At 43.5% G+C, this 288,358-nt stretch overlaps 4 protein-coding genes across 11 annotated transcripts in view; 2 read left to right on the top strand and 2 right to left on the bottom strand.

The window, feature by feature from the left end:
* The window catches only part of LOC137375157 (rap guanine nucleotide exchange factor 2-like), a 100,022-nt gene extending 96,495 nt beyond the window's left edge, over positions 1–3,527 (bottom strand). For 4 of the 5 annotated variants that reach the window (XM_068041876.1, XM_068041865.1, XM_068041894.1 and 1 more), the window contains exon 1: positions 3,442–3,527. In XM_068041876.1, coding sequence (XP_067897977.1) covers positions 3,442–3,504 — 63 coding nt within the window. In that variant the 5' untranslated portion in view covers positions 3,505–3,527. Of the gene's footprint in view, positions 54–3,441 lie in introns of those variants that run through there. The other variant, XR_010975938.1, reaches the window with a different exon arrangement.
* Positions 3,528–80,788, top strand: dctn6 (dynactin subunit 6). The gene is made up of 7 exons (XM_068041850.1): positions 3,528–3,614; positions 14,311–14,375; positions 28,675–28,780; positions 37,486–37,574; positions 47,953–48,000; positions 71,731–71,873; positions 80,526–80,788. Exons 1-7 carry the CDS (start codon positions 3,580–3,582, stop codon positions 80,622–80,624), a joined length of 585 nt encoding a protein of 194 aa, XP_067897951.1. The 5' UTR covers positions 3,528–3,579; the 3' UTR covers positions 80,625–80,788.
* A 41,759-nt stretch (positions 80,789–122,547) lies between these two features.
* Positions 122,548–275,161, top strand: gtf2e2 (general transcription factor IIE, polypeptide 2, beta). 3 transcript variants are annotated; one of them, XM_068041740.1, is made up of 8 exons: positions 122,549–122,675; positions 164,320–164,481; positions 203,452–203,537; positions 223,327–223,434; positions 233,856–234,038; positions 250,224–250,317; positions 264,937–265,052; positions 274,681–275,161. In XM_068041740.1, the coding sequence occupies exons 2-8, from the start codon at positions 164,322–164,324 to the stop codon at positions 274,804–274,806; spliced, it is 873 nt and encodes a 290-aa protein (XP_067897841.1). In that variant the 5' UTR covers positions 122,549–122,675; positions 164,320–164,321; the 3' UTR covers positions 274,807–275,161. The 3 variants fall into 3 exon arrangements, with proteins under 3 accessions (XP_067897860.1, XP_067897841.1, XP_067897850.1); XM_068041749.1 differs by having other exon boundaries at positions 122,557–122,663; XM_068041759.1 differs by lacking the exon at positions 264,937–265,052 and having other exon boundaries at positions 122,548–122,675.
* Positions 187,665–200,762, bottom strand: smim18 (small integral membrane protein 18). 2 transcript variants are annotated; one of them, XM_068041782.1, is made up of 2 exons: positions 200,688–200,762; positions 187,665–188,253 (listed from the first exon to the last, which is right to left on the bottom strand). In XM_068041782.1, the coding sequence occupies exon 2, from the start codon at positions 188,216–188,218 to the stop codon at positions 187,913–187,915; it is 306 nt and encodes a 101-aa protein (XP_067897883.1). In that variant the 5' UTR covers positions 188,219–188,253; positions 200,688–200,762; the 3' UTR covers positions 187,665–187,912. The 2 variants fall into 2 exon arrangements, with proteins under 2 accessions (XP_067897883.1, XP_067897873.1); XM_068041772.1 differs by lacking the exon at positions 200,688–200,762 and adding an exon at positions 189,764–189,835.
* Positions 275,162–288,358: the final 13,197 nt, after the last annotated feature.

The raw sequence follows: 288,358 nt of genomic DNA, 5'->3' as shown, positions 1-288,358 counted from the left end.
AAGAGAAAATATCGAGGTTAAACTCAGAGCTTTAATGGAGACTTGTTACTGCTTCAGCTTACACCTGCTAACTGTACAAGGGAACTGAATCATGTGATATTGCATCACTTCCTGTGATAACATACAACTTAGCATAAGCATATATTTAAATGATTATATTTAACATACTAACAAATAAACTATCACAACAATAAGTGCAGACGCCCTGCTGGATGGTGGGGAGATGTGTGGGGTTGTGAGGGTGAGGGTTCAATAGCCCTCCAGTGACAGACACCTCGTCGGCCATTGACATTCGTCCCACCTGGTCCACTGGGAAGGAGGTCTTGATCTAGGAGGCTGCAGATGTCAACAACAACCTGAGCCTGCTGAGGCACCGGTGTTCAGACATGTTGGGAAAGCTGATTCTCTGCCTGTCGTCCCTGTGTTGGAGTCTCTCCTCCTTCCAGCTGGATCTTGGTGTCTATCCCGTCTGCCCTGTGAAGAGGTATGCGGTTGAGCAGAAGGCAGCTGGTGCTGCTGGCGTTGCTCCTGTTGCTGTTGGTGGTGGTGTGGCCTCTGCTCTTGCCCCTCAGCAGAGGTGGAAGGTGGAGCTGCATAAGCTGCTCCCATTCCATGGTGAAAGCTGGCAGAAGGGAATTGCAGCTGAAGGTGAGTGAAGTGCTATCCCATAAGACCCAATTTTGCTAACCAGCCTTTTATGTGGTACTTTTTCAAAAGCTTGCTGATAACCCATAGAGACAACATCCACTGCAATCCCTTCATTAATCCAAAAATTTCAATTAGATTACTCAAACATGATCTGCCTTTTATAAATCCATGCTGGTTCTCCTTAATTAACTCAAACTTCTCCAAGTGCCTGTCATTTTTTTTCCTTGATTAGAATTTTTAAAACATGACCCACCACTAATATTAAACAGACCAGCCTGTAGTCACTAGGAATGTCCTTACACCCTGTCTTGAGCAAGGGTGTCACATATGCCACTTGCCAATGCTCTGGCACCAGCCCATATCTAGGGAAGGTTGGAAGATTATGGCAAGCCCTTCTACTATCTACAACCTCTCTTCCCTTGGCAACCTGGACTGCAAGGCATCCAGACCAGGCAACTTAACCACTCTAAACATAGCAAGCATTTCCAGTACATCCTGCCAATCAATTCTCACCCCATCCATTACCTCTACCGTCTTCACATCGACTGATATTTTATCAGCATCCTCTTCCCCTCTTCCTTCTAAAGACTGATACAAAATACCAGTAAGTATTGTAGCCTTGCCCTGTGCCTCTAAACATATATCACCATTTTGTTCCTAATAGGCTGCACCCTGCCTCTTACTAGCCACTTACTCTTTACATGCTGGTGGAAAATTTTTGTGTTCCCTTTTATGTTAACTGCCATTTTATTCTCATATTCTTCCTTTGCCAGTTATTTTCCTCTTCACCTTCCCTCTCAACTTAATAGCATTTGGCCTGGTTCTTGCTTGAAGAATTCGCCTGACATGCAACATGTACTCTCTTTTTTATTGTGTCATCATATTCACTATTTCCCTCATCACCAATGAGCACTGACTTTGGTTCCCTTGCCTTTCCCTCTTGTTAGAATGTATCTAGTCTGTACCTGAAACCTCCTTTAACGATCACCTATTCATCCATTACAGGTTTTCCTGTCAAAATTTGGTTCCATTTTATCCTCCATCTGATTGAAATTAGCCCTCTTCCAATTTAGAAGTTCTACTTTTTTCTTCTCCAGTACTAATCTAAACCTTATGATACAATAATCATTCTTACCCAAGCGCTCTTCCAAAGACACTGCATTCACTTGGCCCACCTCATTCCCCAGCATCAAATCCAGCAATGCCCTAGTTGGACTGTGAATATACTGGTCAAGGAAGTTTTCCTGAACACATTTCAGAAATTCTTCCCCCTCCTTTCCCTTTACTCTATCATTATTCCAATCAATATTTGGGTAATTAAAGTCAACCAATATCACCATACTTTTGTTTTTGCACATCTCTGTGATATTCCTGCAGATTTGCTCCAGCATCTCTCTCACACTATTTGGAGGTCTATAGAATATCCCCAGTAGCGTCATCATACCTCTTTTGCTTCTCAACTCTAAAGAAATGGATTCATCAGGTACTCGCTTCCCCCCCACTCATCTACTCTCCACCGCTCCACTGGTCACACTCCCCCCTCGGCCACTCGCTTCAGGCCTAGACGCTTTCTCCCCCGGCTGATTGTTCCCCCCTTCCGCAACCCACCACCCCACTCTCCAGCCGCTAGCTCTAGGCCGTGCTGCTTCCCTCCTCTCAGTCACTTGCTGCTACGTCACCCCTCACGGCCCGCCTTGCTTCTTCGGGTGCGCTGTGGCAAATGATCGAACATGGGAGCAAGTGGCCAAGAAGAGGGAAGTGATGCGGCCTGGAGCTACCAGCTTGAGGGAGGGCTGGGAGGAAGCGGGGAGTGAGCGGCCAGAGTGAGGGTAGTGGGGGGGAAAGCAAGGAGCAGTATCATACCAGAGTTCCTTCTTTGTCAAAAAAAAGCAGAACAGTTGAGCAGGAGACATCCAAGAAATGATACAAATGAAGTAATGGCAGGGGGGAAACGGGCGACTGTTGGTGGTGGGATGGAGGTGGCGATGGCAGCCTTTCAGGGGATTTTCAGGTTGAAGTTGTTCTCTGTGATAAATTGAGCAGCGTCATCTTTAATCCTGGCAGCTGCCTGAACCTCGCAGTGAAGTTTCAGTGGAAGAGACTACATTTGCACTTGTGCTAGTACTGCACCACCTAGTGATTGCATTGTCAGCAAATGCAGCCTTTCAAAATTGTTTCGGAAATAATTGAAGCCTACAGTGGAAGAACTAGGATCAGCAGTAGGCAATTCAGCCCCTCGAGCCTGCTCCGCCATTCAATATGATCATGGCTGATCTCATCTCGGCCTCAACTCTACTTTCCTGCCCGTTCTCCATAACCCTTCAACCCTTTACTAATTAAAAATCTGTTTATCTCCTCCTTACATTTACTCAATGTCCCGGCATCCACCGCACTCTAGGGTAGTAAATTCCACAGACTCACAACCATTTGTGAGAATTTCTCCTCATCTGTTTTAAATCTGCTACCCCTTATCGTAAAACTATGACCTCTCGTTCTAGATTGCGCCACCAGAGGAAACATCCTCTCTACGCCTACTTTGTCAATCCCCTTAATCATCTTATATACCTCATTAGATTTCCTCTCACTATTCCAAACTCAAGAGAGTAAAGGCCTAAACTGCTCAATCTCTCTTCATAAGACAAACCCCTCATCTCTGGAATCAATCCAGTGACCCTCCTCTGAACTGCCTCCAATACAACTACATCCCTCCTCAAGCAGTAGGGTCGTTTTGGAATTGTAAACTAGAATGGTCCGAATGCCTTCTTTATAAATAATTATCTTGTAATCACTGACCCCAAAATCTTCGACCACAAAATACAGAATAAAATATTTAAACGCAATCACAGTACTGCGCATGCGTACTAACTCCTTCCCGGCAGCCTGCGCGCTGCCGGCTGGTGCGCAGTCGCACTGACACTGACAAGGGACAAGATGGATACTGTGTTGGGAAAACTAATCCAGAAAAGGTAAAAAGAAAAGAGGGTGCAGGTCTGAATTTGTACAGAAATATGCAGATTGAACGAAAAACTGTTTTCAGGGAGGGTCAGAATTGGGAAGCATCGTTGTGTTTAAATTTTATTTTTTAGAAATTAAAGGAAACGGCTGGCGCGGGACCACAGGGAAGGAGGTGGATATGACTGAGGGATATAGTCGAACCAAGACGGAGAGGATCAGCCAGATTTGAGGCAGCCTTATGTGGGGAAGAGGGAAGAAATTGTCAGAGTAGGAATGCCCCAATGTTGTTTGTCCTTCTAGGCAAAGATGACCATGCCCATCATCTGGGGTGTTGATAGGGTTCCGGTGGGTGCGAAGGTGTCTGCTAAGGCCGATCTGCACCTAGGAGGTTCTGCTGCAAATAGGCCAGGACACTGCAGATGATTGAGATTTGGATGAGCTGCTGGCTCGGGATTTCCTTCCCTTGTGTTTTCTTTCTGCCTCTGACATGCGCCTGCTTTTGGAGGAAGCCACACCCTTTTTTATTTGGTTGTGCCAGGTGCAGCGATCCTGGGCGAGCTTCTCCCAGGAATCAGGGTCGATATCAAAACTCGGAAACAAAGCCTTCAGTGTGTCCTTGTATCCCTTCCTTTGTCCATCATGAGAGCGCACCCCAGACTCCAGCTCTCCATCGAAGATTAGCTCTGATAAGCGAGTGTCAGGCATTCTGGCTACATGAACAGCCCAATTCAGTTGTGACTATCTCAATATGGTGTGGATGCTTGGCATGCCAGCTCGGGTGAGAACCTCAGTGTCTGGTATTTTGTCCTGCCATCTGATCTTCAGAAACTTCCAAAGACAGCTCAAGTGTAAATGGTTGAGTTTCTTGGCACGATGTTGGTACACAGTGCAAGTCTCTCAGATGTAGAGACGTGTGGACAGGACTGTTGCTCTATAGACTTTCAGTTTGGAACATAGGAGCAGGAATAGGCCATTCAGCCCATCACGTCTGCCCCGCCATTCAATACAATCATGGCTGATCATCCCTTCAATGCCTTTTTCCCACAATATACTCATATCCACATATGTCGTTGGTATTTAGAAATCTGTCCATCTCTGCTTTAAACATACTTAATGACTGAGCTTCCACAGCCCTTTGGGGTAGAGAATTCCAAAGATTCACAACCCTCTGAGTGAAGAAATTTCTCCTCATCTCAGTCCTAAATGGCTTCCCCCTTATTTTGAAATAATGTCCCCTGGTTCTAGACTCCCCAACCGGGGGAAACATCTTACCTGCATCTACCCTGTCTATCCCTTTAAGCTTTTTCTAGGTTACAGTGAGATCACTTCTCATTCTTCGAAACTCTGGAGAATTCAGGCCCAGTTTCACAATCTCTCTTCATAGGACAGTTCTGCCATCCCGGGAACAAGTCTGGTGAACCTTCTATGGCAATAATATCCTTCCTGAGGTAAGGGGCCCAAAACTGCAACAGTACTCCAGGTGCAGTCTAACCAAGGTTCTATACAATTGAAGCAAGACTTCACTACTCCTGTACTCAAATCCTCTTGTGATAAAGGCTAATATACCATTAGCCTACTTAATTGCTTGCTTTCATGTTGTCTTTCAGTGATTTATTGACAAGGACACCCACGTCCCTTTGTACATCTACATTTTCAAATCTCTTACCATTTAAGAAATACTCTGCACCATTCCTCCTACCAAAGTGGGTAACCTCACATTTTTCCACATTATATTCCATCTGTCACGTTCTTGCCCACTCACTAAGTCTGTCCAAATCCCTTGAAGCCGCTGCATCTTCCTCACAGCACACATTCCCACCTAGTTTTGTGTCATCTGCGAACTTGGAAATATTACATTTGGTCACCACATCCAAATCATCGCTATATATTGTTAACAGCTGGGGCCCAAGTACTGATTCCTGGGGTACCCCACCAGTCACAGCCTGGCAATGCGAGAATGACTTGTTTATTCCGACTGCTTTCTGCCTGTTAACCAATTCTTAATCCATGCCAGTATATTACTTCCTATTCCATGTGCTTTAATTTGGTAGGCAGATTTACTCCTCTTCATTCGCAGACTGATGTTCGAAGTCTCTTGAAAGCTACACTTCCTTTGGCAATTCTTGCATGTGTCTTGTCATCAATATAGACAACTTGAGAGAGCATGCTGCTAAGATAAGTGAATGCCCCAGTACTGCTAATCTGAATGTAGAGAAGGCTGTTGAATGGCCACGTTGCCTTGAAAATGACGAGCTTGCATTTGTATTGCTCCTTTCATGTCCCCAGGATAACAGTGTTTCATGGGCAGTTAATTACTTTTGAGGCATAGTCATTTTTATGTTTGCTAATGCAGCAGCTACTTTGCACACACAAAATTCTCACAAACAACATTAAGGTAATAGCCTGGATTTTGTGGCCAGCAGCAAAGCAAGGGCGCTAGCCACTGACATTGAAGAAATCTCCATGTTATATATATTTAGAAACGGTGTTGGGACAAAAGACACAATATTGTTATTTATTTTGGGGAAATGCATTTTTATCTTCACAATTTAGTTTTCTATTTAACTTAATAGGCTTTTTATCATAAAGAAACTTCAGGCATAAACCATGGATTTGTAATGTAAGCAATCATTTGTTATATAGTAAGTAAAAATCAACATTAGAATTAAACATCTTCAGTTCATGCACAATTTGAAATTGCTTTACCAACAATGAAAAGACTTCTGACTCTTCAAAATGCTTATCCTTTTGAAAACAAAGGCCAGTAGGACAGGAGACAATTTGGCCTGTTGTAGCGATGCTGGCTCTTTGAAAAAGCTGTGCAATGTGGTTCCAGAACCCAGCTTTTTCCCCAAACCCTGCAAATTAGTCCTCTTCAAGTACATGTCTATTTGCCTTTTGAAAGTTCCTATGGCGTCTAATTTCACCACCCTTTCAGTTAGTGCACATCAGATGTTAATAACCCTCTGAAAAAAATTCTCCTTATTTCCCCTCTGGTTCTTTTGCCAATTATTTTAAATCTGTGACCTCTGGCTACCAACCTACTTGTCAAAGGAAACCATTTCTCATTCCTTGCCCTAATAAAACCTTTCGTAGCTTTGAATACCTCTATTCAAAGTCTTCTTAACCTTCTTTGTTCTTAAGGAGAGCAATCCCAGCTTCTCCAATCTCTCCAAATGACTAAAGCCCTGCCAACTTCAAAGATTAGTGAATATGTAGCCTTGGTCCCTCTTTATTTGTACCTCCCTCAAAATCATTTAGTCTGTACTTATTAGTGATTTTAATCACTCCACCATTAATAGCTGCGCTTTCAGCTGCCAAAGCCCTATGCTCTGGAATTCCCTCCCTAAACCTGTCCACCTTTCTACCTCTCTTTCCTTAAAGACACTTCTTAAAACCTATAAGTTTGACTAAACTTTCGATCATCTTCCCTAATGCATCCTTGTGTGGCTTGGTGTCAAATTTTGCTTTATAATGCTTTATGAAGTGCCTTGGGACATTTTATTACCAAAGACGTTCTATAGATACAAGTTTTGTTATACTGTGTCTTGATGTTGTTCCTCCCAAAGTGCATCATTTCACACATAAATGCAGTAAATTGCATCTTCTTTTTGTCTGCTCATTTCACCAGTCCATGTCTTTCTGAATTCTCTTGCAAGCCTGCTCACTATTTACTACATTGCCAAGTTATCTATTATCTGCAAACTTCAGAATTGTACTCTTAAGTCCAGGTCATTTTAGCAATGGTCCTAATACTGACTTCTGGGTGACCTCACTGCATATTTTTTTCTAGTCAGAAAAACATCTGTTCACGACACTCTGCCTCCAATTCATAGCAATTTCATACCCAAGTTATCACCGTCTCTTGAATGGCGTTTGCTTCTATTTTCTAAATAAGTCTATCATGTACTTTATTAAAGGCTTTTTAGAAGTCCATGTATGCACCTAGTGCATTACCTTCATCAACTCCCTTTGAAGTAACAGAATTAGGTGAGTGAGATTCAATTTGCCTTTAACAAATCTGTGCTGCCTGTGATTTTTTATTTATTTGTTCATGAGATGTGGGCGTCGCTGGCTAGGCGAGCATTTATTGCCCATTCCTAATTGCCCTTGAGAAGGTGGTGGTGAGCTGCCTTCTTGAACCGCAGCGTTTCTTGTGGTGTAGGTACACCAACAGCGCTGTTAGGAAGGAAGTTCTAGGATTTTGACCTGGCAACAATGAAGGAACGGTGATATAGTTCCAACTCAGGATGGTCTGTGGCTTGGAGGGGAACTTGCAGGTGGTGCATCTGCTGCCCTTGTCCTTCTAGGTAGTAGAGGTCACGGGTTTAGAAGGTGCTGTTGAAGAAGCCTTGGTGAGTTACTGCAGTGCATCTTGTAGATGATGCACACTGCTGCCACTATGCATCGTGTTGAAGGTGGTGGATGGGGTGCCAATCAAGCAGGCTGCTTTGTCCTGGATGGTGTCGAGTTTCTTGAGTGTTGGAGCTGCACCCATCCAGGCAAGTGGAGAGTATTCCATCACACTGCTAACTTGTGCCTTGTAGATGGTGGGATTGGGAAGACAGGAGGTGAGTTATTCGCTGCAGGATTCCTAGCCTCTGACCTGCTCTTGTAGCCACGGTATTTATATGGCTACTGCAGTTCAGTTTCTGGTCAATGGTAGTTCCCAGGATGTTGATAGTGGGGGATTCAGCGATGGTAATGCCATTAAATGTCATGGGGAGATGGTTAGATTCTCTTTTGTTGGAGATGGTCGTTGCTTGGCACTCGTGTGGCGCGAATGTTACTTGCCGCTTATCAGCCCAAGCCTGGATATTGTCCAGGTCTTGCTGCATTTCTACACGGACTGCTTCAGTATCTGAGGAGTCACGAATGGTGCTGAACATTGTGCAATCATCAGCGAACATCCCCACTTCTGACCTTATGATTGAAGGAAGGTCATTGATGAAGCAGCTGAAGATGGTTGGGCCTAGGACACTACCCTGAGGAACTCCTGCAGTGATGTCCTGGAGCTCAGATGATTGACCTCCAACAACCACAACCATCTTCCTTTGCGCTAGGTATGACTCCAGCCAGCGGAGGGTTTTCCCCCTGATTCCCATTGACCTCAGTTTTGCTAGGGCTCCTTGATGCCATACTCGGTCAAATGCTGCCTTGATGTCAAGGGCAGTCACTCTCACCTGACCTCTTGAGTTCAGCTCTTTAGTCCATGTTTGAACCAAGGCTGTAATGAGGTCAGGAGCTGAGTGGCCCTGGCGAAACCCAAACTGAGCATCACTGAGCAGGTTATAGCTAAGCATGTGCCGCTTGATGGCACTGTTGATGACACCTTCCATCACTTTACTGATGATTGAGAGTAGGTTGATGGGGCGGTAATTGGCCGGGTTGGACATGTCCTGCTTTTTGTGTACAGGACATACCTGGGAAATTTTCCACATTGCAGGCTAGATGCCAGTGTTGTAGCTGTACTGGAACAGCTGGCTAGGGGTGCGGCAAGTTCTGGAGCGCAGGTCTTCAGTACTATTGCTGGAATATTGTCAGGGCCCACAGCTTTTGCAGTATCCAGTGCCTTCAGTCGTTTCTCGATATCACGCGGAGTGAATTGAATTGGCTGAAGTCTGGCATCTGTGATCCTGGGGACTTCAGGAGGAGGCCGAGATGGATCATCAACTCGGCACTTCTGGCTGAAGATTGTTGCAAATGCTTCAGCCTTATCTTTCGCACTGATGTGCTGGGCTCCCCCATCATTGAGGATGGGGATATTTGTGGAGCCACCTCCTCCAGTTAGTTGTTTAGTTGTCCACCACCATTCACAACTGGATGTGGCAGGACTGCAGAGCTTAGATCTGATCTGTTGGTTATGGGATCGCTTAGCTCTGTCTATCGCATGCTGCTTATGCAGTTTGGCACGCAGATAGTCCTGTGTTGTAGCTTCACCAGGTTGACACCTCATTTTGAGGTATGCCTGGTGCTGCTCCTGGCATGCCCTCCTGCACTCTTCATTGAACCAGGGTTGGTCTCCTGGCTTGATGGTAATGGTAGAGTGGGGGATATTCCGGTCCATGAGGTTACAGATTGTGGTTGAGTACAATTCTGCTGCTGCTGACGGCCCACAGCGCCTCATGGATGCCCAGTTTTACATTGCTAGATCTGTTCGAAATCTATCCCATTTAGCACGGTGATAGTGCCACACAACACGATGGACAGTATCCTCAATGTGAAGGCGGGACTTCTTCTCCACAAGGACTGTGCGGTGGTCACTCCTGCCAATACAGTCATGGACAGAAACATCTGCAACAGGCAGATTGGTGAGGACAAGGTCAAGTATGTTTTTCCCTCGTGTTGGTTGCCCCACCACCTGCCGCAGACCCACTCTAGCAGCTATGTCCTTTAGGACTCGGCCTGCTCGGTCAGTAGTGGTGCTACCGAGCCACTATTGGTGATGGACATTGAAGTCCCCCACCCAGGATACATTTTGTGCCCTCGCCACCCTCCGTGCTTCCTCCAAGTAGTGTTCAACATTGTGGAGTACTGAGTCATCAGCTGAGGGAGGGTGGTAGGTGGTAATAAGTAGGAGGTTACCTTGCCCATGTTTGACCTCTTCTCGTACTCTCTCTTTGCCTCTCAGTTTTTTCAGTTCTCCAAACTTTCTGTAATCAGCCTGGTTCTCACTTGTATTCTGAATCTGACATCTGTCATATGCACCCTTTTTCTGCTTTATTTTGCTCTTTATCTCTTTCGTCATCCAGGGAGGTCTGGCTTTGGTTGTCTTACCTTAACCCATTGTGTAACCGAGCTATCTCACCTTTAAAGGCAGTCTTTGATTCAAATTTACCTGTGCCAGATCTGTTCTCAACCCACTGCAATTGACCCTCCTCCAATTAATTATTTTTATCCTTGTCCTTTTCCGTGGCTAGTCTAAACCTTATGATACTATTATCACTGTCCCCTGAATGTTCCCCTAGTGAACTTGATTTACCTCATTCCCCAGAACCAGATCCAGCAATACCTTTTTCTTCATTGGGCCAGAAATGATAGAAAATTCTCCTGAACGCACTTCTGAAACTCTCCCTCCCCCCTCCCCGCCTTGACTCCTTTCGCCTTTAGATTATTACTATCCCAGTTTATATTAGGATACTTAGAGCGCCCCCCCCCCCCCCCATTCACTGTTCTATAGTTTCTGCACCTTTCTGTAATTTCCCTGCAAATTTGCCCCTCTATATATTCCCCCTAGTCCTTTATGCATTTTTGGAATTATACTCCTTCCTTGCCCTTTACTCTGTATTAGGATAATTGAAGTCCCCTACTTTTAATGCTCCCTATTTTTGGATTTCTCTGAAATTTTCCTACAGATTTGCTCCTCTGTCTCCTCACTATTTGGGGTCTAAAGTAAACAACTCACAACATAGCAACTTTTCTAATATAAAAGCAAAATACTGCGGATGCTGGAAATCTGAAACAAAAACAAGAAATGCTGGAATCACTCAGCAGGTCTGGCAGCATCTGTGGAAAGAGAAGCAGAGTTAACGTTTCGGGTCAGTTTTTTCCCTTCAAGTATTTATTCAATTACCTTTGGAATGTTGCCGCTGAATCTGCTTCCCCCACTCTTTCAGGTGATGTATTTCAGATCACAACAACTTGTATAAGATGATGTTTCCTCATGTCACCACTGAGACTTTTGCCATTCACCTTAAATTGGTGTTGTCTTGTTACAGACCCTACTGCCACTGGAATCAGTTTCTCCTCATTTACTCTTATCAAAATTCTTTGTGATTTTGAACACCTTTGTCAGGTCGCCTATTAAGCTGTGCTGTAAGGAGAACAGCCCAGCTTCTACAGTTCCTTCACATAACTGAAGTCCCTCATCCCTGATACTATTTTAGTAAATCTCTTCTGCTCCCTACCCAAGACCTTAAGATATTTCCTCAAGTGTGGGGCCCAGAATTGAGCACAGTACTCCAGCTGAGGCCTAACCAGTGCTTTTTAAAGGTTTAGCACAACTTTTGTACTCTGTTCCTCTATTAATAAAACTCAGAATCTCGCATGCTTTTTAAAACACCTTCTCACCTTATCCTGCCATCTTCAAAGATTTGTGTGCATACACCCCGAAGTCTCTTTATTCCTGCACTTGTTTTAACATTATACTGTTTAGTTCATATTGCCCCTCTCATTCTTCCGACAAAAAGGTAACCGCTCACCTTTGACTGTGTTAAATTTTATCTGCCATGCGTCTGCCCATTTCACCAGTCTCTGTCCTCCCGAAGTCTGTAACAGTACACCTCATTGTTTACTACATTTCCAACTTCTGTATCATCTACAAATTTTGATATTATGCTCTACATATCCAAGTCCAGGTCAGAAATGTATCTCAGAGAGCAGTGGTCCTAATACTGACCCCCTGGGAAACACCACTGTATGCTTCCTGCCAGTCTGAAGAACAAGCGCTTACCACTACTCTCTTCTCTCTGTCCCTTAACCTAGTTTGTATACTCTCTGCTGCCCCTTTAATCCCATGGGCTTTAATTTTGCTAACCAGTCAATGGTATAAAAACAAAATACTGCGGATGCTAGAAATCTAAAGTAAAAACAGAAAATGCTGGAAATACTGAGCATCCATGGAAAGACAGACAGAGTTAACATTTCAGGTCAATGCATTGTTTTTATTTGGTCCCAGCGCTATGCTAGATGGGAAATATAGCCAAGTTAGGAGTAGTCACTTTGCTGAGCTCTGATGAAATGATTTAAAGCTTGAGAAACTGCAATAAAATAGTTAAAAGTAAAGGCTGAGAGTGTGAGATCGTATAAACTTACAGGCACTGGTAATTGCAAGGACATTTGTTCATTCATGACTTGATTGTGTAACTCCTTGTGGTTTGGAACAAATGGATTCCTGTGAGACATGCTGGCCAGCCCTGTGTGAGTGATGATAAGGAATGAAAGGCCCCACTATCACTGTATACTGTTGCTGCTTGGTGTTACTTCATGATGTGACTTGATAGAGATTACAGGATCCCAGGACTTATGACAATTGTGGGAATCAAAATCAGTATCTTGTTTCTAACTCTTCTTCCTTTGCTAATTGTCTTAATGTCTGTTTTCTTTTAATCTTGCTGGTACAAAACGATATTTTATTAGTAACAAGTATGTATTGAGAATGGAGTGTATTGTAACCTCAGTAACAGATGTACTGCATGTCACCACGTGGGTGAAGTCGAATTGTACCGCACTGATTGGTTAAACAAGGAGGTGTCGCATGAATCTTAATGTATAAACAGTAGTACCTGTATCACAAACTTCACTTACTCTGGGGGGGGACCCGACAGACTCTGGTGGAGTCAGTGCCGCTGTTCTCAGAGTAAGTCCGCTGGCGACTGCGCAAATAAAGTAATTGATTTTACCTACACATCCGACTCGGTATATTTACTGAACCAGACTGAAGGCAAAAAGAACTCAGATTTACAGCTGCATAAGGAAATCTCTACTAACCCACTGTCTTAGTGACAATTTTAAATTCGTGATGCTCCGTCCCCCAATAACTGACACTTCAGCCAGAGGAAAATGTAATTCCCTATTCATATTCTCAAAATCCTTCATAATTTTAAAAGACCTATATTAAATCTCTTGCCCTTCTCTGTAACAAGGGCAATAGTTCAATCGTCTCAAATCTCTCCATAACTGTAGCTTCTTATCCATCGTTTCATCCTGGTGAATCTGTGTTGTTTACTCTGTCTTTTCTATAATGGGATGCATTTAGTAGCTCCTAGTTTTATAGAAACTCCTTTTTTATTTTGGTTTATTTTTAATCTCTTTATCCACAAACTTTATTCTTTGATGTAAGCCATCTTTATCTTCAAGGAAATGTACTATATCCTTGCTAACTTAAGATTTCTCACAGCTGATCTGTTGACTTTTCTTCCCAGTTATTTGGGCCAGATACTATCTTGTTGAGCTTTCCTTTTTCTGGTACACCACCCTTGTTTTTGATTCTTCACTATTCTTTTCTGTTTTTACATTGAACCTATGTTATGGTCATTATTTTCCAGTGGTTCTACTTTAAAGTCAGTTGTTTGTTTGCCTCACTTCATTTCACAGAATGAAATTAAACATGCCTTTTAACCTGTTGAAAAAGAAACATACTGATTCAGGAAGCAATCTAAAACATGTTTCCCAGTTTGACCACATAGGAGTAACTTTATTCCAGTCCCCCTCAAGATAGTTAAAATTGTTTAATACTGTTGCCCTGTGTTCCTGTGTAATTTTCCAAACTGTCTACAAATCTCCTTCCCTATTTCATTTCAATTGTTTGGTGGCTTATGATGAAAACTGAGAATTATCCACTTTCCTTTCCGCATTCAAAAAGGGCCGTTGCCTCCGCTGTACCCTGGTCCACTCTTCCATCATTCCTGGCATCTGTTCTCTTCCCCCGGCACCAGTTCATGCGAGTGCAGTAACTACAACATCTGTCCATCCTTCTCTTCCCACACATATTAATACGAAACTATAAATTATATCAGAAGTTCCTTCTAGACAAAATATTAAAAAATTTCAACACTTACTGTTCACCAGTGAATGTTTAATCGCTGATACTTTTGAGTAGTTCCATCATTGGTATAATTCACTAATTATCTGAGTGATGTGGAACCTGAATTTAGTTTTATTTAATCACACAACGTATTTTTCACTAATAAAATCTTTTCTGTGCAGTGTTAAAATTGCAGCTGGAGCTGTTGTCTGTGTTGAAAGTGAAATCAAGGGAGATGTAACTATTGGTAAGTAATGTTGTTCCAATGCATCATTAGTGATTTTATGGATAATTTAATGCTTGATCCAGGTAACTTCAGTTGAACGAGTAATGTCATCGCATATCAACTGAATGGGCATACTGGTACAAAAGGTCAATCTCCCTTTATGGATTCATTCGACAAAAAAGAACGCAAAATTAAATAATACTAACTCCACCATTTTCATCTAATATATCTATAACAGTGCATAAAAATGAATGCATTGTACTTAGTTCCTGTGCACATTAATTGTACTTTCTTTGATAATGTGGGCTGGATTTCACTGTAAAAATAGTAGTGAGGCTAAGAGCATTCATGTTAAATGCATAAATCAGAAAGTTGCTGTCCGCAATACCCTACTCCTCCAGAAGCTGTGCGATAACAGTATCTCGCTAACAGACATGCCATTGAAGTATGTGGAACAGCACGAAGTTGCTGTACTTACCAGATATATGTGAAGTAAACTTGCCAGAAAAGGTTAGGGCTCAACTATCACCAGTAACGTGTCTCTAGATGCAGAAATCAACAAGCGCATGGGAAAGGCTTCCACTGCTATGTCCAAAGACTTGCACTGCCAAGAGAGTGTGGGAAAATGGCGCACTGAAATGGAACACAAAAGTCCGAGTGTATCAAGCCTGTGTCCTCAGTACCTTGCTCTATGGCAGCGAGGCCTGGACAACGTATGTCAGCCAAGAGCGACGTCTCAATTCATTCCATCTTCGCTGCCTCCGGAGAATACTTGGCATCAGGTGGCAGGACTGTATCTCCAACACAGAAGTCCTCGAGGCGGCCAACATCCCCAGCTTATACAGACTACTGAGTCAGCGGCGCTCGAGATGGCTTGGCCATGTGAGCCACATAGAAGATGGCAGGATCCCCAAGGACACATTGTACAGCGAGCTCGCCACTGATATCAGACCCACCGGCCGTCCATGTCTCCGCTTTAAAGACGTCTGCAAACGCGACATGAAATCCTGTGACATTGATCACAAGTCGTGGGAGTCAGTTGCCAGCGTTCGCCAGAGCTGGCGGGCAGCCATAAAGGCGGGGCTAAAGTGTGGCGAGTCGAAGAGACTTAGTAGTTGGCAGGAAAAAAGACAGAGGTGCAAGGGGAGAGCCAACTGTGTAACAGCCCCGACAAACAAATTTTTCTGCAGCACCTGTGGAAGAGCCTGTCACTCTAGAATTGGCCTTTATAGCCACTCCAGGCGCTGCTCCACACACCACTGACCACCTCCAGGCGCTTACCCATTGTCTCTCGAGATAAGGAGGCCAAAGAAGAGAAGAAGAAAACTTGCCAGAAAAGGTTAGGGCTTGTCCATTCCCGAGTAAGCCATTCCAGTGCTGTGGAGGCTCAGTCATTGAGTATGTTCAAGACAGAGATAGGTAGATTTCTGGATATTAAAGATATCAAAGGATATGAGAATAATGAGGGAAAATGGTATTGAAGTCAAAGATCAGCCATGATCTAATTGAATGGCGGAGCTGGCTCAAGGGGCCGAATGGCCTACTGCTCCTATTTCCTATGTTCATATGTTCCTAAACACATTATAACACCGTATAAGTTGTTATTACTACAAAACAACTTCTCTGGGTACTGAAAATTAACAAATGTGCAGTCTCATTCCCTTAGATTTTATTTTTTGTTGGAGATCTGAAAAAAGCTTTCAAATGATATTTCTTTTATCTCTCTCAATCCAATCTTTTCCTTGTTTTTATTTCAATTTCTGGACCTGAACTAAGTATTCTAACTGATACTTCCTGATTCAGATTTATGCTCCTCATTAATGATTTTTTTCAGTAAGATTGCTTAAGGAGATACACAGTTGCTCGCCCTCTTTACACAGGTCCCAGATGCTCTGTCGAGGGTGCTGTGCTTTTTCAATAGCTATTTGACAGAAACGTTCAATGCGAAAGCCCATAGAAGGACTATGGGCAAGTGCAAGTGTGATGAATGGTATTTGGTCCAATATTTTAATTATGCAGTCATTCTTCTGCATGAAAAATTGAATCATCCATTATTTTCAAATATGCAAAGTAGGAAATTATCGCTTTTAAGATTAATTAATGGTTAATTTGAATTAAATGATTTTGAATTAGAGGTCTGGTTTGGCCTCAACTAGAGTACTGATTCCTATTCTGGGCACTGCACTTTAGGAAGGATGTGAAGGTTTTAGAGATGCTGCTAAAAACTTTTACGATCATGGTTCCAGGGTTGGGGGACTTCAGTTACATGGATAGATTGAAGAAGCTGAGTATGTTCTCCTTAGAGAAGAGAAGGTTCAGAGGAGGTTTGATAGAAGTGTTTAAAATTATGACAGGTCTAGACAGTAGATAGAGAGAAACTGTTCCTATTGGCGGAAGGGTCAAGAACCAGACGACACAAATTAAAGGTGATTGGCAAAAGGACCAACTGTGACGTGAGGAAAATATTTTTTACAGAGCGAGTGGTTAGGATCTGGAATGCATTGGCTCAGTGGGTGGTGGAGGCAGATTCAATCGTGGCTTTCAAAAGGGAATTGGATAAGCACCTGAAGAGAGAAAATTTGCATAGCTACAGGGAAAGGGTGGGGTGAGTGCAACTAGCTGGATTGCTGTTGCTGAGAACTGGCATGGACATGACAGGCTGAATGGCTTCCTTCTGCGCTCTGGCATTTATAATATGCACTCATCAAATCACTCATTTTTTGAGAAAAGAATTCTGTGTCCTATGAGTTTATAATAAGCTCTGAAATAAGGCTGTAGACAAAATTGAAAAAAGCATATTCCACGGTAACTTGATTATATTTACTCAGTGAAATGTAATTTAATACTTTACACAAAGATTTTACTTAAAATGCTTCAGCTGCTCTCAAAAACCTGGGCTTGCCCATCATATTTTTTGCCCAGGGTTATCACTGTGAGCTATGAAGGTAGATGGTACCGTCTAAGCATATATAATTAGCACAATTTCCCAGCATACTTTAGTTTGCTCAATTGATGCAGTGTTTCTCTTCAGTCTCTAAGGGTATGGCTGAAGTACTAAATGAATACCTGGCATTGGTCTTCATTAGAGAAGAGGATGCTACCAATGTAGCAATAAAGGTGGCGGTAGTAGCGATATTAGATAGGATTGAAATCAATTAAGATGAGAGCACTTAAAAAGATGCCAGTATTCAAAAGTAGAAAAGTCACTCAGTGCAGATGCAATGCTTCCTAGGTTACGAAGGGAAGTGAGACTGGAAATTGCAGACACTTTAGCCACAATCTTCCAATCCTCCTCAGATATGGGAGCAGTGCCCGAGGACTGGACGATTATAAATTTGATTCACATGTTCAAAAAGGGGAGAGAGATATACCCGGGAATTACAGACCTGTCAACCAATCATCTTCAACCAATCATCTTGGAACAACACTGCTGACTGGCCTAGCACCAATTTTAAGAATGTGCCCCTTATTCTGGATTCTCGCACCAGAGGAAATAGCTTCTCGATAGGACAAAGCAGCCCGCTTGATTGGCATCCCATCCACCACCTTAAACTTCCACTCCCTCCACCACCAGCGGACTATGGCTGCAGTGTGTACCGTCTACAGATGCACTGTAGCAACTCACCGAAGCTTCTTCAATAGCACCTTCCAAACATTAGACCTCTACCACCTAGAAGGACAAGGGCAGCAGGTGCATGGGAACACCATCACCTGCAAGTTCCCCTCCAAGTCACCCACACCCTGACTTGGAAATATATCACTGTTCCTTCATTGTTGCTGGGTCAAACTTCTGGAACTCACCACCTTCCCCCCCAACCCGAAAAGAACTGTGAGAATACCTTCACGCGTCGACTGCAGCAGTTAAGGTGGCGCACCACCACCTTGTCAAGAGCAGTTAGGATGGGCAGTTAATATTGACTTTGGCATTGATGTTCATATCCTGTGAATGAAGAATAAAAAAAATCCTTTAAGCCCTGGTATCACTTCCATCACTGTGCTAAGGCCATTGTATCCGTCTTGACGTGCAGTGCCAAGAACACAACCTGGGATCTGACCAAGGCTGTGCACAAAAATGCATCCTCTTTGTATGCCATCCCCCTTGAACTGAAGACAACATTCCATTCACCTTTTGAATTACTTTTTGTACCTGTGCACTCATTTTCGGTGATATGTGTACCTGGAAGCCCGAATCACTTCACTTCTCCACAGTTCCACAGTTTCTTGTCTCTTGTCATTTAGAATATATTCCGATTTGTCTTTCTTAGATCGGAAGTGGATTACCTCACACATCCCAACATTGAAATACTTCTACCACGTTTTTCCCAACCACTTAATCTGTCTGTTTCTCTTTGTCACAATTTGCTCCCATTTACATAATTTAACTCTTAACTTAGTGTCATAGAGTTATACAGCACAGAAACAGGCCCTTCGGCCCATCGAGTCTGTGCCGACCATCAAGCACCTAACTATTCTAATCCCATTTTCCAGCACTTGGCCCGTAGTCTTGTCTGCTATGGCGTTTCAAGTGCTCATCGAAATACTTCTTAAATGTTGTGAGGGTTCCTGCCTCTACCACCTCTGCAAACTTAAATGTACAATACTCCATTCCTTTATCCAAGTAATTGTAATGTACGGTGAAAAGCTGGGGCATCAGTACAGATCACTGGAGGATACCACTTGTCACATTTTGGCAATCGGAATATACTTCCTTTATCCCTATTCTGTCTCTACCTTCCAGACAATTTTCCATCCATATCTAAGGTTACCTCCAAATCTATGCACTCATTTGAGCTAACAATTTCTTTTTTATTGCTGAAAATAGAGGCATGTTGTTGAAGCTTTTCATCTTGCACTCATCAGGACAATCACAAGAATAACCGATGTAACGGAAAACAACAACTTATACTGCATGAGAAGAGAGTGCTAATTGGTTGGCAAATGAACTCTGGTAGAGGTGTTGCCATGGCGATTGCAGCAGTTGTTGTTTTCCCTTACATTGGTTATTCTTACCGTTGTCCTGATGAGTGCAAGACAAAAAGCTTTGGCAACATGTCTCTATTTTCAGCAACACTCAAGTTCTGTACTACTAAACAACAATTTATTTTTTGTAACCTTAAGTGCCTTATAGATGTCCATACAAGCAACAGACACTCACCTGTTATCTTGTTTGTTACCTACGTGAAAAATTTAGTTAGATATACCCTTCACAAAGCCATGCTGGCTCACTTTTACCTGTTACTCTGTTCCTGATGATAGATTCCAGCAATATCTGTACAACTTGTATAAAGAAAATACTCAAGGTACTTCAGAGGAGTGTTATAAAGCAAAATGTGTTTTTTTATATACAGAGGTATTAAGGCAGATGACCAAAAGCTTGGTCAAAGAGGGAGGTTTTAAGGAGCATCTTAAGGGAGGAAAGAGAGGGTTTTAAAAAATTCTTTTATGGGATGTTGGCATTGCTGGCAAGGCCACATTTATTGCCCAACCCTAATTGCCCTTGAACTGAGTGGCTTGCTAGGCCATTGCAGAGGGCAGTTAAGAGTCAAACACTTTGCTGGGTCTGGAGTTACCTGTAGGCCAGACCAGGTAAGGACAGCAGATTTCCTTCCCTAAAGGACATTAGTGAATCAGATGGGTTTTTACGACAATTGATCGTTTTATGTATTCAGCCCTGTATTCGCTAACTGTAAGTAGAGAGGTGGAGAGATTTAAGGAGGGAATTCCAGACCTTAGGGCCTTGGCAGTTGATATTGCGGCCACCAGTGGTAGAATGATTAAAATTGGGGATGTTTAGACCAGAATTACAGGAGCGCAGATATCTTGGAGTGTTGTGGGGTTGGAGTAGATTAGAGATCAGGAGGGTCAAGGCTGTGGAGGGATTTGAAAACAAAGATGAGAATTTTAAAATCTAAGCATTGCTTAATCGGGAACCAATGTAAAAAAAAAGAAAAACATAAGGAATTAGAGAGTTGGACAGTTTGGAGTTTATTCTGAGGTACCAGATAGGGACAGCCAGCCTTGTCACATAGATGGATTTGTACTGAAAAAGTCCTCCCTGATGGAACTCATAAGGCTCAAGCAAGGCCAGTTGCAAGGTGTTTTTGAAGAGTGGCTGGGTGATACTGATGTTAGAGTGGACTCTCCGACAGCTGGAAAAGTAATCTAGAAAATCTTTTTAGCTCTTCTGGCCACATATTCTTGGGAGTGTAGATCCATTGACCTAAAAGCCGCATTTCTGCAGGGTGATGCTTTTCGGAGTGAAATGTTTCTGAAACCACCCAAAGAGGCAGCAGATGCAGAAGAATAACTATGGAAACTGAAAAAATGCGTCTTCGGCCTTAATGATACTTCCAGGGTGTGGTATTATTCGGTGAGATCTGTTTTGTTGAAAATTGGTTGTGTTCAACTAAAAGCAGATCCTGCCATGTTTTATTGGTATCATAAAGGGAAACTTTCAGGCATCTTCATGATGCACGTTAATGAGTTCTTATGGGGTGGTACTGCAGATTTTGTGAAATATTTTATTAGTAAGATTAGGGCAGAATTTAAGATTTGTGGGGCCTTTAAATATATTGGTTTGGATATTAAGCAGACTAAGTCTGGAATAACTTTAAATCAACAATCCTCTTTAGAGGGTGTTACTCCCATCCTGGGTAATCGTGTTAGGTCATCGCAGAAAGATGATATATCTAAAGCAGAGACTGAACAATTGCACAGCTTGATTGGTTAATTGAACTGGTTGTGCTCTCAGACTAGGCCTGATGCTAGTTTTGATGTGCTGGAGTCAAGCATGATGATGAAACATCCAGAAGTTGACAATGTTTTAAGGGCAAATAAAAAATGAAAAAAAGCCAGATCTGGAGAAATGTGTACTGAAGTTCCCAACCTTAGGTGACACAAAGAACCATGAAGCTAATAATTTTTGGTGATGCTTGACTTGCTAATCTTGCTGATGGGTATTTGAGTGCAGCTGGTTTCGTAATATTTCTGATGGGTGAAAATGGGAAATGTTGTTCCTTAGCTTGGGAGGCTAAGAAAATAAAGCAGGTCGTTAAAAGCACTTCAGCTGCAGAAACACTGGGTCTTGTGGAGGCAGTGGATATGGGGTTCTATTTGTCAAATATTTTGGGGGATATTCTGAACAAGGTACAGACTGAAGATAGGATACCCATTGAATATTATGTGGATAATTATTCTTTTAGGACAATGTACACTCTACAAAAAGTGAGAGTGAGAAAAGACTATGTATTGACCTTACTGGATTGAAACATATGCTGGAGAGAAAGGAAATCTCCAAACCTAAATGGGTAGATGCAAGTCATCAGCTATCCGATTGTTTCACAAAAAGAAATGCTAGTACAAAGAAATTATTAGGGGTGATAGAGGAGGGGTGTCTCACAATGTAATACTTTGAACCCAGTATGGAATTTATTTTGAAATGTTCTTTGAGCATGTTAATAATTTGTGAATTATATGGAATTTATTTTGAAATGTTTGGGCATATTAATTCACGTTGTATTATAAAAGAAAGAAGGAAATCTGTTAATTGTGTATCAGTTGTTTGATTATATGCAGGTGGAGGGTTTTAATTGGGGTCTTGAGCACTTATAAGAAGACACTTACTGAGACTGGTGGAGGGTTTTGAGTGAGGAGCTACATGTTTGTAATCCTTTTACTCAGTACAATAAATGTGAAACTGAGTAAATATAGGCTCCAGCATTATCCTTCCATAACAAGCTTTCTGGAGTTTAACGATATCAGCTAACATGGACGGCAGGTTCGTGGTTAGTTCAGTGAGAACAGAGTTGAGGGAGCAGGAGGTGGTTCTTATGGACAAGAGCTCTGGAAAACAGGAGAAACTAGAGAACAGTGCGAGTTCAGGAGTTGGGGGCCGGGGGCTTTAGAGGAAGTTTGGCCAGGTGGGTGAGGGGAAGGGCAAGAAGTGACAGAGGCAGCTGATTGGATAGTCTCCGTCTCAGTGATCCATAGGCTCCTTGCTCTTATTGGTGGAGGAGAGGATTTTAAAAAGATGGTAAAGAGAAAAGAAGCCAGGGGTTATCTTTGCATTCCAGTATGGCGTAAATGAGAAATAGGAGGGGGTTAGGAGACAGGCATGGACTTGATGGGCTGAATAGCCGCCTCCTGTGCCGTACATGACTCTTATGATCCTGGAAGAGTTAGCAGTTTTGGCAGACAGGAGCAGGACCCGATAATGCTTTCTGGGGTCCAGCTGGACCTGGCGGCGAACGACTATACCACTTGTCCACCATATCCATTCAAGTCTGCGTCCTTTGGACTTAAGAAAGTGGAAATGAGGGCCATGCCAGGGTGAGAGATGTAATTGTTTTATTGGGGACTATGGCATCAAAGGTAGAGATGAGGGTGCAGTTGAGCTGATCAATAGCTGCAGAAATGTCATGATGAACAGAGTCTAGACAATTGGGATCTGAAAGTGAGTTGATTAGGGGGAAGATATTGCTGACTTTGCATGGCTGAAGCAGAGATTAACTACAATAGACTGGACTGGGCTACTAAGTAATTAAACTACTGGTGAGCAGCGAGAGGTGTTTGGTAGAATACAATACATGTACATACCTCTAAAGGGCACAGGCTCTCATAGAGTCATAGAGTCGTACAGCATAGAAACAGGCCCTTTGGCCCACCGTGTCCATGCCGACCATAATGCCTATCTATACTAATCCCACCTGCCTGCATTAATTCCATATCCCTCTATGCCTTGCTCATTCAAGTACCTGTCCACATGCCTCTTAAATGTTGCTACTGTTCCTGCCTCCACCACCTCCTCAGGCAGCTCATTCCAGATACCCACTATTCTTTGTGTGAAAACTTTACCCCTTTGATCCCCTTTAAACCTCCTCCCTCTCACCTTAAATCTATACCCTCTAGTTTTAGTCCCCCCTACCATGGGAACCAGACTCTGGCTATCTACCCTGTCTATGCTTTTCATAATTTTATATACCTCTATCATGTCCCCTCTCAGCCTTCTTCGCTCCAGGGAAAACAGACCCAGCCTATCCAATCTGTCTTTATAACTCAAGCCCTCCAAACCAGGCAACATCCTTGCGAATCTTTTCTGCACCCTCTCTAGCTTAATCACATCTTTCCTGTAGTGCGGCGACCAGAACTGCACACAGTACTCCAAATGCGGCCTAAGCGAGGTTATGTACAACTGTAACATGACGTCCCAACTCTTGTACTCAGTGCCTTGGCCGATGAAGGCATGCATGCCATACGCCTTCTTCACCACCCTGTCTACCTGTGTTGCCACTTACAGGGAACTATGTACTTGCACCCCAAGGTCTCTCTGCTCAACAACACTCCCCAGGGCCCTGCCATTCACTGTATATGTCCTGCCCTGGTTTAACTTCCCAAAATGCATCACTATGCACTTGTCTGCGTTAAATTCCATTTGCCAATCCCTTGCCCACTTTCCCAGTTGATCTGTATCCTTTTGTAACCTCAGACAACCTTTTTCACTGTCCACTATACCACCAATTTTGGTGTCATCTGCAAACTTACTAATCATGCCCCCTACATTCACATCCAAGTCATTAATATATATGACAAACAACGGAGGGCCCAGCATCGATCCCTGTGGCACACCACTGGTCACTGGCCTCCAATCTGAAAAACAACCCTCTACTACCACCCTTTGCCTCCGATCACCAAGCCAATTTTGTATCCAATTGGCTGGCTCACCCTGGATCCCATGTGTTTGAACCTTCTGGACCAGCCTACCATGCGGGACCTTGTCAAAAGCCTTGCTAAAGTCCATGTAGACAACGTCCATCACCCTGCCCTCGGCAATCCTCTTGGTCACCTCCTGGAAAAACTCAATCAAATTTGTGAGACATGATTTCCCACGCACAAAGCCATGCTGACTATCCCTAATCAGACCATGCCTTTCCAAGTGCATATAAATCCTGTCTCTCAGAATCCCTTACAATAACTTACCCACCACTGATGTAAGGCTCACCAGCCTGTAGTTCCCTGGCTTATCCCTGCTTCCCTTCTTAAATAAAGGCACAACATTAGCTAACCTCCAGTCTTCCGGTACCTCACCTATGGCTAATGATGATACCAAAATCTCTGCCAGGGCCCCAGCAATCTCCTCCCTTGCTTCCCATAGCATCCTCGGAAACACCTGGTCAGGCCCTAGGGATTTATCCACCATCTCCTTCTGATATTAAACATCGTTGGTCAACAAGGGAAGTGAGAGATAATATAAAACTAAAATTAAGGGCTTATATGAAGGCAAAGATTAGGAGAGAGATAAAGAACAGTGCTCACTGTTATTAAAATGTTAATTGTGAGGCAACTTCCAGCATCAGTACATGTGCTGTTAAACATGGCAATTAGGAAGTTGCTCTTCATTCTGCTTCTCCTGAAGCTACGCTGTAGAAGTCTATCACCAAGAGACTGGGCGTTAAAATACATGGAACAGTGTGAAGTTGCTGTACTTATGCGATAGATACACTCTAAACTTACCAAAAAAGTTAGTGCTTGCCCATTCCAGCGTAAGTAGATTTCTAATACTGATAAGTTCTGATGACTGCCAAATAACCTCTCCATCACTGAAAATTATCTTTTACAAGTGTAGAGTCTCATTCATTCTATATTATAATTACTGTTGGAGTCTATTTTAAAATTGAAAGCATTTGAACAATTTTTAAAAAACTTTTTCTATCTTCCCTCCTCCACCCCCCTCTCTCTCATTTAAGCCCATCCTTCTTTTCCTCTCTATTTTGCTCTCTATCCATGATTTGTCATTGAATTAAATATTAATTACTGACGCTTTTGCTTCAGCCTCTGCCTAAGTAAGGATTCTTCAGTCTGGAGATACACAGTTACTTGCTCTGTGCATAGGTCATAAATCCCCTGGAGAGGGTACTGTGGAAAAATGTCTTTCTCATCACAGCAAGTTCCAGTGCAAAAGCCCATTGAGAATCTGTGGGAAACTGTAAGTGTAATGAATGGCTGGCATAGCTCATTCACCACTGACTGCAAAATCTGGGCCTGCTTCTACCATTATCAGACTCCTTCATCATTTTAAAGATCTGTATTAGGTTACTGCTCAGCATTCTGTCTTCTAGATGAAAGAGCCTCAGCCAATTCAGCCTTTCCTAATAAGTATAAACATTCAGTTCTAGTGCTTTCCTTGCACGTTCTCCAGAAGTTCTGTATCATTTTTAAAATATAGAAGGTACTTGAGGTGTGATCTAGCCAAGGTTCAATACAAATTTAACATTAACTTCTCTGTTTTTCAGTTCTATCCTTATAGAAATGACCCTCCCCCACCCCCAGTGTTCTATTTGCTTTTTTTTTGGCCATGTTAACCTGAGCTACTACTAAGGCCAACAGTGTTTTGCACTTTTATGTCTTTCACATATGTATGACCCAATCTTTATTTTGCTTCCTGTACAATAATTTACATATCTAATCTCTTACTGTACTTTGTCTTGGCCTTCCCTACCAGCTTTTAACTCTGCTCTACCATCATCCTTGTCCCAAACTCTACCTTCCTCTTGTGTTTAGCCATTCTCTGCCTCACCTTTTGCACCTCACCCCCATAAACCTCCTACGTCTTTCCTCATGGCCTCTAACCTCATTCTACCAGAGCCCTCTTCATCACCCAACCATTCTCTGCCTTGCCTCTTTGACATTTATGGCCTCTATCACCACAGTGGTTCTTCAACTCTGCACAAACTGTCCCCCCGCCTTCGAACGTCACATACTTGGTCTTGATTCCTTGTGTATAGTGTAACATTATATAGTATTACATACTGTATACAGCACAAAAGTAGGCCATTCGGTCCAACAGGTCCATGCTGGTGCTTATGCTTCACACAAGTTTCTTCACCTCACCCCAACAACATGTCCTTCCCTTCATTTCTCCCTCATGCATTTATCTAGCTTCCCCTTATGCTAGTCTATCTATGCTAGTCACCTCAACTATTCCTTTTGGTAGCAAGTTCCACATTGTAAACGCTTTGCGTAAAAACATTTATCCTGAATTACCTATTTGTTTCTTAATTACTATCTTATAACCTAGTTCTGGTCTCCACTGCAAGTGAAAACATCTTCTGTATGTCTACCCTAGAAAACTCGTTTGTCATCTTAAAGAACTCTATCAGGTCACCCCTCTCCACTTTCAATAGAAAAGAGCATCAGCCTATTTAATCTTACCTGATAGGTAGAACACCTCAGTTCTGGTTTCATTCGAGTAAATCTTTTTTGCACCTTGCCCAGTGCCTCTGCATCCTTTTAATACGATGAAGACCAGAATTGTTCACACGAGTGTGGTCTAATCAGTTGTTCACAAGTGCAGTCTAACCAAGGTTCTGGACAAGTTAAACATAACTTCTGTTTTCAATTCTGTTCCTCTAAACCTGAACCCCAGTGCTTGGTTTACTTTTTATTATGGCCTTATGATGCTGCATCATTACTTTTAGTGATTTGTGTATCTGTATTCCTGTATACCCCTGCTCCTCTACTTCATTTAGACACTTATTTTCCACCTGTTTTCGAACAAAGAGAATAGTCAACAAAATAAATTTGCACATCACTGCAGTATATGTCTTGAGTTGCATTGGTGGGACTCACCATTAGGAAATGAAGGAGACACTGTCTCCATGGCAAGACAAGTTAAATGTTACTGTACTCCTTTTCTTTACCAAATCATACTATCTATGTTGAGGTATATTTGTCAATTACACGCCCATTCTACAATATTATTAATGTCGTCATCGATTACAAGGAATGCCACTCTCACCTCACTTCTGGAATTCAGCTGTTTTCGTGGGGTATATCCCAGAGCAATTTGGTCGTCTATTCAAAAATCTATACAGTAGAACAAAATAAACCTTTCAGATCAAAGGAACATTTCTGCAAATTTGGGGAAATTAACAACTTTAACAAAAAGTAACAAAATGTCACTCCTGGAAATCTGAAAAAAAGTGCTGGATATAGTCAGCATGTCAGGCAGCAACCAAAACATTAACTCCTCTGTTCTTTCCACAGACATCCTGAATTGTTCCAACAAACAATTCACTGCAACAACAACTTATATTTATATAGCACCTTTAACGTAATAAAATGTCCCGAGGTGCTTCACAGGAGCATTATAAAACAAAACATGGCACTGAGCCACATAAGGAGATATTATGTCAGATGACTAAATGCTTGGTCAAAGCTGTAGGTTTTAAGGAGTCTCTTAAAGGAGGAAAGTGAGGCTGAGAGGTGTAGGGAGGAGCTTAGGGCTCAAGCAACTAAAAGCACGACCACCAATGATTAAAATTGGGGATGCTCAAGAGGCCAGAATTAGATGAGCGCAGATATCTTGGAGGGTTGTGGTGCTGGAGGAGATTACAGAGGTAGGGAGGGGCAAGGCAATGGAAGGCTTTGAAAACAAGGATGAGAACTTTAAAACCAATATGTTGCTGAAATGGGAGCCAATTTAAATCAGCGAGCGTCTGGGTGATAGGTGAACAGAATTTATTGCGACTTAAGGTGTGGGTGGCAGAATTTGAAAGACCTCAAGTTTACGGAGGGTAGATTGTGGGAGACCAGCCAGGAGGGAGTGTGTTGCAATAGTCAAGTCTAGAGGTAACAAAGGCATGAATGAGGGTTCTGCATCAGATGAGCTGAGACGAGTGAACTCGGGCAGTGTCACGGAGGTAGAAATAGGTTGTCTTAGTGATGGCGCAAATATATGGTCGGAAGCTTATCTCGTGGTCAGATATGCCGCCAAGATTGCAAACAGACTGATTTCGTCTCAGATTATTGCCAGGGAGAGGGACCAGAGTTTGGAGCGGGTCCAAAAACATTGGGTTCGGTCTTCGCAATATTTAATTGGAGGAAGTTTCTGCTTATCCAGTACAGCATGTTGGATAAGCAGCCTGATGATTTAACAACAGTGGATGAGTCGAGAGAAGTGTTGGTGACGTAGAGCTGGATGCTGTCAGTGTACATTTGAAAACACTGTACTTTCAGATGATGATTACTAAGTAAGTTAGGACAGTAATTCAAATCTTGCACTATGGTTCTGTTGTTAACTGCTTCTGCACTTTTAAACTCTAAACATAAATCTATTTGGTTTAGTTAATCTAGTTTAATCTTTGTTCGTGGGCTTATTAATTACTTTAATTGCAACAGTTCATATAGAACCAATCTTTAATAGCTCAAGTTCTCCTACACCACATTATTATGACACATGTATCGACTTCTATACATTGTTGCTATGCCCATAAAGTGTTGGGTAATGGCTAAAACAGTATTAATGCAATCTTTTATTTTTAAGGACCTAGAACAGTTGTACATCCCAAGGCTCGCATTATTGCAGAAGCAGGACCAATCATCATTGGTGAAGGGAACTTGATTGAAGAACAAGCACTTATTATGAACAGGTGGGTGTGAGACCAAATGCTTAATGTGTATTCCCAAATAAAGGTATTTGAGATCTAACAGAAAATGATTGTAATAATTTTGTTCATTTAGTGCCTCTATGTTACATAAATATTTGTGTATTTGAAATACTGCTTGTCTGAAATCCAAAACTGGATGAGCAGAAATTTTCTTAAACCAAGTATTAGGAAGACTGACACAAATTCCATGTTCCCCAGCCACCTACTCCATTACTCTCCCTGGCAACTGTCTGAAACTGAACCAGGCCGTTGGCAACTTTGGTGTCCTGTTTGACACTGACTTGAGCTCCCGACTACATTTCCGCTTCATCATCAAGACTGCCGACTTCCACTTCTGTAATGTTGCTTGATTCATTTCTTGCCTCAGCTCATCTGCTGAAATACTCAGCCATGTCTTTGTTACCTCTAAACTTGACTATTCCAGTGCTATTCTGGCCAGTCTCTCATCTTTCACCCTGCATAAACTTGAGCTCATTCAAAACCCTGCTGCCTCTCTCTTTACTTACACCAAGTCCTGTTCACTCATCCCTGTGTTCTGTGACCTACACTGAAGCGTTGCTTGACCAGGAGCCAATGCAAAATTTTCATGCTTGATTTCAAATCCGACCATGGCCTCTTCCCTCTCTATTTTTGTCACCATCTCCAGCCCCACAAACCTTTGCTATCTTTGCGCTCCTCCAATTCTGGCCTCTTATGCCTCCCCAATTTTAATTGCTCCAACATTAGCAGCCACGCCTTCAGCTGCTTATGCCCTTAGCTCTGGAATTCACTCCCTAAACCTCTCTACCTCTCTCTCCTCCTTTAAGGCACTCCTCAAAGCCTACCTCTTTGACCAAGCTTTCAATAATCTGTTGAATACCTCCTTATGTTGCTTGGTGTCAAACCTTGATTGTATTTCTTGTGAAGTGCCTTGGGACATTTTACTATGTTAAAGGCTGTGTGTAATTGCAAGTTATTCTTGTTATTCTTCCTACTTTTTAGAATGTAATGGCACTTCTATTTTGCATTTACTGTATTCCACTTGAAAACTGAAATAAAACTGATATTTCATTAATGAAGAAGCAGCCAAAGTGCAATATGTCTGTTCATAGCTTTGAAAATTTTTGACAATCCATGACCAGCTCTAACTGTGTATTTTATTACAGTGCACCATACACTGAGCCAAGACCAAGTGCAAAATTTGCATCAAGCAAAATTGGGAGGGTAGGGGACTAATTGGACCCAGGTAGGTGAGTGGAAAAGGCAGCTGGAATGGGGAAAAGAAGATGGGGATGGGGGAAGAAAAGGCTGAGAAACCCACTTGTGGAGGTGGTGGTGGGGGTATGCGGACAGAGAGTATGGACCGTAGCCCATTTTTTTTCCAGTAAGTGTGGAAGGTTGGCACTTAATGCTCAGTAAGGAAGGGACAGTTTTGCTGCAGTTAGGGAAAGGTAAAAGTGGTCAAAGGCAATGTTCCCGCTAAGCTACGTGGAGCAGCAGTCTGCAAGATACTGTGCAGGCCTAGTTTTGTGATAAATAGCATGCGTGCACGGCTGTATGAAAAAATTTAAAGGGACCAGGTACTGGAGAAAAAAAAAAGGGATGCACACAACAACTGAATTTTAAAGGGAACATTTGTCAGAGAACTGTTTTGTTGCTCAATAGTTGGGGGTGGCAGGCAAAGAGGCTATTCTGGTGAACAGATGGGGGTGCAATTATTTTGTGGTGATGCTCAGTGGGTCACATAACGTGCACCTATAACAAAAGGGACAATTTTTACTGTAGCTGGTGAAGGAACACTGGCTGGTGTATGTTAGATTTGCCCACCCTTGCCCATTTACTTTCCATGAGCTTTTTCCCTGCATGTTTCTGTAAGTGGAAACAGTGTTGTGCCCTCCACAGGGCATCTGGGACATGTGTGGACTGAGCAAACAACCTTGTATCTCCTTAAGCAATCAGATCGAAACATTGTTAAAAGAACAGCGCAGAGCCTGAAACAGGAAGCGCAAAACAGTGAATTGAATGCCAAATTAGATGCAGAAAGTAAGCTAAAGAGAATGAAGGAACGATTGGATTAAGAGAGAAAGAAAATTAAGATTTATCACACTGTCAGAAAGGGTACATAGTCAAAATAGACAAGTCTGAACTTTCTGTGACAGGTTTAGTCTATATCTATGACCTAGATGTTTGAGATTCACATAATTCAATACATTTGAATGCAGAGCCCATGGCAAGATGCCATTTTTGTGCAAATGCAAAGGAACAGTGCATCTGGCACAGTAACAAGTTTTTATTGCATTTAACTGCCCATCTGCTCTTCTTTGAAATAGCTGGCCAAATGTTGTCACCTTTACAATAAATTCTGGCCCACTACCATTAGAATGTTGAGGAGTGGGTGTTGAAAACTAAAAGAACAGGAAATGAGGGAAAATGCTGCTTTTTGAATATTGTGATGTAGATGGGACTTTGGTTATCTCGCTTCTGAAAGTGTAGCAGTTCTTTGGTATTGTGCAAAAAAAGATAATTTGGATTATGTGTTCAGGTCAATAGTGGGCTTGAATTCACTGCACTTTGATGATTCAAGAATACTGTCAAATAGAAGACATAAAAGCATAGAAAATTTACTTCACAGAAGGAGGCCATTCAGCTCATCATATCTGTGCTGTCTGAAAAATAACTATCTACCCTAATCCCATTTTCCAACTCTTGGTCTGTAGCCTTGTAGGTTATGGCACTTTTAAATGCATGTCCAAGTATTTTTTGAATTCCTGAGGGTTTCTCCCTCTACCACCCTTGTAGGCAGTGGGTTCCAGATCCCCACCACCCTCTGGGTGAAAAAATTCTTCTCAACTCCCCTCTAATCCTTCTGCCAATTGCTTTCAATATATGTCCCCTGGTTATTGACCTCACTGCTAAGGGAATAGGTCCTTCTTATCCACTTTTATATAGCACCCCCCCAATAATTTTATACACCTCAATTAAATCCCCCCTCAGCCACCTCTGTTCCAAAAGAAAACACCTAGTACGGAGCCCTGCGGAACCCTACTGAAAACAGCTTTCTAGTCACAAATACACCTGTCACCCATCACTCTTTGCTTCCTGCCACTGAACCAGTTTTAGATCCAGCTGGCCACTTTTCCTTGGATCCCATAAGCTTTTACTTTTCTGGCTAGTCTGCCACATGGGACCTTGTAAAAAGCCTTGTTAAAATCCATGTGGTCTACAGCAAATGTGCTGCCGTCGTTGACCCTCCTTGCTATCTCCTCAAAAAAAGTTAGTCGGACACAATGTTCCCTTAACAAATCCATGCTGACTGTCCTTGATTAATTTTGTGCCTTTCTAAATGACTGCTTATACTGTTTTTCAGAATTTTTTCCAATAATTTGCCCATCACTGTAGTTCGGCTGACTGGCCTTAATTACTTGATCTATCCCTTCCTCCCTTTTTAAGCAACAGTCTTCTGAACCATGTCTGTAGCCAGGGAGGATTGAAAAATGATGATCAGAGCCTCTGCTATTTCTTCCCTTGCTTCTTTTAGCAGCCTGGGATCCATTTTATCTGGAATAAAAACAAGAAATGCTGGAACCACTCAGCAGGTCTGGCAGCATCTGTGGAAAGAGAAGCAGAGTTAACGTTTCGGGTCAGTCACCCTTCTTCGGAACTGACAAATATTAGAAATGTCACAGGTTATAAGCAAGTGAGGCGGGGGTGGGGCAAGAGATAACAAAGGAGAAGGTGTAGATTGGACAAGGCCACATAGCTGACCAGAAGGTCATGGAGCAAAGGCAAACAATATGTTAATGGTGTGTTGAAAGACAAAGCATTAGTACAGATAGGGTGTTAATGGACTGAAGATTGAACAACAGCAAGTCCAAACATGAAAAAAAACAGTGGGTAAGCAAACTGAACAAACTAAGATGAAATGAAATAAACATTTAAAAAAAATTGTAAAAAATGAAAAAAAGAAAAAATAACTAAAAATAAAAGTAAAATGGGGGGCCCGTCATGCTCTGAAATGATTGAACTCAATGTTCAGTCTGGCAGGCTGTAGTGTGCCTAATCGGTAAATGCGATGCTGTTCCTCGAGCTTGTTTTGATGTTCACTGGAACACTGCAGCAATCCCAGGACAGAGATGTGAGCATGAGAGGGGGGAGTGTTGAAATGGCAAGCAATCGGAAGCTCAGGGTCCTGCCTGCGGACAGAGCAAAGCGGTCACCCAGTCTGCGCTTGGTCTCCCCAATGTAGAGGAGACCACATTGTGAGCAGCGAATACAGTATACTACATTGAAAGAAGTACAAGTAAATCACTGCTTCACCTGAAAGGAGAGTTTGGGGCCTGGGATAGTGAGGAGAGAGGAGGTAAATGGGCAGGTATTACACCTCCTGCGAATGCAGGGGAAGGTGCCATGGGACGGGGACGAGGTGGTGGGGGTAATGGAGGAGTGGACCAGGGTGTCGCGGAGGGAACGATCCCTTCGGAATGCTGACTGGAAGGGAGGAGAAGATGTGTTTGGTAGTGGCATCACGCTGGAGGTGGCGGAAATGGCGGAGGGTGATCCTTTGGATGTGGAGGCTGATGGGGTGGAAAGTGAGGACCCTGTGACGGTTCTGGGAGGGAGGGGAAGGGGTGAGGGTAGAGGTGCGGGAAATGGGCCGGACACGGTTGAGGGCCCTGTCAACAACGGTGGGGGGGAATCCTCAGTTGAGGAAAAGGGAGGTCATATCAGAAGCACCGTCATGGAAGGTAGCATCATCAGAGCAGATGCGTCGGAGACGGAGAAACTGGGAGAATGGAATGGAGTCCTTACAGGAGGTAGGGTGTGAAGAAGTGCAGTCGAGGTAGCTGTAGGAGTCGGTGGGCTTATAATGGATATTGGTAGACAACCTATCCCCAGAGATGGAGACAGAGAAGTCGAGGAAGGGAAGGGAAGTGTCAGAGATGGACCATGTAAAGGTGAGAGAAGGGTGGAAATTGGAAGCAAAGTGGATAAAGTTTTCCAATTCGGGGCGGGAGCAGGAAACGGCACCGATACAGTCATCAATGTACCGGAAAAAGAGTTGGGGGAGCGGGCCTGAGTAGGACTGGAACAAAGAATGCTCGACATATCCCACAAAAAGACAGGCATAACTAGGACCCATGCGGTTACCCATAGCAACACCTTTTACTTGAAGGAAGTGAGTGGAGTTGAAGGAGAAGTTGTTCAATGTGATAACAATTTCAGCCAGGTGGAGGAGGGTGGTGGTGGATGGAGACTGGTTGGGCCTCTGTCTGGGCCTGGTGATTTATCTACTTGCAAAGATTCTAAACCCATTACTATTTCCCGCTCTCACTATGTTTATCCCATCCAATATTTCACACTCCTTATCTATAATGTCTGTATTATCCCTTCATTTATTTATATTTATTAAGAACCATGCCCACGTCTTCTGCCTCCACACATAGATTCGCTCTTTGGTCTCTAATGGCCCTATTGTTCCCTTACTCTTTATGTATTGATAAAACATCTTTGGATTTTCCTTGATTTTACTTGCCAATATTTTTCATGCTCTCTCTTTACTTTCCTAATTTCCTTTTTAATTTCACCTCTGCACTTTCTCTAACCCTGTAGGCTTCCTGCAGTATTCCACTTTCTGTATCTGACATAACCTTTGCTTTTTTGCCTTATCCTACCCTGTTTGCTCTTTGAATCCAGGGTGGTCTAGATTTGAGAATCCCAACCTTTTTATTTGTGGGGACATAGTTGTTCTGAACCCTCTCTATCTCCTCTTTGAATGTCTCCCACTACTTTGATACTGATTTACCTTCAAGTAGCTGTTTTCAATCTACTTTTGCCAAATCACATCTTGGCTGAGTAAAATTGGAATATCCCCAATATTAAACTTTTACTCTTGGTCTATCTTCGTCCTTTTCCATAGCAATGCTAAATCTAACTGAATTACGATCACTAACCACCACTCATGCCCCTTCCACCTGACCTGCTTCATTCCCTAAAACTAAGTTCAGTACTGCTCCTTCTGTTGGGCTTGCTACCTACTGGCTAAGTTCCCCTGAATGCATTTTAAGAATTCTTCACCTTTTATACCTCTTACACTGATTTTATCCCAGTTGATGTGAGGGTGGTTGAAATGCCCTACAAATTTGCTTACATATGTGTGCTTCTATCTCCTTCTGACTGTTTTGGTGGTCTATGGTATAATCCCTGAATTACCTGTTGTTGGTCCTGCTTGACTGTCTGGTGGTCACCCATTCCCTCCCTGCCTGCACACCCTTAAGCTACAGGGTGACTACATCCAGAAACATGCTGTATACATAACTTTCAGCCTTGCAGACATCAGCTGCTGCTCAAGTCCTGAAATCCGAAGTTCAAGCTGCTCCAGCTGACGGCAATTCCTGCTTTTAAACCAAACTTTCAACGGGCCTGGGGAGCCACACCAGGATTTTAGGCTCCCCAGGCCCTTAATTAGATTTGAGTGGGTCTTCTGCCCCTCTGAGGCTGGAAGTCCCGCCACCAGGAGCTGCCAGCCAGTCAGCGGGCTGGCAGCTCTCGGTCCCAGAAGTGCCACCAGAAGCGGTGGCCACTGCTGGGACTGCACCCAACCAACAGTAGGATCGTGGACGTCGGCCCGGAAGAGAACTAAGGTTTGGGGCCTTGCCGGGGACAATCAAGGCAAAGGTGGGGGAGGGGACAGTTGGGGGAGGTTAGTTGGGAGGGGGGGACACTTTATTTCAGTGGGGGATGTTGGGGATTTGGGGGGGCCCTCCATGGGGCACAGGGTGCCCAATCAGGAGGGCCCTCCCAAGCCTGCAATGGTGGTCTTCTGTGGGACCACTGGTAAAATACCAGCAGCAGTGGGAGGAGGCCCTTAAGTGGCAGTTAATTGTAAGGCCCCCTCCCCCAACTCTTTTTCCAGTACATTGGTGACTGTATCGGTGCCGTTTCCTGCTCTCGGCAAGAACTAGAAAACTTTATCAACTTTGCTTCTAATTTCCACCCTTCTCTCACCTTCACATGGTCCATCTCCGACACTTCCCTTCCCTTCCTCGACTTCTCTGTCTCCATCTCCAGGGATAGGCTGTCTACTAATATTCATTATAAGCCCACTGACTCCCACAGCTACCTTGACTACACTTATTCACACCCTGACTCCTGTGAGGACTCCATTCCATTCTCCCAGTTTCTCCGTCTCCGACGCATCTGCTCTGATGATGCTACCTTCCATGACGGTGCTTCTGATATGACCTCCTTTTTCCTCAACCAAGGACTCCCCCCCCCCACACCCCCCACCCCCGCACAGTGGTTGACAGGGCCCTCAACCGTGTCTGGCCCATTTCCCGCACCTCTACCCTCACTCCTTCCCCTTCCTCCCAGAACCATGACAGGGTTCCCCTTGTCCTCACGATACACCCCACCAGCCTCCAAATCCAAAGGAACATCCTCCGCCACATCCAGCGAGATGCCAGTACCAAACGCATCTTCCCTTCCCTTCCCCTGTCAGCATTCCACGGGAATCCGCGACACCCTCGTCCACTCCTCCATTACCCCCACCACCTCGTCCCCTTCCCAATTCTTTCAATTTAGTATTCTGTATTGCTGCTCACAATGTGGTCTCCTGTACATTGGGGAGACCAAACGCAGATTGGGTGATCACTTTGCGGAACACCTCCGCTCAGTCCGTAAGCATGACCCCGAGCTTCCGGTTGCTGGCCATTTCAGCACCCCCCAACCCCGCTCTCATGCTCACATCTCTGTTCTGGGATTGCTGCAGTGTTCCAGCGAACATCAACGCAAGCTCGAGGAACAGCATCTCATTTATCGATTAGGCACACTACAGCCTGCCGGACTGAACATTGAATTCAGTACTTTCAGAGCATGACGGACCCCCGCTTTTTATGTTTAGTTTTTTTTTATTTGGTTATTTTAGTTTTCTTAATTTGGTTAGTTTGTTTCTATTGTGCCGACCCACTGTTTTTTCTTACATTTAATGTTTGTGCTTGGCGTGCTTTGTGCTTTACAGTCAATTTACACCCTCTCTATACTAACGCTTTGTCTTTTAGCACACCATTAACATACCGTTTGCCTTTGTTCCATGACCTTCTGGTCAGTTATTCTCTGTGACCACCTCCTATCAACACCTCTTTTGTTATCTCTTGCTCCATCCCCCATTTTACTTGCTTAAAACTTTTACATTTCTCATATTTGTCAGTCCTGAAGAAGGGTCACTGACCTGAACAGTTAACTCTGCTTTTCTTTCCACAGATGCTGCCAGACCTGCTGAGTGGTTCCAGCATTTCTTGTTTTTATTTCAGATTTCCAGCATCTGCAGTATTTTGCTTTTATATTAAGTTAATTGTAAGGGCCTTGTTTGGCCTGGGGTAGGCGGGCCATTTCTCACCACCACCCCTGGTATAATTGCAGCAGGGGTGGGAAGGCATTAGGAACGGCACCCCCCACCTCCCACTCAATTTTACTACCCCTTCGCTTCCAGCCCGCTGTTGTGGGGTGGGGGGGGGGTGGGTGTGGTGCGGTGGGGGCTAAAATTCCGGTCACTGCTTCAGTGTCCGCTCATTTACTCTTTTTATTTAGTTTTGCCTCTTAAGCTCCACCCCACCCCCCAAAAAATGCCTTAGGACAGTTTATCTTTTGAGTAATTAATGAGCCTTTGCTTTCTGATTTTTATAAAAATTGCTAATTGTTGTTTCTTCCAGCTATCCTGAAAATCTTGTGCGTCAGAAGGAAGATATTGAACCTAAAGTTATGACAATTGGAACAAACAATGTATTTGAAGTTGGGTGTCGTATCCTTTCTTGTAAATAATTATGAACGCGATTTGCCACCACAGTATCCAGTGTGAATATTCTAGAAAGCCAGTTGGTGAAGATAGAACTGGAGACAATATTTACACACTTTTGTAAGCATTTATTTACAGAGTCACATGTTACAAGCATACATCTCCTACCCCCACTGCCATAGTTTAAGTCTATGGCTATTTGTAGGGGCACAAGTCTACCTGCATACAAAGAAACACAATTAATATGAAATTAACATCCGGCACAGACACGATGGGCCAAATGGTCCACCTTTGTGCAGCAAATTTCTGTGATTAAAATCACCAAACTGTTCAGTTATCTTTAAGAACTCAGTTACCCCTGAAGATTGTGTCTTCAATTCCAAACCATAGTAATCTTGTGGAACATTAAGCAAAATCAAGAATTGTTTTGATGTGGTGTCTGTTTCCTTTTTTTTATTCTTTCATGGAATGTTGATGTTGCTGGCAAGGCCATCATTTGTTGTCTATCCTTTATTACCCTTCACAACTGAGCGGCTTGCTAGGCCAATTCAGAGGGCAGTTAAGAGTCAACCACATTGCTGTGGGTCTGGAGTCACATGCAGGCCAGACAAGGTAAGGACATTAGTGAAGCAGATGGGTTTTTACAGCAATTGATAGTTTCATGGCACCAGTAATGAGACTAGCTTTCAATTCCAGATTTGTATTAGTTAATTGAATTTAAATTCCGCCAGCTCCCATGGTCGGATTTGAACCTGTTTCCCGATGTTATTACCCTGGGCCTCTGGATTACGAGTTCAGTGGCACTACCACTATGCCACAGACTCTATGCACTGTAGTTGTATTAGTTTAAAGATATTTGATTACTGTAATCTAGTCAAAGATAACTTAATTCTTTATTTCAGATCAATGTTATTTCCAGAAGGTCGGCAAAGTTCTTTTTTGTTTGGTTAGCATAATGTTGCTTTTATATACTAGTCAAATGTTGAGTGGCATCCTTTTAATTAGAGTTATTAAAACTTCAGTGATTTAAAGTGAGTTACTGCTCAACAAATGCACAGTAAGTTAAAACCATAGTGCAACTATTTTCGAAGTCTTAAAAAATTAACTTCTGATTGGTCATTTTTACAGACAGCAGATTTTGTAGATTCTGCTAAACAGTCATAGAGTCATAGTTATAGAGTTATACAGCACAGAAATAGGGGCCCATTGTGTCCGTGCCGGCCGTCAAGCACCTGTCTATTCTAATCCCATTTTCCAGCATTTGGCCCGTAGTCTTCTTAATACTTCTTAAATGTTGTGAGGGTACCTGCCTCTACCACTCCTTCAGGCAGTGTATTCTAGATTCCAGCCACCCTCTGGGTGAAAACATTTTTCCTCAAATCCCCTCTAAACCTCCTTCCCCTTGCCTTAAATCTATCCCCCCCCCCCTGGTTATTGACACCTCCGCTAAGGGAAAAAGTTTCTTCCTATCTGTGCTCCTCATAATTTTGTATACCTCAATCAGGTCCCCCCTCAGCCTTCTCTGCTCTAAGGAAAACAACCCTAGCCTATCAAGTCTCTCTTCATAGCTGAAATGCTCCAGCCCAGGCAACATCCTGGTGAATCTCCTCTGCACTCTCTCCAGTGCAATCACATCCTTCCTATAGTGTGGCGATCAGAACTACACAGTACTCCAGCTGCGGCCTAACTAGCATTTTATACAGTTCCATCATAACCTCCCTGCTCTTCTATTCTATGCCTCAGCTAATAAAGACAAATATCCCATATGCCTTCCTAACCACCTGTGCTGCTGCCTTCAGTGATCTATTGACAAGTACACCAAGGTCCCTCTGACCCTCTCTACTTCCTAAGGTCCTACCATCAATTGTATATTCCCTTATCTTGTTAGTCTTCCCAAAATGCATCACCTCACATCTCTCAGTATTAAATTCCATCTGTCACTGCATCATTTAGGAATGCTCTGGATCAGAAGGTGGTGCTATTCCAGCCAACATTAGCAGCATCCAGGTCTTGGAACACGATGTACATCCTGTCTGGAGAAATGTGCAGGTGCTTGTTGACCAGCTTGAACAGAACTTTGGAGTAAGTTTTGTTCTGCTTGCTGCTGATTTTGCCGATGCCCATCTTACCGGCCCATCTATATCACCCCATAATCTAAGGCTTTCCTCCTCACTATTTACGACACCACCAATTTTCGTGTCATCTGCAAACTTACTGATCATACCTCCTATATTCACGTCTAAATCATTAATGTACATTACAAACAGCAAGGGTCCCAGCACTGATCCCTGCGGTACACCACTGGTAACAGACTTCCAATTGCAAAAACAACCCTCGAACATCACCCTCTGCTTCCTGCCACTATGCCAATTTTGGATCCAATTTGCCAAATTGTCCTGGATCCCATTGGCTCTTACCTTCTTGACCAATCTCCCATGGTTATCAAAAGCCTGTCTGAAGTCCATGTAGACTACATCAGCTGCTTTACCTTCATCTACACACCTAGTCACCTCCTCGAAAAATTCAAACAAATTTGTTAGACACAATCTCCCCCTGTCAAAGCCATGCTGACTATCCCTGATTAATCTTTGCCTCTCCAAGTGGACATTGATCCTGTCCCTCAGAATTTTTGTCCAATAGTTTCCCTACCACTGATGTTAGACTCACTGGCCTTTAATTACCTGGTTATCCCTGCTACCTTTCTTGAATAATGGTACCACATTCGCTGTCCTCCAGTCCTCTTGCACCTCCCCTGTGGCTAGAGAGGATTTGAAAATTTGCGTCAGAGCCCCTGCAATCTCCTCCCATGCCTCACATAGCAGCCAGTACCGCTTAAGTAGCCAGAACTCTTGGTTCTTGGATGAACTTCAGAACATGAGGAGCTGGGACTAATTAATTTCCATTTTGTGAATTGTAGGCACCAAATAAAAATCTTACATTGTAGCAGTTGTGGTGGCTAATTGTGAAGACACAATTACAAGAGAAAGCACCAGCAAATTACCAACATATGAATTAGGAGTATAGGTTTTAAAAGAAATTACTCCAGTGTTGAGACTCTTGAAAAAATATAATCGTTCATTTATTATGCTTCCAAAGAACCTTCATCTTCCAGTTGTTGGTTATTAGTTTCCTTGTTCAGAATATTCTTCTCTTGGCATTTATTTGCAGACGAAGAATTTAGGAAGGTTGTACTCATTGGTTTCAGGCCCACAGGTGGCTAGTCTGGCCAATCCATGACTGGCAAATTCTCCTGCAGTGGTTGCAAGTGAAGGTGTAGTTGCTGCTGGGGGCAAATGGATCTATCCTTCTCCTCCTTTTCTCTTTTCTGCTGGTTCTTCGCTCAGTCTCAAAGCACTCCTGATGTAGCATCTCCAGGCATCATGATCTATGGCCTGCGTTTCCCACTGGCTATAGTCGATGTGGCACACAGAGAGGGACTTCATCAGGGAGTCCTTGAAACGTTCGCATGGGGCCCCTCTGTTCCTTTTACCAGTGGTCATCTCTCTATACAACACAGTCTTGGGCAGGCGACTGTCATCCATCCGGGCAACGTGACCTGACCAACACAGTTGCCTTTGCAGAAGGATGGCCTTGATGCTGGTGATGTTGGCTGTTTCCAGGACTTCAATGTTTATGATGTAGTCCTGCTAGAGGATCTTGTGGATGTTGCGGAGGCACTGTAGAAGATGTACATGATGGCAGTATAGGACACATGCCTCAGCACCATACAGAAGGGTGGTGAGGACTATGGCTTTGTACACTTTGAGTTTGCTCTGAGGTTGTGGTTGCTCCACACTTGTTTGTAGAGTCTGCTGAATGTGCTGTTTGCTTTTGAAAGCCTGTTGTCCACCTCCTTGTCTATATCAAGTAGAATGAAAGGAAAAATTATGGCAAAATTATTAAAAGTTCCCTAATTTTCTTATTTTCTGTGCTTGTAGGGCATACTTTGATCTGAAAGGTCAGTGCTCTCCTTACCTAGAGCCTCTGTAAATGTGATTGTCCTTTTCAGCTCATATGTTTCTCTTGCTTTTTAATACTCACAAAAGTATTGATGAAGCCAAATTTATTTTCTCCTACTATTAGTACAGGGGCCACTGGCATCCTTTGAATTTTTCTAGAAAGTGCAAAGCAGTTTATTTAAAAATAACTAATTGGAAGATGTGTTAAGTAAAGGCCTGTGACCTTTACTTTAAAAGGTCTAACTTATTCTCAGTTCAAAGTATACTTTAAAGGCAAGGCAAGTTAGAAAATAGAGAAATGCAACTATCCTTTTGGGCTGGATTTCAGTTTCAGCAGCGAACAGGCAGTGCCACCAATTTGTTAGACTTTTTATGGGCATTTTCATGGCATGTTCCTGTTATCCAAAGATATGAACATACAAATTAGGAGCAGGAGTAGACCACTCGGCCTCTTGAGCCTGCTCCGCCATTCAACAAGATCTTGGTTGATCTGATTGTAACCTCAACTCCACATTCTTTGCCTATCCCTGATAACCTTTCACCCCTGCTCCCACTGCCTTTTGAGGAAGAGTGCCAAAGACCCACGACCCTCTGATAGAAAAAATTTCTTCTTATCTCTGCCTTAAATGGTGACCCCTTATTTTTAAATAGTGACCCCTAGTTCTAGATTCTCTCACAGGGAAAACATCCTTACCACATCCACCCTGTCAAGACCCCTCAGGATCTTATATGTTTCAATCATGTCTCCTCTTACTCTTTTAAACTCCAGCGGAAACAAGCCTAGCCTGTGCAACCTTTCCTCATAAGACAACCCGCCCATTCCAGGTATTAGTCTAGTAAACCTCTGAACTGCTTCCAATGCATTTACATCCTTCCTTAAAAAAAGACACATTGTACAGCGAGCTCGCCACTGGTATCAGACCCACCGGCCGTCCATGTCTCCGTTATAAAGACGTCTGCAAACGCGACATGAAATCGTGTGACATTGATCACAAGTCGTGGGAGTCAGTTGCCAGCATTCGCCAGAGCTGGCGGGCAGCCATAAAGACAGGGCTAAATTGTGGCGAGTCGAAGAGACTTAGTAGTTGGCAGGAAAAAAGACAGAGGCGCAAGGGGAGAGCCAACTGTGCAACAGCCCCAACAAACAAATTTCTCTGCAGCACCTGTGGAAGAGCCTGTCACTCCAGAATTGGCCTTTATAGCCACTCCAGGCGCTGCTTCACAAACCACTGACCACCTCCAGGCGCGTATCCATTGTCTCTCGAGATAAGGAGGCCCAAAAGAAAAGAAATAAAGAGACCAGTACTCTACACAGTACTCCAGATGTGGTCTCACCAATACCCTGTATAACTGAAGCATAACCTTCCTACTTTTGTATTCAATTCCCCTTGCAATAAATGATAACATTCTATTTAGCTTTCCTAATTACGTGCTGTACTTTCATACTAATCTTTTGCGATTCATGCACTAGGACACTCAGATTCCTCTGCATCTCAGAGCTCTGCAATCTCTCGCCATTTAAATAATATGCTTTTTTTATTCTTCCTGCCAAAATGGACAATTTCACATTTTCCCACATTATACTCCATTTGCCAAATCTTTGCCCACTCACTTAACCTATCTACATCCCTTTGTAGGCTCCTTATGTCCTCTTCAAAACTTACTTTCCTACCTATCTTTGTGTCATCAGCAAATTTAGAAACCCTACCTTCAGTCCCTTCATCCAAGTCATTTGTATAAATTGTAAAAAGCACTGAACCCTGTGGCACACTGCTCGTTACATCTTGCCAACCAGAATATGGCCCATTTATGTTTCTCTCTGCTTCCTGTTAGCCAGCCAGTCTTCTATCCATGCCAAAATGTTACTCCCTACGCCATGAACCTTTATTTTCCACAATAACCTTTGAGGTGGCACCTTATCAAATGCCTTCTGGAAATCTAAGTACAGTACATCCACCGGTTCCCCTTAATCACAGCACATGTTACTTCTTCAAAGAATTCCAATAAATTGGTTAAACGTGATTCCCCTTTCACAAAACCATGCTGACTCTGCCTGATTACCTTGAATTTTTCTAAGTGCCCTGCTATAACGTCTTTAATAATAGCTTCTAACATTTTCCCTAAGACAGATGTTAATTTAACTGACCTGTAGTTGCCTACTTTCTGTCTCCCTCCCTTTTTGAATAAATGAGTTACATTGGCTATTTTCCAATCTAATGGAACCTTCCCCGGATCTAGGGAATGTTGGAAAATTAAAACCAACGCATCAACTATCTCATTAGCCACTTCTTTTAAGATCCTAGGATGAAGCCCATCAAGACCTAAGGACTTGTCAGCTAACAGCTCCAACAGTTTGCTCAGTGGCACTTTGCTGGTGATTGTAATTTTCTTGAGGTCCTCCATCCCATTCATTTCCTGATTTACAGCTATTTCTGGGATGTTACTTGTTTCCTCTATAGTAAAGACAGATGCAAAATACCTATTCAATTCATCTGCCATCTCCTTATTTTTCATTATCAATTCCCCAGACTCACTTTCTATGGGACCAACGCTCCCCTTTGTTAACTCTTGTTTAAATATCTGTAAAAACTCTTCCTATCCATTTTTATATTTCTAGCTAGCTTTCTCTCACTCTAAGTGCTTTTGCTGTTGGATTTTATACCTGATCAGGCTTAGGGCTTTAATTCCTATGACCCCATTTATTTTTTTTTATTTAGAGATACAGCACTGAAACAGGCCCTTCGGCCCACCGAGTCTGTGCCGACCATCCACCACCTATTTATACTAATCCTAACTAATCCCATATCCCTACAACATCCCCATCTGTCCCTATATTCCCCTACCACCTACCTCTACGAGGGGCAATTTATAATGGCCAATTTACCTATCAACTGCAAGTCTTTTGGTGGTGGGAGGAAGCCAGAGCACCCGGCGAAAACCCACGCAGACACAGGGAGAACTTGCAAACTCCACACAGACAGGACCCAGAATCGAACCCGGGTCGCTGGAGCTGTGAGGCTGCGGTGCTAAAAATCCAGTAACTCATGAGATAGGTATATATCGGACAGATGTTTTGGTTAAAGTCAGCACACTGAGTGGTACATGCAAGCAGTATATTTATCTACTTAGAATTAGGATAACCAAAGGGCAGTATTCCAGATGAACAGTTCCTAAGCAATGTCAGGTGATTTGCTTTGAGCTTATTAGGGGCTATATTGGAAAGCACATGAAAGTGGGCACGGGAATTGCGATGCACAATTAACCCATGCACGTTTAGTATAATGTAGGCAGCAAATCAATTTCATGCTGATGATTGTTGCGCGTAGCCAAGCACTGACCCTGCTGTTCATTGGTTGTGTGCATCATCAGGTGGCCCAAAATTGTAACTTCCTAGCACCACTTAAAGCAGTCCTGCACCTCTTAAAGGGGCTGGAGTGGATGTTGGCAGTTGTGCAGCAACTGAATCTGACCTAGGAAACAGTAAATAATGGCATAACATAGGAGAGCACCAGCTTCAAGGTTTTCTGACACTGCATTGGAGGCCTTAGTGGAGGAGGTGGAAAAGAGGAGAGATATCCTGTATCTGCTGGGGTCAAGGACGCCCTCCTGATGGAAGAAATAGACATAGAGGTCAGTGTCAGAAGCCAAGCCCAAGGATATGGATGCAATGCTGCAAGAAGTTCAATAACTTCACACGAGTGGTCAAAGTCAGTGAATGCATCTTCAGATGCCATATGCTATCAGCCGCACCACTAGCCTTGGCCACTGCTCAAATCACCACGCCTCTATCACTCAGCTACCAATGGACATCCTCACTGACCCTCCGGTGACCTCCCTGATGCAGCGGTGCACTGCTGACTGTGTGTCCCCACTAAGGTCTCTGGTGGGCCCCTAAAAAGGTGCAGAGGCATCAGGCTTGAGAACCACTGCCACTATGAGGAACAAAGGCATGGGATTTCCACCAGAGCCCATGGGCTGCAGGTCATCTGTGAGCAGGGCACAGTAACGTGTCACCACCCTCTCTATATGCGCAATTTCCTTTGACACTGGTGCTCTGACATTCGATGGCATGTCATGTGGGGCCTGTAGATGCACGGCAAATGCAATGGCAATCTTCCCTTGGGGGCTGCTGCTCACAACCGGGGGCCTCTACGTGGATTGCACCTACCTTTTGGTATTGCCTCTGGTGCATATGGATCCTCACGTGCAGAGGATCGCACAATGTAGGTTGAGCCATACCTATTTCCATGTGATAAATAAAGTTGAACCCTGCATGTATTCGAAGGTTCCTGACAGAGCATGGATTGGTGTTGACAGGTACATCAGCTGCTTTCCTGAATCAACTATGTGGCGTGCTATGGCATTGCTCATCTTGGCCAACACTCAGAGTGGCACAGCATGACCACATCAAGATCCTACCATCTGAATCGATTGCCCCCACCATCCATAAGACCTTAATGTCCCTGCCCTTTCTGGCACCCTCCCCACACACAAGGTGCCTAGTGTGCCATAGCCCCCTCATGAACACAGAGTGTACACTGTTAACGGAAGGATGGCACACGGTACATCCCTTCATGATAGCACAGCTTTCCCTCCAGTAATCTCAGACACCCTCCCTTTCAGAAAGCAGAGGAAGACCCCTGCATATCCCCACCCTTCCTCCCTTTAAGAATGCAGAGTTAAACCCCAGTGTATCCCCCCTCCCTCCTCCCTTCCAGAATGCAGAGTTAGACCCCTGCATATCCCCCCCCCCCTTTAAGAATGCAGATTTAGACCCCTGTGTATCCCCTCTCCCTCCTCCCTCTTGTAATGCAGAGTGAGGACCCGCCGGCTTTTCAGATCATGAACGGGATAGCACGTGACGCCCACCCATTCAACTAAATACGGCATTGTCGGTAGAGAGATGGCGGGCTGCATAATCAGTATAGGTAAGTAATCATTACCATATGTTATAGTGGCGCCGTTGCCGTGCAGCGAGAGGGCCGCATCGAGGTCCCACCGCTGCCGGTAGTATGCGGCGGGTCCTTCTCGACGTCGAGGCGGGTCTCTCCCTGCAGCATTTTACCAGCCTCCGCGCCACGACCGTGGCATCGAGGGGGCTGGTAAAATTCAGCCCATTGTCTCCAACCCAAGCCGTAATTGTCACACAGATTCTTTGAATCTGCTTTTCTTCTTAAATTGCCCTAAACTTTAAAACACATTTTGTCATGCTTAGCTCACATAATTCTAAGGACCTAATCTAAATCCTGTTAGCCTGTATCTGAGTAATACAGATTGGTATTAACTTCTGTATTAAGCTATTTTCTCTCATTTCTCGCTAGATGTTCTCTGCCTTCTGCCAAATCACTTCAAATGCATGTCTACAATTTCTATACTTCTTCATTATAGCCTTCTATGTTAACTGATCCAGTATTTGTCCCAAGAAAAATTTCCCTTTTACACAAAAGTAGAGATAGTTGAATTGCTCTAAAGCTGTAGTTTTAAGGGAGGCTTAACTAAAAAGAAAATAAGTAAATGCTGGGAATTATGCACCAGCATAATCGATAAATTTTGGATGTGTCATTGTTGATGCAATTGTTTTATCCAGAAAGTTATTTGATTCATAAAATCCAAAATAATGAGTTTTGTTTCCCTTGGCCAAATATTCTTTAATTTTCTTTGATTTCTGGCTTCAGTTATTTCAGTACAAAAAGTTATCACTTTTGAATCCTTTGATCTTTCATGGGTTCATGCATTAATCAATGTTTTTTTTATACAATAGAGACAAGGTTTCTAAGTTTTTGTTTAAAATATAAGTCTGAAGCACTACTATTTAGTAATTATTATTGGAGATAAATGGATGTAGTGGTAATATTTATTGACAATTTTGCTTCAGATATTTGGTGTTCCCTAATAGCTCCCTGTGATAACTGTACAGTTTAGGAGAGTTCCAGATTTGACATCTGATCTGCACCAAGTTGGTTCATCTCAACCAGGGCAGCAGGTGAGTACTAGGAATTGCACTTATGTCTCAGAGCTGGTGAGAGGAAAAGGAGAGCTGTGAACTGTACTTGTAAGGCACTGTGGACATTTCCTGAGGGTGATGTAATGAGTTCTTTATGTTGTCTTGTGTAACATAAATGAGATACATGGAGTCCAGTTCGTTGAATATTTTAAACAGGTTTATTAACAGCTAAACTAGCATGTACAGTATAGTGTGAACTATTAACAGAACCTTCCTCTCGGTGTTAATAGTTGAAGAGTGACTCTGGCATGTAGTCACATGACTACATCCTGGTACTTAGCTCATTAGCATACTGAAATCTTAAAGGGACATGGTTCTTAAGGCAATAATGCCACAGATGACTAGTTATCTTAGAAAGAGAAAGATTGAAATGATGAGAAATCAGTGAAAAAAAGTAGTTTTCTTTAACTGTACTTATCAGGTTTTGAAGCTCTGAAGATTGGAGATAACAATGTAATTGAATCTAAAGGTAAGTAGAATTTTTTAAGTTCTAATCTTTTTGCTAGAACAGGCTGATCAAAAATTTTGCAATAAGATTGGTCAGTGGTTGTGGGTCTGTATTACTGTCTCGTTCTGAAAATTTCAAAATTCAAGAAAAACAAAATACAGTGGAATTTTGAATACCTGAACTCGTGTTGTTCAAATTCTCAATTATATATGAAGATCTTTGCAGATAAGTAAGAGATCAGCAGGAATCTGGATTGATGGCAGTGTTGTCCTTCTGTCAGCATTAGCTAGTTCTTTGCAACTGATTAGCCCGCTGATCTGCCACATCAGAACACCTTAGACACGTGTGTGCGCATGCACACACAACACAGACACACACACACATATCCCTTACCTATTAGAGACCAGAGACCTAACCAGGTGGATCAAAATGCTTCTTCAGTTGCAAGTGCTAAAGACTGTACGCTTCCACCTCATAATCCCATTGAAATTATCTGAGCACTGATTTCAGTCAAGCAGCTGAATGTAACATGAATTCAGGTAGTCTGAGCCTCAGTGGCAGAATTTTAAAAATCTTCACAGAAACAAGTATTTAGTGAGCACTGCAATGTTTTGAATTTACACACGATAAAATGTAAGAAAAAAATAAGGAATATAGATAAATAATTAATCATTAGACAAATGACCTTACTGAAATGGACTTGTCATTTATAAAGGTGTGATAGATCTAAAAGTCTGAAAAATACACCAGGTAGGGCGGGGACAGTTACCAAATAAGAATTCTGTACATTACAAGGAGCATGAAAATCCAGCGAACTTGGAGAGCTGTAAAAAGCAACAAAGGGATATAAAGAAAGTAATGAGGTTCAAAAAGGAATGTGAAAAAACTTGGAAACTTTGCGAAGCTAACAGTGAACGTTTATATAAAGAGAAAAATGGTAAGGGTGAATATTGGCTAATTAAGACAGACAGGTGAGACTATAATGGATAATAAGAAAATTGCAGACTTGAATGAATACTTTGCATCATCACATTAGGAGCAAAGGGGTGGAGACCAGTAGCACAAGGTAACCTCTCAATAAGTCAAGGGGAGGAACTAACGAGATTTAATACAAATTTTAAAAATGGTAGTTGAGAAAATAATAGGACATAAGAGAGACAAATCTCCAGGATCTGATGGTTACCAATCCAGCATATTAAAAAGAAATGGGTGAGGAATTGTGGATACTTTCGTCATCATTTTTGAAAGAACTCTAGATGTGAGAATTGTGCCTTTGGATTGAAAAATTGTACTCCATTATGGGAAACTTTGGCCCAGTGGCATATAGCACTAAAGCAGGGAAATTATGTTAAACCTTTGTTTCAATTAGATTATTCTACTTTTGGAAGGATGCCAGTGATAGAATGGTACCAGTTATGTGGAGAGACTAGAGAAGCTGGGATTGTTCTTGGAGCAGAGGAGGTTAAGAAAAAATTTAATAGAGATGTTCGAATTATGAGGAGTTTTGATGGTGGTAAACAAGAAAAAACAGTTTCCATTGGCAGGTGGGTTGGTAACCAGAGGACACTGATTTAAGATAATTGGCAAAAAAAACCTGAGGGCGATGAAAATAAACTTTTTTTACTCAGCAAGTTATGATTTTTAAAATATTATTTCATGGGATGTGGGCGTCGCTGGCAAAGTCAGCATTTGTTGCCCATCCCTAATTTGCCTTGACACCTGAGTGGCTTGCTACGCCAATTCAGAGGGCAGTTAAGAGTCAACCACATTGCTGTGGGTCTGGAATCACAGGTAGGCCAGATGAGGTAAGGACAGCAGATTTCCTTTCCTAAAGGACATTAGTGAAGCAGATGGGTTTTTACAACAATTGATAGTTTTGTGGCACCATTACTGAGACTAGCTTTCAATTCCAGATTTGTATTAATAAATTGAATTGATATTCCACCAGCTTCCATGGTGGGATTTGAAACCATGTCCCCAGGCATGGGTCTCTGGATTACTGGTTCAGTGACATTACCACTACGCCACTGTCTGCCCTGAAGTGATTGTGAATATATTGCTTATGATTGGTGGAAACAGATTCATTAGTAACTTCCAAAATAGTTGCAAAAGAAAAATTTGCAAGGGCTATGGGGAAAGAGCAGAGGAGTGAGACTAATTGGATAGCTCTTTCAAAGAACCATCATGGTAAGATTCTATAACTCATTGCCTCCAATTTGATGTGGTTTTAACCTAATGATATGGGTTGGCAGTTGGTTGGAGCTCGGAGTAAGAGTGAGGATGAAGGGAATGTACTCTGGTACCCAGAATCTAGTACTGGGGCCTCAGCGTTTCATGTAGATATATAAAAAAATAGATAATATATACACACTCTTACTTGGAGGAAGGAGTAAAGTCTTGAATATACAAGTTTGCAAATGTCAAGAAGTTAGGATATATAGGTTTTGGAATTTGTAAGGGGACTTAGAGTAGGCAAAACGGTAGATGGAGTTCTAAGTGGGAGGTCATCACTTTGTATCCAAGAAAGACAAATCGGAATATTTTCTTCATGGCAAGAGACTATGAACTATGCAGGAGCAAAGTGATTTGGGTGTCAATGCACACAAATCATTAAAAGCGAGCGAATAGGCACAAAAAGTAATCCAGAAAACCTAATGGAATGGTGGCCTTTTATTCAAAGGAGGTGGGATAAATAGGAAAAGTAAGAACTTAAGAAATGGAAACAGGAGTGGGTTATTTGGCCCTTTGAGCATGTCCAGTCATTCATTACAATCATGGCTGATTTTCTACCTCAATTCCAATTTCCCACACTATCCCCATATCCCTTAATTCCCTTAGTATCCAAAAATCTATTGATCTATAAGGCAGGCAAAACAAAGGCAAACATTAACTAGGTTTAGAATACAGAATAATGTCAAGAAGACAAGGTTAACGGCACTCTACCTGAATGCACGCAGCATTTGCAATAAGCTGGATGATTTAAAGGCACAAATAGAGGTAAATGGGTATGATCTAATTGCCATTATGGAAACGTGGCTACAGGAGACCAAGACTGGGAACTGAATATTCAAGGATATTTGACATTTAGGAAGGACAGGTAAAAAGGAAAAGGGATGGGATCAATATATTCGTAAGGGAGGATCTCAGATTGGAAGAGCAAAATTTGGAATTTGTTTGGGTCGAGCTAAGAAACAACAAGGGGCAGCAAACATTGGTAGGAGTTGTTTATAGACCACCAAACAATAGTGGTAGTGTGGGGCATAGTATTAATCAGGAGATTAGAGAAGCATGTATAATCATGGGTGACTTCAATCTTTACATAGACTGGGTAAACCTATTGAGCACCAATGCTGTGGAGGAAGAGTTTCTGGACTGTGTTAGGAATGGTTTTCCAGAGCAGTATGTTGAGGAACTGACTAGAGAACAGACTATTTTAGATCTAGTATTATGTAATGAGAAAGGGCTAGATAATAATCTTGTAAAAGAATCTGTAGGGATGAGTGACCATAATATGATAGAATTGTATATGATGTTTGAAGGTGAGATACTTCAGTCTGAAGCCAGGGTGTTAAATTTGAACAAAGGAAAATTTGAACAAAGAAAATTATGAAGGTAGGAGGGGCAAATTGGCTGAGGTGGATTGGGAAAATACATTAAAACGTATGACAGTGCATAGGCAATGGATAGTCTTCAAAGAATTATTACATTCCTTCAAGGCACAAACACCAAAAGTAAAGTCAGTCAACCATGGCTAACAGAGGAATTTAAGGATTGTATAAGATTGAAAGAAAAGGCCTATAAAATTGCCAGAAATGGTAGTAAGCCTGAAGATTGGGAGGATTTTAAAGTACAGCAAAGGAGAACCAAGAAACTGATCAAGGGAGAATAGAATGAGTGTAAGCTAGCAAAAAACATAAAACAGACTGTAAAAGCTTCTGTAAGTACATAAAAAGGAAATGTTTGGTTAAGACAAATGTGGGTCCATTACAGGCAGAGTCAGGAGAATTTATAATGGGGAAGAGAGATATGGCAGAGAAGCTAAATGATTACTTTGTGTCTGTCTTCACTAAGGAAGATACAAGAAATCTCCCAGAATTAGATTCAAGAGACGAGGGAAAATTATGAATTGAAGGACATTAGTATTGGTAAGAAGGTTGTATTGGAGAAATTGATGGGGCTGAAGGTTGATAAGTCCCCAGGACCTGATATTCTACATCCCAAAGTGTTGAAAGAGGTAGCTTTGGAGATAGTGGGTGCATTGGTGATCGTCTTCCAAAATTCTAGAGATTCTGGAGCGGTTCCTGCAGATTGGAAGGTAGCAAATGTCATCCCACTATTTAAGAAGGGAGAGAGAGAGAAAACGGGGAACTACAGACCTGTTAGCCTTACATCAGTAGGAGGGAAAATGTTAGTATCTATTCTAAAGGATGTGCTAAGTGGACACTTGGATAATAATGATCTGATTGGGCAGAGTCAGCATGGATTTATGAGTGGGAAATCATGTTTGACAAACCTGTTGGAGTTTATTGAGGATGTTACTAACAGAATTGATAAAGGGGAGTTGGTGGACGTGGTGTACTTGGATTTTCAGAAGGCTTTTGATAAAGTCCCCCACAGGAGGTTGGTTAGCAAAATTGAAGCACGTGGGATAGGAGGGTAATATACTGGCATGGATTAAGGATTGTTTAACAGGCAGAAAGCAGAGAGCAGGAACAAACGGCTCATTGTCGCGTTGGCAGGCTGTGACTAGTGAGTTACTGCAAGGATCAGTACTTGGGCCCCATCTGTTCACAATACATATCAATGATTTGGATGTGGGCACCAAATGTAGCATTTCCAAGCTCGCAGATGACTCAAAACTAGGTGGGAATGTGTGTTGTGAGGAAGATGCAAAGTGGCTTCAAGGGGATTTAGACAGATTTAGTGAGTGGGCAAGAAGGTGGCAGATGGAATATAATGTGGAATAATGTGAGGTTATCCATTTTGGTAGGAGAAACAGAGGTGCAGAGTATTTCTTAAATGGTAAGAGATTAGAAAGTGTAGATGTACAAGGGACATGGGTGTCCTCGTCAATAAGTCACTGAAAGCTAACATGCAGGTGCAGCAAGCAATTAAAAAGGCCAATGGTATGTTAGCCTTTATCACAAGAGGATTTGAGTACAGGAATAATGAAGTGTTGCTTCAATTGTATAGAACCTTGGTTAGACCGCACCTGGAGTACTGTGTGCAGTTTTGGTCCCTTACATTAGGAAGGATATTATTGCCATAAAGGAAGTGCAACGAAGGTTCACCAGATTTGTTATTGGGATGGCGGGTCTTTCCTATGAAGAGAGATTGGGGAAACTGGGCCTGTATTCTATAGAGTTTTGAATAATGAGAGGTGACCGAATTGAAACCTACAAAATACAGAAAGGGATAGACAGGGTAGATGCAGCTAGGTTAGATGTTTCCCCTGGTTGGGGAGTCTAGAACCAGGGGACACTATTTCAAGATAAGGGGAAAGCCACCTAGGACAGAGATGAGGAGAAATTTCTTTACTCAGAGGGTTGTGAATGTTTGGAATTCTCTACCCCAGATGGCTGTGGAAGCTCAGTCATTGAGTATGTTTAAAGTAGAGATTGACAGATGTCTAAATACCAATGACATAAAGGGGTGTGGGGATAGTGTGGGAAAAAGGCATTGAAGTGGATAATCAGCCATGATCGTATTGAATGGCGGTGAAGGCTCGACGGGCTGAATGACCTGCTCCTGCTCCTATGTTCCTATGATCTCTGTCTTGAATATGTTCAACAACTGAGCGTCTACAGCCCTCTGGGGTAGAGAATTCCAACAATCCACAACCCTTTGAGTGAAGAAATTTCTCCTCAACTCAGTCCTAAATGGCTGACCCCTTATTCTGAGACTGTGACCTCTAGTTGTAGATTCCCCAGCCAGGGGAAAACATCCTTCCAGCATCTACCCAATCAAACCCTTTAAGAACCTTATATGTTTCAATGAAATCACCTCTCATTCTTCTAAATTCCAGGGAATATAGTCTCATTCCACTCAATCTCTCCTCCTAAGATAATTCTCTCATCCAAGGAACCTTTATTTGCCTCCCTCCAAAACTAGTATATCCTTCCTTATGTAAGGAGGCCAAAACTGTACACACTACACTAGATGTGGTCTCATCAAGGTCCTATACAATTGCAGTAAGACAATTTCACTCTTATTCTAATCCATAAGTGTAAAAAGCCTTGGTCAGACCCCATCTGACATACTAAATTAAGTTCTGGGCAGTGCACGTTAGGAAGGCACCTTGGAGGGGGTACAGCACAGATTCATGAGAATGATACCAAGGCTTAAAGGGTTAAAGTGTAGGCTGGGTAAACATAGCTTGTATTCTCTTGAGGGCACAATCTTAAAATTAGAGCAAGCCATTTAGCAGTGGAAGTCTGGAAATCTTACTTCAAAAAGACTGAATGGTGGGTAAATTAAAATTTTCAAGCCTTGGATTGACAGAGTTTTGTTAGCAAAGGATATCAATGGATAGGAATCAAAGGCAAGTAAATGGATTTGAGTTTCAAATCAGCCATGACGATTTATAGAATGGCAAAACTGACTTGAGCTGAATGGCTGCCTCCTGTTACCATGTTCTTAATACTTACTCCTGAAAGGAAAAAATGCAGGGGACATACTTTTTTTTGTTTGAACTATTTACCTTGCTTTAGAGCAGAAAATTATACTTGTACTGGATTTCCTTAATATCAAATTTAGTGCCAACTTGAAGGCCTTTATGAGTTGCTCTAGTGGTGGCTGTAGCAAGGATTAGGTTTGGTGAGAGTGTTCAGCTCTGGATCTTCCTTCCAGCCCATCTGAAGTCAAACCCGCCCCACCCACCCCAACCCTCCTTTGTTGCTAATTTATGGATATGAAATTTGAGTCAACGATATGCAACACCTATACATGCACTAGACACAAAGGGGCTAATGCCGATAGCCCTTGAAAACAGGCACGAGGATCGTGATGCACGATTAACCAGCGCCTGGTGATTGTAATGCAGAGCATGCCAACTTTGTGCTGCCTGCTGATTTCAGTGATTTCAGCATCCAGCCAGTATTAAGCGCACGGATGTTTGGCAGGGGGCCAATATCATGGGTGGTTAGCACCACTTAAAGCTAGCCTGCACCCATTAAAGAGATGTAGTTGGAGCAGGTGCTTGCAGTCATGCAGTAACTGACTGTGACCTGGGAAACATTGAAGAATGGTCCAGCTTGGGAGAGAGCAGGCTTCAGCATTTTTGGACAATGCATTAAAGTCCTTGGTGAAGCGGGTGAAAAGGAAGGGATATGTACTGTATCTGCAGAAGGCTGTCCAGACACACGCTAAGAAGGCAGTGTAACAGATAGTTGTGGAGGTCAATGCCAGGACTCAAGCCCTGAGGACCTGGATGCAGTCTCGCAAGACGTTCAGTGACCTCACACGAGTGTTCAAGGTCACTGAATGCATATTGAAATGCCATATCATCCCAACTGCACAACTAGCCTCAGACATTGCTCAACTAACCACACCCCCATCACCTCACACACTTAGCACTGCTGCAAGCCTCACATCCACATCTCACAGCTTGCACACACTGCCAGATATTCAACCATGACAGCCACATCACTAAACAGATTGTACGACACTCACTGACACTTCCAACTCTTCCGCAGTACAAGGTGGCGCACAACTGGATGCAGCAGGAGTTAACCAGAGGGGGATAGATGCGGCTGAAGGTCTTAACCTCCATGGTGGAGATGGTGCTAGATATTATTGGCACACTCATTGCTGAGGCCATTGCCAGTGGCAGGGCTGAAACTGTCGAAGATGATGGTATCCTCAGCTAAATCTCCTCATCCCACAATCTCTTAAGATTTACAAGCTGCAGATTGTGTACGCATGCACCTCTTAACTCGCTGCACTACAACCTTACCCTTGACAGAGTTTTATTAGCAAAAGGATATCAATGGATATGAATCAAAGGCAAGTAAATGGAGATGAGTTTCAAATGTGTCTTTTTCCTTTCAGATAGGCAATAAGTGAAACCTGGTCAGGCAATAGAGGAATAGCAAGAAGACAGTGATTATGAAGACGCACCCCATCACTCGATTTCACACTCGCAGCTATCAGCTCAGATGCTGATAACTGCATAATTTAGAGGAGAGTAGAGAGGCGGGATCTGCATGTGGTGAGAGACAGGGCGGGGGAAAGGATGTAGTACAGGTACTAGTGGGTTCTGGTGCAGAGGACTGAGATGAGCACTTCAATAGGGCAGCCTACAGAAGACCGCTGAATTTTTAAAAAATTCATTCACAGGATGAGGGCGACATTTGCAAAGCCTGCATTTATCGCCTATCCCTAATTGCCTTTGAGAAGGTGGTGGTGAGCCACCTTAACAACTGAGCAGCTTGCTAGGGCATTTCACAGGGCAGTTAAGTCAACCATATTGCTGTCGGTCTGGAGTCACATAAAGGCCAGACCGGGTAAGCATGGCAGATTTCCTTCCTAAAGGACATTAGTGAACTAGCTGTGTTTTTACAACAATCCGGTAGCTATGTAGTAACCAGGACTGATACTAGCTTTTTATTCCAGATTTATTTAATTAATTTACATTTAAATTCCTCAGCTGCCATGGTGGCATTTGAAGTCATATCTGCAGGTCAGTAGTCCAGGCCTCTAGATTAATAGTCTAGTAACATAACCGCTATTTTACTACATCCCATATCTATAACAAAATGCTTGAAGCATTGGGAAGCTTACCAAAAAGCCTGTGGTGAATGATGAGGACCGTGGACGAATTTGGCACCAACTTGGCGCAGGGATTTATGCCGAACCTGGAGCCCATCACTTGCAATATGGAAGGGGTGGCCAACTCCATTTCCACACTCAACCATGTTGCAGTGTCTGGTAGCTGATGCCTCAACTTCCATTGCAGCCTTAGTAGTAATAGCCCAACATCTGAATGCTGTGATAGAAGCTCAGACTTCTGTCTTGCAAGCTCAGACTGCTGCCATCACGGCTGTGGCTATGCAAAGGGACGTGCAGTTCAGCAATCTGTCCTCCAGCAGATTACTAGGATTGCTAAGGCGCACCTTGGGTTAGAGGGCATGAGCACAAGCCTGCTGTCCTCGCAGGAAGATAGCATTCGTCTTTCCAATACTGCTACTGTGCCAGTACCCTTGCTGTTGCCTGTCTGCCAGCCAGCCAATCTACTACCGCCCATGCCAAAGTGATGCATTCTGAAGCCGGGCCTTCTAGATCCAGAGCTGTTAGAGGTCATGCTCCAAGGCAATCTGCAGTCTCCTCCACTGAGAAGCAATAGCCTGCCGTCAGCCATGCTGCAGTCACTGGGTGACACTGTGTAAGGGCACTAGGATAGGTAAAGGGCACTAAGGCAATGCACAAGGTTGAGAATCATGAGGGCGAAGAGTGCCACGGGAGCAGACCCAAGGATTTAAACAGATGCGCGCAGAGCAGTAGAGAGAGGTGAATGGTACAGCAGGAAAAATTGCAAAGTGATCTCACAGCCCAAGGAGGGCCAGCGAGGTTAAGTTTACAGTTAAATATTTAAGGCAACCTGCCAATAACTTAACCTAGATCAAGAAATTGGGTAGAAAACTTTTTAAAAAAAGAAGCTAAGTTGAATTGAGAGTGAGCATTAGGGAGGGAGATGTAAGAAAACACCAAAACTGTCATCAATACAAGGAAAGGAGTTGATTGGTGAGTAACTGGAAAGTATTTTTTGTACGTCATGACTAACTTAAAAGAAATAAACTTATAGTTTAATAAATAGAGGCATGGCAGGGCACCTCAGTCCCATTGAAAGCATATCTTGTGCTATGTGAGAACTCAGGACGCTTCTTGTGTCCTGAACAAGTGCATGTGCAGGAAGTGCCGTCGGCTGGAGGAGCTGTATGTGGGGGGTGGAGGGAGAAGGAAGATTGGAAAAGCAATAATGATGGGAGGGTTCAATAATTAAGGGGACAGACAGGTGTTTCTGTAGCCACAGTCGTGATTCCTGGATGGTATTTTGCTTATCTGGTGCCAAGGTACAGGAGGTCACTGAACAGCTGCAGAAGGTTCTGAAGGTGAACAGCCAGAGATCCATATCAGTACTAACGATATAGGTAGAAAGAGGGATGAAGTCCTGCAGGCAGCATTTAGGGAACTAGGAAAGAAATTAATAAACAGGATCTCAAAGGTAGTAATCTCCAGATTGCTCCCAGTACCATGCAGTAGTGAGCACAGAAATAGGAGAATAGAGCAGATAAATGCATGGCTGGAGAGGTGGTGCAGGGGGGAGGGTTTTAGATTCCTCGGAAATTAGGACCAGTTCTTGGGGAGATGGGAGATGGGATATGTACAGGCCGGACAGGTTGCAACTGAACCAAGCCAGGCCCGGTATCCTCATGGGGTGGTTTACTAATGCTGCTGGAAAGGGTTTAAACCTTTTTGGCAGGGTGATGAGCACCTGGATGTATTGGTAGAAAGGAAAAACATGGTGCACGAATAATTAAGTGCGACACATAGTACTAGAGTAAGAAGTAGTAAGGTGTTAGCTGGGGTCAGACTCAGAGAGAATGCGAGAAGGTATAAATCAGGTCCACAGTGCAAGTGTGTAAATGCACAAAATTTGGGGATAAATAAGGTTGGTAAGGTGCAGGTACAAATAGCCACATGGGAATATGATATTGTGGCAATAACGGAGACCTGGCTGAAAAAGAACAGGACCGGGTATTAAATATTCCCGGATACAACGTGTTCAGGAAAGATATGGAAGGAAAGGAAGGAGTAGAGATGACAGTATTGACCAAGGAGAATATTACAGTGGTGGAGAGAGAGGATGTCCTGGAGAGGTCAAAGACAGAATCTATTGGTTAGAGTTAAGAAATAATTGGGGTGCCCTTACACTGCTGAATGTATTCTATTGGCCACCAACTAGTAGGAAAGATATAGAAGAACAGATTTGCACGGAAATTAGAGAGGTGCGTGAACTATAGAGTCGTGCTAATGGGGGGCTTCAGTTATCCTGATATAAACTGGGATGGCAATAGTGTAGAGGGCAGAGAGATGGAATAGTTTCTGACATTAGTTCAGGAGAATTTTCTTGGTCAGTATGTTTCTGGCCCAACAAGAAAGGAGACATTGCTGGATCTGGTTCTGGGGAATGAGGTGAGTCAAGTGGACCAAGTGTCAGTAGGGGAATATTAGCTAAGGAAAAGGACAAGGAGCAAGCTAGAGTAAAAATACTTAATTGGAGGAGGGCCAATTTCAGTGGGTTGAGAACAGATCTATCCTGGATAACTTGAAATCAAAGATTGGGAGGCAAAACTGCAGTCAAACAATGGGCTGCATTTAAAGAGGAGTCGGTTTGAATACAGTTGATGTGCGTTCCCTTGAGGAATAGCCAGAGCTCCCTGGATGACAAAAGAGAGTGTAAGATGAAGCAGAAAAAGGTTGAATATGAAAGACGTCAGGTTAATAATGCAAGTGAGAACCAGGCTGAATATGGAAAGTTCAGTGGGGAAGTGAAAAAGGCAGTAAGAGGGATAAAGAGTATGAGAAGGGACTGGCAGCTAACATGGAAGGGAACCCAAAAGTCCCTTACAGGGGTATGTAAGTATGAAAAGGATAGTAAGAGGAGGGGTTGGGCTGTTTAGGGACCAAAAAAGATCTATCCATGAAGGCAGAGGGTTTGGCTGAGGTCGTCAGTGAGTAATTTGCATCTGTCTTTACGAAGGAAGAAGATGCTGCCATAGTCATAATGAAAGAGCAGGTCGTTGAGATGTGGGATTGGCTAAAATTTATTAGAAGAGGTACTGGAAAGTCAGGCTGTACTTACAGTTGAAAGGTCACCAGGATCAGATAGGATGCATCCGAGGATGCTGAGGAAAGTGCAAGAAATGCGGAGGTACTGGCCATAATCTTCCAATCCTCATTAGATACCGGGTTGGTACTAGAGGACTGGAGAATTGCAAAAGTTACACCCTTGTCCAAAAAAGGGTGTAAAGATACACCGAACAATTATAGGCATGTCAATTTAACCTCAGTGGTGGGAAAACTTTTAGAAATGATGATACGGGACAAAATTAACAGTCACTTGGACAAGTGTGGATAAATTAATGAAAGTCAGCTTGAACTTGTCAAAGGCAAATTGTGTTTAACTATCTTGATTGAGTTTTATGATGAGGTGACAGAAAGGGTCGATGAGGGTAATGCTATGTGGTGCATATGGACTTTCAAAAGGTGTTTGGTAAAGTGCCACATAATAGGCTTGCCTGCTAAATTGAAGCTCATGGAATAAAAGGGACAGTTGCTGCATGGATATGAAATTAGCTAAGTGACAAGAAACAGAATAGTGGTGAACAGTTGTTTTTTGGACTGGTGAAAGGTGTTCCCCAGGGTCAGTACAAGTACCACTGCTTTTCTTGGTATTTATTGATGACGTGAACCTTTTAAAACAATTTTAAAATTTGCAGACATATAAGTGTAGTGAACCATGAGGAGGATAACTATAGACTTGAAGAGGACATGGACAGGCTGGTGGAATAGGCAGACACGTGGGAGATAACATTTGGCGCAGAGAAATGCAACGAGATAAAGTTTGGTAGGAAGAAAAAGAGAGCCAATATTAAATAAAAGAGAGTGCATAAATTGTTGGAGGTGGCAGGGCAGGTCGAGAAAACAATTAAAAAGGTTTACTGGATCCTGGGCTTTACATAGAGCATAGACATAGGGGCATAGAGTATAAAGTAAGGGAATTAACATGAACCTTTATAAAACACTGGTTCAGCCTCAACTGGAGTATTGTTTCTAACTCTGGGCACTGTACTTTAGGAAGGATGTGAAGGCTTTAGAGAGGATGCAGAAAAGATTTGCAAAACGGTTCCGGGGATGAGGGACATCAGTTACGTGGATAGATTGGAGAATCTTGTGTTTTCCTTAGAGCGAAGAGATTTTATAGAGGAGTTCAAAAGAGGAGGTCAAAAGAGGATAGAGGAGGTCTAGACAGAGTAGAGTGAAACTGTTCCCATGGGCGGGAGGATCGAGAGCCAGAGGACACAGATTTAAAGTCATTGGCAACTTGGGGAAAAACATTTATGCAGTGAGTGGTTGTGATCTGGAATGCACTGCTTAAAAAGGTGGCGGTCCCTCATTCACTTAATGCCTGATCGAGGGAACTGGCATCGGGTTGGGGGTGGGGGGTGGGTGGTGGATGGGTGCTGAGAGCCACCCCTCCTGCCCTTGCTGCTGACTCCCCTACAACCCCCTGCCCCGCGATCTCCACCCTGTGAAACCCCTCTTGCCATGACTCACCTGTGGCCTGGGTCCCTCAATGATCCTGGGCCTCCGGTGGGTGCATTACCGATAGCTGCCACCACCTCAATGGTGGCGCTGCTCAGTAAACGAGAGGCCGGCAGTTGTCAGCAGACAGGACTTCCGTTACTGGGGTCCTTAATCCTGGGGAGGGATTGTCGCTTTATATTGGCACATAATGCAGTGGGCCTTCCCCAAAGAAGGTGACGCGGGCTCTCGCTGGCTGTTCAGCCTGTCGCCGAGACTCTGTTACCTACATAAAATCGCACAACTCCAAAATGTGGGAGTGTTGGTGAATGAGGAATTGGGATTGGGGTTATCAGTATTGCAGTTGAATGAGTTCTTCACAGACATCCCAGCCAGCGAGGTTGCCTTATCTCTTTCTCCTTTTCTCCTCTTTGTCCTCCTGCTCCATAGCTGCTTGCCATGTAGCTGATAGCAAGGGCTGCCACCCTATGATGGCGAGCTTGTGCAGCATGCAGCAAACCACCATGAATATTGACATGCACTCAGCCAGGCGCCTCCAAAATGTTCCAGGCAGCAGAATCATCATCTGCTGTCATTTCCTGGGGCAGCACTGCTTTCAGTGTATGCATGCTGTGGATGTGGGCATGGGTTGAGCACCAGAGCCATGAGCCATGTCATCAGCAGATAGCCCTCATTGCCCTGTAGCCATCCTTTGGTTTGTTGTAGTGGCTCAAAATGGATGGCACAGTGGACTGGTGCAGAACGAAGGCATCATGACTGCTACCAAGATACCGGGCATTGATCTGCATGATTCAATGCAAGCGGTTGCACACCAGCTGGATGTTGAGGGAGTGGAATTCTTTGTGGTTGACATAGAGTTAACATACGGTGCCTGCAAAGTGACATGCATGCAGTCAATGACACCCTTCATCTTGGGTAAACCACGCTGTCATGAAAATCGCCACCTTCCAAGAATGAGGCATATTAATTTTGTCAATAGAAACATAGAAAATAGGAGCAGAAGTAGGCCATTCAGCCCTTCGAGCCTGCTCCGCCTTTCATTATGATCATGGCTGATCATCCAACTCAGTAACCTGTTCCTGCTTTCTCCCCATATCCTTTGATCTCTTTCGCCCCAAGAGCTGTATCTAACTCCTTGAAAACATACAATGTTTTGGCCTCAGCTGCTTTCTGTGGTAGCGAATTCCACAGGCTCACCACTATCTGGGTGAAGAAATTTCTCCTCATCTCAGTCCTGAAAGGTTTACCCCATATCCTTAGACTATGACCCCTGGTTCTGGACTCCCCCACCATCGGGGATATCCTTCCTGCATCTATCCTGTCAAATCCTGTTAGAATTTTATAGGTTTCTATGAGATCCCCCTTGCTCTTCTGAATTCCAGCAAATATAATCCTAACCGACTCAATCTTTCCTCATGCGTCAGTCCTGCCATTCCAGGAATCAGTCTGGTAAACCTTCGCTGCACTCCCTCTATAGCAAGAACATCCTTCCTCAGATAAGGAGACCAAAACTGCACACAATATTCCAGGTGTGGCCTCACCAGGGCCCTGTATAATTGCAGCAAGACACCCCTGCTTCTGTACTCGAATCCTCTCACTGTGAAGGCCAACAAACCATTTGCCTTTTTTACTGCCTGTTGCACCTGCATGCTTACCTTCAGCAACTGGTGTACGAGAACACCCAGGTCTCGTTGCATATTCCCCTCTCTCAGTTTATAGCCGTTCATATAATAATCTGCCTTCCTGTTTTTGCTGCCAAAGTGGATAACCTCACATTTATCCACATTATACTGCATCTGCCATGCATTTGCCCACTTGCTCAACTTGTCCAAATCACCCTGAAGCACCTTTGCATCCTCCTCACAACTCACCCTCCCACCCAGTTTTGTGTCATCTGCAAATTTGGAAATATTACATTTAGTTCCCTCATCCAAATCATTAATATATATTGTGAATAGCTGGGGTCCTAGCACCGATCCCTGCAGAACCCCACTAGTCACTGCCTGCCATTCAGAAAAAGACTTGCTTATTCCTACTCTTTGTCTCCTGTCTGCCGACCAATTTTCTGTCCATCGCAATGCACTACCCCCATCCCATGTGCTTTAATTTTACATGCTAATCTCTTATGTGGGACTTTGTCGAAAGCCTTCTGAAAGTCCAAATAAAATAAACCACATCCACTGGCTCCCCCTCATCAATTCTTTAATTACATCCTCGAAGAATTCTAGTAGATTTGTCAAGCATGATTTCCCTTTCTTAAATTCATGCTGACTCTGTCTGATTCCACCACTGTTCTCCAAGTGCTCTGCTATAAAATCTTTGATAATGGACTCTAGAATTTTCCCCACTACCGACATCGGGCTGACTGGTCTATAATTCCCTGCTTTCTCTCTACCTCCCTTTTTAAATAGTGGGGTTACATTAGCTACCCTCCAATCTGTAGGAACTGTTCCAGAGTCTATAGAATCTTGGAAGATGACCACCAATGCATCCACTATTTCTAGGGCCACTTCCTTCAGTACTCTGGGATGTTGATTATCAGGCCCTGGGGATTTATCGGCCTTCAATCCCATCAATTTCCCCAACTCCATTTCTCTACTGATATCCTTCAGTTCCTCCCTCTCACTAAACCCTGTGTTCCCCAACATTTCTGGTATGATATTTGTGTCTTCCTTTGTGAAGACAGAACCAAAGTATGCATTTAGTTGGTCAGCCATTTCTTTGTTCCCCATAATAAATTCCCCTGTTTCTGACTGTAAGGGACCTACATTTGTCTTCACTAATCTTTTTCTCTTCACATACCTATAGAAACTTTTACAGTCAGTTTTTATGTTCCCCACAAGCTTATTCTTGTACTCTATTTTCCCCTTCTTAATCAATCCCTTGGTCCTCCTTTGCTGAATTCTAAACTGCTCCCAATCCTCAGGTATGTTTTTTCTGGCGAACTTGTATACCTATTCCTTGGATCTAATGCTATCTCTAATTTCCCTTGTAAGCCATGTTTTGGCTACCTTTCCCGTTTTACTTTTGCGCCAGACAGGAAAAAACAATTGTTGATGTTCATCCATGCGCTCTTTGAATGTCACATGAACATTAATTTTAAACTGTTGCTGGAGTGAAGAGATGACTTGTTTAAAGTGATCATCAGACATTTGGCTGGAGGACATTTGCATACTAAGAAAAGGTGCTTGTGGAGACAAAGCAACTACTCCCTGATCCAATTAACCCAAATGGATTTTGATCACCAGATATTGAAGGTAAGAAAGCTTGCATTCCAGTGTCTGCTAAGATGGAGAATCCACAAATGCAAGAGTGGTTAAACCAGTTAGTCACATGACTAACCTGCTGGCCAACCTGGAGTTTTGAATTGTGCTCACAGGATAGTTTGAAGACAGACTGCAGATTGCAACTGAACCTAGAACAAGAGAGCCTCTCTCGCTTTTTCACAAACCTCCGGATCCACTGAAGTCGCTTAAACCTCAACAGAGAAAAGACTCCTATCTCGAAACAAGTTCAAGTGTGCACTGGGCCCCAACAAACAGCAAGACTTACCGGCAACCAACGACTCCACATTTAACTTAAAGGACTGTAAATACACCCAGCTATTGCCTCAAACTTTTCCCCTTTATTCTTTCTACTTTTTCTGTCTCTATCTGTGTGTGTTTATCACGTATGCATGCTAGCGTGGTCACATTGCGTATTCATAATCGTTAACCGGATTAGAGTTTAAGGTGAATAAACCTTTTTTGTTTAGATCTAAGAAAACTTGTGTAATTGATTTCGTTGCCCTACAATTGGAAAGCAGTGAACAAGGATTCACTGAGGGGTAGCTAAAAACACGGTGTTTTTAGAATTGAACCTTGTTACGGTTATACCAGGCAGAGGCTGAGAGGGAATTTTTAGACCCCTTTCTCACCTGGCTGAAACAGAAATTTGGGTGCTAGCGTTCTGGATTTGACCCACAGACAAACGAGAAATTGGAAGTGGGAAGCTAAATTGATCCCAATCAAAAAGAGAAAGGATTTCAATACAGGTTTTCTTGTTGTTGTGTGCTAGAATACTAACATGTCTGCGACTGAAGCCAGGGTGAAGTCACTTGGGATAAGTTAAAAGCACGGTCTGTGGAAGAGTTGAGAAAAATGGCTGAGCAGTGTGGGATCGCTATCCGTGCCAAGGTGAGAAAGTCTGAACTCCTAAGATGAGTGGCCAACCATTTTTCCCTTAAATCTGAAGAAGCAGAAACAGGGTTGGAAGTAGACCCCAATGGTATTGCTAGCAAAGGTATAATTGGAAGAGAGGAAACTTGAATTAGTAGACAGGGAGAGAGAGAGAGAAAGAACTTTCCAGAAGGAACGTGAAGAAAAAGAGAGAGGAGAAAGAACCTTCAGAAGGAATGCAGAGAGAGAGCTGAGGCGACTTGAGTTAACTAGGGGGGAGACAGAATAACCCCAGTGAAAGCATGGCCAATATGGAGGAGCGTAATTCAGGGCTGGGTACAGAATTGTTAAAACTTTCCCAACTGATCCCAGAATTCAATGAGGGAGATGTGGAAGAGTTCTTCGTGTCTTTTGAAAAACTGGCAAGGCAGTTAAAGTGGCCAGCTGAGGCTTGGACTCTCCTGCTACAAAGCAAGCTAACCAGAAAAGCCCATGAGGTTTATTCCATGTTGCCAGATGAGAGCTCTTCAAATTATGAACTGATAAAAAATGCTATCCTCGGGGCATACGAGCTGGTACTATCGCCAAAATTTTAGAACCCTCAAGAAGCAAGCTGATCAAACTTACCTGGAGTTTGAGAGAAATGAGGATGCTGGCTTTTGACCAGTGGCTAAGGGCTCTTAAAGTGCAGCCCAGGTATGAAAATCTCAGAGAAGTAATTTTGCTTGTGGAATTTAAATACTCTGCCACTCTCCATCAAGCCACATGTAGAGGAACAGAAGGTTCATAGGGCCCAGCAAGCTGCAGTCCTGGCTGATGAGTTTGCTGTCATTTATAAATCGGTTCCCCAGGGGAAAACCTTTTCTAGTCACCCCCACAAATTCGAAAATGACAAAGGTTGGAAGGTGATTGAAGCCCAGACAGTCCTGGGAGGGAAAGAAAAGCAGGTGTCACAGGGGGCCCTTCTCCAGCCAAAAAGTAAGATGCTGTTAGTAGGAGTGAGATCCGGAGATCTGTGTGCTTCCATTGTAATAAAGCAGGGCATTTAAGAGCTGACTGCTGGAAACTAAAAGGGAAACCTGTAGGGTTAATCAGGGCACACCTGCTCAGTGAAAAAGACGGGGCCCTGATGGAAAGCACAGCAGAACAAGCTGTGGCTTTAACTGCAGTAAGAGTGAGACCTAGGAAGATTACTGCTGCAATTGCAGGAAAATTTTAATAGGATTCCTGAAAGTTATCAGGGTTTTGTGTCTGAAGGGAGAGTAACCCCATACCCCTGGAGTGGGGCAAGCAAGCCCATAGTAATTCTCAAGGACATGGGCCACTCGATCCCTTTTACTGGGAAAAGGCCTGCCTTTTCCCCCAGAGAGTGCAGGGAACACCAGAATGGTGGTGAATGGTATTGGAGGGCAGTGTATGCCTGTACCTGTACACCGGGTGCACTTGGAGTGCGACCTAGTTTCAGGACCGGTGACCGTAGGGATTGTCCCTAGTTTGCCTGTGGACGAGGTTGACCTGCTCCTAGGTAATAATCTGGTGGGGACAAAAGTAGTAGCTTCCCCAGTAAAGAAAGAGAGACCGCAGGAGGTCAGAGAGACAGGGCAGTGGCAGGAGACGGTCTCCTGCAGTTTCCTTGAATGTTTGGTGAATCAGGCCATGATCCAACCAGCGCCCCCAAAGGAAAGTGAATGGACACTGCAAGCAGATGAGCATGAGGTCTGTCTGAGACTTTGGAAAGTTAGGTGACGCAGGGAATGAGTTAAATGGATCTTCCCTAGCTGAAGCTCAGCGAGCTGACACAGAGTTAGCACAGGCTGCCCAGTCTGTAATTGAAGCAGAGGGAGTCCCTGATTGCTACTATTTAAAGAATGGGATACTGATGAGGAAGTGGAGTTCTCCTTGGAGACCTGAGAGTGAGGAGTGGACAGTGGTTCACCAGTTAGTGGTGCTCAGAGGTACCAGAGAGGAATATTAAGAATGGCCCATGAGATTACAGTGGCTATACATGTCGGTATACAAAAAAACAAAGCCCGCATAAGACAGCAGTTTTGACTGGCCAAAACTCCACAAAGATGTGGTGGAGTACTGTAGGAGTTGCCACATGTGTCAGGTTGAGGGGAAACCCCAACCTACAGTGAAATTTGCACCCCTAAGTCCTGTATCGGTGCTGGGAGGACCCTCCAGCAGAGGGCTGGTGAACTGTAAGGGACCCCTGCCAAGAACAAAAGGGGACTGGCAGGCACAAGGCTGGCAAAAGATTAGAAAGAAAAGGGGAAAAAGGGACCAATAGGACAGGTTAACAGAATCCGGGAGGAACTCCGGATGAAACGCCCTACTGTCCGGTCAGCCAACCCCAAAATGTTTCAGAAATTAGACCCCACATCCACCTATGTAAATGCAGACACTAGAAGCACACCACCTGAGTTGTTAACAGCATTTACAGGAACCTGCAGAGACAAAGAAAGTCCTCAAGAAGGCAGGGAAACAATGAGGGTGATGCCTCACCTAGTCGAAGTGCCAGCGCAGCAGAATCTAGATAAATAACTGCAAGCAGTAGTGTCCCAGAGGACAAAGGGAAGACTGGCAATGAATTCTCCCCCCACAGTCAGGAGAAAAGTGGACCAACCATCCCCTGAGGTGAAAAGCCCATCCATGACTCATCAAAGCACTGAAAGAGAGTTCAGAGTAGAACCGCCTACTGTTGACACCCATGAGTTGAACTCCCACTTAGGACTAATTAAATCTAACCCTCCCCCTGCAGACCTCAACAAGAACAAAGACGCCCTAGGCAGTCATGGCAATGTGCAAACTGAAAAACTTGCCCAAAAACCACATGTTTATTCGGATGCCAGAAAGGGCAATTTAAAGCAGCACTGCTACCAAGAAAAGACAGGCTGTAACAACTGTTAGGATTTCTGAATGGATGAGAGAGATGCATGTGTGTTTTCCCGTACTTATCTTCTCTCTAGTCCCTTTTAATGAAATCGTCTTTTTAAAAAATCGCATTTCATTCCGCTGGGTGTGGAGGTGTCATGCTGGACCCCCACCTGCCAAGAATGAGGCATATTAATTTTGTCACATGACCATTAATTTTAAACTGTTGCTGGAGTGAAGCGATGACTTGTTTAAAGAGATCACCAGAAGTTTGGCAGGAGGATATTTGCATACTAAGAGACAGTGCTTGTGGAGATAAAGCAGCTGTACAGAACCTTAGTTAGGCCACACTTGGAATATTGCATACAATTCTGGTCGCCACACTACCAGAAGGATGTGGAGGCCTTGGAGAGGGTACAGAAGAGGGTTAGCAGGATGTTGCCTGGTCTGGAGGGTATTAGCTATGAGGAGTGGTTGGATAAACTCGGATTGTTTTCACTGGAATGATGGAGATGGAGGGGGCGACCTGATAGAGGTTTACAAAGTTACGAGTGGCATGGACAAAGTGGATAGTCAGAAGCTTTTTCCCAGGGTGGAAGAGTCTGTTACTAGGGGACATAGGTTTAAGATGCGAGGGGCAAAGTTTAGAGGGGATGTGCGAGGCAAGTTTTTTTTTACACAGAGGGTGGTGAGTGCCTGGAACTTGCTGCCGGGGGAGGTGATGAAAGCAGGTACAATAGCGACGTTTAAGAGGCATCTTGACAAACACATGAATAGGATGGGAATAAAAGGAAATGGACCCCGGAAGTGCAGAAGGTTTTAGATTAGACAGGCATCATGATCGGCGCAGACAGGAGGGCCGAATGGCCTGTTCCTGTTCTTTGTACTCCCTGGTCCAATTAACCCAAATGAATTTTGATCACCAGACATTGAAGGTAAGAAAGCTCGCATTCCAGTGTCTGCTAAGATGGAGCATCCACAAACACAAGAGTGGTTAAACCAGTTAGTCACATGACTAACCTGCTGGCCAACTTGGAGTTTTGAATTGTGTTCACAGGACAGTTTGAAGACAGACTGCAGATTGCAACTAAACCTCGAACAAGAGAGCCTCTCTTGCTTTCTCACAAGACTCCGGACCCACGGAAATCACTTAAACCTCAAGAGAGAAAAGACACCTACATCGAAACAAGTTAAAGCGTGCACTGGGCCCCAACAAACAGCGAGACTTACCGGCAACCAAAGGCTCCACATTGAACTAAAAAGACTGTAAATACACCCAGCTATTGCATCACACTTTTCCCCTTTATTCTTTCTACATTTTCTTTCTGTCTGTGTGTGTGTGTTTATCGCATATGCATACTAGCGTGGTCGCGTCGCCTATTCGTAGTCATTAACTGGATTAGAATTTAAGGTTAATAAACTTTCACCTTTCTTCTTTAAATCTAATAAAAACCTGTCTAATTGATTTTGTTGCCTTACAATTGGAAAGCAGTGAACAAGGATTCACTGAGGGGGAGCTACAAAACAGTGTTTTTAAAATTAAACTCTGTTACAGTTAAGCGAGGCAAAGGGTGAGAGGGAACCCCTAGACCCCTTTCTCAGCTGGTCGTAACAACATGTTCACTCCACCTGTTGCTATCTGGCAAGAGAGAATTATATGTAGTTAGCTTTCATTAAGTAGAGAGCCTCAGTGACCTCCATTATGCAACTATGTGAGATTTGGCAAATATCTCCAGCTCTAGCCTGGAAGGACCCAGATGCATAAAAGTTCATTGTCACAGTCACCTTCACAGCCACTGGCAATGTGGTCCTTGCCCTGCTCTGAAGTTGCAGTTGTGGCTACAGCAAGTTGATTTCAGTGAGGACGTCTTTACTGAAGCCAGATATCTTACATGTTGTTCCTTATTGATGTTCAGATAGGAGAATTGCTTCCTGAACACCTTGGGCAGATAAGACCTCCTGGTAGTGTCACTCCCCTGCCTTCTCCTGTAATCCGGCACATTCTTCCTCGTCATATAACAGTCTATTTCTTTTTGAATGCTTCAATTGAACCTGCCTCCACCACACTCGCAGGCAGTGCATTCCATAACTTAACCATTCACTGCGTGAAAGTGTTTCCTCATGTCGCTTCTGCTTTTACCAATTACTTTAAACCTGTGCCCTCTCATTCTCGATCCTTTCTGCTGCTACTGAACAAGTGTTCAAATGAGGTTAAGAGAAGGCATTAACTGGAGCATGAGCTCTAAGCTGGCACCGCTTGTGTCAAACTAGCATTGCACGTTGACTCTCGCCATGATCTGCTTGTTCTGCATAGTTCTAGCAGCCATTCACTGCTGTAACCACATAGGTGAATATGGCATTCGGCACATTTCACCCACAAGTGTGTTCATGCGTCATGGGCACAATTTTGGAGTTCTAAGGGCACACATAGGCCCAGATTTTATCAGGGCGACGGTGGTCTCACCCCCCAGCTAATGCGCCGGCAAGAACCCTGTGTCGCCCCTTCTGTGGGAGGCCTGCCAAATCAAGTGCAAATTAGGTACTTAACTGGACAGTGGCAGGCCTTCCACAGGGTCAAGGACCCAGCGACAGAAGTCCCGTTCTCTGAGAGCTGCTGGCCAATCAGAGGCGGAGGCGGTGGCTGCTGCCGGTAGAGCATCCACCTGAGGCCGAGGAGCGGCACTGGATCTAGGCTACAGGTAAGTCAGGATGGGAGGGGTCTTGCAGGATGGGATCCGCAGACGAGGGGGTTGTACGGGGATTGGCTGCAAGGCTGGGGGTGTTGCTTTCAGTGGGCCCCCTCCTTCCTGATACCAGGTCCCTCATTCAGGCACTAAATGCCTTTTAACGAGGGCCCCCCCTCCCCAACCTGATTGGGCAAGAAACCCACATGGTTTTTCTTGCCGTGCTCCCCGTGTGGCAACAGACCCGCCAGCCGCTCGGCTAATTGCAGTGGCGTCGGGATGAGGCCTTTAATTGGGCATTAATTGCCCACTTAAGGGCCTCAATTGGCTGGGTGGGAAGGCCGATCACAGGCCTTCCTGCCCAGGACTTAATTTCGGTGGAGGCGGAAAGGTGGGGGGGGTCCTGCCTGCCCGCCCGATTAAATGCTGTCTTCGCCTCCAAACCCACTGCGGGGGACAGCATATAATTCCTCAGTAGTGCCTGAATAATGGGCACAAACGATCCCAATTTCTCACTCAAGGTATTTATTTTTAAGCAATAACTTATTTTCATTTTTAACAGCGTCCCATCATATATGGATAGATGTTGCTGCCTCGATTACATTTTTCCTGAGTAAATTAAAGTCAATTACACAGCATATTTGGGATTTTGTTTGAAGAGTTTTCTTGAGCCACCACTTATTATTCATTTCAGACTTTTTTTGTCTCAGCATTTATAGGTAGAAATGTGATCCTAACTAGTGGCTGCATTATTGGAGCTTGCTGTCAAGTAAACTCCTGTGAAGTTGTTCCAGAGAACACAGTTATCTACGGGGTAGACTGCATGCGAAGGGTTCAGTCAGAACGACCACAGGTAAGATCTGTGTGCTGAGGAATGGCAATTCAATGGAAGGTTTTGTAATAAGATAACAGCTTGCATTTATATAGTGTCTTCAACTTAGTAGAACAATTCCAGGGCACTTCACAGAAGTGTAGTAAAACAAAATTTGGCCCCCATCCACATAAAGAAATATTAGGACTGGTGGCCAAAAACTTAGTCAAAGAATTAGTTTTTAAGGAGCGTCTTAGAGGAGGTGAGAGGGCAGTAGAGATATGGAATGGTTTAGGGAGGAAATTACACAGCTGGGGCCTCGGCAGCTGAAAACATAGTCGCCAATGGTGGGGTGCTGGAAATCGGAGATGCAAAGAGTCTACAGTTGGAGGAGCGCAGAGATCTCAGAGGGTGGTAGGGTTTGAGGAGTTTAGAAATAGGGAGGGGTGAAAGCATGGAGGGATTCGAACATGAGGATTAGAATTTTAAATTTTATTTGTTCTGGGGATGTGAGCGATACTGGCAGGACAGTAACTCATTGTTCATCCTTAGTTGTCCTGAGGGCATTGAATTGGCCACAGTGTGGGATTGGAGTCATCTGTAGACCAGACAGGGTAAGGTTAGCAAGTTCCCTTTCCAGAAGGACAACTGAACTAATTGGATTATTATGACAATTTAGTAGCTTTCATAGTCATTTTTGGTGCTCCCCACAGATTACTGGATATATTGAACTTAATTTCACAATTTGCAATGGTGGAATTTGAATTCCCAGCCTCTTGAGTTTCTAATCCAGGACTACAACCATTAGGCTACTGTACCTATGTTACACTTTACAAGTACTTGTCCAGATGCCATGGGTTTGCTAAAGAAAGAAAAGTAATCAGATGAATTAAACTGATATGAGATATTTCTATTAAAAAATGTGGGAAAATGTGTCTTTTGCATTGCACGTGTACTGTTCTACTTGCAATGGCGCTAGAAGAATAAAATCATAGAAACTTACAGTTCAGAATGTGGACATTCTGCCTGCTGTGCCAATGTTGGCTCTTTGAAAGAGCAGTCATGTTTAGTCCTACATTTCCGTCTTTTGTTCAGTGCCGTAAAGGTTCTCCATCCTGAAATACCTATCCGACTCCCTTTTAAAATTATTTATGGAGTGAACATCCACCACCTTTTCAGGTATAGCATTCCAGATCCCAACAATTGAGTGAAGAAATTTTTCCTCATCTTCCGTCTAGATCTTTTACCAATGGTATTGAATCTGTGACCTCTGGTTATTGACCCACTCGCCAAAGGGAATAGTTTTTCTCTCATCGTCTAGAAAACCTCCATTAGGCCAAGTCTTAACATTCTCTGTTCCAAGGAGAGCAGTCCTAACCTTTGCAATCTCTCATAACTGAAGCCCTTCATCCCTTGTAAAATCCTGGTAAACCTCCTGTGTACCTCTTTCAAGGCCTTCCTGACATGTGGTGCCCAAAATTGTCCACACTATTCAAGCTTAGGCCAAACTAGTGATTTATAAAGTTTGAGCATGATCTCTTTGCTTTTATATTCTATTCCTCTATTTATAAACCCATATGCCTTTTAACCACCTTACCAACTTGCTCTGCCATCTTTAAGGATTTATGTACACCAAGGTCTCTTGGCTCATCTACACGTTTCAAAATTGTGCAATTTCTAGTATACTATCTTTTCATATTAGTCCTCCTAATGTGCATCAATTCACACTTGTCCACAAGGAAGTCCATCTACTATGCCATTTCACCGTCACATCTGTCATCCTGGAGTCTATAAATATCCATAATTTTCACTAACTTTGCCAAGTTTCATATCACCTGTAAACTCTATATCGTTGCTCCCCACACCTGAGTCTAGGTTGTTCATAAAAATTGAAAAGAGTAACGGACCCGAAACTGACCCTTGGGGGAAAACACTGCAAACTACCTCTCAGTCTGAAAAACATCCATCCGCCTCCACCCTTTGCTTCTTGTCACAAAGCCAATTTAGTATCCGTACCGCTGATTTCTCTTTAATTCCATTGATTTCCATCTTCTTAAAAAGCCTGTTGTATGACACTTTGTCGAAAGCTTTGCAAAAATCCATATCTACAACTACTGCACTACATTGATCAACCTTCTCTGTTAGCTCATCAAAGAATTCAATCAAGTTAGTCAGATGCAATTTGCCTTTAACAAATCCATACTGGCTCTCCTTGATTAACCCATGCCTTTCCAATTGAAAATTTATTTTCTTCCTGATTTTTTCCAATGTCTTCCCCACCACTGATGTTCAGCTGATTGGCTTGTAGTTTCCTGGTTTCTCCCTCTCTGCTTTCGTAAATAGTGATATAACATTAGCAAGCCTCCAGTCCTCCGCCACCACTCCTGTATCCAGTGAGTATTGAAAGATTGTTACCAATGTCTCACTATTTCTACCTTTGCTCCTTTGGGCAACCTAGGATGCCCTCTTTCTGGATCAGGTGACTTACCAACTTTGAGTAATAATTTTTTAGTACCTCTTTTGCCTAATACAGTCCTGTCTATAAATTCCCTCTCTTTTAGAGCAACATTCACATCATCCGCTTCCTTTGTGAAGGCAGATGCAAAGTGCTCACTTAATAGTTTAGTCATGTCCACCGCCTCTACATGAAGATTTCCTTTGACTTCTTAATAGGCCCAACTTTTTCCCAAGCTAACCGCTTACTTAACAAAGAAACATAGGAAATAGGAGCAGGAGTAGGCCATTCTGCCCTTCGAGGCTGCTCCGCCATTCATTATGATCATGGCTGATCATCCAACTCAGTAACCTGTTCCCGCTTTCACCCCATGTCCTTTGATCCCTTTAAACCCAAGAGCTATATCTAACTCCTTGAAAATATTCAATGTTTTGGCCTCAACTGCTTTCCGTGGTAGCGAATTCCACAGGTTCACCACTCTCTGGGTGAAGAAATTTCTCCTCATCTCAGTCCTGAACGGTTTACCCCATATCCTTAGACTATGACCCCTGGTTCTGGACTCCCCCACCATCGGGAACATCCTTCCTGTATCTACCCTGTCAAGTCCTGTTAGAATTCTATAGGTTTCTATGAGATCCCCCCTCACTCTTCTGAACTCCAGCGAATATAATCCTAACGGACTCAATCTCTCCTCATAAGTCAGTCCCGCCATTGCAGGAATCAGTCTGGTAAACCTTCGCTGCACTCCCTCTATAGCAAGAACATCCTTCCTCAGATAAGGGCGGCACAGTGGCGCAGTGGTTAGCACCGCAGCCTCACAGCTCCAGCGACCCGGGTTCAATTCTGGGTACTGCCTGTGTGGAGTTTGCAAGTTCTCCCTGTGTCTGCGTGGGTTTCCTCCGGGTGCTGCGGTTTCCTCCCACATGCCAAAGTCTTGCAGGTTGATAAGTAAATTGGCCATTATAAATTGCTCCTAGTATAGGTAGGTGTTAGGGAAATATAGAGACAGGTGGGGATGTGGTAGGAATATGGAATTAGTGTAGGATTAGTATAAATGGGTGGTTGATGGTCGGCACAGACTCGGTGGGCCGAAGGGCCTGTTTCAGTGCTGTATCTCTAAACTAAAACTAAAAAACTGCACACAATATTCCAGATACGGCCTCACCAAGGCCCTGTATAATTGCAGCAAGACATCCCTGCTCCTGTACTCGAATCCTATTGCTATGAAGGCCAACATACCATTTGCCTTTGCTACCGCCTTTTGGACCTGCATGCTTACCTTCAGCAACTTGTGTATAAGAACACCCAGGTCGCATTACATATTCCCCTCTCTCAGTTTATAATAATTCAGATAATAATTTACCTTCCTGTTTTTGCTACCAAAGTGGATAACCTCACATTTTTCCACATTATACTGCATCTGCTATGCATTTGTCCATTCACTCAACTTGTCCAAATCACCCTGAAGCCCCTCTGCATCCTCCTCACAACTCACCCTCCCACCCAGTTTTGTGTCATCTGCAAATTTGGAGGTATTACATTTAGTTCCCTCATCTAAATCATTTATATATATATATTGTGAATAGCTGGGGTCCTAGCACCGATCCCTGCAGTACCCCACTAGTCACTGCCTGCCATTCAGAAAAAGACTTGCTTATTCCTACTCTTTGTCTCCTGTCTGCCAACTAATTTTCTATCCATCGCAATACACTACCCCCAGTCCCATGTGCTTTAATTTTACACGCTAATCTCTTATGTGGGACTTTGTCGAAAGCCTTCTGAAAGTCCAAATAAACCACAACCACTGGCTCCCCCTCATCAACTCTACTAGTTACATCCTCGAAGAATTCTAGTAGATTTGTCAAGCATGATTTCCCTTTCTTAAATTCATGCTGACTCTGTCTGATTCTACCACTGTTCTCCAAGTGCTCTGCTATAAAATCTTTGATAATGGACTCTAGAATTTTCCCCACTACCGACATCGGGCTGACTGGTCTATAATTCCCTGCTTTCTCTCTACCTCCCTTTTTAAATAGTGGGGTTACATTAGCTACCCTCCAATCTGTAGGAACTGTTCCAGAGTCTACAGAATCTTGGAAGATGACCACCAATGCATCCACTATTTCCAGGGCCACTTCCTTAAGTACTCTGGGATGCAGACCATCAGGCCCTGGGGATTTATCGGCCTTTATTCCCATCAATTTCCCCAACACCATTTCTCTACTCATACTGATTTCCTTCAGTTCCTCTCTCTCACTAAACATTTCTGGTATGATATTTGTGTTTCCTTTGTGAAGACAGAACCAAAGTATGCATTTAGTTGGTCAGCCATTTCTTTGTTCCCCATAATAAATTCCCCTGTTTCTGTCTGTAAAGGGACCTACATTTGTCTTCACTAATCTTTTTCTCTTCACATGCCTATAGAAACTTTTACAGTCAGTTTTTATATTCCCCGCAAGCTTGCTCTCGTACTCTATTTTCACCTTCTTAATCAATCCCTTGGTCTTCCTTTGCTGAATTCTAAACTGCTCCCAATCCTCAGTTCTGTTGTTTTTTCTGGCAAATTTGTATGCCTCTTCCTTGGATCTAATGCTATCTCTAATTTCCCTTGTAAGCCATGGAGTGGCGACCTTTCCCATTTTAGTTTTGCGCCAGACAGGAATAAACAATTGTTGCAGTTCATCCATGCGCTCTTTGAACGTATGCCATTGCCTATTCACCATCATCCCTTTAAGTAACGTTTCTCACTCCATCATAGCCAACTCGCGCCTCATACTTCAAAGGTTTATAAAATGTTTTAGGGTTTAATTTAATTCTGCCTGCTAATCTTCTCTCGTCATCTCTCTTTCCTTCCCATATTAATCTTTTCAGTTCCCTCCTGTACTTTCCATAATCTTCCTGGTTATTAGACGAATCTTGCTCCTGACATTGGTCATAAGCTTGCATTTTCTGTTTTACTTTAACTTTAATTTCCATTGGTTTTGGATGCTCTGCCTTTTCCCTTCAAAGGAATATGCTTAGTTTACAGCTGAAGTATCTCTTTTTTGAATGCCCTCCATTCTTCTGCAATGTAGAGGAGACCAAAGGCAGACTGGGTGACCGCTTTGCAGAACAGCTCTGTTCAGTCTGCAGGCCTGACACCAAGCGTTCAGTCACATGTCATTTTAATTCTTCACCTTGATCCCACTCTGACGTTTCTGTCCTTTGCCTGCTACAGTGTTCCAATGAAGTTCAACGCAAGATTGAGGAACAACACCTCAACTTTCGACTGGGCACTCAACATTGAGTTCAACAATTTTAGATCATAACCTCTGTCCCCATTTTGTTTTGTGTTTTTTTTTTGCTGGTTTGGCTTTATCCTCTTGTTTCTTTCTGAATTACTTTGCATTCAGATGGCTGCTATTTTGCCATTCACACCTCCTCTAGACACATCTTTTGTTTCTTAAGTTGACCCGTTACCAGTCCCTTTGCCTTTCCACCATGAAAGCTTTTATTAGTTAATCTCTGTTCCCCACCCCCCCCCACTTCAGTTGCTCAAAACCTATTACATTTCTAACTTTTCTTGGTTCTGATGAAAGGTCACAAACCTGAAACGTTAACTCTGTTTCTCTCTCCACAGATGCTGCCAGACCTGTTGAATATTTTCAGCATTTTCTGTTTTTATTCTGCTACTTTCAAGGTCCTACTTTTAACTTCCTGCGTAGCACCTGAAAGTCTGACTGTAGGACCTCAATACCCTCTCAATGTCGTTGGTACCAACATGTACCACAACCTCTGGCTTACTCCTTTCCCCCTACAGGATATTCTGCACCCTCTCCATGATGTCCTTTATCCTGGCACCAGGGAGACAACACACCATGTGGGACTCAGGATGACGGTTACAGAAATGCCTATCTGTCCCCCTAACAATGGGATCTCCGATAACTGCATTTCTACTCTTTGCTTTTCCCTCCTGTGCAATCCCTTGCCCACTGGTGCCATGGTCTGGACTGCAGTCCTTCAAGGTAACGTCACTCCCAGCCTCCAAAGCTGAGTACCGGTTTGAGAGTGGCACACACCCTGAAGACTCCTGCACTTCATGCCTCTTCCTACTCTTTTGGATGGCCACCCGTCTACTCGCCTGCGCTTTCTCTCTGTAGGGTGGCCATCTCCTGGAACATATGATCCAGGAAACTATCAGCTTCCCTCTGCTTCTTAGTGACTCCAGTTGCCCCATAAGCTTGGAAATCCTGAGCTCGAGCTCAAACAGCTGGAGACACTTCCTACACACGTGCCTCCCACCCCCCCCACCAAAGCCTGAAGTTTCCACATGGTGCAAGAATTGCAAGCAACAGGGCTCAGCTGCCCATCTATGATCTAAAAAAAAACTCTTCCATCTTTTAGAATCTATAGTACCTTGTTTAAACTGTTACTTTTAATTAATGCCTCTAGACTTGCTCTGCACTACTATCCTTATTATTAATTTGCTTACTATTACACTTACCCTGTTTAAAATGTTTAATTTCCCAGCTCCTCATTTGAACCAATGCCCTAGTTTAGAGGAAGGGAAAAATAAATACTCACCATCAAATCACTTATCTGACTTGCTGTGACGTCAAGCTTTGACTTTGTTTTCTGAAACGCAGTCTGTCCACTCCAAGCCCCCCAGCTCTTTACATCACCCACCCCCCAACATTTGCTGGTCTCACTCAATTTTCAGTATCACCGCTGGTCTCGGGCCTGCTCTGCTGTTGCTCTTTATCCTTCCGCCGGTCTCACTCTCGCTGCTGCTCACGGGCCTGCTCTGCAGCCACTCTTTATCCTGCCCTGATCTCGCTCCGCTCTCATTGCTCACTCAACTCCACTTCTGCACCATCGCTATGCTGATGGACTGCTTTTCCAACATATAGCCTTGGATGAACTGTGATTTGCAGAGAACAAAACCATTTTCTTCGGCTGTCGCCACTAACTCCATACTCTGCCATTGACTCCATTCCCCCCAGCTGCTGTCTCAGGTAGAAGCAGACTGTTTACAATCTCTGCATCAAGATCATCCCCTAGATCACCTTTCGATTCCATATCATCTCCATCACAGAGACTTCCAGTCCCTTAACATCCAGGGCTTCCACCCCACTTCAACCTATCAACAGCTTAAATCCTAATCCACACTTTTGAAACTCAGTGCTTTCCTTACCTTGAGGCCTCTGTAAAAGTAACAGTTCTCTTCAGTTATATGACTCGTCTTCTTCAGCTGTATTGTAATGCTGACCGTTATTGGTCAAGTCACATTTATTTCCTCTTACTAAAAGTAAAATCGTCATTGGTATCCTTGAAGTTTTCTAGAAAGTACAATGCAATTTAGTTAAAAACAACTGTAGATGTGTTAAATAAAGGAAAATGCCTGTGGCCTTTATTTAAAAGGCCTAACGTATCCTCAGATCAAAGGATACTTCTTTCAAGTGAAGGAAAGTTTTGGAGTTTTGCACAGCAAGTTCCTGTCAGCCAAAGCGCCACAAAGTGCAGCGCCCTATGCTGGGCATCTGGGGGCTGTGTGAACAGGGCATGCAACTGTGTCTTCTTAACCAATCAGATTGAAGAACTGTTAATGAGCAGTGCAGAGTCGAAAACAGGACGCATCAGTTAGATAACTGAATTCAGCATCAAATCAGGTACAGAAAGCAGAAGTGGAAATAGGACAGGAAAGTGGAGTTGAAGTTGAAGATTAGCCATGATCTTTTTTTAATGGTGGACCAGGCTTGAGAGGGCATATGGCCTATTCCTTCTCCTGCTTCTTGCGTTTTTATGAAACAGGAAAGCTTATTGGCACTGATGAACAGTTTGATATAATTGTAGAAAATTTCCACACTGTTTGGAGTGTTAAGTTTGGTAGTTATAAATGGAAGGTCAAAATTATGGAAGAGCAGAATTCACTGTAGAGAATCAACACCAATGTTAGAGCAGTCAAGATAACTCTTACTTGGCTCATACTGTATAACAGTATTACCCACATTCCATGAAACAAATAAAAAAACAGCTGACTCTGGATGAAATGTGGAAAAGTGTTCCATTACTCAATTCCACCAGCATCAAAAAGAAATAAACATTCACATCCAGTAGCAATTTAATGAATTTTGTTCTTGTTGAAATTTAATTCTGCTGTTCCTTATCCCCGGGATGAAATGTAATGGCCTGAAACTTAGAAAGCTGTTATCCTTTGTCTCAATACCTATTTACTTAATATCTAATCTTTCTGTTTATAGCCACAAACTCTGCAGCTAGACTTCCTGATGAAGATCTTGCCTAATTATCATCACCTGAAGAAAACAGTGAAAGGAAGCTCCACCCCAGTAAAAAGCTGAATAGAACCAGATTCTCACTTCTGCAGAGGAATCAAGTTTTATTTGGGTATAAGCATAATCACCTAAAAGTAGTAATCTGTGCTACAATAATATAAACAATTGCATGTAAATCTTTTACTGAAGTGTGTAATGTGTCCTTCGCAATAAAATGAAAATAGAAATTAGGCATAATAATTGCTAAACAATTTTTGGTTTCACCATTTAATTAACTTCATGTCCTTTTTTCATATTAATCCCATTCTTAAAAATAATTGTGCAGATGATTTATCACAGGTTGTCTTAGTTATGGACAAAAGATTAGTTTTAAGGTCAAAATGACTACACTTCAAACAAAAATATTGTTAGATGGTGGGCTAGATTCTCTGAATTAATTGCGACCTATTTTGAGGCAGTTTAGGGACATGGGGAAAATTTTAATCTTCAAAAACGAGTGGATTTGGGTTGACTGGGATGTAAAAATGTTTAAAAATCTGTAACCTGACCCTAACCCGCCCACTTCCTATTTTAACAAAGCCGGGAAGCAGGTTGTTTATTTAAATATAATGAGGTTGTGTGCCTCAGATTAAACCATCGTTTTGAAGATAACCTTGGTCGGCCAGGTTTCCCAGGCTTAGGAAACCCGGCCGCTAAAAAGGGAGACTACAACTGCTGGATCCAGAGGGAAGTGTCTTGCTAGATCCAGCTTACCTACTTCACCCACACCCCACCATCCCACAACAATCGCACAACCCCAACCCTGCTGATCTCCTCCCAACCCTTAGGATCTCCCCCAACCTTTCTGATCTAGCCTCCAATCTTCCCCCAACTGCAAGCTATGATCTTACTCCCTGTACCCCCATACCCACCCCAAAATGGAAAACTGCAACTACAGTGCCCGCTCGGCCTCTAAGTTTGAATTAGGGGCATAAAATTTGTTTTTAAGGACTACTGCCTAAAAATCATAACGAAAACAACTACACTGAATTATTGTCCTAAAAATCTTCTGGCCCCCTTTAAGATCTATTGGGAACCAAAACTGCTACCTGTAAATGGGGTCAAAAAGGTGTGGCTGACCCTCTAATTTATATTCCACAACTTCAACAACTCTGCCCCAATTAATTATCTCCACTACATAGATGGGTAGTAGAACTGCAGCCAACTATCCCTGATATGCATACCACATTTAAGGAGGCCAGGTTGTGTGCTGCTGCTGTAGATCAGTGATACATTCCAGTATAACACTGTCTTTAGTAGTTTTGATGTTCATTGAGCACTTTTGCTGTAACCTTTACTCAGCTCTGCTTAAATTATGGCTTTGCCCTGGCATTGGAATGCAGAGCTCCAAATAGTTTCAGACACTGAGGCCAGGATTTTATCTGGATGACAGAGGTCTCAGCCACCAGCTAATACACCGGGGAGAGCCCCATGTTACCTCTTCTGTGGAAGGCCCTGCCACATTACGTGCTAATTAGGCTCTAAGCGGACAGTGGCAGTCCTTCCCCCGGATTAAGGACACCGGCAACGGAAAGCCTGCCTGCTGAGAGCTGCCGGCCAATCAGAAGCTGGCAGCTTTTTAACTGAGCAGTGCCACCGCAAAGGCAGTGGCTGCTGCCTGTATTGGACTCACCAGAGGCGCTGAACCCAGGCCACAGATGAGTCATGGTGGGAGGGGTTTCGCGGGGTGGGGATCATGGGGAAAGGGCATGTAGGGGAGTCAGCAGCGAGGGTCGGGGGTTCTGCCTCTCAATGAGCCCCCCCCCCCCCTTCCTGATGCTGGGGCCCTTGATCAGGCACTAAGTGCCTTTTAAAGAGGTGTACCAACCCTTCCCCCCCCTCCCCCCCCCCCCCCCCAACCCCCGGATCTGGCAAGCAACCCACATGGGCTGCCAGCTGCTGAGCTAATACCGGCAGTGGTGGGATGAGACCTTTAATTGGGCATTAATTTCCCACTTAAGGGCTTCAATTGGCAGTGGGGCAGGAAGGCTGTCCATGGTCCTTCCCGCCCCGGACTTAATTTGGGTGGAGGTGTAAAGGTGGCCGGGTCCTCCCCCACCACCATTCCACCCGATTACCTGTTCATCCTGCCTCCAAAGTCACTGCAGGGATAGCATAAAATTCCTCCCTGGGAGTGGGCTATTTAACACTAGCTATTTATTAGTAGTTTAACCAACAATCACAAGTCTGATCCATTTACCCACAAAAGGGATTCTCATTGTGGCTCTGAAAGACATCATATAGGGATCGCACAGCCTGAGGAACCTCCTGTATTTTTAGTTAACACAGAAATACATACATGATAATCATTTGCTCCTCCTGATAGTTTTCTGTTTTTCTTTAAACTAGACTTTCTAGTTTTTATCTTGCTCTTAAGATTTCTGTTTTCAATTAGCTGGGTAATATGTCTGACACTTAACTTTGGCTATTGCTTCAAAGTATTAATTTTAATATTCCATAGAGTAGTTCACATAGTCCTACATTTTCTTCCTAAATCTTTTGTGACTCCATGTCTCTAAGTAAGGAAGTGCCACCTAACTATTTTATAACCTTTGTCTGCTGTCAAAGGGCTGATATTAACTTCTCAACCTCCTGCACTTATTCTTGCCTTTGAATATAGGAAGTGGTGTATTTACAGAGTGCAGGGGGAGCTAGTCCCAGTAAATTTCACGATCTTGCAACTCCCAGGTCATGTTCACACCTCCCATGTTTTCTTTATACTGAACATCTGATCCTCAGTTTTGATGCAGTTGCTTTCTACAGAAACATTAAATGCTTCTAAACAAGTTAGTGTGACTTGTTGGTCAACAGTTGTATCTTTAAATTGGAATTCATTCTCCTGTGCTTTCATTTCTAACTGTACCTGTATCAATTTCTCATTCTTTCCTTTAACTCTTGCATGAACTATTTGTGTCAGACAGGACTTTGGCCACAGCAAACAATCCTTGTATCACAGTCTTCATTTAAAGAGCTGCAGTAACTCGCCTGAAGAATCGACTTGTCTCATAAGATATCCAATCTTTAGGGGTTTGCCACCATGCCAGCTGAGATACATATTCCCCTAACTGTTCCATTGATCAAATATCCAAAATGAATGAATTAATCCCATCTACTACTGTATGAGTATGGCCATTCTCGGATTTCACATTCAAATTACTACTTGTCTTAGCATTTGCTGTTGGTCGCTTATATGTTAGAAGGTCCGTTTTAAGTAACAGATTTGAAATACGAGAGACAACAGTATGTCTGACAATTAGTTATTGGTTCAAAACAATCTTAAAACTACATTCAGGCAGTCCTATGTCCAAAAACTTAGGTGGAAATAATTTCCTGGGAATCGTGAGCAATGCTTATCCAAAGCCATTCTTGAAATTAGTTGAAGTTCTTACTGAATTTTTCTTCATATCTGTCCTTTATACTGTTTGAAAAACAAACTTGCATTGTTTAGTTTTTGCTGAGGTTATTTCTGTTGGGTGTTTTAGTACCTTTAGACAATCAAACACCCAAGATAGTGGCCTCATGTCCTGGTTAATATCCAGTAACCTTTGCTTCCTGTTGTTCATCTTCCTAAGCTATAGCTGTTGTCCTGGAGTGGCATTATGATTAAAAGTTGAGATCTGCCAGAATGCAGGTCAAACAAATTTTAATTTATTCGTGGTTTAACCATAATTGTTAACATTAACTGTTCTCTCTTTGTTCTGTATTAAAATAGTGTAATATCATATCTGTATTCTTACAGGTCAGCACTTAATTTCATCCGCTTCCTCAGAGGTCAACTCTTCTCCATTCCTCAAACATTCAGTTCCAAACAGCAGCTACAGACTTCCAGACCCCTTTCATTCCTGTATCTAATACAAGTACAGTATATTTGGGAAGATGTGGTAAATCAAAGAGTAGAGACAAGGCAAGAGAGAAAGGTATTAATATGGGAAATGATAAACAGACCATGACAGGGAGGAACAGAGAGTACAAATCTAAGAGTAAATCAGATAAGGCGAGAGGTTACAAAATAATAAAAGGACAAACCTAAAGGCTCTATCTGAATGCACATAGCATTCGAAAGAAAACAGATGAACTGATAGTGCAAATAGAAATATATAAGTCCAATCTGAGAGCTATTCCAGAGATATGGCTGCAGGATGACATAGATTGGGATATGAATATTGAAGGGTATATGACATTTAGGAAGGACAGGACGCGAGAAAAAGATGGAGGGGTGGCTCTGTGACTTAATGATAGTATTAGCATAATAAAGAGGGATGGTCTAAGTTCAGGAAACCAGGATTTAGAAGCGGTTTGAGTAGAGATGAGAAAGGCAAGAGGTCACTAATGGGAGTGGTGTACAGGCCCCCTAACAGTAACCACACAGTAGGATGGGATATAAAGGAAGAAATAATGGGAGCTTGTCAGAAAGGTACGGTGATAATCATGAGGGATTTTAACCTACATATAGATTGTAAAAATCAGATGGGCAAAGGTAGCCCAGATGAGTTCATAGAATGTTTTCGGGATAGTTTCTTAGAATAGCACGTTCTGGAGCCAACCAGAGAGTAGGTTATACTAGACCTGGTATTGTGCAACGAGATAGGATTAATTAATGACCTCATAGTAGTGAAGGTGTCCCAAGGCAGCAGTGATCATAATATGATTGAATTTTACATTCAGTTTGAGGGAGAGAAGAGTGGGTCTAAGACTAGTAATTAAAACTTAAATAAGGGTAATTATGAGGGCATGAAAGCAGAGCTAGCTAAAGTGAACTGGCAAATTAGGTTATGGGATAGGTCAATAGAGATGCAGTGTCAGACATTTAAGGGATATTTCAGAATACACAGAACAAATACATTTCAACAAGAAAGAAAAATCCAAGGGGAGGATTCACCATCTGTGGTTAACTAAAAAAGTTAAAGATAGATCAAACTTAAAGAAAAAGCATATAATTGTGCAAAGATGAGTAGCAGGTCAAAAGATTGTACAGAATACATGGACTTCAGTAAGGCTTTTGATAAGGTCCGCAGGGAGATTGATTAAGAAGGTAAGATCCCTTGGGATCCAGGGCAATTTGGCAAATTGGATCCAAAATTGGCTTAGTGGCAGGAGGCAGAGGGTGATGGTCGAGGGTTATTTTTGCAATTGGAAGCCTGTGATCAGTGGTGCACCGCAGGGATCGGTGCTGGGAACCTTGCTGTTTGTCGTGTACATTAATGATTTAGATGTGAATATAGGAGGTATGATCAGTAAGTTTGCAGACGACACGAAAATTGGTGGTGTCGTAGACAGTGAGGAGGAAAGCCTTCGATTACAGGATGATATAGATGGACTAGTAAAATGGGCAGAGCATTGGCAAATGGAATTTAATCCTGAGAAGTGTGAGGTGATGCATTTTGGGAGGACTAACAAGGCAAGGGAATATACAATGGATGGTAGGACCCTAGGAAGTACAGAGGGTTAGAGGGACCTTGGTGTACTTGTCCATAGATCACTGAAGGCAGCAGCACAGGTAGATAATGTGGTTAGGAAGGCAAATGGGATACTTGCCTTTATTAGCCCAGACATAGAATATAAGAGCAGGGAGGTTCTGATGGAGCTGTATAAAACACTAGTTCGGCCACAGCTGGAGTACTGTGTACAGTTCTGGTCGCCACACTATAGGAAGGATGTGATTGCACTGGAGAGGGTGCAGAGGAGATTCACCAGGATGTTGTCTGGGCTGGAGCATTTCAGCTAAGACAAGTGACTGGATAGGCTAGGGTTGTTTTCCGTAGAGCAGAGAAGGCTGAGGGGGCAACCTGATTGAGGTAAACAAAATTATGAGGGGGGTAGATAGGAAGAAACTTTTTCCCTTAGCGGAGGTGTTAATAACCAGGGGGCATAGATTTAAGGTAAGGAGCAGGAAGTTTAGAGGGGATTTGTGGAAAATGTTTTTCACCCAGAGGGAACACACTGCCTGAAGAGTTGGTAGAGGCAGGAACCCTCACAACATTTAAGTAGTATTTAGATGAGCACTTGAAATGCCATAGCATACAAGGCTATGGGCCAAGTGCTGGAAAATGGGATTAGAATAGATAGGTGCTTGATGGCCAGCATGGACACGATGGGCTGAAGGGCCTGTTTCTGTGCTGTATAACTCTATGATTCTATGAGAATATAAAAAACAGCAAAGAATGACTAAAATATTAATGAGGAGGGAAAAATTAGAGGATGAGAGAAAGCTAGCTAGAAATATAAAAGCAGATAGTAAAAGTTTCTATGGATATTTAAAAAAGAAAAGAGTAAAGTTGGTCCTATAGAAAGTGAGTCCGGAGAATTAATAATGTAAAATAAGAAGATGAAAGATGAATTGAACAGGTATTTTGCTTCGGTTTTCACAACAGAGGATACAAGTAACATTCCAGAAATAGTTGTAAATCAGGGAATGGAACAGAGGGAGTTACTCAAGAAAATTACAATCACCAGGGAAGTGGTACTGAGCAAATTGTTGGTGCTGCGGGCTGACTAGTCCACGGGTCCTAATGGACTTCAACCTAGGGTCTTAAAAGAAGTGGTGAGTGAGATAGTTGATGCGTTGGTTTTAATTTTCCAACATTCCCTAGATTCGGGGAACGTTCCATTAGATTGGAAAATAGCGAATGTAACTCCTTGATTCAAAAAGGAAGGGAGACAGAAAGCAGGCAACTACAGACCAGTTAACTTAGCATCTGTCATAGGGAAAATGTTAGAAGCTATTATTAAAGACGTTATAGCAGGACACTTAGAAAAATTCAAGGTAAACAGGCAGTCAACATGATTTTGTGAAAGGGAAATCATGTCTGACCAATTTATTGGAGTTCTTCAAAGAAGTAACGTGCTGTGGATCAAGGGGAACCAGTGGATTTACTGTACTTAGATTTCCAGAAGGTATTTGATCAGGTGCTACATCAAAGGTTATTGCAGAAAATAAAAGCTCATGGTGTAAGGGGGTTTAACATATTGGCATGGATAAAAGATTGGCTAGCTAATAGAAACAAAGTAGGCATAAATTAGTCATTTTCTGGTTGGCAAGATATAATGAGTGATGTGCCACAGGAATCAGTGCTGGGGCCTCAACTTTTTACAATTTATATAAATGACTTGAATGAAGGGACTGAAGGTATGGTTGCTAAATTTGCTGATGACACAAAGATAGGTAGGAAAGTAAGATGTGAAGAGGACATAAGGAGGCTACAAAGGGAGTGAGTAGGTTAAATGAGTGGGCAAAGATTTGGCAAATGAAGTATAATGTGGGAAAATGTGAAATTGTCCATTTTGGCAGGAAGAATTTAAAAAAAGCATATTATCTAAATGGTGAGAGATGCAGAGAGATCTAGGTGTCTTCATGCATGAATCACAAAAGATTAGTATGCAGGTACAGCAAGTTATTAGGAAAGCTAATAGAATGTTATTGTTTATTGCGAGAGGAATTGAATACAAAAGTAGGGAGGTTATGCTTCAGTTGTAGGTTGTAAATGCAATGGAAGCAGTTCAGAGAAGGTTGACTAGACTAATACCTGGAATGGGCAGGTTGTCTTATGAGGAAAGGTTGGATAGGCTAGGCTTGTATCCACTGGAGTTTAGAAGAGTAAGAGGCGACTTGATTGAAACATATAAGATCCTGAGGGGTCTTGACAGGGTGGATGTGGAAAGGATGTTTCCTCTTGTGAGAGAATCTAGAATAAGGGGTCATCCATCTAAGACAAATGAGAAATTTTTGTCTCTCAGAAGGTCATGAGTCTTTGGAACTCTTCCTCAAAAGGCAGTGGAAGCAGACTTTAACTATTTTTAAGGCAGAGGTAGATAGATTCTTGATAAGCAAGGGGGTGAAAGGTTATCGGGGGTAGGGGGGAATGTGGAGTTGAGGTTACAATCCGATCAGCCATGATCTTGTTGAATGGCGGAGCAGGCTCGTGGGGCTGAGTGGCCTACTCCTGCTGCTAATTCTTGTGTTCATGTATATGTAATTCCCTAACTAAACCTATGATCGTATCCCTATTTTATCCTGGAACTGGGGACATGAATTTCCTGATGAGAATTGCTCTATTATGCTATGAGGAGGAAAAGGATGAAGAGGAAGAGACTAGATTGAAGGCATTTAAAGTGAGGCATCAGAGAAGGTATGACTTCCACATGTGCTCATAAGCATTCACTCAAATCTACAGACCAAGAAGATCTTAGGATTTCCTGAACATCAATGCCTCTGCAAGCTGTGTTTTCACTCTGAGCCTTTTGGTGAAATATGTTGTGAACTGCCTGAAGACCTGTAGCCCACTTTCACCGGCGAACAGCATTGTCTGTACTAGCCAATGTAACTCTTGACTTATTTTGCAATGGGATCTTTATAGGCAGCTATTGACACCTGCAAGTGGATGAAGTAACAATGGGTAACCATTTTGGAGATAGTGACCATAATACAGTAAGTTTTAGCATAATCATGGAAAAGATAAAACAGGAGTAAAAGTTCTAAATTGCGGGAAGGCAAATTTTACGAAACTGACTGGTGATCTGGCAAAAGTGGACTGGATACAGCTACTTGAAAGAAAATCAATGGTAAACCAGTGGGAAGCATTCAAAAGTGATTTACTATAAGTACAGTGTAGGCATGTCCCCACAAAGATAAAAGGTAGTACTGCTAAATCTAGAACTCCCTGGTTATCTAGAAGCTTACAGGGTTAGTTAAAGCAAAAAAAGAAAGCTTATGACGATCACAAAGAACTTAATACTTTAGAAAGCCTAGCGGAGTGTAGAAAGTGCAGAGGTGAAGTAAAAAAGGAAATTAGAAAAGCAAAGATGAAAAATTATTGACAGATAAAATCAAGGAAAACGCAAAGATATTTATCAGTACATTAAGAACAAGAGGATAACTAAGGAACGCATAGGGCCTATGTGTGGATGTAGAAGATGTGAGCAGAGTATTTAATGAGTTTTTTGTCTCTGTCTTCACAAAGGAGAGGGATGATACAGACACTGTAGTAAAAGAGGAAGAGTGTGAAATATTAGATATGATAAGCATAATGAGAGAGGAAGTACTAGAGGGGCTGATATCCTTGAAAGTGGATAAATCTCCAGGGCCGGATAGATTGCATTCCAGGTTGTTAAAGGAAGCCAGGGAGGAAATAGTGGATGCGCTGAGGATCGTCTTCAAATCCTCACAGGATACGGGCAAGGTGCCAGAGGATTGGGGGTCTGCGAATGTTATGCCATGTTTTAAAAAAGGGTGCGAGGGATAGCTCAAATAATTATAGGCTGGTCAGTCTGACTTCGGTGTTGGGTAAATTATTAGAATCAATTCTGAGGGACAGGATAAACTGCCACTTAGAAAGGCATGGATTAATCAGGGACAGTCAGCATGGATTTGTTAAGGGAAGGTCATGTCTTACTAACTTGATTGTGTTTTTTGAGGAAGTAACAAGGAGGATTGATGAAGGCAGTGCAGTGGATGTGGTCTACATGGATTTTAATAAGGCATTTGACAAGATCCCACATGGCACTCTGGTCAGTAAAATGAAAGTCCATGGGATACAGGGGAATGTGGCAGGTTGGATCCAAAATTGGCTCAGAGTCAGAAAACAAAGCGTAGTAGTCGATGGATGTTTTTACGAATGGAAAGCAGTTTCCAGTGGCATTCCACAGGGCTCAGTGTTGGGACCCTTGCTGTTTGTGGTATAAATGATTTGGACTTAAATGTAGGAGGCATGATTGGAAAATTTGCTGATGACGCAAAAATTAGCCGTATAGTTGATAGTGAAGAGGATAGCTGTAGACTCCAGAATTATATCAATAGTTTGGTTGAGTGGGCGGAAAAGTGGCAAATGGAATTCAATCCAGCTAAGTGTGTGGTAATGCATTTGGGGAGGGCAAGCAAAGCGGGGAAATACACAATAAACAGGAGGAAATTGAGAGAGGTAGAAGAAATGAGAGACCTTGGAGTGCATGTCCACAGGTCCCTGAAGATGGCAGGACAGGTAGATAGAGTGGTGAAGAAAACATATGGAATGCTTTCCTTTATTGGCTGAGGTATAGAATACAAAAGCAGGGATGTAATGCTGGAACTGTATAAAATGCTGATTAGGCCACAGCTGGAGTATTGCATACAGTTCTGGTCACCGTATTACAGGAAGGACATAATTTCTCTGGAGAGAGTACAGAGGAGATTTACAAGAATGTTGCCAGGGCTTGAAAGTTGCAACTATGAGGAAAGATTGGATCAGCTCGGGTTGTTTTCTTTAGAACAGAGGAGGCTGAGGGGTGACTTAATTGAGGAATACAAAATTATGAGGGGCCCAGATAGAGTAGACAGAAAAGACCTGTTTCCCCTAGCAGAGAGGTCAATTACCAGGGGGCACAGATTTAAGGTGATTGGTAGAAGGATTAAAGGGGACATCAGGAAAAACTTTTTCACCCAGAGGGTGATGGGTGTCTGGAATTCACTACCAGGAATGGTGATGGAGGCAGAAACCCTCAACTCTTTTAAAGGTACCTGGACAAGCTTAATGGCTTCCTTCTGTGCTGTAATTTTTCTATGGTTTTCCAATCCTATCTTAATTGACAGTACCACACTATGATTTATAAGTATAGACACTTTGCATTCTTAGGAAGTGCTACCATTAGTCGATTATTTATATCACTGTTGCAAACTGGTAAAATGTGCAGACACATGACACATTTAACGCAGAGAAGTGTGGAGTGATGCATTTTGGTAAGAAGAATGAGGAGAGATCATGTAAATTAAATGATACAATTATAAAGGGAGTGCAGGAACAGGGACAAGTAGAAGTTCACAGATGCATATCTCTGAAGGTGGCAGGATCAGTTGAGAAGACTGTTAAAAAAGCACATGGGTTCTTTGGCTTTATAAACAAAGGGATGCAGTACAAAAAAGAAAGTTAAGGCAAACTTTTATAAATCACTGGTTGTACCTCACCTAGAGTACTGTGTTCAATTCTGGGCACCACATTTTAAGAATAATGTCAATGGTTTGGAGAGGATGCAGAGGAGATTTACTGAAATGTTACCAGAGATAACAAACTTCAGTTTTGTGAAGAGACTGGAGAATAAGTGGTATTTTTCTGCTTCGAGCAGAGAAGGGTCAGGAGACATTTGAAAGTAGTGCTCAAATTATGAAGGCTTATGATAGAATAATTGGGAGACACTGTTTCCACTGGGATGTGGGTGGGTAACCAGAGGGCCCAGATTTAAGATAATTGCCAAAACTTACGAGGGGGAAATTATGAATTTTTTTTTATTCTGCAGGTTGTTATGATTTTGTTTTAAACCTACAAGAAAGCCTGTCACGATCTGTTTATTTGACAAATAAATCACAAAGCGGTTAAACCCTAACAACAAAAACACTTGCTGCAGTCAGGTGGGAGTTGAACAGTGGGAACTGCCCATGCCCCTCACCACGTGGCCATAACAATGAGCTGAGGCAAGGCAGAGATGGGCAATTTTATGGAAGTGGAAGTTGGCAGTCTTGACCATCACAGACTGTTGTGTCTTAATGTGAATAAAACCAATTATGAAGGCTTGGCTGATTCATACCTTTCGAGCCCATTACAGATAAACCCTTCCATATGGTTAGTGCATGGTGTGGGGCCCACTTGGCAGTAAACTTTTGTTTTATTTTCAAACTGTCATTTTTGCAAAGGAGAATCTGTTTTCCAGTCCCTTCAGAGGTGGGCTGTCACAGATGCACATTAACCACTCAAAAGTATTTAAGTCCTGCAGCTTTCCCCCGACTCTTCATCTTCGGCAAGATCAGTGGTGGAGCTTTGGGGAAAGATGCACCAATTCTGGATTTTCAATGCCATAAAAGTTGCTGAATTAAGTCAAAAGTAATGTGAGTTTACTATAACTGTTACTCCAAATGTTTCATTAACAATTATAAATAAACGATTTAAAAATTTTAATCAGACAGCCTGTGAGATTATAGTGTTCAGTACACTTATTGTTACAGCCTTGGGTTGTGCTTTTGTATCACTAGATATTCGACAATAAAGGCAAACTTACAATTTTACAGGGTTTGGATCCATTTACAGAAGAGACCAGTGACACAGATTTGGAAAGAATATCTAGAGTTCATCTAAAATTTGTAACAACCGTTTACAAAAAGAACTGGATGAATTTCTATTAGAAAATGAAAATACAAGGCTATTAGTTCCAGAAATATGGTAAGAAATCTGATGGGCAGTTTGTAACAATAGACTAGATGGATAAATAATCTTCTCACACCCAAGATATCATTATATTACAATGTAACTTTTTGGGAGAATTTCACTAGACATCCTGAGATTGTCTCAAAGAACTGAAGTTGAATCGGCACAGCAACCTCAAAGATGATGCGGAGCTGTGGGATCGCTGATTGGTCCAGCCTTTCCCCAATCAATTAGGCTTTAATGTCACTTAATCCAATTAAGCTATTAGAAACATAGAAACATTTATGGCACAGAAGGAGGCCATTCGGGCCATTGTGTCTGTACTGGGTACCCAGTATTTTGGAAGGATAGGCAGGAAGGAAAAGGAGGTGGTGTAGCTTTGTTAGTAAAGGAAGAGATCAGTGCTGTTGCGAGAAATGAGAAGGCACTGGAGATCAAGATGTAGAATCAACCTGGGTAGAAATAAGAAATAGCAAGGGAAAGAAATCCCTGGTGGGAGTAATCTATAGGTCCTCAAACAGTATTTCTGCAGTGGGGCACAGTATAAAACAAGAAATACTGGGGGCTTGCAAGAACGATACGGCAATAATCATGGGTGATTTTAATATGCATATAGACTGGATGAATCAAATTGGCAAGGGTAGCCTGGAGGGAGAGTTCATTGAATGTATTAGAGATTGTTTTTTGGAACAATATGTTGTAGAAACAACCAGGGAGCAGCCTCTTCTAGATTTGGTATTATGTAATGAGGTGGGATTAATTAATGATCTCATAGTTAAGGATCCTCTAGGGAAGAGTGATCATAGCATGCTAGAATTTCAAATTCAGTTTGAGGGTGAGAAACTGGAGTCCCACACTAGCGTTCTGAAGTTAAACAAAGGTGATTACATAGGCATGAGGACAGATTTGGCCCTAGTGGACTGGGCAGGAAGACTAAAAGGTAGGACAGTTGATGAGCAGTGGCAGATGTTTAAGGAGATATTCAATTCCTCCCAACTAAAATACATTCCAGACAGGAAGAAAGATTGTAAGAGGGGGAAAAAACATCCATGGCTAAGCAAGGAAGTTAAGGATAACATAAAGACAAAAACTAAGGCATACCATATTGCAAAGGCCAGTGGCAGGCTGGAAGATTGGGAAACTTTTAAAGATCAACAAAGGGTTACTGAAAAGGTAAGAAAAAGAGCAAAGGTAAATTATGAAAGAAAACTAGTGCAAAATATAAAAACGGATAGTAAAAGCAAGTATATAAAAGTTAAGAGAGTAGCTAAAGTGAATGTTGCTCCCTTGGAGGATGTGACTGGGGAGTTAATAGTGGAGAACACAGAAATAGCGGAGACACTAAGTCAGTATTTTGCCTCAGTTTTCACGGTGGAGGACACTAGTACCATCCCAATAGTAATAGGTGGTGCAGAAGTTATAGAAAGAGAGGAACTTAGAACAATCATCATCACTAGGAAAAAAGTACTGAGCAAACAATTGGGATTGAAGGCAGACAAGTCCCCAGGACCTGATGGCCAACATCCTATGGTCTTAAAGGAAGTGGCAGCAGATGTAGTGGATCCATTGGTTATAAAATTCCAAAATTCCCTGGATGCAGGAAAGGTTCCAGTGGGGAGGGAGGCAGAAAGTAGGAAATTATAAACCAGTTAGTTTAACATCTGTCATTGGGAAATTGTTAGAAGGAAGTAATAACAGGACATTTAGAAAGTCAAAACTCGATCCATCAGAGTCAGCATGGTTTTATGAAGGGTAAATCGTGTTTGACTAATTTGCTAGAGTTCTTCGAAGATGTAACAAGTAAATTGGATAATGGGGATCCTGTAGATGTAGTATATCTGGACTTCCAGAAGGCATTTGATAAGGTGCCACACAAAAGGTTAACACACAAGGTAAGATCACATGGGGTTATTAGCTTGGATAGAGGATTGGCTAACCAACAGAAAACAGAGCGTCGGGATAAATGGGTCCTTTTCTGGTTGGCAAGATGTAACTAGTGGGGTGCCACAGGGTTCGATCCTCGGGCTCCAACTATTTATAATCTATATTAATGACTTGGATGCAGGGATAGAAGGTACTATAGCCAAATTTGCAGATGACACTAAAATAGGTGGGATAGTAAGTTGCAATAAAGAAATAAGAAAGTTACAAATGGATATGGATAGGTTAGATAAATGGGCCAAAATTTGGCAGATGGGGTTTAACGTGGATAAGTGTGAGGTTATCAATTTTGGTTAGAAGAATAGCAAGGCAAATTATTATCGAAATGGAGAGAAACTTCAGAGTGCTTCGGTGCAGAGGGATCTGGGTGTCCTCGTGCATGAATTGCAGAAAACTAGTATGCAGGTGCAGCAGGTAATAAGGAAAACAAATGGAATTTTGGCATTTATTGCTACAGGAATAGAGTATAAAAGTAGGGAAGTGTTGCTGCAACTGTACAAGGCATTAGTGAGACCGCACCTGGAGTATTGCGTACAGTTTTGCTCCCCTTACTTGAGGAGGGATGTAGTTGCATTGGAGGCAGTTCAGAGGAGGTTCACTAGACTGATTCCAGAGATGGGGGGCTTGTCTTATGAAGAGAGATTGAGCAGTTTAGGCCTTTACTCTCTAGAGTTTAGAAGAATGAGAGGCGATCTAATTGAGGTATATAAGATGATTTAGGGGATTGACAAAGTAGACGTAGAGAGGATGTTTCCTCTTATGGGGCAATCTAGAAGGAGAGGTCATAGTTTTAGGATAAGGGGGAGCAGATTTAAAACAGAGATGAGGAGAAACTACTTTTCTCAAAGGGTTATGAGTCTATGGAATTCACTACCCCAGAGTGAGGTGAATGCCAGGACATTGAGTAAATTTAAGGAGATAGACAGATTTTTAATTAGTAATGGGTTGAAGGGTTATGGAGAATGGGCAGGAAAGTGAAGTTGAGGCTGAGATTAGATCAGCCATGGTTGTATTGAATGGTGGAGCAGGCTCAAGGGGCTGAATTACCTATTCCTGCTCTTAGTTCTTATGTTCTTATATTCTTATGAAAGCAGAGCTATCCATCTAATCCCACCTTGGTCCACAGTCCTGTAGGGTACAGCATCTCAAGTGCATACCCAAGTGCATTTTTAACACGATGAGGGTTTCTGCCTCGATCACTCTTTCAGGCAGTGAGTTTCAGACCCCCATCACCATCTGGGTGAAAAAATTTCTCCTCAACTCCCCTCTCATCCTTCTACAAATTATTTTAAATCTATGCTTCCAGTTATTGATTGCTGTGCTAATGGAAATAGGTCATTACTATCTTTTATCTAAGCCTCTCATAATTTTATACACCTCAATTAAGTCTCCTCTCAGCCTCCTCTGTTCTAAAGAAAACAAACCCAGTCTATCCAGTCTTTCTTCACAGCTGAAAATCTCCATTCCTAGCAATGCCTTGTTCCCACCGAGGTGGGAGGAGTGCATTGTTTACTCGAGTTCCACTTCTCCAGTGGTCACAATACATATATTTAAATTTTCCCACTTACTGATATGGTCAATCATACACTTTATTTTCCCAGAATAAAACACACCAACCAGATTTCTTTAATAAACAATAAAATTATCAGTTTATTATAAAGCAGGTCTTAACCAATAATGAAGTAAAACATACACACAAATTGAAATATTAAAGTCCCTTATTTATCTTAGCCCCTCACACACACATACACACTGGTTAACAGGAAAAATAAAAGGGATTTTTTTTTTATAGCTGTAACAAAGAAAACAGAAGGGGGGGAAAACACTTAGGCTGAAAAGAAGGTATGGAAAGATGTCCTTTGTTTTGGTTTGGCATCCCAAGTGCGGATAGACAGCTGTCAATGGGATCTTCCTAGAGCAGTTCTTTCCAGGCAATGTTGAAGATCAGTTTGGGTAGGCTTTCCCAGAAATGCAGCTCCAGAAGCCTCGGATAGGTCTTACAGCAGACATGGAGCAACAAGAGTTTCAGTTCCCATACATTCGATATGCAGAATTTCTTCAAATACAGTTGGAAATAGAAAACTGGCACACTGTATATAGGATTTCTTTTCAAGAGAGAAAGCGAGATCAGTTGTGTCTTCTTTGGCAAAAACTAACTGTCTGTTGTAATAGTTCAAACTGAAACTAAAAACATTCCAGAAGTCAAGCCTCCTGGCCTCTACAAATCTTGAGCTGTCACTTCTTTGTAAACATCTCCCCAAGTCAAAAACAACCCCTGCTGGGTCATTATCCACTGACAGGTGCCTTCCAGTAAGACCTGTTTACAAGCCAACCCAGGAACCTTCTGGTGACTTCTTTTTAAAAAAAACACAAAGTTCAGCAATCTCTTCAATATTCCAGATGAATTAGTGTCCATAATTCAACTATAAGTCCTTAAACATATTTCACAAAAGAGATGGAAGCAATCTCGTAACAACTCTCAAAAATCTCTTCTGTGCCCTCTCTAGTGTGATCGCATTCCTCCTGTAATGCAGCAACCAGAACTATATGCAGTACTCTAGCTGTGATCTAACTAGTGTTTTATATAGATCTAGCATAACCTCCCTGCTCTTATACTCTAGGCCTCGGCCAATGTATGAAAATATCCCATATGCCTTCCTGACCACCTTATCTATCTGGCCTGCTACCTTCAGGGATCTATGAAATTGCACTCTGAGGTCCCTTTGTTCCTCTACACTTCTCAGAATCCTGCCATTTATTGTGTATTTTCTTGCCTTGTTTGACATTCTTAAATGCAATACCTAACACTTCTCCGGATTGAATTCCATTTGACGTATATATATCTGCCTAACTGCCCTGTCCATTGATATCTTTCTGCAGTCTACAGCTTTCTTCCTCACCATCAACCTCATGGCCAATTTTCATGCCATCTGCAAACTTCTTAATCATGTCCCTACATTTAAGTCTAAATTATTGATACGTACCATGAACAGCAAGGGATCCAGTATGGAACCCCACTGGAAACAACCTTCAAGTCACAAAAACACTTGTTGACCATAACTCTTTGCTTCCTGCCACTAAGCCAATTTTGGATCTAACATACCACTTGCCCTTGGATCCCGTGAGCTTTCAACTAACTGACCAGTCTGCCATGTGGGACCTTGTCAAAAGCCTGCTAAAGTCTATGTAGATTACATCAAACGTGCTGCACTCTTTGACCCTCCTTGTTACTTCCTCAAAAGATTCAGTCAAGTTAGTCAAAGACACGGCTTTCCCTTAACATGCTGACTGTCCTTGATTAATCTGTGCCAATTTATACCATCTCTCAATTTTTTCCAATAATTTGTCAACCACCAAGGCTAGGCTGACTGGCCTGTAATTACTCAGGCTATCTCTTCCTTCCATTTAAATAAAGGTTCAATGTTAGTCCTCCAGCACCATGCCTGTAGGTAGAGAGGATTGGCAAATGATGGTCAGAGCCTCTGCTATTTCTTCCCTTGCTTCCCTTCATAACCTGGGATAGATTTCATTTGGGGCTGGTGATTTATCCACTTTTAAGGATGCTAAACATCTTAATATTTCCTCCCTCATTATGTTTATCCCATCCAATATTTCACACTTGTCCTCATTAACTATGACGACTGCTTTGTCCCTCTCTTTCGTGAAAGCAGATGCAAAGTATTTATTAAGAACAATGCTAATGATTGATGTAATGCTGTTGGCCCTTTGTATGAGCAGCAAATATATTGGCCTTTTCTTCTTTTCTTCAGTGGGCTCAGAAGGTAAGAATCAACCGAGGCTTTATAATTGGTTTTATTGACAATAAGACACAAGAGTTTTGCAGATAAGGATGCCATATAACCTTATCAGTACAGATCAGAAGCCTTCTTCTAGAAGATTGCAGTTAATTCTTCATTGGCAACTTCTTCTTTAAATATTCCTTTTAGTTTCTCGCTGTTCTATAGTTGTTCACTTGTTTATACCTTTAGTAGTAGCTTAGTTACATCCAAATAACGAAAATGTTATTTGCTACCATATGAGCTTTTCTCTACTCTGGTCACATGCCCATCTGTGGGATTAAGGCTCATCACTATGGGCTAGATTTTACCAAGCCCATGATGTCGGGCTCTGTGATGGGCAGGAGCCGGATGATTGCCCGATCCTCCCGGCAGTGGTGAGGCTCTGTCGTGCCCACCCCCCACCCTGCTGCTGGGTGACAGGACCTCATTTTCCATATTTAAATCATTAAAACAAATTCAATTAAATATACTTTCTGGCAATCTTCCGGTCCCACCGCAATTTTCAGCATGGCGGCTGGCACTCCCGCGCCTTCAACTCCCTGTTTGGGGAAAGCAGGCGTGACACTGGTGGGGAGGGTGGGAGTTAAGATTTTCAGTGCTGGGGGTTGGGGGGGTGGAATGTGATCAAATAAGTATCATCAGTGTAGGGGATGGTGGAAAGGGGGTGAACTTTCAACTGTGGTGGGGGGAAGGTAAGAATTCAAAAGTAAGCATTGTGGGGGGGGGAAGGGCAAATACAGTATTTTTACTGGGGAGTTGGAGAGGGGATTTACAATTTTATTTCGTAAATTTTTGGCACGGTGGTGTTCACTGAAAAAATTCAAATTTGCCAGCTGGGCTGGCTGCCCTTTAAAAATGGCGCCAGTGCCTGCGCACAGGCAGCTGACGCCATTGCCAGGGACAGACAGCCCACTCCTGCCACGTGCTTGGGGGGTGCAGGCCACCCCAACTATTTAAATGAGCTGCTGCGCGGGAGATCATGGCGACTCTTCGGCGTGTGGCCTGCACAAGCGGGCCGCCATTTTTTGAGTTCACCACCGAGAGCGACGGCGGGCTCTTAAAATCCAGCCCTATGTTACATTGTGTTCCTGCACTATATTGCATTGTCTCACATTTTCAGCAGTTCTGCTGTTAGTTGCAACATTGGGCTAGATTTTGCTGTGAAAATAATGGTGAGGCTAACAGTGCTCACCATTATTTATGTTGCTTTCCCTGTTCACACATGTCACAGATGCCTTGAAGAGATATTTAAATGTCCCACTGACAACTTTCTGTGCAAAACCCCATGGAAAGTCTATGGGCAAGTGTAAGCCCAAAGGTAGGCTGATGCCTTTCATTTGCCTCTCACAGCTTAGTCCATCATAGTATTCTTCTCATGATGAGTCCATGCTTTTACACTTTTAACAGTTATATTTACAACATGCAAGTACCCAATAAAAGCTGGTCACTGAAGCTATTTCATTTGGGGCTAACAATTGGATTCTTCCCATTTTCAGATGTGGGGTCAAGATTTGTGATTATTGTGTGCCCGGTTCCATTGAGACAAACTTTGTGCTGCCTACTCATTTGAATAATTGTAATGTTTACCCAAGCACGGCCTGTGTTGCTGGCTGACTGTACGCTCAACAATGGGCACAGCTGTGTGGTGGAGAGCACATGTTTCAGCTCGCCTGCGCCTCTTAAAGGCAGTCTGCTCCTCTTAAATGGGAGCTGTACTCATTACACAGAAGCTATTGCTGACTGTCTGTAGTCCAAGTGGCTATCAAGAAGGACATCAAATAGAGCAACAGCCAAGAGACAGGGCTCCCAGGTTCTCAGATGTAATGCTGGACACCTTAGTCCAGGAGGAGAGAGGTCATGTTTCCATAGGGGGCCAGTAGGCTCTCAAGGAACATCCTGAGAAGGGAATAGGTGCAGGTGGCCAGGGAGGTCAATACCCGGAGTCTGGCCCCGAGGACCCGACAACAGTGCTGGAAGAAGTTCAATGACGTCACGTGGGTTTTCAAGGTCATTGAATCCATCTTCAACTGACATTTCCTATCCATCGCAATGCCAACCTCTCACATTGCTCAATGCACCATCACTCAGTCGGCAGTCCCTAGCGTCAGGACTCAGGTCTAACATTCAGATGGTCCACCTCAACTTCTCACACCCACCTATGATGCCAGCCTAACATCCACCTCTTGCAGAACTCCATATACCTCCAGCTATGGTAATAACTGGATTAAAATGAGTGTAAAAGGTATGGAGGGCGCAAAATTCTTAAGATATTTTCAAAAGAATTTTGTTAGCCAGGACATAACAAGCGCAACAAGAAAAGGGCAATTCTGGACTCAGTTTTAAGGAATCAGTGGGAGAGCATTTTGGTGGTAGTGATCATAATTCAGTCAGATTTAGTGTGATTATGGAAAAGGACAAAGATAGACCAAAAGTAAAAAGTTTTAAATAAAAACAAAAAATGCTCAAAACACTCAGCAGATCTTGTAGCAACTGTGTAGAGAGAAAAACAGAGTTAAAGTTTCAGGTTGCTGACCTTTCATCAGAACTAGGAAAAGTTGGAGATGTAACAAGTTTAAAGTAAATAGAGGGACAAGGAAATGGAAGAATGGAGGAAAAGAAAAGAGAAGGCCCGTGGTAGAATGGAAGACAGGACAGATTAAGTGACAAAATGATGATGGTGCAAGACAAAAAGGGGGTGGTAATGGGACAAATAAAGAAACAAAACATGTGTTAATGGGAAAATGCAGAATCATTATCAACAGCTAACTTCCAAAAAGAAACAAACAATAATAAAGGTTATGATCTGAAATTGGTGGACTCAATATTGAGACTGGAAGGTTGTAAAGTGCCTAATCAAAAGATGAGGTGCTGTTCCTTGAGCTTCATTGGGAGAGTGTAGGAGGCCGAGGGAGTGGGAGTGGAGTGGAGTGGAGAATTAAATTGATAGGAAGCCTGTGACCATGCTTTGGAAACTGAATGAGGTGCTCACGAAGTGGTCAGCCAACCTGCCTGCAGGAGATGCTACACCTGCCCTTTGACTTCCTCCCTTCTCACTGTCTAAGGCCCCAAACACTCCTTCCACGTGAATAGAAATGTACTTGTACTTCTTTCAATTTAGTAGACTGTATTTCACTGCTCACAATGCAGTCTTCTCTACATCAGAGGGGAGACTAAACAGATTGGCCAACTGCTTTGCAGAACACCTCCGTTCAATTGTGACCCCAAGCTTCCATTCGCTTGTCATTTTAATTCTCAGCTCTAAGCTCAATCTGGCCTCTTTGTCCTTGGCCTCCTCCACTGTTACGGTGAAGTTCAAAGTAAACTTGAGAAATAGCACTCATCTTTCAATTAGGTACTTTAGAGACTTGCGGATTCAACACTGCGGGTTTAACAATTTCAGATCATAACCTCTGCTTTTTTTTTGTTTGTTTTTGAATGGCAGCTGTTGGTCATTTTCTGCATTTTCCCATTAGCCCCTCCTCTAGACTCATCAGGCTGAATTTTATCAGCATGCCGTGCTCCGTGGTGGCGCGCTGTGAAGTTGGTGGCCTTCCGACATGGACGTGCCGCCACCAAGCCCCCACGATATTAGGCGTGGGAGCTCATTTAAATGGAGGGGGCAGAGCTGCCACTCCTGATAATGTAGAGGACGCGGCTGCTGCGTCCCCACCGCGCAGGCTCCAGAGCCATTTTTAAAGAGCTTCCAGCCCTTCAGGAGATATCTACATTTTTAAAGGTGCTGGTTTGATAAAAAAGTCAATAAAGGTTTAACTTTGAATCGCCTCTCCCAACCACCACCCCCCCTCCACTGAGTACTCAATATTTAAATTGACCTATCCCCCCAAAAAAACACCTTTTGAAATTCCAAACTTTCCTCCCCCAAACTTCAGCATCTTTGACCCTCAACCCCTTCCCACCATCCCCACAACTATTAGGAATAGTTTTCCTCACTCCTCCCTACTGCCCTGATAATTTTATTCCTCTCCCCTCCCCACCAGTGTCTCGCCTCGGATCTCTGTACAGAGGTGCATGAGTTGTGGCCGGTTGGCTGTAAAATGGGTGTGCGACAGCCGGCGGCGGCAGGTAAGTTCATCTGCATGTTTTTAAATCTAATTTTAATATTTAAATAGCAGCAGTGGGGGGACGCACCGAGGCCTCGCCGCCACCGCTAATATCCGATGGGGCCTTCTCGGCGTCGTGGGTAGTTGTGGGCCGCTCCCACTAGCATTTTACAGGCCTCCCACCACAATCCACGGCGCTGAGGGGCTTGTAAAATCTCTACTTGTCCCATTACTTCCCCACTTTTGCCTTGCACCATCAACTCTTTTGTCACTCAATCTCTCCTGTTTGCACCCTATCACAGACCGTCTTGTTTGTTCTTTTCATCCCCCTTTCCTTGCCTCTGTTCTTCCTTTAGATGTTTTTCAGTTCATGTTGAAAGGTCTTTGACCTGAAACGTTAACTCTGTTTCTCTCTTGTAAACCGTGGCGCGGAGTCAACTCCCCCTTGGCCCCTTTATTCCCTTCACCCACTTGATCCTGGCCGTCATGTGGGACTAAGTCCTCTTAATTCAGGCTCAGGCTGGGTGTTTGGGATATCGGATTTCAAGAGAGCCACCCTCCACCTAATCCACTGGCTACAGTTAATGGCTTAGTACAAAGAGGAGGAAACTCAGTCCTTTCTTTAACTTTCAATTTACTTTATTCACGTTGTTGTACAATATAAGAATAAGGCTTATACACTTAGTTAGACAAAAGCATGCGACTCAAACTGGGTTATACAGTTAATAACAAATCTAGCTAGAATTGATAAGCACACCCACTAGGTTCCTCTGACCTTTCCCTGACCTAGTCACAGAAAACAAAGGATAATGCCCGAAAAAGGGGAGAGCTGACGCTGGCTAGGCGTTCCGTTCTCTCTTTTATGTTGTCGCCGCGTTGCTCACGTAGGGTCTTCCACTTCCGCGATGGTTGGTCTCCGGAGTTTTCCTGCTGGCTCTATGCCCGAGATTCTCTATTCTTATTCTCTTTCTTATCTCTTCAAAACTGGGCTGTCTCTTTCCGGTTGGTTTAAGCCTGCTCACCTCGTTCGTATCTTCTCCTAATTGGCCCAGGCCCAAAGACCCCGGTATCACACCGTGTCCAAATAAGGCTCTTTTCCTGTGATCTCTCCTTTGTCTTGTCACATAAATTAATTAGTTCAAACTAGTTTTTACCAGCACAGGCCAGTGTCTGAGCTCCAATCCAGCAGTTTGTAACAGATTCTGTACTTCTTGCAGCCCCTGGCCAACACTCTCCACTGCTGCCAGAGCTGCTGAGTTTTTCGAACATTTTCTGTTCTCATTTCTGATTTCCTGCATTTGCAATATTTTACGTGAATGAAGTTTTAAATTGGGATTATTCTAATTTTACTAAGCTAAGTTGTGATTCGGCAAAAGTGACTGGAAACTCTTACTTGAAGGTAAAGCAATGCCAGAGCAGTGGGAGATATTCAAGGAGGAGAGAGAGATGATTCAGAACAAATTATTTTCCATAAAGGAAAAGGCAGGGACTCCAAAATCTAGACCACCCACCTCACCAGATATTAAAGAGCATGCAGAGTAAGATAAGGTATAAAAGGGAAGCTCAGTCAGATACTGAGAGCTCAATACCACAGAAAGCCTAGAGGAGTGTAGAAAGTGTAAGGGATGAAATTATAAAAGGAAATTAGGAAAGCAAAGAGAATGCATGAAACAATATTGGCAAGTAAAATCAAGGAAATACCAAAGATGTTTTATAAATACATAAAGAGCAAAAGGATAACTAAGGAAAGAGTAGGATCAATTAAAGACCAAAAAGATAACCTGTGTGTGGAGGCAGAAGATATGGGCATGGTTCTTAATGAATACCTTGGGGGGAATTTTATGCTCTCCCCACAGCGAGACTGGAGGCTGTGAGAGCATAAAATTGGGTAGGATGGTGGCGGTGGGGTGAACCACCACCGAAGTTAGGCTGACTGGCTGGTAATTACTTGGACTATCCCTTCTCTCTTCTTAAATAACAATACAACATTAGCAGTCTTCTAGTCCTCCAGCACCAGGCCTGTGGACAGAGAGGATTGGAAAATGGTGGTCTGAGCCTCTGTTATTTCTTCCCTTGCTTTCCTTATGAGCCTGGAACAAATTTCATCTGGGCCTTATGATTTACCAACTTTTAAGGATGCTAAACACCTGAATAGTTCTTCCCTCACTATGTTTATCCCATCCAATATTTTACACTCCTCCTCTTTAACTATAATGTTTGCTGTGTCTCCCTCTTTTTTTGAAAACAAACAAAAAGGGCTGCATTTTTTGAATTTAACTATTTTCTTGATAGAGCCATTTTCATATCACAAACCCAATCGCTGCAGTAGCAGGACTGCCGCCCAATCTTCTGGGAAGAATCCAATTAAGAGGCTGCACTTAGGGATGGTGAGCTGATTCAGGAGGTGGGAGAGCAACTGAGCACACACAATAGCAGGGCCAACTGGCAGCCTTCTGTGTGTGTGCAGTGACAGTGCTGCTGATATGAATAGGGTGTAAGAGGGCTGGACAAAATGGAGGTGCGAAATAGCTGGAGATAAACAGCAGCCACTTCTTCACCACCAGCCATATTTGTTACTGCAGTCTCCCAAGGTAATAATGAAATTGCAAGTCATTGCCTGCGGATGACCTCAGGCTTGCCGATTTTCACCTTTAATGGGTCGTTTGCATTTAATTGTCATGGTGTGCCAACCTCCCTCTGTGCACTCGCCTCCTGTGTGTTGAGGAGCTGCAGACACAGTGGGGGTTCCATGTGCCACTCAGCCTGCCCTTGGGAAAAGCCACTGGAGGTTGGAACACGTGAGCAATTTGCCTAATGTATTTTTTTCTAATTTTGCTCGCCTCCCCCCATTGTGTCCAATCCAACCTCCAGGGGCCTGGTAAAATTCTCCCCAAATTCTTCATTAAGAATCACTTTATCTTTCTTATAAATTTAAGAGCTTATCTTTCTGTACTACAGTTAATGGACCCCTCTCCCTATGTTTATTACACAAACCACTAAAGTTGTATTGTAATCAATCATGGTTGATGTCATTCCATGAGTTATTTCCTTGGACAAACATTTTCCTTGGATAATGTTCAGACATTTGGAGTAGATGACAAATCATACCTTCATCTCTGGCTGCCTGCCACTATCTTGTTTAACTTAGAAAGCCTGTTGCGCCAAGATAGAGGAAGTTCGATTACTCTACGAGATGCACAACATATAACTCTCCAGGATGTTCAATGTATCTCTTGTAAATACTGAAGCAAAGTAATTCATCCATATTTCTGCCATTTCGCTGTCATGAACTGTGAGTTTACCTTGTGTAATAAAAACAGAAAATGCTGGAAATATTCAGCAGGTCAGGCAGCGTCAGTGGAGAGAAGAACAGAGTTAATGTTTCAGGTCAATGACCTTTCGTCAGAACTGGGAAAAGTTAGAAATGTAATAGGTTCTGAGCAAGTGAAAGGGGGGAGGGTGGGAAGAACAACAAAAGGGAATGTCTGTGATAGGGTGGAAGACAGGAGCGATTAAATGACAAAAGGGTTGGTGGTACAGGGCCAAATGGAGTGACATGGGGACAAGTTAAGAAGTGTGGAAGGGCTTTCACAGCCACATCTCCTTCCTCAGCAGCTATCTTCAGCTCCGACTTATTCCACGTGAACTGAAGTTCCACCTTTTGTGTTTCAGATCCACCCACGATTACAGATATTTCCTAGACATTCAGTGTTCCTGATGTTTTTCCTGCATCCTTGAGATCCATATTCAATGCCATGCACTACCACATGCACACACTCAATCTCACTCTTCAGCAGTACCGACTCACTTTATCTTAAAGCTGCCCTGGTCCGCAGTTTCATTTCATCCTTCATCTCATCCAATGCTTCAACAAACAGCTTGTCTTCCTCCCTTCAGGTGTGAAAGATCACAAGCTTGAACAACTAACAAGTACCAACGCCTCTCTGGATCTTTCTACCCCTTCACTTCTCCCTGAACCCATCCTTTATCTAATTCTATCCCTTGCTGTGTATTCACAATACCCTCCAACCGTCCCCTCTCTGACCCTGAATGATTTGTCCCTAGCAAAGGCCTTAGCTTCACCCGCCCCCCACCCCCATGTCCCACTTCAATGAATTTCGTGTTCAGCATGATGCTGAGCTCTTCCTACAGTGTCTTTGTCACCACTTCTTTGGGCAGACATCTTCCTCCTGCTCAGCAGACCCTTTACTCATCTCTAATATTCTCCCTCCACCTGGACCCCTCCCTCTGGCCTCTTAATCTCCTTCGACCTGCTGGTGTGACTTTGGCCACCTCAATTTCTCTGCTTCTGTCACTCCCTCTAACCTGTCTGCCTCTGAACTTGCTGCACACTGTTCCCTTAGGTCCAACCCTAATGTTGTCATCAAACCTGATAACAAAGGTGATGCTGTTGCTGTCTGGTGAACAGACCTTTACCTTGCACAGACTGAATGCCAACACATAGAGTCATAGGGCTGGATTTAGTTGTCCCCCAGGCGTCGGGGTCCATGGCGGGGTGGGCCTAAAGATGCCTCTGGGAGAGGGCCGCCATGCACCCCAATGCTGGAAGAGCCTGTCTTGATATTGCTGGCAGCGGCGAGGCCTCATGGCAGCCCACCTCCACCGCTCGGCGACAGGTCCTCCATTTGCATATTTAAATAAATGAAAATGAATGCTTTAATTACACTGATGTCCCCACCTGAGATCCCACTTCGATCTTCGGCCCAGTGGCCGGCACTCCCGCTCCTTTGGATCCCCATCTGGGGAAACAAGGCACTACACTGGTGGGGAGGAGGGAGGAGGTAGGTTTCTCAGTGCGGGGGTGGAGGAATCAGGGTCAAAGTAACATCATTGGTGTAGCAGATGGTGGGAAGGGTTTGAGGTTAAAGTTTATGCACTTTGTGGGGGGAAGGTCAGGTGGAGAAGGCGAGTGTTTTTGGGGGGGAGAGGGCAAGTAATTAATGTAATTGTTATTGGGGGAGTGGGAGTGGGGCAGAAGAAATGACTTTATTTTTATTTACTTGAATTTTAAATATTTAAATTTAATGTCAGGGCTCAAGGCCCTTTAAAAATGGTGTCAGTGCCTGTGCACAGGCAGCTAACGCCATTACCTGGGACAGACAGCCAGCCCCCTCCATGTATTCGGGGGGAGGGCAGCCCGCCTGACTATTTAAATGAGGCGCCACACGGAAAATTGCAGCAACTCCGCAACATGTGGCCGTCAGCGGCGAGCTGCTGTTTATTTCGCCCGCCACCAACATCGGGGGTGGGCACAGGAGATTCAGCCCACAGACTCATTAGGGCACAGAAGGAGGCCACTCGGCCAATTGAGTCTCCGTACAGCAATCCAGTCAGTGCCATTTTCCCACTTTATCCCCATAGTCCTGCATGTTTAGTTCCCTCAAATGCCCATCCAATTTCCTTTTAAATCATTAACTGTCTCTGCTTTCACCACCCTAATGGACAGCGTGTTCTAGGTGATTATATTGTGTTTTTTATATTATGATATGCCCCTCATCCAGCACCTCCAATAATTTATTTACACTCGCATTTCTCTTTGTGAAACAATTGGATAACTGATGACTTGCATCTACCCATTTAAGTTTGGAGATTTCCTTTCTCTCCAGCATTTGTTTCAATCCAGTAAGGTCAATACGTAGTCTTTTCTTACTCACACTTTTTGTAGAGTGTACATTGTCCCACAAAAAATGATTATCCACATAACATTCAATGGGTATCCTATCTTCAGTATGTCCCCTGTTCAGAATTTTACCCAAAATATTTGACAAATAGAACCCCATATCCATTGCCTCAACAAGACCCAGTACTTCTGCAGCTAACGTGCTTTTAACAACCCATTTTATTTTCTTAGCCTCCCAAGCTAAAGGACAACATTTCCCATTTTCACCCATCAGAAATGTTATGAAACCAGCTGCACTCGAATACCCATCAGCAAGATTAGCAAGTCAAGCATCACCAAAAATTATTAGCTTCATGTTCTTTGGGTCAGCTAAGGATGGGAATTTCAGTACACATTTCTCCAGATTTAGTTTCTTCAATCTTTTATTTGCCCTTAAAAAATTCTCAACTTTTGGATGTTTCATCATCATGCTTAACTCCAGCACATCAAAACTAGCATCAGGCCTAGTCTGAGAGCACAACCAGTTTAATTGACCCACCAGGCTTCACAATTGCTCAGTCTCTGCTTTAGATAGATAATCATCTTTCTGTGATGACCTAACACAATTAACCGGAATGGCAGTAATACCCTCTAAATAGGATTGCTGATTTAAACTTATTCCAGACTTAGTCTGCTTAATATCTAAACCAATATATTTAAAGGCCCAACAAGCCTGACTCCCAATCTTAAATTCTGCCCTAATCTTACGAATAATATATTTCATCTCCTCGCATGTAAAGCATTCAAATGTGTAGAAAAAATGGAACTAATTGTAGCACTTTCTAGAGCAGGAGGACTGTCGCACAGTACAAAAGCAATTTGGAATTCTGCCCATTGATCAATTGATAGGGACTATATCCTTCAACCATCTGAAGTGAATTCTTCACATGAACTGCCTATGCCAGGGCAGTTGTTAACTTGCATTTGGACTGGTCAGCCAAGATTTTATGTCACATTTCATCAACCACTGCGTGATTCCTTTTACAAAGCCCGTTACTGAAAGGACTTTCAGCTGCAGTATTCATAACCATAATGTTCATGTTTTCACACATATCCCTGAACTCGTCATTGGCAAATTCCCCACCATTATCAGTCAGAAACGTAGCTGGTGCCCTAAGCCCAGTCCCTATCCATTTCTCCATACTTTTGTCCACAATCACCCTTTTGTCCTGACTATTCATTATTGTAGAAAGACTAAATCTAGTTGCTAGGTCTATAAAATGTATTGAGTACTCAGTGGGGTGTGGGGGGGAGGGGTTTGTGGGAGAAGGGATTCAAGGTTAAACTTGTCTTTGTCCCATACCGTTATAACCATGGCAACTAGCTCGTTAAAGTCACGTGCCAATGGAAGGCTGACAATAGGACGTGATTGTGTCCTCTGATACTTTTTACAAATCTTACATTTTTCACTAATCTCTTCTATTCCTCCTCGTACACTCTCTAATCACACCTGCATCATAGAAACATGGAAAATAGGAGCAGGAGTAGGCCATTCGGCCCTTCAAGCATGCTCCGCCTTTCATTATGATCATGGCTGATCATCCAACTCAGTAGCCTGTTCCCGCTTTTGCCCCATACCCTTTGATCTCTTTAGACCCAAGAGCTATATCTAACTCCTTCTTGAAAACATACAATGTTTTGGCCTCAACTGCTGTCTGTGGTAGCGAATTCCACAGGCTCACCACTCTCTGGCTGAAGAAATTTCTCCTCATCTCAGTCCTGAAAGGTTTACCCTGTATCCTTAGACTATGAACCCTGGTTCTGGACTCCCCCACCATCGGGAACATCCTTCCTGCATCTACCCTGTCAAGTCCTGTTAGAATTTTATAGGTTTCTATGAGATCCCCCTCACTCTTCTGAACTCCAGCGAATATAATCCTAACCGACTCAATCTCTCCTCATATGTCAGTCCCGCCATCCCAGGAATCAGTCTGGTAAACCTTCGCTGCAATCCCTCTATAGCAAGAACATCCTTCCTCAGATAAGGAGACCAAAACTGCACACAATATTCCAGGTGTGGCCTCACCAACGCCCTGTATAATTACAGCAAGACATCTCTGCTCATGTACTCGAATCTTCTCGCTATGAAGGCCAACATACCATTTGCCGTTTTTACCACCTGTTGCACCTGCATGCTTACCTTCAGTGACTGGTGTACGAGAACACCCAGGTCTCGCTGCATATTCCCCTCTCTCAGTTCAGATAATTATCTGCCTTCATGTTTTTGCTACCAAAGTGGATAACCTCACAATTATCCATATTATACAGTATCTGCCATGCATTAGCCCATTCACTCAACTTGTTCAAATCACCCTGAAGCCTCTCTGCATCCTCCTCACAACTCACCCTCCCACCCAGTTTTGTGTCATCTGCAAATTTGGAGATATTACATTTAGTTCCCTCAACTAAATCATTAATATATATTGTGAATAGATGGGGTCCTCGCACTGATCCCTGCAGTACCCCACTAGTCACTCCCTGCCCTTCGGAAAAAGACCTGTTTATCCCTACTTTTTGTTTCCTGTCTGCCAACCAGTTTTCTATCCATCGCAATACACTACCCCCAATCCCATGTGCTTTAATTTTACATGCTAATCTCTTATGTGGGACTTTGTCGAAAGCCTTCTGAAAGTCCAAATAAACAACAACCACTGGCTCCCCCTCATCAACTCTACTAGTTACATCCTCGAAGAAGTCTAGTAGATTTGTCAAGCATGATTTCCCTTTCATAAATCCATGCTGACTCTGCCCGATTCTACCATTATTCTCCAAGTGCTCTGCTATAAAATCTTTGATAATGGACTCTAGAATTTTCCCCACTACCAACGTCAGGCTGACTGGTCTATAATTCCCTGCTTTCTCTCTACCTCCCTTTTTAAATCATGGGGTTACATTAACTACCCTCCAATCTGTATGAACTGTTCCAGAGTCTATGGGATCTTGGAAGATGACTACCGATGCATCCACTATTTCTAGGGCCACTTCCTTACGTACTCTGGGATGCATACCATCAGGCGCTGGGGATTTATCAGCCTTCAATCCCATCAATTTCCCCACCACCATTTCTCTACTAATACTGATTTCCTTCAGTTCCTATCTCTCACTAAGCCCTGTGTTCCCCAACATTTCTGGTATGATATTTGTGTCCTCCTTTGTGAAGACAGAACCAAAGTATGCATTTAGTGGTCAGCCATTTCTTTGTTCCCCATAATAAATTCCCCTGTTTCTGACTGTAAAGGGACCTACATTTGTCTTCACCAATCTTTTTCTCTTCACATACCTATAGAAACTTTTACAGTCATTTTTTATGTTCCCCACATGCTTGCTCTCGTACTCTGTTTTCCCCTTCTTAATCAATCCCTTGGTCCTCCTTTGCTGAATTCTAAACTGCTCCCAATCCTCAGTTCTGTTGTTTTTCCTGGCAAATTTGTATGCCTCTTCCTTGGATCTAATGCTATCTCTAATTTCCCTTGTAAGCCATGGTTTGACTACCTTTCCCGTTTTACTTTTGCGCCAGACAGGGATTAACAATTGTTGCACTTCATCCATGTGCTCTTTAAATGTTTGCCATTGCCTATCCACCATCATCCCTTTAAGTAACGCTTCCCAATCCGTCATGGCCAACTCGCGCCTCATACCTTCGTAGTTTCCTTTACTAAGATTCAGGACCCTTGTCTCAGAATCAACTACGTCACTCTCCATCTTGATGAAGAATTCTATCATATTATGGTTGCTCGTCCCCAAGGGGTCTTGCACCACTAGATTGTCAATTATTCCTCTCTCATTACACAATACCCAGTCTAGGATGGCCTGTTCTCTACTTGGTTCCTCAACATATTGGTCCAGAAAACCATCCTGTATGCACTCCAAGAATTCCTCCTCTATGGTATTGTGACTAATTTGATTTGCCCAATCTATATGCAGATTTAAGTCACCCATAATTACAGATGTTCCTTTATCGCATGCATCTCTAATTTCCTGTTTAATGCCATTCCCAACATCACCACTACAGTTTGGGGTTAACATACAACCCCCACTAACGTTTTTTGCCCCTTAGTGTTTCTCAGCTCTACCCATACAGATTCCAGATCGTCAGAGCTAAAAGCTTTCCTCACTATTGCGTTAATTTCCTCTTTAACCAGCAATGCAACTCCACCGCCTTTTGCTTTTTGTCTGTCCTTCCTAAATACTAAATATCCGTGGACGTTCATTTCCCATCCCTGGTCACCTTGCCGCCATGTCTCCATAATCCCGACTATATCATACCCGTTTACATCTATTTGCGCGATTAATTCATCCACTTTATTGCGAATACTTTGCGCGTTCAGGCACAAAGTCTTAAGGCTTGTCTTTTTAACATTACTTGTCCCCTTCCCACTATTTTCCACTGTGGCCCTGTTTGATTCTGGCCCTTGATTTCTCTGCCTATCACTTTTCTTATTCCTCTTACTGTCTTTTGTTCTTGTCTTTGATTCCCCCCACCTCTGACTCCTTGCAAAGGTTCCCATCCCCCCGCCATTTTAGTTTAAACCCTCCCCAACCAGTCCAGCAAATACTCCCTTTAGGACATCAGTCCCGGTCCTGCCCAGGTGTAACCCGTCCAGTTTGTACTGGTCCCACCTCCCCCAGAACCGGTCCCAATGTCCCAGGAATCTAAAACCCTCCCCCTCACACCATCGTATTCATCCGATATATCCTGCTATTTCTACCCTAACACGTGGCATTGGTGAGATCACTACTGAGATCACTACCTTTGAGGTCCTACTTTTCAACTTACTTCCTAACTCCCTATATTCTCCTTTTAGGATCTCATCCTTTTTTTTACCTATGTCATTTGTACCAATGTGTACCACGACCACTGGCTGTTCACCCTCCCCCTTCAGAATGTCCTGTAACAGCTCTGAGACATCCTTGACCCTAGCACCAGGGAGGCAACATATCATCCTGGAGTTTCATTTGCGACCACAGAAACGCCTATCTATTCCCCTTACAATTGAATCCCCTATAACTATTGTATTCCCACGCTTTTTACTCCTCCCCTGTGCAGCAGAGCCAACCGTGGTGCAACGAATTGGGCTGTTACTGCTTTCCCCTGAGAGGCCATTCCCCCCAACAGTATCCAAAGCAGTATATCTGTTTTGCAGGGGAATAGCCACAGGAGATTCCTGTACTGCCTGCCTAGACCTCTTGCTCTGCCTGGTGATCACCCATTCCCCTCCTGCCTGTGGGGTCTGAACCTGCGGTGTGACCACCTCTCTATACGTGCTATCACGATACTCTCCGACATGGCTGCTGCAGTTATGGTTACTGAGGCCAAGGTCCCTCAACAACAATGGGAAGTACTGTATAAGTGCAGACATCATACAACGGCTACATTACATCTTGTTCTGCAGCGGAGCAGCGAGTTTCCAGTGGAGTGGACTGGCTGGAATGTCAGATTCACAACTGGCAGCAAGCACATGCAGATGAGATGAAGTTCTTGATGAAGGTGCTGGACTGAGTAATGTGTTGCACAATTGACATGAGGTGTCTTTGGATGGAGCAGGCACCAGTATTCCAACTGACTCACGTGATCCCGAACAATTCACCGATGCCCAGGAGGACATCAGCCTTGTGCCACTATCCCTGAATTACAATGATCCTAACCCCTGGCATAATGAGCTGTTGGACCATACATCCATGTGCCTGTTCACCGTTTCTCCTCCCTCACCTGAGGAGCCATCTTCCCAGTGCAGTGTCACTCTGGGGAGGCAGACACCTCACAGGCCACAACAATGGAAGAAAATAATGACACTTGTATACAAAAACCTGCTTCCTCATGGAGTCCCACCCTCAAAACAACCATACAGAGCCTTCTGAAGCTCCGTGGTTGTCAGCTGGTATCTGTTGGAGGATGGCTGAAGGGATCAGATGCCTGGGGAGCATTCAGTACGAAAAAGCAATGTGCGAGAAAAAGACAGAATATACAGCTTGTGCCTCATGAGGGGGCCGCCAGTCATCGGAGCACAGAGCCCATGATTTCTTGGGTGTAGTGTGCATTGGATGTGCTCACTGGTTCCACCTTTGCTGCTTTCCACCTGGAATGGGAGTGGACTCCCACACATTCTACTGTATCATGCTTCATGGATAATGTCGTGATTATGCCTTGATCAATGACTACTACCACCAACAAGGAAAATGCCGCTGAGCCTCTGGATTGTATTGTGAAAGACAGTAAAAATACATTTTTTTTTAATACTATAGTATGTTGGTGGTTGTCATTCTGCTAACTGAATGTTGCCGTTCAGTGTCTCACCTCAGAGTGTCTACCTGACAGAAAGACTACCTGATGGTGTTGGGGATATGGTTCGGAGGGGCCGGGGTGTGTGCCAGAAACTGGGAGGAGAGTATAGCCAAAGTCAAACAAAAACTGGGCATGTGGGAGCGATGCTCCCTCTCCATTTCGGGTAAGAACCTGGTTGTCAGCTACGAAGTGCTCTCATTGTTGCCATACATGGCGCAGGTCTGGCCCGTACCCAGCTTTTGCGTCGCAGTGGTCACCCGAACCATCTTCTACTTTATCTGGAGATCAAAAATGGAGGGACACCATGTATCTCTAGATACTCACCATTGCTCTCATCCCCTTGGCCACCTTTGTCTGTGGCTGCATCAAACCACAAGTAGACTCTAGGTATGCAATAACCAGTGTCACTCTATGCAGAAGTTCTGTCTGTCCCTGGTGTTGTGAAGGATGGACCCAATCACATTGCTGCAGAATGCTCCATTCATTTGGACATACCATACCACCTGTCTCTCGTGGAAAAGTTTGTGCAGAAAAACACCTCTGGCCACAAGTCCATCAGGCAGTGGTATACACGTAAAGTCCTCGAGGCCTTGCAGGCAAAAGAATTGACGGATCCTGTCGGATTGTTCCCTGAGCAGACTGTCAAAGTCATTTTGCAGAATGCCTTATCACCAGAACTTTCAAACAAGCACCAAGATGTAGCTTGGCCAGTGGTGAGAAGGGCCCGCCTTGTCAGATCCTTCATGCACACCCAGAGTCTCAGCACCACCTTACGCTGTCCTCAAGGCGGCTGCAGTGAGGAAGAGACTGTCACATGCCTCCCTCTGGAATATGCCTTTGCAAAGCAGGTCTGGAAAGAGATGCAATGGTTTTTGTCGCAGTTCATCTTGAGCAATTCCATAATGTAGGACTCAATGTTCTACAGGTTGTTTCTAGGGACGTACGCCAAGACAAACATCAATTGTTGCTGAAGGACCATCACCTCAGTGAAAGACGCTCTTTGGTCTGCCTATAACTTGTCAGTCTTCCAGTGCAAAGAGTTGTTCACCTCCGAGTTTTGCATACTGGCACATTCCAGGTCCAGGAATACCTGCTGAGGGACGCAATAAAGCTTGGTGCAGCTGCCACAAAGCCTCAATGGGGAAAGACTACAGTCTAAGGCCCTCCTGCTAGTAAACCAAGAGGTTGCAACCTGTGTACCCTGCTGGTTGTGTGCACCAGAGAATATTTGACATGAAAAGTTCATGTAAATTGTAAATATAACCTGTAATTATAAGTATAATGAGGCACCTCAGAGTGCCATGTACAGTACTGAAAGAAATTGAACTGTACTGCACTTTATGTAATGTCAAATTTGAACTGTTGGGTAATGTACTTTTACAAATTTTATGAATAAAGTATATTTTTGGGGAAAAAATGTTCTAGCTACAGCGCACACCTTCTGTATGGGGGGGGAGCAGCATCAGGAACATGGCAGTTTCTAACCTGTCCTGGTGGCACTGCAGTGGCCAGAGTGTATTATGAACCCCCTGCCCCTGTCATCGGCAAAGCAGAGTTCTCACTCCTATACAGAAACCGATGTGCGAGAGAGAAGCTTCATAGGATGTGAGTTTTTACCCTACGTCTGAGAACTACAGTGCCCATCATAAAACTAAATTCACAAATAACTATGAGGTATGAGTACAGAACAAATTAAAACAATTTTAAAAGATTTCTGCCTTTCATTGTTTAGTTTAAGCTGCTAGTCAATGTAATAAGCATCGTTAGATATATCAATGCAATCTTTATTTAGCAGAAACCTAAAAAAACATTGGCCATGACTATATGAGAGCCTGCACTATAGGACAAGCTTACCCTCCAGTTAACCCAACCTGGGAGGTGTAAAATCTCCAGAGAGAGAGATATTGGCATTAGTTAACAAAACTACAACCAGGATCTATGAATTGCCAACAATTAAAAACCAAAAGTGCTGGAAATACTCAACAGGTCAGGCAACATCTGTGGAGAGAGAAACAGGGTTAACGTTTCAGGTGTTACGACCAGGTGAGAAAGGGGTATAGGGTTCCCTCTCAGCTTTCACCTGGTCTCACTGTAACACCGTGTTTTTGGCTCCCCCTTGGTGAATCCTTGTTCACTGCTTTCCAATTATAAAGCAAAGAAACTAGCCAAACAGGTTTTCTTACGGTTAAAGAAAAAAGGTTGAACTTTATTAAACTTTAATTTGGTTAACACCTACGGATACGCGACGTGCCCAGACTAGTATGCATATTTGATACACACATGCAGATAGAGACAGAAAAGAGAAGAAATAAAGTGGAAATGTTTGAGGCAATATCTGAAGATGGTTTTGGTTACTGTTCTTCGGGCTCGCTATAAAGTCCTTGATTGTAGGTAGGTCTTGCTTTTCGTTGGGGCCCAGTATTCTTCTTAAACCTTGTTCGTTGTAAACCTTATAGGAGACTTTTCTTATAAATTAAAACAAACTCATCAGCCAGAACAGCTGCTTGCTGGCCCTTCTGAACTTGCTGCTTCTCTACATGTGTCTTAGTTTAGTTTAGAGATACAGCACTGAAACAGGCCCTTTAGCCCATCGAGTCTGTGCCGACCATCAACCACCCATTTATACTAATCCTACACTAATTCCATATTCCTACCACATCCCCACCTGTCCCTTTATTTTCCCTATCACCTACCTATACTAGGGGCAATTTCTAATGACTAATTTACCTAGCAACCTGCAAGTCTTTTGGCTGTGGGAGGAAACCGGAGCACTCGGAGAAAACCCACGCAGACACAGGGAGAACTTGCAAACTCCACACAGGCAGTACCCAGAATTGAACCCGGGTCGCTGGAGCTGTGAGGCTGCGATGCTTACCACTGCGCCGCCCATCTTGATGGACAATGGGAAAGAGATTTTAAATTCCTCTAACAGAATTACTTCTCTGAGATTCGCATAGCTGAGCTGTACTTTAAGAGCCCTCAGCCACTGGTCAAAAGCCAGCTACTTCCTTCTTTCAAACTCCAGATAAGTTTGATCAACATGCTTCTTGAGGGTTGTAAACTTTTGCTGATAGACTTCGGGTATGCCCCGAGGATAACATTTTTTATCAGTTCATAATTGGATGAACTCTCATCTGGCAACAGGGAATAAACATCATGGGCTTTTCCAGTTAGCTTGCTTTGTAATAAAAGAGGCCAGGTCGCAGCTGGCTATTCTAGTTGCCTTGCCAGTTTCTCAAAAGACCCAAAAAAAACTTCCACATCTTCCTCATTGAATTTTGGGATTAGTTGAGATGGTTTTAACAATCCTGTACCCAGCCCTGAATTTCACTCATCCATATTGGCCATGCTTTCACTGGGGTTACTCTGTCGCCCCCTAGTTAATTCAAGCTGCTTCAGCTCTCTCTCTTCACATTCCTTGTGGAATGTTCTTTCTCTCTCCTTCTTCTGCCTTTCACTTTCTTCATGTTCCTTCTGGAACTCTCTTTCTTTTTCCCTCTCCTGCCTCTCTCTTTCTCTGTCCTCAAATTTAAGTTTCTTCTGTTCCAATTGTATCTTTGCTAGCAATACCCTGATGGAGTCTACTTCTAACCCTGTTTCTGCTTCTTCAGATTCAAGGGAAAATGGTTGGCCACTAGCCTTAGGAGTTGAGACTTCCTAGCCTTGCCACGTACAGTGATCCCACACTACTCAGCCATTTTCCTCAGCTCCTCCATAAATAGTTCTTTTAACTTATCCCAAGTTACTTCACCCTGGCTTGGGAAGCTACCAGCTTCAGTTGTAGACATGTTGGTATTGAAGCACACACAACCACAAGAAAACCTGTATTGAAATCGTGCTCTTTTTTGATTGGGAACAATTTGGTTTCTCACATCCAATTTCTCTCCTTTGTCTCTGGGTCACATCAAGGACGGTAGCCCTCAAATTTCTGTTATGATCAGTGAGAAAGGGGTCTAGGGTTCCCTCTCAGCTTTCACCTGATCTTTTGGTAACAGGGTTTAATTTTAGACACACCTTGTTTTTAGCTCCCCCTGGTGAATCCTTGTTCACCGTTTTTCAATTATAAGGCAAAAAAACTAGCCAAACAGGTTTTCTTAGGGTTAAAGAAAAAGGTTGAACTATATTAAACTTAAACTCTAACTCAGTTAACACATACGGATACGCGATGCACCCAGGCTAGCATGCATATGTGATACACACATGCAGATAGAGACAGAAAAGAGCAGAAGAAATAAAGTGGAAAGGTTTGAAGCAATATCTGAAGATGGTTTTGATTACTGTTCTTCGAGCTCGCTGTAAAGTCCTTGATTGTAGGTAGGTCTTGCTTTTCGTTGGGGCCCAGTATTCTTCTTAAACCTTGTTCGATGCAGGAGACTTTTTTCTCTTGAATTTCATGTGTCCTCAGTGGGTCCAGATGCTTGTGAGAAAGAGATGGGAGCAGACAGGAGAGGTCTTATCACTCCAGGTACAAATAGTCTTTCTCTTTTCAAAAACTCTGTGGCTAGTTCAAAAAAACACAACCACACTTAGTCATGTGACGAGTTGGTTTAACCAGTCCTAGCTTTTGTGGATTGTATCACTTTAGCAGCCTCTTGAATGCTCTTCCAAACACCTTCAATGTCTGGTGATCAAAATCCATTGTGGGTTGAATGTGTCAGGGAATGGTCCTTTTGTCTCCACAGCACTGTCTGTTAGTATGCAAATGTTTTTTTAGCTAGGTGTCTGGCAGCCCTTCTAACAGGCCTTCTCTTCTTCCCAACAAGTTTAAAAATCAATGTTCATTTGACAAAATTACTATGCCTCATTCTTGGCAGGTGGGGGCCTGCATGACACAGGTTTGTGACCTTTCATCAGATTTCAGATTTTCAGCATCTGCAGTGTTTTGCATTTATTTCTGTGAATTGCCAGTCAGTGGGGATAGCGTTTGGGAGTCACCGATGGGTATTGATGGACCACTGTCATATGGATATGTTCTTGAGGTACTTGGACTGTGACTGAAGATAATTGGTCAGGTCTGGAGCACAGCAAATGCCACTTGTTGAATTACTGCTGATTGGAGACTTGACAGGAGTACAAATCCATTGTAAGAGGGAAACCAGAGAACCATATATTTTATAATCCTGTAAATCTTTCCCAGAACTCCATGTTTGAATCTCTCCTAAGGTGTTTCTGTCCTGCCACAATACCAAAACGGCCCTTATCAGTCATAAATGACATCCTATGTAACTTACAAAGGTAAACTATCCCTCCTCATCCTTCTCGACCTTGCCGCAACCTTTGACACAGTTGTATACACCATCCTCCCCCAGCTCTTCTCCACTGTTGTCCATCTGGGTGGGACTGCACTCGCCTGGTTCACTCTTATCTATCTAATCATAGCCAGAGTATCACTTGCAATGGCTTCTGTTCCCACTTACACACTGTTGCCTATTGTGTCTCCCAAGGATCTATCCTCAGCCTTGTCCTACTTGTAAGATGTGGTTCGGGAGTCATAGATTACCCAAAAAGGGAGGCAAAGTCATAAATAGTTTTAAAGTAGTTTAGTAAGAAGTAGCAGTTTAAATATGATGATACATAAGCTAAATAGACAGAAAAGATATATAACCCCTGATAAGGGAGGCGGTGCTGTTGTGGTAATGTCACTAGAATAGTAATCCAGAACCCCAGGCTAATGCTCCACAGCAGATGGTGGAATTTGAATTCAATTAATAAATCTGGAATTAAAAAGCTAGTCTAGGGGTGATCATGAAACCATTGTCGATTGTTGTAAAAACCCGTCTGGTTCACTAATGTCCTTTCGAGAAGGAAATTTGCTGTCCTTACATGTGGCTCCAGACCCACTGCAATGTGGTTGACTCTAAGATACCCTCTGAAATGGCCGAGCAAGCCACTCGGTTGTAACAAACCGCTACAAATCTAAGAAAAGGAATGAATCTGGACGGGCCACCCAGCATTGACCTAGGCACCGGAAACGACAACGCCAAACCCAGCCTTGCCGACCCTGCAAATCTTTTGACTAACATCTGGGGGCTTGTGCCAAAATTGGGATGCTGTCCCACAGACTAGTGAGGCAACAGCCTGACATAATAATACTCACAGAATCATACCTTGCAGACAATGTCCCAGACACTACTTCCACCATCCCTGGATATATTCTGTCCCACCGGCAGGCCAGTCCCACCAGAGGTGGTGGCACAGTGGTATATAGTCAGGAAGAAGTTGCCCTGGGAGTCGTCAACTTTGAATCCAGACCCCATGAAGTCTCATGGCATCAGGTCAAACATGGGCAAGGAAACTTCCTGCTGAATACCATCTACTGCACACCCCCCCCACCACCCCATCTCGGCTGATGAATCAGTGCTTCTCCATGTTGAACACCAATTGGAAGAAGCACTGAGCATAGCAAAGGCACAAAATGTACTCTGCGTGGGGGAACTTCATTGTCCATGTAGCACCATTACTGACTGAGCTGACCGAGTCCTAAAGAACATAGCTGCTAGACTGGGTCTGCGGCAGCTGGTGAGGGAACCAACAAGAGGGAAAACCTACTTAACCTCATCCTCACCAATCTGCCTGTCACAGATGCATCTGTCCATGACAGTATTGGTAAGGAGCGACCGCTGCACAGTGTTGTGGAGACAATGTCTTGCCTTCACACAGTGTTGTGTGGCACTGTGGCGCAGTGGTTAGCACCGCAGCCTCACAGCTCTAGGGACCCGGGTTCGATTCCGGGTACTGCCTGTGTGGAGTTTGCAAGTTCTCCCTGTGTCTGCGTGGGTTTTCTCCGGGTGCTCCGGTTTCCTCCCACAAGCCAAAAGACTTGCAGGTTGATAGGTAAATTGGCCATTATAAATTGTCACTAGTATAGGTAGGTGGTAGGGAAATATAGGGATAGGTGGGGATGTTTGTTGGGAATATGGGATTAGTGTAGGATTAGTATAAGATGGGTGGTTGATGTTCGGCGCAGACCCGGTGGGCCGAAGGGCCTGTTTCGGTGCTGTATCTCTAATCTAAACTACCACCGTGCTAATTGGGATAGATTTTGAACAGGTCTAGCAACTCAAAACTGGGCATCCATGAGGCACTGTGGGCCATCAGCAGCAGCAGAATTGTATTCAACCACAATCTGTAACCTCATGGTCCAGCATCTCCCCACTCTACCATTATCATCAAGCAGGGGTACCAACCCTGGTTCAATGAAGAATGCAGCAGGGCGTGCCAGGAGCAGCACCAGGCATACCTAAAAATGAGGCATCAGCCTGGTGAAGCTACAACACAGGACTACTTGCATGCCAAACAGTGGAAGCAGTGTGCAATTGACAGGGCTAAGCTATCCCACAACCAACAGATCAACTGATGGGATTGAAGGCCGATAAATCGCCAGGGCCTGATAATCTACATCGCAGAGTACTTAAGGAATTGGCTCTGGAAATAGTGATGGTCATCTTCCAATATTCTATAGACTCTGGAACAGTTCCTACAGATTGGAGGGTAGCTAATGTAACCCCACTATTTAAAAAGGGAGGTAGAGAGAAAGCAGGGAATTATAGACCAGTCAGCCTGACGTCGGTAGTGGGGAAAATACTAGAGTCCATTATCAAAGATTTTATAGCAGAGCACTTGGAGAACAGTGGTAGAATCGGACAGAGTCAGCATGGATTTATGAAAGGGAAATCATGCTTGACAAATCTACTAGAATTCTTCGAGGATGTAACTAGTAGAGTTGATGAGGGACAGCCAGTGGATGTGGTTTATTTGGACTTTCAGAAGGCTTTCGACAAAGTCCCACATAAGAGATGGTACTTGGATTTTTCTTGTTTTTAGCAGCTGCAAACTTCATTTCTCACCTTAAGGTCATCATTTCTCAAAGACCGGTCCTCCCAGTGCCTTGGCCGGTAGGAGGAGCTGCTTCCGGCATCCGTGTAGCGGATGTTCCATGGAAAGAGACGAAAGGAACTCAAGAGCGAGCGCATGCGAAGTCCACAAAATGCGCCTGCGCAAAAGTAGTGTCGCGCCTTCACGTCATCAGACCGGGGTCTGTCACAAGGCGCATGTAATCGACAGGGAGTGGGGTTGATGTGATCGGTGATCACAGGGTTACCCCGGAGACGGAGTCCCAGATTGTCGGTGGGACTAGGTCGGTGTTCAGGTACAGATTGCAATTATAGAGCTGGTGTATCGAGTCATTAATAGGTGTTTGGGCTGCCAGTGTCCACTGCCCCGAGTTTTAATGTAACTAGAAGTGGAATGAGGCTCGGCATTGGCGGGTGTCAGTCTTCCTCGGCGAGTGCTGTCCAAGTCATCGTAGGCCTGGGGAACCTGTATTTTGAATTGCTGATATTTAGAAATGTAAGACAAAATACCACAGAAAGCACTTTGGTTCATCTGGCTGGGTCTGTTTTGTGTTGCAAGGTATTTTTCAGTTGTCCATGTTTAAGATATGTGGAATTTTACTGTTGATCTTCTGATTTTTGTCTGTGAAATGAAGGTATTAATTGCGAACAAAACACTTTTGTTGCTGCCAGAGATTTTTGTTTGTAGATCAGAATATTACAATACAGGCCAGCCAGATTGTTACAGATTTCTTAAACAAAAACAAGAAATGTTGGAATCACTCAGCAGGTCTGGCAGCATCTGTGGAAAGAGAAGCAGAGTTAACGTTTCGGGTCAGTGACCCTTCTTCGGAACTTACAGTTTGGCCTGCTATGTGCTGTGCAAAAGATGAGTTAAATATGTAAGTATATGTTATAGAGAATAATCTCTCCTGTGATATTGGGAAGCTATAATTGGGAAGCATAAGTTAGATTCTACTTCTGGATTCTATTTACACTATTGTTGTGTAGCATTGTGTTACTATAATTACAGGGCATCTTGCGGTATACTATTGGTTTCATTTGTGCATATGAAGTTGGTTGATGTGCAAGCTGATAACAGCGCAGCGAGGGTAACCTGAACAACAGGACAAATAGTGAATCTTCCTTCCTGATAAGGTTGAAGAATTGAGAAAGAAACAGAGGAAGGACTGAGAAGCAGAGTGAATTAGGATGGGTGAATTCACTGTCAAAGGCGGCGCAGTGGTTAGCAACACAGCCACACCGCTCCAGCGACCCGGGTTCAATTCTGGGTACTGCCTGTGCGGAGTTTGCAAGTTCTCCCTGTGAACTGCATGGGTTTTCGCCGGGTGCTCCAGTTTCCTCCCACAGCCAAAGACTTGCAGGGTGATGGGTAAATTGGCCATTCTAAATTTCCCCTAGTATAGGTAGGTGGTAGGGAAATATAGGGACAGGTGGGGATGTGGTAGGAATATGGGATTAGTGTAGGGTTAGTATAAATGGGTGGTTGATGGTCGGCATAGACTCGGTGGGCCGAAGGGCCTGTTTCAGTGCGGTATCTCTAAATAAATCTGGTGTTGAGGGTAAGAAAGATTGGATTAAGAGGGAATGAAAAGAAACAAGGAAACAAAAAGTAAAAACAAGACTAAAAATTAACAATTTGACATTTTAAAAATCTCAAACATTTCACAACTTGAAGGAATGAGAATTCTACATTTAAAATTGTTTGTTTTTTTGGGCAAGAGTTGATTTGGGGACATTACCAGAAAAGCAAAATACTGCGGATGCTGAAAATCTGAAATAAAATCAGAAAATGCTGGAAATACTCAGCAGGTCGTGCAGCATCTGTGGAGAGAGAAGCAGAGTTAACATTTCAGGTCAATGATCTTTCATCAGAACTTGGAAAAGTTAGAAATGAATAGGTTTTGAGCAAGTGATGGGGGAGGGTGGGTAAAGAACAAAAGGGAAGGTTAGAACCATTGAGCCATAGAAAAATTATGACACAGAAGGAGGCCATTCAGCCCATCGTGTCTGCGCAAGCCCCCCAAAAAATAGCCGCCCAATCTAATCCCACCTTCCAGCACCTGGCCCATAGCCTTGCAGGTTACAGCACTTCAGGTGCATGTCCAGGTACATTTTAAATGAGTTGAGGGTTTCTACCTCCACCACCAATCCAGGCAGTGAATTCCAGACATCCACCATACTCTGGGTGAAAAAGTATTTCCTCATGTCCCCTCTAATCCTTCTACCCATCACCTTAAATCTGTGCCCCTGGTAAATGACCTCTCCGCGAGGGGAAACAGGTCCTTCCTGTGTATTCTATCTAGGCCCCTCATAATTTTGTACACCTCAATTAAGTCACCCCTCAGCCTCCTCTGTTCTAAGGAAAACCCCTCTAGCTGATCCAATCTTTCCTCACAGCTGCAACTTTCCAGCCCTGACAACATTCTTGTAAATCTCCTCTGTACTCTCTCCAAAGCAATTATGTCCTTCCCATAATGTGGTGACCAGAACTGTACGCAATACTCCAGCTGTGGCCGAACCAGCGTTTTATACAGTTCCAGCATTACATCCCTGCTTTTGTATTCTATACCTTGGCCAATAAAGGAAAGCATTCCATATGCCTCTTCACCACTGTATCTACCTGCCCTGCCATCTTCAGGGACCTGTGGACATGCACTCCAAGGTCTCTCACTTCTTCTCCCCATCTCCATATTCTCACGTTTATTTTGTGTTCCCTTGCTTTGTTTGCCCTCCCCAAATGCAATACCTCTCACTTCTCTGGATTTAATTCCATTTGCCACTTATCCACCCGCTCGACCAAACCATTGATATCATTCTGAAGTCTACAGCTGTCCACTTCACTATCAACTACACGGCCAATTTTTGTGTCCTCTGAAAATTTCTCAATCATGCCTCCTACATTTAAATCCAAATCATTAATATATACGATTAATATTAATATATAAGAAGGGATAGGCCAAATAATTATAGGCTAGTCTGTCTGACCTCGGTAGTGGGTAAATTATTAGAATCAATTCTGAGGGACAGGATAAACTGCAACATAGATAGGCACAGAATAATCAGGGATAGTCAGCATGGGTTTGTTACGGGAAGGTCTTGCCTTACTAACTTGATTGAATTTTTTGAGGAAGTAACAAGGAGGATTGATGAGGGTAGTGCAGTGGATGTGCTCCACATGGATTTTAGTAAGGCATTTGACAATGTCTCGCAGGGCAGACTGGTCAGAAAAATGAAAGCGCATGGGATACTGGGGCATGTGGCAGGTTGGATCCAAAATTGGCTCAGTGACAGGAAACAAAGGGTAGTAGTTGATGGACATTTTTGCGAATGGAAAGCAGTTTCCAGTGGCAATCCACAGGGCTCAGTGTTGGATCCCTTGCTGTTTGTGGTATATATTCTTTTGGGCCTCCTTATCTCGAGAGACAATGGATACGCCACTGGAGGTGGTCAGTGGTTTGTGAAGCAGCACCTGGAGTGGCTATAAAGGCCAATTCTGGAGTGACAGGCTCTTCCACAGGTGCTGCAGAGAAATTTGTTTGTCGGGGCTGTTGCACAGTTGGCTCTCCCCTTGCGCCTCTGTCTTTTTTCCTGCCAACTACTAAGTCTCTTCGACTCGCCACAATTTAGCCCTGTCTTTATGGCTGCCCGCCAGCTCTGGCGAATGCTGGCAACTGACTCCCACGACTTGTGATCAATGTCACACGATTTCATGTCGCGTTTGCAGACGTCTTTATAGCGGAGACATGGACGGCCGGTGGGTCTGATACCAGTGGCGAGCTCGCTGTACAATGTGTCTTTGGGGATCCTGCCATCTTCCATGCGGCTCACATGGCCAAGCCATCTCAAGCGCCGCTGACTCAGTAGTGTGTATAAGCTGGGGGTGTTGGCCGCTTCAAGGACTTCTGTGTTGGAGATATAGTCCTGCCACCTGATGCCAAGTATTCTCCGAAGGCAGCGAAGATGGAATGAATTGAGACGTCGCTCTTGGCTGGCATACGTTGTCCAGGCCTCGCTGCCGTAGAGCAAGGCCTATCCCTCTCACCCTTTTTAAACCATGGTATAATGTTTGCAGGCCTCCAATCCTCTGGCACCTCGTCCATATCCAGTGAGGATTTGAAGATGATCCTCAGCGCATTCGCTATTTTCTCCTTGGCTTCCTTTAACAATCTGGGATGCAATCCATCCGGCCGTGGTGATTTATCCACTTTCAAGAATGTCAGACTCTCCAGTACTTCCTCTCTCATTATGCTTATCGTATCTAATATTTCACACTCCTCCTCTTTTACTACAATGTCTGCATCATCCCTCTCCTTTGTGAAGACAGAGAAAAAAAACTCATTAAGGACCCTGCCCACATCTTCTGCATCCATGCATAAGTTCCCTTGTACATCTCTGATAGCCCCTACCCTTTCCTTAGTTATCCTCTTGCTCTTAATGTACTGATAAAACATCTTTGGGTTTTCCTTGATTTTACCTGCCAATTTTTTCATGTCCTTGCTTTGCTTTTCTAATTTCCTTTTTTATTTCACCCCTGCATTTTCTATATTCTTCTAGGCTTTCTAAAGTATTAAGTTTTTTGTGATTGTCATAAGCTTTCTTTTTCTGCTTTATCTTACCCTGTATGCTTCTCGATAACCAGAGGGCTCTAGATTTGGCAGTACCACTTTGTAGGGACACGCCTACACTGTGCCTTTAGAATCTTGCTTTTGAATGCCTCCCACTGGTTTGCCACTGATTTTCCTTCAAGTAGCTGTATCCAGTCCACTTTTGCCAGATCACCCCTCAGTTTCATAAAATTTGCCTTTCCCCAATTTAGAATTTTTACTCCTGTTTTATCTTTGCCCTTTTCCATGATTATGCTAAAAATGACTGTATTATGGTTACTATCTCCACTGGAGATAGTGGAGCAGCTGCACTTATTAGAGATAACAATGGCAGTAGAAAAAAGTATTGTAGCCATCAGAAAGCCAAAATAGAGTCCATGCGGATAGAGATAAGAGATGAAAAGGAGGATCAGTCACACTAATAGGGGTAAGTCTGTAAACTACCTAAAAATGGAAGGGAGGTGAAGGAAGAAATATGAAAACCAATTAGGGAAATGAGTTAAAAACTGTAATAATAATGGGGATTTCAGCTACCCTGAAGTTAATTGATCAGAACAGGTAGGTAAAGAGGTTAAGGGAATTGAGTTATTGCACTGCATACAAGACTCCTATCCAACTCGGTATGTGAGAAGCCCAGCAAGGGACGATTTGTTACTGGATGTGTTAATGTGGAATGAACCAGAGCAGACAAGATAATTCAAGGTAAAGAACATCTAGGCAATAATATCGTAATATAATATGGTTTAGGGTAATAATTGAGAAGGATATAAGCATGACAAAGACCAGAGTAATACATTGGAGAAATACTGATTTTGTGGGGCTGGGAATAGAACTTGGGCAAATAAAATGGACAACAATATTGGCAAGCAATGGGAAACATTTAAAACAGTGTTCAGCAGAGCCCAGGAAAAATATACTTTGCTTAAAAAAAAAGAACAAGCTAAACACTAATGAGATGTAGGTGAATAAAGACATAAGGGAAAAAATGACGTTAAGGAAAGGGGCGCATGCTACGTGCAGGGATCGGAGGGAAAATTTGAAGAGACAAGGACAGAAGTCAGAAAAACAATTAGGAAGGCCAAGAGGAACAATGAAATTAAATGTCAAGACACTTACATAAATAAATTAAATAAATCGAACTCTGGATAAAACTCTACTCTGATTACTCCTACTCGGATTGATTACATCCATACATTTTAAAAGAATACAGGGAAGAGATAGCAGAGGCACTAATTATACATATACAAAATAGGAGTGGTGCCAGAGGACTGATGGATATATCTATATTTGAGAAGGGAGATAGTTCTCTGGACACTTTCTATAGACCAATCAGCTTTACTTGATAGTTGGAAAGATAATGGAATCCCAACTAAAGGAGAAAATAAAAAGACGAGAAGCCAAAATACTATAATGAATAGTTAACATGGATTTCAGAGGGAATGTCTTGCATGACCAATTTCATTGAATCCTTTGGAGAGATAACAGAGCATAGACAAGAATAATGCAATAGATGTAATATGTCTATATTTGCAAAAGGCCTTCAAAAAGGTAACCCACAATAGACTAATGAATACGGTCAGAGCACACACAGGTGACCATGAGCAGAATGGTTATCTAGCTGGCTGCAAGACAGAAAACAGAGTAGGAGTACAGGGTAGCCATTCTTAGTGGTAGGAGATGGGAAGTGGGGTCCTGCAGCATCAATGCTGGGACCACTCTTGTTCTCAATTTATATGAATAATTTAGACTTTGGGATCAAAAGCACAATTACTGAATTGGCGGACGACACCAAATTGGTAGGGATGGTCGACACTGAGGAGGACAGCAAATACTTACAGGAAGATATTAATAATGCAAAATGAGTATATAATTGGCAAATGAATTTCAACCTGAATAAGTGTGAGGTATTCTATTTTGGTTAAGAAGAGCAAGTGTGGGGGTCACCTTATTACTTGGAAAATAAGAATCTAAATGAGATAGAGGAGCAAAGGGATCTGGGCATACAAATACACAAATCATTAAAAAGTTGTGATGCTGGTCAATAAGGCCATAACAAAAACAAACCAAGCACTAGAGTTTATTTCTAGAGGAATAGAACTGAAAAACAGCTAAACTTGTATCAAACCTTAATTAGCCCCCACATGGAGTACTGTGTATGGTTTTGGCCACCATTTTATGAAAAGGATATATGGGCACTGAAAAGGCTGCAAAAAGATGTAAATGCATTGAAAGCAGTACAGAGTAAGAGGCGACTTGATTGAAACAAGATACTGAGGGGTCTTGACAGGGTGGATGTGGAAAGGATGTTTCCTCTTGTGGGAGAATATAGTGGTCACTGGCCTGTAATTACCTGGTTTATCCCTGCTATCCTTCTTGAATAATGGTACCACAGTCGCTGTCTTCCAGTCCTCTGGTACCTCTCCTGTGGCCAGAGAGGATCAGAAAATTTGTGTCAGAGCCCCTCGCTATCTCCTCCCTTGCCTCACATAGCAGCCTGGGGACATGCCCTCCAGTCCAGGCAGCATCCTGGTAAATCTCCTCTGCACCCTCTCTAAAGCTTCCACATCCTTCCTATAATGAGGTGACCAGAACTGAACACAATATTCCAAGTGTGGTCTAACCAGGGCCTTATAGAGCTGCAGCATAACCTCGTGGCTCTTAAACTCAATCCCCCTGTTAATGAAAGCCAACACACTATACGCCTTCTTAACAACCCTATCGACTTGGGTGGCAACTTTGAGCGATCTATGGACATGGACCCCAAGATCCCTCTGTTCCTCCACACTACCAAGAATACTGTCTTTAAGCCTGTACTCTGCATTCAAATTCGACATTCCAAAATGAATCACTTCACACTTTTCCAGGTTGAACTCCATCTGCCACTTCTCAGCCCAGCTCTGCATCCTGTCAATGTCCCGTTGCAACCTACAACAGCCTTCCACACAATCCACAACTCCAGCAACCTTCGTGTCATCGGCAAACTTACTAACCCAGCCTTCCACTTCCTCATCCAAGTCATTTATAAAAATCACAAAGAGCAGAGGTCCCAGAACAGATCCCTGCGGAACACCACTGGTCACCGAGCTCCATGCTGAATACTTTCCATCTACTACCACCCTATCCTACCCGCCAAGACTTTTTCATGTCCCCTTCTAGCTCTCCTAAGTCCATTCTTCAGTTCCTTCCTGGCTACCTTGTAACCCTCTAGAGCCCTGTCTAATCCTTGCTTCCTCAACCTTAAGTAAGCTTCCTTCTTCCTCTTGATTAGCTGTTCCACATCTCTTGTCATCCAAGGTTCCTTCACCCTACCATCCCTTCCTTGCCTCATTGGGACAAACCTATCCTGCAGTCGCAGCAAGTGCTCCCTAAACAACCTCCACATTTCTGTCATGCATTTCCCTGAGAACATCTGTTCCCAGTTTATGCTCCCCAGTTCCTGCCTAATAGCATTGTAATTCCCCCTCCCCCAATTAAATATTTTCCCATCCCGTCTGCTCCTGTCCCTCTCCATGACTATAGTAAAAGTCAGGGAGTTGTGATCGCTATCACCGAAATGCTCTCCCACCGAGAGATCTGCCACCTGGCCTGGTTCGTTGCCAAGCACCAAGTCCAATATAGCCTCCCCTCTAGTCGGCCTATCTACATATTGAGTCAGGAACCCTTCCTGGACACACCTGACAAAAACTGCTCCATCCAAACTATTTGCACTAAGGAGGTTTCAATCAATATTTGGGAAGTTGAAGTCACCCATGACAACAACCCTGTTACTTCTGCACCTTTCCAAAATCTGCCTCCTGGTCTGTTCCTCTGTGTCTCTGTTGCTATTGGGGGGTCTATAGAAAACTCCCAACAAAGTGACTGCTCCTTTCCTGTTTCTGACTTCCACCCATAATGACTCAGTAGACAAACCCTCCTCGACGACCTCCCTTTCTGCAGCTGTGATACTATCCCTGATTAGCAGTGCCACTCCCCCACCTCTTTTACCTCCCTCCCTATTCCTTTTGAAACATCTAAACCCCGGAACATCCAACATCCATTCCTGCCCCTGTGATATCCACGTCTCCATAATGGCCACATCGTAGCTCCAAGTACTGATCCATGCTCTAAGTTCACCACCCTTATTTCTGACACTTCTTGCGTTAAAATAGACACACTTCAACCCATCATATTGGCTGCAACTTTGTCATGTCAATTGTCTAACCTTCCTCACAGACTCTCTGCACTCGGTATCTGCCTGTTCAACAGCTACCCCATCCACTGATCCGTAGCTCCGGTTCCCATCCCCCTGCCAAACTAGTTTAAACCCTCCCGAAGAGCTCTAGCAAACCTCCCGCCCAGGATATTGGTGCCCCTCCAGTTCAGATGCAACCCGTCCTTCTTGTACAGGTCCCACCTTCCCCAGAAGGTATCCCAATGATCCACATATCTGAATCCCTCCCTCCTACACCAGTTCTGTAGCCATGTGTTCAGCTGCACTCACTCCCTGTTTCTAGCCTCACTAGCACGTGGCACCGGTAACAATCCTGAGATTACTACTCTGCTCGTCCTGCCTTTCAGCTTCCAACCTAATTCCCTATATTCGCTTTTCAGGTCCTCATCCATTTTCCTAGCTATGTCATTGGTACCAATATGTACCACGACCTCTGGCTGCTCCCCCTCCCCCTTAAGAATCCTGTAGACTCGATCCGAGACATCCCTGACCCTGGCACCCGGGAGGCAACATACCATCCGGGAGTCTCGTTCGCGACCACAGAATCTCCTGTTTGTTCCTCTAACCATTGAATCTCCTATCACTATCGCTCTCCTATTCTCCCCCCTTCCCTTCTGAGACCTGGCCACTGTGGCTTTCCTCTGGTAGGTCCCCCCCTGCCAACCGTATCCAAAACAGTATACATATTATTGAGGGGAACGGCCACAGGGGATCCCTACACTGTGCGCCTATTCCCTTTCCCTCCCCTGACGGTCACTCAGCTACCTTTATCCTGTAACTTAGATGTCACTACTTCCCTATAACTGCTCGCTATCACCCCCTCAGCATCCTGAATGATCCGAAGTTCATCCAGCTCCAGTTCCCTAATGCGGTCTGCGAGGAGCTGGAGTTGGGTGCACTTCTCACAGGTGAAGTCAGCAGGGACACAAGTGGTGACCCTCACCTCCCACATCCTGCAAGAGGAGCATGCAACTGCCCTAGCTTCCATTCCCTCCGCACTAAATTGGCAAGGGCACAGAATGTACTCTGGGTGGGGGACTTCAATGTCCTTCACCAAGAGTGGCTCGGTAGCACCACAACTGACCGAGCTGGCCGTTGCCTAAAGGACATAGCTGCTAGACTGGGTCTGCGGCAGGTGCTGGGGGAACCAACACGAGGGAAAAACATACTTGACCTTGTCCTCACCAATCTGCATGCTGTAGATGCTTCTGTCCATGACTGTATTGGTAGGAGTGACCATCGCACAGTCCTTGTGGAGACGAAGTCCCGCCTTCACATTGAGGATACCGTCCATCGTGTTGTGTGGCACTATCACCGTGCTAAATGGGATAGATTTCGAACAGATCTAGCAATGCAAAACTGGGCATCCATGAGGCGCTGTGGGCCATCAGCAGCAGCAGAATTGTACTCAACCACAATCTGTAACCTCATGGCCCGGCATATCCCCCACTCTACCATTACCATCAAGCCAGGAGACCAACCCTGGTTCAATGAAGAGTGCAGGAAGGTATGCCAGGAGCAGCACCAGGCATACCTCAAAATGAGGTGTCAACCTGATGAAGCTACAACACAGGACTATCTGCGTGCCAAGCTGCGTAAGCAGCATGCAATAGACAGAGCTAAGCGATCCCATAACCAACGGATCAGATCTAAGCTCTGCAGTCCTGCCACATCCACCGTGAATGGTGGTGGACAATTAAACAACTAACTGGAGGAAGTGGCTCCACAAATATCCCCATCCTCAATGATGGGGGAGCCCAGCACATCAGTGCGAAAGATAAGGCTGAAGCATTTGCAACGATCTTCAGCACAAGTGCCGAGTTGATGATCCATCTCGGCCTCCTCCTGAAGTCCCCAGGATCACAGATGCCAGACTTCAGCCAATACGATTCACTCCGCGTGATATCAAGAAACGACTGACGGCACTGGATACTGCAAAAGCTATGGGCCCTGACAATATTCCAGCAATAGTACTCAAGACCTGTGCTCCAGAACTTGCCACACCCCTAGCCAAGCTGTTCCAGTACAGCAACAACACTGGCATCTACAGTGCAATGTGGAAAATTGCCCAGGTATGTCCTGTACACACAAAACAGGACAAATCCAACCCGGCCAATTACCGCCCCATCAGCGTACTCTCTGTCATCAGTAAGGTGATGGAAGGTGTCATCAACAGTGCCATCAAGAAGCACTTGCTGAGCAATAACCTGCTCAGCGACGCTCAGTTTGGGTTCCGCCAGGGCCACTCCGCTCCTGACCTCATTTCAGCCTTGGTTCAAACATGGACAAAAGAGCTGAACTCCAGAGGTGAGGTGAGAGTGACTGCCCTTGACATCAAGGCAGCATTTGACCGAGTATGGCATCAAGGAGCCCTAGCAAAACTGAGGTCAATGGGAATCAAGGGGAAAACCCTCTGCTGGCTGGAGTCATACCTAGCGCAAAGGAAGATGGTTGTGGTTGTTGGAAGTCAATCATCTGAGCTCCAGGACATCACTGCAGGAGTTCCTCAGGGTAGTGTCCTAGGCCCAACCATCTTCAGCTATTTCATCAATGACCTTCCTTCAATCATAAGATCAGAAGTGGGGATGTTCGCTGATGATTGCACAATGTTCAGCTCCATTTGTGACTCCTCAGATACTGAAGCAGTCCGTGTAGAAATGCAGCAAGACCTGGACAATATCCAGGCTTGGGCTGATAAGTGGCAAGTAACATTCGCGCCACACAAGTGCCAGGCAATGACCATCTCCAACAATAGAGAATCTAACCATCTCCCCTTGACATTCAATGGCATTACCATCGCTGAATCCCCCACTATCAACATCCTAGGGGCTACCATTGACCAGAAACTGAACTGGAGTAGCCATATAAATACTGTGGCTACAAGAGCAGGTCAGAGGCTAGGAATTCTGAGGCGAGTAACTCACCTCCTGACTCCCCAAAGCCTGTCCACTATCTGCAAGGCACAAGTCAGGAGTGTGATGGAATACTCTCCACTTGCCTGGATGGGTGCAGCTCCAACAACACTCAAGAAGCTCGACACCATCTAGGACAAAGCAGCCTGCTTGATTGGCACCCCATCTACAAAATTCACTCCCTCCACCACCGACGCACAATGACAGCAGTGTGTACTATCTACAAGATGCACTGCAGCAATGCACCAAGGCTCCTTAGACAGCACCTTCCAAACCCGTGACCTTTACCAACTAGAAGGACAAGGGCAGCAAATACATGGGAATACCACCACCTGCAAGGTCCCCTCCAAGTCACACAGCATCCTGACTTGGAACTATATCGCCGTTCCTTCACTGTCGCTGGGTCAAAATCCTGGAACTCCCTTCCTAACAGCACTGTGGGTATACCTACCCCAAATTGACTGCAGCGGTTCAAGAAGGCAGCTCATCACCACCTTCTCAAGGGCAATTTGGGATGGGCAATAAATGCTTGCCTGGCCAGCGTCGCCCACATCCCATGAATGAATTAAAAAAAAAAGACAGTCAGGACTGGAAGCTAAATATACCAGGTTATAAAGTTTACAGGAAGCATGGGGAAATGGGAGAGGGGGAGGAGTAGCCTTAGTAATTAAGGATGAAATCACTTCGGTCATGAGATAGGTTATTAGGCAGTGTAGACTTTATGGGTAGAATTAAGAAAGAGAAAATGATTTAAGACTAGTGGGAATTGTATACAGGTTCCCTGCTGGCAGCTATGAAGCAGTAGATTGCATCAATGTTGAGATTCGACAAATATGTAGAAAAGGCAGAGTGGTTTTAATGGGGAATTTTAACTTTCATGTAGATTGGGACAAGCAGACTAGCACATGTCAGAAAGGTAGTGAATTTCTCGAGTGTGTCCAGAATAGTTTTCTACTGCAATTTATCTTAGAACCAATAAGGGGGCATGTCATATTGGGTTTGGCTAACAGCCTATCATTGCGTGAACTTTTATCTAATAATGTACATATGATCAAATTCAATGTATTATTTGAAAGGAAGAAACACAAAACAGCTACTAAGAATCTGGGATTAGGTAAGGCTAAGTTCATCATGATGTGTCAGAGACTGTCCACGGTAAACAGGGGAACCCTGTTAATGGGTAAAATGACAAGATCACTGGGAGGTGGTCAAAGAAGAATTTAATACAATACAGTATCAGTTTATACCCCTAAGGGGCAAGAGCTCTATTTGCCAAAAAAACCTAAAGAAGTAAGAGACATGGACTCGATGGGCCGAATGGTGGCCTGTTGTGCTGTTATGACTCTGACAACATAAAATCAAAACTGCAAATGTACAAAATAAGCTCAGATCCTGCAAAATGGAAAAGATTCAAAGAACAGCATAGGGTGATAAGACAGATAATAGTTACAAAATGGGAGTATGAAAAGAAACTTGCAAGTGATATCTAAATCAGCGCAAATTTTTTACAATTACTTCAGGGAAAGGAAGTTAGTCAGAAGCAATAAAAAAGGAAATGGCAGACATGTTGAATGATTACTTTGTGTCAATATCTACAGTAGAGGAAGAGGTCAGGATGCTGGAAATCCCAAGAAAACTAATATTGAGTTAGGGACAGGGACTTGCCAAAATTAACGTAAGTAAAATAATGATAATGAAGACAATAATGGCACCAAGAGTGACACATACCAGGATCAGATGGTTTCCACCCCAGGGTTTCAAAGGAAGTAGGTGAGGACATTGTAGATGCTCCAACCATAATCTTCCAAAGTTCTCCTGATTCGGGAACTATTCCTTTAGGTTGGAAAATTATGCATGCCACTTTACTATTTTCGAAAAGCATGAAAGGAAAACCAGGGAATTTATAGACCAGTTAGCCTAACATCTGTTATCAGGAAATTACTGGAGTCTATAATGAAGGATAGGATTACTGAATGTGATGAAAATTTTCAGCTGATCAGGGAGAGCCGCATGGATTTACAAAAGGTAGGTCATGCCTGATGAGCTTGATTAAATTTTTTGAAGAAGCGACTATAGGTATGAATGCAGGTATGTCAATGGATGTTATTTATATGGCTTTTCAGAAGGCATTTCATAAAATCCCTCAAAGGACTGTGAGCTAAAGTTTAAGCCCATGGAATTGAAGGCAAATTATTGACCTGGTTAGGAAATCAGCTGAGTGGCTGGAAACTGAGAGTAGGTATAGTGGACAGTTACTCTAACTGGTAATAATAATAACCGGTAAGTTATTCTACTTATTCCATTAGCAATCATTTTTTTGTAAAGCTAAGTAATGACAGGGCAGCTTGGCTGAGTGGAATGTGCTCCCTGTGGCATGTGGGAAGTTGTGGACGCACCATGTGCACGCACCTTGACAAACACATCTGCAGGCAGTATCACCGGATGCAGAAGCTTGAGCTCTGGGTTTTGGAACTCGAGCAGTGGCTGGAGTCACTGGCGCATCCGCGAGGCAGAGAACTATGTGGATAGCACATTTCAGCAGGTAGTCACCCCAGAGTTTGAGAGAGCACATGCAGAGAGGCACTGGGTGGCTGCCAAACAAACAAAAAGCTCAAGGCAGGTAGTGCAGGAGTCCCCGGAGGGCATCCCACTTTCTAATCAGTCTTCAGTTCTGAGTACCCATGGGAGAGAGGGTTCCTCTGGAGAGTACAGCGAGAGTCATGACCAGAGCACCATAGGTAGCTCAGCAATGCAGGAAGGGAGGGGAAAAGACAAGAGAGCAATAGTGGTAGGGGATTTTAAAGTTAGGGGAACAGATAGCCATTTCTGTGGTCACAGACATGATTTCAGGATGATATGTTGCCTGCATGGTGCAAGGGTCATGGATATCACTGAGCGGCTACAGAGCATGCTGGAGGGCGAGGGTGTACAGCCAGAGGTCGTGGTCTACATTGGTACCAATGATATAGGAAGAAGGAAGGATGAGGTCCGGCAGGCTGAGTTTAGGGAGTTAGGAACAAGATTAGCAAGCAAGACCTCAAAGATAGTAGTCTCTGGGTTACTCCTAAGGCTATGTGCTAGTGAGTACAGAAATAGGAGAATACACCAGATGAATACGTGGCTGGAGAGATGGTGCAGGAGGGAGGGCTTCAGATTTCTGGGGCATTGGGACCGGTTCTGGGGAAGGTGGGACCTGTACAAGCTGGATGTCTATAACTGAACAGGACTGGGACAAATATCCTTGCAGGAAGGTTTGCTCGTGCTGTTGGGGATGGTTTAAACTAGTTTGGCAGCGGGATGGGAACCTGAGCGCTGTCTCAGATAGGACAATTTCAGGGCAGGAAACGGGAGGCAGAAAATTAGCGAGTGACTCTGAAAGACAGAAGTAGCAAAGGTTAAAAAGTGTACAGCACAGGAATTTGGCAGTGTTAAAGGGTATTTATTTAAATGCAAGGAGTAAATAAAGCCGATTAGCTGAGGGCACAGATAGACACATGGCAACATGATATCATTGCTATTACAGAAACTTGGCTTAAGAATGGCAGCTCACCATCCCTGGATATAGAGTTATCAGGCGGGATCGAGAGGGGGATAAAAAAGGAGGGGGTGTAGCATTATTTTTTAAGGAATCAATAATAGCTTTGAGGATGGATGATATGCTAAATGAATCTTCAAATGAGGCCATATGGGTTGAAATTAGTGTCAGGCAAACCCAACCTGCCAAAACTGAGGCACACATTATTTCACCACATGAACATTAAAACTTAAAAATTGCAAGCCCTGACCGGAAAGACATTTCCATGGTAACAGACAATTTTGAAACAATGGGGATCTAGCAGTTGCTTCTCCAATACACAGAAGTGGTCAGACCACAGCAGAAGCTGGAATTTGAATTCAATTAATAAATCTGGAATTAAAAAGCTAGTCTAATGATGGCCCTGAAACCATTGTCAATTGTTGTAAAAACCCATCTGGTTTACTAATGTCCTTTAGGGAAGGAAATCTGCTGTCCTTACCTGGTCTGGCCTACATGTGACTCCAGACCCACAGCAATGTGGTTAACTCTTACATGCCCTCTGAAATGGCCTAGCAAGCCACTCAGTTGTATCTAACTGCTATGAAGTCAATAAAAAGGAATGAAACCGGACGGACCACCTGGCATCAACCCAGGCACCGGAAATGACAACAGCAAACCCAACCCCGTCAACCCTGCAAAGTCCTCCTTACTAACATCTGGGGGCTTGTGCCAAAGTTGGGAGAGCTGTCCCACAGACCAGTCAAGCAACAGCCTGACATAGTCATACTCATGGAATCATACCTGACAGACAATGTCCCAGACACTGCCATCACCATCCCCGGGTATGTCCTGTCCCAACAGCAGGATAGACCCAGCAGAGGTGGCGGCATAGAGGTATACAGTAGGGAGGGAGTTGCCCTGGGAGTCTCATGGCATCAGATCAAACATGGACAAGGAAACCTCCTGCTGATTACCACCTACTGCCCTCCCTCAGCTGATGACTCAGTACTCCATGTTGAACACCACTTGGAGGAAGCACTGAAGGTGGCAAGGGCACAGAATGTACTCTGGGTGGGGGACTTCAATGTCCATCACCAAGAGTGGCTCGGTAGCACCACTACTGACCGAGCTGGCCGAGTCCAAAAGGACATATCTGCTGGCATGGGTATGCGGCAGGTGGTGAGGGAACCAACAAAAGGGGAAAACATACTTGACCTCATCCTCACCAATCTGCCTGCCACAATGCATCTGTGCATGACATCAAGCCAGGAGACCAACCCTGGTTTAATGAAGAGTGCAGGAGGGCATGCCAGGAGCAGCACCAGGCATACCTCAAAATAAGGTGTCAACCTGGTGAAGCTACAACACAGGACTATCTGCGTGCCAAACTGCATAAGCAGCATGCGATAGACAGAGCTAAGCGATCCCATAACCAACGGATCAGATCTAAGCTCTGCAGTCCTGCCACATCCACCGTGAATGGTGGTGGACAATTAAACAACTAACTGGAGGAGGTGGCTCCACAAATATCCCCATCCTCAATGATGGGGGAGCCCAGCACATCAGTGCGAAAGATAAGGCTGAAGCATTTGCAATAATCTTCAGCCAGAAGTGCCAAGTTGATCCATCTCGGCCTCCTCCTGAAGTCCCCAGCATCACAGATGCGAGACTTCAGCCAATTCGATTCACTCCACGTGATATCAAGAAACGACTGAAGGCACTGGATACGGCAAAGGCTATGGGCCCTGACAATATTCCGGCAATAGTACTGAAGGCCTGTGCTCCAGAACATGCCGTGCCCCTAGCCAAGCTGTTCCAGTACAGCAACAACACTGGCATCTACCCTGCAATGTGGAAAATTGCCCAGGTATGTCCTGTACACAAAAAGGAGGACAAGTCCAACCCGGCCAATTACCGCCCCATCAGCCTACTGTCAATCATCAGCAAAGTGATGGAAGGTGTCATCAACAGTGCTATCAAGCAGCACTTGCTTAGCAATAACCTGCTCAGCGACGCTCAGTTTGGGTTCTGCCAGGGTCACTCAGCTCCTGACCTCATTGCAGCCTTGGTTCAAACATGGACAAAAGAGCTGAACTCAAGAGCTGAGGTGAGAGTGACTGCCCTTGACATCAAGGCAGCATTTGACCAAGTATGGCATCAAGGAGTCCTAGCAAAACTAAGGTCAATATGGGAAAACCTCTGCTGGCTGGAGTCATACCTAGCGCAAAGGAAGATGGTTGTGGTTGTTGGAGGTCAATCATCTGAGCTCCAGGACATCACTGCAGGAGTTCCTCAGGGTAGTGTCCTAGGCCCAACCATCCTCAGCTATTTCATCAATGACCTTCCTTCAATCATAAGATCAGAAGTGGGGATGTTCGCTGATGATTGCACAATGTACAGCACCATTCGTGACTCCTCAGATACTGAAGCAGTCCGTGTAGAAATACAGCAAGACCTGGACAATATCCAGGATTGGGCTGATAAGTGGCAAGTAACATTCACGCCACACAAGTGCCAGGCAATGACCATCTCCGACAAGAGAGAATCTAACCATCTCTCCTTAACATTCAATGGCATTACCATTGCTGAATCCCCCCACTATCAACAACCTAGGGGTTACCATTGACCAGAAACTGAACTGGAGTAGCCATATAAATACCGTGGCTACAAGAGCAGGTCAGAGGCTAGGAATCCTGCGGCGAGTAACTCACCTCCTTACGCCACCATCTACAAGGCACAAGTCAGGAGTGTGATGGAATACTCTCCACTTGCCTGGATGGGTGCAGCTCCAACAACACTCAAGAAGCTTGACACTGTCCAGGACAAAGCAGCCCGCTTGATTGGAACCCCTTCTGCAAGCATTCACTCCCTTTACCACCGATGCACAGTGGCAGCAGTGTGTACCATCTACAAGATGCACTGCAGCAATGCACCAAGGCTCTTTACACAGCACCTTCCAAACCCGCTACCTCTACCAACTAGAAGGACAAGGGCAGCAAATACATGGGAACACCATCACCTGCAAGTTCCCCTCCAAGTCACACACCATCCTGACTTGGAACTATATCGCCGTTCCTTCACTGTTGCTGGGTCAAAATCCTGGAACTCCCTTCCTAACAGCACTGTGGGTGTACCTATCTCACATGAACTGCAGCGGTTCACGAAGGCAGCTCACCATCTTCTCAAGGGCAATTAGGGATGGGCAATAAATGCTTGCCTGGCTAGCGACGCCCATATCCCATGAATGAATTTTTTTTTTAAAAAAGACCAGTTTTGGACACCTGACTGGCTGGCTGGAGTTTTTGAATTTGAACTTCCAACTAAGGAGGTTGAAGAGATTATTCCATATAAGGAGCTAGTCACATGACTAACTTGCTGAGCACCCTGGGAGCTTTTTGAATTTAAACTCCCAAAGTATGGAATTGCCAGAAGGAACGCCATGTGCTCCTAGAACTGAAGCAAGAACTACTTCTCTCCTGCCTGCCTTCATCTCTTCCCATGGAACAAAACCTTGTGAAAACATGTGAAACTCGGAGAAAGGTTTGCCACGTGAACAAAGTTTTAAGATTACTGGGCCCCAATGAAAGGCAAGAATATAACCTCAATCAATTACTACAGCGAGCTCAAGAAACAGTAGCAAGATATTTCCTCAAACTGTTCCCACCTATTCTCTTTTCTGTCCCTATTTTGCATGTTAATATCGCATGTGCATGCTAGTGTGAGCGCGTTGTATATCCATAGGCGTGAACTGTATTGGAGTTTAAGTTTAAGGGTTAATAAATTTCATCTTTCTGCTTTAGACCAAAGAAAGCCTGTTTGCGCTCGTTTATTTACCTTTATAATTGGAAAGTTGTGAACAAGGATTCACAAAGGAGGAGCTCAAAACACAGTGTGTTTAAAATTGAACCTTGTTACAGTAAGAGCAGGTGAAGACAGCAAGAAACCCCTAGACACATTGCTCACCTGGTCGTAACATTAGAAATAAAGAAGGGGCTACCACACTACTAGGAGTGTACTATAGACCCCAAAATAGTGAGAGGGAGATAGAAGAACAAATATGTAGGCAAACATCTGAGTGAAAAAACTATAGAGCAATAATAGTTGGGGATTTCAACTACCCTAATATCAAACAGTGTGATACAAACAGTGTAAAGGGCACAAAATTCTTGAACTGCATTCAAGAGAACTTTTTTAGCCATCACATAATAAGCCCAACGAGAGGGGATGCAATTCTAGATTTAGTATTGGGTAATGAAGCTGGGCAAGTGGATGAAAAAACAATGGATGACCATTTTGGAGATCGTGTCCATAATACAGTTAGTTTTGGCATAATCATGGAAAAGGACAAAGATAAAGCAGGAAGAAAAGTTCTGAATTGGGGGAATGCAAATTTTATGAAACTGAGAGGTGATCTGGTGAAAGTGGACTGGATCTGGAGAAAGTGGACTGGATACAATCACTTGGGGGGAAAATCAGTGGCAAACCAGTGGGAAGCATTCAAAAGCGAGATTCTATAAGCACAGTGTAGGCATGTCCCCACAAAGAAGATGGGTGGTACTGCTAAATCTAGAGCGCCCGGGTTATCTAGAAGCTTATAGGGTAAGTTAAAGCAGAAAAAGAAAGCTTATGACAATCTCAAAAAACAATACTTTAGTAAAAAAGGAAATTAGAAAAGCTAAGAGAGGACGTGAAAACATATTGGCAGGTAAAATCAAGGAAAACCCAAAGATATTTTATCAGTACATTAAGAGCAAGAAGATAACTAAGGAAAGGAGAGGGCCTGTCAGAGCTGTACAAGGGAACTTATGCATGGATGCAGAAGATGTAGGGTGGGTCCTGAATGAGTTTTTTGTCTCTGTCTTCACAAAGGAGAGGGATGATGCCGACATTGTAGTTGAAGAGGAGGAGTGTGAAATATTAGATATGATGAGCATAATGAGAGAGGAGGTACTAGAGAGCCTGACATCCTTGAAAGTGGATAAATCGCCAGGGCCGGATGGATTGCATTCCAGGTTGTTAAAGGAAGCCAGGGAGGAATTGCTGTTGCGCTGAGGATCATCTTCAAATCCTCACTGGATACGGGCGAGGTGCCAGAGGATTGGAGGTCTGTGACCATTATACCATTGTTAAAGGGTGAGAGGGATAGGCCAAATAATTATAGGCCAGTCAGTCTGACTTCGGTGTTGGGTAGATTATTAGAATCAATTCTGAGGGACGGGATAAACTGCCACTGAGAAAGGCACGGATTAATAAGGGAAGGTCATGTCTTACGACCTTGATTGAACGTTTTGAGGAAGTAACAAGGAGGATTGATGAGGGTAGTGCAGTGGATGTGGTCTACATGGATTTTAGCATGGCAGACTGGTCTGTAAAATGAAAGTCCATGGGATACAGGGGAATGTGGCAGGTTGGATCCAAAATTGGCTCAGTGATCAGAAACAAAGGGTAGAAGTTGACGGATGTTTTTGTGAATGGAATGTGGTTTCCAGTGGCATTCCAAAGGGCTCATTGTTGGGTTCCTTGCTGTTTGTGGTATATATTAATGATTTGGCCTTAAATGTGGGAGGCATGATTGGGAAATTTGCTGATGACACATAAATTGGCTGTGTAGTTGATAGTGAGGAGGAGAGCTGTAGACTCCAGAATGATATCAATGGTTTGGTTGAGTGGGTGGAAAAGTGGCAAATGGAATTCAATCGAGAGAAGTGTGAGGTAATGCATTTGGGGAGGGCAAATAAAGCAAGGGAATGCACAGTAAATGGGAGGATATTGAGAGGGGTAGAGGAAGTGAGAGACCTTGGAGTGCATGTCCACAGGTCCCTGAAGGTGGCAGGACAGGTAGATAGAGTGGTGAATAAGGCATGTGGAATGCTTTCCTTTATTGGCAGAGGTATAGAATACAAAAACAGGGATAGTGGGTGCCTGGAATTCACTGCCAGGAATGGTGGTGGAGGCAGAAACCCTCAACTCATTTAAAAGGTACCTGGGCATGCACCTGAAGTGCTGTAACCTGCAAGGCTATGGATCAGGTGCTGGAAGGTGGGATTAGACTGGGCAGCTAGTTTTTTCAGCTGGTATGGACATGATGAGCTGAATGGCCACCTTCTGTGCCGTAATTTTTCTATGGTTCTAATTGGCAGTATGTGACTAGTGGTATCCCGCTGTTGGGCCTCAACTATTCACCGTATTTATTAACAGCTTAGATGATGGGGTAGAAAGCCACATATTCAAATTTGCTGATAACACCAGAATAGTGGTATTATAAGAAGTGTAGATAAAAGCATAGCCTTACAAAGAGATATTGATAGATTAAGTGAATGGGTAAAACTGGTGAAATGGCTTTCAATGTAACAGGGTGCATTCTAAATGATGAAAAGGTAGAAACAGTGGAGGTCCAAAGAGACTTGGGCACCCAGGTACAGAAATCATTAAAATGCCATATACAGGTACAGAAAATAATCAAAAAGACAAATTGAATGCTGACCTTTATATCTAGAGGGCTAGAACATGAGAGAGCAAGGGTCATGCTTCAGCTGTACAAAGCCCTGGTTCGACTACACCTGGAATATTGTAAGCAGTTCGGGGCACCCCACCTTAGGATGGATATATTGGCTTGAAGGGCATGCAACGTAGATTTATCTGAATGATACCTGGACTCCAGGTGTTAAATTGTGAGGAGCAATTAAATAAACTGGGTTGTATTCCTTGGAATTTAGGAAGTTAAGGGTGATTTGATTAAAGTTTTCAAAATACTAAGGGGAGAAGATAGGGTAGACAGAGCGAAACAATTTCTGCTGGTTGGGGAGTCTGGGACAAGGGGACATAGTCTAGGAATTAGAGCCAGACCTTTCAGGAGTGAAATTAGGAAACAGTTCTACGCACAAAGAGTAGTAGAAGTTTGGAACTCTCTTCACAAATGGCAATTGATGCCAGATCAATTGTAAATTTTAAACTTGAGATTTATAGATTTTTGATAGCTTAAAGGTATTAAGGGATATGGGCCAAAGGCATTTATATGGAGTTAGGTTGCAGATCAGCTATGATCTCATTAAATGGCAGAACAGGCTTGAGGGGTTAAATGGCCTAGTTCTGTTCCTATCATAAGGCTTAAATTAATTAGCGGAAAGGACAAGGAGCAATCTAAAATAAAATTATTTAACTGGAGGAGGCCTAGTTTCAGCAAATTGAGTGGGAATCTTATCCAGGTAAATTGGAGTCCAAGACTGGCAGGCAGAAATATAATGGAACAATGGGTGACCTTTAAAGAGAAGATACTCAGGTTACAGTCTAGGTACATTCCACAAGGGGGAAAAGGAGGGCAACTAAAGTCAGAGCTCGCTGCATGATGATGGCGTTAGAGAGGAAAATGAAGCAATAAAAAGGGGCCTATGACAGATGTCACCTTGCTAATACAAAGGTGATACAGGCTGCATATAAAAAGTAGAGAGAAGCAGTGAAAAAGGAAATGAGTGGAGTGAAGACACAGTATGCGAAGAGATTGGTGGCTAACACAAAGGGGAATTCAGAAGTCATCTATAGGCATATTAACAGTAAAATGATTCAGAGGAATGATGGGGCAGATTCAAGACCAAAATGGAGATCTGTTGGTGGAGGCAAAAGGCATGGCTGTGGTACTAAAAAGAGTACTTTGTATCAATGCTTACCAATTAAGAGAACTTTGCCAAAGCTACAGTAAATGAAGAAGTTATCAGATGAGATAAAAATAAAGGGAAGCCACTTGAAAGGATAGCAGTAATTAAAGTGGCTAAGTCACCCTGCCAAAGTGGGATGCATCCTAGGTTGCTGAGGGAAGTAAGGGTTGAAATTTCAGAGGTGCATAGTCTTCCAGTCCTCCTTAGATGTAGGTGTTGTGCCAGAGGACTGGAGGATTCCAGATGTTGTACACTTGGTTTAAAAAGGGGAGGATAACCCTGGCAATCACAGGACAGCCAGTGGGGGGGAAGCTTTTAGAAACGATCATCAGGGAGAAAATTAACAGCCACTTGGGCAACTTGGATTTAAAAAATGAGAGCCAACATGGATTTGTTGTTAAAGACAAATCATGTTTGACTGACTTGAGTTTTTTCGATGAGGTAATTGTGAGAGTTGATGAGGGCAGTGTCATTAATGTTGTGCTGTACTGAGAGCGTGCTGCACTGTTGGAGGTGCTGTCTTTTAGATGAGACGTTGCACCGAGACTCCATCTGCCACCTCAGGTAGACGTAAAAGATTCCATGGCACTATTTAAAAAGAGAGCAGGGTAGTTATCCCCAGTGTATGGCTAATATTTATTCCTCAATCAACATCACAAAAACAAATTACCTAGTCATTGTTGTCTGTGGGAGCTTGCTGTGTGCAAATTAGCTGCTGCGTTTTCTACATTACAACAGTGATTGCATTTCAAAAGTATTTCATTTGGCTGTACAGTGCTTTGGGATGCTGTGTGGTTATGAAAGACACAATATAAATGCAAGACCTGTTATATGGACTTTCAAAAGGATTTTGATGAACTACCATGTATTAAGCTTGTCCGCAAAATTGAAGCCCATAGGATAAAAAAGCGAGAAGCAGCATGGATACAAAATTGGCTGAGGGATAAAAACAGTTGTGGTCAATGCCTGTTTTTTGGACTGGAAGCAGGTGTATGGCAGTGTTCCCCAGGATTCAGTGTTGGGGCCAATTCTGTTTTTGATGAACATTAATGATTTGGACTTGGGGTGGGATACAGGGAGCAGTTTTGAAATTTGCAAATTACTAGACTTCCAAGTTTCATGTAATTAGTAAGGAAGATAATAAGGCTTCATGGTGGCATCAACAATAATTTGCATTTATATGGTGCCTTTAATGTAGCAAAACATCCAAGGTGCTTCACAGGAGTGGAGTCAAACAAAATTTGACACCAAGCTATATAAGGAGGTATTAGGGCTGATGACCAAAAACTTGGTCAAAGAGGTAGATTTCAAGGACTGTCTTAAAGGAGGAAAGAGAGTTACACAGCCGAAGAAGTTTAGCAAGGGAATTCCAGAGTGCAGGGTAGTGTGATTAAAATCGAGGATGCAAATATCTGAGTTGTAGGGCTGGAGGAGGTTGCAGAAGTAGGGAGGGGGGCGAGGCCATGTAGGAACTTGAAAATAAAGATGATGTTTTTAAGATCGAGACATTGATCAAACCGGAGCCAATGTAGGTCAGTGAGCACGGGAGTGATGGGTGAATGGGACTTGATGCAAGTCTGCATACAGGTAGCAGAGTTTTAGATGAGCTTAAGTTTATGATGGAAGGCCAGCCAGCAATGCTTTGAATAATCAAGTCTAGGGGTAATAAAGGCATGAAAGAGAGTTTTGGGGTGAATTGGGCAATGTTACAGAAGTGAAAGTAGGTGGGCTTAGTGATGGCGCAGACATATGGTTAGAAGCTCATCTTGAAGCCAAAAAGATATGAACCGAAGACGATAACTTTGGTTGTCTCAATATTTAGTTGGAGGAAATTTCTGCTCATCCATTACTGGATGTTGGGCGAGCAGTCTGACAATTTAGAGGCCAAGAGAGGGGTAGTGGGAAGGTAGAGCTGCATGTTGTCTGCCTACGTGGAACCAGACATTGTCACTGGAGAAAGAGGGCCAAGGATAGATCCTTGGGAAACTCCAGAGGTAATGATGAGGAAACAGGAATAGAAGCTATTGCAGGTGATTCTCTGACCAGGGCTGGATAGGTAAGAATGGAACCAGGCGAGTGCAGTCTTGCCCAACTGAATGACAAGGAGCAAAAACAGAAAGTGCTGGAAATACACAGCAGGTCAAGCAGCATCTATGGAGAGAGAGACAGAGTTAACATTTCTGGTCTGTGTGACCTCGCCGATGAAAGGTCTCTCAGACCTGAAACGTTGACTCTTCCTCGCTGCACCATAGACGCTGCTTGATCTGCTGTTTATTTCCAACATTTTCTGTTTTTGTTTCAGATTTCCAGCATCCACGGTATTTTGCTTTTGTATTGGATGACAAGGAGGTGAGGTGTTGGATGAGGACGGTGTGGTGAACCATGTCAAAGGCTGCAGACAGGTTGGAGGGAGGGACAAGATGAGGGATAGTTTACCTCTGTCACAAATAGGATATCACTTGTTTACAGTATCTGAGGAGTGAGAACTGTTCAGAATATCAGCTAATGTGGGCCAGGAGTGGAAGTTTGGTGGTCAGGGGTTCGTTGGAACAGGGTCGAGGGAGCAGGAGGTGTGTCTCATGGATGAAATAAGCTCGGACAGGGGACCTTGAGGGGAGATGGGAGAGAAACTAGAGCAAGATATGAGTTGATATCTAGGGCAGGGGAATACCTTAGAGGAAGTTTGGCCCAGTGGGCTAGGGGAAGGAAGGGAAGCAGCAGAGGCAGCTGCATGCATGATTTCAATCTTAGTAACAAAGAAGTCCATGAGCTTCTCGCCCTTTTCTTGAAGGTGAGGATGGAGGAGGCAGGGGAGAGGGTTTTAAAAAGATGGCTTATAGTGTAGAAATTAACCCAGAAATTATCTTTGCATTCCAGGATCATCCTGGAATAGTGAGCAGTTTTGGCAGACAAGAATATGATCCGAAAGTGCTTTATGTGGTGTAGCCAGATCTGGTGGTGAATGGCTAAACCAGTTGTCTGCCATATACATTCAAGTCCTTTTCCCTTGGACTTAAGGGAGTGGAAATGAGGGCTGTATAAGTGGAAGCAACCATGGTGAGAGGGAGTCCTGGTTTTAAAAAGGACTAAGGTATCAAAGGTACAGGTGAGGGTGTGGTTTAGCAGATCTGTAGCTGTAGAAATGTTCTGGTGAACGGAGGGCCAAAGCCCAGATACTTAGGATTTGAAAGTTCAGGTGTACATTATGTAGAGTAAAGGCACCTCTGGGTAGCAGCGACCACCATATGACTGAATTTTACATCCAGTTTGAAGGAGAGAAGAGTGGGTCTAAGGCTAGTATTTTAAACTTAGTTAAGGGCAACTATGTGGGCATGAAAGCAGAGCTAGCTGAAGTGACCTGGGTTAGGAGATAGATTAATAGAGAAACAGTAGCAGACATTTAAGGGGATATTTCAGAATACTCAGGATAAGTATATTCCTACGATAAAGAAAAATTCTAAGGGGAGGACCCACCATCTGTGGTTAACTAAAGAAGTTAAGGAAAGCATCAAACTCAAGGAAAAAGCATATAATTGTGTTAAGACGAATGGCAGGTCAGATGATTGGTCAGAATATAAAGAATGGCAGAGAATGACTAATCAGGAGAAAGAAATTAGAGTATGAGAGGAAGCTAGCTAGAAATGTAAAAATGGATAGCAAGAGTTTCTACAGGTATTTAAAAAGGAAAAGAGTAAGTAAAGTGAGTGTTGGTCCTCTAGAGAGTGAGAATGGGAAGTTAATAGTAGATAATAAGGAAATGGCGGATGAAATTCACAAATATTTTGCTTCTGTCCAGTATGGAGGATGCAAAAAATATTCCAGCAGTAGCTGTAAAACAGGAGGTGGAAGGAAGAGAGGAACTTGGTGAAATTACAACCACCAGGGAAGCGGTACTGAGCAAACTTTTGGAGCTGCAGGTTGACAAGTCCCCGGGCTCCGATGGACTTCATCCTAGGGTCTTAAAAGAGGTGTCTAATGAGGTAGTAGATGTGTTGGTGTTAATTTTTCAAAATTCGCTAGATTCTGGAAAGGTTCCGTCGGACTGGAAGTAGCTAATATAACCCCTGTATTCAAGAAGGGGGTGAGGCAGATAACAGGTAACTATAGGCCAGTTAATTTGTCGTCTGTTGTGGGGAAGGTTTTAGAATCGATCATTAAGGAGGCTATAGCTGGGCACTTAAAAGAACTCAAGGTAATCGGGCCTAGTCAGCATGGTTTTGTGAAAGGAAATCTTGTTTAACCATTTGATTGGAGTTCTTTGAAGGAATAACGTGCGCTGTGGATAAAGGGGAGCCCATTGACATACTGTACTTGGATTTCCTGAAGGCATTTGATAAGGTGTCACATAAAAGGTTACTGTGCAAAGTAGCAGCTCATGGTGCAGTGGGTAACATATTGGCATGGATTAAGAATTGGCTGACTGAAAACAGAGAGTATGCATAAATGGGTCCTTTTCTTATTGGCAGGATGTGATGAGTGGAATCCCACAGGGGTCTGTGCTGGGGCCTCAACTTTTTACAATTTATATCAATGACTTAGCTGAGGGGAGCGATGGCATGGTAGCTAAATTTGCAGATGACACAAAGATAGGTAGGAAAGTATATTCTGAAGAGGACAGAAGGAGGTTGCAGACTGATATAGATAGGTTGAGTGAGTGGGCAATAATCTGGCAGATGGAGTATAATGTGGGGAAATGTGAAGTTCATTTTGGCAGGAAGAATAAAAAAGCAGAGTATTACTTAAACTGAGAATGACTGCAGAATTCCGAGGTGCAGAGGGATTTAGGTGTTCTGGTGCATGAGCCACAAAAAGTTAGTATGCAGGTACAGCAAGTAATAAAGAAAGCTAATGGAATGCTATCCTTTATTACGAGAGGAATTGAAAATAGAAGTAAGGCATTGGTGAGAACACATCTCGAATACTGTGTGCAGTTTTGGTCTCCTTATTTATTTATCTTTATTTATTTATTTAGAGATACAGCACTGAAACAGGCCCTTGGCCCCACCGAGTCTGTGCCAACCATCAACCACCCATTTATACTAATCCTACACTAATCCCATATTCCTACCACATCCCCACCTGTCCCTATATTCCCCTATTCTCCTACCACTTACCTATACTAGAGGCAATTTATAATGGCCAATTTACCTATCAATCTGCAAGTCGTTGGCTATGGGAGGAAACCGGAGCACCCGGCGAAAACCCACGCAGACACAGGCAGTACCCAGAATTGAACCCGGGTCGCTGGAGCTGTGAGGCTGCGGTGCTAACCACTGCGCCAATGCGTTGTAGACGGTTTAGAGGAGGTTTGCTAGATTGACGCCTGGAATGAGTGGGTTGTCTTATGAGGAAAGGTTGGACAGTCTGGGCTTGTTTTCACTGGAGTTTAGAAGAGTGAGGGGAGACTTGATTGAAGCATATAAGATCCTGAACAGTCTTGACAAGGTGGATGTGGAAAGGGTGTTTCCTCTTGTGGGTGAGTCCAGAACTAGGGGATACTGTTTTAAAATTAGGCGTCGCCCTTTTAGGACAGAGATGAGGAGAAATATTTTCTGTGAGGGTTGTGCGCCTTTGGAACTCTCTGCCTCAGAAGGTGGTGGAGGCGGGGTCATTGAATATTTTTAAGGTGGAGGTAGATAGATTCTTGTTAGGCAAGGGAATCAAAGGTCATTGAAGGTAGATGGGAGTGTGGAATTCGAGACCAGCCGTAATCTTATTGAGTGGTGGAGCTGGTTAGAGGGGCTGAATGGCCTACATCTGCTTCTAATTCATATGTCTAGAAGTGAATTGCCAGTTTTTTTCCCAGGGGTGAACACAAGAGGAAGGGTTGCAGGGAAAAGGGGGCTGTAGATGGAGAGCAAAGCAAGGAAGTGCTCAGGGATGGCTTTTGTCTGTGATTTATGTGATGGGAGGTCACGTGGGGTGGCTGTGAATTTGGATAGGGAAGTTTATATGGAGGGTGAGATTAAGGGAGTGTAGGAGGGATGTGAACTCAGGAGAGAGAACATGAGCTGACGTGGAGGTTGAAATTACCGAAGTACAGAGGCTGAAGGGGCAAAGCAGTGAAACTATTAGTGAAAAAATTGGCATGGTACTTGGGTAGGTGGTAGAGAATGAGGATTTTAAATGAAATGCAAGTGGTGGGTTAGGGTGAGACACTCAAAGGAAGATGAGATGTTAGAGAATGGAAAGGGTGCCGGTGAGCAGTGGATTTGATGGAGGATTGAAAGATTGCGGCCAGGAGCTCATATTTTCATCCAACTATCTATCATTAGCTGATTCATCAATGACCTTTCCTCAATCAGCTCTTTTCGCTGACGATTGCGTGGTGTTCATTGGCGTCCAGGCTTGGGCTGATAAGTGGCCATTTATGCCATATCCTGGGAGTTACCATTGATCAGAAACTCAACTGGATCAGCCACATGAATGCCATGCTCACGCAAGCAGGCCAGTGGCTGGGTATTATATAGAGACTGTCTCCCTTCCTGATTCTCCAAACCCAACTTCAGATGTGCTTGATGTTCCACTTGCCTGCCTGAATGCAGCTGGGGTTTTAGCAGATCATGCTTATTCATTCCACCAGTCTGTCTATGTCCTCTTGAAGTCTACCACTATCCTTCTCACAGTTCACTATATCTCGAAGTGCTGCTGCACACTCAGTTTGTCTCTTTGTATGTAACAAAACTCAGTGTTACAGAGCCTGGGGAGACGGTCACATGGTTCTCAATCCGCTTTTGTTTTTTCAGTGAGCTCTAAAGTCTGAAACGCAAAACATCTTTCAGGTGGTATTGTCCATGTTAACCCGCTGGAGGGACGTCTCCACTCATGAATGCCTCAAGGTGGCTTTGAATGTCCCGCTAATGAGGGTGATCTGGATAGTCTACTCAGTTAGCCAAAGCATTGTCCTGGCTGGATTTCTTGTTAGATTTGTGTTTCCAATTCGATCTCTTGGTATTTTAGATGCAAATTTTGGTGGCTATTATAGTTGTCAGTTTTTAAAAAAAAGTTGACTGTAGGTTTTTTCCATTAGAAGTCTAATGTAAGTTTCCAACAAATGAATTAATATTTCTCATTAAGCATATAGTTTTCTTGACACTATTATGTGGCATTTTATCAAATCCCTTTTGGAAGTCCATATATACTGCACTGCCTTCATTAATCCTCTCTGTTATCTCATCAAAAAACTCATTCAAGCTAATTAAACATGACTTGCCTTTAATCTGTACTGGTTTGTCTTAATTAATCCACACCTGTGCAAGTGACTGTTTATCTGGGACAAAATTATCATTTCTAAAAATGTTCTCACCACCGAGGTTAAACTGACTGGCCTATAGTTGCTGGGTTTATCCTTGCACCCTTTTTTTGAAGAAGTGTGGTGTAACATTTACAATTCCCCAGTCCTCTGGCATCATTCCGTATCTGGGGAGGATTTGAAAATTATGGCCCGTACCTCCAAAATTTCCACTCTTAATTCCCTCAGCATCCTTGGATGTATTCCAGATATATGCAAGACTTTCTAGCACTTCCTTTTTATCCAAGTTTTAGTTCATCCAGTATCTCAACTACTTTCTCTTTCATTATGACTATGGCAGCATCTTCTTGGTAAAAACAGATGGAAAGTACTAATTTAGTACCTCAACCATGCCCTCTGCCTCTAAGCACAGGTCTCTTTTTTGGTCCTCAATCAGCCTCATCCCCCCTCTTCCTACCATTTTACTATTTATATGCCCAGAGAAGACTTTTGGATTCTGTTCAGAGTCAGCATGGTTTTATGAAGGGTAAATCATGTTTGACTAATGTGCTAGAGTTCTTTGAAGCTGTAACAAGCAAAATAGATAATGGGGATCCTGTAGATGTAGCTTATCTGGACTTCCAGAAGGCATTTGATAAGGTACCACACAAAAGGTTAATACACAAGGTAAGTTCACATGGGGTTAGGGGCAATTTATTAGCTTGGATAGAGGATTGGCTAACCAACAGAAAACAGAGCGTCGGGATAAATGGGTCCTTTTCTGGTTGGCAAGATGTAACTAGTGGGGTGCCATAGGGTTCAGTCCTCGGGCCCCAACTATTTACAATCTATATAAATGATTTGGATGCAGGGATAGAAGGTACTATAGCCAAGTTTGCAGATGACACTAAAATAGTTGGGACAGTAAGTTGCAATAAAGAAATAGGAAATCTGCAAATGGATATGGATAGGTTAGATAAATGGGCCAAAATGTGGCAGATGGATTTTAACGTGGATAAGTGTGAGGTTATCCATTTTGGTTGAAAGAATGGAAAGGCAAATTATTATCTAAATGGAGAGAAACTTCAGAGTGCTTCGGTGCAGAGGGATCTGGGTGTTCTCGTGCATGAATCGCAGAAAACTAGTTTGCAGGTACAGCAGGTGATAAGGAAGGAAAATGGAATTTTGGCATTTATTGCTACAGGAATAGAGTATAAAAGTAGGGAAGTGTTGCTGCAACCGTACAAGGCATTGGTGAGACCGCACCTAGAGTATTGCGTACAGTTTTGGTCCCTTTACTTGAGAAAGGATGTAGTTGCATTGGAGGCAGTTCAGAGGAGGTTCACTAGACTGATTCCAGAGATGGGGGGCTTGTCTTATGAAGAGAGATTGAGCAGTTTAGGCCTTTACTCTCTCGAGTTTAGAAGATTGAGAGGAGATCTAATTGAGGTATATGAGATGATTAAGGGAATTGACAAAGTAGACGTAGAGAGGATGATTCCTCTGGTGGGGCAATCTAGAATGAGAGGTCATAGTTTTAGGATAAGGGGTAGCAGATTTAAAACAGAGATGAGGAGAAATTACTTTTCTCAAAGGGTCGTGAATCTGTGGAATTCACTACCCCAGAGTGCGGTGGATGCCGGGACATTGGGTAAATTTAAGGAGGAGATAGACAGATTTTTAATTAGAAATGGATTGAAAGGTTATGGAGAACGGCAGGAAAGTGGGGTTGAGGCCAAGGTGAAATCAGCCATGATTGTATTGAATGGCGGAGCAGGCTCGAGGGGCTGAATTGCCTACTCCTACTCCTGCTCCTAGTTCTTATGTTCTTTTATGTTAGCTGCCAGGCTCTCCTCATTATCTCTCTTTGCCTCTCCTATTTCCTTTCTCACTTCCTCTCTGACCTTGCTTATTCAGTCGTCTTCTCACCTTGTACTATCAACTTGACATCTGCCATATTCTCCCTTTTTCTGCTTCATCTTACTCTCTATTTCTTTCATCATCCAGGGAACTCCGGCTTTGATTGCCCTATATTTTCCCCTTATGGGAATGTGCCTTGATTGTACCCCCAGGATTTCCCCTTTAATGGCAGCCCAGTGTTCAATTACAGTTTTGCCTGCCAATCTTTAATTACAATTTTCACAGGACAGGTCCATTCTCAACCTACTGAAATTGGTTGTCCTCCAATTAATTATTTTTCTCCTTGTCCTTTTCCATAGCTAATCTAAGTCATATACTATGATCACTGTTCCGTAAAGCTCTCCTACTGAACTTCATCCACTTGACCACTTCATTCCCCAGAAATAGATTAAGCAACACCCCCTTCCTCGTTGGACCAGAAACCTGTTGATCAAGAAAGTTCTGCTGAACATATTTCAGAAACTTGTTCGCCGTCTGCCCTTTATACTATTACTATCCCAGTCTATACTACGATAATTGAAGTCCCTCATTATCACTACTGTCTAGTTTTTGCTTCTCTCTGTAATTTCCCTGCAAATTTGCTTCTTCATATCTTTCCCACTAGTTGGTGGTTTATAGGATATACCCATTAGTGTAGTAGCACCTCTATTATTTCTTAACTCTAATCAAATAGATTCTGTCCTTGACTCTGCAGGACACCCTCTCTCTCCACCATGTAATATTCTCCTTTCTTTCCTTCCCTATCTTTCCTGAACACCTTGCATCTAAGAGTATTGAGTAACTAATGTTGCTCTCCTTTTGACTCCGCTCTCCATTATCACCACAATGTCATATTTGCGTCTGCAGCTCACCTACCTTTTTTTACACTTTGTGTGTTTACGCGCATGCACTGCCGACATAACTTAGACCTTTTTGCATTCTCTTAGTCTGATGCCACTTAATACCTTATTAGTTCTTACTCCAGTGCTATCTGTTTCTCTCAGTCCTTTGTGTGTGTTGTTTCTCCTTTCTAATGCTACATCTCTGATAAGGTGCAACCTATCCAGCTTGCATAGATCCTACCTCCCCTCGAACCAGTCCCAAAGTCCCAGGAATCTAAAGCCCTACCTACTGCACCATCTCTCCAGCCACGCTTTCATTTTGCTCTATCCTTCTATTTCTGTTCTCACCAGCATGTGGCACTGGGAGAAATCTGGACATTACTGCCTTTTGAGGTCCTGTTTATTAAATCTCTTTCCTAACTCCCTAAACTCTGCTTCCAGGACCTCACCCCACTTTCTATCTATGCCATTGCTACCAATATGGCTGTTCACCCTCCTCTCTCAGAATGTCTGCAGCCACTCAGTGACATCCTGGACACTGGCTCCAGGGAGGCAACATGCCATCCTGGAATCATGTTTGCGGTCGCAGAAAAGCCTGTCTGTTCCCTTAGCTGTTGAATCCCCATTCAGTATTGCTTTACTGACACCCCCCCCCCCCCCCCCCCACCCACCCCGGCGTAAAGATGAACTACCTGTGGTGCCATGGACTTAGTTCGGGCAGCACTCCCCAGAGGAACCATCGCCCTTACCAGTATTCAGAACTTCATATAGGAATATTGGCACTGCTGCACTGCCTGTCTGGCAGTCACCAATTTTCTTCCCTGCCTGAACACTCTTAAACCACCTCCACAAATATGCTATTGCTGTAGCACTCAGCTCTGCAGATGCGCTGCAGTGACACCAGCTGCTGGTCAAGCTCTGAAAACTGGAGCTTTAATCAGTCACCTTAAATTGGTGTCCTCTGGTTCTCGACCCTTCCGCTAACAGGAACAGTTTTTCCCGATCTACTCTGTCAGCCCCCTCATGGTTTTGAACACCTCTATCAAATCTCCTCAATCTTCTCTAAGGAGACCAGCCTCAACTTCTCCATTCTACCCACATAACTAAATTTCCTCATCCATGCCTCCTTGTTTCCTACCAAAGTGAATCATTTTACACTTTTCTGCATTAAATTTCATCTGCCACGCATCTCCCCATTCCACCAGCCTGTATATGTCCTCTTGAAGTTCACCACTAACCTTACAGTTCACAGTACTTCCAAGTTTGTGTCGTCAGCAAATTTTGGAATTGTGCCCTGCACACCCAAGTCTGGGTCACGAATATAGATTACGAGAAAAGCAGATGTCCTAACACCGACCCTGGGGAACTCCACTATATAATTCTTCCAGTCTGAAAAACAACCGTTCACAGCGACTCTCTGCCTGTCACTCAGCTGACTTCGTTTCCATGCTGCTATTGTCCCGTTTATTCCAGGGCCTTTAACTTTGCTGATAAGCCTGTTAAGTGGCACTCTATCACACGCCTTTTGGAAGTCCATGTACCCCACATCAACACATTACCCTCATCAACCCTCTCTATTATCACATTAAATAACTCAAACAAGTTAGTTAAACATGATTTGTCCTTAACAAGAAGCATCCTAGTGTTGATCTAGATTACTTTTATAGGCAGGTTATCTTAAATATTTACCTGTGGAGTTCCCCTTGCGGGCCTTCCTGGTGCTGTGAGGTCACTGATTTTTTTTTTTCCCTGCTCTCTATCTCGGCTCCCGCTCTTTGCTGCTGTACCCTAGCAGAAGGGTTTAAGACTACTTTAAGACACCACCACCACCCTCCGCCTGGCTGAACTTGTTCTCACATTGAACAACTTCTCCTTCAACTCCACGCACTTCCTTCAAGTAAAAGGTGTCGCTATGGGTACCCGCATGGGTCCTAGTTATGCCTGTCTTTTTGTGGGATATGTCGAGCATTCTTTGTTCCAGTCCTACTCAGGCCCCCTCCCCCAACTCTTTTTCCGGTACATTGATGACTGTATCGGTGCCGTTTCCTGCTCCCGCCCCGAACTAGAAAACTTCATCAACTTTGCTTCCAATTTCCACCCTTCTCTCACCTTTACATGGTCCATCTCTGACATTTCCCTTCCCTTCCTCGACTTCTCTGTCTCCATCTCTGGGGATAGGTTGTCTACCAATATCCATTATAAGCCCACCGACTCCCACAGCTACCTCGACTACACTTCTTCACACCCTACCTCCTGTAAGGACTCCATTCCATTCTCCCAGTTTCTCTGTCTCCGACGCATCTACTCTGATGATGCTACCTTCCATGACGGTGCTTCTGATATGACCTCCTTTTTCCTCAACCGAGGATTTCCCCCCACTGTGGTTGACAGGGCCCTCAACCGTGTCCGACCCATTCCCCGCACCTCTACCCTCCCTCCCAGAACCGTGACAGGGTTCCCCTTGTCCTCACTTTTCATCCCACCAGCCTCCATATCCAAAGGATCATCCTCCGCCATCTTCGCCACCTCCAGCGTGATGCCGCTACCAGTCGCATCTTCCCCTCCCTTCCCCTGTCAGCATTCCGAAGGGATCGTTCCCTCCGCGACACCCTGGTCCACTCCTCCATTACCCCCATCACCTCGTCCCCGTCCCAGGGCACCTTCCCCTGCAATCGTAGGAGGTGTAATACCTGCCCATTTACCTCCTCTCTCCTCACTATCCCAGGCCCCAAACACTCCTTTCAGGTGAAGCAGCGATTTACTTGTACTTCTTTCAATGTAGTATACTGTATTCGCTGCTCACAGTGTGGTCTCCCCTACATTGTGGAGACCAAGCGCAGACTGGGTGACCGCTTTGCGGAACATCTCCGCTCAGTCCGCAAGCAGGACCCTGAGCTTCCGGTTGCTTGCCATTTCAACACTCCCCCCTGCTCTCATGCTCACATCTCTGTCCTGGGATTGCTGCAGTGTTCCAGTGAACATCAACGCAAGCTCGAGGAACAGCATCTCATCTACCGATTAGGCACACTACAGCCTGCCGGACTGAACATTGAGTTCAATAATTTCAGAGCATGACAGCCCCCCATTTTACTTTCATTTTTAGTTATTTTTTCTTCCTTGTTTTTACATTCTTTTTTACATTTTTTACAATCTTTTTTTTGCATTTATTTCATTTCATCTTAGTTTGTTCAGTTTGCTTACCCACTGTTTTTTTCAGGTTTGCACTTGCTGCTGTTCAATATTCAGTGTATTTACACCTAATCTGTACTAATGCTTTGTCTTTCAACACACCATTAACATATTGTTTGCCTTTGCTCCGTGACCTTTTGGTCAGCTATGTGGCCTGGTCCAATCTACACCTTCTCCTTTGTCATCTCTTGCCCCACCCCCACCTCACTTGCTTATAATCTGTGACTTTTCTAATATTTGTCAGTTCCGATGAAGGGTCACTGACCCGAAACGTTAACTCTGCTTCTCTTTCCACAGATGCTGCCAGACCTGCTGAGTGATTCCAGCATTTCTTGTTTTTATTTCAGATTTCCAGCATCCGCAGTATTTTGCTTTTATTTAAGACTACTGTGCTTCACCAAGTAGGTGGTCACAAAACTCTGCGGCACAGTGGCGCAGTGGTTAGCACCGCAGCCTCACAGCTCCAGCGACCCGGGTTCAATTCTGGGTACTGCCTGTGTGGAGTTTGCAAGTTCTCCCTGTGTCTGCGTGGGTTTCCTCCGGGTGCTCCGGTTTCCTCCCACATGCCAAAGACTTGCAGGTTGATAGGTAAATTGGCCATTATAAATTGCCCCTAGTATATGTATGTGGTAGGGAAATATAGGGACAGGTGGGGATGTGGTAGAAATATGGAATTAGTGTAGGATTAGTATAAATGGGTGGTTGATGGTCGGCACAGACTCGGTGGGCCGAAGGGCCTGTTTCAGTGCTGTATCTCTAAACTAAACTAAACCTTCGCGAACCAGACCTGTAACCTAAGCAGGGGGAGGACAGCATTGTTGGGCGTCAAGGTCACCGTGGCCATCAATTTCTATGACAACAGACCCTTCCAGTTTGCAGCAGGAGACATAGACAGCAACTGAGATATGTTGGCAATGACTGCAACCCAGTGGTCCATGGTACAGGGAGCCCTCAACTACATGCGTGTGACTTGCGGGCACCACATAGGGGCGGCACAGTGGCGCAGTGGTTAGCACCGCAGCCTCACAGCTCCAGGGACCCGGGTTCAATTCTGGGTACTGCCTGTGCGGAGTTTGCAAGTTCTCCCTGTGTTTGCGTGGGTTTCCTCCGGGTGCTCCGGTTTCCTCCCACATGCCAAAGACTTGCAGGTTGATAGGTAAATTGGCCATTAGCAATTGCCCCTAGTGTAGGTAGGTGGTCGGGAAATATAGGGACAGGTGGGGATGTGGTAGGAATATGGGATTAGTGTAGGATTAGTATAAATGGGTGGTTGATGGTCGGCACAGACTCGGTGGGCCGAAGGGCCTGTTTCAGTGCTGTATCTCTAAACTAAACTAAAAAACATCTCAAAGGGGAAATTTTTCCCAACAGTAAAGGATTCCACTCCCTGAATGTACAGTTCATGTATGACCATGCCCAAACCATTATGTTTCCATCCTGCACCCGTCGGCTGTTCCAGCCATCTTGGACCAACCCCCTTGAATCAGAGGATGGCTGCTCGGTGACAAGGGCTATCTTCTGTGCAAGTGGTTAATGACTTTTCTCCGCCACGCGACCACGCGTTAACAGTTTCCCTACAATGACTGCCATGGTGCAGCTACAAATGTTGTAATTAAACCATTGGTATCTGAAGCAATGGTTCCGTTGCCTGGAAGTCTTGGGGGGAGCCCTCCGGCACCCACTGGAGGGTGTCTGCTGCATCCTACACAACCTAGCCATCATGAGGGCGTAGTCCTTGCCACTAAGTCTTTGGCGTGCATTTCAGGAGGAAGAATAACAGGAAGGGAGGAGGCAACCAGTACATCATCATTCCTGGGCTGTCCATGAGCGTCTCTCCAGACACTGGTTTCCGTGTGGGAGGGAAAAAAAACAAATCGCCATTCCTCCACACTTCCTTTCCTTACCATCCTTCCGTTACGGACCACCAGTGTCCTCTGGGCCAAAACACTGAAATAAAGACACTACAAAACATCCATTTCATGCCAACTTTGACCAACAACACGTTCAATAATATAATACTCAACTGTTCGCCATTGCTCTTTCCCTTGTGGCTGCCTTTGCCTGACCTAGTGTTCCTGCACAATGCTACAGCAATGACTGCGATGTGGCAGGTGGAAGGCTGCTGATTTTCACTGGGGTAGATTTGCAGGACACCCTCGAGCAGCTCTGAGACTAGGGCCTGGCTGTGGACTTCAGCACTGCTTGGGTGGCAGCGGTGTGGGCTGGCTGGCTGAAAGGGCATTGGCGGCATTGCAGTGGTGTGTGTACAAATGCTGTCATCCCAGCAGTGGTAGTAATCTGCACGATTACAGATTGCTGTGAGACACTGCAAGCATCTTCGAGCACTGGCATCTGTTGTCAGGATGGCAACAGTCTGAGGGAGAAAAAAAGAATTTATAGCAGCCTGCACAACGACTGGACATCCCAAAGTGCTTTATAGCCAATTAAGTATTTTTGAAGTATAGTCACTGTTATAATGTGGAAAAAGTGGCAGCCAATTTGCACATATTTAGCTCCCACAAACAGCAATGTGGTAATGACCAGATTTGTGATGTTGATTATGGGATAAATATTGGCCAGGACACCCTGGCTTTTCAAAAGAACACCATAGGATCTTTTGCACCTACCTGAGAGGGCAGACAATACCTCGGTTTACTGTCTCCTCCAAAAGACTCCGTATTGCACGTGAGTGTCAGTATTTAATTTTGTGGTCAAGTCCAGAAGTGTGAGACTTGAACTCGCAACCTTTTGATCCAGGGCAAGAGTACTACCAACTGAGCCATGGTTACATACAAGACCAAATTAGGCTTGCATGGCAACAAGCAGAGACCTCACTACCTCAGCCTGAGTTTCCATTGTATCACTCAATTGTTGAGGTTTCTGCCTTTTGCTGCCATCAGATGCATCATGGCTGGGTCCACAAGCATGCCCACCTGAGTTGACCACCACTTCCACACTAGAAAGGATAGGCTGTGAGCTCTGTACAAAGTGTTGTGCCAAGTAGAGCTAAACTCTCACATGCTCCTTTACATTGACAAGAGGCTGTCTGGCAAATCTGCCAGTGCACCAAGCATTTCTGTCTGCCTTCCCAACAGCCTTTCCCCATATGTCACCCCATTGAAGTCCTCAACTGAGTCCTCTGCAGCAGAAGTCATTTGCAACCTCATCTTTTGGCATCCACATTATCCTTTCCTCTGGCCTTGCTGCAGCCCACTTTTGCCTGGTGACTCATACTACCTTCTAATTTATATGCAGTGCCAGCACCTGAGCTGGTGGCTGCAAGTGTCAGATTGTGTGATGGTGTTTCTTTTGCAAAGCTCTGCTCTTCCTCTTGGCCTTCGTCCTCAGGCACCACTGGCTGGCCTGGGGGCAGTTCTTGGGTGTCTGAAATCATAAATGCACAAGGGGAGGGTTGGGTTGAGGGGGAGGGGATAGGTAAAGTAAGAGATGCATGGTTACACCATCTGCAGCTTATACGTCACAGCAGATTGCAGGATTAGGATGAAGTGTGGATTTCAGAAGGTGCATACAGCAGGAACATACCATCATGGATAGTTTCAGCAGTGTCGCTTGCCATAGCCTTTGTGACGGATGCACCAAAAATGTCTGAGCACAGTCTGCTCCAAGTGGGTGAGAACATGTAGCTATGCCTGTTTCCTGCTGATACGTTGCTGTTCCCTACTGCTATGGACCACCTTGTCCTGCATGCGAGACGGAAGAATGTCAGTGAGTGCATTGTAGTCTGTTTGGGTGATGTGTCTATGATTGCTGAATAGCTAGTAGTATAAGAATATAAGAAATAGGAGCAGGAGTAGACCATACAGCACTTTGAGCCTTCTCTGCCATTCAGTACAATCATGGCTGATTTTCTGCCTCAACTCCACTTTCCAGCTTGCTCCCCATATCCCTTGATTTCCCTGAGAGACCAAAAGTCTGTCTATCTCAGCCTTAAATATATTCAACGATGGAGCACCCACATCTCTCTCGGGTAGACACTCTTTTTAGGGAATGTGGAAGCTGAAATGTTGGTGTGAAGCTTGTAGGTATGTGAGGTGAGGTGGGACATATGAATGTTAGGCATGAGTCCTGATTGCTAGAGATTATTGATGGTGAGTGATGGGGGGATGTGATGCATTGTGCAGTGTGTGTTGCTGGTGGTGTAGCTACTGGGATATGGCATTTGAAGATGCATTCATGAACCTTGACCACTCATGCGAGGTCACTGAACTTCTTCCAGCACTGCATCTAGGTCCTTGGAACAAGAATCCTTTTATTGACCTCTATGGCTAGCTGCAACCACTGCCTTTACAGTTCTGACTGGAGGACTTCCTGGTCCTCTGTGGCTAGAGCATCTCTCTCTTCCCTTGAACTTCCAGCGCTAAGGCCTCCATTGGAGAACCTTGGAGCCCTCTCTGATCTGCTGCATTGTTACTCCATTTTGTTCCTGCTCCATAATTGTTTTCCCACCAGTTGAATGTGCTTCTGCAGGCTAGCTTTAAGTGATGCAAACCTCGCATGAACCTGGGCCCCCTGCTGAAAGTGCAACCACTCAGTAGCATATTTAGTGCAGGGCTGCACGTTACTATCATGGAAATGAGCTGGCACATGAAGTTTTCAAGTTGCCTGCATTACTTTCAACGAGCTTGAGTTAATCACGCATTGTAATCCCCATGCCCGTTAACAGGTCTTAGACAGGTTTTAGCCCTCAAATGTTTACAAACATCTTCCAATGGGTGCAAGTTACTTAAAGTTTCAATGCCTTTCCATTTATCTTCACTTAAATGGTTGGTTCTTTGAGAGGTTGTAAATGTACAAAATGTTTTTTATTGTGAGTTCTTTTAATTGATAGTATTTTTGCTCGGGGGGGGGGGGGTGTATGTCAAATCAAGATGTTACTTATCCAGGAGCCAATATTAGTCATTCAGCACAGGGGTGATAGGTGAATAGAACTTGGTGCGAGTAAAGTCATAGGCAATTGAGGTTTGGATGACCTCAAGTTTACGGAGGGTAGAATGTGGGAGGCTGGCCAGGAAAGTGTTGGAATATGCAAGTTTAGAGCTAACAAAGGCATGAATGAAGGTTTCAGCAGCAGGTGAACTGAGGCAGGGGCAAAGTCAGATTATGTTTCAAAGGTGGAAATAGGCAGTCTTAGTAACGGCGCGGATACGTGGTTGGAAGCTCACCTCAGGGTCAGGTGTGCCACCAGGTAGCGTACAGCCTGGTTTCGTCTCAGACAATTGCCAAGGAGAGGGATGGGGTTGGTAGCTAGGGAAGGAGCGGGAACTGAAGACAATGCCTTCAGTCTTCCCAGTATTTAATTAGAGGCAAATTCTGCTCATCCAGTATTGGATGTTGGACAAGCTGCCTGATAATTTAGCAACAATGGAGCAGTCAAGAGATAGTGGTGAGGTAGAACTGGGTGTTGTCAGCGTATATTAACCTGAGTGTATCCCGTGTGGGTGTTTTCTTTCTCTCTTGCCAGTTTTTTCCTCCATTCTAAAAGCATTGACTCCTCACTGGGGTTTATTCTGGTCATCTTGCCTAAGTGACCATTATTCTTGTGAGATGGGGCTGTTGGAAGGTTACTTAAGCTCAAGGTGTGAGAGGCATTGCAGGGATACTTAGAGCATGGATTTGTTGGCTAGATATCTGCTGTAGGAATGCTGGTCATTACCTTTTCCTGAGGAGCTCTGATTGTGATCACCTAATTTGACTAACTGGGAATTGAACCGAATTACAGCCTGTTGCTTCTCACTGGATAAGCTTTCCTTACAAACTTACATTCGGAGATCCTCATGTAAGTGCTCTTCGAATTGAAATGATTTACTTTGAGGTTGTGTTAAATATTAAAATAAAACATATTTAATTCTTTCTATTGTAGATATGGATCCAGCATTGTTGAAAGAAAGGGAACTTTTTAAGAAACGCGCCCTTTCTACTCCTGCTGTAGAGAAGCGAAAAGTGTCTACCACTTCAGGTTCCTCTAGTTCCAAAAAGAAAAAAACAAAGCCAGATCAGGGAGGTTCCTCAAAACAAAATTCAGGTAAATTTCAGTATGTACAAATACATTTTTTTTTAAATGGAAAAAGAGTGGTCGGTTTGTTAAAAGCTTCATTTAAGAGTTTAGTGAATAGGGCACTTAGTAAGACCATATGAAATGACTAAATATTGAATTGCAATGCCAGCAAATGAAGTTCATATATTTCAACACTTGTTTTTGCATATGTGCAATTATTATGCAGGTACAGTGCTGAAATTGGATATTGAGAAATGTATTTTAAAGCAACCTCGTTGGTGACCCGTTTTATTGTTCAGCTATTACTCCTTCACCATCTCTGGGTATGTCTTGTCCTACCAGAGGTGGCAGCACAGTAGTGCACAGTCAGGAGAGAGTGGCCCTGGGAATCCTCAACATTGACCCCAGAGTCTGGAAAGTCTCATAGCATCAGGTCAAAAATGGGTAAGGAAACCTTCTGCTAATTACCATCTACTTGTCCTCCCTCAGCTGATAAATCAGTACTCCTTCTTGTTGTACACCACTTGAAGAAGCAGTGAGGGTAGCAAGGGCACAGAATGTATTCTGGGTGGGGACTTCAATGTTCATCACGGAGAGTGACCCGGTAGCAACACTACTGAACAAGCTGGCTGAGTCCTGAAGGCTATAGCTGCCAGACTGGGCCTGCAACAGGTGTTGAGGGAACCAGAACGAGGGAAAAACCTACGTGACCTCATCCTCATCAACCTATCTGTTGCAGGCACATCTATCTGACAGTATTGGTAGGAGTAATCATCGCATGCTCCTTGTGGAGATGAAGTCCTTTCTTCACACTGAGGACATCCTGTATCGTGTTGTGTGGCACTACCACTGTGATAAATGGGATAGATTCAGGACAGATCTTGCAACTCAAAACTGAGCATTAATGAAGCACTGTGGGCCATCAGCAGCAGCAGCAGAATTGTATTCAACCACAATTTATAACCCCATAGCCCGGCATATCCCCCACACTACCATTACCATCAAGCCAGCAGACGAACCCTGTTCCAATAAGGAGTGTAGGAGAGCATGCTAGGAGCATCACCAGATGTTCCTAAAAATGAGGCGCTAACCTGGTGAAGCTACAGCACAGGACTACATGCATGCTAAAAATCAGAAGCAGCATGCTAGGGACAGAGCTAAGCGATCCCACAACCAACATATCAGGTCAAAACTCTGCAGTCCTGATGCATCCTGTCATGAATGCTAGTGGGCAATGCAACAGCTAATGGGAAGAGAAGGCTCCACAAACATCCCCATCCTCAATGATGGCAGAGCCCAACCTGGGAGTGCAAAAGACACAGCTGAAGTGTTTGCAACCATCTTCAGCCAGAAGCTGTAAGTAGATGATCCATCTTTGTCTCCTCCTGAGATCCCCAGCAAGACAGAAACCAGTCTTCAGCTGATTTGAATCACTTCACTTGCTATCGAGAAATGAGGAGCATACTGCATACAGCAAAGGTTATGGACCCTGACAACATCCTGGCTGTAGTGCTGAAGACCTGTGCTGCAGAACTAGCTGCGCCTCTAGCCAAGTTGTTTCAATACAGCTGCAATACTGGGATCTAACCACCAATGTGGAAAATTGTCCAGGTATGTCTGGTCCACAAAAAAGCAGGCAATTACCACCACATCAATCTGCTCTCAATCATCAGAAGAGTGATGAAATCTGTCACCAATAGTTCTATCAAGCAGCACATACTCACCAATAACCTATTCACTGATGCTCAATTTGGGTTTTGCCAGGATCGCTCAGCTGCAGACCTTATTGCAGCTTTGGTCCAAATATGGGCAAAGCTGAATTCCAGATGTGAGGTCAAGGGCAGTCACTCTCACATCAAGGCAGCATTTGACCATGTGTGGTATCAAGGAGTAAAATTGAAGTTTTTGGGAATTTTTGGCTGGAGTCATACCTAGCACAAAGGAAGATGGTTGTGGTTGTTGTAGGCCAATCATCTCAGCCCCAGGGTATTGCTGCAGGAGTTCCTCCGGCAGTGTCTAGGCCCAACCATCTTCAGCTGTTTCATCCATGACCTTCCCTCCAACATAAGGTTAGAGGTGTGGAGGTTCACTGTTGGTTGCACAGTTCCATTCTCAGCTCCTCAGATAACAAAGCAGTTCGTGCACACGTGCAGGAAGACCTGGCCAACATTCAAGCTTGGGCTGAGAAATGGCAAGTCATACTCGTGCCACACAAGTGCCAGGTTATAACAACCTCCAACAAGAGAGAATCTGACCATCTTACCTTGATGTTCAATGGCATTACCATTGCTGAATCCCTCATCATTAAGAGGACACAGATTTAAGGTAATTGGCAAAAGAACCAAGGCGACATGAGGAAAAACTTTTTACACAGCAAGTGATAATCCGAAATGCATTGTCTGAAAAGATGGTGGTTAGATTCAATTGTGGCTTTCAAAAGGGAATTGGCTAAGCACCTGAAGAAGAAAATTGTAGGGCTGTGGAGAAAGGGCGAGAGCGTGGGACTATCTAAATTGCTCTTGCAGAAAGCTGACATAGGCTTGATGGGCCAAGTGGCCTCCTTCTGTGCTGTAACCATTCTATGATTTTTTTTTTTTATTCATTCATGGGATGTGGGCGTCACTGGCCAGGCCAGCATTTATTGCCCATCCCGAATTGCCCTTGAGAAGGTGGTGGTGAGCTGCCTTCTTGAACCGTTGCAGTCCATTTGGGGTAGGTATACCCACAGTGATGTTAGGAAGGGAGTTCCAGGATTTTGACCCAGCGACAGTGAAGGAACGGCGCTATAGTTCCAAGTCAGGATGTTGTGTGATTTGGAGGGGAACTTGCAGGTGGTGGTGTTCCCATGATTTTGCTGTCCTTGTCCTTCTAGTTGGTAGAGGTTGTGGGTTTGAAAGGTGCTGTCTAAGGAGCCTTGGTGCGTTGCTGCAGTGCATCTTGTAGATGGTACACACTGCTGCCACTGTGCGTCGGTGGTGGAGGGAGTGAATGTTTGTAGATGGGGTGCCAGTCAAGCAGGCTGCTTTGTCCTGGATGGTGTCGAGCTTCTTGAGTGTTGTTGGAGCTGCACCCATCCAGGCAAGTGGAGAGTATTCCCTCACACTCCTGACTTGTGCCTTGTGGACAGGCTTTGGGAAGTCAGGAGGTGATTTACTTGCTTCAGAATTCCTAGCCTCTGACCTGCTCTTGTAGCCACGGTATTTATATGGCTACTCCAGTTCAGTTTCTGGTCAATGGTAGCCCCTGGAATGTTGATAGTGGGGGATTCAGCGATGGTAATGCTGTTGAATGTCAAGGGGGGATGGTTAGATTCTCTCTTGTTGGAGATGGTCACTGCCTGGCACTTGTGTGGCGCGTATGTTATTTGCCACTTATCAGCCCAATCCTGGATATTGTCCAGGTCTTGCTGCATTTCTACACGGACTGCTTCAGTATCTGAGGAGTCACGAATGGTGCTGGACATTGTGCAATCATCCGCGAACATCCCCACTTCTGACCTTATGTTTGAAGGAAGGTCATTGATGAAGCAGCTGAAGATGGTTGGGCCTAGGACACTACCCTGAGGAACTCCTGCAGTGATGTCCTGGAGCTCAGATGATTGACTTCCAACAACCACAACCATCTTCTTTTGCGCTAGGTATGACTCCAGCCAGCGGAGGGTTTTCCCCCTGATTCCCATTGACCTCAGTTTTGCTAGGGCTCCTTGATGCCATACTCAGTCAAATGCTGCCTTGATGTCAAGGGCAGTCGCTCTCACCTCACCTCTGGAGTTCAGCTCTTTTGTCCATGTTTGAACCAAGGCTGTAATGAGGTCAGGAGCGGAGTGGCCCTGGCGGAACCCAAACTGAGAATCACCGAACAGGTATGTGCTAAGCAAGTGCTGCTTGATGGCACTGTTGATGACACCTTCCATCACTTTACTGATGATTGAGAGTAGGCTGGTAATTGGCCGGGTTGGACTTGTCCTGCTTTTTGTGTACAGAACATACCTAGGCAATTTTCCACATTGCAGGGAAGATGCCAGTGTTGTAGCTGTACTGGAACAACTTGGCTAGGGGCGCGGCATGTTTTGGAGCACAGGTCTTCAGTGCTATTGCCAGAATATTGTCAGGGCCATAGCTTTTGCAGTATCCAGTGTCTTCAGTCGTTTCTTGATATCACGCGGAGTGAATCGAATTGGCTGAAGTCTGGCATCTGTGATGCTGGGGACTTCAGGCGGAGGCCGAGATGGATCATCAACTCGGCACTTCTGACTGAAGATTGTTGCAAATGCTTCAGCCTTATCTTTCGCACTAATGTGCTGGGCTCCCCCATCATTGAGGATGGGGATATTTGTGGAGCCACCTCCTCCAGTTAGTTGTTTAATTGTCCACCACCATTCACGGTGGATGTGGCAGGACTGCAGAGCTTAGATCTGATCCGTTGGTTATGGGATCGCGTAGCTCTGTCTATCGCATGCTGCTTATGCAGTTTGGCACGCAGATAGTCCTGTATTGTAGCTTCACCACGTTGACCTCTCATTTTGAGGTATGTCTGGTGCTGCTCCTGGCATGCCTTCCTGCACTCTTCATTGAACCAGGGTTGGTCTCCTGGCTTGATGGTAATGGTAGAGTGGGGATATGCCGGGCCATGAGGTTACAGATTGTGGTTGAGTACAGTTCTGCTGCTGCTGATGGCCCACAGCGCCTCATGGATACCCAGTTTTGCATTGCTAGATCTGTTCGAAATCTATCCCATTTAGCACGGTGATAGTGCTACACAACACGATGGACAGTATCCTCAATGTGAAGGCGGGACTCGGTCTCCAAAAGGACTGTGCGATGGTCACTCCTACCAATACAGTCATGGACAGAAGCATCTGCAGCATGCAGATTGGTGAGGACAAGGTCAAGTATGTTTTTCCCTCGTGTTGGTTTCCCCACCACCTGCCGCAGACCCAGTCTAGTAGCTATGTCCTTTAGGGCTCAGTCAGTAGTGGTGCTACCGAGCCACTCTTGGTGATGGACATTGAAGTCTCCCACCCAGAGTACATTTTGTGCCCTTTCCACCCTCAGTGCTTCCTCCAGGTGCTGTTCAACATGGAGGAGTACTGAGTCATCAGCTGAGGGAGGGCGGTAGGTGGTAATCAGTAGGAGGTTTCTTTGCCCATGTTTGACCTGATGCCATGAGACTTCATGGGGTCCGGAGTCGATGTTGAGGACTCCCAAGGCAACTCCCTCCCTACTGTATACCACTGAGCCACCACCTCTGGTAGGTCTGTCCTGCCGGTGGGACAGGACATACCCGGGGATGGTGATGGCAGTGTCTGGGAGGTTGTCTGTAAGGTATGATTCTGTGTGTATGACTATGTCAGGCTGTTGCTTGACTGGTCTGTGGGACAGCTGTCCCAACTTTGGCACAAGCCCCCAGATGTTAGAAAGGAGGACTTTGCAGGGTCGGCAGGGCTGGGTTTGCCGTTGTCGGTTCCGGTGCCTAGGTCGATGCCGGGTGGCCCGTCCGGTTTCATTCCTTTTTATTGACTTCGTAGCAGTTAGGTAAAACTGAGTGGCTTGCTAGGCCATTTCAAAGGGCATGTAAGAGTCAATCACATTGCTGTGGGTCTGGAGTCATATGTCGGCCAGACTAGGTCAGGACAGCAGATTTCCTTCCCTAAAGGACATTAGTGAACCAGATGGGTTTTTCCAACAATCGACAATGGTTTCAGGGCCATCATTAGACTAGCTTTTAATTCCAGATTTATTAATTAAATTCAAATTCCACCTTCTGCTGTGGTGGGATTTGAACCCATGTCCCCAGAGAAATACCCTGGGTCTCTGGGTTACTAGTCCAGTGATAATACCACTATGCCTCCGCCTACCCCTATCAACATCTTGGGGGTCACCATTGACCAGAAGCTTAATTGGACCAACCACAAGCGCAGGTGAGAGACTGGGTGTTCTGCGGCGAGTAACTCTTCTCCTGTGTCTCCAAAGCTTTTCTACCATCTATAAGGCACAAGTCAGGAGTGTGATGGAATACTCTCTCTTGCCTGGATGAGTGTAGCTCCACCAACACTAAAGAAGCTCAGTACCATTCATGACAAAGCAGCCCATTTGATTGGCACCCCACCCATCACCTTTGATATTCACTTCCTCCACTACCAGTGCATCGTGGTTACCGTGTGTACCATACGAACATATGAATTAGGAACAGGAGTAGGCCACTTGGTCCTTCGAGCCTGCTCAGCCAGTCAATAAGTTCATGGCTGAATTGATTACTCCACATTTCCACCTACCCCCGCTCACCTTCCACCCCCTTGCTTATCAAGAATCTATCTACCTTTGCCTTAAAAATTTTCAAAGCCACTGCTTCTACCTCCTTTTAAGGAAGAGAATTCTGAAAACTCGCGACCCTCTGAAAGAGAAAATTTCTCCTCATCTCTGTCTTAAATGGGCGACCCTTATTTTTAAACAGTGACCCCTAGTTCTAGATTCTCCCACAAGGGGAAACACCCTTTCCACATCCACCCTGTCAAGACCCCTCAGGATCTTATGTTTCAGTCAAGTCGCCTCTTACTCTTCTAAATTCCAACAGATACAAGCCTGGCTTGTCCAATTTTTCCTTGTAAGACAGACTGCCCATTCCAGGTATTAGTCTAGTACACCTTCTCTGTACTGCCTCCAACGCATTTACATCCTTCCTTAAATAAGGAGACTGGTACTGTAGACAGGACTCCAGATGTGGTCTCACCAATGCCCTGTATGCACTGTAGCAACTCGCCAAGTTTGCTGCAACAGAATTTTACCAACCTGTAACCTCTACCACTTAGAACAAGGAAAGCAGGCATTTGGGAAAGTCACCTCCTGCAAGTATCCCTCTAAGCCACAGACCATCCTGACTTGAAAGTATATCACTGTTCCTTCATTATTACTGGGTCAAAATCGTGGAACTCCCTCCCTAACGGCACTGTGGGTGTACTACACCATATGGACTACAACAGTTGAAGAATGTGGTCACCTAATTCTGAAGGGCAATTAGGGATCAGCAAAAATGCTGGCCTAGCTGGCGACATCCATGTCCCGTGAACAAATTTAAAGATAAAGCATTGTGCCCTTGGGCGACCAGATTCTACTATTTCTCATCCCCAGTTATACCAGGTTTCCCTTCCTGACTGTCAGTCACACATTCCTCTTCCTTTACCTTCATCTTCCTACATGTTGTGAATGTTCTGGAGTAATCCTTCCTCGCCCCACTCCCTTATGTTTCCGTGTGTCTCTAACTCGCATTCTAATTCGAGGTAGAGTCCTCCAGATGTGGTTATCCATAACTGTCTCGTTCACAAATTCACACTTTCTGCTGACCCAGCATCGTGACTGCTGTCATTTTCTATTCTGTGTTTATTTATTAATGTAGCATATTTCTCTCTAGAGATGATTCAGTTAGCACTAATAGATTTTCCTATTCTGTTTAGTAATTTTGCCTTATTAGGCCTATTTACTTATTTGAAATTGATGGTTTGGTGTTTACCGATGCGTCGTGTTTTTATGTTAATTACTCTTGGGCCATGTGGGCCGCATGGAAGATGGCAGGATCCCCAAGGACACATTGTACAGCGAGCTCGCCACTGGTATCGGACCCACCGGCCGTCCATGTCTCCGTTATAAAGACGTCTGCAAACGCGACATGAAATCGTGTGACATTGATCACAGGTCGTGGGAGTCAGTTGCCAGCATTCGCCAGAGCTGGCGGGCAGCCATAAAGACAGGGCTAAATTGTGGCGAGTCGAAGAGACTTAGTAGTTGGCAGGAAAAAAGACAGAGGCGCAAGGGGAGAGCCAACTGTGCAACAGCCCCAACAAACAAATTTCTCTGCAGCACCTGTGGAAGAGCCTGTCACTCCAGAATTGGCCTTTATAGCCACTCCAGGCGCTGCTTCACAAACCACTGACCACCTCCAGGCGCGTATCCATTGTCTCTCGAGATAAGGAGGCCCAAAAGAAAAGAAAAGAAAGAAAAGAACTCTCTTGATCAACTATATTGTTTCAGTAGAATGTTGATAACTTAAACACAGATTCAATCTCTTAAACTCCTATCCTCCCAATGTGTCATTTTGATAATTTATACATTTTTTTTCCTGTTAGTTTGACCTCTTTGTTGTCGTAGCTCCACACTGCTTTAATTCGGGAGCAAAATACTGCAGATTTTGGAAAGCTGAAATAATCACAACGGGTCAAACTTCTGATAAATGGTCACTGATGCATGTTAACTGCTTCTCTCTCCACAGTTGCTGCCTGACCTGCTGAGTATTTCCAGCATTTTCTGCTTTACTTCAATTCTGGACCCCTCCTTTGTTACTGTGCTGTTGTAGCACCACTCTGCTTCATTCCAGATCTGGCCCTCTCCTGCATGCTCCATTGCTGTAGCTCCACGTTGCTTTAAATCAGGTCTGCATCTTGAGATGGCCTGGACCTGATCTAAAGCAGCTTGAAGGCATTGAAGAAAAGCATTGTGAAAAGGGCCTGGACCAGATATAAAACCATTTAACTGCACAGAGAATCTTCACAACTCTCCAAATCTTTCCCTTTTAAGCATTTATCCAATTCTCTTTTGAAAGTTGTTATTGAATTTGCTTCCAGCAGCCTTTCAGGCAATGCATTCCAGATCATCATAACTTGTTCAGCTTTTAAAAAATTCTCATTTGGCAATTGTAATAAATCTGTCTCTTCTGGTTATCAGCCTCCTGCCAGTGGCAACAGTTTCTCCCTATCTACTCTATCAAAACCCCTCATAATTTTGAGCATCTCTTAAATCTTATTTTTGTCTAGTCTCTCCATATAACTGAATCCCTTCATTGCTCGTACCATTCTTTTAAATCTGCTTTGCATGCTCGCTAAGGCCTTGACATCCCTTCTAAAACCTAGTCCCCAAAACTGGACACAGTACTCCCTTTGACTTCTTAACATGATGTATTAACCATGACTTCCTTGCTTTTGGCTCTATGCCTCTATCTATAAAACCAAGCACTCATGCTTTTTTAATGGCCTGATCAACTTGTGCTGCCACTTTCAAGGTGTATGTGAACCCCCATGTCTCTGTCCCTGCACCCTGTTTAAAGTTTTACTATTTAGTTTATCCTGCTTCTTCTCATCTTCCTTCCAAAATATATAATTTCCTGTTTCTCAACCTGAAATTTCATATGCCTTGTGTCTGCCCATTTCACCATTCACAGTCGTCCCAAAGTCTGCTACTATCCTCCTTGCTGTTTACTACATTTCCAAGCTTTGTGTCATTCGGAAGGTTTGAAGTTATACCCCCATACCCAAGTCCGGATCGTTAATATATATCAAAAAGATTAGTGATCCTAATGTGGCCCTGAAGCACACCACTGTATACATTCCTCCAGTCTGAAAAACAACTGTTCTCTACTACTCTTTGCTTTTTATCTTTTAGCCAATTTCATATCCACGCTGCCACTGCCCCTTTAATCCCATGGGCTTCAATTTTCTGATCAGCTCTATTATGTTGTTGTATTTTATCAAATGTCTTTTGAAAGTCCAATGAATCTTAAGTCTCCTTACAGCTTCCTCTTCCTTGGCATCATCTTGGTGAATCTCTGCTGAATGGTTTCTATGGCCCTGTTGGCCATTCTACCTTCACCTTTCCTCCCATATGCCCTTTAGTAAGAATTGGTATACTCAGCAGCATTTTGATCAGCAGTTAAGTGATATCTAATCCAGATGAACCATTTCCTTTGTGTGCAAGTATGCAGGCTTTCATTGGTCTTCTGCATCACCCCAACCAGGATCTTGACTTGTTCGCTAGTTGATACCTTCTGTTCTAGCACCTCCTTAACAAGTCCCAACAATTCATCCCTGTTCCTAACTGAGTACATCACTTATAGTAAGCACCACCCAGTCCTTGTTCGATGTGCTTAATGTCCTGAGCCGTCCAAATGTTACGCACCCCCTTAGGCTGAGCAGAATGTCATAGTTGGTCAATGGTCAGGGACAGGACGGTGTGATTGCGAGTCAGACAGGTAAGAGGATCCGTGATGCAGTGATGGAGGAGCCTCAACCTTTGACTTTGACCATTAGGTTCGAGGTACATACTACCTGTGTGGATAAGAATGAGAGCTGTAGGGTGGATGGGAAAACTGACATTGGGAGTAACAAAGGTAATAGGGCATTGGGGATTAAGGTGACGTCAAGGAAAATAAGAAAACATGTCTTAGCTAAAGGCACTACATCTTAGTATGTGAAGCATTTGCAACAAATTAGTTGAATTAATAGCACAGATACAAATTAGATGAATTAATAGCACTGATGCAAATTAATAGGTTTGATCTAATAGCCATTACAGAGACATGGTTGCAAAGTGACCAAGGTTCGGTACTAAGTATTCCAAACTACTTAACTTTTAGAAGAGATAGGCAAATGAAAAAAATATGGGATCGGATAAAGACGGTAGAAAGATAGGATCTTAATTCAGAAAATCAAAAAGTAGAATCAGTTTGCATGGAACTGAGAAACAGCAAAGGCCAGAAAACATTGGTGGGAGTTTTTACAGGCCATCCCCCTAACAGAAGTTATAGTGTAGGGCAGAGCATAAATCAGGAAATTAGAGGTGCATGTAATAAAGCTAATGCAGTAATCATGGAGGACTTTAATCTTCATCGAGACTGGACAAACCAAGTTTGCAGTAATAGTGTGCAGGATGAGTTCATAGGATGTAAACAAGATAGTTTTTTTTAGGTCAGTATATGAAGGAAACAACTAGGGAACAGAATATTTTGGATCTAGTATTGTGCAATGAAAAAGAGTTAATTAATAACCTTGTAGTAAAAGGGCATCTGGGGAAGAGTGACCATAATTGTATAATAAGTTTGAAAGTGATTTAGTTAAATCTGAAACTAAGATTTTAATTTCTAAACAAAGCAAACCAGCAGGTATGAGAGGTGAGTTGGCGACGGTAGATCGAGAAACTACATTAAAATATACAACAGTAGACAACAATCAATAATTAATTTGTGACAACTATACAATCCTTTTAAGGCACAAAAACCCCACAGAAAAATTGGTTCAAATATGGATAACTTTAGGAGTTAAAGATAGTATTAGATCAGAGGAAGACTGTTATGATGCCATCGGGGAGATGGTGGCCTAGTGGTAATGTTACTGGACTAGTAATCTAGAGACCCAGGCTAATACCACAACAGTTGTTGGAATTTAAATTCAATTAATTAGTAAATTCAATTAATTAATGAGAATCTAGAATTGAAAGCCAGTCAGCAATGTTGACCATGAAACTGCCATCAATTGTTGTAAAAACCCATCTGGTTCACTCATGTCCTTTAGGGAAGGAAATATGCTATCCTTACCTGGTCTGACCTACATGTGACTCCAGACCCACAGCAATGTGGTTGACTCTTAAATGCCCTCATAAATGGCCTAGCAAGCTATTCAGTTGTAGAAAACCGCTAAACAGAAGTTGAAAAGGAATAAAACTGGATGGAACACCTGGCATCGACATAAGCACCAGAAACAACAGCAGCAACGTCCTTCTGGGGGCTTGTGCCAAAATTCGGAGAGCTGTTCCACAGACGAGTCAAGCAACAGCCTGACATAGTCATATTCATGGAAACATAACTTGCATCCAATGTCCAGACCACTACTCACCGAGCAGGCTGAGTCCTGACGAACATATTGGCCAGACTGGGCCTGCAGCAGGTGTTGAGGGAACCATCAAGAGGGAAAAACCTATTGGACCTTGTCCTCACCAATCTACCTGTTGCAGATGCATCTGTCCATGACCGTATTGGTTGGACTGACCACCGCACAGTCCTTCTGAGGCCCAGCATTTCAGTGCAAAAGACGAGGCTGAAACATTTGCAAGCATCTTCAGCCAGAAGTGCCGAGTGGATGATCCATCTTGGCCGCCTCCTGAGGTCCCCAGCATCACATTTGTCAGTCTTCAGCCAATCTGATTCACTCCATATGATATAAAAAAATTGCTGAAGGGCACTGGACCCTGCAAAGGCTATGGGTCCTGACAACATGTTGGCTGTAGTACTGAAGACGTGTGCTGCAGACCTAGTTGTGCCCCTAGCCCAAGCTGTTCCAGTACAGTTACAACACTGGCATCAAACTGCCAATGTGGAAAATTGTCCAGGTATGTCCTGTACACAAAAGGCAGGACAAATCCAACCCAGCCAGTTACCACCCCATTAGTCTACTCTCTATCATCAGCATAGTGATGGATGGTGTCGTCGACAGTGCTATTAAGTGCCATTTAAATAGCAATAACGTGCTCAGTTTGGGTTCTACCAGGGCTACTCAGCTCCTGACCTTATTGCAGCCTTGGTCCAAGCAAGGATAAAGGAGCTGAATTCAAGAGGTGAGGTGAGGGTGATTGCCCTGGATATCAAGGCAGCATTTGACTGAATGTGGCATCAAGGGGCCCTAGCCAAACCGAAGTCAATGGGAGTTGGGGGGGAAAATTCTCCACTGTTTGGAGTCATACCTAGCACAAAGGAAGATGGTTGTGGTTGTTGGAGGTCAATTATGTCAATCACAGGACATCACTGCAGGAATTCCTCAGGGTAGTGTCCTAGGCCCAACCATCTTTAGCTGTTTCATCAGTGACCTTCCCTCCACCGTAAGGTCAGAAGTGGGGATGTTCGCTGATTATTGTATGATGTTCAGTACCATTCACAACTCTTCAGATACTGAAGCAGTCCGTGTCCATATGCCGCAAGACCTGGAAAACAATCAGGCTTGGGCAATGACTACCTCCAATAAGAGAGAATCTAACTATCTCCCCTTGACATTCAACAGCATTACCATTGCTGAATCCCCCACTATCAATATCCTTGGAGTTACCATTGATCAGAAACTGAACTGGAGCAGCCAGAGATTGGGAATTCTGCGGCGAGTAACCCACCTCCTGACTCCCCAAATCCTGTCCACCATCTACAAGGCACAAGTCAGAAGTGTGATGGAATAATCTCCATTTGCCTGGATCAGTGCACTCAAGAAGCTTGATACCATCCAGGACGAAGCAGCCCGCTTGATTGACGCCTCGTCCTTTAACATTCACTCCCTTCACTACTGACTACAGTGGCAGCAGTGTGTACTATATACAAGATGCTCAGCAGCAATTCACCTCGCCTTCTTTGAAAGCACTTTCCAAATTCGCGACCTCTTCCACCAAGAGGACAAGGGCAACAGACGGGAACACCACCACCTGCAAGTTCCCTCCAAGTCACACACCATACTGATTTGGAAATATATCACTGTTCCTTCACTTTTGGGTCAAAATCCTGGAACTCGCTTCCTAACAGCACGGTGGGTATACCCATACCAGATGGACAGTTCAAGATGGCAGCTCACCACCACCTTCTGAAAGGCAATTAGGGATGGGCAACAAATGATGGCTGAGCCATCTCTGCCCACATCCCATGAAAGAATAAAAAAAAAAAGTAGTAAGCCTGAGGATTGGGAGGAGTTTAGGATTCAGCAAAGGAGGACCAAGAAATTAATAAGGCAAGAGAAAATGAGAGTAGACTAGCAAGAGACAAAAACAGATTGTAAGTGTTTGTAAAGGTATGTAAATAGGGAGTGATTAGGGAAAGTAAACATTGGCCCAATAGAGGCAGAGACAGGTGAAATTATAATGGGGAATAAGGAAATGGCAGAGAAATACAACAAATACTACCTGTGTTCATGATAGGAGACTGAAAAGAGTTCTGATAATAATGGGGAACCAAGGGCCTAGTGAGATTGAGGACCTTAAAGAAATCAGTATAAATAAAGAAATAGTATCGTTGAAATTAATGGAACTAAGTAGCGACAAATTTCCGGACCTGATGACCTGCATCTTAAAGCTTTAAGAGTTAGCTGCACACATAGTGGATGCATTGGTTTTGATCGAGAATTCCTTAGATTGTAGAACAGTTCCCAAGGATTGGAAGGTTGCAAACATAACCCAAGGATCTATAGGCTAGTTAGCCTAACGTCGCTAGTAGGCAAAATGCTAGAATCTATTATTAGGAATGTGGTAACAGGACACTTAGAAAATCATAATATGATTAAGCAGAATCAAGACAGAATTTGGAAAGGGAAATTATATTTGACAAAAGTTCGTTTTTTTTGAGGATGTAAGTAAATCAGGAGAACCAGTGTGTCATGCTAGGCCCCGACCTGCTAAGTATGAGGCACATTAATTTTGTCATGAACATTAATTTTAAACTGTTACTGGAGTGAAGAAAGGACTTGTTAAAAAGAACAGCTGTGGCTGGAAAATACATTTGCATATTAACAAATGGTGCTTGGAAGGACAAAGGACCATTCCCTGACACATTCAACCCACAATGGACCTTGATCACTAGGTATCGTGTGTAAGAGCAGCATTCCAGAGACTGCTAAGGTGATATAATCCAAGATGTGGGCAGACCAGTTAGTCACATGACTAACCTGCTTGGCAACCTGGGCTTTTCTGAATTGTATGAACTGTTTGAACTGAGAGCATCTGTTTGCTCCTGAACTGAGAAGATCTCTCCTGTCTGCTCCCATTTCTTTCACCGAATCCACTGAAGACACATGAACCCCAAGAGAGAAAAATTTCCTACAGCGAACAAAGTTTAAGAAGAATACTGGGCCCCAACGAAAAGCAAGATCTACCTACAATCAAGGACTCTACTGTGAGCTCGAAGAACTGTAACAAAAACTCCAGATATTGCCTCTCACTTCTCCACTTTACTTTTCTTCTCTTTTCTGTCTCTTTACATGTGTGTATCACGCATGCATGCTAGCGTGGGCTTGTCATTTATCCATAGGCGTCAACCGAATTAGAGTTCAAAGTTAATAAATTTCAACTTCTTTTAAACTAAGAAAGCCTGTTTGTACTCATTTCTTTGCCTTATGATTGGAAAACGGTGAACAAGGATTCACCAAGGGGGAGCTAAAAACACTGTGTGTTTTTAAAAAAAAAACCTGTTACGGTAAGACCAGGTGAAGGCTGAGAGGGACCCCTGGACACCTTCCTCACTGGCTTGTAACACAGTGAATGTAGTGTATGTGGATTTTCAAAAAGCATTCAGTAAGGTTCCGCACAAAAGGATATTGCACAAAATTAGGATTCTTGGGATTGGGAGTAATATATTAGGACAGATTGAGGATTGGTTAATGGACAGAAAACGGAGAGTAGGAATAAACTGGACATTTCGGGGTTGGCAAGCAGTGACAAGTGGAGTATGGCAAGGATCAGTACTTGGGCCTCAGCTATTTACAATCTATGTTAATGACATAGATGAGAGAACTTTTATTCATTCATGGGATGTGGGCATCACTGGCTAGGCCAGCATTTATTGCCATCCCTAATTGCTCTTGAGAAGGTGGTGGTGAGATATCTTCTTGAACTGCTGTAGTCCTTAGGGTGTACATACACCAAGAGTGATGTTAGGAAGGGAGTTCCAGGCTTTTGACTCAGCAACAGTGATGTAGTTCTAAATTAGGATGGTGTGTGACTTGGAGGGGAACTTGCAAGTGATGGTGTTCCCAATGCATCTGCTGCCCTTGCCGTTTTAGGTGGTAGAGGTCGCAGGTTTGGAAGGTGCTGTCGAAGGAGCCTTGGTGCGTTGCTGCAGTGAACCATAGTAAAGTTACGGCCCAGAAAGATTCCATTCAGCCTATTGTGTCTGCACCGGCTGAAAAAACTAGCTGCCCATTCTAATCCAACCTTCCAGCACCTGTTCTGTAGCCTTATAGCACTTCAGGTACAGGTCCAGGTACCTTTTTAAATGAGTTGAGGGTTTCTACCTCCACCACCAATCCACTATACTCTATCTAGGCCCCTCATAATTTTGTACACCTCAATTAAGTCACCCCTCAGCCTCCTCTGTTCTAAAGAAAACAACCCTAGTCTATCCAATCTTTCCACATAGCTGCAATTTTTCAGCCCTGGCAACATTCTTGTAAATCTCCTCTGTACTCTCCCCAGAGCAATTATGGCCTTCCTGTAATGTGGCGACCAAAATTGTACGCAATACTGCAGCTGTGGCCTAACCAGCGTTTTATACAGTTCCAGCATTACATCCCTGTTTTTGTATTCTATATTTCGTCCAATAAAGGAAAGCATTCCATTTGCCGCCTTTACCACTTTATCTACCTGTCCTGCTACCTTCAGGGACCTGTGGACATGCACTCCAGGTTCTCTCACCCTCTACCCCTCTCAATATCCTCCTGTTTATTGTGTATTCCCTTGCTTCGTTTGCCCTCCCCAGATGCATTACCTCACACTTCTCCAGATTGAATTCCATTTGCCACTATTCTGTCCACTCAACCAAACCATTGATATCATTCTGGAGTCTACAGCTCTCCTCTTCACTATCAACTACAAGGCCAATTTTTGTGTCATCAGCAAATTTCCCAATCATGCCTCCCAAATTTAAGTCCAAATCATTAATATATACCACAAACAGTAAGTGACCCAACACGGAGCCCTATGGAACACCATTGGAAACCACTTTCTATTTGCAAAAACATCCGTTGACCATTACCCTTTGTTTCTTGTCACTGAGCCAATTTGGGTCCAACTCATCACTTTTCTGACCAGTCTGCCATGTGGGACCTTGTCAAATGCCTTAATAAAATCCATGTAGACAACATCCACTGCACTACCCTCATTAATCCTTCTTGTTACTTCCTCAAAAAATTCAATTAAGTTAGTAAGACATGACCTTCCCTTCCATGCTGATTATCCCTGATTAATCCGTGCCTTTCCAATTGACAGTTTATCTTCTCCCTCAGAATTGATTCTTAATAATTTGCTCACCACCAAGGTCCGACTGACTGGCCTGTTGTTTGGCCTATTCCTCGCACCCTTTTTAAATAATGGTACGACGTTCGCAGACCTCTAATTCTCTGGTACCTCGCCTGTAGTTAGTGAGGATTTGAAAATAATCCTCAGAGCATCCACTATTTCCTCCCTGGTTTCCTTTAACAGCCTGGGATACACTGCATTCGGCCCTGGTGATTTATTCGTTTTCAAGGTTGTCAGACCTATTAGTACTTCCTCTCTCATTAAGCTTATCGTATCTTAATATTTCACACTCCTCCTCTTTTACTACAATGTCTGCATCATCCCTCTCCTTTGTGAAGACGGAGACAAAGTTCTCATTAAGAACTCTGCCCACATCTTCTGCATCCATGCGTCAGTTATCTTGTACATCTCTGATCGGCCCTAACTTTTCCTTAGTTATCCTCTTGCTCTTAATGTACTGATAACGCATCTTTGGGTTTCGTTGATTTTACCTGCCAATATGTTTTCATGTCCTCTCTTTGCTTTCCTAACTTCCTTTTTTACTTCACCTCTGCACTTTCTACACTCCTGTACTATTTCTAAAGTATTAAGTTTTTTGTGTCTGTCATAAGCTTTCTTTTTCTGCTTTATCTTACCTTGTAAGCTTCTAGATAACCAGGGTGCTCTAGATTTGGCAGTACCACCCTTCTTCTTTGTGAAGACATGTCTACACTGTGCCCATTGAATCTCACTTTTGAATGCCTCCCACTCGTTTACCACTGATTTTCCTTCAAGTAGCTGTATCCAGTCCACTTTCGCCAGATCACCTCTCAGTTTCGTAAAATTTGCCTTCCCCCAATTTGGAATTGTTACTCCTGTTCGATCTTTGTCCTTTTCCATAATAATGCTAAATCTAACTGTATTCTGGTCACTCTTTCCAAAATAGTCACCCACTGCTACTTCATCCACTTGCCCAGCTTCATTTCCTAAGACTAAATCTAGAATTGTGCCCCCTCTCGTTGGGCTTGTTACATGCTGGCTAAAAAGGCTCTCTTGAATGCAGTTCAAGAATTTTGTGCCCTCTGTGCCCTTCACATTGTTTGTATCCCAGTTGATTTGAGGGAAGTTGAAAACCCCAACTATTATTGCCTTATTGTTTTTGCACTCAGAAATTTGCCTACATATTTGTTTTCTCCCTCTCTCACTATTTGGGGGTCTATAGTAGACTTCTTGTAATATGGCTGCCCCTTTTTTTATTTCTGAGCTCAACCCATATGGTCTCATTTGATGATTCATTTAGCATGTAATTGTACAGCTGTAATTGATTCTTTAACCAATATTGCTACACCCTCTCCTTTTTTATCCCCCTCTCTATCCTGCCTGAAAACTGTACATCCAGGGATGTTGAGCTGCCATTCTTGCCCCTCTTTAAGCCAAGTTTCCTTATAGCAATGATATCATGTGTCTACCTGTGCCCTCAGCTCATCGGCTTTATTTACTATACTGTCTGCATTTAAATAAATACTTTTTAACACTGCCAATTTCCTGTGCTGTACACTTTTTAACCTTTGCTTTTTCTGTCTTTGAGTCACTTGCTAATTTTCTGCCTCCCGTTTCCTGCTCTGAATTTGTCTTATCTGAAACTGCCCTCAGGTTCCCATCCCGCTGCCAATCTAGTTTAAACCATCCCCAACAGCACTAGCAAACCTTTCTGCAAGGATATTCATCGCAGTCCTGTTCAGGTGTAGACTGTCCAGCTTGTACAGGTCCCACCTTCCCCAGAACCGGTCCCAATGCCCCAGAATCTGGAGCCCTCCCTCCTGCACCATCTCTGCAGCCACACATTCATCTGGTGTATTCTCCTATTTCTATACTCACTAGCACGTGGCCTTGGGAGTAATCTGGAGATTACTATTTTTGAGGTCCTGCTTGCTAATCTCTTTCCTAACTCCCTAAACTCAGCCTGCTGGACCTCATCCCTTTTTCTACCTATATCGTTGGTACCAATGTGGACCATGACCTCTGGCAGTGCACCCTCGCCCTCCAGAATACTCTGTAGCCGCCCGGTGATGTCCATGACCCTTGACCAGGGAGGCAACATACCATCCTGGAATCATGTCTGCGACCACAGAAACACCTATCTGTTCCCCTAACTATAGAATCCCCTATCACTATTGCTTTCTTGTCTTTTCTGCTCCCTCCTTGTACAGCTGAGCCACCATGCTGCTCTGGTCACGACTTGCGCTGCATTCTCTAGAGGAAACCCTCTCTCCCATGGGTACTCAGAACTGAATACCAGTTAGAAAGTGGAATACGCTCCAGGGACTCCTCCACTACCTTCCTTGTCCGCCTTTTCTGTCTGGCAGCCACCCAGTCCGTCTCTACCGGCGCGCTCTCAATCTGTGGGGTGACCTCCTCCTGAAATGTGCTAACCTCGCATCTCTCATCCCGTGAATGCACCTCAGCTTCTACTTAATAGATAGACTTAAATGTTGGAGAAAAAATAAAAATCAGCAGAAAAAAGAAAATAAGTAAGAAAATACCCACCAGACACTCACCGACTAGCTCCCTGTGCCTTGCTGCTCTCTCTCCTCTCTCATGCTGTTTGTAGCTCCGAAGTCTCACCTAGCCAATCACCTACCTGCTTCCCTGTGATGTCACACCTCGATTTTTCTTTCCGATTGTGCATCTTGTGCAGTGCATCTTGTAGATAGTACACACTGCTGCTACTGTGCATTGGTGGTGAAAGGAATGAATGTTAAAGGTGGGGTGCCAATCCAGCGGGCTGTATTGTCCTGAGTGGTGTCAAGCTTCTTGAGTGTTGTTGGAGCCACATCCATCCAGGCAAGTGGAGAGAATTCCATCACGCTTCTAACTTGTGCCTTGTAGGTGGCGGACAGGAATTGGGGAGGCACGAGGTGAGTTACTCACTGCAGAATTCCCAGCTTCTGACCTACTCATGTTGACACAGCATTTATGTGGCTGGTCCAGTTCAGTTTCTGGTCAGTGGTAACTCCCATGATGTTAGTGGGGGATTCAGCAATGGTAATGCTATTGAACATCAAGGGGAGACAGTTGGACTCTCTCTCTTGTATGAGATGGTCATTGCCTGGCACTTGTGTAGTGCGAATCTTAGTTGCCACTTATCAGCCCAAGCTTGGATGTTGTCCAGGTCTTGCTGCACCTGGAAGCAGCCTGCTTCAGTATCTGAGGAGTCGTGAATGGTGCTGAACATTGTGCAATCATCAGCGAACATCCCCACTTCTGACCTTGTGATGGAGGGAAGGTCATTATTGAATCAGCTGAAGATGTTTGGGCCTAGGACACTACCCTGAGCAACTCCTGCAGTGATGTCCTGGAGCTGAGATGATTGACCTGCAGCAACCACAGCCATCTTCCTTTGCACTAAGCATGACACCAACCAGTAGTTTTTCCCCGATTCCCATTGACTCCAGTTTTGCTGGGGCTCCTTGATGCCATACTCGGTCAAATGCTGCCTTGATGTCAAGGGCAGTCACTCTCACCTCACCTCAAGTTCAGCTCTTTTGTCCATGTTTGGACCAAGGCTGTAATGAGGTCAGGAGCTGATGGCCCTGGTGGAACCCAAACTGAGCATCAGTGAGCAGGTTATTGCTAAGCAAGTGCCAATTGATAGCCCTGTCGATGATCCCTTCCATCTCTTTGCAGACGATTGAGAGTAGCCTGATGGGGTGGTAATTGGCTGTGTTGAATTTGTCCTGCTTTTTGTGGACACTGTAAAATATTCAAGTTTGCTGTCAATACTAAGTTAGGTGGAAAAGTAAGCGATGAGGAGGCTGCAGAGCAATATAGACAGGTTGGGTGAGTACTCAAGAACATGGAAGATGGAATACAATGTGGCGAAGTGTGAAGTTATCCGTTTTGATAGGAAAAACAAAAAAGCAGAATTTTTTTCATGGAATTGTTTGCATTCAGAGGAACCTGGATGTCCTCTACATGAATCACAAATTTACATGCAAGTACAGCAAGCAATTAGGAAGGCAAATGATACGTTAGCTTTTATGACAAAGGGATTAGAGTATAAAAGTAACAAAGTCTTACTATAATTAAACAGGGTTTTGGTGAAGCCAGACATGCACTTTGGTAGGAAGAATCCAAAGGCAGACTATTATTTAAATGGAGTGAGACTCCAAAAAAGTGCAGCACTGAGGGATCTGGGTGTTCTTATGCACGAAACACAAAAGGTTAGCATGAGGGGGAACAAGTAATTAAGGCAAGTGGAATTTTGGCCTTTATTGCTAGGGGGTTGGAGTTTAAAAATAGGGAAGTTTTGTTACAACTGTACAGGGTGTTGGTGAGGCCACACCTGGAGAACTGTGTACAGTTTTGGTCTCCATATTTAAGAAAGGATATACTGGCGTTGGAGGCAGTTCAAAAGAGATTTACTAGGCTAATTCCTGGGATGAAGAGGTTGACTTATCAAGAACGGCTAAACAGGTTAGGCCTTTATTCATTAGAGTTCAGAAGAATGAGGAGTGATCTTATTGAAACGTACAAGAGTCTGAGGGGACTTGACAGGGTAGATGTTGAGAAGATGATTCCACTAGTGGGGGAATCTCAAACTAAGGGACATAGTTACAGAATATGGAGGACACTCCTTTAAAGCTGAGATGCGAAGGAATTTCTTCTCTTAGAGGGTAGTGAATGTCTGAAATTCTCTACTGCAGAGAGTTGTGGAGGCTAGGTCACAAAGTATTTAAGGAGGAGGTAGATAGATTTTTGAAATATCGGGGAGTTGAGGGCTATGAGGAACTGGCACGAAAGAGGATTTGAGGTCTGGGGCAGATCAACCATGATCTTATTGAATGTTGGGGCAGGCTTGAGGGGCCAAATGGCCTACTCCTGCTCCTATTTCTCATGTTCTTTACCGAAGGAAGGACAGACTTCCCTAGAGGGAGTGCAATGAAGGTTCACCAGAGTAGTTACTGGGATGAGGGGTTTGTCCTATGAAGAGAAATTGTGCATGCTAAACCTGTATTCCCTGGAGTTTAGAAGAATGAGAGGTGATCTAATTGAAACATATAAAATTCTTAAGGGGCTTTACAATGTAGATGTGAAAATGCTTCCCCTTTCTGGGCAATCTAGAACACAGGGTCACAGTCTCTGAATAAGGGGGTTGGTCATTTAGGACTGAAGTGAGGAGAAATTTCTTCATTGAAAGGGTTGTGAGTTCTCTATCCCAGAGAGCTGTGAATGCTCAGTTGCTGAGTATATTCAAGACGGAGATGGATAGATTTTGGGGGACGAAGGGAATTAAGGAATATGGGGGTTGTGTGAAAATGTGGAGTTGATGCAGAAGATCAGCTACGATAATATTGAAGAGCTAATTGGTCCACTCCAACTCCTATTTCTTATATTCTTATAATGTTGGGTATTCTAAGGCCCTCTAAGTGCTTCAGCCGTTCCACTATCTCTGGAATCCCTTTCCCCGCAGGAATTGACCCAGCCCTTTTATGAAACTTTTGGATATCCTCAGAGCATAAAGATTGCATCTTAACTATAGCCAACACACTTGACATTTGCTGATGAAGCTACTGGTGCCTTGGTGTCAGATGTTTTATAACTCCTGTGAAGCACCTTGTTACATTTGACTACATTAAAGGCACTATATAAATACAAGTGTTAATTGTTTCAATCTGTTACTCTCCCTGTTGGTATTGGGCAGAATCTTCAACCCAGCAAACAATCCTTGTACTACTATAGCTTTGTCCTGTCTTTCCCAGGCATACCCAGGACGTTAATTTTAAGGAACTGGGCCAACTCATTAAGGGTGTCTGCCTTGCCCTTCAGAGCTTTTATCCTTAGGGATACCCCACCATGTCGCAACAGGTATGGATCCAGATATTCATCAAGATTCTCTATGATTACCTGAATCTGCTGTCTAAGTATTCTCCAATTAGAGATGGTTAGTCCCAAATCAAAACACTCAAATGCTCAGTTATCTTTGAATCTCTTTGTCGCCAATTATGTTGAGTTTTTAGGATAATCCTTGTCAGTATGTAGACTCAAGGGATAGGCATCTAATTTAATACTCTTTTTATTAATATGTCAACTAATATAATCCATTACATGCGATATTCTTAAGATCTGTGTCGCTATAACCTACGAGTATTCTTCTCATAGGGTGGGTCGCAAGCTATATCACCTTGACTGCTGTACTTTTATAAGGTAAACTCTGGTGCCTAAATGTAAGGTTAGTAAGTGCCACGTAACTACTTGCAATCAGTGGCCAAGTACGTTGATGTGTCATTATCTTTTTTGGCACTACTACTTTCCTCACCCCATCATTATCTGTTGTTCTTTGAACATTGTCCACTTATAATTAATTACATCTAATTGTAATGGATCCTTATCTCTGTGCAGAAATTTACTATGGAGAAATCTTAAAAGTCCCATTCTAATCGCACTCTGGAACCAGCTCACTATAAAAAATGCTTTCTTGATGCCACTTTGTGTTCGGAGACTGATTTAATTCCATTAACCTTTTCTAGTACAACTGTGATTTAATCTGATATGCTAACTATTTTATCCAGTTCTTACGGACTAGTGCTAAGGCTCAAGACTTTTCCATTCCTTTGATATCAAATGGCAAATTTCCAGTGAACATGGTTTATTTTGTTTGTAGGTAGGTAATGAATCATTTTCTATACCATTTCAACTTTATGTCTTCTCATGGTACGCATCACAGTTCTTGCAGCATATGATTCAGTTTCCAGGACTTGTACATTTTTGTACTTCGCACAAAAGCAGCAAGTAAGCAGCTCATGGCGAAATGCTAATAAAACCAGGCTAATTACAGTTAGAACAAACAGCAGTAAAATAAGAAAGAAAGCAATCTTCCAGCTATCATGAAACAGCTGCATCTGTTGAACTTGTAATTCAGTGTCTTGATAAAGAGATGCAGAGTTGTTGATCAAGTACCAAGTTTCACTAAAGTTACATGCTGCCATTTTTTAGAGCTCTTCTACTGTTCAGAAATACAGACCTATAAAAAGATAGAAACATAGCAGGATTAACAGTAGTGACAGTTTTTATTTATTGTATACTGTAACCTTATGGCCTGGCATATCCCTCACTTCTTCATTGCCATGAAACCAGCTGACCAACCCTAGTTCAATGGAGTGCAGAAGAACATGCCAGAAGCATACCTGAAAATGAGGTGCTAACCTGGTAAATTGCTACATGCATGCTAAACAGTGGTAGCAGCATGATATTTTTTCAACCTAAGAAATCCCACAATCAATGGATCAAATTAAAGTTCTGCAGTCCTATCCAATCTTAAATGATGCTGGATAATTAAGCAACTAATGGGAGGAGGCAGCTTTATTAAAGTCCCCATCCTCAAGGATGGCAGAGCCTAACATGTGAGTACAAAGGACAAGTCTGAAGCGTCCATAACCATCTTCAGCCAACTGTGCTGAATGGATGATCCTTCTTGTCCTCCTTCTGAGGTCCTCACCATCACAGATGGCCATCTTCAGCCAATGCGAATCATTGAACTTATCAAGAAATGGCCGAGTGCACTGGACACAGCAAAAGCTACAGATTGTATTATTCCAACTGAAGACCTGTGCTGCTGAACTAACTGCAACTCTTGCCAAGCTTTTCCAGTACAGCTTCAAGAATGGCATCTACCTGATGATGTGGAAAATTGCTCAGTTTATGTCTTGTCAACTTAAAAGCAGGACAAATCCAATCCAGCCAATTGCAGTCCTGTCAGCCTACTCTCAATTATCAGCAAAGAGATGAAAGGAATTGCTAACAGTGCAATCAAGTGGCACTTGTTCACCGATTAACCTGTCCACCAATGCTCAGTTTGGGTTCCTCCAGGATTACTGTGTTCCAGACCTCATTACAGTCTTGCTCTAAACATGGACTAAAAAAAAGCTGAATTCCAGAAGTGGGGCAAGAATGACTGGCTTTCAGATCAAGGCAGAATTAGACCTAGTGTGGAACTACGGAGCCCAAGTAAAAGTGGAGAGAACAGAGTGGGAGAGACCTGGTGAGCATAGAAGGAGCACTGGTGAAATTGACCTGGGACAGAACAGAGCAGAAGAGACCTGGTGAATAGTTAAAAAGATCCAAGATATTAGCACAGATACAAACAGAAGAAAAATCTGTGAAGTGGCATCGATAACAACACAGGAAGGGGTGTTGGAGCTCAAGGAATAAAGGCTGAGTTTTCCATTCACTTATTTACTCCTTCATATTTAACTATATAGGGTCTACTGAGCTAAAACACTTGGTATCATATGAGGCAAGAGCTAAATAAAACTACCAACTTTAACTAAATAGACAGTAACTTTAAGTAAAATGACAGGACAGATGAGACCTGTTGCATGTACATTATGTACCATGAGGGGACTCCTGCACACTTAGTGTGCCTCTGGCTTCTTGAGCTCGAGTTCAGCATTTCGGAACTTGTGGCCAGTGTCATTGCAGGGCATGCTAGAGTCTGAAACTTCCTTAGATCTTGCATTCTAGGAGGCTCTTACCTCGCAGCTACAATGTTTGAGGACAGTAGATGGATGGTCAGCCAGCATGGTGGTAGGAAGAAGAGGCAGGCAGTACAGAAATCTTCAGGCTGTGTGGCATTCAGTCAGTGCTGAAGACTGGGGAGGGTGATGGCACTTGAAGGAGTGCAACCTGGAGAAAATCCACACCATCATGGGGCAAATGACTGCAAAGGCGCCACAGCAAAGTGTAGAATGCAATCATCAGAGGGGATTCTATAATCAGGAAGATAAATGGACATTTCTGCAACCAGCTATGAGAGTCTAGATAAGCATATTAAGGAGGCAGTGGCATGCTGGTAATGTCACTAGACTAGCAGTTCAGAAGCCCAGGCTAATGCTCTGGGGACACCGGTTCAAATCCCACCATGACAGCTGGTGGAATTTAACTTCAGTTAATAAATCTGGAATTAAAAAAGATAATCTCCAGTAATGGTGACTGTGAGACCATTGGCAATTGTTGTAAAAACCCATCTGGTTCACTAATGTCCTTTAGGGAAGGAAATCTGCCATCCTTATCTGGTCTGACTGACACGTTGCTTCACAGCAATATGGTTGACTTTTAACTGCCCTCTAAAATGGCCTAGCAAGTCACTCAGTTGTACAAAAAAACCGCCAGAGAAAAGCATAAAAGGAATGAAACCAGATGAACTACCTGGCATCAACCTAAGCACCGGAAGCGACAATGGCAAACCCGGCCCTCTTGACCCTGCAAAGTCCTACTTACTAGCATCTGGGGACTTGTGCCAAAATTTGGAGAGCTGTCCTACAGACTAGTCAAGTAACAGTTTGACATATTCATACTTACGGAATCATACCTTACAGACAATGTCCCAGACATCACCATCACCATTCCTGGGTCTGTCCTGTTAGTGAGAGGAGGCAGCGCAGTAATATATTCAGGAGGGAGTTGTCCTGGGAGTCCTCAACATTGACCCGGGACACCATGATGTCTTATGGCATCAGGTTAAACATGGGGACGGAAACCTCCTGCTGATTACCACCTACATCCCCCCCCCCCCCACCTCCCCCCTGCTCCCAGCTGATGAATCAGTTCTCATCCATATTGAACACCATTTGGAAGAAGCACTGAGGGTGGCAAGGGCACAGAATGTACTCTGGGTGAGGGATTTCAATGTCCATCACCCAGAGTGGCTCGGTAGCACCACTATTGACTGAGCTGGCAGAATCCTAAAGGACATAGCTGCTAGATTGGCGCTGCGGCAGGTCGTGAGGGAATCAATCTACGTGTCGCAGATGCATCTTTCCATGTAGAAGTGACCATTGCACAGTCCTTGCGGCGATGAAGTTTATTTTTTATTCATTCATGGGATGTGGGCATAGGTATGTGGGCTAGTCCAGCATTTATTGCCCAACCCTAAGTGCCCTTGAAGTGAGTGGCTTGTTAGGCCATTTAAGAGTCAACTACATTACTGTGGGTCTGGAGTCACATGTAGGCCGGATCCGGTAAGGAGGGCAGATTTCCTTTAGTGAACCAGATGGGTTTTTGCAACAATCGATGGTAGTTTCATGGTCACCATTAGACTAGCTTTTTAATTGCAGATTTATTAATTGAATTCCAATTACACCATCTGCTGTGGTGGGATTCAAACCCAAGTCCCCAGAGCACTAGCCTGGGCCTCTACATTACTAGTCCAGTGACATTATCACTACGCCAACGCCTCCCCGTCTTCACATGGAAGAAACAGTCTATTGTATTGTGTAGCACTACCACCGTACTAAATGGGATAGATTTTGAACACATCTAGCAACTCAAAACTGGGCATTCATGTGGTGCTGTGGGCTATCAGCAGCAGCAGAATTGTAATCAACCACAATCTGTAACCTCATGGCCCAGTATATCCCACACTTCATCAAGCCAGGGGATCATCCCTGGTTGAATGAAGGCAAGAGGGCATACCTAAAAATGAGGTGTCAACCCAGTGAAGCTACAACACAGAACTGCATGCATGCCAAACAGCAGAAGCAGCATGTGATCGACAGAGCTAAGCAAACCCACAACCAACAGATCAGATCTAATCTCTACAGTTCTATCACATCCAGTCATGAATGGTGGTGGACCATTAAACAACAAACAGGAGGAGGTGGCTCCACAAATATCCCCATCCTCAATGATGAGGGAGCCCAGCACATCAGTGCAAAAGACGAGGCTGAAGCTTTTGCCACCATCTTCAGCCAGAAGTGCCGAGTGGATGATCCATCTCTGCTTCCTCCTGAGGTCCCCAGCAACACAGGATAAATAAGGAGAAACTATCAAAATTTGTAATGATTTTCAACACCTCTATTAACCTTCCCTGCTCTAGGAAGTAGAACCCCAGCTTTTCTAGTCTCTCCACATAATTGCATCCCTGGTGCCATCCTAGCAAATCTGCTTTGCACCCCCTTCAGGGCTGTGACATCCTGACTAAAGTGTGGTCCCCACAGTTTGACACAGTGCTCAAGCTGGGACCTAACCAGTGATTTATAAATGCTTAGCATAACTTCCTTGCTTTTGTACTCTATGCCTCTATTTATAAAGCCAAGGATTCTATATGCTTTTTGAAGAGCCTCCTCAACTTGTCCTGGCACCTTTGGACTTTTGTGTATATACAGTGGCAGATCTCTCTTACTGCACCCTCTTTAAAATTGTGCCATTTAGTTTATATTCTTTCTCCTCATTCTTCCTATCAAATGCAGTGCTTCAGACTTCTCTGCATTAAATTGCATCTGCCATGTCTCTGCTTATTTCACCTGTCTGGTTCTAGTGAAGTCTTTTGCAATCCTCTTCATTGTTTACTACATCTCCGTGCTTGTGTCATCTGCAAATTTTGTAATTATGTCCTGCCCAGGTCATTAATATATATCAAAAAGAGCAGTGGTCCTAATACCGATCCATAGTGGACACCATTATATACTTCCCTCCAGTCTGAAAAGCAGCTGTTCAACACTACTCTCTCCTTTCTGTCTGAACTAGCTTTGTACCCACTGCCATTGCCCCTTTAACCACCTGTGTTTCAATTTTACTATTGAGCAGTATGCTTGGCAATCTGGTCTTATTGTAAGAAGGATATAGATTTACTGGAGATGGTGCAAAAAGGATTCACAAGGATAATACCAGAACTGAAAGGTTATACTCCTCAGAAAAGGCTGAGCTGACTGGGGCTCTTTTCTCTAGAAAAGTGAAGGCTGAGGGATGACCTAATAGAGGTCTTAAAATTAGGAAGGGGTTTGATGAGGGAGACATAGAGAAGATGTTTCCACTAATGGGGGAGACCAAAACTAGGGTACATAAATATATAAGCATCCCGAATAAATCCAGTAGGGAATTTAGGAGAAAACAGCTTTACCCTAAGGGCGGCACAGTGGCGCAGTGGTTAGCACCGCAGCCTCACAGCTCCAGCGACCCGGGTTCAATTCTGGGTACTGCCTGTGTGGAGTTTGCAAGTTCTCCCTGTGTCTGCGTGGGTTTCCTCCGGGTGCTTCGGTTTTCTCCCACATGCCAAAGACTTGCAGGTTGATAGGTAAATTGGCCATTATAAATTACCCCTAGGATAGGTAGGTGGTAGGGAAATATAGGGACTGGTGGGGATGTGGTAGGAATATGGAATTAGTATCTTTCTTCTTTTGGGCCTCCTTATCTCGAGAGACAATGGATACGCGCCTGGAGGTGGTCAGTGGTTTGTGAAGCAGCGCCTGGAGTGGCTATAAAGGCCAATTCTGGAGTGACAGGCTCTTCCACAGGTGCTGCAGAGAAATTTGTTTGTTGGGGCTGTTGCACAGTTGGCTCTCCCCTTGCGCCTCTGTCTTTTTTCCTGCCAACTACTAAGTCTCTTCGACTCGCCACAATTTAGCCCTGTCTTTATGGCTGCCCGCCAGCTCTGGCGAATGCTGGCAACTGACTCCCACGACTTGTGATCAATGTCACACGATTTCATGTCGCGTTTGCAGACGTCTTTATAACGGAGACATGGACGGCCGGTGGGTCTGATACCAGTGGCGAGCTCGCTGTACAATGTGTCTTTGGGGATCCTGCCATCTTCCATGCGGCTCACATGGCCAAGCCATCTCAAGCGCCGCTGACTCAGTAGTGTGTATAAGCTGGGGATGTTGGCCGCTTCAAGGACTTCTGTGTTGGAGATATAGTCCTGCCACCTGATGCCAAGTATTCTCCGAAGGCAGCGAAGATGGAATGAATTGAGACGTCGCTCTTGGCTGGCATACGTTGTCCAGGCCTCGCTGCCGTAGAGCAAGGTACTGAGGAATTAGTATAGGATTAGTATAAATGGGTGGTTGATGGTCGGCACAGACTCGGTGGGCCGAAGGGCCTGTTTCAGTGCTGTATCTCTTATTAAAAAAAATAAAAAAAATGGACCTTGCTAAGGCAAGGAGTGAATGTGATGCAAACCCTTGTGACATGATTTCACCTCTACTATTTAAAGGGCCGATGCACGGTTGGAATTCAGAGGAGTTGGGTGCATTTTATGTGATATTTTGAAATGAAATGAGAGAGGGCAAAGCTTGTGCCCCAATTTAATGAGTCCTTTGAATTACTGTTTGGTTCAGTAAGGGTGCGAAAATAGATCCTAAGGAAGGTGAGCAGCAGCAAATATTGTGATGAGGGTATGGATCCAGAGCAGGAAGTGTTTTCGTGATTTAACCAGGCCAGAAAAGATGAGGTCATTTGCAGATTCACACATCCTATAGTACACCCCCATCCTCACTCTATCCTATCAAGCATGCTCTATCACATCACTCCTCACACCCACTTAAGTTTTAGTAGCATTCATTGTTCTGTTTAAATGCACCTTAATCACCCCTTATCTCTATCTGCCACTGCCACTCATCCAAATCCATATGTACTGTGATCTCGTCTCAGTCAGCTCACTCAAATCTCAAAACACAGGAAGATTATGGCCAAATTAAAAGCAAAATACTGTGGATGCTGGAAATCTGAAATAAAAACAAAGTGCTGGAAATACTCAGCAGGTCTGGCAGCATCTGTGGAGAGAAAAGCAGAGTTAACATTTTAGGTCAGTGACCTTTCATCAGCCCAACATCTCTGCAATTTCTGCCCTTACTTCCTTTGGCAACCTAGGATGCATCCCATCCAGTTCAGGTGATTTATGCCACAGCACCGAAATGGCTCTTATCAAGGTCGCGCATTACATCCTATGTGACTGTGACAAAGGTAAGCTATCCTTTGTTTCTTCTGTACCTGTCTTTTACACAGTTAGCTGAACTATCCTCCTCCAATGCCTCTCCACTGTCGCCCAGCTGAATCCATTCTCATCTATCAAATCATAGCTAGAGTGTCACCTGCAATGGCTTCTCTTCCCACTGCTGCACCGTTACCTCTAGTGTCCCCCAAGAATGTATCCTTGGCTCCCTCCTATTTCTCATCTACGTGCTGTCCCTTGGTGACATCATCTGAAAACATAGTCATTTTTCACATGCACGCTGATGACACCTAGCTCTACCTCATCACCACCTCTCTTGACTCCTCCACTGTCTCTAAATTATCAGCTTGCTTGTCCGGCATCCAGTACCAGTTGAGCAGTAATTTCCTAAAATTAAATATCGGGAAGACCAAAGCCTTGTCTTCGGTCCCTGCTGCAAACTCCGTTCCCGAGCTACAGACTCCATCCCTCTATCTGGTAACTGTCTGAGGCTGAACCAGGCTGTTCGTAGCCTTGATGCTATATTTGACCCTGAGGTGAGCTTCTGACCACGCGATCACTAAGACCGCCTGTTTCCAGCATTGCCTGATTTTGCCTCTGCCTCAGCTCATCTGCTGCTGAAACTCTCATAATGCCTTTGTTACCTCTAGACCTGACTATTCCAATGCACTCCTGGCTGGTCTCTCACACTCTACCCTCTGTAAACTTGAGGTCATCCAAAACTCTGCTGCTTTTATACTTATTTGCACCAAATCCTATTCAACCGTCACCTCTGTGCTCAGTGACTTAGGTTGGCTCGTGGTTAAGCAATACCTTGATTTAAAAATTCTCATCCTTGTTTTCAGGACTGGGTACTAAATATTCCTGGATACAAGTTCAGGAAAGATCGGGAAGGAAAGAAAGGAGGAGGAGTGGCAGTATTGATTAAGGAGAATACCACCATGCTGGAGAGAGAGGATATCTAGAGGGGTCAAGGACAAAATTTATTTGGTTAGATTTAAACAATAGAGGTGCCATTACGCTACTGGGCATATTCTATAAGCCACAGATGTAAATTTTCAGGGGATTTATAAAGAGGTGCAATAACTATAAAGTATTGATAATGGGGGACATCAATTATCTAAGGAGCCATCTGAAGTAAAAACTCCTGGAGGAGGGCTAATTTCAGTGGTCTGAGAACAGATCTGGCCTGAGTAAATTGGGATCAAAGACTGGCAGATGAAATGACAAACGAGGAAAGTGATTGTCTTCAAGAGGGGATAGACAGGCTGGTGGATGAGCAGAAAAGGGTGAAGTGATACATTTTTGTAGGAAGAACGAGGAGAAGCAAAATAAAATCAAGGGTACAATTCTAAAGGCGGTGCAGGAGCAGAGAACTGGGGGTATATGTGCTCAAATCATTTTAGATTGGCAAGGCAGATTGAGAAAGTGGTTAATAAGGCATATGGGATCCTGGGCTTTATAAATAGAGGCATAGAGTACAAAGGCAAAGAAGTTATGATGAACCTTTACAAAATACTGGTTCGGCCTCAACTGGAGTATTGTGTTCAATTGTGGGCACCGCACTTTAGGAAGGATGTTGAAGCCTTTAGAGAAGACACAGGAAAGATTTATGTGACTAGTTCCAGGGATGAAGAAATTCAGTAATGTGGTAGATACATGAGTTGTTTTCCTTAAACCAGAAAAGATTGAGAAGAAATTTGATACAGGTGTTCAAAATTCTGAGAGATCTAGACAGATTAGATAGAGAGAAACAGTTCCTAGTAGTGGGAGGCTCAAGACCAGAGGGGACATGAGGAAAAAACGTTTTTGTGTAGCGAGTGGTAACCATCTGGAATGCACTGCCTGAAGGGGTGGTGGAGACAGATTCTGTTGTACCTTTCAAAAGGGAATTGGATAAGCACCTGAAGGGAAAAATTTGCAGGGCAATGGAGAAAGGGCGGGGCATTGGGACTTCTAAATTGGTCTTGCGGAGAACTGGCACAGGCTTGGCAGGCCGAACAGCCGCCTCCTGTGCTGTAAGCATTTTATGATTCTACCTCTTTCTCGCCTCTGGGAGACAGAAGGTTCTGGGTGCTAGTCCCACTCTAGGACTTGAGCACAAAGATCTATGCTGACATGCCAGTTGTGTGCAATGTGATAATGACCAGGTAATCTGTTTTTAGTGATATCGATTGGGAGATAAATATTGGCCAGAACACCAGGGAATACTCCCCTCCTGCTTTTCCAAATAGTGCCATGGGTTCTTTCACACAGAGCTGAGAGGGCAGACGTGGCCATGGTTTAACGTATCATCTGAAAGATGGCACCTCTGACTGTAGCACTCCCTCAGTACTCCACTGGAATGGCGGTGAGTGTTACAAGTCTAAACAGATTCATATTGTGCAACAGTCAGTAAAAAGAAACCACTTTTATATTACTTTTTTGCTGCTTTGAAATACTGGTTATGAGTTTCCCAATACTATATATGTGGCTGAATTTTTATTGCTTGATACTACCTAAAAGTGGATATGGTGTGAAAGGAAAGATGTATCGATTTTTTTTTTTTTTTCCCCCTCCTACCCTCAAGCACTTGCTACACCTCAGCATCTATCCTTCACACTGTTTAATCATCCGTCCCCTGCTCACTGCACCCTATACCCACTGCCTATCATCCTCAAATATTCACCACCTTTCCCTTAAGCACTGTTTTTTATTCTTCCCAAAATGTTCTTGGAGAGCACAGAATAAGTATAGATAAGGGAGGCCAATTAGTCCTTTTCATTCATCCTTTCAAAAAAAATTAAAGCTCCCCCGCCTATCACAGCATTATGATTGACTCCAGAATTTTTTCTTACACTTAAAGTATAGATCCGTCAGCCTGTGATAATTTCTGCAAAATTCACACACTTGCTATGTCTATAACATGATTTCCTGCTCGAGTACTTTTGACTAAAAAGTCCTTGAGGAAGTGAAAATATTGACGTTTGAGCAAAAACTTGCCTTATTCCTAAAACTATGTTACAGACTCTGTGGAGTCTTGGCAGATCAACCATGATCTTATTGAATGGTGGAGCAGGCTTGAGGGGCCAAATGGCCTACTCCTCCCAATTTCGTATATTTTAATGAATGGGAGATGTATAAAAAGAGAAATGAGACAAAAAGGAGTAAGACTGCAAGAAGAGGAAGAAAGTGAGGAGATAAGATAGACAAACTGAGATGAGAGTTAAATAGAAGACAAGTGAAGGTGAGAGACCCATGAGAAGATATTTGATTCTGCTACTGGGATAAGGAAGTTTGATTTACAAGTGTAAACACTGAGTCAAGGCACTGATCTCCAGAATCTTAATTAAATGCAAACCTTTTTCTAAGAGCCAAAGAAAAAGGCCAAGAGAAATTGTAAGTATTCAAGAAGGGGGGCACACAGAAAAATAATTTATTTTATCCCTGAGAACTAGTACAGAAATCAACTTCACTAAATAGAACAACCCTAATAGTAAGATGGCAAGAAAGGATGTTTGCAATAAATCATAAAAGGTAATACATGGATTTTATGATTTCAAAAATTAAAGAATATTTTGAGGGAAAAAATAATTCCTGTACCTATGGAAGACCTCCACACCATCCCCATTTTTTTGACCTTTGTCTGTTCCATATGGTAACCCAGCCTGTTTTCACATCTTGCTGATACTGGATGAGCTGCAACACACAGTCTTGTTTCTACTAGCGTCGAGATTTCTTGCTTATAGCTCAGATTTTCTCATTCTGAGTTAGGTGACTGTGTAGCTTACACTTACAAGCAAGAGCTGGAGTCTTGCTCTTCACCATTGCAGCCTTGTTCTCAGAACCCTTGGATCAAATGTTCAGTCAAATGCTGTCCTTCTCAACTAGAACTCCACATGTGTTTGAGCAGAGTACTCCTTTCTACTGCACAGGCATCAGTGGAACATGAAGTAAATCCTAGTGCAATAATGAGTGCTTGAACATTTGTGTTATTGAGTACATGATTATAGAATATATTATTTGTAGGACACTGAGGGAATTGGTGTGCCCTGTCCCAGATGGACAGAAATCTAATGACTTTGTGCATCCTCATTGCCCATGGGTTCAATGTGAGAACCCATGCATTTAGGTTAGCTTAATTACGCATTAGAACCTCTGCAATAGGAGGAAGCGCTCATTTTAATACAAATATTTGGGAGAAGCAGCGTGTATTTTTTTCATTTTCCTTGAGCATTTGTATTAGTTTTAAAAATACTGGAGATGGAAAATAGCTTTTTGTCTGACAGTCCAGAATCATCCAGTTGGGTAACAGAGTCTGTTTGTTTTCCAGTTGTGATGGGAAGGATGCGAGGGTGAATGTGTTGGGCAACCAGTGGGACAGGGCACTTGGGAGTGAGAAGTCATGTAATGATGCCTCACAGAATACATCCAACCAGAGTTAGCAACACTAGCCGTTGCAGTTGTTGTTTCTGATAGTCACATTAAAATCTGGTTTAAAATGAAAATGCAAAGTACAAAACAGAGAATGGTGGAAATACACAGCAAAACTGATGAAGCGCATACACTAAAATATTTTGACCTGTTATCTTAATATGAATTGACTGACCTGCTGCATTTCTAGCTTTTTAAGTTATTATAGATTTCCAACATTTGTAGTTTTTCCATTTTCTTTTAAGTTGAAAATGTACTGGTGTTGGAACCAATGCAGTTTGTCCTGGGTGATGATTCAGATAGTATCCCACTTCTAAATTAATGTTTCTGCCTAACACTTTTCTTTGGAGTTGCAGCGTACTTAGTTCAAAGACATCAGACTGTAAAGATCTCTTTAACATGTGCTTTTAAAAATTTCCCACATACCTTAAATATAGCAACAAATTGTCACCATGCATTAAGAAAAGGAAAGCATCTTTTGCAGCTTTTTTTGTAAACCTGTAAAAGAACATTAAAAAAATGGGAGCAGGAGTAGGCTTTTCTAAGCCTGCTCTGCTGTTCAGTAAGGCCATGGTTGATATTCCACCTCAGCTACATCTTCACACATTATCCCCATATCCCTTGATTCCCTTCGTATCCAAAAATCTGTTGATCTCTGACTTGAGTATGCTCAACAAATGTCTTGACACAATCAGGAACGGTCATTATTTCAAGAACTGTAAACACATGATACTCAATAGATTTAACATGTTTATTTTAAATATATTAACACCTCTATTAAAATAGAAAAATTGGTATATAAAAATGTGTTGAACTTTGATATGTTAATACTTGCAGTATAATTTCTCATTGAATCACCTTGTGACTGTAATTCCCAATCTGCAGCCTCTGTTCAGTCTGAACCCTTCCATTTCAGCAGCCCTGCAGATTATGCTGCAGGACACACAGCAGTATTTCACGTGCAGTCTGTCTGTCATCTTTCAAGGCCACAAGCCAGCCCTTAGTTCTTAAATTGTTTTCAATAGAAATTCAAAAATGAGTAGCATTTCTTTTGTTCATTTAGTTCGAATGCTGTCAATCACTGATACTAACAATTAACTACAATTCTCCAAATTACTGGTTGTATAAGTAAATGGAAGGGAGGTACAGGCTGCTTTTTAGTAAAAAATTGAGATATTAGGGATAATTACACGAGGTTTCATGCTGACACAGGAGCTTCAACAAATGACTCCTTAAATGCCTTCCCATTTTTTGAACGTAATACTTTTATCTGCTGGCTTCTGAACAAATTCTGAATTAGGAAAGAGAACACATACCTTTCTGGCAAGAGGATCAGTAAGATGTTCTTGTAACAGGAAATACTGCAATGAGCTCTGTAAACCTTGCAGCCTATTGTTGAAGACAGGAAGGTGGAACTTGGCTGCTATTGGCCAGGAATGGCACATTTTGATTGATACTGATTTTTGCAATGTGAGGAAGTCTTTTAAAAAGAATTTAGTGTATATCTTCTGGTCAGTAAGCTTTATCTTTCTCCAACCCATTTTTTGCTACTTTTGTGATCTGTGTGCTCCTTCACTCTATCTTTTCTACTTGCATTCCTGTTTTTGATTTTTCTGTGTTCTGCTTCTCTTTCTCACTTCCTCATATATTTCTCTGTCATGTTCTGCTTCTCTCTTAAGCATCACAGTATTCTGATTATTTTTCTTTCTTGATTTATTTCTCTCTCAGTCCATTGCCATCCCCCATCCCCCACCCCCCACTCTTTGTGTGAACAGGGTTGGAAATTCAGCTCCTGAACCTGTTCTGCCATTCATTTAGATGATAACTGATCTGTATCTTAACTCCATCTACCAAACTTGATTCTATATCACTTAATACCCTTGCACATAGGCCATTTAGTCCTTCATGTCTGTTCTGCCATTCAGTGAGATCATGGCTGATTTGTGACCTAACTCCATATACCTGCCTTTGCCCCATACCCCTTACTACCTTTTGGTGAACAAAAATCCATCAATCTCAGATTTAAAATTAACAGTTGATCTCGTAAGAATTGCTGTTGGCAAGAAGAGAATTCCAAACTTCCATCCTTTGCTGGGTGTAGAAGTTTTTCCTAATTTCACTCCTGAAAGGTCTGACTCTAATTTTAGACTATGCTCAATAGTCCCAAACTTCCCAACCAGCAGAAAACTTTCTCTGTATTTACCCTATCTGTTCCCAATTATTTCTCAAAAAAACTTTCTCAAATCATCTCAACTTTCTAAATTCCAAGGTGTTATAAAAACGAAGTGCTAGAAATACACAACAGGCCTGACAGCATCTGTGGAGAGAGAAACAGAGATACATTTCAGTTCTGTGAACTTTCATCAGAACTGGCAAAGTTTAGAAATGTAGTAGGCTTTGAGCAAGTGAAAGGGCGGAGGAAGGATGAAGAACAAAAGGAAAAGCCTGTGAATAGTGCATAGTAAATAGTGAAGTAACGTGAGATTTTCCAATTTGGAGGAATGGTTCCTGAATCAAATGCCTTTTGGAAGATTATAGTTCATAGAATGGCTACAGCTTAGAAGGAGGCCCATCGAACTTGTGCTGGCTCTCTGCAAGAGCAATTTAGCAACTGTAATAATCAAATTAATGTATTAAGTAGTAACCTGTCAAGAAACAAAGCAAAGGACCTTGATTGAGCTGTAGTTAATAAATTAACAATCATGCTAGAAAGAACAGGCTTTAATTTAAAAGTATTAAGTTTAAAACTATCTCTTAAGCTTGTAAGAAAGTTCAGTGTCAGTGGAATCTTGTCACTGTAAGACAAAATTAGTAGAAAAAGTATGGTGACTCTGATAACATTCAATAGTTTAGAGATACAGCACTGAAACAGGCCCTTCGGCCCACCGAGTCTGTGCCGACCATCAACCACCCAATTATACTAATCCTACACTAATCCCATATTCCTACCACATCCCCACCTGTCCCTATATTTCCCTACCACCTACCTATACTAGGGGCAATTTACAATGGCCAATTTACCTACCAACCTGCAAGTCTTTTGGCTTGTGGGAGGAAACCGGAGCACCCGGAGAAAACCCACGCAGACACAGGGAGAACTTGCAAACTCCACACAGGCAGTACCCAGAATTGAACCCAGGTCGCTGGAGCTGTGAGGCTGCGGTGCTAACCACTGCGCCACTGTGCCGCCCAGAATAGCTTGACCAACAAAGAATCAATTTCTGTACAAATTCATATTTCCCAAGGAGATAACAACCGTAACGAAAAGAACTCTGGGTAGGTTTTTATCACAATTATTGGCAAGTATTTTATCGATTTAAGCCCCAATTAGACTAGGGTAGTAACCGACATCACAAGGCCTGGACCAACCATCGGGCAAACAACAAGGTGATCTGATGGCAAAAAAGGGATAAAAACCAGGGTCCACAATGCTTCATCATTGCAGAAATAATAGAAGTCCTCGGAGGTAGAAGCTCAGACCAACAGTCAAGTTATCTGCCTGACGAGGGACCAAGATTGAAAAGAGAGGACCAAGGTTACCCTGCAACCAGTACTCATCCAGGAACCGCACTTGTGAAAGCTGTAAAGTTATATCCCCAAGTTTATTAAGTATATTCTACTTGCAGTGCTAAGTATTTTACTTTCAATAAACTTTCCAAATTTATTAATTACGTATCCTGTTGCCTTAATTGGTTAAGTCTTGTCTGAATAGTGGAATTTGGGTTCGCAAGGGACTTCCAGGGATTGCGCTGTTCTAACCACCCTAACAGAGATCATCTCCATCCATCGATTCCTCCTTAGAAGGAGGATAGAAGGAAGAGGATTCTCGTGTCATAGCCTTTCCAGAATAGTTTTTCATTTCCATAAAACAATAGAACTTTAATACATAGGCCCTCATCATCTTAAAAGATCCAAGGTGCAGTATTAGGCATTTGGATGAATTTTTAAAATGTGTTATATGGATATTTCTGCAGAGGGAATAGTGAAATTCTGTTTAGAATATAGAAGAATGCTGGCATTGTTTTGCATCTTTTCTTTTTGGAAAAGTATTTTATAATAATTTAACCTGGTCTTTTACAGAAAATGGATCTTTCAGCTATAGAGCACTTCCAGGGAGCGCTGGGTACAAATTTGGAGTGCTTGCTAAAATTGTTAACTACATGAAGGTAATTTGCTTTCATATCTTTCTACTGGGCCATTGGGAGAAAGGGGACAGCATAGAAGGGGTAAATGCATTGATGGAATTGGTTAAGTATACTAATTTGTCTGCAGATGTCTTGCAAGTCTCTGCTAATTTTAGATTAAAATAGGCAATGAATATTTTAAAGCTTCTGCATTTTTATTGATGCAGTGGGAACAAAATTTAGTTGACAGCAGCCAAGTTTCTGTGTCTGTCCCTGAGGAAAAAGGTCCTTCAGATCACTTACAAATGCACTTTCTGAATCCCAGCTGCCAAGATTTTGGCAATCCAGTCGCCACATTACTTTTGCAACCGTCAATCTGCTGAACCACTTCCTCACGTCCATCTTTTACACCCAATCCCCAGCAAAACCTTTACTCTGATCGATCTCCTGGTATGGCTCTCATCCCAAACTCATTTACATCCAAGCGGCACAAACTTGATCATAGCTAAATTACTTGTGGACTAGATGTCAATCACTAGATCTAGCTAGATCGTATCAAGTCCTGGCAGGCTGCATGCTTCTTTGCCAAAACTGCTTTTTTTCTCCACTACCAAACAAGCTTAAGCTCCTTTCACCCACTCCCTCCACCCTTACCCCCAACAGTTGAAAGAAGTTCTTGGATTTGGTCATTTAAAATAGAGACCATTCATTCACTGTCTCTGCTGATTCCCTCCCATCCATTTGCTCCATGCTGATAGCATTGTAAATCGTTCTTTTTTTATCGGGTATCATTTCTTTTGCTTTAAAGTGCTATTTTTGACTCAGTCCTCAAGGAAATCCTCCGTAACTCTTCTGTCCTTACAAGCTACTGCCCCAATCTTCCCTTCTTGAACCTCCCAAACTTGTGCCTGCAAGTCCAATCAGATTTCTGTCCCTGCCATAGGATTAAGACAGCCCTAACCAAAGTCATGAAGATTTTCTGTATGCCTGTGACTATGGTGCATTGTCCTTTCTTATCCTCCTTGACCTCTGCATGATCAATCACACTATTCACTTCCAAAGCTTTTCCCCTGTTGTCCAGTTCAGTGAGATTACCCTTGATTGGTTACACGCTTACCTATTGAACTGTAGCTAGAAAATTTCCAGCCATGGCTTCTGTTTCCACCCGGCAGCATTCTACCCCTTCTTGCTAATCACTCACAGTCAGCTTCTATATGTAAGCTGATGATACCCAGCTCTACCATTCACCACCTATCTCTTCTCTTCCCTAACACTGCTGTACAACCCGTTCTCCTGCCCCGACTTGTTTTGACTTTGCTTTCTTGTGCATCTCCCCCTCCCTTCGTCCCTCCATTGGTGACTATGCCTTCAACTATCAAGACCCCGTGCTCTGAAATTCCCTCCCTAGACCTCTTCACCTCTCCAGCTCTCCACCTCCCTCTCCTTAAAGCCCATCTCTTTGACACAGCTTTTGGTTATCCTTTCTCATATCCTTCTTTGTCTCTGTGTTTGATCGTGCATCTGTGAACCATCTTGAAACTTTTTTTACTATGAAAAAACTGCTACATAAATGCAAGTTATTAGCTCAACAATAAAATCTTTGCAGGAGAATTAATTTGGCAAAATTCCTGGGGAAAAGTTTAATCTTTTCTCATTCCTTCAATTAAAAATGAGTAGATCATTATCCAAATGGTGGAGGAGAGTGAAGGAGAAAGAACTGTTTCCTTTAACTATTTTTGCAATACAGCAATCACAATAATGCAATATCTGGGGTGGGACGGGGTTGGGTGGCAATGGACATTTGTTATACTGTTAACAGCAATTTTGCTGCCTGTGACGTGACAACAGTTGATCATTTTTGTGTCTTTTTCTCTTTAGCTCTTTAAACAATTTTTCTTTGGTGATTTTATAGTCATTACTTTTCAAAGTTTACTTTTGCTAAATTGCAGTTTTCTTAATGAGCGGAAAAGGTGCTAGTACTGGGAACTAGAGGCACTTAACTTTTGGTGCTAAGTGTCAATTGCAGAGTAAAATTCCTTTGGTTCTTCTCAAACAATGGGAAAAGACTTCCTTTGTGCACCACGTGTAACAAAACCATAAAAAAAACGAATATTCTTTAAGGCTGTAAATGAGGATGGACTTAACTGGGTAGTGTGCTAAATGATAATTCCTGGAAATATTCACTAGTAACTTGTCACCAATCATAGGTTCTACAATTAAACTTAATGAGCTTGATGTCACTTGCTTTGGCATCCTATGCTGGAATAAACATCTCAAAGCTAGTAGTTCCCTGGAAACGGATGGTATGCATTGTGACAAAATCAGTTAACTACAGTCTTCATGAGCAAGTCATAGAACACTGAAAGGTCCCACTGGATTGAAAACAAGTCAAAGTGGTACCAGTTTTTAAGAAAGGCAACAAAACAGTCCAATGTTTTTAAGCTTGCCAATTTGTTGATATTTTAACTTAAGCACAATTTGTTGTTGTTACCAATTATCTGATCAATCAGGATTGACTGCAGCCAATAAGGTGGGTGTGTTGAGTTTAATCAGAGTTTTAAGATGGGATATAACACAATCGTTATACTACAAAAATATACAACCATGACAAGTAGCAAGTACTGGTCCAGGTTGGGCAGAATGCCTGACATGCATGAATAGCTCTTTTTCCTCTCCTTTTCTTGGAGCCTTGCATCTTCATGACTTCTCAAACTACCCAAGAGTGTTAGACCGAAGTCAGTATTGATCCACCCTGAGGAGTTTCTCTCCACTGTCTACTGCAGTGGCATCCTTCAAAAACTTGGCCTTTATACTGTTTTCAGAGATGGACCTTGGTATTATATTGACAGGATTTAATTGTTCTCTAGAGGTTGCTCTTAATACAAAATGCCCAATAGTATGGTGAGTCCTTATTCTAAACCACGGTGTTAAAGCCTGTCCTTACTATATCCACCTTCCGAGAGCTTCTAGAGCCTTTGCACATACCTTATATCCTTAATCAACCAGGCCTTTACATCACCTTCCCTTATCTGACCTCATCCCATCCTGTTCCCCAGGATCAGTTCCACAACCTGCTCGAAACATCCCATCTCCTATCTTCAAACCAACTTTCAGAGGCTTCGTTGTTTGCTTTTGCCTGTTATCAGTTATTTGTGCCCAGAGCTGTTCATTAGTCCTGCTAATAAACTGTTAATAAGCTGTTCTTCAAGTCTAACTGTTCTCATTCCTTATTAGACTATTGAACCATGGAGTGATACACTAAAATAACTTCTACCTCCACACACTAATTAACTTTTACGTTTCAGTCAGCATCTTAATTTTAAGCAAGGTTAACTGAAAATCCTAACACGGCTTTGAAGTATGGTTATTTAAGTATCTATCCAGTTGCTCTCCCATTATTGCAGAGGGCTCATTTGACCATTGCCCTTTTTCAGGCTAGTTACAGCTGTCATCACCTAATAATAATCATTCCACTAACTTTCTAGAGAAACAAAACCTTAAGTAGTTTCCCGTTAAATGAAACTTGCAGCACTAACTTATTCCTTTACCTATTTCAAGCTGGCTACTAAATATATGTTTATGCTAAGCATATTTTCAATTTCTGACAAATTCTCCACCTTGAGAGGGAGAAACCTCATCTCTCACTTCTGACATTGTATTTTCCCTGCCAGTTCTAGCTTGTTGGGTCGGTGGTTCAGTTGAGGCATCAGACATCTCAAATAGTAGGTCATTGCAGTTAGGGTTATCAGGACCAGGTTCTGAGCATTTACTAGAACCACTGAGACCATACTAGCCCAGGGATGCTGACTAGTATTGTGAACTACTTCCCACCATTGGTGGTCTCCTAATTTGTTTACTGCTTTTTCGATTTGAGTATTATCTTGTTGCATCTTAACTGGGTGTTTCTGGGAAGTACTACTTCTTTCAACGATGGAACACAAACTAAGAGATAAGGGGTGGAATTGGGAGTCCAAATTTTACCATGGTGTCTAGGGCTTCTGGCTGTTGGGCAATATTCACTTGCACATTATGAGTTCTTACAGGGATTAAGGGGGAATTTGCTACTTGTGATTTCATAGTGCTTAAAATAAAAATTGGCCAGTTGACCTGACATGTACAGATATTTTAATTATCCTATTAATTTTCTCTTGGATGTCTTGGAAATTCTGTACTATATCGCAGTTCTGGGAGGGAGGGGAAGGTCAGAGGGTATTGTGAATATACAGCAAGGGGTGAGATTAGGAGAAGGGATGGAGTCAGAGGGAAGGGAAGGGGAAGAAAGATCTGGAGGGGCGTTGGTACCCATGGGTTGAAAGAAAAGAAACTTAAAAGTTGAAACCATCATTTCAGCTGACAGTAAATGCTGCTTGCTTCTGTGCTGAGAAAAATGCATTTCAATTTAAGATTTTGCACCCAGAGTTGGGAAATTAAAATAAATTACATAATTTAATCTTCATAAGCATGCAAAATTTTGTTTTATCATTTTGTGTTCTGTGTTTGGTTAATAAGATATTGGTCTGAATTAAATAGGAATTATTGAAGTTAACTTACCTTTTCTTGACAGTTACCTTCGAGCTTCCATGGTTCGAACTAGTTGAGAAAGCTGTTAACACGGTCACTTTGCAGAATCCATTTCCACTATAGACTTCAATTTTGTGTGGGCAGCTTTCAAGCTAAGCTCCATTTTAGACATATTTCAATCCTTTCTAGGGCATTTCCCGTAACAATCTCAAAGTCACCCCTGAGGCAATTTACAGGGCATCTTACCTACAAAGTACTGATATCATTCAGGTGACTCTGTACTGTACCCACTCCAAGACCAATATATTTATCCTAAAAATGAACTCCAGATGGAGCCTGACAATGGCTCTGAACAGCTGAAACATCACTTCTTCACATTTGTCTTCCAACTCACTTGGATAAAGGCCATAATTCGCCTTTTTGAGTGCATTTTTTTTGTACCTGTGCATTAGTTTTTAGTGATAGGTGCACTTGGATACCCAAATTTCATAGTTCCTCCTCAACTTCTAGTGTCATTATTAAGAACGTATTCCAATTTGTAATTGGATCCAAAGTGGATGACCTCATGCCTTCTCAAATTGAACATCCATCTTCCATAGTTTTACCCACTCACTTAGTCTTATGTCCCTTTGTAACTTCCTGCTCCCATCTATACAACTGCCTCCTAACTTAGTGTCACCTGCCAATATTCCTTCATCCAAGCCATTGATGTATGTCATGAAAAGTTGAGGCCCGATACCAAACACAGGAGAACACCATTTGTTGCATTGTACAGACAATAGGCAACCAGGTCCTGTGGTTACTAGGGAACATTGAGAAATCACAACCACCTCTGTTAACACATACCTCTCCAAGTGCCTGTTGATTTTTTTTTTTCCCCCTGATTATTGTTTCTAAAACCTTACCCACCACACTTAAACTAAATGGCCTGCAGTTGCTAGAACTGTCCTTACACCCTTCCTTGAAGAAGGGTGTCACATTTGCCACTCTCCATTCCTCTGACACCTCCCCCATATCTAGGGAAAATTGGTCGTCTTATTCATTCTACCAAAATGCACCACCTCATTTACCTATATAGAAATTTATTTGGCATTTACATGTCCATTCTGCACGTTTGTTCAGGCCCCGTCTTGTATTGTGTCACAGTCTTCCTTAGTATTAACCATGCCCCCCAACTTGATGCCATGCAAATTATTATTTGATATTGTACTTTTAATTCCCGAGTCCAAATCATTTATGTAAAAGGTGAACAACAATGGTCCCAGCACTGATACCTATTGAAGTCCACTTATCACCTTCCAGTCTTAATCCCACTCTCTTCTAGCCAGTTTGCCATGCATATTGCTATTTGGCCACAGGCTCTGACCTTCGTCGTGAGTCTACTATGTGATACCTTATCAAAGGTCTTTGAAAGTCCATGTATATTACATCCATTGCATTACCCTTGTCTACTCTTTCTGTTGCTTCTTTGAAGAATTTAATAAGGTTAGTCAAGCATGCCCTTGTATTTTGAAATCCATGCTGACTATTATGTGTTCAATTTCTAAATTTTTAAAGTATGTTTGAGTAAACATTCCAGTATATTTCCTGCCACCAGCATTAAGCAAGCTGGTCTTTAGTTCCTGGACTTGTTCTGTCTCTCTTTTTGTGTATACGACTAACATTATCTGTCCGCAGTCCTCGTCCTCTGGCAATATTTCCATTTTTATTCAACCCTGCGCTATACCATCCTTAGCTTATTTGAGAATGTGTGGCTGCAATCAATCCCAACCCGGGATTTTGTCTTCTGTAAGTTTGTTAGTTATCTCTTTGCCATTGATATTAAATGTCTTGATATTCTTTTTAGGTAGTTTGTTCTTCTGATGTCATGTGTCTGCCTTGTTCGTCTCTCTGGTAAAATCTGAGGCAAAGTAACAATTCAATATTTCTGCCATTTCATGGTTATGACTTGTTGTCTTGTGCATCTCTTAGTGGCCCTATCCTTATCTTTATTTTCCTTTTGTTATCTAAGTGTCTATAGAATATTTTAGTACTGCTATTTATATTCTTCGATAATAATTTCATTTTGTAATTCCGCTTTGTCTTTCTAATTGCTTTATTGACGTCTTGCCTAACTGTTTCATATTTACTTTCATCGTCCTTTACATTATTGTCTCTATTTATTTATTTATAGATACAGCACTGAAACAGGCCCTTCGGCCCACCGAGTCTGTGCCGACCAAGAACCACCCATTTATACTAACCCCACAGTAATCCCATATTCCCTACCACCTACCTACACTAAGGGCAATTTACAATGGCCAATTTACCTATCACCTGCAAGTCTTTGGCGGTGGGAGGAAACCGGAGCACCCGGAGAAAACCCACGCGGTCACAGGGAGAACTTGCAAACTCCACACAGGCAGTACCTAGAATTGAACCCGGGTCCCTGGAGCTGTGAGGCTGCGGTGCTAACCATCTACTTAGCGTAAACCCTTTCCTTTATTTTCAAATTTGCTCCTGGCTCAATTCATCATGTTATCTCATTATTGGCCAGTTATAGGAATACAGGAACAGGGGTAGACCATTCAGCCCCTCAAGCCTGTTCTGTATCTTAGCTCTATCTACCCACCTTGGTTCTGCAACCCTTAATATATTTGCCTAACAAAAATATATCAATCTCAGTTTTGAAATCTTCAATTGACCTCACCTCGACAACTTTGGGTTCAGATTTCCAGTGCCCTTTGTGTGAAGAAGTGCTTTTGACATCACCCCTGAATGGCTTGGCTCTAATTTTAAGGTGATACCCCTTGTTCTGGTATCTGCCACCAGAGGAACGAGTTTCCATAAAATCCTTCAATCAATTTAAGCACCCCAATTCGATTCAACCTTAATATTCAAGGAAATCAAACCTAGTGTATGCAATCCATACTTGTAATTTAACCCCTGTGTCATTCTGGTGAATCTGCGTTGCACTCCCTCCAAGGCCAATATATCCTTACTGAGGTGCGGTGCCTAGTACTGAATGTAGTACTCCGGATATGGTCTAACCAGAGCTCTGTCCATCTGCAACATAACTTCCAACCCTTTGTATTCTAGCCCTTTTGAGTTAAATTCTATTAGCCCATTAAAAAACTGTTTTTATTATCTTTCCACTAGCATTTCGTGATTTTTGTACTTGGACTCCTAAATCTCTCTGCTCACCTACAATACCTAGCTTCTCACCATGTAGAAAATAATCTGATCTATCTATCTTGGGTCCAAAGTGACCTTGCTCTTTCCCACGTTGAAGTCCTTCTGCCACAATTTTTCCCATTCACTTAATCTATCAATGTTCCTTTCTTTGCAACTTTGTACTCCTATCTACACTATTTACTGTGCCATCTAACTTTGTCAGCAAACTTGTATATGTGATTTTCTGTTCCTTCATCTAAGTGGGTCATAAATATAGTGAAAAGCTCAGGTCCCAGTACAGATCCTTGAGGGATTCTGTTAGTTACATTTTGTCAGTTAGAGTACATAACCATTTTCCCAACTCTCGGTCTCCTACCTCCAAATCAATTCTCTATCCAAGTCCATAGGTTGCCTCCAATTCCATGAACTTACATTTTTGCTCATAGTCTGTTCCATGTAACCTTGTTGAATGTCTTCTGGAAGTCCATATAAATAACATCTATAGACATTCCTGTACTTACCACATTAATTACCTCCTTAAAAAAGTCACCTAAGTTTGTTTGACATGACTTGCCCTTCACAAATCCATTCTGGCTCTATCTGGTAGGTTCATATTTGTCCAAGAGCTCTCAGTCATTCTGTCTCTAATAACAGATCCTAGTAACTTCCCCACAATTTACATTGGACAAATAGGCCTTTTATTTCCTAGTTTATCTCACTTACCCTTTTTATATAGTGAAATGACTGGCAGTTTTCCAATCCAAGGGCACAATTCGTGGATCAAGTGTGTTTTGGAAGATCATGATGAAGGCATTAACAATTTCCTCACCTACTTCTTTTAAAACCTTGGGTGGAAAGGGGATTTGACTATCTTTGACCATTTTTAAAAAACTTGCATTGAATCTAGTTAGTTCCTCTAATTATTCTTTGTTTGCTTTTAGTGTTATCCTTAAAATTGCTCACAAGCTTTTTCTTTCTTCCCTTGTGACTCATCACTTCATCCTAGTATAGGATTTGATAATAGGGTCATTGTTAGGTGTTCTGTAAACCCATTAGATTATTGACTTATTTAGGATCTTTGCTTATTGTTAAATCTAAGATGGCTTGTACTCTTGATGGTTCAAGAACATAATATTCTAGAAAACTGTTCTGAATACACAAGAAATTTGTTGCCTTTGGGCCTTGAGCTATTCTGCTTCCCCCAGTCTCTGAAAATTCAAGTCTCGCATTATACCTTCTCTGTTTTTGAAAAAACCTTCCCTGATGTCTGCATTTTATGTATCCCACTACTTCATCCCTGTTTGCTGGAGGTCTATAAACAACTTCCACCAAAGTTTTGTATCCAAGTTTGTTCTTTTTTCTTAAAGGAATATGTTTCTCCTGAACTCTATTAATCACCTTTTTAAAAATATTTCCCAATGCTGTTCTACTTTGTCAATATTTTTTCCAGTTTACCTTCCATAGTTGCATCCTCAACTCATCATAATTAGCTGTTTTACTAATCTAATACTTGGTCTTTGCCTTACCTATGTCTCAATCTTAAACTTCATTATATTGTGAGCACTATTGCCTAGATAATCAACTATACTTACTTCTGTTAACTGGTTTGATTAATTTCCTTTTACTAAATTCTTCTTTTGTTGGGCTTGATAGATACAAAGAAGGTTTACTAGACTAATATCTGGAATGGGCGAGTTGTCTTATGAGGAAAGGTTGGACACGCTAGGCTTGTGTCCGCTGGAGTTTAGAAGAGTAAGAGGCGACTTGATTGAAACATGTATGATCCTGAGGGGTCTTGACAGGATGGATGTGGAAAAAATGTTTCCCCTAATAGGGAGAATCGAGAACTAGGGGTCACTATTTAAGAATAAGGGGTCGCCCATTTAAGACGGAGATGAGGAGAATTTTTTTTCTTTGAGGGTTGAGAGTCTTTGGAACTCTCTTCTTCAAAAGCCAGTGGATGTAGAGTCTTTAAATATTTTTAAGGCAGAGGTCGATAAGATTCTTGCTAAGCAAGGGGGTGAAAGGTTATCGGGGGTGGGTGGCAATGTGGAGTCAAGGTTACAGTCAGATCAACCAAGATCTTATTGAACGGCAGAGCAGGTTCGAGCAGTCGAGTGGTCCTAATTCATATGTATGTTTGTATACTGGTTAAGAAAGGACTAGAGCACATGCTGCAAAAATTCCTTTCCCTTTTCTCCTTTCCCAACCTCCTCTTGCCAGTTCATTTAGGACAAATGAAGTTTTCCATGGTTATAATTCTATGTTTTTTATTCATTTCATATATTTGCCTATATATTTCTCCCTCCATTTCTTTTCCATTTTGGGTGGTTTGTAGTATACCTCTTAGTTTGACAGGTCTCTTATCTTTATCTCAATTCAAATGGATTCTGCTGTTATCTTAATGTTGATTCATGCTAATTGTTTCTACTGGCATTGTTTCACCTGTAATTTCTACAACTACCCCGCATCCTCCTCCTTCCTTCCTTATCCTTTCTATAAAAAAAACCCTATATCCTGCAATATTTAACAGCCAGTCCTGTTCTTTTTGTAGCCGTGTTTCTGTTATCGTTACAACATCTGGCTTCTCTCAAAGAATTATTGCCTCCAATACCGCAATTTGGTTTGGGTTTTTAAAATTTGTTCAGGGGATGTGGGCGTCGCTGGCTAGGCCTGCATTTGTTGCCCATCTCTAATTGCCCTTAAGAAGTTGGTGGTGAGCTGCCTTCTTGAACTTCTGCAGTCCTTGGGGTGTTGGTATACCAACAGTGCTGTTAGGAAGGGAGTTCCAGGATTTTAACCCAGCGACAGTCAAGGAACGGCAACATAGTTCCAAGTCAGGATGGTGTGTGGCTTAGAGGGGAACTTGAAAATGGTGGTGTTCCCCTGCATCTGCTGTCCTTGTCCTTCTAGGTGGTAGAGGTCACGGGTTTGGAAGGTGCTGTCGAAGCAGCCTTGGTAGGTTGTTCCAGAACATCTTGTGGATGGTACACACTGCTGCCACTGTGAGTTGGTGGTGGAGGGAGTGAATGCTGAAGGTGGTGGATAGGGTGCCAACCAAGTGGACTACTTTATCCTGGATGGTATGGACCTTCTTGCATGTTGTTGGAGCTGCACCCATCCAGGCAAGTGGAGAGTGTTCCATCACACTCCTGACTTGTGCCTTGTAGATGGTGGACAGGCATTGGGGAGTCAGGAAGTGAGTTACTCACTGCAGAATTCTCAGCCTCTGATCTGCTTTTGTAGCCACGGCATTTATGTGGCTGGTCCAGTTCAGTTTCTGGTCAATGGTAACCCCCAGGATGTTGATAGTGGTGGAATTCAGCGATGATAATGCCATTGAATGTCGTTGGGAGATGGTCATTGCCCGGCACTTGTGTTGCCTGAATGTTACTTGCCACTTATCATCCCAATCCTGGATGTTAGCAGCTGAAGATGGTTGGGCCTAGGACACTACCCTGAGGAACTCCTGCAGTGATGACCTGGGACTGAGATAATTGATCTCCAACAATCACAACCATCTTCCTTTGTGCTAGATATGACTCCATCCACCGAAGAGTTTTCCCCCTGACTCCCATTGACTCCAGTTTTGCTAGGGCCCCTTGATGCCATATTTGGTCAAATGTTGCTTGATGACAAGGGCAATCACTCTCGCCTCACCTCTGGAGTTGAGCTCTTTTGTCCATGTTTGGACCAAGGCTGTAATGAGGTCAGGAGCTGAGTGGCCCTGGCAGAACCCAAACTGAACGTCAGTGAGCAGGTTATTGCTGAGCAAGTGCTGCTTGATAGCACTGTCGGCAACCCCTTCCATCACTTGCTGATGATCGGGAGTAGACTGATGGGGTGGTAATTGGCTGAGTTGGATTTGTCCTCCTTTTTGTGCCCAGGACATACCTGGACAATTTTCCACATTGCTGAGTAGATGCCGGTGTTGTAGCTGTACTGGAACAGCTTGGCTAGGGATGCGGCTAGTTCTGGAGCACAAGTCTTCAGTACTATTGCCAGAATGCTGTCGGGGGCTGTAATCTTTTCAGTATCCAGTGCCTTCAGCCATTACTTGATATCACATAGAGTGAATCTGCTTGGCTGAAAACTGGCATCTGTGATGCTGGGGACCTCAGGAGGAGGCCGAGATGGATCACCAATCGGCATTTCTGGCTGAAGATGGATGCACATCCTTCAGCCTTGTCTTTTGCACTGATTACTGGGCTCCCCCATCGTTGAGGATGGGGATATTTGTGGAGCCTCATCCTCCTGTCAGTTGTTTAATTGTTCAGCACAATTCACGACTGGATGTGGCAGAACTGCAGAGCTCAGATCTGATCCATTGGTTGTTGGATCGCTTAGCCCCATCTGTTGGATGCTGCTTCTGCTGTTGGCATGCAAGTAGTCCTGTGTTGTAGCTTCACCAGGCTGACACCTCATTTTTAGGTATGCCTGGTGGTACTCCTGGCATGCCCTGCTGCACTCTTCATTGAACCAGGGTTGGTCTCCCTGCTTTGTGGTAATGGTAGAGTGTGGGACATACTGAGTCATGAGGTTACAGATTGTGGTTGAATACAATTCTGCTGCTACTGATGGTCCACAGCACCTCATGGATGGCCAGTTTTGAGTTATTGGATGTATTCCATACCTGTCCCATTTCGCACAGTGGTAGTGCCACAAAACACGATGATGGGTATCCTCAGTGTGACGACAGAACTTCATCTCCACAAGGACTGTGCGGTGGTCATTCCTATGAATACTGTCATGGACAGATGCATCTGCAACAGGCAGATTGCTGAGGACGAGGTCAAGTATGTTTTTTCCTCTTCTTGATTCCCTCACCACCTGTCACAGACTCAGTCCCGCAGCTATGTCCTTCAGGCATTGGCCAGCTCGGTGAGTCGTGGTGCTACCGAGCCACTCTTGGTGAAGGACATTGAAGTCCCCCAGACAGAGTACATTTTATGCCCTTGCTACCTTCTCCATGTTCAACACCAAATGGAAGAAGCACTGATTGATCAGCCGAGGAGTGGGGTGCCTTAGGTGGTAATCAGCAGGAGGTTTTCTTGCCCATGTTTGACCTGATGCCATGAGAGTTCATGGGGTCTGGAGTCAGTGTTGAGAAGCCCCAGGCAACTCCTTCCTGACTATATTCCACTGTGCTGCCACCTCTGCTGGGTCTATCCTGCTGGTGGGACAGGACAATACCCATGGATGGTGATGGTGGGGTCTGGGACATTGTCTGCAAGGTATGATTCCGTGAGTATGACTAGGTCAGGCTGTTGCTTGACTAGTCTGGAACAGCTCTCCCAACTTTGGCACAAGCCCCCAGGTGTTCGTTAGGAGGACTTTGCAGGGTCAACAGGGCTAGGTTTGCCTTTGTCGTTTCCAATGCCTAGGTCGATGCTGGGTGGTCCATCCGGTTTCATTCCTTTTCTTACATTTTGTAGCAGTTTGATACAACTGAGTGGCTTGCTAGGCCATTTCAGTGGGCATTTAAGAGTCAACCATATTGCTGTGTGTCTGGAGTTACTTGTAGGCCAGACCAGGCAAGGACGGCAGATCTTTTTGCCTAAAGAACATTAGTAAACCAGATGGGTTTTTACAACAATCGACAATGGTTTCATGATCACTACTAGACTTTTCTTTTCGTTCACCTTTTTTCATTCTTTATCAATTGAATTCAAATTCCACTATCTGTTGTAGTGGGATTCAAACCCATGTTCCCAAAAAAGCCTGAGGCTTTGGATTACTAATCTAGTGATATTACCACTATGCTACCACATCACCCGAGCTTTGTACAGTGCTGTACAGGCAAGTTAATTAGCTTTTATTAATTGCTTCATTCTTAGCAGTTATTTTATACCTATGTTCTGTAACGTTATCTATTCTCTACCTCCTGTTTCTTTTACTTCCATGCTGCTGTTTCTTTTACCAGATCCCTGCCCCATCTTATTAAAGTCTTATTTACAGCCATCTTATTTTACTCTTTCCGCTAGAGCTTTGCTCCCATTCCATTTCAGGTGGAGCTCCTGTCAATACAGCTCCTTCTTGTCCCAGTAATGGTGCTCGTGCTATGAACTGGAATTCCTCCTTCCCACACCACTCTATTTCAGTCATGCCTTCACCTTACTGATCTGTCTATCCCGACCGATGCCAGTTAGCACGTGGCCCAGGTAATTTATGACCTGCATTTTTAATTTATTTCCTAGCTCCTGGTATTTCCTGAGGACTTCTTCCCTGTTCTTCTGTGTATTATTTATTGGTCCCAACATGGGCCATAACTTCTGGATCATCATGTTATAAATCTTCATCTGTTGGTTCTATCTATTACCACAAGCAGATTGCGATCACATGTATCTGAGTATGATGTAATATTGCCAGTTTGACATCTGGTATTACCTGTAACATCCCTTGAGTTTAGATATATTTGAGAGTGTGCGTTATGCACTGCAGTGACGGTAACATAATCCCTAGAAAAAGAAGTTTTAAGTAATTTATGCAAGTTCCAGGTAGGCTTGAGTACAATAGCTGAAATAGAAAAGTGGCAGTTAGACTACAGTGTTCATTTGTTTCTGACCATTATAGCCATCCTTTTCTCCTCACTGGTGATTTAAAAGATCCACAATAAACAAGGTGGTTTTATTTGGCAGAAGAAAGAAACTTCAGATGCAAAGATTGACCTCATTGCCAAGAGGCTACAACGCAGGTTCATTTGGATCCTTTCTAACATAGTGAAATACAAATATGAAGACCAAAAAAAAAATCCTTTTTTATTTGAACAATGCAGAGTAGAGAAGTATGATAGAAGTGTTTGTTCTGTCAGTTGACATTGGAATTTCAGTCTAGATTTTATGCTCAAGTCTCTTGAGTGAAACTTGAACCCACAACCTTCTGACTCAGTGGTGAGAGTGCTACAACTGAGTTAACGCTGACACCTGGCTGTCTTTGAGCAAGTGGTGGTGGGCCACCTTCTTGAACTTTCACAGTCCATGTGATGAGGGTACTCCCACAGTGACGTTCGATAGAGAGTTCCGGGATTTTGACCCAGCGATGTTGAAGAAACGGTGATATATGTTCCAAGTCATGATTGTTTGTAATTTGGATGGGAACTTGGCGGTATTCTCATGCACCTGTTCCCATTGACCTAGGTGGTGAAGATCGCAGATTTGGGAGATGCTGGCGAAGAAGCCTTGGTGGCTTGCTGCAGTGCATTGTGTAGATAGTATACACTGCAGCCGCGATATGCCAGTGATTGAGAGAGTGCATGTTTAAGCTGGGGGGGTGGAGGTCCTGATCATGTGGACTGTGTATCCTGAATGGTATCAAGGGGTAGGGGGATGATGTGGGCAAGTGGCATTGAGGTAGATGATCAGCCATGATTTTATTGAATGGCGGAGTAGGCTCAACTGGATGAATGGCCTATTCCTACTCCCATGTTCCTCCGATTTTAGATTGATTTTAGATTAGAGATACAGCACTGAAACAGGCCCTTCGGCCCACCGAGTCTGTGCCGACCATCAACCACCCATTTATACTAATCCCTACACTAATCCCATATTCCTACCAAACATCCCCACCTGTCCCTATAGTTCCCTACCACCTACCTATACTCGTGACAATTTATAATGGCCAATTTACCTATCAACCTGCAAGTCTTTTGGCTTGTGGGAGGAAACCGGAGCACCCGGAGAAAACCCACGCAGACACAGGGAGAACTTGCAAACTCCACACAGGCAGTACCCAGAATCGAACCCGGGTCCCTGGAGCTGTGAGGCTGCAGTGCTACCCACTGCGCCACTGTGCCAGCGCCAGGCAAGTGGAGAATATTCATCACCCTCTAACCTGCGCTTTGTAGGTAGTAGAAAGGATTTCTACTCCACATCAGCCTCAAGAAAACGAACATCATGGGGCAGGACGTCAGAAATGCTCCATCCATCAATATTAGCGACCACGCTCTGGAAGTGGTTCAAGAGTTCACCTACCTAGGCTCAACTATCACCAGTAACCTGTCTCTAGATGCAGAAATCAACAAGCGCATGGGTAAGGCTTCCACTATGTCCAGACTGGCCAAGAGAGTGTGGGAAAATGGTGCACTGACACGGAACACAAAAGTCCGAGTGTATCAGGCCTGTGTCCTCAGTACCTTGCTCTATGGCAGCGAGGCCTGGACAACGTATGCCAGCCAAGAGCGACGTCTCAATTCATTCCATCTTCGCTGCCTCCGGAGTATCCTTGGCATCAGGTGGCAGGACTGTATCTCCAACACAGAAGTCCTCGAGGCAGCCAACATCCCCAGCTTGTACACACTACTGAGTCAGCGGCGCTTGAGATGGCTTGGCCATGTGAGCCGCATGGAAGATGGCAGGATCCCCAAAGACACATTGTACAGCGAGCTCGCCACTGGTATCAGACCCACCGGCCGTCAACGTCTCTGCTTTAAAGACGTCTGCAAACGCGACATGAAATCCTGTGACATTGATCACAAGTCATGGGAGTCAGTTGCCAGCGTTCGCCAGAGCTGGTGGGCATCCATAAAGACAGGGCTAAAATGTGGTGAGTCGAAGAGACTTAGTAGTTGGCAGGAAAAAAGACAGAGGCGCAAGGGGAGAGCCAACTGTGCAACAGCCCCGACAAACAAATGCAGCACCTGTGGAAGAGACTGTCACTCTAGAATTGGCCTTTATAGCCACTCCAGGCGCTGCTTCACAAACCACTGACCACCTCCAGGCGCGTATCCATTGTCTCTCGAGATAAGGAGGCCCAAAAGAAAAAAAGAAGAAAGAAAGGATTTCGGGAGTCAGGAAGGGAGCTACTCACCACAGAGTACACAGCTTCTGATCTATGGCTTGCCAGTTTCTCGTCAGTGGTGACCCCACCCCCTGCCTCCCCTCCCCATGCCAAGGATGTCAATTTTGGGGGCATCAGCAGTAGTGATGGCATTGAGTCTCTGAGAAATGGTTAGGCTCTGTCTTATTGCAGATGTTCATTGCCTGGTACTTGCGTGACGTGAATGTTATTTGCCATTTATTGCCCCAAGTTGCACGTTGACCAGGTCTTTCTGCATTCATGCAAGGACACTTCATTATTTGAGGAATTGCGAATAGAGCTAAACCCTATGCAATCATCAGTGAATTCACCATTTCTGTTCTCTTTGATGGAAGGAAGGCCATTGATGAAGATCTGAAGATAGTTGGACTTGGGATGCTGCTCTGAGGAACTCCTGTACTGATGTCTTGGGGCTTAGATGATTGGTCTCCAATAACTGCAGCCAACTCTCTTTGCGTCAGCTATGATTCCAGATGCAGCAGAGTTTTCCCCAAGCCTCATTGACTTCAGTTTGACTGGGACTCATTTGTGCCATATTTGGTCGAAAGCTATCTTGATGTCAAGTATAATCTCTCTTTGTTCACCTCTGGAATTCAGCTCTGTTGACCAAATTTGGATCAAGGTGGTAATGCAGTCTGCAGCCAGGTGGTCCTGACGGAACCGAAACTGAGTGTTGATGAACAGGATAGAATCATAGAATAGTATAGAACAGCAGGAGGTCATTTGTCTCAGCAAATCTGCACTGGGTTATTGCTATGTAAACAGCACCTCATAGCACCTCCTTCCATTGCTTTGCTGATGATTTAGAGTAGGCTGGTAGGCAGTAATTGGCCTGCTTGCATTTGTTCTTTTTGTGGACATGACTTTTTTTTTTACCCTGTCGGGGGATGTGGGCGTTGCTGGCTAGGACAGCATATATTGCCCATCCCTAATTAGATTAGATTTTTTAGATTAGAGATACAGCACTGAAACAGGCCCTTCGGCCCACCGAGTCTGTGCCGACCATCAACCACCCATTTATACTAATCCTACACTAATCCCATATTCCTACCAAACACCCCCACCTGTCCCTATATTTCCCTACCACCTACCTATACTAGTGACAATTTATAATGGCCAATTTACCTACCAACCTGCAAGTCTTTTGGCTTGTGGGAGGAAACCGGAGCACCCGGAGAAAACCCACGCAGACACAGGGAGAACTTGCAAACTCCACACAGGCAGTACCCAGAATCGAACCCGGGTCCCTGGAGCTGTGAGGCTGCAGTGCTAACCACTGCGCCACTTGAGAAGGTGGTGGTGAATTGCCCTCTTGAACCGCTGCAGTCCTTTGGTTGTAGGTACACCCACAGTTCTGTTAGGAAGGTCGTTCCAGGATTTTGACCCAGTGACAGTGTAGGAACGGCGATATAATTCCAAGTCAGGATGGTATGTGGCTTGGAGGGGAACTTTCAGGTGGTGGTGTTCCCATTCATCTGCTGCGCTTGTCCTTCTAGGTGGTAGAGGTCATGGGTTTGGAAGATGCTGTTGAAGGAACCTTGGTGAGTTGCTGCAGTGCATCTTGTAGATGGTACACACTGTTGCCACTGTGCATCGGTGGTGGAAAGAGTGAATGTTGAGGGTGGTGGATGGGTTGCCAATCAAATGGGCTGCATTGTCCTGGATGGTGTTGAGTTTCTTGCTTGTTGTTGGAGCTGCACCCATCCAGGCATGTGGAGAGGGTTCCATCACACTCCTGACTTGCATCTTCTAGATGCTGGACAGGCATTGGGGAGTCAGGAGGTGAGTTACTCGCTGCAGAATTTCCAGCCTCTGACCTGTTCTTGTTATGTGCTGGTCCAAGACAGTTTCTGGTCAATGGTAACCCCCAGGTGTTGATAGTGGGGGATTCAATGATGGTAGTGCCGTTGAACGTTGTAGGAAGATGGTTAGATTCTCTCTTGTTTGAGATGGCCATTGCCTGGCACTTGTGTGGCATGAATGTTAGTTGCCACTTATCAGCCCATCCAGGATGCTGTCCAGTTTTTGCTGAATCTGGACATGGGCTTCTTCAGTATTTGAGGAGTCACAAATGGTTCTGAATGTTGTGCAATCATCAGCAAACATCTCCACATTTGATGGAGGGAAGGTCATTGATGAAGTGGCTAAAGATGGTTGAGCCTAGGGCACTACCCCGAGGAACTCCTGCAGTGATGTCCTGGGACTGACATAATTGACCTCCAACAACCACAGCCATCTTCCTTTGTGCTAAGTATGACTCCAACCAGTGGAGAGTTTTTCCCCCCTCATTTCCATTGACTTCAGTTTTGCTAGGGCTCCTTGATGCCATACTCTGCCAAATGCTGCCTTGATGGGCAGTCACTCTCACTCCAACACTGGAGTTCATCTCTTTTGTCCAAGTTTGGACCAAGCCTGTAGTGAGGTCAGGAGCTGAATGGCAGAACCCAAACTGAGCATCAGTGAGCAGGTATTGCTGAGCAAGTGCTGCTTGATAGCACTGTCAACAACCCCTTCCATCATTTTACTGATGATCGAGAATAGACTGATAGGGTATTTGGCCTGGTTGGATTTGTCCTGCTTTTTGTGCACAGGACATATCTGGGCAATTTTCCACATTGCCAGGTTGATGCCAGTGTTGTAGCTATACTGGAACAGCTTGGCTAGGTGCGCGGCTAGTTCTAAAACACAGGTTTTCAGTACAGGGTCCATAGCCTTTGCAGTATCCAGTGCCTTCAGCCATTTCTTGATATCACGTGGAGTGAATTGAAATCGAATTGGCATGGGCAATTTGCTACATTCTAGGGTAGATGTTAGTGTTGCAGCTACACTGGCACAGTGGCTAGTTGTGGCGCTCAGCTCTTCAGCACTACAACAGATATTGTCAGGGCTCCATGGACTTTCCTGTCTCCAGAACACTCAGTTGTTTCTTGATGTCACATGGAATGAATCAAAGTGGCTCAAGACTGGCATCAATGATGGCGGGGACCTTACAAGTAGACTGAGATTTGAGTAGTTGAGGGGTTTAGAATGAGGGGTCATAGATGCAAGATTAAATGCAAGTGATTTAGAACAGAGGGCAAGAGGGTACTTCTTTACACATAGTTGTGAGGCTCTGGAGTTCACTTCCAGGATTAGTGGTTGAGGCAGAAAGTATGGCAACACACAAGCTTAGTTTGGATAGGTGGATTAAGGGATATTGGAACAGGAAAGCTGGATGTGATCAGGACTGTTTTCTCATATGGAGAGTAAATGCTGACACTGACCTGCTCGGCCGAATGGCCTGTTTCCATGTTGTAACTTCGATGCAATTGTATCGAGCTTAAATTTTACATTTTTTGTATAGACTCGTCACCAGCGTGGAGATACCCATCCACTAACACTGGATGAAATCCTGGATGAGACTAAACTCCTGGATATCGGTATGAGACAGAAACAATGGTTGATGACTGAGGTGAGATATTTGTATAATTGTTACTTGACAAAGTACTTTAATGTTCTTCAGAGTAGCTGGAAGAGGGGGAGCAGAAGAGGAGTTAGATCCTTACCAATCTTATCTAGGCATATAGTTGAATATTGTGCGCTGAAAGAAAAAAGCAATTGTATTTGTTTTAGGCCTTTCATGACCTAAAGTAATTTTCAGTCAATTAAGTACTTTTTGAATGTAGGCACTGTTATAATGTAGAGAAATCCAACAGCCAATTTGCACACAGTTAAGTCGCACAAACAGCAGTGAGATAAATAACCAGATATTTGATTTTAGTGATGGTAATTGAAGGATAAATATTAGCTGGAAGATCTGGAGGACTTCCCTGCTTCAAATCGGGCAATGGGATCTTTTACATCAACTTGAGGCAGACGGAGCCTCAGTTTATCGCCTCATCCAAAAGTCAGCACCTCCAACAGTACAGTTCTCCCTCAGTACTGTACTGAAATGTTTGCTGAGATTATGTGCTCAAGTCTCTAGAGTGGGGTTAAAAGTGGGAGCAGGAGTAGGCCTTTCAGCCCATCGAACCTATTCCTCCATTTAGTTAGATCACAGCTGATCTGTATCTTAACCTCATTTACCAGCCTTGATTCAGTATCCCTAATCTCCTTGCCTAACAAACATCTATAAATCTCAGAAAATGCTGCAAATACTCAGCAGATCTGGCAGCATCTGTGGAGAGAGAAACAGAGTTAAAGTTTCAGGTTGTTGACATTTCATCAGAATATCAACAAGTCATTGACCTGAAACATTAACTCTTTTTTTTTCTCCACAGATGCTGCTAGACCTGCTTATTATTCCAAGTATTTTCTGTTTTCATTTCAGATTTCCATTATCTGCAATATTTTGCTTTTGTATCTAATAATCTCGGTTTTGAAATTTTCATTTGCAGCTTTTTGGGGATAGAGTTCCAAATTTCCTCTACCCTTTGGTTGAAGAAGTGCATCATGCCATCACCCCTGAATGAGTGGTTTAGCTCTGATTTTAATATTATGCCCCCTTGTTCTGGACTCACCACCAGAAGAAATAGGTTAGTTGAGAAAAACTACCAAGTCCTTTAATTATCTTAAACATTTCAGTTGGATTACCCGTTAATCTTCTATACTCAAGACTATTGTATGCAACCTGTACTCATAATTTATCCCTTTTAGCCCACTACTGATACTGCTGAATCGTCACGTCATTCACTCCAAGGCCAATACATCCTTCCTGAGGAGTGGTGCACAGAACTAAATGCACTCCTCTAAATGGAGTATAACCAGAGCTTTATATAACCAACATTCAATTAGCCTTTTTCATTATTTTTTGTACCTGTTCACTAATTTCTGGTGATTTCTGTACTTAGACCCCTAAATCCCTCTGCTCTTGCTACAGTTCTGTGCTTCTCACTATTTCGAAAATACTCTATCTTTCTTGGGTTCAAAGTGGTTTATCTTACATTTCCCAGCAGGTAACTCCATCTGCCATAGTTTCTCCCCAGTCACTTAATCTAGCAATGTCCCTATGCAACTTTCTGCTCCCATCTAGAGAAGGAGAAAGAGGATGAGGCTTGATAGTATTGATTTAAGGATGTTAAAGGATACTGTCATGCAGGTCCCCACCTGCCAAGGATGAGGCACATAAATTTAATGTCCATTTGGCGAAATTACAAATTGTTGCTGGGAAGAAGAGAAGGCCTGTTCCAAGGAGTTGCCAAGCCCCTGGCTGGAAAGACACTTTTGCATATTGACAGACAGTATTTGTAGACAAAGCCAGAAGTGGTTATACCAGTCACGTGACTACCCTGCTGGCCAACTAGGGGAGTTTTAAATTATCGAGACCGTGTTTGAACTGGCAGAAAGCAGAATGCTCCTGGACTGAAGAAGACCTCCTTTCTGCTCTCATCCTTTTCTCACCGAACTCGAAAACCCACTAAAGACGCATGAATCGCAAGAGAGAAAAGTCTCCTACAGTGAACAAGGTTTAAGAAGAATACTGGGCACCAACGAAAAGCAAGACCATATCTTCAATCAAGGACTCTACAGCAAGCTCGAAGTACTGTAACAAAAAACACCCCTTCAAGATTGCCTCAAACTTTTCCATTTTTATTTTTTCTTCTCTTTTCTGTCCCTATCTGCATGTGTGTATCGCATATGCATGTTAATGTGGGTGTGTCATGTATCTGTAGGCATTAACCAAGTTAGGGTTTAAGTTTAATAAAATTTCACCACCTTTAAACCTAAGAAAGCCTGTTTGTGCTCGTTTCTTTACCTTATAATTGGAAAGTGGTGAACAAGGATTCACCAAGGGGGAGCTAAAAACAGTGTGTTCAAAATAAATCCCTGTTACAATAAGACCAGGTGAAGGCTGAAAGGGAACCCTAGACCTCTTTCCTACCTGGTCGTAAGAGAAATTGGGTGCTAGTGTCCCGGAATTGACCCACAGCCAAACGAGAGAAATTGGAAGTGGGAAGCCAAATTGTTCCCAATTTTAAAAAAAAAAGCAAGATTTTAATACAGGTTTTCTTGTGGTTGTGCGTAATTGAATACTAACATGTCTGCAACTGAAGCTAGTAGCTCTCCAAGCCAGGGTGAAGTAACTTGGGATAAGTTAAAAGAACTGTCCATGGAGGAGTTGAGGAAAATGGCTGAGCTGTGTGGGATCACTGTAGGTGGCAAGGCTAGGAAGTTTGAACTCCTAAGGCTAGTGGCCAACCATTTTTCCCTTGAATCTGAAGAAGCAGAAACAGGGTTAGAAGCAGACTCCGACAGGGTACTGCCAGCAAAGATACAATTTGAACAAAGGAAACATGAATTAGAAGACAGAGAAAGAGATAGACAGGAGACAGAGAAAGAAAGAGCCTTCCAGAAGGAACGTGAAGAAAATGAAAGGCAGGAGAGAGAAAGAATGCGAAGAGAGTTGAAGCAGCTTGAGTTAACTAGGGGGCGAAAGAGTAACCCCAGTGAAAGCATGGCCAATATGGAGGAGCATAATTCAGGGATGGTACAGAATTGTTGAAACTAGCTCATCTAATCCCAAAATTCAATGAGGAAGATGCGGAGACATTTTTTGTGTGTTTTGAGAAACTGGCAAGGCAGCTAAAATGGCCAGCTGAGACCTGGTCTCTTTTACTACAAAGCAAGCTAACTGGAAAAGCCCATGAGGTTTATTCCCTGTTGTCAGATGAAAGTTCCTCAAATTATAAACTGACCAAAAATGCTATCCTCGGGGCATATAAATTAGAACCCGAAGCCTATCACCAAAAGTTTAGAACCCTCAAGAAGCAAGCTAGTCAAACTTATCTGGAGTTTGAAAGAAGCAAGCAGCTGGCTTTTGACCAGTGGCTGAAGGCTCTTTAAGTACAGCTCAGTTATGAGACACTCAAAGAAGTAATTCTGTTGGAGGAATTTAAACATTCTCTCCCACCCTCCATCAAGACCCATGTAGAGGAGCAGCAGGTCCAGAGAGCCCGGCAAGCGGCCGTTCTGACCGATGAGTTTGCTTGAACCTATGTCGGTTTCCCAGGGGGAGAACCTTTCCTAATCACCCCCACAAATCTGAAAAGGACAAAGGGTGGAAAGGAAATATCTGCCCAGGCAGTCCTGGGAGAGAAAGGAAAGCAGGAGACACAGGGGGCCCTCCTCCAGCCAAAAAGGAAGGTGCTGTGAGCAAGAGTGAGACCTGGAGACCTGTGTGCTTTCATTGTAATAAAGCAGGGCATTTAAAAGCTGACTGCTAGAAACTAAAGGGAAAACCGGTAGGGTGATTCAGGGCACACCCACTCAATGAAGAAGGCACCCTGATGGAAAGCACAGCAGAACAAGCCGTGGCTTTATCTGCAGTAAGAGTGCAACCCAGGAAGCTTACTATGGCCAGCGCAGGAAAAGTTAATAGGATTCCTGAGGGTTATCAAGGTTCTTTCTCTGAAGGGAAAGTAACCCCATACTCCTTGAGTGGGCAATCAAGCTCATAGTAATTATCAGGGAAACAGGGGTCACTAGATCCCTTTTACTGGTTAAAAAGCCTGATCTTTCCCCCAAGAGTGCAGTGAGCACCAAAATGGCGGTGAATGGTATTGGAGGGCAGTGTATGCCTGTATCTGTACACTGGCTGCACCTGGAGTGCAACCTAGTTTCGGGACCGGTGACTGTAGGAATTGTCCCCAGTTTGCCTGTCTATGGGGTTGACCTCCTCCTATGTAATGATCTGGTGGGGATGAAGGTGGTAGCTCCCCCCCCAAGTAGTGAAAGAAAGACTGCAGGAGGTCAGAGAGACAGGGATGTGGCAGAGGACGGGCCCCTGCAGTTTCCCTGAATGTGTAGTGGATCAGGCCATGATCAAACCAGCTCCCCCAAAGGAGACTGCATTGGCACTGCAGGCAGATGACCATGAGGTCTGCCTGTCTGAGACTTACTTTAGAAAGTTAGGAGACCCAGGGAATGAATTAAATGGATTTTCCCTAGTTGAGGCTCAGTGAGCCGACCCAGTATTGCGAGAGTTAGCACAGGCTGCCCAATCTGAAAGTGAAGCAGAGGGAGTCCCTGATTGCTATTTAAAGAATGAGGTACTGATGAGGAAATGGAATTCTCCTCACAGACCTGAGAGTAAGGAATAGACAGTAGTTCACCAGTTGGGCCGCAGAGGTACCAGGGAGAAATATTAAGAAGGGTCCACTACAGTGGCTGTACATGCCGGTGTATGAAAGACCAAAGCCCGCATAAGACAGCAGTATGACTAGCCAAAACTCCAGAAAGATGTGATGGAGTACTGCAGAAGTTGCCACATGTGCCAGGTTGAGGTGAAACCTGCACCTCTAAGACCTGTACCAGTGTTAGGAGGACCCTCCAGCAGAGGGCTGGTGAACTGTAAGGGATCCCCGCCGAGAACATAAGGGGACAAGCAGGCACACAGCTGGCAAAAGGTTAGACAGGGAAAGGGAAAAAGTGACCAAGAGGGCAGGTTGAAGGAAGTCTGGGAGGAATCCCGGATGAAAACCCCAACTGTCCAGTTAGCCAACCCTGAAAAATGTGAATACTTAGACCCCACATCCTCCTATGTAAATGCAGACTCTAAAAGCACCCCAAAAGAGTTGCTAACACTATTTACAGAAACTTGCAGGACAAAGAAAGACCTCTAGGGAGCAGTGAAACCGTGAGGGTGAATTCTCACTGAGTCGAAGTGCTGCAGGGGAGTGCAATAGAGTCTGCACAAATACCTGCAGGCAGAAGTGTCCCAGAGAACAAAGGGGAGATCAACAAAGAATCCTCCCCCACAGTGTGAGAAAAAGGGAACCACCCATCCCCTGAAGTCAAAAGCCTTTGCATGGCTCAGCAAAGCACTGAAAGAGAGTTCAGGATAGACCCGCGCCCCCTATTCTCCTGAAAAATATTACCTCAGCAGGAACAAAGACCCTAGGCAGTCATGGCAATGGGCAAACCGAAGAAAAACTTCCCCGAAGAACCTCATGGTTACTGGGATGCCAAAAAGGGAAAATTAATGCAGCATTGGCACCAAGAAAAGACAGGCAATTTTAATAAGCTTTAGGATTTATGAATGAATGGGAATGAATGAGAGAAATGCATGATTTTCTGTATCTTTTATTTTCCCTCAACCCTTTTAATGAAATGTGTCTTTCCCCAAACCGCATTTCATTCCCTTGGGTGTGGAGGTATCATGCAGGCCCCCACCTGCCAAGAGTGAGGCACATTAATTTCGCCACATGAGCATTAAATTTCACATTGTTCCTGGGAAGAAGAGAAGGCCCGTTCCAAGGAGTTGCCGAGCCCCTGACTGGAAAGACATTTTTGCATATTAACGGACAGTATTTGTCAACAAAGGACCATTCCCTGACCCACCCAATACACAAAGCCAGAAGTGATTATACCAGTCCCGTGACTACCCTGCTGGACAAATTGGGGAGTTTTAAATTGTAGAGACAGCGTTTGAACTGGCAGTAAGCAGAGTGCTCCTGGACTGAAGAAGGCTTCCTGTCTGTCTGTCTGCTCCCATCTCTTTCTCACGGAACTCCAAAATCCACTGAAGACACATGAATCCCAAGAGAGAAAAGTCTGCTACAGTGAATAAGGTTTAAGAAGAATACTGGGCCCCAACGAAAAGCAAGACCATATCTTTAATCAAGGACTCTCCAGCGAACTCGAAGCACAGTAACAAAAAAACCCTCCTCGGAGCTTACCTCAAACATAGACCTTGGACCTCTTTCTCACCTGGTCGTAACAATCCATTAGATGGTTCTAAGACTGAATCTATTGGGATTAAGTTGAAGACCAGAGGGGGAGCTGTTACATTGTTAGGAATTTTTTCATAGAGCTCAAAACAGTGATAAGGAGAAAGATGAGCAAATTTGTTAGAAAATTTCAAATTGGGTAACAAAAATAATTAGTAATATTAGGAGACATTAATTACCGTAATATAGACTGGAAAAAAACATAGTGCTAAAAGGCAGAGAAAGAGAAGGATTTCTGTTATGTGTAGAGGAGAACTTTCTCCACCAATACATCTCTAGCTAGCCCAGCAAGGAAGTAAGCAGTGTTGGACCTTGTTCTGGAAAGTGAACGAGGGCAAGTGGAATGTGTTGCAGTAGGAGATCATTCAGTTAACAGTGACCTGAATATAATTTGGTTTAATGTAATTATGGAAAGAAACCAAAAAATATCAAAGGTAAAAATACGCAACTGAGGGAAGAGCTAATTTCATTGATTTAAGAAGGGATCTAATACAGAGATTGGAAAATGGAATTGCAGAGTAAAGCAGTAACAGAGCAATGGAGGGCATTCAGGAAAGAGGTCATCTAGCTGCTCCACCATCTACAAGCACAAGTCAGGAGCGTGATGGAATACTCTTCACTTACCTGGATGAGTGCAGCTCCAACATCACTCGAGAAGCTCTCCACCATCCAGGATAAAGCAACCCATTTGATCAGCAACCCATCCATCGCCTTCAACATTCACTTCCTCCTCCACTAGTGTGTGGTGGCAGTAGTGCACACTATCTACAAGATGCACTGCAACATCTCACCAAGGCTCCTTCGACAGCACCTTCCAAACCCTCCACCTCTACCACCTAGAAGAGCAAGGGCAGCAGATGCATGGGAACACCACTACCTCAAGTTCCCTTCCAAGTCGTACACCATCCTGACTTGGAATTATATCGCCATTCCTTCCCTGTGGCTGGGTCAAAATCCTGGAACTCCCTCCCTAACAGCACTGTGAGTGTACCCACACCAGATACTGCAGCAGTTCAAGAAGGCAGCTCACCACCAGCTTCTCAAGGGCAAATAGGAATGGGCAATAAATGCAGTCCTTATCACCAATGCTCACATTGTATGAATGAATAAAAACAAACTGACCTTGTGATCAGCTTCCAGCCACATAACTGCTCCATCGCTAATACCACCTATTTCCAACTTCTTAACATTGCCTGACTCAGTCCCTGCCTCAGCTCATCTACTACTGTAACCCTCATCCATGCTTTTGGTACCTCTGGACTGGACTATTCCGATGCACTTCTGCAGGCCTCACATGTTCTACCCTCTGTAAATGTGAGGACATCCACAACTTCACTGCCCATGTCCTAACTTGCGCCAAGTCCTGTTCACCCCTTATTCCATGCTTGCTAACCTTCATTGGCTCCCAGTTTAGCAATGCCTTGATGCGAAAGTTCTCAAGCTTGTTTTCAAATTCTTCCATGGCCTCTCCTCTCCCCATCTCTAATCGTCTCCAGACCCACAACCCTCCAAGCTATCTGCATTCCTCCATTTCTGGCATCTTGAGCATCCCCAATTTTAATCGCTCCACCATTGATGGCCATGCCTTCTGCTGCCAAGGCCCTAAACCCCCTCTAAAGCTTTTGGTCATCTACCCTAATATTTCTTTGTGGCTTGATGTCAAATTTATAATACTCCTGTGACATTTATTCCTTTAAAAGTGCTGTATAAACACAAGTTGTTGTTGAGGCAGTGGCTATGAAAATGGGTAGGTGTTTTTATGCAGAGGGAGAGGTTAAGAAAGGATTGGAGGAGAGGGGGCATGATGAGTTGAGATAGAGGTCGAAATCACCAAGGATGAGAAGTCGCTTGGTGAGGAGGTTGAGGGAGGAAAATAGTGAAACTATCTCTGAGAAGCTTGACATGGTATTTGGATGGGCGATAGAGAACGAAAATTTTAAAGGAGGCGAGGGGATGGAACAGAGTGAGAAGACCAGGTGCCAAAGGAATGGGGGGGTGGGGTCAAACCAAGTTTGATTCTGGTTGAAGGGCAACACTATCACCGTGGCAGTCTGGGTGGAGCAGGTGATCGATGCTACAGCCAGGCGAGTGCTTAACTTAGGGGGGAAATGTGTCATTGACTTTCAGCCACATTTTTGTGTAGAAGAGAGGATTTCAGATTCCGAGGAGAATGGAATGCTTGCTGTTGAGGAGCAACTTTTGGACTGGGTAGGCTTTTCCTAAACCAAGTTGGTACTCATGCCCTTGCAGAGGTGGTTTGCATCCCTGCCTCACCTCTGTCAGCTGAAACCTTCCTTGAGCGCAGATTATTGTTCTGATTAGTTGATTAGCTGAGCAGCAAGCAACAGAGTAGGAATAGAATGGGCAGGTGCTCTAATTGGCAGGGTGTGACTAGTGTCATCCCACAGGAATCTATGTGTAGGGGCCTCAACTAATCGTTGTATTTATTAACAACTTGAGACACAGATATCCAAGTTTACTGATGACATAAGGATAGCCGGCTTTGGTACCAGTGGAGATTGATGCATAAAATTATGAAGATATATTAATAGATTAAATGAATGGACAAAACTGTGGCAAATGGACTTCAGTGTAGACGAATGTAAGGTCATCCACTTTGGACCTAAAAAGGATAGATTAAAGGCATCACACCTTAGGAAGAATATATTGACCTTGGAAGGAATGTAGGTTAGATTTATTTTTTTTATTTTTTATTTATTTAGAGATACAGCACTGAAACAGACCCTTCGGCCCACCGAGTCTGTGCGGACCATCAACCACCCATTTATACTAATCCTACATTAACCCCATATTCTCCATCACATCCCCACCATTCTCCTACCACCTACCTACACTAGGGGCAATTTACAATGGCCAATTTACCTATCAACCCGCAAGTCTTTGGCTGTGGGAGGAAACCGGAGCACCCGGCGGAAACCCACGCAGACACAGTGAGAACTTGCAAACTCCGCACAGGCAGTACCCAGAACTGAGCCCGGGTCGCTGGAGCTGTGAGGCTGCGTTGCTAACCACTGCGCCGCCCCATTTACTCGAATGATACCTGGACTCCCGGGGTTAAATTACATGGAGAGATTACAAAAAGTAGGGTTGTATTCCCTGGAATTAGGAACATTAAAGGGTGATTTAATTGAGGTTTTCAAGATATTAAGGGGAACAGATAGAGTAGATAGAAACTATTTCTGATCCATGGGGAGTTTAGGACTAGGGGACATTAGAACCAGGCTTTTCAGGAGTGAAATTATGAAACATTTCGACATGCAAAGGGCGGTAGAAGTTTGGAACTCTCTTGGGCAAATGGCAGTTGATGCTGGGTCAGTTGTAAATTTTGCATCTGACATTGACATATTTCTGTTAACCGAAGGTATTACGGGATGTGGGTCAAAGGAGGATATAGAGTCAGGTCACAGATCTGTCATGATCTGGTGGAACAGGGTCAAGGGATTAAATGGCCTACTCCTGTTCCTATGTTACTGTAGCCTTGGCAGATCCCTCCACCAACTATCACTTACACTTCCTGCCAACTGCTGCCTGCTAAGAAAGGAGAGGATAAAAGATAAAATAGGACAGAATAGGACAAAATGAGACAAAAGAGAGAAATAAAAGAGCACATACAGACAATCAGAAAGCCGCAAGGAACCAGAAGCATAAAGGCGGAGATAGTTATCCAGAAACATGAAAGGCATCAAAGACACCTAGTAGTCAGAAGGAAGCCACCCTACAATTTGAGAGAAATAGTGAAGCTGCTGGGGTGGGGGAAGTATGTGGCTGAGAAGGAAGAAGACATGGAGGCGAAACCCTTCTGTACATCTGAGCTTCTGCATTAGGGTAATCTAGTGGTTATGGTGCTCAATTAGCAGTGCCACAGAATATCCATTAATGTGTATCTATAAATAAAGTTGTTTTATACAGATCACAAATTCTTTATTTGGTCATCACTAGTTTGATACAGAGTCACACTTGGAGCTGGACACTCCTATGACTTAATGGAGCTCATTGCTCCAGATTCCCATACCTTTTATCAGCAGCATCACTAATGCCCTGGGAAAATTGCTTGGTCCTGGCTTTCCATAGTAGCAGATTCACTGGTAGTAATATGAGTGTTTCTTTGACAGTGTTTCAGTAACATCATTTTATTTCTCCTCAGGCACTGCTAAGCAATCCAAAAATTGACGTGACAGATGGAAAATACGCCTTTAAACCCAAGTACAACTTAAGAGATAAAAAGGCTCTTCTGAGGCTTTTGGACAAGCATGACCAGCGGGGTTTGGGAGGGATCCTCTTAGAAGATATAGAGGAAGGACTACCAAATGCACAGAAAGCTATAAAGGTACCTGTTTAAGCGTTTTACCAAGACTGCATAACTGAGATGCTGCATCTCTTAAATCACTCCGCTTGCCAAATATTAGTCCTGCTCCATCCTAAAGTTGCCAGCACAAATTGTCTCTTTGGGAAACCCATATGCTATTCACTGTGCAAAGTAATTAAACTATCTGTTCACCTATTCTTTTCTGCGCTTTAATCTGTGCTGCCATCTTATTGTGGAGTTTTTGTCTACTGGGGGTATATTATTAGGGTTCAGTTGTTCATAGGTTTTTCCTTCAAATATGAGATCGAGTTCAAGATCAATACATTCTTATAAAATGAAAATGTGCATCAGAAGATAGAATTTTGTGGACAAATATAGATGAAATAAACCTACAAGAGACATTAGAATTTGTCTGACGTCCAATACCTGATAAGCTTCCATCTAAATATTGGGAATACTGGAGCCATTGCCTTCAGTCCCCGTCACCGTCTCCATCCCTCTCCCTGGTAGCTGTCGGAGGCTGAACTAGACTTTGGAACTTGGTGCTGTATTTGACTCCGAGATAAACTTCCGGCCACATATCTGCTCCATCAAAAGACCACCTACTTCCATCTCTGTAACATCACCTGACTCTGCCCTTGCCTCAGCTCATATGCTGCTGAAACCCTCATCCATGCCTCCTTTACCTCTAGACTTGACTATTTCATTGTTTTCCTGGTTGGCCTCCCACCCTACAAAAACGTGAGCTCATCGAAAACTCTGCTGCCAGTATCCTAATGCACACCAAGTCTCGTTTACTCATCACATTGTGCTCGCTGACCTACAGTAGCTAATGGTCCAGCAATGCCTCAATTTTGAAATTCTCATCCTTGTTTTCAAATCACTCCAGGGCCTCACCCCTTCCTATCTCTGTAACTACCTCCAGTCTCCAGCCCGACATCCCTTCAAGATATCTCTGCTCCAATTCTGACCTCTTGTACATCCCTGATATATCGTTGGCTGCTATGCTTTCCTCTGCCCAGGCCCCACGCTCTTGATCAGTATTTTACTAAATCTACTATAGATGCTAGGCTTATTGGCTTGCAGTTCACATGGTTATACTTGTGCCCTGTTTCATAAATTGACATTTTTCTCATTCTTCAGTATGACGTGTTTCAAGTGGTTCCATAAAAATACTTGCCAAGACTTTACCAATTTCATTGGCCACTTCCTTCCATATTCTGGTATGAAATCCATCAAGGATGTTGTAGCATAGTAGTTATGTTACTGGACCAGTAATTCGGAGGCCTGGAATAATTATCTGCAGACATAAGTTCCAATCCCACCATGGCAGCTGGGGAATTTAAATTCAATTCATTGTATAAATCTGGAATAAAAAGCGGATATCAATAATGCTTTCCATGAAACTAGCAAAAGCCCATCTGGTTCACTAATGTCCTTTAGAAAAGGAAATCTGCTGTCCTTACCTGATTTGGCCTATATGTGATTCCAGACGCACAGCAATGTGGTTGACTATTAACGGCTCTTTGTAATAACCTAGAAAGCCACTCCGTTATATTCAAGAAGGTGGTTGACAGTACCATCTCAATTCAGGATGGGCAATAAATGCTGGTTTTGGCAGCAACTCCTACATCCTGTGAATGAAGGGGGAAAAAAGGGTCAGAAAGCTGCAAAGGGACATTGATAGGTTAAGTGAGTGGACAAAACTGTGGTAGATGGAGTTCAACGTGGCAAAGTGTGAAGTCATCAAAGACCAAAGAAAGATAGATGAGAATATTTTCTATATAATTGGAAGCTCCGAACAGTGAATGAGCGCAGAGAGGGTAAAATTTGATATAGTTGTGTAGAGCTCTGCATAGACCCCATCTGGAATACAACATTCAGTTCTTGGCACCGCACCTCAGGAAGGATATATCTGCCTTGGAGGGGGTGCAGTACAGATTCACTACAATGAGACCGGGGCTGAAGGGGTTAAATTGTGAGGACAGGTTACATCGATTAGGCTTGTATTCTCTTAAAAATTGAAGGTTAAGGGTGATTTAATTGCAGTGTTTAAGATGATTGCACAAAGCATTCGTAACAACTTAATGGCACAAATAATGATAATGGGTTTGATCTAGTAGCCATTACTGAGACATGGTTGCAGGGTGACCATTGCTATGAACTAAATGTTTCAGGATACTTTGAAAAGTTAGATAAAATAGAAAGGTGGTGAGGTAACATGTAATAAAGGATTAGAACAAAGAACAGCACAGGAACAGGCCATTCAGCCCTCCAAGCCTGCGCCGATCTTGATGCCTGTCTAAACTAAAATCTTCTGCACTTCCGGGGTCCGTATCCCTCTATTCCTATCCTATTCATGTATTTGTCAAGATGCCTCTTAAACGTCGCTATCGTACCTGCTTCCACCACCTCCCCCGGCAGCAAATTCCCGGCACTCACCACCCTCTGAGTAAAAAAAAAACTTGCCTCGCACATCCCCTCTAAACTTTGCCCCTCGCACCTTAAACCTATGTCCCCTAATAACTGACTCTTCCACCCTGGGAAAAAGCTTCTGACTATCCACTCTGTCCATGTCACTCATAATTTTGTAAACCTCTATCATGTCGCTCCTCCACCTCCGTCGTTCCAGTGAAAACAATCCGAGTTTATCCAACCTCTCCTCATAGCTAATACCCTCCAGACCAGGCAACATCCTGGTAAACCTCTTCTGTACCTTCTCCAAAGCCTCCACATCCTTCTGGTAGCGTGGCGACCAGAATTGTACGCAATATTCCAAGTGTGGCCTAACTAAGGTTCTGTACGGCTGCAGCATGACTTGCCAATTTTTATATTCTGTGCCCTGACCGATGAAAGCAAGCATGCCGTATGCCTTCTTGACTACCTTATCCACCTGCGTTGCCACTTTCAGTGATCTGTGGAACTGTACGCCCAGATCTCTCTGCCTGTCAATACTCCTAAGGGTTCTGCCATTTACTGTATACCTCCCACCTGTATTAGACCTTCCAAAATGCATTGCCTCACATTTGTCTGGATTAAACTCCATCTGCCATTTCTCCGCCCAAGTCTCCAACCGATCTAAATCCTGCTGTATCCTCTGGCAATCCTCATCACGATCCGCAACTCAACCAACCTTTGTGTCGTCCGCAAACTTACTAATCAGACCAGCTACATTTTCCTCCAAATCAGTTATACTACAGACAGCAAAAAGTCCCAACACTGATCCCTGCGGAACACCACTAGTCACAGCCCTCCATTCAGAAAAGCACCCTTCCACTGCTACCCTCTGTCTTCTATGACCGAGACAGTTCTGTATCCATCTTGATAAAAACAGTTGTGGGAAAGGATCTTTGCCCAGAAAATTAGGTTGTAAAATCAGTATGGGTGGAGCTATGAAATAGCAAAAGGCGGGAAACGCTGGTGGGAGTCGATTGTCGGCCCCCTAACATAACCGTAGTGTTGAACAGAGTATAAACCAGGAAATTAGAGGAACATGTAACGAGAGTTATGCAGAAATCCTTGGTTAATTAAATCTTCATGAACTGGACAATCAAAATTGGCAAAAGTAGCTTGGAGGACAAGTTCATGGAACTCATTTGAGACAGTTTTCTAGAACAATACATCAAGGAAGCAAATAGGGAACAGGTTATTTAGTAATTTTGGTAAAGGATCCTCTGAAGAATGTTCATAATATGATAAAATTTCATATTATGTTTGAGAGTAATGTGGGTAAGTACATAATTCACTCATATCATTTAATGCTGTCCTTATCTGGTCTGGCCTACATGTGACTCCAGAGCCCCAGCAATGTGGTTGACTCTTAAATGCCCTCCGAGATGGTCGAGCAAGGAACTCCGTTGTAACAAGCTGCTACAAAGTCGATAAGGAATGAAACCAGAGGGACCACCCGGCATCGACCTAGGCACCGCAAATGGCAACGGCAAACCCAGCTCTGTCGACCCTGCAAAGTCCTCCTAACTAACATCTGGGGCTTCTGCCAAAGTTGGGAGAGCTGTCCCACAGACTAGTCAAGCAGCAGCCTGACATAGTCATCCTCACGGAATCATACCTTACAGTCAATGTCCTAAGCACTGCCATCACCATCCCCTGGGTATGTCCTGTCCCACTGGTAGGACAGACCCACCAGAGGTGGCAGCATTGTGGTATACAGTCGGGAGGGAGTTGCCCTGGGAATCCTCAACATTGATTCTGGACCCCATGAAGTTTCATCAGGTCAAACATGGGCAAGGAAATTACCACCTACAGCCCCCTCCCTCAGCTGATGAATCAGTACTCCTCCATGTTGAACACCACTTGGAGGAAGCACTGAGGGTGGCAAGGGCGCAGAATGTACTCTGGGTGGGGGACTTCAATGTCCATCACCAAGAGTGGCTCGGTAGCACCATTATTGACAAGGCTGGCCGAGTCCTAAAGGACATAGCTGCTAGACTGGGTCTGTGGCAGGTGATGAGGGAACCAACAAGAGGCAAAAACATACTTGACCTCATCTTCACCAATCTGCTTGTCACAGATGCTTCTGTCCATGACTGTATTGGTAGGAGTGACCACCGCACAGTCCTTGTGGAGACGAAGTCCCGTCTTCACATTGAGGATACCCTCCATCGTGTTGTGTGGCACTACCACTGTGCTAAATGGGATAGATTTCGAACAGATCTAGCAACTCAAACCTGTGCTTCCATAAGGTGCTGTGGGCCATCAGCAGCAGCAGAATTGTACTCGAGCACAATCTGTAACCTCATGGCCCAGCATATACCCAACTCTAAAGGCCTGCTACCCGATCTGAACCCGATGACGTGTCGGGTTCGGGTCAGGTCGCACTTCCAGGTCTGGCATTCGGGGTCGGGTTTTGACCGGATCAGACACGCTCGATCACCACCTCAGGTAAGTGACTTTAATGTTAATTTACTTTTTGGACTTTAAAGGTGGTTTTGCTACAGTTATTTTGAGCTTGTGCAGGTAAGGAACAAAGTGAAAAATGGAAGATAAATTAACTGAGGGTTGGGTCGGGCGCGGGAAAAATGGAAGGACTCGGGCCGCCTCGGGGTCGGATGTGGTTCTGTCGGCCTCGGTTCAGGTCTCATTTGCAGACCTGAGCAGGTGTTTAACCCACTCTACCATTACCATCAAGCCAGGGGACCAACCTTAGTTCAATGAAGGGTGCAGGAGGGCATGCCAAGAACAGGACCAGGCATACCTCAAAATGAGGTGTCAACCTGGAGAAGCTACAATCCAGGACTCCTTGCATGCCAAACAGCGTAAGTAGCATGCAATAGACAAAGCTAAGAGTTCCCACAACCAACGGATCAGATCTAAGCTCTGCAGTCCTGCCACATCCAGTCGTGAATGATGGTGGACAATTAAACAACTAACTGGAGGAGGTGGCTCCACAAATATCCCCATCCTCAATGATAGGGGAGCCCAGCACATCAGTGCAAAAGATAAGGCTGAAGCAATTGCAACAATCTTCAGCCAGAAGTGCCAAGTAGATGATCCATCCCTGCCTCCTCCTGAGGTCCCCAGCATCACAGATGCCAGTCTTCAGCCAATTCGATTCACTCCACGTGATGTCATGAAACGAATGAAGGCACTGGATACTGCAAAGGCTATGGGCCCTGACAACATCCCGGCAATAGTACTGAAGACCTATGCTCCAGAATTTGCCATGCCCCTAGCCAAGCTGTTCCAGTACAGCTACGACACTGGCATCTACCCAGAAATGTGGAAAATTGCCCAGGTATGTCTTGTACACAAAAAGGAGGACAAATCCAACTCGGCCAATTACTGCCCCATCAGTCTACTCCTGATAATCAGTAAAGTGATGGAAGGTGTCATCGACAGCGCTATCCAGTGGCACTTGCTTAGCAATAACCTGCTCAGTGATGCTCAGTTTGGGTTCTGAGAGGGCCACTCAGCTCCTGACCTCATTTCAGCCTTGGTTCAAACATGGACAAAAGAGCTGAACTTGAGGTGAGGTGACAGTGACTGCCCTTGACATCGAGGCAGCATTTGACCGAGTATGGCAACAAGGAGCCGTAGCAAAACTGGAGTCGATGGGAATCAGGCGGAAAACTCTCTGTTGGTTGGAGTCGTATCTAGCGCAGAGGAAAATGGTTGTGGTTGTTGGAGGTCAATCATCTCAGCTCCAGGACATCACTGCAGGAGTTTTTCAGGGTAGTGTCCTAGGCTCAACCATCTTCAGCTGCTTCATCAATAACCTTCCTTCAATCATAAGGTCAGAGGTGGGGATGTACACTGTGCAATGTTCAGCACCATTCGCGACTCCTCAGATACTGAAGCAGTTCCTGTAGAAGTGCAGTAAGACCTGGACAATATCCAGGCTTGGGCTGAGTGGCAAGTAACATTCACGCCACACAAGTACCAGGCAATGACTGTCTCCAACAAGGGAGAATCTAACTATCACCCCCTGACATTCAGTGGCATTACAATCGCTGAATCCGCCACTATCAACATCCTGTGGGTTACCATTGACCAGAAACTGAACTGGAGTAGCCATATAATTACCGTGGCTACAAGAGCAGGTCAGAGGCTAGGAATCCTATGGCGAGTAGCTCACCTCCTGACTCCTCATAGCCTGTCCACCATCTACAAGGCACAAGTCAGGAGTGTGATGGAATATGTCCACTTGCCTGGATGGGTGCAGCTCCAACAACACTCAAGAAGCTCAACACCATCCAGGACAAAGCAGCCCGCTTGATTGGCACCTCATCCACAAACATTCATTCCCTCCACCACTGACGCACAGTGGCAGCAATGTGTACCATCTGTAAGATGCACTGCAGCAATGCACCAAGGCTCCTTAGACAGCACTTTCGAAACCCGTGACCTCGACCACTTAGAGGGACATGAGCAGCAGTTGCATGGGAACACCACCACTTGCAAGTTCCCCTCCAAGCACACACTATCCTGACTTGGAACTGTATTGCCATTCCTTCAGTGTCGCTGGGTCAAAATCCTGGAACTCCCTTTCTTACAGAACGTGGGTGTACCTACCCCTCATGGACTGCAGCAGTTCAAGAAGGCAGCTCACCACGACCTCATCTTGGGCAATTAGGGATGGGCAATAAATGCTGGCCTGGCCAGCAACGCCCACATCACCCAAACGAATAAAAAAAACTTAGAAGCCAGTTGCAAAGTATTGAGAGGCGAGTTGGCTGAGGTAGATTGGGAAATTTGATTCAAAGACATGACTGTAGATAACTAATGGCAAACATTTAAAGAACTAATTCATAATTCTCAATGAAGATGCATTCCCTTGAAGAATTAAAAACTCCACTGGAAATATGGTACAGGCTGGGATAACTAGAGAAATTAAGGCTAGTATTGGAATAAAAAAAGAAACTTACAATGCTGCCAAAAAGAGTAGCAAGCCTGAGGATTGGAAGGATTTTAAAAATCAGCAAAGGATGATCAAGAAATTGATAGAGGGAGAAATAGAATATGAGAGTAAACCAGCAAGAAATAATAAAACGTATTGCAAGAGCCTTTACCTGTATGTTAAAAGGAGAAGATTAGTGAAAAGTAAACATCACTCCCCTAGAGACAGAGACAGGAGAAATTATAGGGAATAAGGAAATGTAAGAGGTGTTAAACAAATATTGGCTGCAGTACTGGGCTGGTGCAGGGTATAATGAAAGCCATGCAGCTACCAGGAACATTCTAGAGCTGCTTGGACTGCTCAGGGGAAGCCCTACAATACTCACCAGAAAATGTCTCCAAGTTCGTGGTGATCTGCTGAACCCTCCACAACCTTGCCATCATGAGGGTGCAGCAACTGGCATCAGGCATCCAAAGGCCACCCCAGGAGACAGAGGAAGGGAGGATGCAGCCGGGACCCCTTCAGTGGGTGAGCTGTCCAAGAGTGCCTACTCGATCTCTGCTGCCGTAGGGCAATGTCCCTTCATCACCATGGCTCCGCCATTTCCCATCTTACCATCCATATGGGACACCCCATCACAGCATTCCTTTGGCCAAGATCTTACAATAAAAGCCACCAACAATAACCATCCAAAAACACATTCACTTATACAAACAAAAGTGAACTATTTACCCTTGTGCATTCCCTTAGTGCCTGTCTTGCAGGTGCCTGTGCCCATCATAGTGTTCCTACACAGTGCTACTGCAAGTGGCTGCAGCATGGCTGGTGGAAGGCTACTGAATTTCACTGGAGGAATCTATAGATGGCCGTAGAGTACATCCTTGAACAGCTTTGGGCCTAGAAGGGCCTGCCTTCGGACTGCATCATTTCAACATGGGCATAAGCAGTCTGGGCTGACTGGTCAAGAGGCAATAGCAAGGGCGCTGGCAGAGTGGTAGTGGAGGGAGCACAAATGCTGTCATTCTGAGAGGGTAGCAGGTTTGTGCTCTAAGGTGCCACTGCCACGGGACGGCACCTCAACAATCTTAATAATCTGTTGGAGCACAGGTTGTTTGATGGTCATAAGAGCCTGCAAGCCCTTTTGAACACTCAGATCCACAGCTATGATGTAGCAGTCTGAGACTGCATGGCAACAAGCATGGATCTCATGACCGCTGTCTGAGCTTCCACTGCAGCGCTGAGACGGCGGGTGGCTTCTGCCTGTGCTGCAGTGGAACTTGAGACAGCGGCCACCAGATGCTGCATTACAGCTGGGTCCATGGAGCTGGCCACTGCTTCCACGATGGAAAGGATGGGCTGTATGCTTTGCACAATGCCCTACACTATGTTGGAGCGGGACTCCTCCATTCTCCTTGAACAAAGAACAAAGAAAATTACAGCACAGGAACAGGCCCTTCGGCCCTCCAAGCCTACGCCGATCCAAATCCTCTATCTAAACCTGTCGCCCATTTTCTAAGGGTCTGTATCTCTTTACTTCCTGCCCATTCATGTATCTGTCTAGATACATCTTAAAAGACGCTATCGTGCCCGCGTCTACCACCTCCGCTGGTAATGCGTTCCATGCACCCACCACCCTCTGCGTAAAGAACTTTCCACGCATATCCCCCTAAACCTTTCCCCTTTCACTTTGAACTCGTGTCCCCTTGTAATTGAATCCCCCACTCTGGGGAAAAAGCTTCTTGCTATCCACCCTGTCTATACCTCTCATGATTTTGTACACCTCAATCAGGTCCCCCCTCAACCTCCGTCTTTCTAATGAAAATAATCCTAATCTACTCAACCTCTCTTCATAGCTAGCGCCCTCCATACCAGGCAACATCCTGGTGAACCTCCTCTGCACCCTCTCCAAAGCATCCACATCCTTTTGGTAATGTGGCGACCAGAACTGCACGCAGTATTCCAAATGTGGCCGAACCAAAGTCCTATACAACTGTAACATGACCTGCCAACTCTTGTACTCAATACCCCGTCCGATGAAGGAAAGCATGCCGTATGCCTTCTTGACCACTCTATTGGCCTGCATTGCCACCTTCAGGGAACAATGGACCTGAACACCCAAATCTCTCTGGACATCAATTTTCCACAGGACTTTTCCATTTACTGTATAGTTCACTCTTGAATTGGATCTTCCAAAATGCATCACCTCGCATTTGCCCGGATTGAACTCCATCTGCCATTTCTCTGCCCAACCCTCCAGTCTATCTATATTCTGCTGTATTCTCTGACAGTCCCCTTCACTATCTGCTACTCCACCAATCTTAGTGTCGCCTGCAAACTTGCTAATCAGACCACCTATACTTTCCTCCAAATCATTTATGTATATCACAAACAACAGTGGTCCCAGCACGGATCCCTGTGGAACACCACTGGTCACACGTCTCCATTTTGAGAAACTCCCTTCCACTGCTACTCTCTGTCTCCTGTTGCCCAGCCAGTTCTTTATCCATCTAGCTAGTACACCTTGGACCCCATGCGCCTTCACTTTCTCCATCAGCCTACCATGGGGAACCTTATCAAACGCCTTACTGAAGTCCATGTATATGACATCTACACCCTTCCCTCATCAATCAACTTTGTCACTTCCTCAAAGAATTCTATTAAGTTGGGAAGACATGACCTTCCCTGCACAAAACCATGTTGCCTATCACTGATAAGCCCATTTTCTTCCAGATGGGAATAGATCCTATCCCTCAGTATCTTCTCCAGCAGCTTCCCTACCACTGACGTCAAGCTCACCGGTCTATAATTACCTGGATTTTCCCTGCTACCCTTCTTAAACAAGGGGACAACATTAGCAATTCTCCAGTCCTCTGGGACCTCACCCGTGTTTAAGGATGTTGCAAAGATATCTGTTAAGGCCCCAACTATTTCCTCTCTCGCTTCCCACAGTAACCTGGGATAGATCCCATCCGGACCTGGGGACTTGTCCACCTTAATGCCTTTTAGAATACCCAACACTTCCTCCCTCCTTATGCCGACTTGAACTAGAGTAATCAAACATCTGTCCCTAACCTCAACATCCGTCATGTCCCTCTCCTCGGTGAATACCGATGCAAAGTACTCGTTTAGAATCTCACCCATTTTCTCTGACTCCACGCGTAACTTTCCTCCTTTGTCCTTGAGTGGGCCAATCCTTTCTCTAGTTACCCTCTTGCTCCTTATATATGAATATAAGGCTTTGGGATTTTCCTTAACCCTGTTTGCTAAAGATATTTCATGACCCCTTTTAGCCCTCTTAATTCCTCGTTTCAGATTGCGCCTACAATCCCGATATTCTTTCAAAACTTCGTCTTTCTTCAGCCGCCTAGACCTTATGTATGCTTCCTTTTTCCTCTTAGCTAGTCTCACAATTTCACCTGTCATCCATGGTTCCCTAATCCTGCCATTTCTACCCCTCATTTTCACAGGAACATGTCTCTCCTGCACGCTAATCAACCTCTCTTTAAAAGCCTCCCACATATCAAAAGTGGATTTACCTTCAAACAGCTGCTCCCAATCTACATTCCCCAGCTCCTGCCGAATTTTGGTATAGTTGGCCTTCCCCCAATTTAGCACTCTTCCTTTAGGACCACTCTCGTCTTTGTCCATGAGTATTCTAAAACTTACGGAATTGTGATCACTATTCCCAAAGTAGTCCCCTACTGAAACGTCAACCACCTGGCCCGGCTCATTTCCCAACACCAGGTCCAGTATGGCCCCTTCCCGAGTTGGACTATTTACATACTGCTCTAGAAAACCCTCCTGGATGCTCCTTACAAATTCTGCTCCATCTAGACCTCTAACATTAAGTGAATCCCAGTCAATGTTGGGAAAATTAAAATCTCCTATCACCACCACCCTGTTGCTCCTACAGCTTTCCATAATCTGTTTACATATTTGTACCTCTATCTCACGCTTGCTGTTAGGAGGCCTGTAGTACAGCCCCAACATTGTTACCGCACCCTTCCTATTTCTGAGTTCTGCCCATATTGCCTCACAGCTCGAGTCCTCCATAGTGCCTTCCTTCAGCACAGCTGTGATATCCTCTTTGACCAGTAATGCAACTCCTCCACCCCTTTTACCTCCCTCTCTATCCCGCCTGAAGCATCGGTATCCTGGGATATTTAGTTGCCAATCATGCCCTTCCCTTAACCAAGTCTCAGTAATAGCAATAACATCATACTCCCAGGTACTAATCCAAGCCCTAAGTTCATCTGCCTCATCTTGACAGTAACAGGAGGCTCTTTGGCAGGCTTGCCAGTACACCAAGCATCTCCGTGTTCATGCTTAGCACCATACTCTGTATGCTGTCACATTGAAGCCCACATCTAAGTCCCCTGTGGCATAACTTGTCTGTGACCTTACTCTCCGGTGAGCTAACACACAAGCTATACTTTGCTTCTAGTGTTGCTGCAGCCTACTAATGCCTGGGATCTCACTGCGTGCTGATTCAGACTCTGTACTAGCCTTTAAAGTTTGCGCAGCGCCAGTATCTGACCTAGTAGCTGTCACTGTTAGATCAAGTGACGATGCTTCTTCATCAGTAGTGCGGTGTTGCTGTTTTCCTCCTGAGGCTGCTGTGGCTGGGCAGGTGGCAGTTCTTTAGTACCTTAGTTCTCTGGTTACTGATGCTCTGGCTTCTGATTCTGCTGCCAGTGGAAACCATTTCTCTCTATTTATTCTATCCAAACGCTTCATAATTTTGAACACCTCTGTTAGATCTCCCCTTAATCCCCTCTGCTCCCAACACTCTCAATCACTCCTGGCCCACAAGCACTGCTGTAAAGGCATTTACCTCATGGACAGCCCCTCTCATCCCCTTAAGCTGCAAAATTTCCTGAGGCTTGCAAAACCTGGTTACCTTTGGTTAAAAACACTGACTGAGACTCCGTACCTTCATTTTAATATTAAAATGACCAACACACATCCTGTCAGTGGATTTGTCATCTGTCCCTTGTCCCGCCTTCATTTAAACCAGAAGTGAGTGAGTTTGAGGCGGGTTAGATTAGATTAGATTAGATTAGAGATACAGCACTGAAACAGGCCCTTTGGCCCACCAAGTCTGTGCCGACCATCAACCACCCATTTATACTAATCCTATGCTAATCCCATATTCCTACCAAACATCCCCATCTGTCCCTATATTTCCCTACCACCTACCTATACTAGTGACAATTTATAATGGCCAATTTACCTACCAACCTGCAAGTCTTTTGGCTTGTGGGAGGAAACCGGAGCACCCGGAGAAAACCCACGCAGATACAGGGAGAACTTGCAAACTCCACACAGGCAGTGCCCAGAATCGAACCCGGGTCCCTGAGGCTACAGTGCTAACCACTGCGCCACTGTGCCGCCCCAGGTTAGTTTCCTGTTTCATATTTCTTGCATATTAACCTCTGACACTTCCCCAATCCACCCATTTTTGAGTGTTAAAATTCAGCCCAATGATCCAGCTGATGCCTAACAAGTGATTTATAAAGATTTAGTGTAACATTTTTTTTTTCTTCTTGCTTTTGTACTCTGTCTCTATAAAGTCAAGGATCTCATATGATTTATTTTAAAACAGCCTCATCAACTTGTGCTGGCACCTTCAAAGATTTGTTTACATGAACCCCCAGATCACCCTGTTCCCATACAGTTTCATTTACATTGTCTTCCCTCATCTTTTCAAAATGCATAACTTCGCATTTCTCTGCAGTAAAGTTCATCTGCTATGAGACTGCCCATTTCACCACTCTATCTGTCTTCCTGAAGCCTGCTACTATGCTCCTCACTGTTTACTACAGTTTCAAGTTTTGTTTCATCTACAAACTTTGAAATTATGCCCAGTATCCTCAAGTCTAGGGTATTGATATGTATCAAAAAGAGCAGTGGTTGTAATACTAACCCCTGGGTAGGCACCACTGTACTAATAATTCCCTCCAGTCTGAAAAATAACCATTTATCACCACTCTGTGCTTTCCCTGCTACCACTGCCCCTTTAATCCAATGGGCTTCAATTTTGCTACCAGTTTATTATATGGGACTTTATTAAAATACCTTTTGCAAGTCCGTATACACAGCATCAATCCTCTCTGTTACTTCATTCAAGACCTGGATTGAATACAGAAAGTTCAAAGGGGAAGTGAAAAAAGAAATGAGAAGCAAAGACAGCCCATGAGAAGAGACTAGCAGCTAACATAAAAGGGAATCCAGAAGTCTTCTGGAGGCATATAAATAGTAAAAAGATTGTAAAAGGATGGTTAGGGCTGATTGGAGACCAAAAAGGGATTTACACATGAAGGCACAGGGCATAGCTGAGGTACTGAGTACTTTGCATCTATCTTTACCAAGGAAGAAGATGCTGTGAGTCTGGAACCTAGACCAGACTGGGTAGAGACGGCAGATTGCCTTCCCTTGAGGACATTAGCGAACCAGATGTGTTTTTATGACAATCCAGTACTTTCTTGGTCACCATTACTGATATTGGCTTTTTATTCCAAGTTTATTTATTTATTTATACAGCACTGAAACGGGCCCTTCGGCCCACTGAGTCTGTGCCGACCATCAACCACCCATTTATACTAATCCACACTAATCCCATATTCCTACCACATCCCCACCTTCCCTCAATTCCTCTACCACCTACCTATTATAGGGACAATTTATAATGGCCAATTTACCTATCAACGTGCAAATCTTTGGCTGTGGGAGGAAACCGGAGCACCCGGCGAAAACCCACGCGGTCACAGGGAGAACTTGCAAACTCTGCACAGGCAGTACCCAGAATTGAACCCGGGTCGCTGGAGCTGTGAGGCTGCTGTGCTAACCATTGCACCACTGTTGACTGAATTTAATTTCCACAGCTACCATTGTGGAATTTGAGTTCATATCTCTGAATCATTAATCTAGACCTCTGGAATACTAGTCCAGTAACACAACAATTATGCTACCTTATTCGATCTTCTCTATGCCTACCTAATTAAGTCCTTTCATAATCTTAAAGACCTGTATTAGGCCAGCTGTCAGCCTTCACTTTTCTGGAGAAAAGAGCCCCAGCTTGTTCAATCTTTCCTCTTGGGTATAACATCTCCGATCTGGTATCCTAACTTGGAAATCTTCTTTGTACTTTCATCTGTGCCTCCATATCCTGTTCATATTACGAAGACCAGAACTATTCAGAGTACTTCAAATATGATCAAACCAAGGTTTTCTACAAGTTCAACATGACTTCTCTGCTTTTCAGTTCTATCCTCTGGAAATTAACCCCAATGCTTTGTTTGCTTTTTTGCTGCACCGCTACTTTTGGTAATTTGTTTACCTGTACCTGTAGATCCCTTTACTTCTCTACCTTATTTAGATTCTCTTCCAAGGAGTACGTATCCTCCTTATTATTCCCAGGAAAATGCATATCCCAGCTTAATACCTTAGGCGTGCTGTTCATCATAAGCATCATTCCGTTTCTGGCAACCTGCTTTGAGAGCAAGAGAATTTAAAATTTTACAGGCCACACTGCCTAATGTAACCAATCGCAGAACAGTTGATTGCCATAGGGGAAAAATGAGTTCAAAAATATTATTTTTTCCTTCACCAGTATTGCTGGCTGAGCTATGCTGTTGTGAACCTAACCCAGCAATGTCTTTTAGGGTCTGGGTAGAAGTAGGTGAATAGATAAAAACCATGCAGTACTACTGATCCAGTAGAACTATTATTGAATTAGAAAGACAAAACCTAAGTGTCTGAAAAACCTTTTCATTTATTCTGCTTGTGAATCCATCTCTCATGGGAAATACTTCCACAGCTCTGATGAAGGGTTACTGACCTGAAATGTTAACTCTGCTTCTCTCTCCACAGATGCTGCCAGACCTGCTGATTATTTCCAGCATTTCTTGTTTTTACTTCCACATCTTGTTGGAGGCAAAAGCAGTCATTTTCCCATGTAAGACTGCCATGTGGGTTTCCTACAGAAGGACAGTTGAGAGGGCAAGAATGAGATTATATTCCAAAATGAAGATGGTCCGAAATCTGAATAAAGATCAGAACTTCGAGTGTGGTGCTGAGCCCCAATAGAACTGGCATATCTAAATATGCAACAGAAACTAAGATTCAGAAATGAAAAAAAAAAATTAATCCTAGAGTAGTACTTGCGTGAAACAGAGTACAAGTGTTATTTTAATTCGACACTCCACTCCCACTCTGATCTCTCTGTCCTCAGCCTTTAACCTGTTCCAGTGAGCTCAATGTAAGCGCGAGGAATGGCAACTCATCTTTCGATTAGGTACTTTACAGCCTTCTGGGCACAAAATTGAGTTCAACATAACTGCTGAGCCCATTTGATTTTGTTCTTGTTTTTGAAAAGCAGCTATTCGCGATGATTCTGTTTTCCCATTTACAGCTCCTCTAGACACATTTTTGTTTGTTTATTTGTCCCATTATTATCTCTTTTTGCCTTACAACATCATCCCTTTTATCTTTTATTCTCTTCTGCCTTCCACCCTGTCACGGACCTTCCCTTTTCTCCGCCCTGCCCCCCCCCCCAACCCCCCCATTCACTTTCCCTGCCTCTGGATTTTCTTGAAACCAATTACATCTTGGACTCTGCTGAGCTGTACTGCAGAATCAAGATTCTGGTAATATTCTGCTGTAATTGAATATGGCACTGGATTCTATCACTTCAAGATCCCTTTCAGCAGCTTCACTAGATTGTTCAACATCACCTGGACAACAGCACGACATGAACAATCGAAATAAACAGAGCCTTATTAACATCTATGTTTTTAACAAATTTTGGACTATGAAAAGGCATAACCTGGGTTTGTGTGCCTTCCTAGGTATTAGGGGACCAAATTATTTTTGTGACACGACCAGATAAGAAGAAGATTCTCTTCTATAACGACAAGAGCTGCCAGTTCACGATGGATGAAGGTAAGAGTTTTTGTTTTTAATAAATGCTTTTTCAGCTTCATTCCAGTTCACTCATTCAGCTGTCAGGAAAGATTGGATAGGCTGGGGTTGTTCTCCTTGGAACAGAGAAGGTTGAGGGGAGATTTGATTGAAATGTACAAAATTGTGAGGGGCCTGGAAGAGTGGATGTGAAAAGCCTATTTACCTTAGCAGAGAGGTCAGTGACTAGGGGACATAGATTTAAAGTGATTGGTAGAAAGATTAGAGGGAAAATTAGGATTTTTTTTTTCATCCAGAGGGTGGTGGGGGTCTGGAACTCCCTGCTTGAAAGGGTAGGAGAGGCAGAAACCCTCAACTCATTTCAAAGGTATCTGGATATGCACCACAAATGCCATAACGTATGGACCAAATGCTGGAAAGTGGGATTAGATTCGGTGACTCATTTTTCAGCTGGTGCCGACACAATGTGCCTTAAACTTTCTATGATTCATAGTAGCTGTTCACAGCACAACTACATTTAATTTGTTATTAATGGGTAAATTACCTCAGGTGAGGGATTGGCTTTCGGTGTAATAAGAGGATTCCTTGCATCCCAATTTACCAGGAAAGTAATGAAGATGGCTGATGTGGGAATTAGAAATGTCACACTGGTGTACCAAGCAGTATTTTTCTACAATTGGTACTAAAGCATATTAATGAGTCAGAGTATGGCTGCAGGAAGTATTCTGGCCTAGATTTTGTTGCAACAGCAAGATTGGCAAGATGCACTGTAAATCTCACGGTTCAGCATACCAATTATGCCATTGGGAACTTGCTCCAAATTTTGATGTATTCTAATTAGAATACATCACCACGAGCATAGTGGCAAATCAGGTACTCAGCTCTAAGAACTGAAATTACAACACATTCATCATCTGGAACTGCAGGAAGTTTTAAGTGAATAGATGTATAATTTCTTAATTAAGCTCTAATCTACAATCGAGCTTTGTAGTCAACACTGATGTCCTGATAAAATATATGCCCATGGCAGAAAGATTAAGAAAAATAATTGACTTGGATAATTAAATGTCTAAATAAATGAGTAAAGACTGCTTTGATTCCTTTATGATTTGAGACAGATGAGATTTGTCACTATCATAAAATTATAGCAACGAGCTTCCAAGTAAAGGATAAATAATACTGGGAATACAATTTGATTTTGGCTCTCTGTTTTCCATATCAGTCCAGGAGGACTAAATTATACTCCTGCTAGGTCACCAGCACCATTTTTTTGAAGTCTTAAGCGGCAGAGACACGGAAACTAGCTTAAATGCAGGATTACTCCTGATTTTAACGAAGGGGTGAAGCTATGGTAATTGTCTTCTAACTTTTTGGTGAGACTAACAGTTGTAAAAGTTCTAGAAAAATATTGAGTGGCATAATTAATGGTATAATTCACATTGCATGATTTCCTCTTTTGTGCCATTCAAGCGTCTCTGTCCTAGATGAATTGTGGGCATTTGTTTGACAATTTTCATCTGCTCCTCAAGCCACCAATCTTTCTGTTTGCAATTCCATTGATTCTGGCATTCATTTGTTACCAGACCCAAGCTGCTCCTTGTATTCATACCTTTAGAATCATGCGACAAAGCATTGTGCTTATGACAGCTCTTTGAAAGAGCTATTGAATTAATCCCACACCCCATAGCCCTGCAACTATTTCATTTGTAAGTATATATTGCACTCCCTTTTGAAAGTTATGATTGGAATTGTTTCCAGGCATTGCATTCCAGATCATAGCAATTCACCACATAAAAAGAAATTGTTCTTGGATCTCTTGCTATTTATCTTTAATCTGTCCTCTGGTTACCGATTATTTGGTTATTGATCCTCCTGCTAGTGGAAACAGTTTCTATCTACTCTATCAAAACCCTGCATAATTTTGAACACTTCTATGAAATCTCCTCATAATTGTGTCTGTCCTAAGAAGAAAAATCTCTCCCTTTAACTGAAGTCCCTCATCTCTGGTACCATTTGAGTGTCACGTCTGTAATATGTAGGAGTTTGTGGGCAATGAGGCTGTCCTGTTGCCACATCTGCAGTATCTGCTTGGGACACTCCAGCTCAGAGTTTTTGACACTCTGACACTTAAGGGAGGGGAGGAATTTTTGGAAATTTTCTCCAGAGCGCAGTCACGCTTCAGGAAAGCATAAGTGCAGAATGTGAAGAGTGTAACTGTTCGTCAGCAGGCTAAGAGGAGAAAGAGAAGGAAATTCCACAGGCACTGGTCCTGTCCAACAGGTATAATGTACTTGATACCTTTGAGGATGAGGATACAGGCTAGGGTGGACTGCCAGAATGCTAATGTTGACACCATGGAGCAGAAGGCAGCGTAAGACAGGTGAGGAGTGGAATACAAAGGTAGTCATGGAGGATTTGATAATTACAGGGATAGATCGCATCCTGTCCAGTTGCGACTGAGTCCAGAAGGGTGTGTTGCCATAATAAAAACAAGAAATGCTGGAAAACTCAGCAGGTCTGGCAGCATCCGTGGAGAGAGAAGCAGAGTTAATGTTTCAGGTCAGTGACCTTTCATCTTTCTCCACAGATGCTGCCAAACCTGCTGAGTATTTCCAGCATTTCTTGTTTTTATTTCAGATTTCCAGCATTTGCAGTATTCTGCTTTTATTAGGGTGTGTTGCCAGCCTGACGCTGAGAAGAACTTGGAAACGTTGGGATGGGGGTCATAAGATCCAGTTGTCAATGGCGCATGTTAGGAACAATGACATAGGGAAGAAAAGGGATGAGGTCCTGCTAAGGGAATATCAGAAGTGAGGCACAAAATTAAAGAACAGAACTTCACGAGTGGTAATCTCTGGTTTGATAACCGAGCCACTTGCAAATTGGCATAGGGATAGGCAGGTCAGGAAGCTGAATGCATAGCTGAAAGACTGGTGTGGGAAGCAGGGGTTCCGTTTTATAGGACATGAGCACCCATATGGAGACGGAAAGGAGCTTGTCCCACTTGGATGGGCTCCACATGAACTGGAGTGGGACCAGGATACTACTGGAAAGGATAAATCAGCCTTGCCCTCTTCGCTCACCCACATCTGGCTTGCATCCTGCCCCCTTCCAATCCCTTACAGCTCTCCCTCCATCACCCACCCTCCTCATCAGGCTCTCCCTCTATCCCCAGCTGGCCCTCTATTTCCTCTCCCAAATCCGACTCACTCTCCATTCCCCGCCCCATCCAACTCACCCTCTATACCGCCCCCCCCCCCCCCCCCCACCCTCCCACCATATCTGGCTCGCCCTCTATCCCTCCACCAGATCCGGCTTGCCCTCTATTCTCACCCCCACCCCTGCCCAATCCAGCTCCATTCTACAACCGAACCCCCAACCACCCATTCAGTCTGCTCTCTAGTCTCTTTCCCCCCACCACAACCCCCCTCCAATCCAACTTGCCCTCTAGCCCCATCCCCTCCCACCTCCCCTCCCTGCCAGATCCGACTTGTCCTCTATTTCCCACTTCACCTTTCTGCCTTACCCTCTATGCCACCCCGCCCACAGCACCCTGCTAACCGTATGCAAATAAGGGCCTGATGCCAGTTTGTGGACTCCGTTCTGAGTCCGTTTCTGTGTCAGCTGCACGCATGGAAACCAGGAATTGTCTTCAACAAAGAAGGTGAGTAACATATCTAAATATAGGGCAGGAGTATTCCTCTGTACATCACTTTAAAGGACCCGAGCACTGCCCCTGGCCCATTCCTGACCCCAATTTCTCCTCTACTCCAAATCTGGCACCTTCCATCCCTGACACCTCTACCACTGATCCCAGTACCCGACAACACTCCCTTGGAGCCCTCTTCACTGGCGGGCTCTTGACGCTTCACTGTCAATTTTGAAATAAAGCCTGAGTCCCAATATATAGAGAGCCTCAGGCCTCACCATTCAGGGGCGAGTGTGGGAGTGGTGGTGTGCATGCCACCATAAATGATCATGGCCCAATCTATAGGCCCCAATATTTACCGCTTCATTAAAACTGTACATAATTGACACCTGCATCAAGTAAGCCTTCAGTTTTACTGCACAGTACCAAAAAGGTAGAAGTAAATATTTTTTTTTGTCCTAGTGGAAAGGATAAATCTTCCCCATCCAGCTCGCCCTCTCATCCCTAACCCACCCACCCACATCCGGATTGCCCTTTTTTTTTCTGTCTCCCTCGTCACCTGCATCTGGCTCACCCTCGCTAAGGCTAAATTCAGCACAATACTCTAGCTGATTAATAATTTGCATTTATATAGAGCCTTTAATCTAATCATAGGTTCAAGGTACTTCACAGGTATGCAGTTTTTAATAAAAGGCTTAGAATAACTTGTTGCTTTTGTGCTCTATTAATAAAATCAAGGATCCCATATGCTTTTCTGACAGACTTCTCAACTTGTCCTGCCACCTTCAAATATTTGTGTGCAAATACAACAAAGTCTCCATGTTCCTGCATCTCCTTTAAAATTGCAACTTTTAGCTTATATTGCCTCTCCTCATTCTTCTCACTTCTCTGCATTATATTTCACACGCCATGTCACTGCCTGTTTCACTAGCCTATCCAAGTCCTCCTGATGTCTGTTGCTATCGTCCTCGTTTATTGCATTTCCAAGTTTAGGCACCGCTGCCATATCGAAGGATTTCCACCCTTACTTCCCTCAGTTACCTAGGATGCATCACATCCAGACTGGGTGACTTTTCCACTTTAAAGACTGTCATCCTTTTAAGTACCTCCTCTTTATCTATTTTTATCTTATCTAATATTGCTACTACCTCCTCCTTTATTGCTACATTGGCAGCATCCTCTTCGTTAGTGAAGACAGATGTAAACTACTCATTTTGTAATTTTGTACCTCAGCCATGCTCTCTGCCTCCAGCGGAATATCTCCTAATCAGCCCCACCCTTCTTTTGACTACACTTTTACTGTTTATAAGTTTATAAAAAAAAAAATTGGGTTTCCCTTTTATGTTAGCCACTAATCTTCTCTCGTACTGAGGATAGTACTGAATACTGAGGAAATGATACATTGGTGCTGCCGTTCTTCAGAGGAGAAAGTAAATTAAGGCCCAGGTAGCACATTATCATAGTTCACACTGGGATTGGATTCCCCTGACACTGATAAAGAACAGGGAGATCTCCTGGCAACCTGCCTGCCCTTAGCTATCAAGTCACTTATCTCATTTCTGTTGGCAAGATCTTGCAATCATTGCCGTGTCTGTCTGCACAACAACTTCAGAATTACTCACTGTGTAAGAAATGCTTTTAGGTATGGTGAGGTTTTTTCTATAAACGCAAGTCTTTTTGTCATAACCAAGATCCCATTATCTGAGAAACGTCACTTTGGTGACAAAGTAGAAACCACTTTGGGAAACTTCAAAAACCATATACCCTGGACGCTGTCCTGGCTACTGTCTCTAGTTGCCATGCCATTTCAGGATATGGCTTAATGAAGTGAGGAGAGCTTTTTTTTGCTAAAGAGGATCTCGCTCCTCAAAGCAGGCCTATGGACATAATGGCCCAGAAAGAAAACAAATCCAGCCAAATAATATTTTTCTGTAAATCCAGGGCTGCATCAGACAATTTGCATATCCTTGTGATTTAATCTTGTTTGGCTGGGAAAAAAGGGTCAAGAAAGACAGTCCAAACCTCTTCAAGAATGAACCAAAGAATTTTACAGCATAGGGCCTAGAAATTAGTATGTGCCTGAAAACGGGCATGCAGGGTATAAGGCATGCTGTGCACTATCTGCTCAAATCACAAGGACTATGTTAAATTGGTAATGTCAGCTCATTATCATGAGTCAGGCATATTGCCTATGCTATGCATGGTATTTGTTGCCTGTGGGCAGGAAATAGAGCTTTACGAACGCCACTTAAATGCAGCCAGGACCTGTTAAGGGGAGGTGCACCATGGCTGATGTTAAGGGTCTACAATTTCTGTAAAAGATACAGGCTGGGACCCCGCATCGCCTCTTCTGTAGGAGGCCCACCAAATCTAATGCCAATAAGGTAACTGAGTCGACAGCGACGGGCCTTCCACGGGATCAAGGAGCACAGCGGTGGTGGCGTAGTGGTATTGTCACTGGATTAGTAACCCAGAGACCCAGGGTATTGCTCTGGGGACATGGGTTCAAATCACACCACAGCAAAAGGTGGAATTTGAATTCAATTAATAAATCTGGAATTAAAAGCTAGTCTAAATGATGGCCATGAAACCATTGTCGTAAAAACCCATCTGGTTCACTAATGTCGTTTAGGAAAGGAAATCTGCTGTCCTTACCTGGTCAGGCCTACATGTGACTCCAGACCCACAGCAATGAGGTTAACTCTTACATGCCCTCTGAAATGGCCCAGCAAGCACTCAGTTGTATCTAACCGCTACAAAGTCAATAAAAAGGAATGAAACAGGACGGGCCACCCGGCATCGACCTAGGCACCGGAAACGACAACGCCAAACCCAGCCCTGTCGACCCTGCAAAGTCCTCCTTCCTAACATCTGGGGGCTTGTGCCAAAGTTGGGAGAGCTGTCCCACAGACTAGTCAAGCAACAGCCTGACATAGTCATACTCATGGAATCATACCTTACAGACAATGTCCCAGACACTGCCATCACCATCCCGGGGTATGTCCTGTCCCACCGGCAGGACAGAACCCCCATAGATGGTGGCACAGTGGTATACAGAAGGGAGGGGTTTGCCCTGGGAGTCCTCGTATATCGACTCCGGACCCCATGAAGTCTCATGGCATCAGATCAAACATGGGCAAAGAAACCTCCTACTGATACCACCTACCCCCCTCCCTCAGCTGATGACTCAGTACTTCTCCATGTTGAACAGCACTTGGAGGAAGCACTGAGGGTGGCGAGGGCACAAAATGTACTCTGGGTGGGGGACTTCGTCCATCACCAAGAGTGGCTCGGTAGCACCACTACTGACCGAGTCCTAAAGGACATATCTGCTGGACTGGGTATGCGGCAGGTGGTGAGGGAACCAACACGAGGGAAAAACATACTTGACCTCGTCCTCACCAATCTGCCTGTCGCAGATGCATCTGTCCATGACAGTTTTGGAAGGAGTGACCACCGCACAGTCCTTGTAGAGACAAAGTCCCGCCTTCACATTGAGGATACCCTCCATTGTGTTGTGTGGCACTACCACCATGCTGAATGGGATAGATTTCAAACAGATCTAGCAATGCAAAACTGGGCATCCATAAGGCGCTGTGGGCAGCAGAATTGTACTCAACCACAATCTGTAACCTCATGGCCCAGCATATCCCCCACTTTACCATTACCATCAAGCCAGGAGACCAACCCTGGTTCAATGAAGAGTGCAGGAGGGCATGCCAGGAGCAGCACCAGGCATACCTCAAAATGAGGTGTCAACCTGGTGAAGCTACAACACAGGACTACCTGCGTGCCAAACTGCGTAAGCAGTATGCGATAGACAGAGCTAAGCGATCCCATAACCAAAGGATAAGATCTAAGTTCTGCAGTCGTGCCACATCCAGCCCTGAATGGTGGTGGACAATGAAACAACTAACAGGAGGAGGAGCCTCCACAAATATCCCCAACCTCAATGATAGGGGAGCCCAGCACATCAGTGCGAAAGATAATGCTGAAGCATTTGTAACAATCTTCAGCCAGAAGTGCCGAGTTGATGATCCATCTCGGCCTCCTCCTGAAGTCCCCAGCATCACAGATGCCAGACTTCAGCCAATTCGATTCACTCCGCATGATATCAAGAAATGGCTGAAGGCACTGGATACTGCAAAGGCTATGGGCCCTGACAATATTCCAGCAATAGTACTGAAGACCTGTGCACCAGAACTTGCCGCGCCCCTAGCCAAGCTGTTCCAATATAGCTACAACACTGGCATCTACCTGGCAATGTGGAAAATTGCACAGGTATGTCCTGTACACAAAAAACAGGACAAGTCCAACCCGGCCAATTACCACCCCATCAGCCTACTCTCAATCATCAGTAAAGTGATGGAAGGTGTCATCAACAATGCCATCAAGCAGCACTTGCTTAGCAATAACCTGCTCAGTGACACTCAGTTTGGGTTCCACCAGGGCCATTCAGCTCCTGACCTCATTATAGCCTTGGTTCAAACATGGACAAAAGAGCTTAACTCAAGAGGTGAGGTGAGAGTGACTGCCGTTGACATCAAGGCAGCATTTGACTGAGTATGGCATCAAGGAGCCCGAGCAAAACTGAGGTCAATGGGAATCGGGGAAAACCCTCCACTGGCTGGAGTCATACCTAGCGCAAAGGAAGATGGTTGTGGTTGTTGGAGGTCAATCATCTGAGCTCCAGGACATCACTGCAGGAGTTCGTCAGGGAAGTGTCCTAGGCCCAACCATCTTCAGCTGCTTCATCAATGACCTTCCTTCAATCATAAGGTCAAAAGTGGGGATGTTCGCTGATGATTGCACAATGTTCAGCACCATTCATGACTCCTCAGATACTGAAGCAGTGTAGAAATGCAGCAAGACCTGGACAATATCCAGGATTGGGCTGATACATGGCAAGTAACATTCGCGCCACACAAATGCCTGACAATGACCATCTCCAACAGGAGAGAATCTAACCATCTCCCCATGACATTCAACGGCATTACCATCACTGAATCCCCCACTATCAACATCCTAGGGGCTACCATTGACCAGAAACTGAACTGGAGTAGCCATATAAATACCGTGGCTACAAGAGCAGGTCAGAGGCTAGGAATCCTGAGGCGAGTAACTCACCTCCTGACTCCCCAAAGCCTGTCCACCATCTACAAGGCACAAGTCAGGAGTGTGATGGAATACTCTGCACTTGCCTGGATGGGTGCAGCTCCAACAACACTCAAGAAGCTCGACACCATCCAGGACAAAGCAGCCCACTTGATTGGCACCCCATCTACAAACATTCACTCACCTCCACCACCGACGCACAGTGACAGCAGTGTGTACCACCTACAAGATGCACTGCAGCAATGCACCAAGGCTCCTTAGACAGCAGCTTCCAAACCTGCGACCTCTACCAACTAGAAGGACAAGGGCAGCAAATGCATGGGAACACCACCACCTGCAAGTTCCCCTCCAAGTCACATACCATCCTGACTTGGAACTATATCGCCGTTCCTTCACTGTCGCTGGGTCAGAATCCTGGAACTCCCTAATAGCACTGTGGGTATACCTACCCCAAATGGACTGCAGCAGTTCAAGAAGGCAGCTCACCACCAACTTCTCAAGGGCAATTAGGGATGGGCAACAAACATAAGCATTAACACACGCTTTACCTTTGTCCTAGGACAGCTTTATTATTTAATCTCTCCTGCCCTATCAAACACCTTCCCCTTTGTTCTCTCCCCACCCTGCTCCCTTTCACTTGCTTAAAACCTGATTCTTTTCTAACCTTTGTCAGTTCTGATGAAAGGTCACAGACCTGAAACATTAACTTTGCTTCTCTCTCCACAAATGCTGCCAGACCTGCTGAGTAATTCCAGTGCCTTTTATTTTTGTTTAGATTTCCAGCATCTGCAGTACTTTGCTTTTATTATAACATTGAAATTAAGCCTGAGACCCAGTATCTAGAGAGCCTCAGGCCTCACCATTCATATGTGTGGGGGTGAGGGATGGTTGTGCATGAACCACACCCCCATAAGTGGCCACCAGGCCCCCATCTTTACCACTTCATTAAAGCTATACATAAATGACACCTGCATAAAGTGTCCAGTTTTACTGCACAGTACAGAAAAGGGGCAAGTAAATTTGTACTTTTGTTTGGGTTCTGTAATTATTTTTAGCTTGCTTTTGTTTTGTTTTACTTGTTTTAAAAGTTTTCCTAATCTTACCCCTTGTGTGTGACATTTGCTTGTCCCTTATTCTTTTGACCTTGATACTAATCTTTTCTCCCTCTGTAACAAAATTGTTTATTGGCCTCTATCAGATGAATTCTGATACCAAACTTTTATCAACTGTGTCTTCAATTCAAAATTTGCATACAGTACAAGTTAGGATTATAGGAAGACTGCAACAAAATATATGATAAACTTGCAGAATAGTCATGTCACTGATTAATGAATATCAATACAGATAAGTCTGTGATGGTGAATTTTGGTAGAAAGGATAAGGAGGTCACCTACTCCTTGGAAAATAAGAGTCTAAAAAGATACGGTAGAATAATTGTTATTGGACTAGTAATCCAGAGTTCTGGATTATATGATCCAGAGACATGAGTTGAAACTCCACCACGGCAGCTGGGGAGTTTAAATTCAATTAATTAAGTAAATTCTGGAATAAAAAACCGAGCATCAGTAATGGTGACCTTGAAACTACCAGATTGATGTAAAAAAAATCCCTGGTCCACTGATGCCCTTTAGGGAAGAAAATCTGCTGTCCTTACCTGGTCTGGCCTTTGTGTTTCCAGACCACAGCAATGCGGTTGTCTCTCAACTTCTCTCTGAATTAGGCTAGTAAGCCACTCGGTTGCATTCAAGAAGGCAGCTCACCAGCACCTTCTCCAGGGCAATTCGAGATGGACAATAAATGCTGGCCTTGGCAGTGATATCCACATCCTGTGAACAAATGTGGGGAATAAAAGGGATTGAGGAGTATCAATTCGCAAATAATTAAAAGTAGCAAAGCAGTTTAACAAAGCCATTAAAAAGTGAGGATTAAGTACTGGGGTTAATTTCTGGAGGAATAGAATTCAAAGTTGTGTAGCACAGCAGAAAAATACCGTGGATGCAGTTGTATAGAACCTTGGTTAGGCCACACTTGGAATACTATGCTCAGTTCTGGTGTCCATTTTATAAAAATGATGTAGAGGCGCTGGAGAAAGTGCAAGAGATTTCCAAGAATCATACCAGAACTGAGAGGCTATAACCGTCAGGAAGGACTGAGCAGAGTGTGGTTCTTTCCTCTAGGAAAGAGAAGATTGCGAGGCCTTTAAAATTATGAAGGGATTTGATGGGGGTAAACGTGGAGTAAAAGTTTCTACTTGTAGAGGAATCCAAATGTGGGGCTGTAATTAGGAATAGTTACTAATAAATTCAATATGATTTCCTTGTTCTTGTACTCCAATCCCCTTGCAATCAATGTCAACATGACATTTGCCTTCCTAATTGCTTCCAGTATCTGCATACTAACTTTCTGTGATCCTTGTATAAGTACAAAGTCTCTCTGAATTTCAACATTTAAAAATTTAATGGAAACACTCAGCAAGTCAGGCAGCATCTGTGGGAGAGAAAAGCAGAGTTCACATTTCAGGTCTGTGTGACCTTTGATCAGAACTTTCTGATGAAAGCTCTCACATACCTGAAATGTTAACTCTGTTTTTCTCTCACCACAGATGCTGCCTGACCTGCTGAGTATTTCCAGCATTTTCTGGTTTTGTTTCAGATTTACAGCATCCGGAGTATTTTGCTTTTGTTGAAAAGATTCATGCTTTTTTTTTAAAAACCTACGTTTTTAGTCTTATTACCAAAGTGAATTACCTCACACTTCTGCACATTATATTCTGTCTGCCACTTTGTTGCCTTCTCAGTTAACCTGTCTATTATCTTTGCAACCTCTTCTCACAGCGTATATTCCCACCTAGCTTTGTATCATAACCAAACTTAGGATACATTACTCTCGGTCTCTTTGTCTAAGTCATTACTGTAGATCGTAATTAGCGGAGGACCCAACACGATCCTTGTGGCACTCCAGTAGTCATAGCCTGCCAACTTGAAAATGGCCTACTATCTGCTGACCAATCCTCTGTCCTTGCTAATATATTACCCCAACTCCATGAGCCCTTATCTCGTGTATTAACTTTGTGTGGTATTTTATCAAATGCCTTTTGGAAATCCAAGCATCCTACATCTACTGGCTCCCCTTTTTTTAGATTAGAGATACAGCACTGAAACAGGCCCTTCGGCCCACCGAGTCTGTGCCGAACATCAACCACCCATTTATACTAATCCTACACTAATCCCATATTCCTACCAAACATCCCCATCTGTCCCTATATTTCCCTACCACCTACCTATACTAGTGACAATTTATAATGGCCAATTTACCTATCAACCTGCAAGTCTTTTGGCTTGTGGGAGGAAACCGGAGCACCCGGAGAAAACCCACGCAGACACAGGGAGAACTTGCAAACTCCACACAGGCAGTACCCGGAATCGAACCCGGGTCCCTGGAGCTGTGAGGCTGCAGTGCTAACCACTGCGCCACTATGCCGCCCTTTATCTACCCTCAGAAAATCTCTTATAATTTTGTGAAACATAATTTCCCTTTCATAAAACCATGTTGACTCTCTGATCATACTGTGATTTTGTAAGTACATTGTTAAGATTTCTTAACTGTCCAGCATTTTCCTGACAACTGATGTCAGGCTAACTGGCCTGTAGTTCCCGGTTTTCTCTCTCCCTTCTTGCTTGACTAGCAGTGTTACATTTGCTAACTTCCAGTCCTCTGGGACAGTTCTAGAATCATGTGAATTTTGGAAAATCGTAACCCATACTTCCGCTATCTCTGCAGCTACCATTTTTAGAACCCTAAGATGTAGGCATCGGCTTTTAATTGCTTAAGTTTATTTTATTTATTTAGAGATACAGCACTGAAACAGGCCCTTCGGCCCACCGAGTCTGTGCCGACCATCAACCACCCATTTATACTAATCCTATACTAATTCCATATTCCTACCACATCCCCACCTGTCCCTATACTTCCCTACCACCTACCTATACTAGGGGCAATTTAGAATGGCCAATTTACCTATCAACCTGCAAGTCTTTGGCATGTGGGAGGAAACCGGAGCACCCGGAGGATACCCACGCAGACACAGGGAGAACTTGCAAACTCTAATACTTTTTCTTTGCTGATATTAAATACTTTAAGTCCCTCACTCTTTTAGCCTCTTGGTTATGCTCTATTTCTGTTATGTAATTTGTGTCTTCTACTGTGAAGATAGATGCACTATATTTGTTCAACATCGACCATTTCCTCATTCCCCATGATGATTTCTCCTGTCTGAGTTTAAGGGGTCACTGCTTACTTTAACTACTCTACTCCTTTCTGAATACTTATTAAAGCTCTTACAATCCTTTTTCATATTCCTGGCTGATTTACTGTAACCTGTTTTCTTCCCTTTATCATCTTTTTGGTCGCCCTTTGCTTGTTTCTAAAAATCTCCCAAACCTCAGCCTTACTACAATTCTTTGCAACGTTATAAGCCTCTTTTAATCTAATAGTATCCTTAACTTCCCTAGTAAGCAGGGATGGATCTTTCTCAGAGTTTTTGTTTTTTAATGGAATGGATTTTGTTGAACCTTTTGAATCATTACTTTAAATGTTTCCTGCTACTAATTTACCACTATACCTTTTAGTCCATTTACCCAATCAACCTTTACCTATATAATGGGCTTTGTTAAAGTTTAATTTTTTTTTTGGACTAGAATATGTCACTCCCAAACTTCATATGGAATTCGATAGTATTATGATCATTTTTTCCCCAGAGGATCATTTGCTATGAGATTACTAATTAACCCTACCTCAATACAAAATACTAGATCTAAGATAGGTTTGTCCTTAATTGGTTCTGCAACTTGTTGTTCCAGGAAACTGTCACAAAAGCATTCTGCAAACCCATCTTCCAGACTGCCTCAACCAATTTGATTTGTCTAGTCTCTATGAAGATTAAAGTGCCCCTCAATTATTACATTGCCCTTGTTATATTCTCCAATTATTTCTAGCTTATTGCTCTGTCCCACTGTATAACTACTGTTAGGGGGCCTATGAACTACTCCCACCAGTGTTTTCTGACCCTTGTTATTCCTAATCTCCCCTATACTGATTCAACTTCCTATTTTCTGAGCTAATATCTTTTACTACTGTCCTTATGTTATCACTTATTATCAGGGCTGCTGCTCCTTTGCAATTCTGTCTGTCTTTTCGAAATATTGTGTACCCTGGAATATTTATTTCCCAACCTTGGTCACCCATGTCGCTGTAATGGTGATTACATCAAACCCATTTATCTCTATTTGTGCCACTATTTTGTCTACCTAATTACAAATGCTTTGTACGTTCAGATAAAGAACTTCTCATTTTATTTTTTTACCGCTGTTCTTTGCAAGAACCTTATTTGCTGATGCACTATTACCATTAAACTCTCTGTTCCTTGCTGGCCTGCTTGTCTTTACCCAAATCACTACACTTCACTATTGCCTCGACTTTTCTGTTTAGATTTCTAAATCTCCTTTTGCCTGACCCCTCTCCCCCACCTTTTTAGTTTAAAACTCTATCCACGGCCCTAGTTATACAGTTCGCCAGGATGCTGATCCCAGCCTAGTTTAAGTGGAGCCCATCCCAATGGAACAGCTCCCAATTTCCCCATTGCAAGTGCTCCATGCCCCGTGAATCGAGCACTACTGTTTGAGCCATGTATTTAATTCTGTAATCTGCTTGACTTTGTCAATTGGTGCATGGCTCAGATAACAATCCAGAGATTATTACCTTTGAGGTTCTGCATTTTAATTTGGACCCACTTGTCCCAGCTCCAAAAACACAAATTATATCTAAAGATTTGGTTCATAACCATTAATTATAACAATTAAGTCTTTATTCTGATGCAGAATTTCAGAAACTATGGAGAAGTATTCCAGTGGATTCTATGGATGAAGAAAAGATTGAGGAGTATTTGAAAAAGCAGGGCATTTCTTCAATGCAGGAGACAGGACCAAAGAAGGTGGTATGTACATTTCCATTTAAACTATCTCACTATAGGGTGACTTAAAGTAATCCAACACAAATAGCCCCATGCAACTCTTACTTTATGTGCTGTAGTCTAATCTTCCATATTTGCAGTTGCAAAACACAAGAGCAGAGATGCAGTGTTTTTTTTTCCAGGTTGCCATTAGTAATATAACCACAACATTGAAATATGTAGAAGTTACAACACAAAAATTACCCATTCAGCCTAGCCAGCCCTTTCTGGTATTTACCCTCCATACAACCAAATAGCCCTAATCACATTTACCCACTCAATTCCCATAACCCCTTTTCCTTCATCCACGTATTCAATCTAATCTAAATGTTGAAAGTTACTGCTGAAACCATTAACCCTGAACATGAATTCTATAGCCTCACAACTCTCTCTCTAAAGAGATTTCTCCTATTTTGATATCGTCTACAAATGTTAACATCACTGCCTGTAGAGTTGTATCAAAATCATTACAGCAGGAATGGCCCTAAACTGTTTTCTGTGGGACACCACTACCCATTTTCATCCACTTTTTGGAAAAAATGCCCTTAACGCTCTGTTTTCTCCCTTCCAACCATTTTTTAATCCACTTTACTATCTTTTCACGAATTCTATAACCCTTAATCTTCTCTAGTAATCTCCCTTGTGGTACATTGTCAATGTTGTTATGGCCAGGTGAGGAGCGGGGTTACAGGCTCCCCTCTTCTTATATGACCACAACAGGGTTTATTCCTTTTTAAACAGTAGTTGTGCTTATCCCCTCAGTGAGTGTTTTACCTTTTACCTTTAATGTGATCATGAAGTACCAATCAGACAGGTTTTCTTGAGTTTAAACAAGAAAGAGGTGAGTTTATTATACAGTGGCGCAGTGGTTAGCACCGCAGCCTCACAGCTCCAGGGACCCGGGTTCAGTTCTGGGTACTGCCTGTGCGGAGTTTGCAAGTTCTCCCTGTGACCGCGTGGGTTTTCGCCGGGTGCTCCGGTTTCCTGCCACCGCCAAAGATTTTAGATTAGGTTAGAGATACAGCACTGAAACAGGCCCTTCGGCCCACCGAGTCTGTGCCGAACATCAACCACCCATTTATACTAATCCTACACTAATCCCATATTCCTACCAAACATCCCCACCTGTGCCTATATTTCCCTACCACCTACCTATACGAGTGACAATTTATAATGGTCAATTTACCTATCAACCTGCAAGTCTTTTGGCTTGTGGGAGGAAACCGGAGACTTGCAGGTGATAAGTAAATTGGCGATTGTAAATTTCCCCTAGTGTAGGTAGGTGGTAGGAAATATGGGATTACTGTTGGGTTAGTATAAATGGGTGGTTCTTGGTCGGCACAGACTTGGTGGGCCGAAGGGCCTGTTTCAGTGCTATATCTCTAAATAAATTAAAAAACAATCTAAACCCAATCTAAATAAAATAATTAAAAATGACGCTATACATTCACGCACACATTCAAATGAGAACCACACACACACACACAGAATACAGAGCAAGAAGTAGATTTTGCGGTTGGATTGGAGTCCAGAATAAATAAAGATTAAATACACAGTCTGTGAGGTTGGATGGTTCTGTGATCTTCCAGCTGAATTTGTATTCTTGAAGTCTTTGGCTGGTCAAAGTGCACTTTGTGGCTGGCCTGCTTGGCTCAGGATTTTCTTGGAGGCAGACTTGGAGGTGGCACTCTTCCCCTGGTCTCTGTCTGTAGCAATCAGTAGGCTTGGAGGGTCCACAGTCATAGACGGTTTTCAAACCTGTGGTGTTATCTGGACAGAGAGAGAGAGGCACACAGCCTTTCTGCTACTGCACAGTCTCAGTTACTGCTTGTCTCTCTTTGTTCAAGGAAACTCCCAACTTTCACAGAGATAGACAGACAGTCACATGACTGCTTCAGTTTATTCTCTGGAATCTTCTAATGAGATTCAGGGTTCAGAATTGACTCCCCAGACCCCAGGATGCCAATATTTACACTTGGAGGGGTTTGCTTTTTCAAAGTTGAGGTGTTAGGATTGCCCTGAATGCCATACTAATGAAGTAATCTTGGGTAATTCAATCACTTAGAGCAAGCCATTGTTCTGATTCCATGCTCCTCAGACCTCTGTCTCCTATTGGAGACCTTGGAATGTGAAAAGGTGTTTCAGATCAAATTACAGTGGCATCTTGGCTGCCAGTTTTTAAAAAGTTAACTGCAGGATTTTTTCCATGAAAAGTTGAATGTAAGTTTCCAGAAGAATTAATATTCCTTATTTGGCATATTGTTTATCTTGACACCTCCGCACCACGTGGAAAGAAATGTGACGATAGGAACATTTCATTCGAGTTGTGGGAAAGAAAAAGAAGAAAACACACATTCATTCTCCACACTCACTCCTCAAATTCACTCATTAATCTTAGAATTGCTGCAGTTGGATTTGTCTGCAACAGCTGTGCTGATTTGGAGTTTGTCTGGGATGGTTATGTGTCGGGTTAGACCCTGGACAATGCGTCAGCGATTACATTTTTTTTTTCTACAATGCGGCTTTAACCATCCACATTCCAGTACCTTGATAATATTTCTCCCTATAGTGGTAGTGCGTAATAAATTGTTTTTTAGCCACTGTGAGTTGCCTGAGATTTCCTCTGGGCCCTTATTCTTACTGAATTCTGAACTGAAATTGTTGGGTTTGGGACCTGATCGTTGGGTTCTTCAGTGGGTAGATCCACACTGACCTCACTTTGTTTACTGGTGAATCACACAAGTGCTGATTAATTTAGGGCATTTTCCTTCCCTTTTCCCTTGACTGTGGGGAGGGTCTCTTTGCTAGTCTGCCCCATGTCCTCTGGGACTGACCACTCACAAGTGTCTGTCCAACTTTCACTGCACTCCCCTGCAGCACTTTAATTAGGTGAGGCATCTCCCTTACTGTTGGTTTGCCTTTTTGGGAGTTTTCCTTGTCTCTGCAGGTTTCTGTAAATGTTGTTAGCAGCCTTGCTAGGGTGTGTCTTTGGCCTGCATTTACGTAGGGAATGTGGGGTCTAATTTTTCTAACATTTCAGTATTGGCTAACTGGACAGTAGGGGGTTCCATTTGGGAATCCTCCTGGCCCTCCTCTAACCTGTCCTCACTGTCCTTTTCGTCCCTTTCCTGCCTGATAGATCTGTGCTTGTCTGTCCCCTTCCAGGCGGTGATATTGTTTTAACATGATAATGTGGCACAGCCTTTGTTCTTTCCTTCAGGCTGGGGTGTCAATCAAATAATTTACCTGGCCAATCTTTTTTGCCACTCAACTGGGCTTTCAGGGGTTCACCCTGAATTAGGAGTAGTACCAAAACATTGTCTCTGGGCTGAAATGTTCTGGCCTTGGCACATTTGTCTGTCTGCCTTTTCAGAGCTGCATGGGAGGTCTTTAGGTGCTCCTGATCCACTATGCAGGCTTTCGTGAGCCGCTTCCGTAACTTGGAAATGTAGTCGAACTTGGAAGACTCATCCCTGTGTCCCAAAAACTTCTCCTTGATTAGTTTAAGAGGACTTCTCACCTCCTGTCCATAAACTAATTCAAAGGAACTAAAGCCGGTGGACTCATTGGGGGAGTCCCTAGTGACAGAGAAGGAGAAATCCCAGCCCTTTGTCCCAGTCATGGGGATATTTGTAACAGTATGCCCTGATCATTGTCTTTAGGGTCTGATGGTACTGTTCTAAAGCCCCTTGTGACTGGGTGGTAGGCTGAGGACTTCAGCTGGGTCCTTTTTGAAAGATCTCAAACATGAAATTTGTGCCCTAATCCGTCTGGATCTCGGCAGGCAACCCATATCTGGTAAAGAATTGGGTTAGCCCCTCCACCACTACCTTGGCAGAGATAGTTCTTAAGGGAATCGGGTAGCTACATCCTTAATGGTGAGAAGTTTATGGTAGCCCCCCTTAGTTTCCGTCAGGGGTCACACAAGGGTTCCCCAAAATCCAGTATGGGAATTAGTGGTGCAGGTTTTATTGCAGGTTCGGGCTTCCCCATAACTTGGCATATGTGGCAAGTTTTACAGAACTCAGTCACATCTTTGTGGAGTTTTGGCTAGTCAAAATGCTGTTTTATGCAGGCTTGGGTTTTTCATACACCGACAGGTCCAGCGATTGGAAGTTTGTGGGCTATTCTTAGTATTTCCTTACGGTACCTTGGTGGCACCACTATTTGTTGAACTACTGTCCACTCTTCGTCCGCAGGTCTGTGAGGAGGTCTCCACTTCCTCATCAGCACCTCATTCTTTAAATAGTAGCACTCTGGAACTCCCTCTGCTTCCGGGTTGGTTTGGGCAGTCTGTGCTAACTTTTTTGATACTGGGTCGGCTTGCTGAGCGTCAACCAAGGAAGTTCTGTTTAACCCATCATTTGGATCCTCTAACTTTCCAAAAAAGGTTTCAGATAACCAAACAGTAGACTCATCTGTCTGCAATGCCAGTTCAGCCTCCTCTGATGGAGCTTGTTTGGCCATGGACCGAGTTACCACGCAGTCAGGGAAAATGCCAGGGACCTTCTGCAACTGCTCTGTCGCCCTGACCTCTTTCGGTCTCTCTAAAACTACTGGGGAAGCTATCATCTTTTCCCCCGTCAGATCATTGCCCAGGAGCAAGTCAACCCCATGTATTGGTAGACTAGGGACAATTCCCACCGTTACCAGTCCCAAAAAAAAGTCACACTCTAGGTGCACCCACTATAAAGGTATGGGCATATACTGCCCTCCGATACCATTCACTGACACTCTAGTATTCAATGTACTTTCTGTGGGAAAGGTCATGCCTTTTCCCAGCAGAAGGGATTGAGTGGCCCCTGTGTCCCTAAGTATGACTATGGGCTTGCTTGCCTCACTCGGGGTTTGGGGTCATTTTTCCTTGGGACACAAAATCCTGGTAACCCTCAGGGGTTTTGCTAAATTTTCCTGCATTCACAGCGGTAGGTTTACTGGATCTTACTGCTGCAATTAAAGACACAGCCTGCTCTGCTGTCCATCAGGGTCCCTTCTCCTGCACTGGTCTGGTGTGCCCTGATTAGTCCTACAGGTTTTCCCCATAACTTCCAGCAGTCAGCTCGAAGGTGGCCTGCCTTGTTACAATAGAAACACACATAGAAGGTCTTCGGGTGTCGCTCCTGCTCTCTGTACCATCCTTTTTGATCTGAGGAGGGCTCCCTGTGTGTCCAGCTTTCCCTTCTCGTCCATAGCTATTCAGGCTCCGATGACCCTCCCACCTTTTATCCGTTTCAGGTTTGTGGGGGTGACTCGGGAGGGGTTTCCCTTGGGGTCAGGGCTTGTGTATCATAGAACATAGAACATTACAGCGCAGTACAGGCCCTTCAGCCCTCGATGTTGCGCTGACCTGTGAAACCATCTGACCTACACTATTCCATTTTCATCCATATGTCTATCCAATGACCACTTAAATGCCCTTAAATTTGGCGAGTCTACTACTGTTGCAGGCAGGGCGTTCCACGCCCCTACTACTCTCTGAGTAAAGAAACTACCTCTGACATCTGTCCTATATCTATCACCCCTCAACATAAAGCTATGTCTCCTCGTGTTTGCCATCACCATCCGAGGAAAAAGGCTCTCACTATCCACCCTGTCCAACCCTCTGATTATCTTATATGTCTCTATTAAGTCACCTCTTCTCCTCCTTCTCTCTAACGAAAACAACCTCAAGTCCCTCAGCCTTTCCTCGTAAGACCTTCCCTCCATACCAGGCAACATCCTAGTAAATCTCCTCTGCATCCTTTCCAAAGCTTCCACATCCTTCCTATAATGCGGTGACCAGAACTGCACGCAATACTCCAGGTGCGGCCGCACCAGAGTTCTGTACAGCTGCAGCATGACCTCGTGGCTCCTAAACTCGATCCCCCTACTAATAAAAGCTAACACACCATATGCCTTCTTAACAGCTCTATTAACCTGGGTGGCAACTTTCAGGGATTTATGTACCTGGACACCAAGATCTCTCTGCTCATCTACACTACCAAGAATCTTCCCATTAGCCCAGTATTCTGCATTCCTGTTACTCCTTCCGAAGTGAATCACCTCACACTTTTCCGCATTAAACTCCATTTGCCATCTCTCAGCCCAGCTCTGCAGCCTATCTATGTCCCTCTGTAACCTACAACATCCTTCGGCACTATCCACAACTCCACCGACCTTCGTGTCATCCGCAAATTTACTAACCCACCCTTCTACACCCTCATCCAGGTCATTTATAAAAATGACAAACAGCAGTGGCCCCAAAACAGATCCTTGCGGTACACCACTAGAAACTATACTCCAGGATGAACATTTACCATCAACCACCACCCTCTGTCTTTCAGCTAGCCAATTTCTGATCCAAAGCACTAATTCACCTTCAATCCCATACTTATGTATTTTCTGCAATAGCCTACGGTGGGGAACTTTATCAAACGCCTTACTGAAATCCATATACACCACATCCACTGCTTTACCCTCATCCACCTGTTTGGTCACCTTGTCAAAAAACTAAATAAGGTTTGTGAGGCACGACCTACCCTTCACAAAACTGTGCTGACTATCTGGCTGCCTGGCTCTTTGAACCTTTTGTTCCTCTATGTGGGTTTTAATGGGAACGGGAAGTGAGTTTTTAAACTCAGAGAAGGATCACCTCTGTGAGGTTTTCATATGTGAGCTGTATCTTAAGTGCCCGTATCCACTGGTCAAAAGGAAGCTGCTTAACTCTTTTAAACTCAAGGAAGTTTGTTCAGGCGGAGAAAAGAGCCCCAGTCTATTCAAAAATAAGAACAGAAAGTGCTGGAAATACTCAGCAGGTCAGGCAGCGTCTGTAGAGAGAGAAGCAGACTTAACATTTCAGGTCTGTGACCTGAACCTTTAAACTCTGCTTCTGTTTCCACAATTGCTGCCTGACCTGCTAAGTATTTCCAGCACTTTCTGTTTTTATTTCAGATTTCCAGCATCTGCAGTATTTTGCTTTCATCCCAGCCTATTTAATTGTCCCAATAGGCATAACATCTCAGTTCTGGTATCATCCTTGTAAAATTTTTTGTGCACCTTCAACAGTGCCTCTATATCCTTTTTATAATATGGAAATAGAACTGTTGTAAGAAAAAGAGGCCAGGTAACACCAAATTAGTTAACAGTGATCTAACCAAAAGTGAGTTTTAATACATTCCAGTATTTAAGTAGTAGCACAAAGTTATGTTTTCTATTTGGGTAGGGCACATAGTTTGGAGACTCTCCTGTTCTTCCATGGCTGCTACCTACAACTAGACCAAGCAAATTCCTGCCCTATTTATGTCTCCAGGCAGCAAAGCTAATTTTGTTTCTATCTCGATCCATGCTAAGGTGTCATTCAACACCATCAGAGACTATACTGGTTAGATTTTAAAGTGATGATAATAGTCAATCTCTTCATTGTGTACTGAACTTTTTTATTATTCATCAAGCCTGAATCAAAAGATAGACCTTTCAGTCTGACATTCTTAGCTTTGACAATTATTGGAGAAGATAAAGGGTCATTGAATTAGGGGGACGATAGCAAACTGGAATTAAGAATTGGCTATAAGGTAGAAAACAGCGTTCGGAGTAGGGAAGTTCTACAGAGTGGTTGGAAGTAGGTAGTCATTTTCCCACAAGGTTCAGTTGTTCACAGTGTAGGTTAATAACTTTCAATATAAACAGAGGGAGTAGTATCAAAATTCAAAGATAATACCAGAATAGGTAGTGTATTTAATTATTTATAAAAATAAAAGGATGCTGCAAAGGGATATTGATTAAAAAGTAACATAGAATTCAGTGTTAGTAAGTGTGTGGTGATGCATTTTTGTAAAAGCATAACAATGACAATCTGAATAGATTTGGCTTTCTGCTCCAGAAAAATGAGAGATTTGGGGATACAGGTTCACAGGACTTAAAGGCAGCATCTAATTTAATAAGGCAGTAAAATTATATTAATGGAGGTCTATGTATCTCTTCCAACATAAAAGCTAAGAAGCAGTGATTAATTTACATAAACCTTAAGACCTCAGTTAGAGTATAGTGTACAGTATTGGCCTCCAGTACTGCAGAATTAGGAAAAGTATTGAAGTGTTACAGGCGTACACCACCTCGTATAAGCAAATACAAATGACATAGAAAAGTTGGTCTTTTCTCATTAGGACAGCATAAGTTGTGCCTCTATCACTGTTAATATTTTCTCACACTCTTTGTTTTTCTCTCTCCTCTTTTTCTTTCTCTCTCCTCTTTTTCTCTCCCCCTCCACCCCCCCCCCCCCCCCCCCCCACCTATCCTCCTCTCAATTTTGGGGTGTCTATGTGTATGTTACTCTATCTTCTGCATTCTCTCCATCTCTTCTATCTCTCCCTACCTCGCTCACTCTCCTGTCTGTCTCTCTCATGCTTTACTCTGTCTCTCACTCACTCCCTCCCCACTTTCTCTGTCCTTTGTGCTCTCTGTCATGCTTTCTACTGTCTGTCTCCATATTGTCTGCCTTTCTCCAGGTTCCTCTTTCTGTCGGTCTCATGCACTTTTTTTCTCAGTCATTCTTTCCTCACTCAGTGCTTCTCCTTTTTGTCTGCATCTCTTATTCTGTCTGTCTTTTTCTCTCCATTTCTTTCTGTGCTTGTCTCTCTCTCCTTGTTTCTGCTGCTTCATTTCTCACTATTCATATGCATGTACTCTGTCTCGTGTGCATGCTCTTTTTTTTTCCTCTGCTCCTACTGACTGTACCTGTCTTTTATCTGTTTTCTCCATCCATTATCGATGTATTCCTAGCTCTTATGCCTTCTTGCCTTGCTGCGCTTCTTTTCTGTGTGATCCTCCTCTCACACTTCCTTTCTCACTGTTTCTCCGTCTTTTTCTGTTTCTCCCTTTGTCATTGTCTCTCTGCCACTCTCTTTCTGTCTCTGCCTTTCCCTATCTGCTGCTTTGCTTTCCTCCCATATCATTTCCTTCCCCTTCCTGCCTCTTTCTGTCTCCACCCCTTTCTCTGCCTCCTTCTTCCCTCCAAGCTCATCTCTGCCTGACTACTTTCCCTTTCTGCCTCCCACACATGGTCTCCATCTCTCTGCCACCATCGTGCAATCTCTCCCACTCTACCTTCATCATTCTGTCTGTCTCCCCCTTGACCTCTCTGCATTTAACTATCCCTCTGTCTGCCGTTTTCCTTCACCCCTCCCTTATTCCTGCTCCTCATCTTCCTTGCCCCCACCCACCCCCACTTCCTCCCACTTTCTCCGTACTCTGTCTCTCTGTTCCCATCTCTGCCTCAGTACCTCTCTGTATCTGAAATAATACTTTGGAATTGAAATTGGGAGTCACCAATACTATGCAACATTTTGTAATAAATCATAAGGTTGTTTTGGCAGTTTTTAGTGTGTGCCTGTAGTGAGGAGCCAAGCTCACTGTCCATAGTCATGTAGCCTGCTGCTTTGTTAATTACACTGGTGTTGGTCATGTTTGCTTGCTGCTTGTGTGTGCTTGGAAAATGTGGGCCTATCTGTGCACCCCAGCTTCAATAGTAGCTATTAATCTGTGTTAATAAGATGATAAAATGCTCATTTCAGCTGTTTTCTGGCAACAAAAGAAATGAAGTTTGTTGTACATTATAAAATACGTATATTTATCCTAGGTATGTGTTCAGAAGAGGAAAAAACCTGCTTCTCAGAGAAGAAAATTCAAGACACACAATGACCACCTGGCAGGAATACTGGAGGACTATACTGAAGGAGTATCTGGCAAAGAGCAACCATGCTGAAAGAGAAAGTAGAAATAAAGTTGAAAAACTATTGGAGGTTGACTTATTCAGCAAAAACATGCTATGATTGATACACAGCACTGGAATACTGAGCACAATTTTTCTAATGATTTTCTTTAGTTCAGTTACTTCAGTCTAATACTTTTCTGTATTGGCTAATTAGATAATTGTGTGAAACCAGAATTACAAATCCAGTTGTTACCAGCAGGAATTATGCAACAAATAGCGTTTTATTTGGTCTGATGTTTGCTCAGTAAAATGTGATGTCTGCATTTATAGGTTCACAGTTTTTTTTTGAATTTTGAAGTGTTTTCAGGGAATATTGTACAATAAATAGTGAACAAAATCTTGACAACTGCTTAACAGTTGATGTCCAATTTTCACCAGCATCTCTTGGAGTCAACCAGTGCCTCATACACAAATCTACATAGAGTGGCTGGAAAATTCTCCTGAGCTGCCTCTAACTTTGCAGGAATTTGGCAGTCCCCTCTTCATAATGCATATGTGGAGGGACAGGAGCATTTCTAAGGAAATTCCCAACCTATATATGTTGAATTTTTTTTTTTACGGTTGATGATGGACAAATGCTCTTCCACAATATTGTCAAACTTCATAAAGGAAATATTTGTCAATTATGTACACCAAAATTAGACTTTTTCCCCTCAGCTCGACAATCATACTATTTTCTGACCCTGAACCCCCACCCCCTCCACCCAAGTAAGTTTTGCCTTTTTGAAAATGCTCCTTTTTATTCTAATAGTTAAAACCAACATCATTCAACACTAATGCATTAGGTCCAGAGTTTCCTGCCTATGAGCTCAGGCAACTCAGTCCTATTTATTTTCTGTTTCTTACTTAACTGGCTTGTCATGTGTGAATTTTGTGGACCTGAAGGTTTGGAAAGGGCAGTTCTTGGCTCTTTTGCCTCACTGATAGTTAAATCCCAAATCAGAACTGCAAGATTTGTTGATAGCAGCTTATTTGCAAATTAATGGGAATATCAATTTAAATTTCATGGCGTCCCCATGGCTCCACAACATGCACTATGCAGCTCATGAAGACAGACAGTGTGGATACTCCTGAATTTGATGTTTTAGGCAGCCATTACATGAAAGCAACCGAGGTCTTGAACTTTAAAATAAATTTCTCCTTTTAAAAAAAAAACAAACTACCTTTAGGCACTCCAATACCAGAACAATAATCTCTTGTTTCAGTATGAATGAACACTGTCCTCTAAATATCAAACTATTTATCCAGTAATTTCTGTTTTTCTCTGCTTGTTAATTTCTTGGTTCCACATTCAAACTGCACTATTCAATTAATACCTTGCTGGTGGTAGTTTTTATCATACAAGCTCACATTTCAACCTCACCCATTTTCCATTTGCAAGTTCAGTTCTTAATTATGATTTAGATAAGAGCAGCACTCTACTTAAATCATCCAATTCATTTTTCACATTCAATATCCAAGGTTGAGTTCACAATCTATATTCAGGTCAACATATCTTCTCAGGCTTTCAGTGAGTAACATGAGCAACAGTCATACAACCTGTTTCTGTGAGTAGTGGGCTTGCCTATGACATTAGGCAAATCTGCCTTCCTCTGTGATGCTCCAGATTGTACCTACAGTGATATCAATAGGGTTTGTCGTCTTTCTTCAGTAGCTGCTGTCTTTCCCCAGCTTATTTAACCTTACATTATATTTTCTTTGTTGTTATACTTTCTCTTTGTGTTTGAAAGCTTAGATTTTTGAGTTAACTGTTGGAACACATTTTGCATTCTGTACTTCTAAGTTAGCACTCTTTCCTTTTCTAACTTCCTTAAACCATCCCACAACATTCTGAATCCTAGTAACTCTCTTCCATGCTCCTACGATTTCAATAAGCAATGGCTGACCTAAAATTCTGTAAACCGCCGGAGTTTCAGTCCAGGTGCCCAGTCCCACAGCGATCACTTTCTAAGGAGTTATTAAACTAAAAAGACACAGCTAAGAAACTAGAAGTGCTAGATTTTAATGAGCTTTACAGAAACCACACTTCCATTTTTTCTGCTCACACCTCTGCTCCCAGTATGTAAACCATAAGCAGAAATATAATTACCAATGCTACACCGTCATTCCTTTAAAATAATGGAATACATAACAGGAATAACTTGAGCATTAACCTACAACTATAACCTAGTAAATGAGATTCAAAATAAAAATGGAAAGTCTGGAAATACTCTGCGGGTCTGGCAGTATCTGTCAAGACAGAAACAAAGTTAACATTTCAGGTTGATGACTTATCATCAGAACTAAAAAACGTTAGATATGTAACAGTTTTAAGTAAGTACTGAGGGAGGGAAAGGCAACGTCCCTAATAGGGTGGAAGGCAAGAGAGATCAAAGGACAAAAGGCATCATGGTGCAAGGTAAAATGGATAATAATGGGACACATAAAGAAACAAAAGATGGTCTAGAGGAGGTGTAAATGGTAATAGAAGAATCATTACCAACAGCTGCTGTCCAAAAAATTGGGAACAGTGCTTAGAATTTGAAATTATTAAATGCTGTCTTTAAAAGGCTGTAAAGTGCCTGATCGTAAGTTGAGGTACTGTACAAAGCTATGGTTAATGAGGAGGTTGCCAGGATACTGCATTAGATAAAAATAGATAAAGAGGAGGTACTAGAAATGCTGACAACAGTTAAGATAGATACGTCACCGGGTCTGAATGGGATACAGGCTAGGTTGCTGAGGGAAGTCAGACTAGAAATTGCAGAGGTACTGGCCACAGGCTTCCAATCTTTCTTACATACAGGAGTGGTGCCAAAGGACTGAAAGATTGCAAATGTTACATCCTTGTTCAAAAAAGGAGAGAAGGATAAACCTGGTATTATAGGCCAGTTTAACATTGGTAGTGGAGAAACTTTTAGAAGCAATAATCTGGGAGAAAATGATCAGCAACTTGGGAAGAGCATGGACTAATAAAGGAGAGCCAGCACAGATTTGCTAATGGCTAATTTGTTTGACTAACTTGATTTGATGAGGTAATGGAAAGGTGGATGAGGGCAGTGCAGTTGATGTGTATGTGGAATTTCAAAAGGTGTTTAATGAATGACCACAGAGTAAGCTTGTTAGCAAAGTTGAAAACCTTGGGAGAATAGAGGCAGTAGCAGCATGGTTACAAAATTGGCTAACGGATAGAAACAGAATTGTGAATAGCTGTTTTTCAGACCAGTGAGCGGTGTACATTGGAGTTCCTCAAAGTTCAATACTAGGACCACTTCTGTTTTTGGTGAACATTAATGACAAGAACTTGGGGCTACAAGGCACAATTTCAAAATTAGCAGATGATGTAAAACTTGGAAGTGTGGTAAACAGTGGGAAAGATAGTAATAGACTTCAAGAGGACATAGACAGGCTGGTGGAATGGGCGGACAGATGAAATTCAATGCATAGATGTGCAAAGTGATACATTTTGTGAGGAAGATTGAGGAGAGACAATGCCTGCTAAATTATACAATCTTAAAGGGTGTGCAAGAAGAGAGAGAGGCCAAGGAGTTTTTTTTAAATTCATTTTGTGGGACGTGGGCATTGCTGACTAAGCCAGCATTTATTGTCCATCCCCAATTGCCCTTGAAGTGAGTGGCTTGCAGAGGGCATTCAAGAGTCAACCACATTGCTGTGGGTCTGGAGTCACATGTAGGCTAGGCCAGGTAAGGACAGCAGATTTCCTTCCCTAAAGGACAGGGCTAGTGCACAAATCTTTGAAAGTGTCAGGATAGGTTAACAGAGCAGTGAATAAAGCATATGGGATCCTGGGATTTATAAATGGAAGTATAGGCCAGAAAATTATACTAAACCTCTATGAAAGCACTAATTTGGTTCCCAGCTGAAGTATTGTCCAATTTGAGGCACCATACTTTAGGAAGGACGTGAAAACTTTGGAGAGGGTACAGAAGAGATTTACTAAAATGGCTGCTGGGATGAGGGATTACAATTGTGTGGATTGACTGGAGAAGCTAGAGTTATTGAGCAGAGGAGGGTAAGAGGAGATTTGAAGCTTAAAATCATGAAGCATTTTAGATCGAGTAATTAAAGAGAAACTGTTTCAAATGGCTGAAGGGTCGATAATGAGAGGGTACAGATTTAAGGTGATTGGTGAAAGAACCAGAGGCAACATAGAATCATAGAAAGTTTATGGCACAGAAAGAGGCCACTTGGCCCATTGTGTCTGCACTGGCCAACAAAAAAGAGCCACTCAGCTTAATCCCACTCTCCAACATTTGGTCTAAAGCCCCACAGTTTACGGCACTTCTGATGCGCATCCAGGCAACTTTTAAATGAGACTAGGTTTTCTGCCTTGACCACCCTTTCAGGCAGAGAGTTCCAGACCCCCACCATCCTGAGTGAAAAAATGTTTCCTCATCTCCCCTCTAATTCTTCTACTAATCACTTTAAATCTATGCCCCTAGTCACTAACCCATCTGCTAAGATGAATAGGCCCTTCCCATCCACTCTATCCAGGCCCCTCACAATTTTGTACATCTCAATCAAATCTCCCTTCAGCTTCCTCTGTTTCAAGGAAAACAACCCCAGCCTATCCAATCTTTCCTCAGAGCTGCAAATTTCCAGTCCTGACAACATGCTCATAAATCATTCTCTGTATTCTCTCTAGTGCAATTACATCGTTTCTGTATTGAGGTGACCAGAACTGCACTCAAGTTGTGGCCTAACTAATGTTTTATAGAGTTCCAGCATAACCTCCCTACCGTTATATTCTGTGCCTCAGCCAATAAAGGAAAGGATTCCATATGCCTTCTTAACTACCTTATTGACTTGTCCTGCTACCTTCAGGGATCTGTAGACATACACTCCAAGGTCCCTAACTTCCTCTACACCTCTCAGTATCCTACCATTTATTGTGTATTCCTTTGCCTTGTTTGACCTGCCCAAATGCATCACCTCACACTTCTCTGGGTTAAATTCCAATTGCCACTTTTCTGCCCACCTGACCCAGTCCATTGATATCTTCCTGCAGTCTACAGGTTTCCTCCTCACTATCAACCACGCAGCCAATTTTTGTGTCATCTGCAAACTTCTTGATCATTCCCCTATGTTATCATCCAAATCGTTAATATATACCACAAAAAGCAGAGAACCTAGTACAGAGCCCTGCGAAACCCCACAGGAATCAGTCTTTCAGTCCCAAAAACTCCCATCAACAACTATCCTTTGTTTCCTGCCACCGAGCCAATTTTATATCCAGCTTGCTACATTCCCCTGCATCCTGTGGGCATTTTTTTAACCAATCTGCCATGTGGGGCCTTGCTAAAATCCACGTAGACCACATCAATTGCACTACCCTCATCATTCCTCCTTGCTACTTCCTCAAAAAGTTCAATCATATTAGTGAGACACGACCTTCCCTTAACAAATCCATGCTGACTGTTCTTGATTAATCTGTGCTTTTCTAAGTGACAGTTTATCCTGTCTCTCAGAATTGATACCTGTAATGTGCACACTACCAAGTTAGACTGACTGGCCTGTAATTATTCGGTCTATCCCTCGCTCCCTTTTTAAACAAAGGTACAACGTTAGCAGTCCTGTATCCAGTGAGGACTGGAAAATGATGGTCACACCTTCCTCTATTTCTTCCCTGGCTCTTTTAACAGCCTGGCATACATTTCATCCAGCCCTAGTGATTTATCCCCTTTCAAAGATGCTAATCCCCTTAATACTTCCCCTCTCCCTATTTTTATCAAATCCAACACTCCAAAATCCTCCTCTTTAACTACAATATCTGCATTGTTCCCCTTTTTTGTGAAGACAGATGCAAAATATTCATTAAGCACCGTACCCACGTCTTCTGCTACCACACATAGGTTCATCTTTGGGTTCTCCTTGATTTTACTGGCCAATATTCTTTCGTGCCCTCTCTTTGCTTTCCTAATTTCCTTTTTGATTTCACCCCTCTACTTTCCTCTCCTCATCTCTCCGCTTTCTGTAGTATTGAGTTCTCGGTGTCTGACAGAAGCTTTCCTGTTCTGCCTTAGCATACCCTGTAAGCTCCTTGACATGCAGGGGACTCTAGATTTGGTTGTCCCACCCTTTCTCTTTGTGGGAACATGTTTACTCTGAACCCCCTAAATCTCCCCTATGAATGCTGCTCTAACACTGATTTACTTTCAAGTAGCTGTTTCCAGTCTGCTTTTGCTAAATCACTTCTCAGCTTAGTAAAATTGGCCTTACCCCAATTTAGAACTTTAACTCCTGTTCTGTGTCCTTTTCCATAATGATGTAAAAACTAACTGAATTATGATCACTACCTCTATGCTATCCCACTACCACTCCCTCCACCTGCCCAGCTTCATTATCTAAAACCAAGTCCAGAACTATGCCCTATCTTGTTGGACTTGCTACATACAGGCCAAAAAAGTTCTCCTAAATGCTCAAGAATTCTGTTTGCTCCATTCCTTTCACACTAAAACTATTCCAGTTAATATTGGGGTAGTTAAAATCTCCTATTACTGCCCTATTGTTTCTGCATTTCTCAGATTGCCTACATATTTGTTCTTCTATCTCCTGACTGTTCAGGGTCTACAATACACTCCTAGTAGTGTAACTGCTTTTTTGTTCCTAACATGAAAATGTTTTTCACACAATGAATGGTTAGGATTTGAAATGCACTGCCTGATTAGGATGGTGGACACAGATTGAATAGTTGTTGTCGAAAGGGAATTGGATAAATACTTGAAGAAATTGCAGGGATATGGGAAAAGAGCAAGGGAGTGCAACCAACTGGATTGCTCTTCGAAAGAGCTGCTGCAGACTCAGTGGGTCGATAGGCCTCCTGTGCTGTACTATTCTATAATTCAATGAGCTTCTATTGACATTCATTCCAACAGTGTAGGAGGCCAAGGTCAGAGTGGGAGTGGGACAGAGAATTAAAATGACGCTCCGGGCCATCCTTGCGGGCTGAATGGAAGTATTCCGCAAAGCAATTGCCCAATCTATGTTTGGTCTCACCAATGAAGAGGTAGAATATACAGTATATTAAATCGAAAGAAGTACAAGTAAATTGCTGTTTCATATGGAAGGAGAGTTTGGGGCCCTGATCAATGGGAAGGGAGGAGGTAAAAAGGCAGGTGTGGAGAAGTATAATCAAGGTAGCTGTGGAAGTCAGGCTTATAGTAGATATTGGTCGACAGTTTATGGAGATAGAGAAACCGAAGAGTCAAGATGGGCCATGTGAAGGTGAGAGAAGGGTTGAACTGGAAGTAAAGTTGTTGAATTTTTCCACTTTGGGACAAGAGCAGAAAATGGCACCATTACAATCATCAATGAACCAGAGAAAGAAATGAGGGATGGGACCTGAGTAGGAATGGAACAACGAGTGTACCATATATCTCACAAAAAACCAAGCATAGCTAGAACTAATATGGGTGCCCATTGCAACACCTTTTATTTTGAGCCTTTATAATAACTTTTCTTTGTTTTCTCTTGATAACAATGTCTGGCTTCCATGTGAGAAAATTACAAAACATCTCTCAGTTCAGCAATTTTGAGAAAAACAAGCTGTTTCCCACCAGCCTGCTCCCAATGTCTCAAAGCGTGATGGCCAGGAGTTTTTTTTTTAAGTCAAGCTGAAGCAGGAAGTTAATTTTTAGTGAAGCCATTTATGGCTTACAGTTGCCCTTCAAGTGTTTACGTGATTTTTTTTCCACTTAGACACTTATAAAATTTGTTCTCGGTCAGCACTCTGCCACATTTTTTTCCACAATTGTTTCTGGTTTCCTTTTTGTTTTCGTTGTCCAAGGTCACTAAGAATACGACAATAACCAATGATTGTTCTTTTAATGCAACTTCTACTTCCTTATGTGAATTAGTGGTATTCTAACAGATATGTTTCCTAATTAAGCACTTATCCTAATAAGCTGCTAGTGAATATACTTATTGACTTCATACAGTCAGCCCCTGACTAATCGAGCAATTTCTAATTGGTGTATAAATTGGCACTCCCCACCTGCAGATCACCTCACTCAGTGATATTCTTATCCTTTTGCAGAAGTGCTACTAAGTTATTGGTACATAAGTACATACAATTCAAGCAACAGATCATGCCTGGACTTAAGATTCTTCAGCTCTCTCTTCACTTGTATCCATCTTGCGGATAGTTCTTACGCAGTATTATTTCTCTCTAGCCCTCAATTTTCTTAATTGAGTTTCCATATCCCTTTTTAATATAAGCAGTCAGGTTTTTCAAACCTCACTGAGTAAGGGGCAGACGGACAAGAGACTTCGCCTGAGTGAGATGTAGACAGAGTGTGAAGGTGGGAGTTTGGTTCGCGTGGTACGTTCTGGTAAGTTTCACTCAAGTTTCAATTTAGATTAAGAGTAGGCTTGGGTTGTTTTCACTGGAGCAGAGAAGACTGAGGGGTGACCTGATCGAGGTGTACAAGATTATGAGGGGTATGGACAGGGTGGATAGGGAGCAGCTGTTCTTCGTTGAAGGGTCAGTTACGAGGGGTCACAAGTTTAAGGTGAGGGGCGGGAGGTTTAAGGGGGATTTGAGGAAGAACTTTTTTACCCAGAGGGTGGTGACGGTCTGGAATGCCCTGCCTGGGAGGGTGGTAGAGGCGGGTTGCCTCAGATCCTTTAAAAAGTACCTGGATGAGCACTTGGCACGTCATAACATTCAAGGCTATGGGCCAAGTGCTGGCAAATGGGATTAGGTAGACAGGTCAGGTACCTGTAATGCATCGGTGCAGACTCGATGGGCCGAAGGGCCTCTTCTGCACTGTATTATTCTGTGAAGAGTCAGGCTCTGACATAGAACTTTCAAACTTCAAGTTAGTTAAATAGCCTTGTTAAACAGGGAGCTGCCTGGCAGTGGCAGTTACTTACCCATCAGCTGAAAGTAGTTGGTTCAATAGGTGTTAATCACTGTAGCAGGAAGCTAAACTAGCTAGTTACTCATCAGAGGGTCTATATAAGCACCGATAAGTTCCGATGAAGGGTCGCTGACCCGAAACGTTAACTCTGCTTCTCTTTCCACAGATGCTGCCAGACCTGCTGAGTGGTTCCAGCATTTCTTGTTTTTATTTCAGATTTCTGGCATCTGCAGTATTTTGCTTTTATTCCCTAGAGCATTAGCCTGGGATTCTGGGTTACTAGTCCAGTGATCATTAGCATTCTGCCACCACCTCCCCACTGGCTTTATTTCTCCCCAAATAAAATGTTTTTGATACTCAGGAATCACTTAGACTGCTTTTTAATTTTTTTATCTTCTAAATGAAAATTTGATTATCCCTTAAACTTAAGATAAATTTCCCTTTTGAGTGCTTGAAATAGCAATTCCTATCAATTTATTTTATCAATTCCAATCTCCAAAACAATGATCCCCAGACTTGGTGACTTTTATATCAGAGACAATAGTGCTTGCAATCCGTTTAGATGTAGCTCCCATATCTCCCCTTCTCAAACATTTTGTCTCCAAAGATAACAAATGGCCTGAATGGATTAAGGTCAAGTATTTAAAAGGCAAAGTCTTTAGTTCAAGTCTCACCATGCTGTGAATGTTGATGTTTGCAGATAAGTTTTTAAATTCTGAAAGCTGCTAAATCTTTTGCTTTGCTATCAGTACTCATGTGGCCCTGGAAAAAAAGAATCCATTGTAGTTCTGCCCAAGAAGCCAATGAATTAATTTGTCCAAACATATGTCAATTTAGAAACTTAAAATTTAATAATGCCCAATATATAAATTTACACTGATACAAAAGTCGTGTAGTGAATTAAATGGGGGAAAAAGGTTGTCAGCAGAACGAGTTAACTTCTCTGCTTGTTTTCAAGGGGGCAGAGCAAAACATTCTCAGATGCTTGCAACTGCATCACTGACACAACCTTTTCTTCCCAATAGAAGATGAACCAAAAACTATTTTAAACTGTTTTCCCAAGTCTTGGAGCCCTTTTAAACTTACAGAAGTTTTTTCTTGATCCTTAGGAACTGAAAACAACAAAAATCATTTGTAACATTCTCATCAGGAAGACAGCATTTTAGATTAAATTCCAATTGGTTCCAACCTTTTCAGAATTTTATATGTGAAGTCTGGATCTAAAGACCCCTCCCCCAGTACCTTTACATAATAAACAGATGTTCACTGTGGCCACAATGGCAGTCTGGTCTTCACAACTTAACAGGTTAGTTAACCTTAATAATTCCAACTTAATTCAGATTAATACTTATTAACTAAACACAAAACAGAATAGCATATGCTATAAAAAGAAAAGATACATTACATTTTTTCCTGTTGCTTCTTCAGGTACCTTTGCAAATGACTAATAAAACTGAAGAAAAATAAAACTAAAGAAATAGTTAGCTTTCACAATTAAACAAAACCTTCTACATTCTTACACCAAAAGGTTAATGAAGGCAGAGCTTCCCACAGCTTGAGCTCTAAAACATTCACACCAGCTTCTTAAAGAGACAGCAGTGCAACCTTGCAGTCCTTTAACAATAGAAAAGGGATCAGAACTTTCCCATGTCTCCTGTATTTATCCCTTTTCTCCCTTAAACCACTTTTCAATTTCTGATGTTTACTACTTAACCTCATTTGGAAAAAGTCAGTAAGATGTGTCTTCAATTTGATGTCTACAAAAAAGCAGTAGCAGTTTTCTTTTTAAAAAAACACTCTAGTACAATTAAAGCAATGTTTTGAAAAGTTCATATTGGACATTTAAGGTTGAAACTTATGTCATGCTCACCAGAAATGCAGCAATGAAAATACAGAACCAAACTGAAGTTATAAAAAAAGGAACAATTTAAAAAAGGCTGGTACATGTGCTGTCAACAAAAGACAGGACAAGACACATGACTCTCAGCATCTCTTGCACCCAAATCCACATCTGTGTCTACTATGACTGAAAACCAATTAAGCCCCGTCTGCGTGGAAATGCGACAGATAATCACACCTGGATGTGAGCTATACTCACAATGAGACAAGACCTTTCTCAGACTTTTTTTCTTTTGAATAACCTCCATTACAATGGAGTGTGAACCACCCTCATCTCATAATGGGGCCATTATACAGCCCAGCTAGGATTGAAACCTGAAGTCACATGGATGAAGCCAAACCTTGTAAAAATTCACCTTAAAAGATAATGATTTTGAGGAACAAAGAGGGGAGTATTTTCAGGACAGGACTAGAGACAACGTCAGTCTGGTCTCTCCTCAACTGCACAGTGCAACAAAAAGCCATCTTGAATTCTAGCAAGGCTGAGAGATAGATCACAAGAACATCACATAGTTGTCCAGCCAAGGGCTGTGGAAAGATCCAGCCAAACAAGGAAGGAGCCCTGCTGCAAATTCTACATTTCAACTTGGTGCAGCAGAGAACTGTAAGTGACCCACCATCTCCAGTCTGAAATCTTAACCACCAGAAATCTACAACACCTCAACAAGTCAAGACTACAAACAACCCAGGCCTGCATCTTTTAAAAAAGACTGTCCTACTTGGAAGATTCAGCAGGTGTACTGTAAACCACGAACAGCTACCACACCTTGAATTCTTACTCTTTACCTTCCATCTATCTTGAAAGTGAATGTGTGCATGAGTGGTGTTGGGAATATTTTGGGAAATGAATATTGTTCAATAAATAGTTAATCTTCTGTTTTAAACCTACAAGAAAACCTGTCATTTTCTGTTTATTTGGCAAGTAAAACACTCGGTCTAACTCATCATTTTAAACAAAACACGATTGCAGTCAGTTGGGAGGCGAACAGTGGGAATGACCCACACCCCTTACCACCTGTCTGTAACACCTAAGTCTTATAAAACAAACTCGGTGCCTCTCGCAGTTGCAAAGCTAAATTTTCAACTAGTTACAAGTATGGAACTTATGCTTCCAACATTGACGGCAAGATTATACAGGATGAACTGTTTTAGCTCGACAGAGATATGTGTATACCGCTGACACACGGACAATTATTTTAAAAACAGACTTTAATTTGCAGGTGAGGAACCTTCCCTTCACTGACATACAGTCTCATACACATAAAGAAAACAAAATCCAGAGAACATATTACCTATTCCTTTTCTCACAGCAGCTTTAACTTTTGTTGTGGGCCTTTTTAACTTATTTCTTTTCTTTCAGGTGGGTGGTGGTTATTACCGGGCAGACCCCTTTCTGACCCTCTGTCTGACTTCAAATAGGATGAATTAATAGGATGAATGAACACGTAAGTTGTGGCGGCTAGCTCCACCTGCTGGGCACTTAGTGTGCTAATCTACTACCGTGCTGGACACTCAACTAGGTAACTACTTTTCTTTCCCTGCACTATAGTATCTCCATGGTCTATCATACTCGTCTTACTTGAATGGACACAGGAACTGGGGTTGGGTGCTGCCCCTTCCTGCTGAATTTTCCAGGACACCCGCTCCATGGGTGGCATGGACCTGACACGGGGGAGTTTTTTTATGTTGATACCATTTCATAAAACTTTGTAATTCCTGGAAACTAGGGACGCTTGGGTCGCCTGTCCCTGGCCCTCCTTTTGTTTCCTACATTCTTCCTCCGCAATTGAAGGAGGTGAAGACAAACTGCTTTTCCCCAGGTTTAAAGGGCTTCCCCTCTTGCTGCCACCTCCGTGAGGCTTCGTCATGAGTGGCTGCAGTATTGCTCCGCTGTACAGGGGAAGCCATAGATTTTGGTGGATTAGGGCGTCAGTTGTCAGGCTGTCTAGTTTCTAACTCAATATTCTGCTCCTCATACTGAGGAGCGCTCACTTCTCCAACCAGCCCTGGGGACACGGCACAGACCGTACCACGATTGACCTGCACTTGGTTCTGTAGCTCTTTAATCTCTCTTACATTCAGCATGGTGTGTGTACCTTATGTGGCTGCTTGTTTCTCTACCACCTTGATGGCAGTTTTAAAATCCTCATCCTCTTTACTTAGCTTAAGCTTCTCAGCTTCATCGATTTTGAACTGACGTTATTGCGCCATGAGGCTTTCATCACTATGGAAGGACAGGTCCATCCCTGTGACCAACTGTCTGCTTCACAGACAGTGAATAGTGGCTCCCCACTATTAATGATATTTTGGACCCACCCCTTCTCCAGGGATAATTTCCCTGCAACAGATTTAGTAACCAATTCATCCATAGATTTTCCTTTAAGAATTGATTGTACCATTATTCTTTACTCATGTCCCTACATGTGGTGGTCAGTTCTGACTCAAGAATTGCAGATATGAGATCACCCTCAAAAAGCTTCAGTTAACCACTAAAAAATATTTACTACTCTTTTGTAATGCAGCACATTCAATACACTGTTAGTCAAGTGATAGAATGCACAGAAATATGGAGGTACATGGAGCTTATACCTACAAATCACCTGCAAATGGTCAGTTCAGCTTGTTTGTAGTCTTCACTGATTGACCAATTCACCTCTCTCTCTCTCTTGACTGCGATGCCTAAATTCAAAAGTTAGTCTTTTATACAGTTAAAGTTCCATCACCATGTGCTATGTTGGGGACGGATCCTTACCTTCCAATGGTCTTCAGCTGAACTCGGTTCA

Source organism: Heterodontus francisci, chromosome 1 (genome assembly GCF_036365525.1).
Source record: "Heterodontus francisci isolate sHetFra1 chromosome 1, sHetFra1.hap1, whole genome shotgun sequence".
Classification (NCBI taxonomy): Eukaryota; Metazoa; Chordata; class Chondrichthyes; order Heterodontiformes; family Heterodontidae; genus Heterodontus; species Heterodontus francisci.
The sequence above is the reverse complement of the archived record's forward strand: the minus strand, read 5'-3'. Positions and strand labels throughout refer to the sequence as shown.

Coding starts and splice junctions, on each gene's coding strand:
- dctn6 (XM_068041850.1), top strand. CDS start 3,580: ATGGATACTGTGTTGGGAAAACTAATCCAGAAAAG. Junction 3,615..14,310: donor GGAAAACTAATCCAGAAAAG/GTAAAAAGAAAA, acceptor TTTTCTGTGCAG/TGTTAAAATTGCAGCTGGAG. Junction 48,001..71,730: donor CAATGTAATTGAATCTAAAG/GTAAGTAGAATT, acceptor TTTTTGTCTCAG/CATTTATAGGTAGAAATGTG.
- gtf2e2 (XM_068041740.1), top strand. CDS start 164,322: ATGGATCCAGCATTGTTGAAAGAAAGGGAACTTTTTAAGAAACGCGCC. Junction 223,435..233,855: donor AACAATGGTTGATGACTGAG/GTGAGATATTTG, acceptor ATTTCTCCTCAG/GCACTGCTAAGCAATCCAAA. Junction 234,039..250,223: donor ATGCACAGAAAGCTATAAAG/GTACCTGTTTAA, acceptor GTGCCTTCCTAG/GTATTAGGGGACCAAATTAT.
- smim18 (XM_068041782.1), bottom strand. CDS start 188,218: ATGGCAGCATGTAACTTTAGTGAAACTTGGTACTTGATCAACAACTCT.